Here is a 282683-nt window from a genome sequence, read left to right on the forward strand (position 1 = left end):
CAAGGAAGCAGAGCTTTGCAAAGGACTCCTGTGTATGCAGCATGGAAATGTTCACTCCCAGCCCAGCTGTCCCCTTCTCCTCCGTCTTTGCACCTGGGCAAGATGTTTGGCAGATCATTGGCAATTGCACAATGTCTAGCTGGGCACACACTACTGACTAACTGACTGCTCCCCAAGGAGTGCACAAAGGAGGAGGTGCCCCAAATGGCTGCCTTTCCTGTGGAGCACCAGCAAGAAGTGGCAGACAAGCAATTAAAAGAAACATCAGAGACAGAAAGGAATGATCCATTTGTGAGCAGGAAGCCAGGTAGTGTTATTACCCACAGGGTGATCTCCAAGGAACCATCCTGATGTGTTTGTTAAATCTCCCAAATGTAAAAGGTCCCCCAGCATCACACCATGTTGAAATGTCTCCCTCCTGCCTTCCATTTGTCCTGCAGCATTCACAGATTTTATGTATTTGCTTCTTACTGGAGCTGAGCAAGCGATTAAGTTAATTTATTCATCAGATTGTTTCTTTTAAAATCTGCTGTGGAATCCATCTGATTAACTGTTCCCCAAATGCCATCCCATCAGAATCCATACATTTTCGGGACATCAGAGTGATCCCTCTGCCCCATGGCCACCCTCCTTCCCCAGAACACAAAACTCCCATCTGTTTTACATGACTGCAAATCTACAGCAACTCCCACTGCTACAGCGTCCTTGAAAAGCAAGACATCTGAGGTTTATTGTCCTTGCAGTTGATCCTCACCCATTTGAGGGGTTTTCTTTGGCTAAGGCTAGGCAGGGTTCCCCTCTGAAACACACCTCACCCTCAGCCAGGTTCATAGCTTGCAAATGTGACCTCTCATCAGAAAGTATTTCTACTTATGTAGTCTCATGCTCCTTTTTCCTTATGTTCAGACTGAAAACCTCCAACCAACTCCTTAGCCAGGCTTCCTAGGAGATTGTTTTTTCCAGGGGTTGGTTAGTTACTAGGAGACAATCAGAGATAACGGCTCAAGATTGCTGTGTCATAGCCCCTCTTGGAAATGGATGCTCCCCTCCTTCACACAGGTTGCTATGCAGTGTGAAGGCGATTCTCAAAACAAAAATTGCAATAAAATGCAAAGCTCCCCAAAATGGACTGTGTGTTCACAGTTCAACAGAGATTCTCACCTTCTCTCACTGAAGGCAAAAATGTTTGCAGCATAGAAGAGATAAGAGTTGCTTTAGCCATGCAAGAAGCATAGTTTGAATTAGTATGATTATTACTGAGAGGAAATGATAATGCATGGGAATGGGAGTCAAGGGAGGTGAATTCTGTTTCCTACCTCCCAGCAAGGGCTTAGTGTATGAGGCCATTTGTCTCAACCTCTCTGCCTTTGTTTTGATGAAATGGCTCCACCTCTGCAAAACATGATGAGCTCCACAGCCGGAAAGGTCTATGCAAATGCTAATTACTAATATGTTTTTTGTTCTACTGGGTGTTGCTTTTATAGCTATGAAGCCGTTTTAAATGTGCTTTCCAAGCTTCCACAGACGAGGGAAAATAATGATCGACCACAATAATGTATGTAGTGCTCTGTGAGCTGTTGCACCAATATGGCTCTGGTCTACCCCTAGCCCTGGTCTGACAAGTCACAGCACGTGATGGTCATCTTTGCATAAGTAGCAGCTGCTTGAGATGCAGTTACATACTCAGGAATAAGGGTTGCTGGCCTCTATGGGAGAAGAGCAAGGAGAAACAGCAGACCTGATCTTTGCCATATGCCTATATGGCATATCTATGGTATCAATATCTGATTGTCACAACAAAGCAAGCCCAGACAGGTTAAGCAGAAGAGTGAGCAGAAGTGCATTTGAAACACACAAAGGCACTCACATAAAGCTTTTAAAGGATACTAAAGGGTAAACTGTCTGCTTCCACAGTGTGCCATAAATATCAGCTAGATATCAGCAAGGAAGGGCAGAGGAATCCAGGATTACTTTACATATCTCCCGTGGCTTCACCGACTGGAGTACTTCCTCCACTGCCTTTCCCTTTGCATGCCAGTCATCAATCACTGTCTTGGTTGGAACAGGGGGTGAGAGCGCTTGCCTTCAGGAAAGCCTGCTGCAACTAGCTGTGTGACAGAGGGGGAGGCAAAGGGCTGCCCTTGGGAACAGGTGGCTACAAGAACTGGCAGCACTTTAATACCCAGTTTCATGTCTCTGGAGCCTTGAAACAGAAGATCCACCCTCATACCAATAAAGCTGCATCATGCATCCAGGTGCTTCTGGGTGAAAGAGGCGTGGGGAGGTTGGGCCTCATTTAAGCTTGCATCTTGGTCTACTTCTCAGCCCTGAAAAGATCAGGTTACATCTGGGTCCTACGCTAGGCTACACCGCACCAAATCCATCCCCAGGCTGCAGCAGCACCCCAGCGCTGCCTGCTAGTCCACACCACAGTCTTTAAAGGAGGGCAAATGGGCAAGTGTGGGGTTCTTTCTTTCCCTCCCTCATCATGCTGGAAGGGCACGGGAATGAGAGCAGGAATTCTTGCTAACAGCTGGTTGAATGTTGTATGAACAGGTGCACCTGGTTAAGCACCACTTCCATGGATCCCACACACAGCCAGTGTCACAAATAACAGCATTTTGTCAGTGAGGCATCTGGCTGCTACCAGCAGGAGACTCAGAAATGCCAATTGTAATTACAGCTTTTATTTTGAAATACAGTCCAGACCTCATTCCCAATGAAATGCTTTGTGCCACTAACCATGTGAGCCTTGCGTGAGCCAAGTGCAAACACACCTGACTTTGAGGAACACGGGGTAGCCTATACCTTCATCTGCAAGTGATCGCTTGCATCCACCATCACAGTACAGAGCGTACACATGCTATGCTACAGACTCTGAATCAAGATTGCGAAGGGGTCAGAAATCTCACTAATATTCAAACAGCACATGAAGAAATAGGCTATTAGTATTGATTGTCTCTCTTCTGTTCTATTAGTTCAGACAAGGAATGAGTTTCAGCAGAAAATCACAGCCCTAGCAGGAGTTCCAGCTGGCTGAAGAAAATGAAGTGCCAGCTCACTCCCAGCAATAAGTAAACTTTGAGTTTCTGTATGCACTGGATAGATGCATCTTCATCTATATCTTTTGGTTTTAACTTGTGCAGGCACAAGTGGGCGTGACATGAATGGCATGCCCATGCCAGTAAAGCTAACCCAGCTAGAAGAGTCCAGAAATCAAAGCAAAACCAGCACAGATTGAGCCAAAGAGAGATAATTTCAGAGACACCCAGCCCCCATTCTGAGGTTCAGGATGGAGTCTCAGGGGCCAGAGCCTAAGCCAGAATCACCTAGTGTTGGCCCACCAAGTGCAGACCCAAGCTGCTCTGCTGTTGTAAATCAGGGCACTCTGGTGACTCCAAAGGAGGTGAGCTAATTTGCTCCAGCACAGACCTGGCTTCAAGTAGTTTTTGTGACAGGCATTGTGGGAGCTATTGCTATGTCCAATCAGCATATATAAATTCATCTATGGATCTATTTAAGTAAGTATTTCCAAGCTTAGGGAAGCCAAAACACAAGATAAGTCACAAATCCTAAGAAACCAGTACTGACAAAACAGAGAGATCTCGTGTGCTTTGTCTCAGTTTCATTACACGCTGGAACTGAACTCTGCTTGCAGAAAATGTTGTGGTGCCAGTTCAAGGCATTGCAAGAAGCAAGTGACGGGGCATGCCAAGAAGCTGCCTGCCACCCAGCACTGAATGGAGAATCTGTGCACAACAGCCTGGAGTGGAAAGTTTGCTTTGAAGTTCTGTAGGTTTGGGGGATTTTTTTACAATGAAAATCTTGTAAGGGAAAGTGTCCTCAGCCCAGAAAGGCTGTTCTTGTTTTGCTTTGCTCTCAGCACCCATGCATTACCCTGTGTCGTAATAAGCACAAAGTAATAAGCGCAGACGAGCAGCAGACAGAAATTATGACTCACATGACCCCAACCTCCTGTACGACCCATTGCCTCACAGGAGAAATTGGGATGGACTGAGTGTAACCTGTGGTGAAAACTTGGTACTAAGGAATAGAAAGGAGAGTTATTTGGCTTAAGTTGACCCTGGAAAAGGGAAAGGAGAGGTGTTTACTGAAGTGTTTGTTTAATTGTTTTCTTTTTTCTTAATACCCAAATCAGTTATTAGAAGTTTGTGTTAATTGGCAATAAATCAAATTAAGTAAAATTTTCCCGAGTCAGAACTGTTCTGGCTGCAACAAACAGCTGTCATATTCTCTCTCCCATCTTCTCCCTAACCCATTTTGGAAGGTAACTCAAACTCTAATGGGATCAACCGAGAACCTGTCAGAAAATCAAATCATTTGCAAAGCAAGCATATGAAATTAATTAAGGGAAAGCTCATGGACTACCCTGGGCATAAGAACATAGATCAGTAAACTCTGGAAGTTCATTCAGGGAATGTGACATTGACCATGCAGGAACTAATTGTATTGATGAAAGAAGCCAATGTGCTGAACTAGTGCAAGTGGAATTATACTTATTTGTTTGATGCACTTTACAAACATTAGCTAATGAATCCTTCATGAAGCAGAGAAATTGCTTCCAATTCCATTTGCAATGGAATTGCTATGCCAAGTTTCAGGGGGTGAGACAGAGAGGTCAAATGGCTTGCCCAATTTCACAAAATAGAGCAGCAGAAAAACAGGGGGCTACAGCTGATATTTGTGCTAAAGAAGTTGCAATGTGGTGCTTTGGTGGTAATTAATGACATGGCTGAGTAATGACCACACGGCTATGACAAGCCCTTATCTCTTAGTGGGTTAACAAATATCAGAGGTACAAGCCTGGGGAAGGAGGTGTGTCTCACTCAGGCTGCCAACAGCAACAAACCAGGAAACTTCCCTGAAGAGCCTGTAACTTCAATAGCTGGATCACACAATGGGTTGGGGAGGAAACAGAGGCACAGAAAGTTTTGCTGGAGATGAACTCATATTCTAGATCAGTGGCAGAATTAGGAGTGAAACCTATCTTTCGAAGTCCTCATTTCATATGCTAACCTCTAGACCAAATTTCCTTCCCAAGAACTCCCATCAACCCTATTACTTTATTGCACATAAAACAACGTTTTAAGCATATATGTTTGGCATTGCTATAATGTGTTCAATACTGAACTGGTTTTATAAGACAGTCTCCTATTTCTCACAGTAAGGTTAAATACATAGAAGAGGAGAAGAGTCATTCACATGAATAACGTGCCTTTGACAAGGGTATTCAGTTCCAGGGCAGATAGCAATAGAAGGAACACAAAGCAATTAAAACACATGCAAGTTTTTGAGTACTATGCTCACAACTAGAAAGCCATGGAGAGAATCAGGCAAACTATACTCAGGAAATACCTATTGCAAAGTGCAGTTAACATTCCAGTGTCCAATTACAAGCTCATTGAAGCTAACGTGGGTGACAGCAACAGAAAATTTTTTTTGCCTACAGGAGCAGTCTGTTTGGAGAAAGGATGCAAACTTCCTGAAAAACACATCTGTGTTGACATTAAAAGGAGCACAGTCTCCAGCAAGGTAGCAAGGCTATTAGAGAGTGTCAGGACCTCACTGAATGTTGCTCAGGATTGGTTGTGTTTCACAGTTCATGCCGAATTTCAAGGACTAAAGCCTTCTATTTCCTTTCAAGGCAGGGAAGACTGTTAACAACTTGTCTAAGCTACATATACTGCATCAGCTATGCTCCTTCACCAAGGGAGCGGAGGAGTGTAACAACCTCCATTGTGGTCCTCAAGGTACACTGTGTTCATGCATCCCATGTCTGCTGAGTTATGTTACACAACACATCGGCAAGTAGTCTGCATAGTAGGCCTTGCAGATATGTCTGCTCACATGGGCTCTGCACACCATTGCTCTGTGCTGGAAGAAGCAGACTGAGTTTGCTGGGGATGGCTGTATTAATATGCATGTTTAATACATGCAGGTGATCTTAAGTTCTAGCCAAGCCCAAGGAGTCCACTTTGAAACAATCTTGCAGGCTAGGGATAGAAGAGGAGATACAAACATTTTTTTCTCCCAACGTCTGTTAAGCTATAGCTAGAAACCTGCCATTGTGCAAAAAAAAAAGGAGACCGGCCCTTTTACCTCTATGTCTGTGTGGTGGCCAAGTTGTCCATGGATGTATTACCAGAGACTGTGAGCCATGCAGTGCTCTCAGCAGTGTCCAGAGCTCATTTGTCTGGTTTGGTGAAGGTTCAGAGGCTTGCACACTTCCCTGTCATGATAGATGTAAATATAAACAGTCTTTTAATATGTATATAATGTGTCATTAGTCATTGTCATTCTGTGCCATTTAAAGCAGTATTTATCCTATTGACGTAAGTTATTTTGCACCTATTTGCTGAGAATTGGTTTTACAGGGATCCTTGTGCTTTGGCAATGAGTAGATTTATTATAGTTATTACTTTAATAGTTAGAAAAATGAATTTTATAACAAATAGTGTGTTGGCGCTCCATGCTGACTTGCCACGTGCTTTCACTCAGTCATTAGACAGAACTGTGTATTTAATGGTGGAACCATTTAGCTCCAAAAGCCGTGTTAAGGAACGCACCGTGTTCTCTAAATTGCTAGAGTTTACCTGTTGCCTCCATTCATCACACAGTCAGTAACCCTGCAGTGGAGAAAGAGAGCAGGGCAGGAAAGAGATGCCAGTCCATGTGCTCAGATAACATCAGAAGATGGCGAGAGGATCTCCTGTCTCTGCACTCAGCATCATGAAAGCAAAGCCGCTTGCATGCCAGGCAGCTTTCATTTATTGCTTTGAAAACGCTTGCTTACCACAAGCGCTGCACACAACAGTGCATTCGGGAAGTCCAAGTCTCAGCTACCCTTCTCCCTTTGGTTTGATTGCAACATTTCATTTAACCTCTACATCTGGTGGACTTCCATGAAGTGAGAGAAGACGTAGCACAATTAATGGTGAAGAGTCTGAGAGCATCAAAGCCTGATTCTCTGTTCTGCCATAGCCCCTACCCCAGTGAAGACAAATCTTTATAGACTAATTCTAATACCTGATTCTTCCATTAATCACCAGCAAAGGAAAAACTGACAGAAAACTGGGTCAAATAAAATATGTTCAATCTGGAAACAAATGTTTCATTTTTCTTTTTTTTTTAATATAACCGAAATTAACTTTAAAATGAAACATCATTTCAAAATTTAAAATGCAGTGATTAATTTTTTAAAAAGATGAAACAAAGTACTTTTATTTTTATGCTGAATTATGAAATAAATAGATTGAATTTACATACATTTCCAAAACACTTCAATAAATCCAAACAGCAGTCTTCAGCCAAGAAAAAATTTGATCAAAATTTTCCACCAGCTCATGTTTTGTCTCTTTGTGCCTCAATTCCATGTTTGTAAAATATGGATATTTTTTCTTCTCTCTATCTTGTCTACACGGGTTTTAAAGTTTTCAGGGCTGGGACTGTGTCTGCATTTTGCCCATGAAGGAGGGAGATGTCTCTCCCAGAGCTCAGGACTGCTAAGCATAATTGTAATATGTTAATACCATAACAAATAACATTTATTTGGCAGTGATTTCAAGGGCACCTGGCTTATAATATAGGTCCACTTTTTTTTTTTTCCTCTGATTTAGTGGGGAATTCTCTAAAATTCCATCATTACAACCCATGAATGAACTCCTGCAACCTTGTCTGCAGTGGGATTTCTATGTTGGCATGCTATTAACAGAAATGGTCTTCCAAGCTTTTTAATTGACTCCTGGTACTCCTTTCTTACAGTCATTGTTCTCCAGACATGCCTGCAATTTTGGTCTGAAAAATAATGGAATTGCATGTAGCTTCAATTAGGGAACAAAATATCTACCCATCTGGGGCTCTGTGTATTTTTCACACCTGAAAATACTTGGTAAATGGCAGTAAGCAAATGCAAGGGACATAGACGCTAAGAGGAAGCCTCTGTAATTGAGGTACAGTATAATGGGAAGAGGCTGAGTAATAACAGCCATTAATAACGAGACTGTAATTAGAGGTCAGTTGGAGAAAGGCTGAGTGTGTTCCACTGACTGGCTTCAAGGCATGCAGAAAAACAACCCTGGAGGTTTACCACAGAGTAATATGAGCTGTGAATACCTTGTTTACCCAAATCACCACGCTGCTACACCATTAAATACCAACAGCACTGCTGGCAGGCAGTAGGTTTCAAAAAGCACCATTGGCTAATGCTCCACTGGGATATTGGGCCCGGCAATGGGGCTGATCTAACTGGATCCATCTAACAGCAAGGGGGATATGTGCGTCTCTGTGGTATTGCTGATTTGCCAGAGGTTATGTAAGGAGATTTGCTGAGCCCTTTCAGAGCAGGAACCGGGCTATTTTCTGTCCGTGGTTGGAGCAATGGAGCTGTATCCCCGTGCCCACAGTGATGTTGGGCACATGCTGAGACACCCAAGAGACTGCACTTGCCCAGTCATCCAGAGCAACAGCCAGAGTATAATTTGGATTTGGAATGAGTGTAGCCCCATCCTCTCTGGAGCGATGCATGGACAGGACTTACCTCTTGCGTTATTAATTGTGCACTTATGAAACTACCCTGCTTGCTGTTCTGCCGCCAGCTCAGCTTTGCAGACTTCTGATGGCTCATCTGCAAACTATGTTTTTGCTTGAATGAACTACGTTCATTCTTGCTTTCTGTGCCTCGTCACCATAGTTCGTGCAAACACTTCAGGGAAGGGTCATCTCTGGATAGATGTGCACACAGCGGCTAAAACAAGAAGGACCACTCTTTGTCTATTCTGTGATACTACCAAAAAGAAGAAATCTTTCACCCTAAGCAATTATCTCTGTGGCTATTTGGCTAGAAATAATAGAAGAGTGCTATTCATGTGCAGAGTCGGCAGTACAAATGCTGAGGTCACTAATATCCCAAATAAGAAATTAAAGCTTTCTGAACAGCAACCCCGTGCTCAGCTAAACCTCTTAAGAGGAAATAGCTAACACAACTCTCCATCTTTATCCAGAGGCCTGAGAAGAATACATGTTAGTATTCTTTTCTCCAAATCAATAACACTTCAATAAGGGGATTATTAGAAACACAATATCATATTTTCTAGAAGGCTCATCATAAAACACAAACAGCTTGGTAATGTATTTAAAATGTTGATTACCAAGAGTTGCCTTGGGATTGTAATAGTTTTTGCATTTTTTTCCCCCAGAACAGAATCAGATGAGGATGATTAATTGTTTTTCCCACAATAGCCAGGCAGCAGGGCAAGAAAATTGCCGTGGCTTTGCTAGTGCCTATGCTTAGACTGGGGCTTGTGGGAAGATAAATCTTTTTTCTCCTTTCTATCATATCCTCCAGTCAACTGCTTGGAAATATAGGCCCATCAGCATGCTTTCTTCTCTACCCGCCCTTCAGGACCAGAATGCTTCAGTAGCATCACTGACAAGAGGTTATTTTTATTACTGAGCCACCATTGGGGTCACTGATATCTTTGAGGCCCAAGGTCTGTGTGCCACCCAAGGCAACTCCTATGCTAGCGGAGAACTGTGACTTGTATGGAGTGAAAGATCACCACAAAGCAATTCAATGCCATTTAGGAAGAAGAGCTGGAAACTCTGAAAAGTCTACTGCAAGCCTAGTTACTCATCTTATGTGAAAGTGACTTCAAAACCACAATGCTAGGCAACAGCTAAGATTCTAAGACTACAGATTACTTCCCCACTTTTTACAGAAAACACTACTCTTACAGACAAAGGGCAGTATTAAAGAGACTGCTCTACACAAGGGAGTGACCCCCTGCCAGATTCCTTGCAGAGAAATAACATGCTAGTAAGAAACAAAGTAGAAAGCCAGCACTGTCTTCTACATCAGTACTAGAGGACGAGAATATCCAGGATGAATTTTTGATGAACCATCCCCTTCTTGCACTGTCACTCCTCCTTAGGAAACCGTTTGTTTTATGCATAGATAGATAGATAGGAAACATACAACGCTAAAGATTTCAGCCAGCTATTCAGTAGAGAAGTATACTAATTCATTAATTTGGCCATGTTCATAATGAAAAATATTCCCCTGTTTCTGCCTGTTTCAGAAGACTGTGAAGTTCTCTTTCTGTGTTACAAGAAACAAGTCAGAGCTGAGGTCAACTTCACCCAGCACAGGGTATGGACAAGTGTACTGGGGCATATAGAGGTTCTTACTGCCATCTATGAAGGGGATTTGCAGACTGGGACACTAAAAATGAGCCAGTTAAGTATTTGTGTACTGCGCTCATGCCAGTTCTCCTGGAGTCTGCAGAAAAAAAGTGTTTAACACCCTTCCTGAGGGCTCTGCTGCATTGCTCCCTTTTTCTCTCATCAATAATAGAAGAGCCAGTCAGCCTTTCCTGCTGAGCTCAGAATGGGCAGATGATTTTTTAGTGATAGCTTTTTCAAGTTATTTTTTTCCAGAGCCATTACAAAACACACAACCAACACAGTCAAATCTCATTGCAAGGTGAACTCACCACCCTGAAATCAAATTCTCATGGAAATGAAATGGCTGACCTAAAATCTCCAGAACATCGGATAAGCTTGCATGATAAACAAGTTTTAATGGCTCTGCTGGCACCACTGAGTCTGTTAAATGTCACTGCTTTCCTAAATACCTTTGGGGGGATGACTGCTTTATCTGTATACTGCATTTTCCCCTTCTTATTATTAGTGTCTGCAAAGTTGCCATCCTGGAAGCCATTGTGTAGGGACTGCAGATCGCTTCATGCTCATTTTCCTCTCTGTTCACATCAGCTATTCCTCAATATCCAAGTAGAATTTTTGCTTGGGACAATTTTAAAGCAAGCTGCCTGTTGCATGGCAGGCTGTGCTGGCACAGACGCTGCATTTCTCCTCTGGAAGGACAAGGCACATCCTCATGGAGACATATCTGCTGATCCCTGCTGACAAGCCTGATTAATGTCAACCGTAATCCAGATTTGTTTTATAGTAAAATACAAGTCACCAGAATCAACAACCTCTCCCTGCTTCCCTTTGGGACTACTTCTTGCTTTCTTTTAAGTCAACAGAATATTTGCACTACCCTCATGCTTTTATTACATAGGTCTGTATTTGAGGTGGTGAAAATAACTTGCATTGTTAGTAAAAGCAATAAAAGTAATGCCAGACTCATTGCTTTGTTAAACCACATGAGCAGCACCAAGCAGATAACCCAGCCCAGTGGTATATTCACTGTGAAATAGCAAACCTTGCTTTGTTCTCTCTGAATGTCACTGAAGTCTATAGAAACAGGTCTAAATACAATTAGGGAGCATTGAAAGTTAAATGATCGGGGCATTTGCATCCAGCTATCAGCCTGAAGCACAGACTGCTGTGCACAGAACTCAAGGGTTCAAGCATTGACCAAAAGAGCAGTAATACAGAGTTTCACTGGGTTTTGCTTTGTGGTTGACTGCATTCCATAGTTAGAAATTGTAGCTCATTGCATTAACTGTACTTTCCTGGATTCTTTCATGGGGTGCATGGATGGCAAGAAATGGCTTGCAGAACAAAAAGCAGTGTTGGAGCACATTATGTTTTAACTTTCACTCCCATTGGAAAATGCTTGTATTTCCTATGAGTTTCTTTTGTTTAATCATCTAGACTACATTTCCAGGATTTAGAAGAAACTGGGTGCCTGGAATGGGAAAAGGTGAGAAGTTAGAAACTCTTGCACATTTGAAATGACAACACATATCCTTAGGTTCTGTCCTCCTAAGCAGTGGCCAGGCAGCCAATGCCATGAATGTCTCAGTTTTGCCTTCGATTACATCAGACTTTGCCAGATGCAAAAGGATTTTAATTGGGGTGTAAAAGCAATGTATGAAAGTAGGAAACTCGGACAGCGTAGATAAAACAAGTGGCCAGTGGCAATTTATTCCTTTTGGTTCCACAATACAGTTTCAGCTTTGGCCTCATGCTGCCTTTCTCTGCAAGGAAAATGTCACCCTTAAGATACAAGCAGTCAAGAGGATCCCAAGGACATTGGTCCAGAGGCTTCCCATTACTCTTCCTCCCTGCGGCAGCCCCCTCACCACTCCTCATGAACACCCAACATCCTTTGTAAGTCTCTCGCAGGAGCTGATCAAACACTATGCCAGCATTAATTCCTTCCCAGCGCCTGCCTTTGCAGGGAGGGACCACGTGCTGCGCAGGCTCCTGTAGCCCCATAGCACACGCGCTGTTCTCTCTTATCAGCAGGTATTGCAGCTTAAATTCCCTCTCTGCAAAGCCTCTGCTGTCACTTTGATGTTGCAAGTTTACATTGTGTCCGTGTCACAGATAATACAGTTTCTTCTGTTTCTTTCTCTGTCACTGTGTCCCCCTCTGGCTCTTTTTTTTCTTCACAGTTTTCTTTCTGTTCTTTATCGTGTGGATACAATAGCCCTTTTCAGTTCTCCACAGACTACATTGTCCTGTAATTGCTCTCCTATCTCTAAGGAAGGGAAAATTCATTCTGATTTGATCACCTTATTTTCCTCTGTATAAATGATAAATGCTTCCATTAATCCATCTGTTTTCAGTGGTGTATCTGAGTGAAGCACGAATAAAACTTCTTACATAACAGCATGTCAAATTACAAATTTCCCTGTAACCCATTCTCTTAGACACTGTCACTGTTAACACACCTACTTCCTTTATCTACTTAAACTAATTCTGATGCTAAGCCTTTGAGACCTCTTCGAGAGCAGGTCCATCAGCTGGAAACAGGAGCAGAAAATGTAGAAGCAGCTGCTGAGCAGGCCATTCTCTCCTAGGTGAAAGCCTCCTTTGAAGTCAGGGGGAAAATTTTCCTAATGCTTTTTGAGAATGTGAGTTTTCAGCACAGGTGAAGACAGTGCGACAGCAGGGGAAGAACCCTATTCCTGAATGCCACAGCAGTATCTGTCAGGTGTGGGTCTCTGGTCCCCCCACGATGGGCTGGTCACAAAACTGAGCAGCAGCAGACAGCTCTGTTGTCTTGTCCTGCTGCTTCACTTTGCAGAGGATTATTCAATGTTTCCCCAGCTACAATCCAGTCATAATAAATTTCATAGCAACAATATTTTTGCAGCAGAAACTGTATTACAATAGAATCACTGTCATTAGAGCTGCTATTATCCCACGATCGCTACCATGATAAAGCTGTGCTTGTTACACAAGCAGTAAACTCAGTTTGGGGAGAGCTTAGCATAAGAAGCCAAGACTAAATCTGCCCTGTGGGAATTGGAATTTCAGGTTCTTTCTCTCCCACTTGTTTTTCTTCTTTCTGTTAACAAGTAGAAAGAAACCACTGTTGCCACTTGTCACCTCTTGGCTGGTATCAAAACCTTGCAGAGCTTCATCAAGCTGTGCAGTCGAGTGGATGAATGTAAGAATATTAACCAAGACATATCGGTACAGACCAAGAGTCCATGTAGCTGAATACCTGCCTCTGTAGAAAGGGTGTCAGACTAGGGCACATACAGAGTGAGACTTTGCCCAGGGCCCAGCATCTCACCTCCTTTATATGCATATGCATATAAATGCATATATATATATGCATACCCATTGGGCCAGGACTCCCCTCCACTCTGGTGCCTGCCTCCACCAGTTCCCACATAAAGCTAAAAGGGCAGCACAATTTCAGCATCACAGATAAAACACTCTCAAGTTTTACAAGCAGAGAAAGTATTTTATTGGCACAGACTCTTTTTTACTAACCTGGCATAAAAGCTACCAAACTGTATAAATAAACCTGGGGAATTATCTCCCCCCTCAGCCAGGACCCTTACTGGGCCCTGAATAGATTCAATTAAAATGGGTTATAAATTTCTGATAAAGGATATTTCAACTCCAAATTGCATATGTAATGATGCTTTTGCTGCAGTGCTCCTCCACCTCTACAGAGCAAGGCCAGATTCTCAGCAGGGCTAAATCAGTTGGACTCTGGCCTGGGCTGTGCCATGTTAACCACCCTGCACCTCCACTGTCCCTCTCTGCATTGCAGCAAGGTGCTGGGGAGCCTCAGCACTCTGCTAGAGCTGTACAGAGCTGGCTCACCATTCCTGCCCTGGGGGCAGAAACACACTGCAGTATCTGTTCCTCACCTGCCCCGTGCTGGGTCTGCCCTGTTGATTTGAACTGCGAGGTGCTTGGGACCAGAACTAACCCAGACTCACATTTGCAAACTGTTCAGGTGGGCTGAAACGCTGATGAACCGTGCTGTTCCCCAGGGAGCACAGCAGTGACAGCTGTGCAGTGTGTGCATCTTGCACCAGAGCAGTGTCTAGGCTGCCTCTGGCCTGTGACCTTAGGAGACAGAATGCATCATACTGGGGCATGGGCTGCTACTGTGCTTGGCTCAGTTTCAGTTCCCACCTGCACTTTCCCACTGAATTTAAATGCAAATTCAGAAATGGGAAATCATGAGGAGAAGGGAGGGAGAGGGAGAGAAAGACAGACAGACAGAAAAAAAATCCTTGCTGGTGCCTATGCCTAGCAAATGAGAACACAAGGAGCCCAAATAAATACAGGGCACTTTGGCAAGGAGAGAGCCAGGGAAGCTTTCAAAGCAACACATAAGTACCAGTGATGTAGGCAGCACAACTGATTGGGGCAATCACGCCTCTCTCCAGCTCCTGATCCATCCCTTTTTTCCTTTATGCAAAAGCTCTATTAAATGCTATAGAGAAGTAAAACTGGAACATGGTCAGAGGAAAAATATAAGGAATTAACAACCTCTGCCTGAATTCCCAGTTCAGCTAAAGGGAAGATGGTGGGAGAGGGAGAAGCAATAAACATGGTGCTGTTCAGAAGAATGGAGCCCTGAGCTGGGTGCTTCTCCTCAGGCAAAACAGGGGCAAGGCAACAGCAGTACACCCTTTGTGCCTCTGGGATGCGAGTTTGCTCCCAGCAGCAGAAACAGCTTCAAATTCATGCTAGGGAGATTCCCAAGCCGTTTCCCTGCAGCTCCTTGCAGGCTGCCACTGGCCTCACCTGCCTGGAACAGCAGCAGTTCTCTAAGGGCACATAACATTCCCTCTGCATGCAAATCCTCTTTTGGGTTTGCATTCAGAGGGGCTTTCCATTAGCACCTTTGTCTGCCATGGACAATGTCCCTTCAGACTGGGCCAGGTACAGACCCTTCCCATTTTGGTCTTACAAGCAGCGTTTTTGTCTGCAGCAGGGAGAGTGTGAGCACAGAGGAGGGAGCTTGGCCCCAGCATTGGAGTGGAGTTCAGCCAAGGGCATTTGTTTTCCTGCATTAATCAGCCACTTCCTCTTCCCTACCCTCTCTGTCGGCCATTGAGCTCCTGTTCCCCAAACCACAAACCACCAGCTGCAGCTAGTTCAAGCGAGATGCACTCTTCAAAAGACTTGGCTTTAGTCTGGAGGACTGGGTTTCTTTGTTGTGACCATGCACGCTTACTAACATTCAATCTGCTGCTCTCTGCTGCAACCCTGGATAGGGGGGGATGCAAAAGACTGATGAAGTCCTTTGCTTAAATCCCTACCACTGTTCAGCAGGATGCTGATACTGATGCCTGATTTCAACCGTTCCTTACTATACACTGTGTCTTGGCTGGGGTACCTGATCTAAAACACAATCTAAGCAAGTCAGCCTCTTAGCATGACAGCCAGCAAGGGCACTTTCTTGAAAAAATATCATTAGCCTCCGAGAACCCATTCGCCGGCCATCTTCGGAAAGTGAGTTTTGCAGATTGCTGATGCGTTAATAATTTCCATGGCAGCAGGGTAATGACAGAAATGGATTTGGCTTACTAATAACACAGTGAAGGCAAAATCTAGATTTGATCCATCCCTTCCCCTCTGTTTCCCCAGCATCCCTGTTTTGAGGGCCCACCTGGGGACCCTGACTATTTCTGTACAGCCCACATGGGAGTAAGTAACCCCCAAGTCTGACATGGCATTGGGAGAAAGTAAAATTGTTTTGACAATATTGCATTAGGTTTAGTTCAGAACGGCTGGTGAAGGTACAGAAGCTTCTCACCCTTTGCTTCACAATATTTCTCTGACTAATGCAATACAACTGTTCTGCTGTTCAGCGTCTTTTAGCTTCAAAATTCGGGCAGTACTCACATGCTTATGGGAAATCTGAGAAAAACTTCTACTCTTCAGTGGGTAAAAAACTGGCTGGATGGCCGGGCCCAAAGAGTTGTGGTGAATGGAGTTAAATTCAGTTGGCAGCCAGTCACAAGTGGGCTCAGTACTGGGGCCAGTTCTGTTTAATATCTTTATCGATGATCTGGATGAGGGGATCGAGTGCACCCTCAGTAAGTTTGCAGATGACACCAAGCTGGGTGGGAGTCTTGATCTGCTTGAGGGCAAGAAGGGTCTACAGAGCGATCTGAACAGGCTGGACCGATGGGCTGAGGCCAATTATATGAGGTTCAACAAGGCCAAGTGCCGGGTCCTGCACTTCGGCCACAACAACCCCATGCAGCGCTACAGGCTTGGGGAAGAGTGGCTGGAAAGCTGCCTGGCGGAAAAGGACCTGGGGGTGCTGGTCGACAGCCGGCTGAACATGAGCCGGCAGCATGCCCAGGTGGCCAAGAAGGCCAATGGCATCCTGGCCTGTATCAGAAATAGTGTGGCCAGCAGGAGTAGGGAAGTGATCGTGCCCCTGTACTCGGCACTGGTGAGGCCGCACCTCAAATACTGTGTTCAGTTTTGGGCCCCTCACTACAAGAAAGACATTGAGGTGCTGGAGCGTGTCCAGAGAAGGGCAACGAGGCTGGTGAAGGATCTAGAGGGCAAGTCCTTTGAGGAGTGGCTGAGGGAACTGGGGTTGTTTAGTCTCGAGAAAAGGAGGCTGAGGGGAGACCTTATTGCTCTTTACAACTGCCTGAAAGGACGTTGTAGCGAGGTGGGGGTCGGTCTCTTCTCCCAAGTAACAAGCGATAGGACAAGAGGAAATGGCCTCAAGTTGTGCCAGGGGAGGTTAGATTGGATATTAGGGAAAATTTCTTCACCGAAAGGGTTGTCAAGCATTGGAACAGGCTGCCCAGGGAAGTGGTGGAGTCACCATCCCTGGAGGTATTTTAAAGATGTGTAGATGTGGCACTTAGGGCGATGGTTTAGTGGTGGACTTGGCAGTGCTAGGTTAATGGTTGGACTTGATGATCTTAAAGGTCTTTTCCAACCTAAAGGATTCTACAATTCTATGATTCTATTTCATGCTGGACACAGCCTTAGTCCAGGGGGAATGTTTACGGCCAAGTTATTCAGGCTGGACCTAAAGATAACAAGAGAAAACCTGACAGCCCATTAAATACGGAAGTAGTGCTAGGTAGGACTGAAACTCTAAAGTGCCTGCAGCAGTAAAAGTAGGAGATAATCTCCAACCAGGGCCAAACCAGCAGTTTTTGCTATAAAAAGATTGAGGAAAAAGGCTGAATTTCCCTTCAATTGCCTGTTTATTATTTTATGTAGCACTGTGGGTGGAGGTAACAGTTAATAGACATGTAAAATGACAGTCCCCACAGTTAATAAATAAGTAACATTGATAAGCTTTGACAGATATCAGGATAGCAAAATTTTCTAGATAGTAATTCCTTCTAATGTTAACTTCAATGAGAATAAATGGATATTACACATTTGGAATTGAGTTAGACTCATTCCCTATGTCAGGCCTGGCCCAAGGTACTTGGCACCGTGTAGTCCAGTGTGGGACAGGAATGGCCCAGGTACTGTGAGTCTTCCCCGCTCTGCGACAGATCTGCTGTTTATCCTTGGCCACCTCCATTTCTCACCCATTTTATCTGGTTTGTGAGATCTTCAGGGCACAGCTGCCTGCTGGGAACCCAACCCCTCAACCCCAAATCACCCTGATCTCAGCTTAGGGCCCATAGATGGTACCACAGTGCAACGAGTACTTACATGCGGGTGTTGAAATAATCTTTCTGTGGCCTTACAGAAGTCCTCAAGGGTCTGATTTTAAATTTAGTGTAGTCACTAGGAAGAAATGTTTTTATCCCATGTCAGGTTATCCCCTTTGCCTTCTGCCACCCACCAGTCATTTACTTCTCATGGAGTGACTGACAAACGATGGCAATATATAAACACCCTTTAAGCACTTTGGCAGCTGCCAGGCCAGGAGAGATAGATGTGGTCTTCTGATCACAGCGGATGTTTGCTTTCAGAGAGCAGAGCCCTCAACTTAAAGAATGGAAACCTGGTTCAAGAGAAACAATAGTCTCATACTTGTCTCCTGCAGGACCCTTTGCATGTATGCTTTCTTTTTATTTTTACTTCATTTTCACCACGTGTCAGTTGCTCACGTTCCCCAAGGAACGTTCAATAACAAACAATGCTAAAAACATCCAGTTGTTTCAGCCCAGAAGGGAAACACTGGCAGTCTCCAGAGAAATCCCATGTGCTTGGCCCTGGGCAGGCAGTGATTCTGGCCAGGAGCTTCTGGCCGTGGTTAAGGCACCTACCTGGCACAGATGCTTCAGTCTTGGCTCTGCTGTGCAGCTGCTCTGTGAGCTTGGGGAAATCAAAAATGGCAAGTACCAAATTCCCATCTTGTTATCTATATTCTTCATTCGTTCCCGTGGGAAGACAAGACCCTAAATACCTTCACAGGCAAAAACACCTCTTCCTTTTGCCATTTTCTCCTTGTCCCTCCCCGTCAGTTGAGACTGTCAGCTTCTTGAGACAGATCCTCTGCCTAATGCTAGGCAACATTCAGCTCAGGCTATCATCACACAGATAATAAACAGAGTTTGTCATGTTTGATGCTTCCCCAAATTAAATCCTGCTCCAAAACTTGAGATCTCGGCCACCCCCTTGACTTTCACTTGGATGAGTCTCTAGTCCACTTGAGTCTTCACAGGAAGGTGTGAACCCACTGGGTTTAGGAGGGTTTACTTTCAGAGAACCAAAGAACCCCTGGAGCCTGAGCTTGCAGGGCCCATTTCCTTGCCCTTCTCAGCTCTCTGCATTGCTCATCTGCCTCCATCAGATACAGAACCCATTTGCAAGGATGTACACAAGCCACAGGATGGGCTCTGCTATCTGTTTTATTCTCCCCTCCTGGCGTCCTGAAATAATTTAATGTAAAAGTGACTGATGGCCTCCTTTATCACTGCTTGAATTATTAGCAAAATAATTATAGTGGTGGCAGTACCTGAAGGTCTTGTGCATGCAGCCAAGATGCTCCATCCCCACACTGCAGGCTTTCTGGGAACTGGCAGGTGACGCTGAGTTGGCTGCTGACCAAGGCTCAGAGATAGACTAGGCTTTCTGGGATGGCCTTGAACTGTAGCCCAGAAAACAGGCAAAGGCACTCCATGCAAGGGTGATTTGGAAGGCTCTAAACCAGGTTTCAACCCTTCCCAGGTTTGTACGCCTGCCACTGTGTAGTTTAGGGATAAAATATTTTACCTTTAGCAGAACATGCCACCACGTGGTCACCACTACAATAATATGAAGATGCCATACATATAGGCATCTATATGTATAAGCGTAGATGTAGTATATCTTATGTATCCTTTCATAAATGTGTAGCTATCTTTACACAGTCGAATTTCTACTGCTGTAACTGTGTCTATGCTATGCAGGTCAAGAACAGCTTAAACAGATGCAACCCGTGTATGCAGAACAGCCTTTAAATTCATTGACCACGTTCTCCCAGTGACTAAACCTGCCAAATAGCTCAGCATCTACAGCTGGCTTTTGATTTTCCAACAAATTCAGTTGATACTTAGGTATGGACATGAAATCTCTAGATTTTCCAGAGTACACTGCCTCCACTGCTACTACATCATCCTTATTGCCTGACTGTCTTTAAAAAGGCTGGCTATACAAGCTGAAGAGTGTCCCAAGTGGTTTGACAGGCTGGTTTTCTTTTTGCCCATCACCATCGTTACTTGTCTTGCATTTTGCAGCAGTAGAACGTGGGAATCAAAGCTTGTAGTCAAGCTTCTAGTAACAATAGATAAAAATTAAATAACCATAATAATCATTACCTATCTGCTCAGATATTGCAGTAGTGAGGAAGAAGGAAAGTCTATAAACAAATCAATCCACGGTTTTTCATCTTCAGAGTTCCCCAAGTGCCTTGATACAAATTCTTTTACCTTTAGGATTAGTAGCATGTGGTTTTGATTCAGATCCATACTGATTTTTAATTAGTCTGTGCTGCATGGGGAAGCAGAGGAGCCTCCCTATGAAAACAAAGTTGCCACATTTCCCTGTCATCTTCAGACAGGTTTTTGTTTGCATATGGACAGCCATTGTCAAGGATGAAGCCTGGAGTGAGTTTAGTAAATATTGTCTTGTTGTTGACTGTCTCTGTCTTGAAGAGCAAATTTCTCAAATGCCAGAAGAGCTGCACCAGAGACTGCAAGACTGTCAGGCCTGGAGGCCCCCATAACAAAAACCACAGAAAAAAAACAAAACCAGCTAAAATGCTTTTTAAAAATTCCAGGTTAAAGTGTATTGCGCAGTATATCCCTCAATTTGGACATGAAATGCCTGCGAGCGTGAGGTTTTTTAATGGGCAGCAATCATTATCCACATTAGTTCTTTAATTCCTCAATTTCCAAACTCATTGTCTCTGAGATTTCTAAGGAAAAAAGTTACCCTTTAGAGGTCCTGGACTAAATATTTCTAAGGATAGAAGTTGTTGAAAATGATGGATGGTTCCGTGTTTGTCAGTGCAGAGGGCCATCTGGCATAGAGCACCTCTCCCCTCTTAGCCAAGGAGCCCAGGGCAGAGTTTGGAGGGTTTTACCAGAGGACAGAGCTCAGCTCTGCTGCTGGGAGCTGTACCATTTTGGCATCTGTGTCATGTTGGTGCTTTCCTTCCCTAGCCTGAGACCCCTCCAGCACAGGCATCCAAAGTCCCGTAGCAATTTTACACTCTGTACATGTGGACATACGCTTGCATGTGGTGCCAAGCAGCAGAGAAGCAGCTACACTAAGCTGATTGGTCTCTTAGATTTACCCATTAAAAGGTGAAAAACTACATTCGGGTGTTCCAAGGGTCCAACTCCCCAGACCTGCTTTGCAGCCTCACTTGTACTCCTGTCCAGCCAAATGTAACCAAGCAAGGTCTGGATTGACAGCGCTGTAGCCATGCTTTCCAGGAAAGGTGTTTTACGACACCGTGATTTTATCACAGTGATGTTTTTCTTGAACTGCTAGTGAGCTTCTTTGATATACCCCACTGTTGAATCTGTTTGCATTACTCTTGAGAACCATTATAGAAGAAAAGCATATGCTTATGAGTGTTGTTGGTTCTGCAGTGCTTCAAATACATGTTTTTCCTTTTGGTTAAAAGGTTCTTTTACCTGCAAAATTTTCAGATGCACTTTACTCATACTGGAAGATTTAACAAGATATGAAATTTTATTAGCAGCCCCTCATGATGGGCTGCAACTGCCAAATTGAAAAGCAGTCAGTATACTTCAAAGAACTTGTAAGTGATCTGCTCGTTTCCCTCTAAGGATTGCCTGAGAGTAGCTGCCTATGTCATACAAAATAGGGCAGAGGACAAAGCTGCCAAATCTCAGAAGCAGGGTATGGAAGTTTAACCATTTTTTTTATCTAAAACATTTCTTTATAAAGGCTGGATCCAAAATACATTGAATTCAAAGTCCCACTGGCCCTAAGATTATGCTGCAAAGTGTTTTTTCATATGATACCCAGGATCTTTATAGTTTTTATCTAGCTAGAAACATCATAGAAGCCAGAAGCTTTGCTTTTGAGATTTTCCTACCATCTCATCAGAGAGCTCACAATATCCAGCTATGCTGGTGCAGATACCTTCCAAATTGTTTCCAGTGGAAATTTTAACCTATAAACTGCTCAAGTGTTTTAAGGAAGTACGATACTCTCAGAGGGGGGATGGATGACCCATTAAGAGGCTGCACCCTGAGACTCAATTCCCCGCTTGGCACTGCTATGAGGGACAAGCTCTGAGCATGCCTCTTGCCGCTGAGCAATTGTGCATCCCCTCAGCCTGGGCAAAGACAAGATTGCTGAGCTCCCAGCACAGAGGGACTGCTCAGGTCTATCCTCAGCCATGGAACAGCAAGGGCTGCCTGCCTCCCTGGGGCCAATTAATTTTCCAGCTGTGTGCATGTCTCCAGCACTCCCAGGCTGTCTTTCACTAAAAGCCACTCATCTCTCCAAACAAATCAAATGCAACAGATCTGGGAGCACCCAGCCTTCAGAAAAGGGTCTTCAAATGCTCCCTTGCTCCCATTCAACAGTCCTTTCCCCAGAGGCCATAGCTAAAACACCCCTGGGTCTCCCTGCCTCCCTAACCACCAAAAGCAGCTCTGCCCTACCTGGGAAAGCAAAATCACAAGAGCTGTTCATTTGACAGAGAGCTTGCTTGAAACCAAACACGGTTTTGCAGTTAGGAATTAATGTTTTGGAACACAATATTATTGGATTGATTTTAAATAGATGTTTCCCTCCTCATTTGTAATAAAGTGAATGGTGCTAAGAAAGCCAGAGGAAGTTATATAAACCCAGCCTGCCTATTGCTTTGGAAGTATCTTTAAATATTTCCCTCCCACAGACAGTGCTGGATTGTGAGTAGCAAATGACAGACAGAAGAAAGCAGATGAATATCTATTTATGCAGGAAAACGAAATGTATGAATAGTTATTTTGAGGACAAATGTATTTTGACAGGTATCTAATTTCATTCTGTTGATAAAATGCACTTTGTCAAGTACTTTCTTGCATTCTGGAGTTGATGGTTTGGGGGGGTTTTTTGGTTTGTTTTTCTGGGTTTTTTTAGTTTGCAATCTTCCTCTGTAGGTAAAAAACACACCTGAAAAATTAACATTTGTCAAACATCACAAAGCAATTTAATTTATTGTCATCACAAATGTGTTTAAAAGAAAAAAAATCGAATACCCAGGCACTATTTATTCAGCACAAAACCCAAAATTAACAGGGAGTTGTGGTAAGGCACAAACATATAGGGAAGGACCCAGTTATAACCTGGCAATGAACAAGAGCCACAAATCTCTTCACAACTTTGCATTCAAAGCAAAAGAGAGAAGAAACATGGATATTGAGTGCTGCTGCCAGCCTCAAATAGCGGTAAAGCTAGAATCAGTGCTCAGCTCTGCTGTTGGTCTAGCGTAGAGACTGGTATCTGTCTGCATCACTGTTTTCCCTGCCCTCCTCTGCCTGTTGGGACTGTAGAATCTTGGGTGCACTGATTGGATCTTCTCATGCTAACATGCATCACTCTGCAGCATGGCACTCTCCACTAATACAAATAATTCCATGATGCAAATAACAGGGGCAGCTCAACTACTATTGTAATTGCTTTTATTATTATTGTCCTTAAACTGAGAAAATGGTTTTCTGACTGCATGGAATATTTTCTGTGTCTGCTTTCCTTTGAGAATTTTCTTTTAAGGATATCATACACACACAAACATAAACTCACCTGTATTTGGACAACATGCGCTGTTTCTCATCACTAATGAATGATAACATCTGAGAAATACCAATGACCTTCAGCAAGAGCATAAAGGACGCAGCTTCTGACCTCACTTTTACTAATAAACAGCAGTGAACGGAACAGTCGACCAAACGTGCTGCAGTCTTCTCCCCTGTGGGAACGGAAGATAGGAGGAAGGGACAATTATTCTGTTGTTCAGCGCACTGCTGGTGGGCACTCAGATATTCTGCTAACAGGTCTCAGGTAGAGCCCTAGATGCAGTAGAGCCTGCTGGTCAACACAGCAATCTGCAATTCAGCAGGTTAGGCCACAAGCAGAGTCCCTGGGTGCTGCTATCCTCCACAGCTAAGTCTGGAGCACTGGTGAAGAAGAGATTACATTCTGCCATTCTCCCTGACCTTGGAAGAAACTCAGGAATGTTATAGATAGTGGGCAAATACCAAAGAAAGAAAAGCCTGCTTCCTTTCTACCTTGTTCTCTGTAAGAGTTATGCTAGCAGCTGTTCACTGAATGTTGCAAATCTTATTCCTCTGGTATCAATAACTGATTATCTTGATCCAAGCAAAACAAATGTCTAAGACTGAATTTCGATCTCTGTTTAATATGTCTCTTTACTGTGGTTATTTCACTGACAATGCATGGGAATTTCATGGCTTTTTAAAAGCAGGACAAGGTAGCATGGATGGATTTCCTGCCAGTGAAATACTGGCATAAGAAAGCTCAATTTAGTGAGTGAGGCTTTGGACTGCTGGTCTGGAACTCTGTGGAAGAATGACCACCTGGGAAACAGTTTTCCCTCAAAGTTAATAAAAATTATGATTGTAATATAAGTTAATGACTAAATATCATCTGCCATAAAAGTGGCACAAGTAGTGGTGGAAAACTGGTTTGGGGAAGGAAACTCAAAACTCACATCTACCACAACAGCACTTCAAAGGAGAGACAACATTTTGTCATGTATCAGCAGGAGACTTAGCTCTTGAACCTGAGCGTCCTCAAGCACTTTTTCTCTTTTGGTTGGCATTTCTACCCTCAGTCTTCAGATCGAGGAACAAGGCACGGAAAGACAAAGCACCTCATTAGAGGTTGCTTAACAGGTGAAACACAGGGCCTGGCTGGGGGTGAAAGCATCCACATCTGCAGGACCTACCCAGCAGCACAGCTTCTCCTCACTCGTGGGACACAGGGCATGAACCTCACCATTTTTGCTGAAGAAGGGAGAGTGGGAGCCTGTCCCCTACTTAGCCTTGACAGCAGATAAATATTAGCCCTCCCTGTTACACGTTTGACCTAAAAGTACAATCTTTGGTCAGAATCGATCCATGGCCTATGACTTCAGTGGACAGTCTGAGGCAATTGCTGAGACTTTAGCTGCTTAAATTCCTTGACTTCGAGAGAATATTGGGTTAACTGTGAATAACACCTAATATTTGGAGCCAGTCCTGAGCAAATAAGCTGGCAGAAAAGGAAGGGGGGGGAGCAGAAGAGGGAAAGAGAATTTGCTTGCAGGCAGGTAGCAGAACCAGCAGTACTTTGACTCTCAGTCCTGCCACATAACCTCACAGCTGTCCTAAGCTGCCTTTTGTCTTTAACTCCATTCTTCTGACATAAAAGGGGTTGGATTTTTTGCTGAAGTCCATCTTTTACAACTTTGGGGCATCGTGGGCAGAGGATAATGCCTCCCCCACACTCTTCTTCAGGGCTGGCTTAGTGGGAACTGCATAAGTGCTCACAACAACAATGCAATGAACTGGCTTGTTCCTGCTCAGGGGTTGGGAAGCTTTATTCCCAGGGCTGTCAGTACTGTGGCTTTCACTGAACAGAAAGTCACTGAAGGGAAGTAATTTGCTGCTGACTCAACCCTTCCAGGTGACAAAGTGAAGGATGCCATAGGAGGATGATAGCTGGGTGATGCTGCAGGGCAGTGCATTTGGGGCACACACCTCACTTATTCCCTCCACCCCGGAGGCCCCTCAGAGAGCCTACTTCTCAGCCAGGGCTGCCCTGTAATGCCTGGTGATGAACTGCAAGCGTCCTACTAACAGGTTTTAGGGATTAGAAAGCATTTAATGAACTATGAGCACAGTTCATTGAGAAAGACAAAGGGGACTGCTTTCCAGATGCTGTCTGAATTTATTCTAGCCTTTGCCCAGGAAAATCAACGGGTGCATTTCCCAGGCTCACCTCTAGGCAGCATCTTGCACCCAAGCTCACATTCATAGTGACTGCCCTGTTGCACCTGAGCCGCTTTTGCTTACCTCCCAGCCCGACACTGTGCTTGCCTGTTTAGTTCTTAAGCACCTACAAACTGCCCCAGAGCAGTTTCCCTGCTTGGGGTTTCTCAAGGAAGCAGAAGCTAATAGGGCTCTTGCCCATATGCAAGCAACAGCTCCTGCTTCAAACCTGCCCCTGCAAATTTCCCTGTGTCAACCAAGGGGGGGAACTTTGCCTGGGGAGAGAAGGAAGGCAGCTCCAGCAGGTGAGCGCATGGGATGGCTGCTGTATGATAATGGCGTTGCTTAGCAACCTCTGCACCTGCAGTTCATTTAATTAGGATGTTTCTGAGCCTCTGATGAGGCTGAGCTTGAAAGGGCTTCTGCCAGCAGGGAGTGACCATGCAGTGGTCCTGCACAGGCACCAGCTCTATCCCATCAGCTTCAGGCTCCACAGTCAGAGGTGAAGCAGCACAGGGACCAGCATACAGCTCCACTGCCCAAATCTGGGCTCATGCAGAAGCAAAGCACCGTGCCCCTACGGCTAGGCAGCAGCCAAGGCTGTTTGTCACTGCCTCCTGTTCAGCTCCACATCTGGAGAACCACTTCAGGCTTTTTCTCTTCCCTGGAGGGCAATTACTGCTCTCAACTACAGAGCTAACTTCCCACAATGACTTTTAAAGCAAAGCAGAATAAAATATATGAGCTACTATAAACCTAAGCAGCAAATCTGGCTGGTTAAACTAGCCCTACCAACCACTGTTCCTATCTTTCAACAGGTTTTGGGATCCCCTTAGAGGCTATGGCTGGAGGATGCACATCCTTATTTCAGCATGCTATCAGCACGCTATCAGCACATCTGCACTATTGACAGAAACATGCTCACTTCACCCACATACTCATGAAACACTCCAGATGGATAGTCAGTCACTCCTACTCCTCAGGAACGATCCAGATTACTCTTCCCTTCTGGGTTTAATGCTTAATCCCAAACATTTATCATATTCTACTCCAAGCCTCCTACTTCTGTGCATGTTTATTCTTCCTGAAAGCTGCTGCTTCTTTAAAATCTCTTTAATTATCTCTTCCACAGTAGCATCTCCAGCTGGTACCTTCTGTTATGTTATCCTATGGATTGTGCATTCCTCCAAGTAAAAGCATTAGATCTCTGGAGCAAGAACTCTCCCCTTCCTGGTGCAGTGAGAAAGGATAATTATGACATCCTCTAAAACACAATGTGCCTCGAGCTGCATTCTGGCAGGTACCACCTTTCCAAAAAGATGCAAAGGAGACTTCTCTATTCTGAGTATGTAAGGGAGCTATCATGTGAAGAGCTGACGTAGCAACCCACCTTCCACCCCAGCCAAGTTTGCAGACTGGAGACCAGGAAAAGGTAGATCTGCTGGGACAGCCACCCAGGGCTTTACATTTTGTGCTAGTTCGGGAAGACCTCATTTTGACCTCATTCCCATCTCTGATTTTCCACTATTTTCCTTGCTTTCATTTGGAGTTTGCCTTTGGGGCCATTTGCCCAGGAGAAGCGATAAGAATCTGATACTGGTAAGACTAGGGGGTATTTACTTCTGATAGTTTCAATTGCTCTGACCCTGCAGGAACAGCTACAGTCTCAGGCAAGGACATGCTTCTCTTTCCTTTACCAGAAACAGTAAAGTAGAACAAAATTGCTATTTTGCTTACAGGACAACATAGCTCCATGTAGCTGCTGCCTGGTTGGGTTCCCAGCAGTTTTACTGCTGTTCTGTCCAGGGCCCCTTCATGCAAAGGCTTCCAGTCTGAAAAACAGTGAAACCCAACCCTTTTGTGAGGCAATAACTGCAGAAAATAACCAGTCTTAGGAACACAAGCTGCAAAAGTGAACCCACAGGATACTGGAACAGATTTGGGCTACTGAGCCCATACTTGCCCTAGTGTGGAGAAGCACCCAGCATTTCTATTGCATTTTCTTTCCAGCCCATATCAGAAGAAAAGGTCTGTACAAGGTGCTTCTCTGGGAGTTGCTATGGTTACAGCATGATGTTGCGTAGCAACAAGCTAAGCTGAACATCACCACGGCATTTTTCCTTTCTAAATTCCTTCCCCTCGCGTATTCATCCGAATGAGTTAGATTTATCTCCAGCCCCAGCATAAACACACAGCAGGGAACATCTACCTATTGATTTTGTAGTAAGACCATCTCTGTGAGTAGTGTGACAGAATGAGGTGCGTGCTCCAGGCAACAGGAAAAGCACCGGGGCTGCCCCGCTGCCTGGTGCCTCTGCCTAGGTACGGCACACGAGGGCGGGTGGGAGAAGCTGGCACAGCCTCAGGGTAATTTCATGGGGATGGCCACGCTTCTGCAAACACAGATTGGAGATCCTGCATGCAACACCAGGCTGTAACAGAGCCAGGTCTCAGCTGAAAAACCACATTTACACCTCCAAGCAAATATTTAGGAGTCAGTTCTTGCTGCACTCCCTGAGGCAGGGCTCTGGGGCTTGCTCAACTTTGGCAGCCTTCCCATGGAGGCCATGGAGGGGGCACTCTGTGCAGAGCCAGGGAGGCAATGCTAATAGCCCCAGCACAAAAAGGTACCCAACACCTCCAAAGCACTTTCCTTCAAACCCAGAAAATTTTTCCTTACGCCTTTCAGGCTGCAGAGCTTTTCAGCATTACCATTTCTGGCAAAGAAAACATCCGTTCTCCTTCTGGTCCAGGAGGTAACTGGCAAGTGTGGCTGACATTCAGGAATGCAGTTCAGACTTCACTGCGCCGGGGAGAAATTTATTCTCTCACTAAGGCTTGTGCCCACACTGTTGCTTGCTCTGACACCAATACACAGCTAGCCACACATCTTCAAGCCCCCCCATACCTATGCACCAGCCAGTCCCATGCTGCTTGCTACTTCATGCGTCCTCAAACACACCCAGTACATCCACCAGTGTAACGGTATGCACATTTCCACTCCTGCAATCACACACACAAGCACGTATGCATTCCTGCCTGCATTTATTCATCTGTGTACACACCTCCTGCAGCCTTTCACTGCAAGGCTGTTGTCAACTACAACTTCCTGCCATTCCCAGGATGACATAAACACTTTGGAAGCATGCTACAGAGTCACATCCCAGCTCAGTCACTTGTTGTCTTAGTCAAGAAGCTACTGTGGGAGGGATTTTTATTCCATTCTCCCGTTATTACCGCTTCTGTGAGGAGCTGTCTAACCAGATATAACTCAAGAATAACGGTGAGCCTAGCATTTACAGAGATTATTTCCTTTCCCATACAAGAGCTCACCACTGTTGACCTGCAGCCCTCTACCCCCAGCCAGCATTATACTCCGGTTTCCCCATATTGTCTGTTTACTATATTGACTCTTTCCATCTGCCTTCTGTTCTCTGAAAAAAAGGAGGATAAGGCTTTTTTCTGAAAGCCTGACATGGAGAATCAGCTGTTTTTCTTCATCTGCTGTTGGTGTGAGGGGGCCACGTAGGGGCTGAAGTTCTGGGCCCCTGTTCTTTACACGATTGATGTCCAGAGAGAAACCATGTCCTCCCAGGGAGGCACATGGCTGCTGCTGCACACATCCGTGCAGGCATACTGGCTGTGCATGGTACTGAAAGACTGTCAGTACAAATCTGCCTGACCTTACAAGGTCCCTGAACAGTCAGGCATGGGGAAAAAAAAAAAGCAAAACAACAAAAAAAAACCCACAAAGTCATTCAAGAAAGAAAAGTCCCCTTGCAGATTTACCATCAGCTGCAGAGCAGAAACTTTTTTTCCTCTTTCTTTTCTTATCAAACACAGAACTAAGGCAGAAAACAGCCTGGCTAGAAGTCCCTAAAGAAGCTTGTGAACTTTTGATAACTCACACTCCTCTCTGGATCTCCAAAGGAAGTTCATACGTTAAGACTTGAGTTCTCAGGGCACTCGGCACACTGCGCCAAGACGCCTGGTCTGTGCTGCTAAGACAAACATCAGAAATGCTGCTGCATAGGAGAGATCCCACTGAGAGTGAGTGAAAGTCAGATGTTTGTTTTTGATAAGCACTCATGGCTTTAAGAAGTGAAAGATTCAGGTCTTGTGTGAGGTCAGGTCTTTCACTCATTCTCAGACAGGACACCCTGACTTCACAACCAAACGTACGATAACACACCAAGCACCACCAAAAAGCATTTCAGCGATGGTGAACATTCACACCGACACCTTTCTCCATCCACTACTGCAAACCCAGGCAGGCTGCTCACAAGCCCACAAACACCAATAACGGCTGCTGTCATCAGTTTCTCTGTGCCCAGAATTACTCAAATACTCAGATGAGCTGCGTTGTTTCTCATTATTACTCCGCTGCTGTGACTGCAGTGTGCCTCAGAGATCAGAATCTCTATGCAAGGTGCTGTTCAAACCCACAGCCAAACAACAATCCCTGTGGAAGGGATAAGCAGAGTAAGGGCAACCTAGGTGACACTAAAGCAATTACAAACAGCAGAATAAGCTGTGAATGCAAGCCTGTGTATGTATTTCACTAGCATTTCTGCAATGGGGGACAGGCAATTTGGAAAATCCAGACTGATTTTCTTTGCAAAGCCCAAGGGGATCCTTGGCAGCATAACCTGCTGTCTGAGCAGTGGATACAATTATTACAATATGAGCTGTGCTAATGCAGCAGGCATGGCTGTATTGGACCCAACATTGATTGCTTCTGGTGTTATTTTTAATATGTATTCACCATGCTTGCCTTTGTTGTGTGACAGCTCCTGACAGATCTTGTTTCTGTTGCACTGACCTAGCAGACAGGAAAAGAATCTCATCTCACTGGAAGAACAGCTTAATGAATGCAGCCACCAGGATTTGACTTGGTTAGGTGGTGAGCCAGCGCCAGTCGCAGCGTGTGCTCCCCTCTCTGTTTTAGTGCAGTGTTACTAGCATGTTTGAATGCTTTCCATAGAGAAAACAAGCATGTCAGGAGAGTTTAATAACATAGGGCTGTATCAATGTCAGCTATATCTGTGCACTTCCCATGTCTGCAGCTGCCACCCAAGTTGTTCCACCATCAGAGGCTTAGAGATCTTTTTGTCAGCATCTGGGAGCTGTTGTAATAGAGTCGGCACTTAACTTGCCACTCGCAAGTAAGGCCAGCTACCTGCTAGCCCCTAGGACTTGAGGAGCCCAATGGCTTTTTTGTGGCCCTGATGGCTGGCACAGGATCAGGCTCTTTGCCATGAGATGGGCAGAGAAGAGTGTCATACCATCCCCTTGCATGCTCCTTCCCTTGACTTTTTCATTGCTGAAGCTGGATGAAGACTCCAGGAAATCCCCTATTATACTAGCTGAGAAGCTGTGACCACTGAGGCTAGAAACTAGTAGTGTGTTTCTAGTTACTGGAGCTAAGAATTTCCGAAGAGCCTCTGTTTTGGCATCACAAATCAGTTTGAGCAAGGACTGGGCTATGTGACTCCCAAGTGCCCCATCCCAAGCCCAGAGCTCATTCCAGAGAGCAGGCCGCATGGTACCTCAAGTGTATCCCACTGCGTTTTGCCACACAGGCTGAGAACAGGCACCTCCCAGAAGGGGACCCGTTCTTACAGTAAGCCAGGATGCAGCCCCATTACAAGCGATCACAATCTCTCTCAGACTGGCCCATTTCTGCTAAGAGTAGACTGGGTCAGAAATCTCGGTGGATAAGTGGGACATACACCTGGACAAAGCAGGCTCATCTGTATCATCTCCAAAAGCTGATCTCAACTATATACCTGATGAAGTACAGTGACAGGTCCAAACCAGAAAAACAAGGCTCAGAAGAATTTCACAAAGAAAGCCTTGCTCCAGCATGTGAGGCCTCAGCTGTGTCAGTGCCTCCTCTCCTCGCAGTGGAAGCGTTACCTGGTTTTGAATGATGCTATTCATTTTTAAGCAGTGAAAGGACATAGGAACTAATCAAGGGTGGAAGGAAAACACCTGAAAATTTAGTGAGCCATGATCTTCTTAGGGGTTCACTTAAACAATAGCAAAGACTTACCAGCGATAATTCTGACATGTTCAGAACAACATGGACAAAAATACTTAGAGCTGACCCTCCCCTTGGCAGGGGAGTCTTTGATATCTTAAATTCTCTTCTTAGTGAGGGAATTCAGTTGCTTCTGGCAGCAGTTTCTGGCAGCCCTGGGACTCTGCGCGAAGATCACGCAAAGCACCAACCTCTTTGCTATACCAATGGCACCTCCATTGCTGGACAGATAGAACCACCCAGAACTTCAAGCCATAACTTAGCACCTGAGACAACAGTGTTTGCATTGTGCTTCCTCTGACCAATATTTCCCATATTTAAAAAAACAAGACAAACAAATTGTTACAGTCCAACAAACAGGTGGCAAGGAAACAGCTTGCATTAAATACTGATTTGTAACTAAGTAAATCTCCTGGGATTAAGGCTATTCTTGCCAATATGAGAAGTTTATCTGTAATTATCCATCCTCACAAGGAGTGAGCTGCATTAAGAGGAACTACAGCTATTGTTTAGTGCTTCCAGTCCCCCATCTTCACATTAAATCACAGCCTCTAGAAATCAGTAGTGCCTATCTCTCACAATGACACAGAGTAGTTGAGATTTTGAGCAATGCACAAAGCTCTGTGATTATATTAGAGCCCTTGGATGTGCTTGGATTCAGTGGGCTATCACGAAGCTCCAGCCAAGCAGAGCCACTTGAGCGAAGCAAACAAACCACCATGCAATTCGGTTACAGCAGATTGCACAAGCAGCAGAAAAGGGCAAGCAAAAACCAAGCTGTCTTTTTCTGAGGGCTGTGGTAAAACTCCAGTCCGAGTAGCCCAGCACAATCCTTGCTTAAGTCACAATTAGCGGGACTTTGGGGAGAGTTCAGAGAGTTCATTTTTAAGGGACTGCCTTGGATGCTTACAGCAGGGAAGCACATCTCTACCTTGAAGAGTAAGACACTGCCACTCCCAGAGTGAGCCTTCCCTAGGGAAGTGGTGGAAATGAGTCTCAGTTTGGGAGCTGTCATGTCATCTTCCTGAAAAGAAGGGGCTGGGGAAGGAGGGAGAAGGAGGAGAAAGCAAGAATCATCCTTATCTGCTCACCTCCTCCCCAGCGAGTCCTGTCCAGTGACAACCACTTTACCTCCAAATGCTGGCTGCCTTCTCTTTTGATAAGATCTATGGTCTGACCAAAGGTGGCAGACCTGGTGCCAAGAGGTCAAACACATCCCCTCCCCAAGCCCCACACAGCGGTGTTGACATTTCAAATGAGAATGTGAGGGCAGAGGCATCCAGGAAGATTATTTCCTTGGGCAGCACAGCTCTGTACATTGATCTCTAATAAGCCTGTGTGCTTTAGTGTTTGTCTCCAAAATGGACTAATTCAGGCCAAGTAAATATGTCAACTAAATTGCTAAACATGTTAAATATCCATTGTCTTTTCAAGTTCAGGTTTCATAACTGATATAAAACATGATGCATAATCCCCAGAGCCAAGTGGGATTTGTGAGACTGCAGAATGCCACATTAAACTCAAAGCTCCTGGGCCAATGATTGCAAGTCCATTTTGCAGTAATGAATTGTTTGGTATAGAGCACGTCATAGAGCAGATGTCTCATCAGTCACTGCGCCAGAGACTACAGCACTCTGAGAGGCTCAAAAATCATTCCTGGATTATGGTACAAAATTATGAGAAGAGAGAGATGCGAGTGTGCAATCTCAATAAGAGCAATGTTTCCATTCTGTTCCACATGTTAATAGACACTGCTTATCCAGAAAGCAATTGGTAGTTTTCACCACCTTGTGTATTGGACTATAAACACTTTAGACAAAGGCTTGGCTAAGTTAGAGCTCAGAGAACCAGCCCCAGGGCTGAGAGAGAGGAGAGGGGTGTTTGCTGGAGACCATGCTCTCCTGGCCTTGTTCACATCATCACCCTGGGCTCCCACTGTGCCACAAGGAGGGACTGATACAGGTAGCACATGACAAAGCATTCACTTAGGAGCCAAGAGCCAAGATGCAATAAAGTAAAGAGATGCAAAAGAGCTGGCAACATTTTCTTGCAAATTCACATGCTCCAGCTCCTTAATAATGTACACAGCTGCACACAAGTATACCTTTAATTAACATGCTAGAACAAACTAACAGTAACTGATACATGAGAATCAGCCATTAGTAAATCCTCCCTAAACAATCTTCTCATGGACTGGAGTGTCTTTTGCTTTATGATTTCCCCACCTCCATGGGGACTCCTGGAGGACTCCTGTCTTGCAGACCTTCCCAGGAGTGTACTTGGCTGCTTGGAGTTCCCAGCACCACCTTCCCACAGAGGAACCCAGACTCTTCCTGTTTCAGCTACTCCTACATCTCAGCTTCTCTTCTCCTCCTGCAGACTGAAATTCAGTTCCTTTCCTCTGCCTCTGCTCTTGGAGGGAGGGTGAGTGCAGCTTCACGCAAGCACTCAGGCTACAATAGGTGCAACAATGCTCAAGTGGGACCAAACACTTATGCCCACCACAGAGAGATCCGATGCCCGAGTGGGAAGCACTGGATTCACTTCCTACCTCTGCCCTGGGCCTCCCACATGACCTAAAGAAAGCCACGTACATCCTAACACCCCCAGCCCACTGCCCCTTCCAGCCCTGCTCTGTCTGGTGGGCTCAGCCAGCACTTACTCCACTGAGCTCACACATTCATATGCATATTTACACTGCCTCACACAGGGATGACCCACATGTCAGCCAGTTTCTGAGCAATCCTGTCCTGGTTTAAAAAAAATCAGTTCACAGCAGCCTTCTCCCAATAGCAGAGCATCAGGACAGCAATCATCTTTAGGGGCCAGGGGGAGGAAGTCATTTGATCTTCTGTCTGATTTCTGACACACATGTGGCTCTGGTATTAAGATGTATCCCCACCTCATAGCTTCAGGAGCATTAGGGGCTTTGGAGGGGGTGGGCGGGAGGGGAAGTCAGGAGTCTAATATCCATTTAAATCAGAAACATACAAAGGAGCCAGGAATGTCTTGCATTCCCTACATAATGCTTGGTTATTTACTTCAATCAGGATAGACTTTTGCAGAGAAACTGCTTGGGGTGGTTTTGGTTTTTTTTATTTGGTTGGTTGTTTTTTTAAATGAAAATAATTTTTTTAACAAATTCTACTTGAATTTTATCTGCAATTTCCTGAGAGTTCAAAAGTAGAAGACAGAGGGAGCACAAGGCACGTTCTGACATTCTTCAAGGTCAGAAAAATCTAGAAAGGAAGAGGAGAATATCTCCATTGTGTACTTACACAAATTAAGTTCAAATTTAAGTTACCCAAGTGACTAGCCTAAATTTGGAGTCTCTTATGGTATTCCAGGGAGGAGAAGGAATCGGCAGAGCATTCAGATTTCTTAAATGCAGTCTTTTTTACCAATACAGAACACATAGTCAAACCAGAGAGGGTTTCCTTGCCCTGATCCCCATGTTTCCATGCATCCAACCCCTAATGTTGGATTGCCAAGCTTTTTCCACACCACCACCCTACCCAAGCCTCTGTGGAAGGCTGGTTTTGAACACCTTTCTTTCCCAGGAATCCATCTCCCTGCTCCTCTTCCTCATATCCACGCTGCCTGAAACGCAAAATGCAGGAAAGCCCCTGGCTGGCAAAATTAACTCCTGAGCAGACTCATACATCTTTCTTTGAGGTACACCTATGTACCTGTGTGCGTCCAAGCTGACACCCAAGGGATAAGATATTCTGTACCTTGTCCCTCTGAGCCAGCCACTCCCCTGTTCATGCCAGGAGTACCCAGAACAGGTTTGCAGATCAGCTTACCTGGCCTGGCACTACTGTCTGTGGATTAAGCAAAAGAGAAACAAAACAACACAGAAATCAGACCCTTAGTCACTATTTCACGCTCAGCACTACAAAACAGTGATTATGGCTGGATTTTCCACTTTCTTCCACATAGTGGAGAGAGGCATTAATATACTTAAGGCTACCCACCACGAGGTAAATTTGACAGAGTGTAGTTGCATGTCTGAATATCAGCAGCCTGCCTCAGTGGTGTCTTTCTCCTGCATCATCATATCAACAAATGGAGAATGTGACATCAAAACACAAGCCAAATAAGCCTGGATAATGGTCCTCCTAGGCCTGATGAGCCAGTGGGCCCCCTGGGAGAGAAAAGGGTCTGTCATCACTTGAATTCAGATAACAAATTCAGTTCTGCAATGAAGTGAACAAATACATGCACCAGTGACGTGTGCTCATACCCAGGGATTAGCCATCCTGCCCCTACCATCATTGTCCTGGTTGGTTTCTCTTTTCTATTTTTAGTCTCTCTTCCTTCTTCATCTGGGGTAAATTAAAGACAGCTTTTCTCAGCCTCCTCCCATCAGAGAGGACACCCAGCTCTGACGCATATACTTACACTGCTCTGCAGCAAAAGATGAAATTAGATTGAGATGTGACACATGCCTACAGTCATCTCTCCACTATCTCCCCATCAGATATGTAGGGCAGAATCCCAGGTCTCTGGTACCACACTTGCACATTGCCTTTCAGTTGAGCTGATTTGCTCCAGTTTTGGTGATGGCAGATAGGACCAGCAGCAGCACACAACTTCCTCCCCTGCAGCACATACTGGTCTGCTTGCAGGTACAGCATCCTTCCAGGCAGGACCTCTAAGGCCATTTCATGCTAAGTAGCGATAAAAGCTCTGTTTCCTGCAACTCTCACCTCTCCCTCTCTTGGAAATCAGAAACTTCACTCAGAGGATTGTCCATCGACCGGCTGGCTGTTACCAGAAGGTGTTTTATCTGGTGCTGTTCCTGGCCTCAGTGCATTAACTCAGCATGTGCCTTAAAGCATACATCCAAGCAGCGGGACTGAGCATTTGCCTTTCATAAATTACTGGAGAGCAGCAATAAATCCACCATAGGATTATTGTTCTGATCTCCCTCCCATCCAGTTGTTGCACAAAGAGTGAATGATAAAACATTTACTGTAAACATGTAATCATGTATATCTATTGAAAAGTATTTCCAAATGAAGGAGCTTTATAGTGCACAGCTCTAGCATGCTTTGGCCTTGCTCCCATTATTTGTCACCGGCAAAGGTCTCCTTGATTTCAGCAATGAGGACAAGATTCCAAACAATCCTGGGAGCATCTGGTTAAAATGGGATTGGCTCCTTTAGCTCAAACGGTGCTGCATTCAGGCTTTTAAAGAGAAACTTTTCTATTACCATCTTCAACCTAAGGCAGCAAAATCTAATGCAGCTACAAGGAAGGATCAGCTAAGAGCAGAGGTCCTTTTTTTTTTCCAGCCAGTGTGCACCTGACTGGAAAAACCTTTACACTTTGTAGCGAACCTTATTCTGGAGCAAAGCAGGACTTCTTGAGGGAAGCTACATAATTGCTGACAAAGAAAATCTTGGCCTTACTTCTTAGCCTGCATGGAGTACCTTTTAGTAACAAGCCGTCACTGAATGTTGTCTAACACTGCGAAGAACATTTTAATTCTTACAGTTCCTCACTTTATCACATTATTAGGATATTGTGCAAGTTTTTGGTTGGTTAGTTTCCATTGTTGATTACTGGTGAATAGCAAAGCAATAAAGTATATCCAGTGACAGGTTCCACCACCAGGTGACATTACAACACGAGAAAACTGATTAATCAGGTTGTTGGAGTAAGACAAATTATTGCTACATAAATGTGTTAGAGATTACTGGAGCACTTAGCTAATTCTTTCATTTTTATCAACAGCAGTTTCTCTTCCCGTGAAAAGCTCTTACAGGGGTTTACCCTCATGGAAACACTCTTTAATATACCATCTCATTGCATGCTTTTCCCACGTACTTACTCATCCTCCATCAGCCTCAATGGATTTTGTTAACTATTCTTTGTGTCTAGTAGGCACAAAACCCCAGAAGGTAAAGCTGTGCAAGCTCAGTAGATCATTGATTTCTCATTGCTATGACCACTAATAGTCAGCAGACTCAAGTCAACATTACAAATACTTGGACTATTGAGGTACGGCAAAATTTGGAGCATATTCAATGCACTTATCCAGAACCCAAAATTTATATTCCACTTAACAGCAGAAAGCCAAAATATTCTGTATACATCTATCCACATTTTACTACTAAGTTCCTGCTTATATCTTATCCCATTTTAAGCAAAGCATTCCAACAGCTCAGCAAGCTTAAAGACCTAACACTGTACCCCAGAGCAGAATGCATGCTATTCAGAAAAGCAATTGTTCATTCGGTTCTCGTTTTCTTCTGCCCCAGTCTCAGGACCATTGCAACTTTGATGAGATTAACATAGGCACAAAACATCACAACTCTGATTCACAGTTGTATTTTGCAGGTTAAATTTCAAATAGGCTTTTCTCTCCTGTGATTGTATAAGAGTTAAATATTAATACATCAGCACATAACACTAAGCAGCACAGCAGCTTCTCAGCATAAAGGATGTGCAGTGTAAATACGTCAACAGTTTCATTTTCTTTCACCCTTCACTTGCCACTGTAGAGTGCCAACAAGGAACCATTGCTGTGTAGCTGTTGAACACCTTACAATGCTTTAGCTCAGCAGTAGCTGCATTTTCTACTTTAGCCTGACACTTGGCTAACACAAGGTGCACTTTAAAGGAGAAATTATTGTCTTGTGATTAATCCACAAAAATAACACAGTGGTACTCAAGAGATCTTGCTTAATTTCTAACTTCTGCTACAGACTTCCTTAATTTCTCTCTACACAAATTCTCAGAGATCTCCCAGTCTCTGCACATCTAGTGCATTTAGTATATACCCTCCACTGAGCAGGGATTGTTCTTCGTTAGATGTCTGTACAGTAACTCCACAAATGAACTCCTGATCTTCTCAGACATGGCTTTGAGTATACCTGCAGTGCCACTAATAATCAAGTCGGAGCCTCAGTGAACTAGGCTTTTAAGAACAAGCAGCTATAAGAAGGGCCTAGTTCTTTCAGGTTTTTTATTCAGTACTGATTGACTCAAATGAATTTGTAATTCACCACACTATTAAGATGGTCCCCATTTGCCTTGCAGAAGTTCAGCAATGCAGAAAGAAATCAGGGTTTTGGGCCAGCTTAGCTTTTACTGACTGAGTGTTCATCTTCCATACCTCTGTTACCCCTCTGGAGACCCTCCTGGGGAGCCAGGACAGATTGGTCCATCTTCCAAGATGCAGCTGCTACAGAAGGGGCACAGCTCTGCTGCACACACTGCAGGAGGGAGGCAGGCAGGCCTGGGCTGCATCCTGGGACTGCTGTGCAAACACCAAGCCATTTTGTTCTATCACAAGTTGGAAACCCTGGAGACTTTCATCAGAAATGGCACTAATATGACATTTATGCTTCATATTCTTGCTATTTACACAGAGATATCACTCAAGCAAACTCTCTCATATTTCTGTTTCAAATCCTTTCCTGCTCCTCAGACCTAGGGGAGATGGGCTTCATCCAGGTTTAGCAGGGACAAGAAGGAAAACACCACTCACTGTTTGCTTGATTCGGTCCTCTCTTAAGTTCCTAGCCTCACGTTCCCAAGCCCAACAAGCACCCACATTAGACAGACAGGACGGCAAGGGAGATATTTCATTCCAGAATTCCCAAAACCCCACTTGGGGACTGCAGCATCCCAGAACAGCTCACTATCCAAGGTGCTGTGGATACAGCATCCTACGGTGCTAATTCCCCCATGCAGTTAACTCTTCCTTTGCACCACTGCAGAGCTCATCTCCTTGCTCTGCTCCAGCTATTTGCTTTCCTTTGGCTAAGTCAGGAGCAGGATAACAGCCTGGGTCCTCCACCCCTTAATCTATTTTGGGCGTTTCTGTGGCATCTAATGCTGTTGCAAAACAGCTGCTCTATTGCAAGTGTCGACCTGGGCTATTTTTAGCTATATGATAGCAAAAGGAAGCTTAAAGGAGGCAACTGTCTTCATTACAGTCTCAAGAGCAATTCCCAGACATTAGCCATTGTCTACATCAATTCTTTTATTAATCTGAGTGTAGTATTCAGACCAGGGAATATGTATACATACGCTCTTAGGCTTCATGCTATCCTCAGCTTAGTTAGATCCATTTAATTACCTCCATTAATAAGCAATAAGGCTCTTAAGAGTAACAATTTCCTTCTGCTGATCATTTCTCAGGCTCCAAGACAGAAAATGCTGTCTTTTAACTGGTAGGACTGAGGGGGTAAAAAAGCTTTCCAAAGCTGTGGATCATGGAGGAAATTGCAAGCAACTTTAATGACTAGGATATTTTTAATGCAAATTCTGATGCATTTCACTGTTTTAATTGCACTGGTTACTTACAAGGAATTTACATAATCAAACCTGCAGCCTGTTACTGTAGGCAAATCATAATGAAGGATGACCGACATCACCAAAGCACGTGCATTGGTGACAGGAGTCCATCTCAAATATTGACAAAGAAGAAAAACTACAGAGATGGGGTCTGTAGGACTGATGGTGAACTCTCCCCAAAGCACAGGTCAGTCTTGGCATCAGTTTCTTCCTGAGCTGATTTAAAGGACAGGTAGCGCTGAAAAGCCCTGTCAAATGTGTCTCAAACAGCACAGCAAAAGTAGCTTTACAGGGATGCAATCAAGTACTTTTTGTCTCTTAGATGTGCTCCTTTCTGAGGTTTTTAATTCTGTGATTTTATTTTTGTTTGCCTATTCTTTAGATAGAATTATATGCTGATAAATAGTACTAACCTATTAGACATCCTGACTGATGAGTGAAGCCTTACACACAGCATAAAAAACCCTAAACCATCCACTCACCACACATGTCTGCGCTGCATACAAGGGATAATCCAGGCACTCTTAGATCCAACAGTCAGGTTTCCCAAGCAAAGCCAAGGTAGTGGCTCCCTAGCAATAAATGCAGATGCTGATCACTTCCACCTGAGGCAAGGGTTGCTTTTGATGATGAAGGATTTCAGCTGTTTTGAGGTCAGTCTTAGACACTAATTTAAAAAAAAAAAAAAAAAAAGAAAAGAAAAGAAAAACCTTCCCATGCTTGTTTCACCAGGAAGAAAAAAAGGAAGGTTTGGGGTTTTTTTAGACGTCATGCTAAGTGAGCTCTCAGGAGGCCAAGCTATACATGTATTCTGAAATGCGGATGTATTGATGGGAGAGCTTTGCATGCTGCTGGGCTGGAGAAACGCACATCCAATGCTGGGAGCAGATGACTTGCTAGAGTTTACTTTCCTCCCAGCTGCTGAGATGTGTCTTTACTCCTAAGGATCTAAAGTCATATCTGTTGCAGAACCACTGACAGCATTGTAGATTTCTGACTTTTCCCTTTTTGCTGCTACTGGTTCCTTCTGTAGACGCTTGCCTGCACCCTCTTCTTCCAGAGTACTTGAATGAGAGCTTAGTGCCTTTGCTATTCTTCTGCCACCTGTTAAAAAAGATCCCACTTCTTCAACTCTTCCATGCAGAGTGATCAAAGTCTGACTCAAATGTCTGACACACAAGTCATAATAATACCCCAGGAGATTGTATCCATGGTACAGAAGGAGCAAGATGCAGAATGCTACTGCAAATGTTTTGTAAGAGAAATTTGGCAAAAGAAAAATCCCATCCCACTAGTCCAAACCTGGACAGACAAGCCTTTAGAGGATTCTTGTCAGAAGGAAGTTATCCAAGACATTTGCAATTATACAATATCTACTTGCTTTTAAATTATAATGGTACCAGAAATGGTTGATCTACAGCCTGTACATTCTCTGGAAAATGTTTTTAATGTAACGAGACAAGAAATGTTTCAAGACGTTAGTGTAAAATTCATGAGTATTTTTGAGGCACAGGCTGAGCAAAAATGAGAGAGTCGAATGGCTTATAAGTCAATTTAAAAATATACTGCTTTTCATAGCAAGAAAAGAGTTCCCGGCATGGAATCTGCAGCGAAGACTCTCTGTGATGGAGGCCATTTTAAACAGGACCATAGAAACCCAGATAAGCCAGAACTGAAAATGCTCATATAAGAAAAGGGCACAATTCATCCCTCTTCTGAAGCTAAGAAAACACAAAACATTGGACTCAATTAGATTTCTAGGCCATGTTCCCGTCCATACAAACGCTGCCTAAAAAAGCAGTTAGTGCTGCTTCTCTTGTACCTGAAGGGTAACCTCCAGCAATCTCAAACTCCTGCCGAGCACACAAGCATACACCGCCAATACAAATTTTTTTTAAGAAACTGGAGTCTCCAGTGTGCCCCTGAAAACGCATCAGGGCTCTTGGGTGAGTGAGTTTCCTTGGCAGAAAAGCTGCAGAGTCTGCCTTTGCTGATACATTCATGAGGAGCAATGGAGTAGGCAATGCCCTGGCCATTTTCTGCATAGCCCTGAAATACCAAAGCTGTGTGTGTTGATAGCTGGGCTCCGAGGTCCACGTGTGTGTCAGCAAATTTGGAGTGGCTGTCAGGAGAAGGAAGACCCACTCTGCTTCAAGTAAGATTTTCAGAGACAAAATAATTGTAAGACTTAGGACTTTGTAATTCTTGCAACAAATGTCATGGGAAAATGCATGTGCATGCTAGTCATTGGAAAAATTCACGCTCAGCTGCAAAGAGTTCATCAAAAGCCACTGAAGCAATTGTTCCTTGATTTGTTGCCCTATGTTCTCATTTAGTTTTCCCAACAACGGCAGCACTGAATATCAGAGTCACTGGCCCGTGAAGAAATACCAAATACTGAGGAAGAGAAGCAGAATATATTCCCCCAGCTAGTGGAGCTACTGAACCGAGAAACCCATGCTGTGGAAGGCAAATGAGGGACAGTGTAAGAACAGATATGGTCTAATCACTAACGTCACTGAGCAGCCCCATCCTTGCCTCTTCATATCCCACCTAAAATGCCCACTTCAAAAGCACTGTGGCTTTTGGCCACAGTTGCTGTTCATATGGAACCCACAGCAGACTCAGACAGCATTCCTTAGCACAGTGCCCTCCAAGCGGGCAGGGGCTGTGCCTCTGCCCTGCAGTCAAAAAATGGAGGCAGACAAAGGCTAAGGGATTCGACCAAGTTCATGCAGGAAGTCTGTGTCAGAGCAAGGAACTGAAGTAATGGTCCCAAATTAGCACATTCCCCATCATACTAGCAATCCTCTCTTTCTTGACTGCCTATACCGAGGCTGTTTCTTTCCCCAATGGTGAATTATACACTGAAAGTTTGCTCAAACAACTGCAGACCACCGGTCACTTTATTTTCCTTCTTTCCAACTTACTAATCTCAATTCTGTCCCTTTAAGGCTCCTGCCCAAAGCATACGAGAAGAGCAAAAAATAACAGCATTTCTTCCCTTCATATTAATGTTTCAAAGCTAACTGACTTAGAATCACTGCAGCAAAGCTGTAAATTATGGACGTCAGACAACCCTTGCAGCCCACCCCTGATCAGAGCAGGAGGAGGCGAGGGAGTAAGGCTTTGCCACTGCCGTTCAGTAGTCCTGCCTGCCTGTTTGCTTCTGCAAGGTACAGTCACACAAAAAAACATCCCATGCATCTCTCAGAGCCCCCTCTTTCCAGTCTCCTCCTCACTACTTGGGACTCACCAAATCCTTTGCTTAGGAGCTGCTAGAAGCTCCAGCTGTTGGATCTGGGTTGCCACAATGCTGGGGGGGGGCAGATTTACAGATGCACTGCGAGGAACACCTCTCTCATCCTCATGAGCTCCACAGCTGCGTAGACAGGGAAGAAGGGAGAAGGGAGAAGAAGGGCTGCATTCCCCTTGACAGAGATAAGAAGTGAGATGGAGGCTTTCCTCTGATCAATACCCCAAATGGAGTAAGAATGGGGCTTGCTTCAGCCGTCACTGCAAGGATGCCCAAACTCCCGGCCCATCAGCTGGCAAAACGTGCCGTTTCCTGGGCTGATGTAGATCTAGCAAGCCCGACCAGGGTCCCGATTTGGGCTGCCACGAAGCCGCCCTCCCTCCACGTTCCTCGCACGCCGCGGAGCTGCTGGCTCTCTGCCCCTCCGCACGCACACGGTGCGCGGCCCCGGGGCCCGGCCTGGAGGGCCTGCAGGCAGCCGGGGGGCCAGGCTTCCTGCCCGGGGTCCGAGCGTGGCCACGCACTGCTTGGTCAAGGATTGCCATCTGCTGGCACCGAGGGGAAAGCCTGTAGCCCTGCCACCGCCCTCTGCTCGGGCCGGCAGTAGAAGACACCGTGCCCTGGAGGCAGAACGGTGGACAAGGAGAGATCATAGAATCGTCGAACGGTTTGAGTTGGAAGTGACCTTCAAAGATCTAGTCCAACCTCCAAAGACGGAGGCCTCAGCAAAGTGCTGGGATGGCAGAGTGACCTCCAGCTCTCCAGGCTCCACCAGCCCTCAGGCAGCGCTCCCAGGCACCCCAGCGGGAGCCTGCGCCCCAGCCTGCGGCCAGCCTCCCCTCGCATCCTGGCACCTGGCCTGTCACTATTATTTTTTTGTTTACCTGGTGCTAGCCATTTGCCAGGTCTCCCTAGGACAATTGGTGCAGGCAGTAATTAATAGTGCACACTCTGAAGAGGAAAGATCAAAGAGCTGACCAAGTGCAGCTGTCATTCAAGCGGAAACAGAGCAGATTGCAAGTCGAGGAGGAAATGTGCACTGCAAAGCCTTTCAGCCACAGTCCAGCTTTAGGTTTCTGTGGTTTCTTTGATGCAGCGTGCCTAAGAAATGTAAATGCTGTAGCTGTTCATCACTTTCCCCTGGGTCAGGTGGGACACTTTGTCTTCAACTGAAGTCTGTGCAGCTCTTTCCCCTCGAGAGGCTCTGTCCCCAGCCCGCACGCTGCAGCTCCCTGCTCCTCCCTCAAGCTTCAAGGGAGTCCACGCGCACAGACTTCTCTCTCCTTTGCTTTAGCAACTTCCTCTTGCTTTCCTCTTTCCAGCAACATTGCTGCACTTTCATGGCCACGCAGTGCCAATCAGAAGCTCAAGGCATCTGCGCATGAAAGCCTTTGCTGATATACGCAAACTCTTAGGACCTGGGATGTCTGTGCTTCCTTCGGTAGGAGAAATTGGAGGGCCCTGAGCTCATACAGAATCAATCCCATCCACAAAAGTAGAGGGAGAGATGTAAACCAATTTTCCTTTCCATCAGTGGATCCCAAAGCATTTGAGATGTCTGAGGGAGCTGGGTTCATCTCTATTTTACAAAAAGGGGAAACTGAGGCCCCGAGTGAGGCACATTGCTCAGCTGGCCGGTCAGGGTGGACCTTGAGGCTGCTCCCAGCTCATATTGTAACACCAAGACCCCTTCATCCCTTACTGCTCTGAGCCTCTCCGGGCTCCTCACCCTGCGAATCATCAGCCAAGAGGGCAGGGAACAGCCTGTCCTGTCTCCAGGCCCAGAGCTGTCTGTGAACCATCAGGCCCAAGGAAACACTGAATGTGCATGTTCAGCCGGGTGAGCAAGTTGCCATGGTGATCCTTTGGCGATACGGCATAGATACAGAGGGGCAGTGAAAATGACTGTCATTAATTTAAGGCGTTAAGAACAATTAGCGTTTATTAAATGAAGTTTATTGAAAGAAGCACAAAGCAAACAAATCAGATTCTTAACCCATAAAATAATGAAATCTGTTCTTTCTAATGCCAATAACGCTCAGTGGAGAAAATAGTACGCAGGAAGATTAAACTGTATTACCAACATATACAAACAGCAAATCTCATTCCTCAGCATAACAATTTATCACCTGTTCATCTGAAATGAAAACTATGGCCTGTTAATCCATTTCATCCAGAACAAGCATTTCTGAAGATTAAGAGGTTGACAGGAGTAAGTTAGTTGCAGATAAAATGCCTTGGTTCATGGCCATAAGCAAAGATCAGCGTGGTCGGGATTGATAAAGCGTTACCAAAGAGCAGGAAATCTATCTGTCATTCTATCAGTCATCAGTAACTATTAAAGGCGATGGTCTAGAGGTGCCCTCCAGCACAGGAAGTCCTTAAGACACTAACAGTGTGACAACAGCACTACAGATACTCGATGCTTTTGCATTCATCTCTAAATATTCGCTACCGCTATTGCCAAAAACAGGGTGTGAGACCCAGTACAGTAATTCTAAGCATCGTCTATCCATCCCCCTGTCTTTATGCTGGGTTTAACAGCATCATTTCTTTGCATAAGCTGTGATAATGAAGTGGGTGTCATGCTCACTTTTAGTAGGTCACCTCAAATAGATTAACAGCCTCCTCCTGCTGCAAGCACTTGGAATGGCTCCTGCTTAAACATGCTATTGATCTGTGCAAAGCGAAGGTCAGACTTGCTCTGCAGGGATCAGTACGTGACCATCAAACCTAACACAACGCTTCAACCCAAAACCAGAGCTGGAATGGCTCGTCTTCATTGCACTACACAAATGTGGTGGCTATAAAATTCACAGCCCCTGACAAGCCAGAGGGATAGACATTTTGCAGGAAAGGGCTGTACTTTACACTGCAGTATAGGATGTACTCAGCTGAATAGCAGCTCTTCTTTGGAGCACTTTCCAGTGGACATGTTTTTGCAGCTGTGCCTAGCAAGCAAAGGGCCTTGAGTGTACAGCAGACAGCAAACCACCTCTGCAACACTTTTGAAAAGATTTGTCCTGCTTTATTCCCCAAATCCTCTTCTTAGGGCCTCCCTGAGCTTCACTAAGGTCACTGACAAGCGTGGGGATATTTCCCCACTACTATGATGCCGCAAAAGCAGAAATCCAAGTGTCCAGTCCCATCATGGGATGGTGTAAACCGGAATTTAATTAGGTCACTCCCTAGATACATTAAACACAGATGTCCAGATTCAGTAGATTACAGATTTATTGGGCATTGATTAAACGAAAAATCAAAGAAGAGCTAGGAGAGTCACAGATGACTGCTGCAGCCATTTGCCAGCTCTCCCTAAGAGCATCTGAGGCAGGCTATAATTAATATTACACAGTCCTGACAGGCAAGATGAAAGTTCTGGCCAGGCCAGGATGTAATTTAGCATCTATTTATTCTCCAGCATAATTTATTAACTTGAACAAACATAGCGCAGGCAGATTTGTAGCTAATATGTTATGATTTCTCTGTAAAGGGTGTCAGGATCACACTACACGTGCTGTTGTTCTCTCTCCCCAGACATGACAGAAAGCTCCACCGCAAACAAACAGAGCCTCCAGCTGAAAATCCAAGTCCAAAGAGAACTTTGCAAACAAAGCTGCCAACTGTCCTCTGTGGGCAGGGAACACTGGCTTATACCACTGCCATCCCATCAATCCCTGGGAAGTTACACCAGCACCAAGCGCGCTCCTGCAGCGGCAAACCTGGGCCATGCTGCTAAAATAAATGCTTTAGCAAACCCCTGCATTCATGTCCTTGGATTACTGCCTGCTTTTAACACTGTTAGTGACAGGAAATTCTGGCTCCAATTAAATCAATGGCAAAAGTCCCATCGACTCCAATGAGCCAGAATTTCACCCTGGTTCCCATAACCTTGTGCTGCAGCATATATAGCTCTGTCCAAAACCAGTTCTGTTGATCTCTGTACAGCCTTTGTCGAGCGCTATGCATAATGAATATGGGCTTCAGAGGCTGGCCTTTCAGAGAGCTGGTATAAATAACTAGAAATACCTAGGTATAGCTGTACAGGAAAAAGGCAGCAATTTCTAGCCAGCTTTCAGGTTCCAGCATTCAGCTTTCCTGTACATTTGAGACAGATACTATTTCTTCTGTGATGTTAGATCAGCCCGTAGCATTACAGAGGCATGAACTAGTCAGAGTCCTGCATCAACTGTCACGCGCTTTTAAAGAACGAGAAGTTAGTGATGCACCTCCCTTGGGATTCATAGCTGCACGCTTCCGTTTGGTCGATATTTCCTCCTGAAGGAAGATAGGTGCGGCTCTACCAGAGGGGATGGAGTTTCTTCCATTTAAAGCAGGACTAGTTCCTTCTCCTCACTCCAAAGACATTACCAAAAATGGAGATAGCTGTGGAGGGAGCTGTAAGGGGGAGATTAAATTAGTGAAAAGCATGAAAAAATGAGGACTAGCATTGCCTGTGCCTGTGGTGGCCCCATGCTCTGTCTCCAACAGCCAAACAGTATTTCAGTAGCAGCATCCACTGTGAAGCAAGGCTGTACTAATGTGGTTAATGGAGATGAAACACCTTGAGACTAGCAAAAGGCCAAGGAGCTACATTTCTGATTGATTGGTATCATATAAGCAAGCCATAAGTCACAGGGCACTGAAAGCCTGTGGTTAGCAGCAGCTGTCTTGTCCCAAATGAAGCAGATTGAAAAATCCAAATTAGTTCTACCAAAAAAAGGGGAGGGCAGTTTCTCAGGGGAGCTTAAGGGGTGAAAATGTCCACTGGGAAGTAGAAAGAAATAACCTGAGATTTGGGTGTTATTTCTGAAAATCAGAATCTCCCCTTTCTTTACAGCAGAAAGATAAGTCATAAAAATCAAATTCTTCTGGCAAGAGGCGTACAGTTAGTTGGAAAAACAAAACAAAAAACACAACCAAAAAAAGCTAATGTCTGATTTGCTTTTATTGTCTTAAAACAATTCCTTACCCCTTCCTCCATCTCTACAAAAACACCCCCTCCTTTCAGAGTCTCAACTGAGGCCCAGATTGCAGGCAGCCCCTACCCTGGGTTTATCAGGTGGCTTGTTCCCATTGTCATTGACATGACTGTTTATAATCCTATTAATCAGGCTGTGGGCCATGCCAGGAGACACGACGACTATTTGTTACTGTGTCTGTGGAAAGGTAGTACCAGCTACGCACAGAATACTGATTCCGAGCAGCTTCTAATCTCCAAGTTTAAATGATTGCCTAAAGTTAAGCCTGTCTATTGAGTATAGTGAAGCCAAACTTCAGAGCACTGGGCACTGCCCTAGTGATAGATAGTCTGACAGTTTAGCTTCAAAACTTCTGGATCAGTTACTAAACCTAGAGCCTGAAACTTAGTATGTTTTGTGTGAGAGATGAGCAGCAAGAAAAAGAGAAAATACATGTGGCCATGTCCATCCCTCAGTGATCTCGCTCAGGCCGAAATCAGACACTCTGGAAAGAGTTGGGGAGTCGGGAGGTGGAAGGTTTAATCACATAGGGTTTATGCAATGCTGTCTGTTTCTTCCAGGTTGCAGGCAGGAGCAGCCACAGAGTTAGAAAACATCTCTCTTTTTCCAAGATGAAACCCTGACTCCTGTAGTTTAGGGCTGTCTTAAAAATTTACATCAGACTGGAGCTGACAACCCAGGTCCTGTCTCCAGGAATGAACACCAATAAAACCATCGGGGTGTTTGCCACACAGTTCTGAGGAAACCTAACTGTGTCGAAAGCTTTCTCTGCGTTGTATTATTTCCATCAGAAAACAGCTTGAACCAAGAGGAAGGTGCATCAGCATGGGCGCTGTTAGGAAAAGGCTGCCACTGTGATGGCTGACCTCGCAGAAAACAAGCCTCAGGCTGAACCAGGTGCTTCCAGAGCTAAAAAGAAGGGGAAGAAAAAAAAAAAAAAAAAAAAAAAGCTGAGCCAGGTGCAATGGAGGAGTTGAGCCTGCCAACCTGTGACCGGGGCACAAGACAGACCAGACCCACTCTCATCCATCCATCACAGACATAGCAGATAAATACAGTGGAGAAACAAATTCTGTTAAGAATGCTGCTTTAAAATTACCTCCCTTTTTTCAAACACCCTGGATTTTGTGTTGGTCGTTTCCTTTAATAACAGAAGTTGACATAGTCAGCCAGGGAAGAGTAAGGAGTTTTGTCCCCTCTTCCTTATGGCCACGGAGCCAAGGAGAGCACAGTGGGAAGAACTACTTGGGATGTTCACAGTGAATGTTCAGTGGGTCTGGAGAAGAGGTCAGCCCAGTAGTCTTCCATCAGTCTGGGACTCTGCAGGTCACAGTTTTGCTGGTAGCTCCCCCCACAGACAATCCCTGAAGTCTGTCAATCTCCACAATGCAATTTCTTCTCCTCCACAGCTTAGAAGTAAAAGAAAACTCCCTTTGGCTAGAAGATCCTAAGGGAAAGTTCCACACGATGTCATCTCGTCTGCCTACCTATCAGTCATATCTCTCCTGCCTGCCCACGTGGCTCCTCATCACAGCAAACAGGCATCCAGAGACATTTTGTTCAGCAAGAACTGACCCTGAGCTGCAATAGACTTTGCTGCTCCATTATGAGACTATGCAGATGAAGAAGAGAATCACAAAAGAACTCCTTATCATGCTCCATTTAGGAAAGTGATTTCCCCTCCATTATCAAAAATAATTGCCTGCCACCCGAGCCACACACAGTGCAGTTCCAGCTGCACCTTGCACAGAGAGGGCTTGAAAGGCAAGTTCATGTGTGACACTCACCCATCAATCATTTCTGAAGGACATGCTTTTCTGCACCAAAGGTACAGAGAAACCAGTGCAGATGTATCCTCTCATTTGTGTGGTCTTCTCTTTATATTTCCCCTTTCCCTGTCTCCGCACCAAACATGCTTTTCATGAGGCGGACATGAAGCTGCCCTTCAAGAAACCCTGTCCTGCATCTTAAAATCTAATTCATCCCAGCTGGTACAGGCCAGGACCTGTGTCTCAGTGTCAGTCTCTCAGGTCAATCAGCTGCAGGTGAAGACCCCTCTTCACCCTGGGGACTGCAGCACAATATGACCTCATAAAAGTCCTTGGGTTTACTATAAGACACAGAGCTGTATAACACAGTTGGACAGTTATTGGCTTTGTACTTCCTGCTGTTGTTTATCCAGTTCATTAACCATTTTCCTGAAAATACAATTATCTCTGGCAAAACTTTAGTTGCTTTAAGGTAAAAAAAAACAAAAAAAAACCCAAAACACACCACAAAACACAAAAAAACCACAAACCCTTGCTGTGGAAAAAGTTTGGGTTTTTTCTTCCTTTGTTTGCTTGATTTCACTAAGTATGTATCTATTCCCACGCCCCAGGAGTTTTGTGATGCCTGAATTCTGGGTTAGTTGCTTGCAGGTTTTTCCTGGTGATGTGTAAAGTCTTTGCAACTGGGGTCTACATTTGCATTGAATCCTTCTTCCAGTTTTTCTTTGATCTTATCTATTGTTTTTTCTTCAGTGCTGTCAGCAAGATCATCTGTATCCTTCACCGTCACTCACTGTAGTTTCTTGCTCATTGGGGCTTGATTCCTCCGTTCATTGCAGTGAGATAAAAAAAAAATCTGTGGCTGTTGCGCTGACTCTGCCCTCTAGTACAGTAGTCACAGGAGAACATTCTTTGTGGCAAAAGCTTGCTCAGGAAAGTAACATTCTATTAAAAAAATAAAATAAGGTTCACATAGGTCATCAGAAACTTCAGCTATTTTGACTCATTTGTCCTCTTAATATTCTGCAATTAGCCATTTGTCCTCTTTATATTCTGTAATTACAAAAAAAAAAATTGAGATTGTAATACTTAACCTACATTAAAATGACATCTTCTTCCCTCTGCTCATTACTGCAGCCTGAAATAATAATCAGTGTGCTAAAATGGGAAAATCCATGTGTGATGAGCAAAGCTCTGAAAGGAGCTAATTATCAGTTTTCAGAAGTGCAGAAATACAACTAAAAACTATGATGCCAGCAGAGAAAACAAAAAAAATCCTTCTGACCTTTGAGTATAGACCATTAACAGGGACGGGAGGGAGCTGTTCTCATTTCTGCTAAAGGCTCTCAGGATGACCTTGGTCATGTTACCTAATCCTTTATATTCCTGTTTCTCCTACTCACTTTAGACTCCTAACCCAGGCAAGCAGGGTAGGCCTGGTCAATGCTAGAAATATGTTTCCATAGGGGTAACCGACTTCACTGAAGATCCAAAAAAATCGTGTCTCTCCATTGATTAAATACGGAACACAAAACAACAGTGCTCTTTAGAGGAGTGGAGAGGGATGAGAAGGGCCTCAGTTTCCTTTTTGTAAAATAAAGATAAAAAGATCTCCTTTCCAGGTTTTGATTTAGCATGTTCCTTCAGTACCATCTTTGTTTCCAGGCCCCAACTTCCAAGGCAGCTTGTGACCACAATCATTAGCCTAAGACTATTGATGGATTCAGGGGTAAACAGGGAAGCAGAAGAGGGAGCTGAGAGACAAATCAACAAGATAAGGAACAAAGGACAGAGATACTGAACCAACCACAATCCTTAAGGGGTTAAACTGAATGACGCATTTGCAGTGTTGTACAGAAGAACAATGTTCCTCCAGCTGAATGCATTAAAAGGACAAACCTCACGGCAAGGAAATTTTGAGCAGGACTGAACTGCCCCAGCAGAGTATGCAGGAAAAAAAAAAAAAAGTACCTTTCTGAGTTGTGAGAAAAATCTGTAAATGGTCACTGGTGAAGACATGAAGGGAGGTCAGAAATCTTCTAATCCTGGTGGGGCACCTGTAAAAGACAAATGAAAGTTGCTGATGTTCACACACCAAACAGGCACAGGGAAGAAGAGACTGGTTATGGCACTGCTGCCCATGTCCTCTGCAATTCACCTGTCCTTTTTCAAGTGCAGAGTCAGTGCTCTGCACTCACAGTCAGGCTTCACAAATAGTCCAGAGCCCAGAGCTTCCTTAGGGCCAGATATTCAGACATGCCCAGATTTTTTTAAAGCTGCACAAGGATTTTAGTGCCCAGGTAGGAGCCTGAGCTGTTTGTTAAATCCTTTGATGACTAGAGGAGGTCAAAGCCTTTCTCCTGTTCCTTCAGAGTAAAACAGCAGCAATGACACTCTATTCCTTCCATCACTGTACATCATGTGTGCACACTGTAGGGACAGCAACTAATACAGGATGCCTTTAATCTCAGTAACAGCCTTAGGCAAGCAACAAATGGCCAAATAAGAGTATTTAACAATCATGGTGAAGCCAGGTTATATTTTTACTGCTGAAATGTGATAGGCTTCATTATCACACTAGGATTTTGCATATCTCCAATAAATACTTTGTCTGAAACAACGGGTGAATAGCCAAACTTGTGCTCTGTATAATCAGGTGATCTCAACATTATTCCTTTGAAGCACTAAGTTCACGTCTGTTAATTTCAGCAGGTGTTTTGTTCTCAGAGCTGCCATCAGCCAGGAAGGAGAGAGACAACCTGTCTTGCATGTTTTATGTACCTTTTGTTTTTTTCCCCTCCTTACAGTGGTATTCCCTTAACCAAAGATAAATATTATCTGCCTGAAATTTTCTGTTTGTTCTTGGAAACATCACTAATCCCAAGAGTTCAAGCATCATGAGTCACACCAAGAGATTTAAAAAAAAAAAAAACCTTGATGAGTTTAAGTTAATTGTATCTGTTTTTTGGTTTCTGATCCTGTAAGTTGCATTCAGAACTCATTCTCTGCTCTTGTCTATCATCATAAGGGTTAGAAACCTTTCCTTTAAATTAAAACCCTGTATTTTCAGCAGTAACTTGACCTGGGAAGCAAGAGATACAACACACAAATATTGCAAGGCTTGAAAGAAAATCATGAGGTGTTGGTAAGCTATCTGCCCATGTGTGGAATACTGAAACAGCTCTGACAACAGCCAAGATCTATAGATACACCTTTTCCACGTCTGAAAAAGAAAGAGAAATCTCTCCGCCAGACAGTAACCTAACCCTTTTTCAAATTATTATCTGGGAGTTTACTGAAAATGGCCAAATGATTTTGCATTTCTTTCCTCCTCACTGAGAACTGGGGGATCAGACACCACTAAGGCAGGCAGATAAAACCTATCCCAGGAGATTACTGACACAGACGTGCAGGGGAACAGAAATGGCTCCTGCCTTGCTCACGGTTTCATACTGCCCAGAGGAGGAACCCAGAAGCCATGCAGTGGCTCATCCCCAGTGCCTGGCTGAAGCGTACCAGCAGCCTCTGCCACTGCAACTTGCTGGAATGATGACAGCCAGCAAAGCGGGGTTACCCCTTCCTCTCCGAGAAAGGTACCTCAAATAAAAAGGCACCATTTTATTATGTAATTAAATATATGCAAGTGGATAAGGGGCTGAAAAGACAGACTCTGTTATCTGCAGAATTATCTGCTTAGCCACAGAGTGACAGCCCCTGCTCCAAGTAACTCGTGCAAAATAGGCAGCCTAGCAATGGGAAATCACCTTCCTGGGGTAACGGTCCTTTTGCTGAGCTGGTTTGCGCTCACAAGACACTCACTCCAGAAGCCAGGCAGTCTCCTCCGCACCTTCTTCCCGTCTTGGCTTTGACACTGCATCCAGCTCTGCAACAGGAGGTCAGCTCCACGCAACGCAAATTATTACAGAGGCAGAAAACCTGCATCCCTTCACCCCTGGGCCTCTGACAACGTAATTGGACATTTGCTCACTCGTACTCGTTTCGTATTTTCTTTCCCCTTTGCAGAAGGAGCAAAGCTGTTAGGTGTACTGTGATTAAACGCAGGCAAGCCAGCTGTTACATGACATGTACCATAATTAGGAACAAGCAAAGCTATGATTGTTAAATCAGGCTGATGCAAAAGCTGGAGAACTCACCCGGGAAGTGGCAGCCAGACCCCACGGCAGGGATTCTCCCACCTGTTTCTGTAGCAGATTATCTTCAGCAGCAGAGTGGTCCCTTCTCGCACTTAACTGTGTCTGTGCTGTCTGAAAAAGAAATCAGTGGGTGGGCTTAAATATATATTTACCCTGGTAGGAATGCAACCTTCTGTGCTTCATGCCAGACCAAAAGTCCTTACCATTCACTATCACATTTTCAGACCATTTACCTTAAATTCCAGCTTTAACAACCAAAGCAGCTGGTGAAACTCATAACACAGGTGATGAGCTAGGCCAGCACCTCAGCTGGTGCAAGCAGCTTCCAAGCTTGCATCTCCACTGGTTTTCCCCCAGCACACACCTAAATTATTAGCTACCAAAGAGGTGACACCAACACCCTGAGTCTCTGCTGCAATATGCTAGCTGGCATGCCAGTCTCAGCTTTGCTGGCTTGTCACTTCAGCTTCATGTGCTCCAATTTCCCAATCTGTGCCAAGCCATCATATACCACCCAACACCACTACCCCTATCTACAAAGAAGGGGAAACAGGCTCTGTGTTATGTTGCCTGACAACATCTGGAGAGACAGAATGGAACTAGCTAAGGTGTAAAATGATATAGATGTTAATTTAAGGGCCTTATCTCCTGTAAAGCTAGGCTAAATGATTCAAGAAACCAGCTAGCTCCATTATGTGCTACTAAGGAGAAAAATACCCTGATTTAGTCTTCCAGGTCTGAACATGCTCTTGCCTTGAGTGAACCTTTACCCTCTTATGTCAAAATCAGACACGGGTGCAAGCAGGAGTGGAGGGGGCAGAGGGGAAGATATAGACCTCTGCTGACATCAGACTGCTTTAGGGAACAGTTATGAAGAATAATCTGATTCCACACAGCAGTTCTTTTTAGAACAAGGAAAGGAAAAAAGAGCAAGTTTTAAAATAAAGAGACCACTGAGGCTTTCTCGCTTTCCTCAGAGAAAGGAAGGCTGTTATCATCCTGACTTCAGCTGGAAGAGGTAGGGGGTCTCCTGAGTCATGGCTGTCCAGCTGTGAAATTATCTCCTGCTTCCCATTTTGCATAGATGTTTTTGCTCATGGCAAGGTGGGAGAGGTTAAAGTCCAGTAATTGCTTAAAGGCCTTTCATGCCAAGGCAGGAGGAAGATGACTGGGGGAGGTGGCACCTGTTGCATAGAGCCCATGTTGCTGATAGAAAAGCATCAGTCTGCCTTTGGGCCATGCTGGCATTAAGACAACAAACCTTTCCTTCCCATCACTCCACCAATCCATTCCCCAAACTGAATGGCTGCAGGGGGAACACTTCAGAGCTTGGTTTCATATTTGAAGAACTCACTGATAGAAATCAATGATTACTTCTCCTAAGTAAAGGCCCAAGGAAAGGAGGCTTATGCCCATCCCTCAGCTTGTGCTCACAGATTACCAGCAGCACAGCTGTGATCACCATCTTGTATTTATTGGCCTCTCTTTCAGGTAGGGAATTAACTTCCAGGATTCAGCAGCACATGGCTCCCCTTTCACATTCCCACAGCACACCCAGGCTAAGGATATCTTATCTTTGTACATCTAGCTAGGTTTTGGGAAGGTAGCAGGGACAATCCCCTGTCAGTGAAGAGCAGTGTCCCACAAGATGTAATCACTCATACAACTGCTGGTCCAGGGTAGAAGACACTGGAATGCATATACTTGAAAGTAAGCCACCAGCCCAACATGAATGGAGCATGATCCTGAATTTGGGTGTGTATACACAACCATTTGCTCATTTTCCTTAGGGGACTTGAGAAACCCTCTTGATGGAAGTTATTACAATAACTTTTCCAGGAAAATCTTCTAGCATATTAAATTGATATTTACCAACAAAAAAGCCAATTAGGCCTGAAAAATCCCCAAATGCTTCTGGCTCCTCTCTGGTCTTTTTAAGTACAGGTCTTCCTGCCTCCCTGATCTCATGATGAAGTTACCGTATAAAGTTACCACAGAGAAGACTTGGTTCAAGAAGGGATGTTTGTTCTGTCTTTAGAACAAAAAAAAAGGTATGTTTGACAGGTGTGATGAAAACATTTATCAACAACCTACTTACCTAAGAACAGGGTAAACGTGTCTTCACATCACAGTAATATGTGAACACACAGACTGTGCCTGGAGTTTGGCAGGACTACAAGGCACACAATTAGTCAGCACAGCCAAAGATTGTTCCCCGTGCCATTAAGTCCTTTGTGAGCTGATAAGAAAGAAATGCACGCCAAGGAGCAACACAAAAGCTTGTTGAGACGGGACCAAATATGAGGTCTCTAATGAAATGGGCTTTTGCCAACATCCACTCCCCTCGGGTTCTCATTCAGATATACACTGCTTCAACCTGCATCTGGGCAGATGAATGGCACTGCATGGCTCGATAGGGACAGTGGTTACCAGCAATGCACTCATTTTTAAATGATGTAATTTATTTCCATGACAAATGCCTGATAATTTCCAGCAGCTGAAGCACGTTCTAGCATCCCCCACAACAGAAGCAGCCAAGCATCCCTGCACTGGGGCACTAGCAGTCAACTGGCTTGAAAGGAAACTCATCGCAGCCCAGGCAAAACAAGGCAGATAGGCTTGTTAACAGATGCATGGACAGCTGACTCAAGATGGAGTTTTTGGACAGTCCAAAAGTGTCCACTGGACTCACAGATGATGTTTGCTCCTGGCTTTGTCACTAGGAGGCTATGTTCAGGCTGTTCTTTGTTACTGGATTTGAGTTCTCTTCCACTCATCTTTTCCACTGAGACTGCAAGGTCTCCAGGACATAAAATTCCTCCTATGATGAGTTTATGCACGAATAAAAAACCAAAATCAAGCTGATGCCTTTCTTGACCTGGTACATAAAAAGAGGTATCTCAACTAATAACAGTAAAGTTAATGTTCCTGAACAAAGAAGGTGGTGCCACACAAGAGCATGAGGTCTGGCCCCAGGTACCAAAGGGACCTAATAGAGCGTCAGCGTTTTGACATCCCCATGTCTCAACCTTCCCACTGTTCCCACAAGCTGAGCTGAACTGATGCTGATTATACCACTTAGTGGTAGGAGCAGTCTTGTACCTTTGGATTAGTCTGTCTCTGGGGAGCTTAACCACCAATTATATGTGCCTCACTGCTGTAGACCTGATAATAACAACAATAATAATTATCATTTATAGAGGTCTTTGCATTTTCAGAGCTCTTTGCAACCATTAACTAATTAACACTGTTGAAACCTTTGTTTAATTTAGAGCATCTTTAGACGGAGGTCATTCCTCCAGCACACAACGGCTACAATGAGATGTCTCTGAAAGCAGCTCTTTCATTTGATCTATATACACATGCATGTGTTCCCACCTTCTCATTTTGGAAGAGAGAGAAAGAAGAAAGGTGGCAAACAGGTTCAGATACAGCTGACATGAGACCATACACTGCCTTTTAATGTTTTTCTGTGGGCTTCTCTAGTGCTCCACGCTCACTGACTAACCATTAAGGTTCTTTTAGAGTAAATAAATGCTTTTGCAATGTATTTAGCTGAAGAAATCTCCCAAACAATTCCTCTTGAAGCTGTTCCAAGACACAGGAGCTAAGCTAGGCTGTTTTATGGGAATGGGGGTTGACTTACATCTCAGTATAAGTACAGAAACATGCTGATTTCAGCCCTTTCCTGCATTAGGAAAGAGTCTTGAGCCAATCAAAAAAAAATATTTATATTCAAGCAGCATCTTCCTCTGTGCACAAGCCCTCCACACACAAGCTCCCCTCATACTCCTCCTCTTGTACACTTACCACAAAGAGGCTATCAGCGGTTTTATGCTTTCATCGTGGCCTTCTGCACACAGGAAAAGCCCCACCTCTCTCCTCTGGTAGCTCCTGAGAATACCCAGCGTGGCACTGAATCTGCAGTGGCATCTCATAGCCAGAGCACCTGGCAGGAACCTACCTCTGCTTTCAGCCTGCCTGGATGTGCAAAAAGTGAGGAGGAAGGAGCCGCTGGATTTGCAGAGGACTTGAGAGGAGCTTAGCAGATAGTCTGGGATAGTACATAGGTGTAAGAAATCATCTGCATAGTAAGGAGAGCTATATGGACAATAGAAGAGGGAGCATGGCAGAGAAATGGGATGGATGAGCAAATTGAGTGGCTTGAAAATTAGGAGTTTTTTCAAGAAAGAGAAAGGCATACAAATACAACACAGAGACTGTACTGAAAACCCCTACAGAAGGAGGAGCGAGTGGCCTGGAGTTGGGTTACATGTCATGAGTATCATCTCCATTTCAGCCCAGATGGCCAATTGATATGCATTTGAGTGGGACCAGCCGTGTTTGTACAAATCCCAGAGCACTTCATCACACATTGGCCACTTTGACTCCATGCCTTGTTTTCCTCCTGGTCAGACATCACGCCAGCTATTCCCTTCCACAGACATTCTCCCCTTTCTCTGTCCTGCATGATTTATATGGCATTTAAATAATAAATTGCATGGATATTGTGGAATTTATAGCACTCAAAGTAGGTCATTAAATAAATCACTGTATAATTCGTATAAATGAACCTGGATCTTGCAGTGGGAGGATTTCATTGGAGAAAAAAAAAAAATCAATCCACAGAGTTTATAAAATTGAAGGATTGTCAGGGATTTGCAATATTTAAGTACTGTGTATATTTATAGTAAGAATATGAGAGTGATTTATGTAGGATGACACCTTGGTTTCCACTCACTCAGCTGGATGTCTCTGGCTCTGTCCCCCAGCCTTGCCTCTGAAGGATTCTCATCTGGGGAAATCATTGCCCTCTGAAGGAAACAAAACCTTCCTCCCTAAATCCTCCAGCAGGAATCTTACAGTAGCCCTTATTAGAGCTGTACAGAAACAGCAAGGCACAGCAAATTAGTATTTTGTCAGAGAGCTAACCCTGGGGTGTGACTTCAGTGTGAGCCCATGGGGTGATAAGCTCCAGCAGACAGCACTGAAAAGTCTCAATGCTCAGAGAAACCCACTATCCCCAGGAAAGGGCCATGGTAGGCCAGGAGGTGGAGACAAGTTGCCTCTAAGGACAGAGAAAACAAAGTCACAGAGCATTCAGCACAGAAGTTGCACTTAAACAAAACTTCCAAGAAACAAGCTTGCATCTAGCAGCAGCTTAGTAATGATCACTGAAACATAAAGAAATAGCAAGAGCTAAAGTTTAAATAAGCATGTCTAGTAAGAAAGAACTGATTTACCTGCAAATCCCTGGGCCAAAGCAAACAGGAAAGAAAACCTGGGACAAGGCAAGCTCTTTACTTTCCTCTAGGACATGACAGCAAGTCAGAAAGATTTGCATCCCAGAGAACTACCAGGATCCAGTACCTGCGCGCTGAACAACCAGGCCGTGAGAGGCTTAACTAAAGCCCTTCATGTTATATTAATATAATTCTTTGTATATAATTAACTCTGGTCCCTCTTCACCTTTGATAAATTGAGCACTGGTGCCCACATGTGCTCTCCAAATAGCACCATTCATTAGTTTGTCATTCCTGGATGCTGCTATTTCAGAGGAGATGCTAAATCTTACCCACAGGCAGAAGGATCAGCCACAGCCAGCTCCAACTAGCCAGAGCTGCTGAACTGGAGCAAACAAACTGATCACACTGTGCCAGGCAAACAGCAGGAGAGAGACCAGGTCAAGTCTCTAAGCTGGGGAATCCCACAGCCCCCAAAATCAGTGCAAGGCAGGAGTCCCTCCCCTAATTATTCACCAGGTTTCAAAGAGGCAAAAGTATCCTTCTCATGTGAGGTCAGCTAAGGTCCTTCTCTTCTGCAAAATGTGGAGGTATTTGTTTATTGACTTTATGCTCTCTGTTGTTCTTCCTGAGCCAGGTCTCCCTTTTATTCATGGTTGTTCCCGTTGACGTTAACTGCCAGCTGCCTTTGGTGTGCTTGAAGTTGCTCAGATCTTAGCTGAAAGTTGGCTGTGCAGTAAGAGTAAAGGACTGGGAATTAGGAAGCAATTCTCGGCTCTGCTATAGACCCTCTTTATCGCCATGACACATCACTTAATCCAGCTGCCACATGCTTCCACCTCTGCAAAAAAAGGTGAGAATAGAAATTTTCTCCTCCTTTGTACCTCTGACATTCAGATGGAAACACTTAAAGGAAAAGACAAGCCTTATTTCTCTCAGGACAGCAACTAACGCAATGACTTCAGGAGAGACTTTTCATGTTTACCATAATAATACAAGTAGGCGATGATAAAGGGCAAACCAAGTAACTTCATTTTCCCTGATCAGGACAAGGCAGCTGTGTTCTGTTTACTTCCTCAATTTTTATGCTGGCACTGGCACAACTCCGGGCATTTGCAGAGCTCACAGAGCAGAATACATTGATCTGGTGGGGGTTCTTGAATAAAAACATTAAAGAAAAAGTTCCTCCATGACAGAGTAGACATTCACAGAATCCACAAAGCCTGCTTATCAGAGTACATGCCATTTTAAGGAACATTAAATTTAAGAGTTATACATGTTAGGCTCTTTTGAAGCGCTGCACTCTTGAAGTACAACACTGCAAAATGTCTCACAAGTGGTTCGCCTAACCAGGGTCAGTTTCATGCTGTGCATTGGTTGCTAATAGAGTCAGGAAATTTTAGGAGTTCTGATCTCCATAAAGGTCTAGGATCCTGTCCTCACTGTTAATCACATCAACCCAGAAGGAAATACGCAAAGAGAGAAAATTCTTGTTCACAGTAGGAAGCCAAAATGTGAATCGAGCAAGATGTCCACTGTGCTCTCCCGTCATGCGGTAAAAAGCAAGCTCTATGCCCCCCTTCTTACATCCTCCACTCCAGTAAATCTCATCACTACAATTTATGCCTGGATTTGCCCAGCTCAGTCTGTTGTGCCTGGAATCTTCCTCCATTGGAGGCTTGACAGGCGCCATGCTCCTTAAGGGCCCTGGCTTCCTCTCTGAAGACAGCAAAACAGCGGGCATAACTACTGCTCTGTGGATATAAACCTCCTCTATACCTGCTGGCTAGATCTAGGGAGCTCTGAGACCAGGGGCTCACCTGCTGTAGCACTTCACCTGCCTCTCACTGCTCATAATTGAGTATCAAGAAAGGCTTTTAGATTAATTCTCAGTTTCCCATGCTGCTTCTCTTCAACAGCATTGGACTGTGCTGATAGATGAAGTGGAGGGAAAGGAGGAGGAGAATGAATAAATGAATGCAGAGTAAGGTATTTACCAAAGTACTGGCCCAGGCACAGAGATTAGTACTGACAAGAGCTTTGTACTGTACCAATAGCCAACAAAACTGCTCCTCACCCCCACAGGTGCCCAATTTAAGTAAACACAGCAAGCAAAATAATAGGAGAGGGACAATAAGTGTTTTAGCCTGCCCTTACTGCATTTGTGTAACTTTGAAAGTATCACTGGAACACAGCACCTCTCAAATGAGCCTTCATCAAACATCATTGTTTAAAGCCAATGAAAACAGAGCATCTTATTGATATTCACAGGGTGATAAAGTATTTTTGTACCTTTTTTAATGTTAGCACCTAAGAAATAGCAGGTAATTTACACGTAATTTATCAACAATGAGCAGAGGTGTTCTCTAGTTGGAAAGGGAGCACACATTGTTCTGCTCCAACAATTTACTCAATCAATATTGTCAAAGGCACTGCAGTGCCCAAGCAGAAAACAGAAGAGACTCGCAGAAGACAGGAGAGTTGAGAAATACTGCGGTGATATTGGTCCCCCATGCTGGACTTTCCATTATTGAAGACTGATTTGCTACTCATGGTTAAACTACAATTTAAAGAAATGACTGTGCTTTCATCAGCTGAAATGTGTTTAGCCAAACCATAAAAGAAGATACACCGTTGCGACTCACATTCCATCTTGCACTGCATTCAACCCAGAGACAGGCTACGGGTTTTCAGGAAGGTAAACCGGGCCTTGCTAACACTGCCAGGGATTGGGCTAATCAGGTTAAAGTTAGCTCTTGTATATCCTGAGGGGTTTATGCTGTTATATACTATGAAAGTGTACCCCATCCATACCTTTATAATTTGGGTACTCTTTTAATATATTTCCAGTAATCAGCATGGTTGTTTTGGGACTCTCTAGCCCTGTAGCAGAGCCACCTTAGAAGGCCAAACAGGAGCAGAGATGGAGTGGATAGTCCATGCAGCATTTACCTTCTCTCAGTTGGCTATGTCCTGCCTTTCCTCCCTGGCCCCAAATCTGACCCAGGGCTCCTCTCAACCCTCCACACCCCTCAGAGCTCTTGGTGCTGGCAGCAAAGAGCAGAACATTTTCTCTGTGTGGTACCACTGAGGGTATTTTTGTGATGAGCCAGCTTTCCCCAGTGCCAGCCCCTCTCCAGGTTGCTCCACAGCAGACAGGCAGCCCTGGAGGGTCAAGCTTGCCCATGTGCCTACTCCCTGCAGAAATCCAATTACTCATCCTTTCCATGCACCAATAATGACCTTGTCACATGGTGAGAGGAACATGCTAGCATTCCTCCAAAACACCATCGGGTATTGTAATCTGCGCTTTGCTTCCTGCTGCCCTAGTGGAAAACTGCCTTTTTTTTTTTTTTAATATCAAGGGATGTGTTTCACATAGTCAGAGATGCTGGGAAATCCTGTGTCAAAGGGGGCAGAAGCAAGCAAGGATATGAACCTGCTGCATTTTTTCTGAAGAGAGTAAACACATCTCTTTAAATCAGGGTCCAAAAGATTACTGGGACAGCAGCTGTGGGAACAGACACATCGCTGGGGGGAGGCGTCTCATATTGAACAGTCTGGTGTTGATCAATAGAGATTTACTGAAGACAAGAGCAGCTCTCTGATTTCCCTCGGTGAGGGATTTCTTCCCATGGTGTCTCTCCCACCCTAGGCCTGCATCCATCACTGACAGGTCAGCAGATCTGCCCACACTGTTAGCCCATTCTGCAGTCACCCACATCATTCACGCACGCTCCAGGCACTCGGACCCTGGTGAGGGAGAGCCTGCCCCAGACCTTAGTGTGATCAGACAGGCTGAGATGGGAAAGGCTGCCCAGGCTGCATGCAGTCAACCCACCTCAGTCTTCTTGAGGCTACCGCCATAAGCACAGCACCCTTGTGAAATGCCCTGTGCTACGTCTCACTGCAGCTCCTGCAGCCTTCTGAGTTTTTCCATGCTACTGTTGGACAAGGCAGCCATTAATGGATAGGGACCACACTCCAGTCCCCACATTCATGTTTTTCCATCCCCGCAGACTGTGAAAATACCCTTTAGACTCTGCAGGTAGCAGAATGGATGAGAAGTCTGCATCCAAACCTGGCACAAGGCAAATAATTTAGCACCCTCTTGACTCAAGTCTGATCTACTTGTAAGATCAGTTCCTTGTTCTTGACTTTTCTTTTTTCTCCCCCCACTCTTCTCCATCCTAACACAGTTTAAACTTCATCCGACTGATACCTAATCACAACTGATGTTAGTCCCAGCTCATGTAGGGGCTAGGGACTGAAAGAGTAATTGTGCCTTGGAGGCACTGAAGGTATTTGGGTAACACTTCATATTGCACCATGCAAACATAATGCTGCAACCTTGCCTTAGAAATGTCACTGCTGCTGGCTGTTAAAGCCTCATCTGCATGAGATGATTCGTGAATGGGCATTTGTTATGAAACAGGCTCCATTTTCTAAATAATTGGGTCATGTGTAAGGTGTTTGTTCAGAACTATTGAAGAGAGCAGGGTGTAAGGCTTCCCACAAAGTCTTTGATCTTTGAGCAGCCTTCTGACTAGTCCCAGAGCACTGCCCTTTTCCCATGAAGCTCCTGCTTCCCACACATCTGTCCAGTTCAGCCTACACCAATGCCACTGGGGTCCTGCTAGCAAATTGCCTGTAACCCCTCATTTCACTGACTTGGCTGTTCCTTGTCTCCCACTGCCTCAGCTGGCATCAGGGACATTCAAACCACCTGGCATAGGACGTAGGTAGGGCTGTAAATGCTGATGCCCCTTCCCTGTGGGCAAAACAGTACCCCCGGAAATCTGTTTTGTCTATGGCTTCATCCTTTCTGTTTTCTATTTGTATGTCAGTAAGTAATTCCTCATCTGGTTTGACTTTACGTTTAGTGACATTTTCATTAATACCTGTCACATGTGTTACTAGACCCAGACTTGCACAGACTTCAGGTCTTACCTCAGACTTTTGTATCTATGCATCGGTAAATCCCCATCCTGGCCTCTTTTCTTCTTTACATCTTTTTGAACATAAACACAGGCAAGACTCTGAGCCCAGGCCTGTCTATGGACTGATGAGTCTCAGTCATTTAAAAATCCATCTGGTTACATTGGAATAAATCACCAATGTCTATATGATCATATGGACCAGTGAACAACACATGCCTCATATGGATTCCTGCTGTCTGAAGTGCTGGGTGTCTCTCTGCCTCTGCTTCACCAGCTGTAAAAAGGGAAGACTAGTGCTCACTGCTTTGTAAAGCACCTCAAACTACAGATGAAAAGTATCACTGCAGTGCTGGACAATATTATTACACAAATTAAGCAAATTAAATGAGGATTAAGCTTATTTAAGCATTCCTAACAAAGACCAGCACTGGGGTGAGTGCTGCATTCTTTGCAGCTGAAGCAGCATCCCCACATTTCTGTTCCCTCAGCTTGATTGCCCATGCTGGGGTCATCTGAGACATCCACCTCACTGAACCCCAGCTCCTCATCATCTTTGGAAGTCTCAAGGTCAGGGCACCCCTGTGGGACAGGTGACTCCTCAAACAAGGGAGGGTCCTTGAGACCCCCCCAAAGCCCATCCCACTGCACACAGAGAGAATCAGGCTGCTTGTGCTAGTCTGCACAGACCGTGGCTCCTGCTGACAATAAGTGTTTTGCCACTCTTGCTAAAATAGATTGGCAGTGATTGTGCTTCCCTTTACAGCCAGCCCTGACCCTGCTGTTCTCCAGTGTCTGGGCAGATATGTGTATGTGTATCAGTACATGTGTGTAAGCATAATCTGCATCCAAATATGCCCTCACCCACCTCTGGATCAGTTCTGTTACTGGAGCATATTTGTACCTAAACACAAACAGCTCCATGGCCAGGCTGTGTGCAGGCCTGTGGGGAGGAGGGATGGGGAGAAGGAGAAGCTAAGACTAAATAGAGATCTTTTAAGTGGGCTTTTGATGTATATTCTCATGTTGAGCAGCATGGTAAGCCTGGGAGTCCAAGAGCCCCTGGCATGCTGCAGAGATCTGGGTGCCTTTATTCCACCCATTTTAGAAAACATCTTATTTGCAATGCCAGCTTGCTTTCACGGCTGTGCTGCCTTCTCTGAACTGAGGTCCTTGTCACTTTGAAGATCCTAGCTATTTGACTGCTTTGAATTCATTTGTTTAATGAACCTCAGGGGGCCACTGCACTAAAGCATTCCCAAACATGTTCAGAGCTTTGCAGTTTCTCCACTAATTAGGGACTCCTTTGGGGCTAAACACAAGAGGTTCTGCTGCTGTGTTTGAAGCCGGCAGTAAGCCAAGACAGTGCTGAATCTCCAACTCAAGTGAAGCATTTTTAATATTTCTCCTCCTCTATTTTTTCTTCTCCCCCAATCAGTGCAAAGTTGCCAGCCACAAACACAAATGACTCAGGTCAAGGTGCTCTGAGACAGAGGGAAGCATTTTATCAAAGCATGAATAAAACAGCCAAGTTCTGCAGTGCGCTTTTTTGCACATGTGCACTTTTCTCAGTAGACATTACACAGCCCTCTCTTCCACAAGCCCTTTCCTCAGTGCCTGTTAACCTACTTACTTACTATTAAAGGCTCCTAGCAGCTAAAACTGCAGATCAGATTGCTCATTAGTCACTACCCAGGAACACACCAGCCTCAGCACTTGCAAGGTCAGAGCATGGCTCAGGTGGCCAACCTCATGCAGCCAGGCACAGGCCACACATTGCATTACTTACAGGGGCTTAGGGTGGGAAAACAGGGGAAAGATCTCATTCTGAAGTGCCTCAAGGATGTGGCAGTGTCATGGCTGAGAGATGCAAGACAAAATCCACTCATAGCAGCTTTTCTTAATGCAAGAGCTTTCTCTTTTCCTTCCTTCCTTTGCAGTGCCTGGCCCTTTACATCTTGCCTACCAAAAATTGAAATGCACATGTCCTGATTTAAAAAATAAGGATTCATACTTGTCAGAGGGAACAAGGAAATAAATTGGTATATTTCGCAATTCATTACAGCAATTTGTTACTCCTCAGAATTTCCCAAAAGTAAGAAAGGTCTGCTCAGAATCCACTCTGCAGTACTCAGGGCACCAAGAATCCTGCAGAACTAATTGCCAGGCACACTAATTACTGATTAAATAGGAAATGCCCAAATACCATTAGAAAGTGATGATTAAACACATACCACTGATTGGACACATCCCCTCTCCCTTCCAGACTCATTGTAAGTCACCTTCCTGTTGATAAAGTTCAGAAGGACAAACGTATAATAGGAGGCAGCAGTGGTAAGTAAATATAGACTCACCAGAGAGCTGGAAACCACCTTCCTGGGATGAAGTTGCAGATACCTTATCCAGGACCCCACATACCGGCTGGAGTTGATCTGAAGCCAGGAAAATTGCTCATTGCCCACCTTCAGTTTGGCAGCCGTATCAGTAGCATCAGGCATTCTTCCAGGTGCTGTCTCCTGTCTCAGATATCAGCTTTTGATATGTCCCATCTGCCCTATCAAGTGCTGCCAGGAAAGGTAACAAGGCAGAAAAACCTCACAGGTTCTCAAAATGTCTGTGTCCACAGAGGGCAAATCTGGAGCTGTGAATGGGCTCAGAGTTAAGGCTCCTGTTTGGGAGGACAATTCCTGCCCTGAATGCTCGCTGTTAGAAGGGAAGGCAGAGCACAACTAAGTCAGGGACTTGTGCTTGCTCACACAGCTCTTCCTAAAGGCAGATACAAGGGGATACAAGCACGATCAGTGTTTTTTACTGGAGCTATTTAACTTGCCCCCCTCCCAAGCAGGGAATCAGGACCTCAGGATGTGTTTTACACCCAAAAACACAAGGTTGAGCAATGCTCTCTGCAGCAGAGCTTCCTCGGGTCCAGACACTGCCCCCAGACTCCTGCGGTCCTCCCCATCTCCCCGTGCTAGCAACTGTGGCGTTTCCACAGGCTGCAGCCTGCTGTCCAGCCTGGCAAAGCCTTTGCCAGCTGGCAGCCAAGGAGCACCAGCCACTGGAGGAAGGCTCTCCATCCAGCCACCATCTCCCAGGCTGGAAAGAGTAAGCCTAGAAAGCTGCCAGAGTGGCTTGTAATCCTCACAGCTCTCACAAGAGGTCACTGCTGTCTAGTTAAAGCCATCAGTGCAACCGTGCTGCTAAGTCCAAGACTCAAAGCAGCCTCCCAGGCAGAGACTGCAAGCCCTTGGACCAATCTTCGGTCCTGCCAAATCCTGGGACCTATAACATCTCCACAACTGGCCACTGTAGCCTGAGCCATCTCCAGCACATTCTGACACTTCCTTACCACCTCCAGAAACAGCTTCTTTCAACAGAAAAATGCCAGATGAACACAGCTTCCCACATCATCCTGTCTCCTTGTGCATATCCTTCTTTGCTCCCTCCATCTGAAGTCTGAGCACCAGAGAAGTTAATAAACTTGGGGATGCACCCCTGGGAAGCAGGAAGGGACCACAGTGACTAGCAGAGATACTCTCCTCGCCAGCCCTTAAAAGCAAAGCTGGTTATGGCAGGAGTGGGGGAGCAAGACAGGCAAATTCCAGCCTAAGACTGCAGTCCCCAGACCACCACAGCCACATCCTCTCATTTAAAGCCCCTCTTGCTTCCTCCCTCTTCCTTCAGACCAGATTTTCCTCATACCTTTTCCGTAACAACACAGGAAACAGTACTTCTAGCTCTCCCACTGCCACAGGGGTAAGAACAGCACAGCTCTGCCACAGCCCCACTTCTACTCTCAGCAGCACTCACACCTGTGAAGTTCAGCCACAGCCCTCTTAACCCTTTCAGCCCCTCACCCAATCATAGCACCATTCAGAATCTGTAATGAGTAAGAAATAGAAATCCCCCTTCCCAACTACACCCTGCACCCCACTCAGCACCCCAGGCATTTGGCCATTGTTGGAAATGTGGTTATGGATGACATGAGGGCTGTGGACTGCCCACGTGAGGACGAGAGTGCACGAGAAGCAGAGCTGGCTGAAGAGACAGCCTCTCTTTCTCCTTTGCTCCCTCCCGCGGGTTGTTTGTGTGCAGTCATGGCTGGGCTTGTCAGAATCCCTGCCTCCTCCAGCCTGATGCTGCCCGCTCCGGCCACTGCATGACAGGGTGTATGTAAAATGTAAATCAGGCCACAGATGAAAATGGCTTTCCAGGAGGCAGGAGGCAGTGGGGCTGGATCAGAGTCATGGTGCAACCTGGCACCCAGGCTCCCTGCAGCTTGCCCTGCTCCCCACTCCCTCTGCCAGCACCCCAACTCCCCCTGCCACAGGACAGAGAGTGAGCAGCCAGTGTGTGGGAGGAAACCTGCGGGCTGGCAGGGTTTCTCCACACCTCCTCTCACTGAGCTGCATCAGAGACTCACCATTGGGGTTAGCATTTGACTTAACAAATTGTGTAGGTTCCCACACAGCCACCAAGGAAAGGAAGATAGTTTCTAGGGACAGCACCCACCTGCTTTCCCACAGGACAGGGTGGCCCACATTCCCAGGTGTGCTAGGCCTAGCTGGGGTGGTTGCTGAGCCCCTCTGCAGTGGGGCAGGCAGAGGGAGGGCAGGTTTTTCCCTGCCCCTCTTCTTGACCCTGTGCCAGCACACACCAGAACCAGGACAGCAAGCCCAGTCACAGCTGGTGGAAAGCTGCTGCCATCTCCTGGGCAGCCTGTCTCCATCTGGCACCCTTTTCCCATTAGCTGCTTTTCCCAAAGGCTATTGCTCCCTCCTGTCCCAAATCCCTACCCCTGGGGCTACCTGCTTTCCCCTGGAGCGCCCCCCTGCAGCGCAGGAGCCTCTGACAGCTGCCTGTGCCTGCAGCACCAAGGCAGAAGACATCACCCCTGCAAACAGGGGTGTACCCTCTGCATTGCATGATAACGCTTCTGTACAAACATGCTTCCTTCCAAAGGCAAAAGAAATATGTGACATGGAGAGAGGATGCCAGATGAGCTCCTGCTATGCTCTGTTTGGATGTGCAGGGCTCGGATCCCACCTAAGCAAACTCCGTTCCTCAAGAAGGTGTCACAAGTACTTGCACCCCAGTGCTGATGTCTGTCCTCACACCAGACCTGCTAGAGATGGCACTGAAACACCTGCACTGCTCTGGACAGATTTCTCTCCCTTTTCCATGGACAGGTTTGGGGACAGAAGGGACTGTAGTGGAAACCCCAGGAAACCATCCAAATGCTGAAACAGGAAGGACTGCAGTAGTGGCACTGGGACAGCCAACAAGGCTCTCTTTCCAGAAAGGCTCAGCAAACATAAAAAGAGGACAGGAATTATAATGGTCCAGAGGGGGCTTGCAGGTGACAGCAGAGACCTCGTCTCCACTTTGGGGAGAGAGGAGGTGGAGGAGGCAAGTAAACTCAGTCACTGTTCTGTAGACCTTCAAGTCCCAGGGAGAGCAAATTCCTGGCTGCTATTCCTCCTATCTCTTGTGATCAAGGATCATTTGGGGACCAAACTTCTTGGGCTGTCCACAGTGTAAAACAAGAGATTTGCAGTGACCTCTGCATGCCTGCCAGGAGAGCTCCTGCACCTGGGCTGTCTCACCTTTCTGCCTTAGGCAGGTTCACATGAGCAAACAGTGGTCATTTGCATAAGGACGTGACAAGCCTGTTGCTCCAGAATGACCAGGCTCCGTTTACGCAAGTGCTACCCATACCCTTCAGCAACAGGCCCTGCGGTCCAGGACAACGTGATTTAACCATGCATGTTTTGTCTCATAGGTCAAGACATACTAAGGTCTGCCCACCTTTCCCTGTCTCCCCAGGCAATCCCACCCTGCATCACCTCCCAGCCTCTCAAAGGAAGCATCTTGTGGGTTCAGGGCAGGAGCAGGGGGAGCTGGCTGAGGAGGTGGCCAGGCTGGCAGAAGGTCAACATGACGGGAAGCTGTACCGTAAAACCCACTGGAGGAGGGGACAAATGGCTAGAAGTTTACATGAGGAAGTACAAAGAAGCAACGGAGGCCAAGCAGGACAATTCCCATGTTAAACTGCTCACTTTAAGGAAGTGCCCTTTTGCAAAGTATTTGTCCTTCAAACCAGATTTCTCCCTTGCAAACTGCCAGAGCAAACCTGCCCTCCCTCTCCCTGCAGCCGACAGCCCTTCTGATGTAGATAACAAGGAGACTTTTAGGACCTTATCCCTCAGAGGCAAATGCAGAGAACAATCCACCTTTTCTCATTCAAGCCTGGACAAAGGCCCCTCAGGGCTAACAGATCCATTTAAGTGCCTTAAAACCGAAGGTTCCTTCTGCTGCTTGTCTGTGGGAAATCCCATGCCAGGGACACCCTGAGAGCCTAGCTGACAGAGGACCAGGGCTGAGGTGTTTCCCCGCAGCAAACCTGGGGCACGTGGGAGGACTGGCAGCATCCCAGCTCCCTCCTGATGCAAAGTGCATTCCTCATCCAATCTGCAACTCCAGCAAGCCACAAGGCCCTGCCTGCCCTGCTCCAACCCCCTCTGTTTCTCTCTCCTCTCCTGTATGGAGGCAGGAGATGTGTGGCAGGGCCCTCCATCTGCTTCCTGGAATCTGCAGAGAACTGCTGTGACACTGGTGGCTCCAAAGCCCCTGGACAGACCAGGGGTGCAGAGGCCATCCCAGCAGTGGTAAGTCACCCCACACCACGAGCAGAACAAGGAATCTTTTAAAGCCAGCTCAGCAGTCCAAGCAGTAAAAAACACCCCACATTTACAAAACTGTTTGCAAAACAGGCCAGTACATCTCAACTGCCTTGAGTCCTTCGCCCAGAGCAAATAGTCCAATAAACCCATGTAGAGGAGCTCAGAGCAAACACACCTCTCCTTGCCCTGAGCTGGGCAGAGTCCCCTTCTGCCATGCAGGGCCAGCAGCCAGGTGGAGAGGATGCCCAAGTTGCGGGAGGGAGTGTTGTGCTGGGGCCAAGGCTGTGCTGCCCTGTTGTACAGGGTAATTGCAGCACAGACCAGACTGTCCCATACAGGGAATATACAGGACTCTCTGTTTGCTGCCTCTGTTCCTTTCTTTCCTCAGCACCCTGCCCTGGCCCTAGCTTAGCCTCTGCTTGACCCTAACGGTTTTGCTTGCTGTAACCACAGTGCCAGAGAGACAACCTGATCCAGTTTAGCTGTGACTCACATTTCCATGATCCAAAGCAGGTGGTCGCATGCAATTGTTTATTCTCTGCAAGACTGCTGCAGTTTTGCCAAAAAGACACCCCTTCACTTGCCACCTCCTCCTACCGGGTTGCATGTGGGAGGAGAAGGTTTCGCTTTCCTGGCTTCTGGTCTTCCCCAGACCATTAACTCTCAGCCAATATGCTGAAGGGTTTCACCTCCATTCCTGAAGCAGAGCCTTGAATTCAAAGCACTGCTGTTTGCCTGGGGACTCCAGTCATCCACCCACAAAAAGGAAGATTCATTTAACTCTGAGGAAGACAAAAAGGAGCGGATTTGCTGCAGGGAAAGGGAGCAGGGACCAGACACCCTCTGTGCCAGTCAGTACAGAAGGCTCTGAGCTGAGCCAAGCTGCAGTGCCTCCATTCCCATGCCCAGTGATGCTCAGCACCATGAGACCCCACTGTTTGAATGAGATAGCATCAGGCTTCCAGGAGCTCCTGGTCTGTAGAGATGAAGCCTTTTGAGAAGCTCAAAGAGCTGTGTGGACACCCCCCCGGGACCAGCAGACCCAGAAGTCTGGTTGTACACATCAAGGGAGCTGCTGAGACACCTCCCTTCCAACTCCTAGAAGCCAGATCACCATCTCAGGCCTTCAGGAAGCCCCTGGAAGACATGAGCCATGGGGGCTGCAGCTTCTGAGTTACTCCCTGGGTCACTCCCCTGGGGAATACAGAGAAATGCAATGCGGAGTCTTGAGTCTTCTGTGCTCATACTTGCTCCCTCAGCACGAGTGGTGGTGGGGAGTACTGTAGCCTGAGGTCTCCTTGCTGCTCCTGTCTGCCTCCACCTCCCCCTGCATGGCATCGACAGGAACACGCAGAGCAGAGTGGAGCCTCCCCACAAAAACAAGGCGAAGGGCCCTGCTCCAAATGGCTGTCCCTGCCGGTTCTGGGAAGCAGAAACCACCTGTTGCAAAGAAGCAGAGAACAGCACAAGTTTTCTTGCTGTGTTCATCAGTGAAGTGCTGTGAGAGGAGGTTATGGTCTAGGGTCAGAGAGACCATCCTTTCACAGGCTCTTGGCCCTTCACTACCCAGCGTTCTCCAAGCAGGAGTATTTGAACATCTCTACAAGGATGTACCCCTGCTGGGTTTTCCACACTTTCTTGAATTGTTTGGCCTTTAAGAAAAGCCTGGATCAGGGCTGGAAACAGGACTGCAGATGCTCCTCTGCATTTCCAGAATGTGGGCTTCTACAAGAGGTTACAGGGACTATGAGCATGCAAGCACACCACACAGTGTTCACCATGCAAAGGCAGCTCAAAGGATGTAGGCATGCAGAGACTTGATTTCCAGCCCATGCGTTCCTAAGTAACATGCACACTGTCCATTTTAATCCCTCTCAGCTGGTCACCCTTTTATCAGTTCACTCAGAGGCTAAACAGGTAGAGGAAGTAATCTCTAAAGCATGAGTGAAACCTCCCATCGGGGGTGTGTACATGTGAGCTGGAGGAGGAAATATTTGCATTTACCTCATCAAAAATGGAGTATAAATAGGCTGGGAAGTGTGAGGCTTTCTCAGTTCCCAGGTGTAGCTGCATGAAGCAGAGACATCAAAGTGGATCATGGCAATTTTCCTCTTCTTGGTGCAACTCCCCTTCACTGGGACACTAATCATCCCAGCATAATACACAGATGGAAAGATGTCATTTGCTCCTGAATGCAACTGCAAGCAATTTCACTGCAATTGTGACACCTGAGGCATACAAGGCAAACACAACCTACCTAGATAAGCCACCTCCATCTAGATCTCAGTTTTCACACTGCACAGAAATGTGTCTCCTCTGTCCCTAACTCAGCTGGTTTATTGAGTCTTGTGGTGCTGTTAGATGTGTTTAAAACATGTGAGGTCTAACACTTTTTTTTTTTTTAATTTCAGGCAGGAGATAGGTAAACGGCACTAGTTGTTACCTCTTTGTTCCTATTTCACGTTCATGTCTACAGGGTCAGTCCCAAATTCTCTTTCCTTCCTTAGCGTGTTTTTTTTCTCCCTTAATCGTTTTGCCTAAAACTTGCATAGGAGGACTTGAATGCTCCTGAAAACACAGAATTTGGGGGGAAGTTCTTTTGTGGTTTTGTTCCCTTTCCTTCTTCCTGAGAATTTGCCCTTCTCAGTGGTAATGGCAAAGGTGAAGAGGATACTTTGATGCTGACAGATATTCAGCATCAACCATAGCAAATGGCTTTTAATACTATAAAGAATGTAGCTGCAGAGTAAATGGCAGCCTGACCCTGTTTCCCAGACATGACAACAAATCTCCCATTGCCTTGAGGTTCAGCAAAAGCTAAATGCTGAGAAAATAGTGGAGGAGAGACATCCTGATCCCTTCCTGCAAGGGGGAAGGTAGTCTGCTGGTGTAAATTGGCACAGATTCCTTCAGATCTCACCCAAGGTGCATCCACTGCAGTTGGTTGTTTTTTTAAGAGGGGTGTTTTGTTCACTGCTGTTAATTCATTTTTTGAGCACAGAATTCAAGTTTGATGCTAGCTACTGTCTCACACCAGCTCCTGTAACTTCTGACAGTCTTGGCAGCTTTCATTTGAAACAGTCCTGACCTGAAGGGTGCTAAGGGCCAAGAGGGCCACGGCAGTACAGCATGCACAGCAATGTGGGCTGAGAGACACAGCTGGGGAGTCACTTGTTCCTGGCAAGCAGATCCTCTTGCCTCATTTGCTTATTGTCCAACTTCTGCTTGCAACAAAAGCATGATACACAGCCACGCTGTGCAACTAGTCACAGCTGTGAACAGCAAGCCGGAGCAGAGACATGGGGAAGAAAGGGTGGGGTCTGGCACACTCAGCTATGGGCTGAAGGGAGGAACTGACTGCCCAAAAGCTTGTCCCCTTTAGCTTTTCCACCCCTGCCATTTGCATGGGATCCAGAAGAGATTTACTCGCAAGGAGCTCTGGTTTGGCTTACAGATATGGTACCCACAATAGCAGGGGCTGAATCTGGTGACTGAGGAGTTCCTCCTAGTCTATTCCCTAACTGGTGAGGGGGCAGATAAGGGGGCTCTTCTTCCTGTGGTTGGGGGAGGGCTATAGTACATCACCTTCTCTTTGCAGGTTTCTGGTGCACTCGCGTCACATAGAGAGCACTGTGCGAGCAAATACTTCCTTGGCTGAAAATGCTGAAGGCATGGAGTCCGGAGATGGCTGTCTTACAGAACAGACAACTTACTTTGTCTAACTTGCTCTGTTTCCAGTTACAATAAGTGACAACAGAAACCTCACTGACAGCAAGAATGTGACCGAGTATTTACTGCAAGCTTTATCCCCACAAAATGTCTCCATGGGAGAATGGAAGGTGGTAGACAGTTGTATTGACACAGCAATATTAAATGCCACTCAGAAAGCAGCGCATTGGACACCTCCAGACAGTAACATATCTTCCATGGAAATAAGGTAAGGCTATACTCCACCTTTAAGTATTCAGTTGGGACAGTACTTGTCTGTGTAAGCTCTTGGCAACACCCAGAATCAAGAGCCCACCTCTAGAGCAGGTGTTGAAACAAACCTCTTGAGTCTTCTCCAGATTTGCTCTTGAAAATACCAAGGAAATATTTTCTGCAAAGTCGTATCTAGAGGTCACCCCACGGACGGTCTTGTAGTTTAAAGACTTGCTCACGTTAGTAGGGATGTAGATTAGTTCTATGGAAATTAATGGATTGAACACCCCTCTTGTTTCCATTAACACTAATGAAGTTGCATCAGTGGGAAATATTTGTCAAAGGAAACCATAGCCATCAGCCTGATTGGCCTTATCTGCGGGAAGGAAGAATGCAATAGTTCATGACAATAGTGATTCCAACTACAAGGAGCAGATGGTCACAGTAAATTGCCACCCTGCTACAAGAGATTCCTATCGGTCCAGCGAAGGGCAGTAAAGCAGCCAAAGCATAATGAAGAAACAGTGTTTCAGATGTTAAAAAAAAAAAAAAAAGTGCAATATGGCTGGAGAACAATATAAGTGAGCTCACGATGACTTCACAGTTCCTGTCTCTTCATCTGCTCTTAATGCCCCCTTTATAACCTCTCTCTTCCCTCCTTCCACAGGCCATATATCATCTTCACTGATAAATCCACCAAGTTCAAGACTGTGACTCAGCAAAGGTAAATAAACTTCAGCTGGGCAGTTCAAACAGCAGGGTGAATGAATGACACACCGAGCAAGGGCTTCATTTGTGCTCTGGTGTTTTGGGAGAGGGGAAAGATGGACTCAGTGTACCTCCAGATGAAGAATATCTCATCTCTCCAATAATCAGGAGACAAGGCAAAGCCACTAGAGTGCTAGAGCTAGCTAAAGGTTTTTCAGGTTATAATGTTGAACTTAAAACCTTTTCAAGCTTCCTTTTTGCTTTAAGGGACGTTAAACAGCCACAAACGAGAGGTCTGCTTCTGGCTGTGCAGTCTGGGACCTGCACTCACAGCATGTGTTTGGGGGGGGGGGGGGCCATACGTGCCTCAGTGACAGTCTGGCACAGTCCCCCACAGTATATTCACCAAAACTGTTGGAAGCAGAATTGAGACTGGGAGGGGAAATTATGGGTTTAGGATTCATATGCCTCAGCCAGTTTAAAACCTCCAGTGCAAGCACAGAGAAAGTAAGTGCGCCCACTAACACTCCACCTGGGGAGGAGACCCTCGCCAGGACAAGCTGGAGATCCTGCTGATCTCTTCCTGAACCTCTGCACCCTCTCAGCCAGGAAGGAAAATAATAAACTGAGAGGTGCAGTTTATTTGGAAATACTAAATACAACCACTGCATTACCTAATTTCTCCAACTGGTTTGGGCATCTGATCCTTTCTTCAGCACTGTCCCATTTTCTCAGAGCTTTGCAGCTGCCAGGGCAGCTGCCGGGACAGGGACTGGCTGCCCGTGCCCAGCCCTACGTAGAGGCAGCGGGTGCCCTGGTCTGCCCTCTGGGCCTCCTCTCTTCAGAGGTATGCTCTCCCAAAAGGAAGGCATGATATTGGATAGCCCTGTCTTCACTCCAGCCATCTTCTCTAGACCATTTTGGTTTCTGCAGCTGTTCAGAGCTGATGCTACCCATCAGCCCGAGTTGGTTGGCACTCGCCAGTTTGGCAACTCATAGGCAAACCAAGACAGGCGCAATCTGCAGTAGCTGTGCTCAGCTCTGTTTCAAGGAGAGAGAAGTATGCAGTGGCGAATTTGCCTACACCTATCCTTGGACCCAACGCCAGGTGACTAGACAGTGGTCTGTGACTGTTGACTCAGCCCCCAACAACAATATTGTTGGGGCTACAATGAACTATAAATAACAGCCTAGGGAGTGGCACGTAAGACAGTGGCAGAACTTGGCTCAGTTCTAGCCGCTGCTTTTTGCTTTGCTGATCCTTTTGTAATGGTGTCCCTTTTGCTCTGTGCTGTTTCATAATTTCAGACATCATGGGAAAACGATCAATTCCCACTCCCCACACTGCAAAAACTGAGGCTGAACCCACAGTCCTCCTGTGGTCACTGTGTTTCAAGCACAGAAAAGAGAATAAAACTTTTTCTCCTTGCAGTGAGGCAGAATGGGAAAATGTTCCCTAGAAACAATTAATAAAAAAGAAGAGCTAAACAGCTTTCCTTTGAAACTGGGCAGCCTCAAACTTTGCTTTGCTTCTAGTTGGCAGAACCAAATGGTCACATTAGCTGAAGCACAATGTGAGCATAAGTGCAGCACAAGCAACTGACGTGGCCAGCTTCTTGCACAGGCTCCCCACTTACTCAGTCCCTGTCCTGGCACTAGTCCTCTTCTATATAACCTGATGATTTATCTTTCCATGTGACAGGAAGGAAGAACTGGGTCTTCACCCTCAGTCCCTACTAAACACAACACAGCACTTTTCTGGTCTCGGTGTCATTATACTGCTATTTACATTTATGTGCACTAAAGCTGGAAGTCTTGGCTCCTACAGTAGCTCTCCTGGGATCAGCTTTGACCCTTTAATTGCTGTCTTGGACCCCACCATCACCTGAACAGTTCTCCTTCAAACAATTTCATCACTCAGTAACTAAGTTACAGCACAGAGATGCTTAATGTTTAATTACATGAGTTAATTCTCTCCTTATATAACCCTCCCTCCCTAACCTGTGAATTTGGAGGCTGATTCCTACAGAGACTTCCCTACATGGAGCTCACACGCACCTGCAAAGATCAAGACCCCTCTAAGCAGGAGAAGGGACAGAATACACTGTGATTTTCTGGGACATAGGCAATTACAATTCCAGCTCTGATATTGCCAACTCCCTTCACCCAAGCCACTACTCAGTCAACCAATTTATCTCCATCTCCCCAGATCTGCTGCCATTTAAACTGGAGAGATCAGAATAAAAGACATAAATACATCTCCAACATGCAACACAGCAATAAATATAAATGTCCAAGCTATTGTGGGACTTCGTCAGGGCTATGTTGCACTGCAGGACCAGGAATTTGGGCTATTTTTTTCTGGCCTAGTACCTGACCTCATGCTAATAATAGCAATGGGCTGTGCTATATAGATGTAACCACTTGTTTGCTTGCTTTTTGTCAACAATGTCAACAGCTAAATTATTCTTCTGATAAAGACACCACATGATATGTTTTAAGTCTCCATGACTCACTGAAGACATCAAATCCTTTGTGAATCATCAGCAGCAGCTATCATCCAGTGTGATTTACATCATTTTAGCAAACCGGAATGACTTATCACACTAGTGAACTACAGACCAGCAGGAGCATTCAGATAAGCTGCAAAACCTCCTTGGCCAGAGCCCACACTGAAAAAAGCTGACTGCTTCCACATCTGGGGGAAAAAAAGGGGGGAGAAGGGGCAACAGTGTGTCAACAGCATGTTCCCTTCATCTGATGCACTGAGCACTCTCTACTTGTGTGACACTGGAATGAACCTTCAGCCAATTATTCACCAAAACACTATCTTTAAGAGGGGAAAAAAAACCCAAACCAAATGTTGGAGCTTCCATGGCAAAGGTTTTGCTCCACCAAAGAGGGAAGGTTGGAATATCCCTCATCTCCAGCCTTTTCTTACTATTGCCTTTTAGAAGTTCATCCAGAAAGTTTGAGCAAAGGTGGATCAAGGCAGGAGACAGCACAGAATTGTCCTCATATAAAGCAGTCACAGTTTAAAAGAAAGCAGCCAAAGCATTTTTTGGAACTGTAAAAACTACTTTTTAGCAGAACTGGTAGCTACAGAAGGATGCTTCACCCTCAGCCTGTAGTAGAGTGCGGCCAAGGTTAACTATTAGGCAAGCTTCATTAAAACTTTCTAAATGGTGCTGTTTGCTACCATTATTCAGATGCATAATTTCCTTGTAAAGCAAGGGAATTATTACCCTGGATATCACTTTTTAAGTTATATGCATTAAGTTATTCTTCATGGCCATACCTAATTACTCTTCAGGACGTTGATCATGCGATAAAGAGAATCACGCACAGTACTATCACTTTTCCCTCTGGACAGACAGGTTGATCTTATGGCTCTTAACCACAGGAATTATACAATAACTGTTCCCTAACTGGTTTTACATGCATTCGTCTTCCAGCACTTAGCTTTCACAGTATGCCTACAATTTCAGGAATTTTCAGAATAATTTGGTTAGTGTTCATTTAAACTCATCTCACAGCCTCATCCTTTTGTAACAACCTATGCTGAACAGTGTTGCATCTCCTAATCTGCAAGTGACAGCAGGAACCTGCAGCCCTGACGACTGATGCATACCAAGTGCTTCTTTTGTCTACAAGGCCTTCGCAACATGAGATTCTGATGATGAAAATACCAAGTAACTGTTGATCATCGCAGCAGGAACACAAGCTGCTTTCTCCATAAATACGAAAGAGAGTTTGATCCTGTTCCTACAGAACTCATAAAAACATGCTTGATCTGGCTGCTTGTGCCAACAAGCTTTCAGGGGGCTTCAGTGGATATGGACTCAAGGTATCATGGGTCCTCCCCTACTATTTCAGCTGTCCATGATCAGATGCAGAATGGAAAGTCTCCTGTAGCAGGAATGACTCCTCAGCAAGGTGAGGATTATGTCTACTTGCCCTGAGCTGACATAGCACCACAGGGTATCTACAAAGTGAGTACTTGCACTGCAACGAGACAAAATCAGCCAGAATTTTCAAAGATGAAAAGCATTTTCTCAGCTTCAAAACTTTGCAAGACTGGCAACTCTGGGACACCAGCTGCATAACCAGTATTTAAGGGTTTATTCTCGCCTACTTCCACTTTCACCCATGCATCAGGGCACTCTGACACCACTGGGGCTGTGATGTTCCAACTTTGCAGTTTCCTCAGCTTCTCATGCTGATTCTCAACAACATACTGTTCTCTTTAGCTCTGCAGTTTGAATTGCTTTGTAAACAACTATATTGCTCACTGTACCAGTTCCTTATACAGAGAAAGACCTGCTAGCCACAAGAAGAAATGAGCCCGTAGCGCAGGAAAAAAAACAGAAAAGAGAGAATCATGTAGTTCTCATTCTCAAGAATGTTTCTCTATTTGATCAAGAACCAAAACAACACCAAAGCCCAGGTTATTAAAAATCATAAATGAATCCAATGTTTAATCAGAGAAAAATCAAAGCCTTTTGTGACTGGACAGGACATACATTTTGCCAGGCTGCCTCCTCTCTAGAAAGCTGCTTTATTTAACATGGCACAACTGTAAATTTCACATCAGCTTGGTGGTTTGGGTTTGCAAAGCAGGAATGTCTTGAGAAAAAGCAGACAAATCAACAAATTCCGAGAATCCGAATTACTAGATCGCTGCAAGAATTCTTGTGAAACATCTGTATTTGTCCTTATGTAATACATAACCAATGTCTAGGTGTAGGAAATACAGTCAGCAGGGTTGAAGTAATCCACCAATCTCATTATGCAGCAGAGTTTCGGACCAATTGAGCTTAAGCTCATTTCACTTCTCAGAGATTGTTTCTTCTCCTTTATAAACGACAATGTTCTGGTCTGTTTCGTACACTTTGACTTTATAAAGAGTTCCCACGGGCAGGAGCTTCTTGAGGTTTTCCCAGATGAATACTGCAACGTTCTCTGTGGTGCTAAGAGCGAAACACGAGCAGATTCAGAACTGACAGCAATGATATTTGAGGCTGTACCCAGAATGGGCCGGGGGGATGCTAAAGCCCACAGGGAACCACGCGGGCAGCTTTCACATGATGACACCCTGAATGTAAGTGGGGCTTGAACCATTGCCAGCAAACATGGATGAAACGAGGTCTAATTAACAGGTCGTATCTGTCTCCCCAAGCTGTCCAAAGAGCAGGCTCATGTGACAAGTGCCAGTCTGCAAAGGGCTCCTCAGGTGCGAGCAAGTGGTGCCTTCCTGCGTATGTGGGACGGCAGCTGCCCCAGCAGGCCTGCACCCGGCCCGGCACAGTGAGGTAGGCTGCATGGCAGCAGGGCTGAAAGGCAGGCAGGGCACCCAGCACCTGACATGCACAAGTGTGTGTGTCACAGGTGTGTTACACAGGTACCAAGGCTGCTCTTTCAGATGTAGGACTAAGCCTTGAAGACTGTTTCTTGACCCTGCAACCAATGCCCATCACCCACCTCACAACCTCAGCAAAGTATGGCACATCCTTATCAAGGTTTTTGTGGTCAAGCGGTTCCATGATTGCCTCCTGCAGAAAGAGAACAGTGACAATCTTGTTCCAGTTGGTCAGTGGAGTTGGGTTCAAATTACCATGCATACTGAGCAAGGCAACAGTATGTAAAAAAAGGAGACCCCTACATCCACCTGTTAACTTCCTAGTTGGAGACACAGTACTACCTCACATCACAGTGCTAAAGCATTTTAGTCTTAAATCATTCCTTAATTTCTTCTTTATTTCCTACCATCATCAACTCACCACGTCTCCACCCTGGTACTAGACAAATTGCTAAGCTCTAACCAATTCTCCCAGGGGACGTGTAGGAAAATAGTGCTATTACCTGCATATATTCTTTCAGGTCTGTCAGGTTTATAACCATTCCTGAGACTGGGTCAATCTGCAGGGAAAACAAAAGGGAGATTAGTAGCCTAGCTACACATCCTTATTACTAAGGCTGCCGTGAGCCTGTACAAATCAGACTGTGAATATCTGTGCACTCAGGACATCTGAGCCACAAGAAAAATATCTTTCCACCTTCACACACTTGAGTTCCAACTCTACTCCTGTGATGTTCCCAAAGGCTAGAGATACAGCATACAAACAACTCTAGTAATTCCACTCATAAAAGCTGACACCGGGGAGGAAAATGTCACTGAAACACTCGGTCTTCAAGCAACCATCTAGCACGACCAGAAGCAGGAAAACAGGCATTAAACTGCTGGGTTGAACAACCAGGGACAAAACAGAGACCAGCCTGAGCTCAGGGCGTCCTCCCATCCGGAGAAGGCACAGCTCCAGGAACAAAATCAGATTGTGTAGTTCACAGCATATTTGGGGAATGTAGAAGGAAGAGGCTTTAAAATTTTAGTTTCAGATCGGAATAGAAACCTCCTTTCCTATGAACTGGAAATCTTCAAAAAGTTGTTTGAAAAACATCAAAACCAAAGTGCTATCTAAACAACTCACTTTGCAGAATACACAGAACAATGACAGAATGAAGGGAGAAAAACAACTGCAAAAGCAGAATTTCCTTTTATATTTGCAGCAAAATACCTTGATAAAACAGCTGAGAGAATCAGTTACTGGAAGTGCTAAGCCTCCCTGGGGCTCAGTATTCATCCAAAGGTGCCCCACAGATCTGACCAGAGCCTATACATTCTGCAGGGAAGCTCTGGCAGACTAAGTTATGTGCCCAGAGGATGACTACAAACCTTGGATTAAATACAGTCACCTGCAAATCCTTGTTAGAGGCAAGGTGAATAGGACAATGATTACGAAAAACCTTCTTCTATAGTGATGTGTACAGTTTCCATAAACACCCTGGGAAACCTAGCAATTGAGCTAGAACTTCAGTACTGTGGAAGACGGGGACCCGTCTATCCTGCCACCCTAAGGAATGGAAAAAAAATGTTGATCACACTTACCTCTCCACGCACAGTGACTATAACTGAAAAAAAGAAAATACCAGGTCACGATGACACCATGAACCTAACAACAAAGTACACTACTGATTGGGGCAGACAACCCATTCATCGCTAATCCACAAGGACTGGTGCAGGCTTCCCAGCACTTAAAAGTGGGACTGTTTTCATAAAATGAGTATCCACTCCATAAAGAATAATGACTCAGAGTCACCCAGCTCATTGAAGAAGTCATTCTCCAAGGTCTGATGCCCAAAGACACACCACTATCCCTGAAGTGCCCCTTGCAGGCAGAGATAAGACTAGATGACTTCTCAAGTACCTACTCCCTATGACAGCCTGTGCCCTGCACACTCAAGATCAGAGTCTCTTGATCAGCAAAGTCTTCTGGACAATGCAGACACCCTAGGTGCCCATACAATCACCAGACCCCTGAGATCGTAAGATGTGGGCTCGGCTTATAAGTCTTCTGACATCAGGGAATACCAGAGAAGGAAAGTAAGGGATGAAGTGGCTGCCAACTCTCTAAGAACTAGAATTACTGCAAAGTGTCATTTCAACCCAGAAGTCCTTTCAACAAAAGAGACAAACACTTGGAAACATCAACCTTATAAGCTCAGCATTCCTTCCCACTAACCCCAGGAGCTGAGAACAGAACCACAGCTCACTGGGGATCTCACAAAAATAGACAGACAGTGATTTGAGCCTGGTTGTGATTCTCCTCTGGGGTGGAAAAGCCCCTTCATGCTCTTTTTCTCACTCTCTCTAGTCCTCCCCCCCCAGCAAGGAACAGTTTTAGAGGCATCTCCCTAGCTTTCCAGCCATTTTTTTTACAGTGCAAACACCTTTCTTACATGAGAAAGCAAGAACCGTTGTGCCTGTAAATCAGCTTTAAAATGAGGGACAGATCTTCAGTCCAACAATCTGTCAATCTGTCTTCCCTGATAAAGCTAGTAGCTCTGTAGCAGAGGTTTCAGGGTACCTACAATACACAGTGCTAAACAGGGAGCCAGCCTAATAACTGCAGAGATCTGATTCTATGTGCATAGAGTATAGATGATAGGAGAAGAACTTGTGAAAACAACATTCAAATAAAGTTTACGGGCTGTTTAAGCTGCATGTCTTTTGCTTAGAAAAATCTTCATTCAAAACACAATGATTTTGCAGATTATAAACAATTAGATTTGATTCATGAAGTGACATTTTGAGATAAATATTTATAATCTATTTAAGTTAATAGCTTGCAAATCTATGCCATGGTTCAACCCCCCCGCTGCTGAGGATTCCTTCCAATTCTAAAAAAACCCCAAAACCAGCCACTAAAAGCCATACCAGACTGCTGAGACACATGACTGGCCCAGCTCTCCCATGAGTTATTCTGCATTCAAACCAGCCTGCCCGAGAGCAGCCTCTGTCCAGGACTACATGTGTAAGCATGGAAGTCAACGCCTTACCTTTATAGTTGTGCCCATGGCCATTTGGATTGTTGCATTTCCCAAACAGCTTCAGGTTTTCTTCATCACTCAGTGATTTACTGTGAGAAATACAGACATGGCATTTCAGGATCCACTACAGATGTTCATGGCTTCACTTCCACTGTGATTGCTTTCTAGCTCTTCCATCTATTCACGGTCCCAAATTTAACCCACTAGCTTTTCCTACTCAGGAGGCACAAACAGAACCGGAGGAGTATTTGGCCCATAAAAAGATGTTGTTGACAACGGGGTTTTTTTGCTGTGGTTTTGTATTTATATATGCAGGTTTTATAACAACTGCCTAATACCACTGCTGTATAAATACTAACAGCTCTTCACATATGAATATGGCAAAATCACTTGGGCTCCTAGGAGGAAGCGCTTGGAGCAAACTATGCATATTATTATTTATTAACTAACAAAGCTTAAGGAGTTTCTCCAAGAAGTATAAAGGACTACTTCCCTCTCTGAAGGTTTCTTTTGAAGAAATTCAAGTGCCTATTCCGAGGAATATTTCAGGTCAAGGCACTCTTTAGGAATATGTAAGTTTCGAGAAAAAGGCGACAGATTAGGTGCACGGTGAGTTGCTTACAAACTGCAAGCATAATTCGTCCCATTTAAAAACAAAACTTCAGTTCTCATTCAACCCAGTTAGGCGGTGACGTCCCGAATCAGGATTGGCTACTACAGGCTGCAGAAAATGGACTGAAACAAAGAGAACCGGGGAGCGCTCGACAGCAGGCACGCAGGCCCGGCCGAGCCGGGCCCCCGCCTCCGTGCGCCCGGCTCCCGAGCGGTCACTCGCAACGCGCTAACGCAAACGCCCGCAGCTCTGCGAGGCCTTTGTGCCCCTCCTCCGAGCACGGCTCCCAGGTCCAGGCGGCGCGGGGGAGCCGGGCTGGCGCGGCCGCCCCGCGGGTGTGCCCGCGTCCCGGGGCGGCGGGCCGTGCCGTGCCGAGGCCGCTCACCTGTGCAGCCGGTGGCAGGCGCTGAAGGAGACGGTGCGAGAGAGCCGCGCCAGCCGGGCTGCAGGCGGTGCCATGGCCGGGCCGCGGTGGGCGGTGCTTGCGCGCCGGCGTCGCCGGCTCCATCCGGGCCCCGGGGCGGAGCGGCGGCTCGGCAGCGCCGCCCGCGGGAGCCGCACGCCGAGCCGCCGGCGTATGCGCGCCCGCCCGCCGCGGCGGTGCCCGAGCCTCGGCGGCTGCCCCGTCCGCGCGGTGCGAGCCGAGGCGCCCGCCTGTGCCCTCGGGCGCGGGGCTCAGCTCCTCGGACTGTTCCCCTCGGACGCTAGGGCGGGGTCTGCCTTCGGCCCGCCGCGGCGTGCGGGCGCAGGAGCCTGCCCTCGCCTCGCCCTGACGCGCGAGCGGGCAAAATGCCTGCTTTGCTCATTGCCACAGCTTGGCTGCTCCTCCTTGTCCCCAGCTAATGCCTCAGAGAATCATAGAACCGTAGAATGGGTTGGGTTGGAAGGCGCCTCAAAGATCATCTACTTCCAACCCCCCTGCCGTGGGCAGGGACACCTTCCACTAGACCGGGTTGCTCAGAGCCCCGTCCAACCTGGCCTTCAACACTTCCAGGGAGGGGGCATCCACGACTTCTCTGGGCAACCTGTCCCGGTGCCTCACCACCCTCACAGTGAAGAATTTCTTCCTTATATCTAATCTAAATCTTCCCTCTTTCAGTTTAAAGCCATTCCCCCTGGTCCTGTCGCTACAGGCCGTCGTAAAAAGTCCCTCTCCAGCTTTCTTGTAGGGCGCCTTCAGGTACTGGAAGGCTGCTAGAAGGTCTCCCCGGAGCCTTCTCTTCTCCAGGCTGAACTCCCTCAGCCTGACTTGGTAGCAGAGGTGCTCCAGCCCTCTGATCATCTTTGTGGCCCTCCTCTGGACTCACTCCAGCAGGTCCATGTCCTTCTTACGTTGGGGGCCCCAGAGCTGAATGCAGTACTGCAGGTGGGGTCTCACGAGAGCAGAGTAGAGGGGAAGAATCACCCTCAACCTGCTGGCCACACTTCTTTTGATGCAGCCCACGATACAGTTGGCTTTCTGGGCTGCGAGCGCATGTTGCCAGGTCATGTTGAGCTTCTCATCAACCAACACCCCCCAGCTCCTTCTCCTCAGGGCTGTTCTCAATCCGTTCTCCACCCAGCCTGTGTTTGTGCTTGGGATTGCCCCGACCCATGTGCAGGACCTTGCAGTTGCCCTTGTTGAACTCCTGCACACATACTGCAATCTTGTATGAGCCAGTGGTACAGAGAGAAAACAAAAAAGGCTGTTAAGAGCCACTGTGTCAGCCCTACCAAATGCAGAGGTATGACAACAGCTCCAATGGCCCATTGGTGTGATCTGCTATAGCGCATGCTTCCCTACACCAGCTGTTTACTAGCTCACTTTTCACTAAATCACTGAGTGATGCAGAAAACTGGAAGCTCTCTGAGAACAGCAATCAAAATCACAGCAATCACCATGAGAATAATAAGCAGCTGTTAAAACATTTCTACATGGGCTTCCGGGGGAGAGAAGGATCAGCTCTGAAGGATGGAATGTGAGACTGAAAAACATGCATTGCATTTTCCAGTTCAAATCGCTGCTGTTCATCTGTCTCCAAGTGGGCTTGGTATGATGGTACAGGGAGAAGTGATGCTGTGGGGTACCAATAAGCTAACCTTTCAGCTTAGTTCAAATTCAGCTTTAGAGAACATACACAAAAACTATCTTGGACTACATCAAAGTTCCTCATTTGCATTATCTAGGCTGCTGGGCCGGTGGATGTGAGGCCCAGGAACAGAATAAGTTGAGATGTGCACCGAAAAGAGTGCATCAGTGAAACAACATAAGCTCAAACAGCAGAGGAGCTTTCTACAGGGCAGGACTGGGGTTTGTTGCAGAACCAGATCAGAGGCCTGAAACTTGTGCATCCTGCCATTTGTCTTTTCACTGACGTTCCTCTTTCAAGGCGTTTCATCCTCTCATTTATCCTGTAGAGGTAATGTTAGCAATGATTTGACCTCTGGGCCAACAGTTTGATTTGCTTTTGTTTTCTTGTATTATGACAATTGCAAGAAGTGTGTTTATAAATGCATCAGTGCACAGAGGTGGGTCTGCCAAAGGAAAGCTGGCAGGCTCTGAATGCACTTGTAAGGTGTTTACACAGCAATCCAAAGAGAAGCAGTTCACAAAGCAATACTCACCTGAAGGGACTGAGAAAACTTCATGGATCTAATTCCTACCCACCTAAAATAACCGAGCTCTGTCCACTCCACAGCACTGTGGTATCTGAAGAGCTATTGTTAAACCTTTGAGAATGCCCTGCTCCCTGGTCATGTGCCTGATTTGAGATGGTTTAGATGAAGTAAGTGTACACAGCAGTCCTTCCCCGCACTAGTCACAGGAAGGGGCTGCCAGGCCTGTTGATTCCCTCTCTATCCTGGCAAACTAATTTGACCTCTGGGATGGTTATGAACCTGACAGACTTGCAGGAGTGCACTCTGGTAATAACATTCATTGAGTTCAAGCAGAGGAATCCATGAAGTGTGGTGATTTTCAGAAAGCTTTGGGAGACAGGGTGGAATCTGAATTTCTCAGTGCTGCAAGGGTTTGAATGGAGGTAACTGCATCAGCACATTCCCTTAATTCCTGGAAATTCTTGGTGCCCCAGGGGTAACAGAGTTTCTCTGCCAGTTTGTCAGAGTGAGAAAACTCCAAGCCTCAGGGCAGGATCTCAGAGTTCTGTATAACAGGAACAAGAGAAAAAACAGCTCTTAAGGTAGTGGAGTACAGCCTGTGTGCACACAACACAGGCAGGGGCTAGGATTGCATGCTGTTGAAGTACAGCTTTATAAACACAGGACGGACTTTGCACCGCAGGGCATCTTTCTTCCCCTGCACTATTGATCTACAGCCCTGCCTTGGGTACTCTGGCTGGTTGCAATTAACACAGGGTTGCATATGAACCTCTGACACTGCCTTTCCCGTTCCCACCTCACCAAGGGAAAAAAGTTTAAAAAAGAGCAGCAATGGTGACAGAACTCTACCCGCCATCATTAAGCACTTCCTTAGCATCATTCAGTTTCCAGTCCTGGGGATGTGACTTCGCTGGGGGTTGTTCCCTCCCCCTGTGGGTAACAGGCTACAGGAGGGCACTTCCACTGGCTGGCATGGCAAGTTACAGACAGGGAGCCGGCTGCAGTAGGGGAGGCAGCCGGTTGGCAGGGCTGGAGCACCAGCAACGGGAGGTGTCTGCCATCTAGTGGCTTTGTGAGATCAGCTCTGGCATGAGCCTCTCGCTCTGCCTTCCCACAGTGCTGCAGCCCTGGTGTACAATCCTTGTTTCTCTCCCTTGTCTTTTCCCAAGACTGTAAGGAAGGTGAAGAAAGGTCAGAGAGGAGATAAAGCTGGGTTGTTTGGGTAGAGGGAGTCAGCTCTGATTTGGTTCTATTCTGTCTGGGCTGGCCTCCAGAACATCAGGAGTAAAAAAAAAAAAGCAAAGCAAGTTTGCAAATAGGAAGCAAGGGCTTTCCTTCAAACCCTAGGGCACAAGGGCTCATTTTTGCTCAAGGAAGTGGTTCAAAACATTCTCCAGGCTTCTCACAATGAAGCAATATAAAAAGTCCTTAAGCCAGGAGGGAGATCCATTCTCCGGGAAGCCTTTACTTTTCACAGTGTCCTTAAAGGCAGACCTGCAAGTGAACTGCTATAGAGGTCTTCCCTCAACACACCTATCCACCTACACCTCAGAGTTCAAGAGCTGTAGGAGCCTGGATGAGGAAGCAAACATATGAGAGGGTGTTTGAGTTTGATCTGCTCAACTTAAGAGCAAAGGGATATCAAGGCCACAATGGAGTTTTACTTGTTTCATACTGATTGAATTAGGAGGAAGGCAGGAAATGTTAGCCATCAGAGCTGCATCCAGCTATGCTGTTTAAGCAGGAGCAAGAGACGTGTCATGCATGTCTACAAGACCATGTAACATAATAAGGTATGTGTCAGGGTTGCAGCTGTTGCCTCTTGTGGCACAGCACAAAGTTGGCCATAGGTCTGGTGAGGGCAGGGAAAGAAAGGAAGAAACTTCACAAGGTTTTATTTGAGGGCACCGTTAGTGTACAGAGAAAAGCACTACAAGTACAGGTTCTGTGAGCGTTTGCATCTACTTTCTGGGGTTCACTGAAGGCAATCTTTATGCAATGGGGGTGAAATTACATATCTTCATTGAGCCTACATATGACTAGTTGGTTTTACTCCTTTCTTCTGCTTTACACATTTCAGCCAAAGTCACTGCCCTAAGCACCGATACTCTCTTCCCTTCAGAGCGCATTGCTACCAAGGGAAGGTAATGGTCATCTTAGTTTCCATTTTCTCCCTTGCAAGCTTTACGCGTGGCAGCCTTTGTGAACTGCAGCTAACTGGTCTATCAAGATAGTCAGAAAATGAAGATAAAGTTTGAGTTGTTTGAGTGAAAGGTCTTCTGCCTTCCTCGGACCTTTTGCTGTATATTGTTAGGAATACAGCAGTAACTCAGAGGTTATGATAGAGAAACAGCAGTTCCTTCATCCAGGACATAAAGCAAAGGTGGGCGGTAAAAGAAAGCAGAGGTTTCTTTCTGAGCCTGACCTGGCCCTGAGTTACAGGAGGTGACAAGATCTTCAGTCAGTGGGAAGTAAAGATGCCATGGAATCCATACGGCATTTGCACTGCGACTTCTGCTCGCCCCAATTCTCTGAAGGTCTCTGCATCCAAGACAAGCAGGAAAGCACTTTGGTTCTGCAGGATGAAAAGAAAGCCAGAATGAATGCCCAGGCTGAACTTCATTCCACTGTCTAACCCACTACATCTGTCACCCACAAGGGAGCCCCCACAAGGGAGCCCAAATGTACAACCAGGCCATACGGGGAGGTACAACCAGACCATACAGACTAAACCTGTAAGACAGTTGGCCAGGAGCACTAATAGTCACAGATGCCACTCAAGAAACACTGACATTCCAAGGTACACTCCTACTTGAAGTTTGCCTGGCTGTGCTTGGCAGTTGCAGAGGCACACACCTTGGGGAGCATGGTGCTAGAACTATCTGCCAGAGAGCCTCAAATTCAGTTTTGTGGTTTAGAAAGTATACCTAGTACTATGTGACTTTGACTAACTAGTAGCAACGAGTTACCTCAGTGGGGGAGACCACAACAGACAAGATGACTCCACTGTCTTCTGCCGTGGCATTAGGCACTGGCACAAACACAGGCTCTGATGGGTAGGATCCATCCTCCTGCCAAATCTAGCAAGCAAAATAACATATGGATGTGTTTCATTTCATTAATAGTTGTCTACTATAGTTAGCAGAGTTGCAAGTTGGAGTGCTCCCCACAAAGATACCCAGGCATACTCTGTGCTCCAAGAAACCTATAGTTCAACCTTTTAATTAATTCTTTTGATTCCAGTAGTATGATGGTGGCAGTGTTGTGACAGCATGCCTATTGTGGCAGGCGTCATGCAAACAGGCAGCGAAAAGGTTCCTATTACTCATCTCATCCAACAGTTTGCACTGGCGCAGGTATAGGCTATAAGCTCAGAAAACACCACCATCATAGCTGGCACAGCCACCTTCACACCACCCTAGTGCAGACCATGTTGTGCCCAGGCACTGTGGAGAGAGAGGTGTCATGCCAGCAGAGAGGAGGTCTGTCACCATCACCACCTGAGGGCATAGCTGCTGCTTCTATTGCAGGCAGAGCCATAGCAACCCAAAGCTGTGCTGAAGGAGGACACTCTTACTGTCAAATGAGTATCCAGAGCAGAACAATTAAAATGGGTGTCTCCTTCTGAGGATTCCTAACTCTCCCTAGCCTCCAGGAAAGTCTCTGATTAATAAGCGTTTAACACTTTGGAGATGGTTATTCCCTGCTTAAGGGAGACACAGGAAAAATCCCAGCTTGTGTTTGCAGTTGGAAGTATCCTAAACCTTGTTTCTTGCCCAAGTCATAAATACTTTGGCAGTTTATCTCCAACTGCCTATGCTACTTGGGTATTTTCTGTACTGTCTGGTAAGAGATGACTCTTCTTTGGCCTGGAAGACACATGCATACTTCATCCAACCCTTTCTGTTCTGTCATCTATCTAGGAACCTGGAGTGATATCCTCTCCTGTTTGCTAAGTGTGCCACATTCATAAGGCGCTAGGTGAGAGATAAAATTAGGAATCTCATCTCAGACCTATCTGAATGAAGACCCCTAAAGAGTAAAGTGCCTAGTAAATGACGTATCTTCAAGGCCAGTTCAGTGGAATGATTCCCACTGCTGAAAAAAGATAATCTCACTTCACCTCACCTTGAAATTCTTGGTGTCCACATCAACCTTGATCAAGGAATCTCCAACCAAATGCCGAAAACCACATCCATAGAAGTAACGGTACCTCCTACCATTGTACCGAGAGTAGTTGATCTGGGGGAACTCCAAGCCCCCAACCTTTTCAAAGCCCTCAGGGTGGAGATTTTCATGTGTGCACCAGACCTAGAAGAAGTATGCATTCCACAAGTGTCAGTTTAGCTTTGACTGGGCAGAAGACCTGACTGGTCCCACCAACCCACTGCACAACCACTGTGGAGAAGAAATGTTTAAAGATGAGCCTGACATTGCACTGAGGCAGGTGGAAGCATCAATTCCATCTCCCTTATCTGTTTCACCCAAAGAACTGACTCATCATCGCAGACCTTGGAAACTTCAAGGATCAGTCTAATGTGAAAAACAGGAGCAAGTCCATGCATTCCTGTACTCCTAGCTCAGAAAATCCCAGCTCCAGCACTCAGCAATCGGATGTACAAAGTACACACAGAGATTACTCCACTCATAGTGGACAACACGTGTTCTATACCACCGAATGCCACTCTGTAGGGCTGTTCAGAGCTGGAAGCAAAGAGCAGTTCCGTACCCAGGTGAAAGCATGGAGGATTTTGTCAATGAAGAAGCTGAAGTTTGGCCAATTATCGTAAAGGCTCATAATCCACTTGGGCGTTTTTGGTAAGTCACAATCTGTCTTTGCTCTCTCATTTAAGGCAATGTGGTAGTCTTTGTACTAAAACACTAAGTCCCATCTTAGTAATGACCAAACCTTGCTTCCTTGCTTGGTGGACAAGATCTGAGAAGATAATAGCACAGGATGATAACTGTTGCAGGCAATCTCACCACAGCCATAAATGCTGTTGTGTAAGTCTTTAATACATACCTTGCCATCTGCATCTTTCACAGCCCTTGCCAGTGTGTAAGACAGTGGGTTCAGATTCTTCCCCACAGGTGTGTCTGAATTCACATTCAGTGGGAGAACAAAGCGTCGAGGGAAAGCTCGGGATATTGAGTCATAAATCTATTACAGAGACAGAAAGTTATGGTGATGGAGAGAGGAGAGTGACATTTCGGGCTAAGTGCCCTTTTTGGGAACAATTCTGAAGCTTTACACATTCCTCCCAACCCTGAAATCTTCTTTCTATTATGTGTTTTACCAAGTTCTGGTAAGGGCTCTGCTTGTTGCAGTACTTTACAGCAGAAAACAAAAAGACAACCAATTAAATGGGTCAGCATTGCTTTCACAATAATTAATGCTGAGTTGGGTATGCAAATCACTCAGTTATCCTCCAATTCCAGCATTGGGACACACGCTGCACTATATTTTATTTAGTTAGAACAGACTTACATTGATCCTTTTCACAGCCTGTCCACATATGCCCCACTGACTGTGTGACTTAGTTCCTTCCTGCCCAACCAAGATCATGAGCTAATAGGGGGATTACAGAATATGGGACCTCCCTAGCACTGAGCAAGCAGAGGGGATACCCCTGCTGGAAACCCACCCTCTACAGCCCTATTGGTGATTAGTGGCAGTCCCACTTTGGAAGCCTGAGGCTGAACAAAGCACTGAGAAACTTCCACATTATTTTAAATAGTATGAACCATGCATGGAAGAAGAACTTTATAAGTATATAAGCTGCGTGCGGTTACAAAGCTTCAGAAGAAAAACTGCTTGATTGTAGACTGTCTCAGATCTTTGTGGCATAACAGCATGACACAGACACTGACCGTACTGCTTGCTGTTAATCTCAGAGTGTAAATGTTGGCTCTCTGTGAAATTAATGGAAGGAGGGGCTTGTCCAGAGGATGACTGGAAACATCTGACTAAATGCTCTACATCAGTCTCTGGAGGAGCCTCCCTCTCCCCTGGATGATAAGGCAAGCAGAAGGAGACTACTGTACCCCAGTTCAATGCCTGAAGTTAGCCTGCATGATTTTCCTCTTCCGTTCTCAGGTACACATGGACTTCATGTTTGGGAATTCTAGGGTAGTGGTGGATTTACTTGGGGAGCAAAGGGGAAAGCGAACTAGCAGCCCCCAGTGTGGCAGACATTCAGCGGGTTGCATGAGAGGAGTAATTCCACCACTGCCACTAAAGTTCTGTTCAAGCCAAGTTTAGAACCCATAATACTTCCAAATATTAAGCCTTCTAAATGAAACAGATGGCAAGGACCCTGTTTTGGTGGTTTTCAGTTACTTCGATCTGTAACTCACCAGTTCAACGTGAAACTTCACTTTAATCATATGTGTTAATCTTGAAACCCTATTTTCAAAGCTTTTATGTAGCCACAGTAAACTGATTGGTTGAGGAAATCTGCCAGACAAAATATGGTCTAGTCAGCAAGCAAAAGCACTAAGCATGATTCGAGGAAGACACAAATCATGCTCAGGCATGCCTTAGTCTTTCAGTGCAGTGTAAATTTAAGATTCTGTTCTGAAATGATTTGCACTCGTGTGTGTATACAGTCTAACCGCTATGCTACTTGTCCGTTAAAGAACGTGGGTGTTGGAAACATATGCCTAATGTTGACATAAGGACACCTTCAGACAGATCAAATTGTAGCTCTTTTGTGCTCAGGGAAGGCTGAACAAAAGCTGGAATCAGTTGCAAAGCAAATGGTCATATTAACACGATGCTGTACTTGAATTAATGTTCACCACATCTTTGCAAAAAAACAACAAAGGAAAGCAGAACAAAGTGACCCTACGGGGACACAACTATACACTTTTCAGGTCAGAACAGACTTGCTTCTAGACAGCTCAGAACATAGACAGAGGAAGTTCAGATTTGTTTGAACATGTTGTAGAAATGCCTGCCCTTCACCCACAATATAGTGGGTTTCAAATAAACACATCTGCAGTACAAGAAACTGAAAGCACCCCCACTTTTCCAATGTATGATCTATGCAAAATAATGCCTCTTACATGGCTTTAAATGGTGCTTTTGACAGAGTTGGACATAATTGATTTATGAGTACATGCTGTTGTGAGGTGAATGTGAGGAACAATGTAGGGGTTTCTGTGAAGTTTGTGTTTCTGTGATTTACATAATAAAGGCTGGTTTTCTGAAGTAATGCCTTTAAACAACAGGGTTTCTTTTTCTTTTGCCCTTTAAAAGTCATGCAAAAACTTATTTTGCATACTTTCTTGGGGGGAAAATTTTATTACACAGGGATATGGAAAACGAGTATCATTAAAAATGAGACTTTAAAACAGAAGTATATTCTGCCAGGCTGATGGAGATCTGTGTCGCACACCAGTTTTAAAAGTTTCAAGGAAACGCTCCATGGAGATTATCTGCTAAGATATTTAAAAGGAAAGGAAAATACCAACATAGCAATAGATCATAATTTTAGTTTTTCCATACAGTCGTGGTTCTTTTCCCTAGTTCACATGCTCCGCCTTGTGGTCCCCCATAGTGTTCTCCATTCTACTAACCTGAACCTTGCTTCAGAAAAGTAACTCAGCCAGCATGGGGCCTCATCAGATCCTACGCAACATAAATGCAGAGATCTTACCTGATCTAGACCTTCCCCACTCCTCCGCAGATTCTGAAGTTTGTAAGTAGCCAGAGTTGTTCCATCATCCTGGCAGCACAGATCAAGGACCACACAGCCATGATCTTCAAAGGCATTGATTTGATGGAAAGTAGCAAAGGGCTTACTGTACCACTGCCCTGGCAGCACCTACAGTGACCATAAGAGAGGATAAATTTCCCCTCTAAAGATCCTAGCCACACCTCAAAGAGTTTTCTCTTCTCTCCCCCATTTCATTCCCCACTCATTCCTTGGTATTTGTGCCCTTGTGTTACTACAGAATGGCTGCTTTAAGCCAGTAAGTAGGCAAAACCAGATGAAGAAAAGCCAAAATGTAAAGCAGCCCAGGATAGGCCTCTTGCTGTCATGACTCCATCCCTATAGCATCATTCCCAGGCTATGACTGACCTTTTTATACTCTGTAGTACTTGGGAACTGCATTTCAGTCCCTGTGCTGCAGTCCCAGGAACCCCAAACTGCTTATTTCTGCCTGTTCTTTTAGGGCTGGCAAAGAAATGAATCAATAGAGAGGAAAATGCATGAAGTAATCCCATTTCTAACAAACCAACACCCATGCTTATAAAGCCTATATTGCAGTAACTTCTGGAGTGATTCATACAGCTATCTGTGGCTGCTACCCAGCACTCTTCTCTTGGGATCCAAGATTCCAGCTACAGCTGCACAGCTGCTGGAAAGGCCAAAGATCTACCTACCTCCCCAGTATGCTTATTCACCACATGGAAGCAAGTATTGTACTGAGGCTCCCAGCTTATCCCTTCAAAAATGGCTTTCCCACGGAGTTTGGAAGTGATAATCTGCAACAGATTCAGCTTGATGGGTTGCTCAATGAAAATGATGTAGTTTTCACTCATTCCTGAAAAGAGAAGGAAGGAGCTATCATCCGAGTATTAGGCAAATGCGACGATAAAAAATCTCAGGGGCAGAGGGCAGTGAACAGCCCTTTCTGCCTTACAGTAGGCTAAATCCACAGAGTTTGAGATAGAAAGCATTCTTACCAAAGCTGTGATAGTAGGAGGGTTTCATCTTATCCATTGGAGCAATTGAACACAGCACTTTCGCTCCCTCTAACGTGTCACTACAGTTTGACTTTTGTGGAGGGACCTGAATGATATTATACCTAGACCCTGGAAAGGAGAAAGGGTGTTCAACACCACTGAGATGTGAGACTGTCCACATTCATGAAACCAAAGTCAGGCTCTGTTCCTTTCTGTTTCCCTAGAATACTAGGAACCACGGTCATAGCTAAACCGAGCAGAAAACAAAAAGCCAGTTATCAAGTCAATAAAACAATCAACAGAGGACTACCTAGCAAAAAAAGAAGCTTGAAAGGAAGAAGAATGATCTTCTTAGTCTGGTAGACTGCCAGCTAATTTTACTGTCTGCAATGCATTCCTTATGTTAACTTAGAGTATTCTATAACAACAGGATCAGGAAGAAAAACAAGTTCATAGCTTGTGTATCAAAGGAAATGAAAACTTTGAGCCTTGGTGATGACTAACACCCATTTAATAAATCTGAGCATATGGGCAGGAAAGAATGGCACATTTGAATAATAATAGTTTGGTCTCTCCAGCTGAAAACCGCATGTGCTGCAAAGCTAGATATTGCTAAAGCGAAAAGGAAATGAAAAGAGCAAGAATGAAAAATGATCAAAACTGGGCAAATGTTCAGTGAACTGGAACCAGCCTGAGGTATCATAATAAAGGGCAGTGGCTGTTTTCACAGGCCTCAGGCACTGTGAAAGAAGGCTTTCATGTAACTAATGGTGAATGATAGCTCTGAGCAGCCATGCTGATGTAACTAGATCCCAACTAGATGTAATACTCATAGTTTGTGGAAGAAGAAAAATATCCCAGAAAATTCAGCTTTACTGTAAGATGATAGCCAGGTCACTGTAATAAATTCCACCTTCTATCGTGTATAAACTCTTATGGTCCTTATCAAAAGCCAATTATTGTAAGTGGAAAACGTGGCTAATTGTCAAAATTCTTTGGATGAGGCTTCAATGCTGGAGGGGACTTCAAAAATCATTCTTCTGTTTTCCATCAAAGCTTGGGAGAGGAAGAGGGGAATCTGTTGGATACTCATGGGCCAAAGACAGAAGCATCTGAAACTAATTGCTGAGAGAAGCCATTTTCATAGGACAGACTGACGCCCTGAAATAAGAACTAATCTGGTTTGCTATCATTTTGACACAAAGAGAAACAGCGATTTCAAGGTCTGTTTAGACACTGAAGTTTGTTCAACAACTGCTCCTTGAAGCAGCAGCAAGCAGCCTGTACACCCTGCACACAAACCAGGCCTGGTCATGCCCAGTCTTACCATGTTTCCCATAGGAATTGCCCATGTTGTACGTCGTCCCATCAGACTCATAGTGAGGATGAGCAGTGGCCCCATTCACCGCAACAAATTTGCTCCAGTCTACCTGCAAATGCCAAAGATTTTCAGTCAGCATAGAAGTTTCCTGTTGCTCTGTAGCAAGCCACAGTCTTTCTAAATGTTGGTTGCATGAAAGTCTGAGGAAGAATAGCTTGATGATTACGGCCCTAATGTGGGATCTGGGCTTAAGCCTTCATTTTGCAGGCAATCTTCCTCAAATCCTTGAAAATTAACGGTGTTTCTCTCTGTGTTAGTCCTACCAGTAAAATGGGACTAATAGCACTAGCCATTTCTCTGGAAGACATGAACATTACTAATGGCAGAAAGTGCTGACACAGTGGAAATGTTGCCTATATGAGCATTTTGACTAGGACCCCATGTAATAACCACAGACAGACATGCGTAAGGAGATAGTCACTGCCCCCAAAAAATCACCAAGTTTTCTGAAAGCACCCATAGCTAATAGACAGTCAGTGTTTACTCTCCTCTCAGAGAAAACAGTTTCACTTCAATGTCTACAGCTAGAAGGAACAGTTAGGGCAAAGGTACAGTTGTGAGTACTGTTAATGTGTATTCCTAGTTCCTGGGTTAGGGTGTGGTTTGGGCTCAGACAGTGGAGGGGATGTGTTGGGAAGAAAGTCTGAAGGAAGAAGTTGGAGGAAGATCAATCCATGCATTGAAACATTAAAGCATGGAAGATACGCTTCTTTTCCAAAAGTTTAAAAAAATGGCTTTCAAGTATCTAACCTGAGACCTTTTGGAAGGTCCCAGTAGAAAAGAGTGCCACACCACCAGAAGCTTAGAAAATCGTGTCCTTTTAAGGCATCTCAAATCGGAGAGTTTAAATGTGAAATCATCCCTTCCATTTCTTCACTTAGCCAAAAAATACCAGTCTGCATCTAAAAAGCAGCTTAAGGGGAATTTTTTTTTAATGACAAGATGGCTCAACAGAGCTGAACATTCAAACTAAAAATACCCATGCACCTTTTCATCGCTGCATTATGGTTTACAAAACAGATAAAATAGCAAATCGTCAAACTCGCCATTTCAATATGCAAGTAGCATGCTATAGTTCATATACAGAGTTTCTTCATGACTCACAACTGATCCTGTAGGGAGGGAGGCACTCCTGCAATGCCTCCCTCGAGATCTGAGGGTGTGCTGAGGTATTTTGTGGTATTAAATAGCCCATGGTAACATACAGGCTCAGTAGTTAATACTGACTCAGGAACGGCAGAATCCTTCCTCAGTCCTTCTCACAGTTGTCCAGGCCGGCAAATACCCAAATCCCCTCTAAGGGGGCAGGCAGGGGGACATATAGCTTATGCTGTCATTTCACAAGTCATATTCTTCCCTCAAATACAGCCACACTCTTGTGAGACGATGCACAGAATATATGGGAAGACTTCTACTCTGATTTTTTGTTCATTTGCTAGCATGGGAGAAAACAAAGTGGCAGCTGAACTTTGACTTGAGTTTACATTGACTTCACCACCCATTTGCAACAGAGGTTTTAGTCAAGACTTCGAAGGGCCGTTTTGGAGTGTTTAAAGCTGGGGGTGTAAGAAGGAGATAAAGGGAACAGATAGGAAGAATGAAGAGACAGGGCAAGAATACAGATCTGAGATCAGTGATGTTAACTCCTTCCTATATGCACTTGTATTCTTCGCACACTGGTAGGTACAGACAAGTCCAGACAAGTAGTGAGTGCACTGGAAGAACGCCAGCTGTACCCAAACGGAAATGAGTCTATATCTGTCTCTCCCCTTGCTTGCTACAGCGGGCAGTGACTGAATCTTCACTCAGGACAGCTGCCTTATGGCTAAGTAGATTTTTCAGGGACTCGAGCACACCATGAAGAGATGCTGGCTGTGGCCCAGAGCTGCACTGATCATTTCTTTTGGAATCTGGGTTCCTCCTTGCTGCTCTTAGAAACAGCAAGGAGTGATTCTCCTGTACCATAAGCTAACCCCCTTATCCCACCTGCTCACACCTTTTCCTTCGTTTCAAGCGTTTCTGGGTCCACTTTGTACATGAAGATGTTCTCATTGCTGACATAATAGTCTCCTTTATACACAACGTAGTTCACACTGGCATTGTCACTTGGTTCTGAAATGAAATCCCAGAGTTGTACACAGCTTTGTTTAAGCTCACATCACATTACAGCAAGTTAGATATGTTTAAACAAATAAACCCATTTGCAATGACACTAATCCCTCTGTGATTGATTAGAAATATCTCACTAATCTACAAACGCACTCAGGACTGTCTGCACAGGTGACTTCAGGATAAAAGGACAAGGACTGGTTCTTGTGGAAATCACTGCAGTGAAGCCAAGATAATCTTCATACTTCATATGCCCTTTGTTTCTGATCTCTTATTTCTTCATATCCCTCTCCCTTTCCTCCCTAGCCAAAGTCCTCTCCTCTGACAGCCATATGAAGAGTGCCATGTTTGATTTACAGCATTGGAAACAAGAGAGGCAAGAATTGAAGCTACAACTTGGGCTGAGGGGAGGGCAGGGACGCTATTTGTATGACAGGGCTTGGACAGGGAATGCTTCTTCTTCCCTATTCTCTTTCTCTTTAAAACTGAGTCAGGGAGACGCCTTTTGAGAGCTACACGTGCACAACAGCCAGAGCTGTTCTTGTTACTCCTAGGGGAGCTGAGACTCAATAGCCACGTGGCTGAGAAGAGCTGAGGAAAAAGCGATTCCCCCAATTGAACACTGTGTGTGTGGTAAACACAGAGCCTGAAGTTGGCACAGGAAAAGCCCAGAGGACAGGCCTTCTTGTGGTGAGGAATAGCCTACATGTGTGTAAAGAGTCAGCTAGGCAAGGGTGTGCAGGAACAACCTGCTGGAGCTTGGAAAAGAAGATGGGGGATGTAGATAGTTCTGAAATTTATTGAGAGGGCTGGGGTGGGGTGGGAAGTTGGGGAGCTAGGCAGACCAATGAGTGATGGTATGAGCACCTTTGAAGAGAACAGATGGCATGGCAGGACAGGATCCATCTCCTCAGGGAAGATAAGAAGCAGAAGATGGTCACACACGTGATCAACAAGCTGCAAACTTTAGGTCTGTTCTCGTTTTAGTGGAAAGTACTTTGCTTGCATTTAATCCTATTTCTTTCCTGACATACACAGAATCCTATAGGTAATGGCACTTCCATTTCTGTGCAATACTGTCTCTCACCCTACTCATATCATCTCCTGCACCTTAGTGCAGGAAGGGAAGGATTAACCCACTTACCCTACAAGCTTAGCAAGGCAAGCTTGCTTTGCCTTTAAGGGCAAAGGTGTGTCTCAGGTAGAACAGCAGATTGTAATGCTCATTATCAGGACTGCACAGGGTGTTCTTTGGGGAAAGATTTCTGTTGGAAATTTGCAACAAACCCTAGAATCACATGAGCTGAAGTGGCACTAAAACATTAAACTGAATGTGCCTCTCCCAGCTAAGTCTGACACCAACTTGCATTTTTGTTGTCGTTGTTGTTCCAAGGGGTCGTCATCTTCTAATAAAAACATGGGCTCAGAATAGGCCTACCAGACTTCCTCACATCTCCCTTTAAACCTAACCACAAGTTCCCCAAGAGAATCTCAGAACATTTCTTATTTCTTAGAAACCCTCTTACGTGGTATCTCAAAGCGTGACATGAAGCGCCCAAAGACACTCTTGCATGGGTCTGGCATTGCCAGCGTCCCAAATTCTGAGACCACGATGCGGTTGTGCTGGCTGTTAGTCAGGTAAGAACTGCTCTGCAGAAACTTGCTCCGGTATGTCACTGTGCCATTCTCCAGCTGGAATTGATGCAACAGGGCCATGCCATCAAACCAATGGTTAAATCTTCAAGAAGAGATAAGTAAGAGTACAAGAGTTGGACACTATATGATATTCTCCTATACTGTTCCCTCTTGCCTTTAGGTTTATTATTGCTTGTAAAAAGCTAATGCCCAGATCCCATGAGCGCTTAAATATGCATAGCCTTGTGGTGAGTCTGAGAAAACATTTGAATTGAGTGAAACAAATCAAGTGTATTTGCAGCTGTGGGACCTGAAGTTAGACACTGACTTTCAAGAGATTTGGGCTCCCTATATTACTTTTGAAAGAGGACCTCAGGGACTTCTGAAAATGCTGTATATAAGCTTTTGGGGGAAATAATCTACACTGGTAAACCAATCACTCTGCAGACTTCTGCACAGAGAATAGAAATTGTGCTTTACTGTACAACAAGAGTAGAAATTATTACTGAAAGCCCAACTGCATAAGAAGGAGCCTTTAGCTCTCGGCTGTCTGCAGGATGCTATTCTCTCTGAAACGAGGAATCTCTGAGACTTTGAGAAAACCTTACGGTCTATCTCTGGAAATATGATAAGATGATCACCTTTGGCCAGTTGCTGCCATCAGCTTTGTTGGAGGAAGAGCTAGGTTTGTCAATTAGCTAGAACGGCAGATTCCAAGCCAAAGGCAGTAGTTGCCTTCTTGAAATATTTTAATACATTATTTTTAAAATGAGATGGATTTCCTTCTAAAGCAACTCACACAATTTAGTGCAATCAACTTTACAAATCCTGCCCTGATTTCAGAGTGCTCATGGGATGGACTTTTGTTAATGACAAAGGACTAGGAGAGAGGATGTTTTAATCCCCAGCTTTGTTCCCTCATTAAATCATTCTGAGCAGGTCACAGCCTCCCTGTGACTCAGCTTCTCCAACCTTAATAAGTTAACCATGCTCCTAATTTCAGAGAACCCACTGGGAGTTTCCGGATTCTTAAAAGAATGATAACATAAGCATTTCTGTCTTGCCTTACTTAAAAAGAAACTACAGGGTGCTCCAGCGGTGAGACATTTGGGGGGGTCCCCTTTAGGTTTAGGCAGAGCTCAGGCCAGAACCATTTGACACACTCACCAGACCTGGACTTACTTCTCCTCGCCAAACTCAAACTTCCCAGGACCATTCCTCAGAAGATTGCCATTAATCCATTTGGGAATACGTCCTTTGATCTTCGCTGGGATGGGCTGAGGGGTCTCCTCTACCGTCTGCATTAAGGGCAAGATGCATTGCAAACCCTTGGGGCTGTGAAAGGCAATTTGCTCTTTTGTTGGACTGGGCAGGAAATTCTTTAAACCTGCAAAGAAAGCAGCGAGAACAAAAGGCAGGTAACTAAGGTTTTCACTTGAATAAACAGACAATTGCTACAGCTTGAGTTTGGATGCCTAGGAGAATAACATTCAGCATTCTGCAAGCAGCCAAGTTGTAGTGGGTACTCAAACTAAAGCTGTGTTCCATAATATCCCACACGTCCACAGGAAGCTGAAAATCCAGTGGATTTAACTCTACTGTAGTTAATCCATTAGAGACACCTATCTTGAAGTTCAACAGAGGTAATAAAATACGTGACGAAAGGAAAGAAGAGAACTTTTCTTTTAATTAAAGAAGCTTATAGTTGGAATTTATTTCAATAAGTAGTAACATGAGAGCAAGTAACATGGATATTTATTATAAGAACCTATGAGGTTGCAAAAAGAAATCTGTTCCAAGTTGGGATGATACACAGAGTACAGTTGAGGGGGAACCCTAAAAATAATCTCCCAGTGATTTCTGACAAGCAGTCTGGTGAAGAAAGTGACAGAAAGGAGCTAGTCTGACTGTTGCAGACCAACACCACAAGCAGAAAGATGTAATTAGGCGCCTTGTAAAGCAGTGCATGTTGCCTTTATACCACAATGTTGCCAAAAGCAAGGCAGAACTGGGCACACCTCAGATAGAAAAACGGCATTCTAAAACACCCTCTAACTCCACCTTGGTATCACAATCATGGACGAGTTAAAGAGACAGAAGAGACTGTACATACTGGGACATTTTCCCAGGACTTGTAATCTAATCAGTCATCACCCAAGGTGTTTCCAAACATAAAGCAGAAAAACAACACAGAACACGTCAGAAAGAGATCGTGATACTTAAGCAGGATATGCTGCTGGCTTTTTTTACTTTTGCTGCATTTGAAATCTTCCTAAGGTCTTTCTACTGTTCAGTCACTAGTGTTTGGCCTTTAATCTTTATAGCCATATTCATTCTTGATTATTCTGTAGACCCAGATTTTCTCCCCTTTTGTTTGCAAAGTAAGAAAAGTTTTTTGTAAGGTCCTTGACTGCAAAAGCTTTTGCAGTAAAGCATACACAGGAAAGAAAAATCAATACAGTATAGGGCTAGCTGAACACAGAGGACAGGGACAAGCACTGTCCATTGCTTTGAAGTTTGGAGCACTGCAATTGAAGACATGATTCACTTCAACTCCGTGCTATCAGTTCGGATGCAAGGATCGCTGTGTACGGCATCTAGCCTGCGCTATGCCATCACAGCCCTCACTGTGCTTATGCTCACTGCTGCTTATGGATGAAGTCACCAGTGCAGCAACATACAATTTAACAAGAAGAGGTATCTAGGTCAAATCATGGTCAGTGCTGTCTCAGACACCCCTGGCTAGGACTTAATCTGAGCTGCGTTTAACCAAGGGTTTCTGAAACAGTGTTGAAAAATTGTGCTATAAGGTTGCTCACAGTAAGAAGCAGCATTTTTTGCAGCAAAAGCTAATGCATGGATTTCCTAATGCCGAGCATTTCACAGTAAAGAAATTTTATGCTACCAGTATTCCTTTTAGCTTGAATAATCAGCCAAAATTCAGGATCTCCCATCTTGGGAGTTTAGGGGAGGGGATGTATTGTGACATTAGGTTCCTTCAAAACAATGTGCTATTTTTAACAAAACTGTACAACATACTCTACTGAATTAAAAAAAAAAAACCAAACAGTTTTTCTGCCCATAGGATAAAGGCTCTTCTAGAAAAAGAGAAAAAAAGCAGCTCAATAGGAAGAACATCCCACAGAACAACCCAGAGAAGTCCCAGTGGACTACTCTAAATCCAGGCAAGCCATAGCTTGTTACACAGCCAATGTTACGAACATGATGTTAAAGAACCCAGTCTTGGAATACACGTTGTCGAATACAGGTTGTCATGTTTTCTCTACACTGCACATGGAGGACTCTGCTAAGTTGGCATTATTTGAAACACAGTAGACCAGAAGCTCATAGGCTATTGAAAGGTGTACAGGTCAGTTCTCAAACTCACCAGTACTACCTGATTTCAGACCCTCGAAAAGGCAATCACTGGCTTTTCTGCTTGCACAGAAAAAAAGCCCAAAAAAACAAAAAAACCAAACCACACATCCCCCAAAAACATGGAAGTCAGGATGAACACAAATGAACTGAGCTGAAATACATTTACAGGACAGGACAAAACAGATTAAACAGACTTACCTGGTAAGTAAATAAGCAATAGCAGAAAAGGATAATTTCTGATGGAGCCTCTTGTTTGAATGCAATATCCCTCTTACTAGGCATAGTTATAGGACAAAAGCATCAAGAAAGCATGAACTGATTGGAATGCTGTGTGCTAACAGCACACAATTAGTTATTGGCTCCAGTAGCCTGGCTTGCAAAGCCTCATCAACACAAGGATTGGTTTAGCAATCCATTTAGCTGCAGAGGTGGGTTCACCTAGAAAGTACGCAGGCTTGTTGCCTTCCCTCCCAATGCTATCACCTCCTCATCTATCACAGGCTTCATGTCCACAGGTCAGTGGAGTTGCTTTGCTACACTGCTCCATCCTCACCATAAGACCATTGAGCCCTGAACTAAACTAGAACTGATGAAGATTTAGGTGTAAGTGAAACACTGATAAAAAAGGACAGCGTGGCATACAGAAATCTATTCCTGAACCAGGTCAAGTACAGACAAGACCACACACTAAACACAGTCCAAACTGATACTGAACTTCATTCCGCTTTTTTGATGTAACAATTTGTTCTGGTTATACTAGTCACTTTCACCACTGCTTCTTCTAGCCTACATTCTTTAATCCAGGTGATTAAGTGAAGCTGCTGCACAATTTACCTGTCAGCCTCTAAAACCATGTGTTCACATCTACAGAGGAAATTTGCTATTTCAGACACGAGAATATCTGCAAAAGAACTGAGTTGGTAAACAGCATTTTCCTAAGCTTGCTTCTTTAGAACACCCACAGACAGAATGGGAGTTAGGCATGCAGGAAGGTAAATTGCAAGATCCCTTCAATGTAGTTCTCTGGCTTGCCAATCCTCAAATCCTTCTTTAGATCTCCAATACGGTAAGTCAGCTAGATAAAGAATTCAGGTTGCTGGGCTAAAGCAATTAACCTCAGACCACCAACATCCTCTCCCTCTTAAAATTCAATTAAGTTCTGATTAAATCCTATATGAAGCACTCAATCTGATCCCAACGCTAGTGCTTCAGAGTATTTCCTTAGACATAAGGAAGTAGAGGCTTTTCATATCAACCAACACCTGGCAGGTTTAGTGACTGCCATCAGTATTTGCAGAAATGCAGCTTTAGTAGGCCAAGCTAAAGTTTGTAAAGATGTAAAGTATGCAGGAAAAAATGAGAACAATGTGTCCCTAAGGAGACATTTTTGCATCCAAGCAGAAACAAAGATGGCATTACCAAGGATGGCACTACCTATAAACTTCCTGGAGAGCAGCGTAATTACATACAGGAATTTATAAAGATAAACTTCACAAAAGAGCCTGAACAGGACTGGAAAAGACCTCATGGGTCATCTCCTCCCCATTGCTGTCCCAGAAAGTCATACATATGAACTCTATCTTAAAAGTTACTATGTTTCCTGGCACTTATCCCCTCTTTGGAAGACTGCTCATTGCCCAGATGATTAGAAAAATCCTTTGAAATTACAGAAGGACTTTATTCATAGGACCGTTTGTCCCCCTTGTTCTTCTGTCAGCACTGTTATGTGGCTTTGGTAGTTCTCCCTCTCTTGTGTTTACCACATGTTGTATTTAGAGTGAGCAGTCATGTCACTTCCTAAGCTAAGCAAGACAAGTTCTTTTCATTTTCCTTATCCTGTGATAACCTTGCCATTCACATGATCATCTTAGTAATCCTTCCTGAAATCTGACCTAGTTAGAATTCATCTAGTTAGAATTCATTTCAAGACATAGTCTAGAAAGTGTCTGAGAACAGGCTATATACAACAAGAATGTGTAAGTTAATACCCTGTCCTATCAGACCAGAAAAACAAAGAAACAAGCATAGCAAGATAACATACTATCTTTCCTTCTGTGAACCACTCAAATGAGCTGAAGATCCTGACAGTAACGCATGCAAAATGTAATCAAATCATGATACCCAGATGAGTCAAAACTGAAGTATTCAGAAACACGACAAGTAATTCTAGAACAATTTTGAAAAGCTGGGAGGAGGGGAGCGGTGCAAGGCAGGGGAAAAAAAAAAAAAGCAGGTTTGCTCTGGTGAGTTTGTTCTGAAGAGATTCAGGACAAGAAACAGAAGACAAAAATAAGCAATGACCGCCTCTAAACTCAGCACAACACAAAAAAAATGTGTCTTTTACTCACATTACGTAAACTGCCTCAGTATTGCAGGTCATTGGTCTGATCTGGACACAAGATGTTGTCAGGGGGTTCCTTAGTGACGATCATCTTCAAAGCACTGCAGCATTGAGCAATGCAAGGGTGGTTGGGTGGATGTGGTCAGACAGGTTCTTTGCAGGGACTTTATGCTACCTGCCCATTTTCTTCTGTTTTTAAGGAAGGTGCAACGTACTGAGATTTCATGAGTAGCAGCAGCAACAAACAACACAGGCTAATTAGCAGATGGAGCTAAGACCAGAAGGGCCTAGTGCAACTCATCCCCCCCTGTCAGCACAGGAAAGGCTTACATTCATTCCAGAAAAATCAAGCTGCTACAATACATATGTGGGACAGTACAATACAGACTAATCACATCAAAGGAAATCGTTTTGTTGCTAATCTGTGAGTGACCATAGCTGTGTTTAAAAAAAATGAAAAAAAAAAAAAACCACAGCTGCACATCCTATACGTCTTCCCTATTAAGAAAAAAAAAATCTGAATAAAGTCTACCCTCCAAATTTAATCATAGTTTAATACTAAAAACTGTTCTTCCACCCTGGAGTGTAGCCAGAACAGTAGATCAGAGTCAGTATTTCATCTTATTTACACGTTGCTCAACATTAAAAACCAGTCTGTCTTCTGTCTTTTGCAGAGACTGGTGTCTTCTTGGGTAGCTAGATGTTACCCTCTGCCTTCACCAGGGTTGAACCCCTCAGCTCACCTGAGTGTCCCACACTGATTTCTGAACTGAAGTTGTTGCACTTGCCTTGCATCTGCTGGGAAGTCCCCGTACTTGATTCCTTGTTCCATCTAGCTTGTTGATTTCCCATTGTCAGGGGCTCAGACACCCACTTCCTCGCTAACAGGCAAAGCAGCACAGAAGAACATAAAAGAAGTGACAGAAAACACAGGTAAAAAGAAATGGAGAAAAGGAGTGGAGAAAGGCTTGTCAAAGGGAGGTAAGGGAGAAAAGCAACTGTGAACTGTACATACTCTTGCATATGAAATACCTGTTGATTTCCCAAAGACACCTGTAGAAATAGATTCTACACTTCGGGGGTGGTTTTTTGCTGACATGAAGAAAACATAATTTCTCTGTCAAATATTGATTTACGTAGTCAAGTCCTTGGAACACTTATCCCAGAAAGGCACTATGAACAACTGGTGAGCTAGGAAAATTTTGCCGGTGTCACAGGAAACATATCAGATGGAATAAATTTTATTCACACATTTTTCTTTTATTATCACTGTTTCACTCAAATGCCTGAACAAATAATAGAGGGGTTTATTTTTCATGATTCAACATTCTCACCTTTTAGCTAAATTGAGACAATTCTATATCAGCAAGCTTTTTCAAGAAGACCTTAGTAAAAGTCAGGGAAAATCCATAATTTTCAAACAGATATAGAAAACAAGGCAAGGAAATTTGCAAGCTTTTCATGTCACTCAGGTAATCAAGACAAGAAACAAAGCTCTTTATGTTCCTACGCAGTTCAGCTTCAAAGCATAATGAAAGAGGTTGAGTGCAAGAGAATTTAAATTTAGCAGAGAGCCCCAGTTTAAACACGATTATACAGTTGTTGCAATCTGCTAGCAGATCAAAAGAACATCATAAATTTATGCATCTAGGCTTTTTTTCCAGCAGGAAAGTACTTTATCACAACCTGAAATGCTAATACCATAGGTTGTTTTATATATCATTTCCAATGCTAGACTTAATACTTGGTCATTTAGTTTGCATTAATTACTCTGCCTCTGAATTTTCTGTCTTCCATCTCACAGATGTAGTTGATGACACATGCCTTACACCAACTTAGTAACGTGCAGTGAAAAAGAAACCTCCTGGACCTTTCCTAAATTTGTATCAATGGATGTGTTCTGGTGGCACAATAAGGGAGGTTTGAGAACCTTTCAGATCTTTCGCTATCCCAGAAGCAATCCTTTGATTCTAAAGGGGAGGAAAACACCACCACCGTCAAAAAGCAGAGATTTTGGTGAATTAAGTCACGATTTTTATTGGTTCCTATTTTGTGATAACAGATCTCACTCTCCTAGACAAAAAAAAAGACAGCTCAAGTTGTGCAATGATGGCACAAACTGCAGAGTTCAGTGGTGATACAAAATCCTTTGGGGTAGTTTCCCACTGGTATGTTCAGATCAAAGCTTCAGTACTGCGCTGCTCTAAACAATCCTCTCCCTTTCACAGCCCGCTTACACGTCTCACAGCAGGCTCCCTTGAAGAGAGAATCTGCTGCCTGCTGGTTTTCCAGCTCTAAAGCATCAGTATCTGCTAGTAATCCGAGGGAATCTGTGCAATGTACCTGCCTCTCCTGTTTATCTTTTCAATAAATAACAGAAAATTCCTGGCTTCTAACAAACACTTCAAATTGCTTAGTTCCTCATTTCTGATCATTAGAAATGCAATTGCTCTACCGACCTGTAGCAGCAGCAGCTCTTAACAGCAACAGAAGACCCCTTTCCAAGACGATGGATAGAAAAATTTGTTTATGCATTTTACCTGGAATGAATTGCATCAAAAAGCAGAGGAAATGCCGCAGATTAGCAAGCAGGAGGCAGATGGCAGACAAAAGGATTTTGGAAAATACATTCCGCTCGGAAGAAGGCATGATATCTGAGATGGTCAGGCAAAGGTACCAGTGCCAGCATAGTGTGCAGCCAGCACTGGCGGATCGGTTGGAGAGAGCTGCCTGACATCATCATTTCAGAATAAAAGCCAGGAATGTCTGTCCTAGCCGGGCAGGATGAATGAGCCAGCCTGCCTGCGCTGCGCTGCGCTGCGCTCCGCTCCGCTCCGCTGCTACAGCCGGGCCAGGCAGCCGCAGGGCATGGGGGAGACCTGCCTCCAGCCCGAGCAGCTCAGCACCCCTTGGACCCTCTCGGCAGCTGCGCCAGGTGAGTTGCTGAAGCGCCAAGACAGTTAAAGCATACATTACCACTGGTGGAAAAAGTGCTTTATCACTATTCGCCAGTTGTAGCTGGAGAAATTGGAAGAAAGGGGAGAAGAGATGTATCCATGTACTGAGGTAGCCAGGCTTCAAGGCAATTCTTTTAAAAATTCTTGTCACCTTGGCTTGTCTTTTTCACCTGTCAAAAACACTTTTTCTTTCTGAGTAACCATTCTGCACCTCAGAGTCTCAAGGCTTTAGGAATATGGTTGCCGCACCAGATTAGACCATAAAATCAGATAGGGAAGGACCAGTGACAGGCCATTCTCTGCTGTTTCAAACTAAGAGAGACCTTAGGTGGACCCTTTCCTTCAGGACGCAAGAGGAAGCTGCTAGCACTTTGCAAATACACTGTGACAGCTATGTTTGTTTCATGTTATTAAGCAGCTCTTAAGAGCTGCCCTATCCCTTGAGAGAGAGCAAGGCAGCACACACAGTACTCTAGGTTGCCCCCTCCACTGTGCTTAAGATGGGACAGATTATTACTCATCCTAAATCTTCTGCTGCAAATTAAGCTGATTTCTTCTTGTCCTTTCTACAAGACACACTGAACACCTGAATACTGTCCTTTCTATAACTTATCTGTTATCATGCCTTCCCTTGATTTGTGCTTTCTCTAAATTAAAAAAACTCAACTGCTTCAACCTTTCCTCACAGATCATGTTTTCTACGCCCTTTATTACTCTTGTTTCCCACTCTGCCCACTTTGTTTTTAATAAGCAGACCCATCCTCCAGCTAAGACCAAAGTAGCACAGAGTAAAGGAGAACAATTATGTGTTTATGTCTTATCTGCTATCCTATAGCTAACACATCTCAGCTCTGTTTTTTTCACCACCCAGTAACATCATACCAACGCTAGCTGTTGTTCTGGTTTGTAGGTAACATATATGATTCCCCTTGCTAAGCATAGAGCTTTCCCCTTGTCTTTTTTGAATTTTATCTGGATTTCAGATCGACCCTTCATCTTATTGAGATTACAGTGAATTTTCAGTGTATGTTATTGATAGCATTTGCGACCCCTCCTAGCTTGCTGCCATTTGAAAAAGGAACTGTATTCTCTAATGTCCTTCTTCTAAATCATTTAGGATAATATGGAATAAGCAAGGCTTGAAGCAGATCACTATAGGATGCCACCTAGGCTGACCTTTCAGAAAAAATGAATATTCCTTTCACTGACTTTTTAACTCATTCATGTAGCCCGTAATTCCTGATTGCTCTCATTTTTATATAATATCATACAGGACAGTGTCAATTATCTTACATCAAGCTATACCCATCTATCATTTTTCCATATTGTCAGCTACTCCGATAAAGGAATGTCTTTTTTTTTTTAATTTATTGTTCCCCAGGTGCTTATAAAGTCATTGTTAAGAAATTTACTTCAGACTCTCTACAAGATGTGAGATAGGCTGATTGATCTATGATTCTTTGCCCTCCTTTTTTCTGGCTATTCACCCTGATGATGTAAAACACCCACCCTGCCCTTTTCCAATGCTGCCTTCATCATCAGGTTTTCAAAGACAATTCAAAGACAAAACATAAAGATTCTACAATTAGCAAAATTGAATTCTGATGAGTTCTAGACAAAACGTCATGAGCCTTAAACACATCTATTAGCTACTCAATTTGGTCTTTTTCTATCATAATCCACATTCCTACATCTATGCTAAAAGGCAGTTTCATTTTAAGTAAACAGTCATAATTAGCCTTTTCTCAGAGAATTCTCTTCGCTGAATACCTAAGTCGTCTCTGCATTATCGGTTATTTTCCATTTTTAGCTTTTAGATAATAAAAGAGCAATGAGAGGAACTGAGTATTAAGTTTTTCATCACTGACACTTCCCAGACCGTGGAGGTACTCACACCAAGCTCAGAAATGCAAAAGATTCACTGTCAAAAATTCCCTTGACTTCAAGAGGGTTGGAACTTTGTCTAAGGTATTTCCACATTTAAAAAAAAATCCGTTCATATTCTGTTACTGATCTGTCATCTTAGACGTTCTTGTTAATTTACTAAGGCACTGCAGCTTAAATAACAGAAAGAGAAGCTTAAAGAAAATATAGTTACCAGCTGAGCTTTGCTGATCAGATTTGGCAGCTTTAAAGCCAATTAATTTTCTGTCCAAACCTGCTTCAGTAAAACTGGAAAGCGGATAGTGATGGGACGGGTGCCAGTTGGATTTCATGTGTAGCTCATTCCTCAGAGACAGAATGAATGAGCTTTTAGTTTCACATCAGAAGAAGAGAGTAAAAAATTTGGTTTGTTTCTCCCAATAAATACCGAAATACAAGAGAGAGGCAATCGGTGCAGAAACATCATTAGCAGGGTAGACAAATAGGAAAACAGTAAAATTTTATTTTCTAATGGTTTAGAAGAAAAACAGTGTGTAATGACTATTCCCTTATATATAGAGTGGAACACTAAAGGGCAGCCAACAGAAAAACGCTCTATATTTTTGCCAGCAAAGTAATTATGGAAGGCTCCCTTTTAAACACAAAGAGATTTATGTATGAAAGCAACCAGTAAGTGGGTATTTCCATTGCTGAAGTATTCTTTAACTTCAGAAGAGACTGGTTTATTTTCAATGGATGTTTTAAACTTTCTGAACCTACCATTTCAAGCTGGAACTTTATAAAACTACCCATTTTATTCATTTTATTTGCTCAGTGTTTATTTTTATATATATCCTCACGTAGATTCATGCAGCAAAAACAGAAGCTTTGTTGCTCTTAGCAACTTAAAAGTGATTTTTTTAAAACGCGTATTTCAAAATCTTACAAAGCTTTGAACGACTTCCCTTTAATAAGCATAACCACACTGTTCATAATCTCAGCTAGGTTACTACGGCCATACTTACTGACTTTACTTTCAATGTCTCTTCAAATACTAACATCCCCTTACTACCACAGAGATCCCACTCTAAATTATAACATGTAATGACAACCATCTGCATAAGAAATCACTGTAGAAAAACAAGAGTCATCATTTAGAGAAGTATGTCTTGAATTTAATTGCACTTGAATGCCAGACTAAGCAGTTCTTCGTTCTTCGAAGAAGTATAATTTTACTAATTTTATTGGATTTTATGAAGTTTTTAAATGGAGCAAACTGCTGCAACAGTAACACTATGTATGGATCTGTGCCCTCTTGATCCCCTAAGGGAAGAAGCTTAAATTGTGTGACCCAATAGTTTTCTGAGTTCTGCTTCTTAATACTACTAAAGCCAAAGGTTTGCAACTTGGAGATATTAGCCACATAAACTAAATTGGGATGATCTAAATCCAGGTGATCTAAAAAGGCTGCATAATTTTCCTAAGAACAAACATATAAAAGGCAGCAAGCTTCTGACTTTGATAGCAGGCAGGTATTTAACAGTGATGCAGGTTGTGTAATTTTTCTTTAAAGGCTTACATAGATAACTGTAGGTAAATTTCTAAATTCAGACACTTAATAGATGACAATTTAAAACTCTGCTCTTTGTCATCATTATAGATGATCGCAGATTTTAGAAACAGCACGATATTCTAGAAAATTAACTTCCAAAATCTTCTCTTTTTCTCCCACTTTATTATGTTTAAACAACATTACCAAGACTGATTACAAAACAAGATGTGATTATTAGGAAAAAGGAAGAGACTGGTAAAATATGATGTAGACTAGTGGTGAGATTTTGGAAGTCTTTAGATGCTAAAGATGCAGATAGGCACCTTATGGGATTTTCAGAAATTCCTAAGCATGTAAGGCGCTTACATGCTTAGGCACTTTGAAAATCCTACTAAGTACATATCTGCATCTTTAGGTATCTAAATACCTTGAAAAATCTCACCCTAGATGTCCAGTTTCTCTCATTATTTGTTTTAGATAATATCAGTTTGACAAGTAGCACATTTGCTTGTGACTTTTATCTAATAAAAGGGGGAAAGGAGGATTAAGTCTGAAAGGATTTAAAGAGAAAACTAATACACAGTACTGGGGTAAAGATATAAATATATCTTATGCTAGCAACAGGACTATCTAGCACTTTTCTTTATTACATTAGCCTCACAATTTGTACAAATGGTGCTTTGTACAGTTTATATTTCATCTTTTTTAACAGAGTCAAATGACAAGAAAGAAAAAGTGCTCAAAACACTCGATAAGCATTCTTAAATAAACTGGATATACAGCAAATAATACCAATGTATCTAAATAACAAAATAAAAAAGCAGTGTAATTCTAGATTATGTTAACATTATCTAGTTATTTATTGACATTACCAGCAAAGTTTTGGTGATGTGCTTTTATGTTTTTATCAAAATGGCCTTGGTTTCATTTGAAAAGCTGCAGAAGTATTAAAATATATTTTCAAATTAAGGATTTATACCTCTTTATAAATTTCCCAAAGTAGTATTCTTAATAGAACTCTCCTATTTCTAAGCTGATCTTTTCAATCTGTTTATATTCTGAGACAAAATGGAAATAAGATTGCAAGTACATTCTACTAAGATTTTAGCACCAAAGTATTCTAAAGTAGAAAGAAAAAAACAGAACTTGGTTAATATGAGATAATCTGAGGTCCTTTTCCACTTACATTGCAAAATTTAATGTTTCATAGAAATGTTTCTATACTATGGTCTAGAGCGAAAGACTGGTTGTGACGATAAAAGAAAAAAACATCCTTAGCAGTGACATTAGAAATACCATGGCTGCTTCTGAATTCAGTTGTATTGAACTTCCATAGCCTTAAAGCCAAGCAATGCAAAATTCATTCTACTTTCTTTTTCCAATGCTTCCAATATTTTCTAGGGATGGAAGCAGAGGGACAGCCTAAGCAATGGGTCAACAAGTAAAAAAAGATGTTTTAATGTGTAGAATCCCTTGGAGTCACAGGATTTAAAATGGATATTTAGTATTGGTTTTTACTAACTACTACTACCCTATGTATTGTATCTACTTATTTAAAAAATAAGTTGCTGCTTAAGTTGTTGAAAGTTTCCTGAACAGCTAGAAATATTTACATAAGACATTTATGAAACATTCATCATAGCACGCATCATAGTTTATATTTTAATACATAAAATTACTACAAGTTTTGCTCTGCATTTCCGCAATCTAACAAACTCCATTTAGCTTTGCAGAGTATTTGCAATCACAGTGAATCTCTGTTTCAGACTCTCCCTTTTCTGTTTTAAGTGGTTTTCTATGGTCCTCGCTTCTTTTAAGATTCCATCAAGTTCTTGGACATAAGAAGCATCCATCGCTGCTCTCTCACTTAATTGAAAAAATCTGTAGTTAAAATCAATACTAAAGCCATTAACTTTCTCACTACTTAGAACTGCTTTTATGCTTTACGTAAAAATGTGTTGTCTATCAGTACTCAGTTTCTGACCAAATTAGTTCTCTGGTGTAACAGAAAATAACATTTTTATGTCAAGATCTGTGTTCGACAGTTTTCAGCGCTAATTTCTCTAAACTGCCGCCACAGTAATCCATGTTATCTAGAGAAGTTAGAGAAGTGCTGTACAAATAGGACAATGTTAACTTGCCTTAAAATGTGGGCATATTTTGATAACAAGTTCTTAATTTCTTTGTTCATCTCTGTTAAAAGAAAAAAGTAATTTTATTTAAACATTTGAATGAACTTTCATCTCAACATCCAATTAGGTAATTACATAGTTACTTTCAGTATATTTAATACATCACCGTTTAAAACTTTTTCCAGTGGTTCAGGTTTGTAAAGGGACTGTGAGCCCTCAGAAGAAGCCAAATCTGTTTTGTCAAGGGAGGACAACTGAGGGTTTTCTGAAGCTTCATTCTAATAACAGAGCACACACAAAAAAACAGGTTCTAGGACTTAAAACAAGCTTAGCACAGATAGAGTTCAACTGAAGAAAAGAAGAGTTTTAAAAAGATCTTGAGCGACTGCTTTCAGAGAAAGTGCAAGTGTTGTTGGCTTCACAGTATCAACACCATCCATCGTGAACGGGCACAGCATCTCAGTGCTAGGGGAGTGAGTGGGAAGTACAAGCTTGAGATCTTTGCTTATACCAGTAAAAGCTGGTGTACTTCAGCAGCTCACTTTCGAGAAGTCCTACATGACTGTGTTGCAGTGCATACCCAATTTTGTCGGACTTCAAACACTAAGAGAAATTTTACAGTCTCCTCATACAAGAAAGTCAGACACGTTTCCCCTAACCTACATAAACTGACATGGAGCTCTCTGCCCTCTCTCCTTGACAGGACCCCATAGCAATGCCAGAGAAGGACATGGGGGCGGGGGTTTGCATCACTCCCCTGGGGCCAGAAGAAGGGTCCAGGTCCTCCCCCCCTTCCTCATACAATACTGCTCACCTCCATCTCTTTTTTACGTTTACTTCTATTTTCATCAGATTTTTGTGTGTTGCTTGTCATCGGTGCCTGATAAAAAGTACAACGCCGTATTTGGTAAGTGGTTATCTTGCACGCCTAGAAAATATATCTATATAAAAATGTGTAAAACTTGTAACCAGTACCTCTGTAAGCTCCTCCGCAGAGGAGCTCTCCTTCTCACTGGAGAGAGGCGGAGCCTCAAAGCACGGCGGGAGCACCGATCGGGGCTGGAGACAGCGGGTCCAAGTCCCTGGCCGTCCCGGGCCAGCCTGCGCAGGGCTGGGGCTCACAGCCCAGGCGTTCTCAGAGGTGCCGAAGGGCGCCTCAGGTCGGCCTCGGGCTGCTGAGGCCGATTCTGCCTTGTCCAAAAGGGATCTGTCCCTCCCCAGCTCTACCTGTGCTTCCCCACTACACACACCCCCCCCCCCCCTTTAAGGACATCGGGCCGCCCCCTCCGCCCAGGAGGTCTCCCCCCTGCCCGGACCTCTCTCCTCAGGCAGCGCTGGCCCAGGATGGTTAACGGTCCTCGCGGCCGTTGGCAGCCGTTAGCGGCCGTTAACGGCCGGCGCGCGAGAGGGCGGCCGCGGCGGGGGAGCTGCCGGGCAGAGGAGCGATCCCCGCTCCTCACGCGCCCGGCAGCGCCGCCCCGGCCGGCAGCTACGGCAGGCTGGAGCCCGCCCTGGAGCCCTGCCCCGGCCGCCTGCAGCCCTCGCCTTGCCCGGGCCGCGGCGGCGGTACGAGGGCCGGCTCCTGGGAAGGGTGAGAGGTGGGCCGCCCGGCCCGCTCCTGCAGAGGCTTTGACAGCCGGGCCCACCTCTGGAAGGCCAGCTAAGGAGAACGTCTGCAAGGCGTTACCGCTAAAATGTCTCCTGTTTCAGCGATCCCAGGAAGAAGCGTTTCATCCCAATTACATGTTTGAGTTAAAGCATGATGGGGCCACCTGTAGCTATTTAAAGCGTTGGGCTGGCTACTCAAACAATTCTGGTCGTATTTCATCTCCTAAGCACCTGTGACGAGTCCAGTCAGAGTTTGAATCACTGGAACGTTTTGGGATGACAGTGAAATGCCGGACGAGGCTAGATGGATCTGTTTCAAAAGAAAAGCCGTGAATTAGTAAAATCTGAGAGATTAGCGTCAGTAGAATGAATGATGCCGCTAAAATTAGACAACTGCCGAGACCAACTTTTTTTCCTAAACGATGGAAAATAAGATTGCATTTTCCTTATGTTGTGCTTCACTTCTGTAGGTAAGCTATATTTGGTTTCATCAAGAAATGACTGAGTCGCATTACGTGATGAGGTGGCTTGCTTAAACGGGAGGAAACTAGACACAATGATTCAGGAGATCTTTCAGTATTACACTTCATGTTGTTAGCCGAAAATATTAAACGCTCTATCAAGTTACTGCTTTCCTAAATCCTGGCTTCATTAGCTGCAGTGAAGAAAATCATTGCAAGATTTGAAGTTATGTTGGAGTAAAGGGAATTCTTCCTCTGGGTTTTTTTGCATCTTTAATTTCTGTTTTTAAGAGAAGAAAGGTTCTTAGCCTTACGTATGTTATCCAAATAGGCTCTGAAAGTCAAAACTCAGGACAAGAAATGAAACTGCTGAAAGAACAAAAACTAAATACTTCCCCAAAGTCGAAACAATATTCAACATGCTGCCATGGCCCACTTCATTAAATTCTCAAAAAATACTAGAGATTTTTATGTTATTAGCAATACTGTCTGAACATTAAGAAACAGATATGAAAGAATATGCTAGGAAAATATTCTTAAAGTGTTTACCTAATTGAGTTACCCTTGCTATGTTAAGATATGTTTATTAACAGACCACCTGAATTAAAATAAATGAAACACCTGAATTGTTTTACCACTTTCAGTACCTTATAGATATGACAGTCTATGGAGAAAGCTCAGACTAAAAAAAAAATTATCTAAGCCATTACTCTAAAAGTAGTTCCAGTTCCTTTAAGATCGGAGATATTAAAATGCCAGGAGAAATGAAAGCTTAAAACTTACAATAGAAGCTATTGTTATGAGTTAGACCCCGGTCCTTATAAATGCAAATATGTACAGACTAGGAGAAGAAAATTCCTTTTATTCAATGTGCTAAATGACCTAATTGAATGTTTAGGATCTCAAAGGTTGACAAGAAAGACCAAGTCCTCCTTCTTGATAGTTTCATATAGAATGTCAATAGGCCAAAAATATTAGTGCCAGCAGTTAATACAAAATAAACAATGTTGGCTGTCTGGCATTGGTTTTGGTGCTTTCGCACAAATTTTGGTACCAAGTACAATATTATTTAATGTTTCACTAGTAATCTGAATGTAAATTTAAACTTTATGAGGAAAAATGGCTAAATGATAAACAATTATTACAGCATTAATTTTTTTAAAAGAGTATTTTTTTGCCGTGAAATGAAAAATTAGGTATCTGGGAACAAGAAATGCAAGCAGTATCAGCCAAATGGGGAACTCTCCTGAATAAAGCTCTACTGCCCAAATTTTCAAAAAATGTTAAAAGTCAATTGGAGTGAAGAAAAGAGACATTAATATTATTTTGAAGCTGAAGAAAATTATTTAGAGGTAGAAACTTAAAGGGCTGAAGCCGTTTATTTTACTTGAAAAAGACCAAGAGGCAATTTGATCGTAGTTCACAGGAAGGAACTCTTTGTTACGAAATGGCTATCAGGAGAATGTACAGAAATGGGTGACCAGAACCAGAAGACAGTTAAATTTAGAAAGATACATTTTCTTTTTCCTGTAAGAACCAACCATTCAAATAAAGTACCAAGAGGAACGGTAGAATTACAGCTGCTGTATATAGAAATCAGCTAGATCTAGGCGTTTAAATCAAATTTGGATATCTCTCTGGTATACAGGTTTAGGTAAACACCACTCAGACGCGTACTGAATGCTGTGTAACAAAACAGGAAGTTGAAAGGGGATGCTATAATATCGCTGTCTGGTTGGAACTCGGTCAGTGTGAGTGTCTGTAAATAGGGATATCTACTTCTTACCTGAAAGCAGCAGCTGCCAAAAATGTATTTTTGTTTGTCTGTGGGAAACAGGTTTTACTCTGTTGCTGAATTATTCTGCTTTTTAAAATTCTTCCAAATCTATTTCATTAGTTTCTTTCAATGACTTTAAAGAAAGAAGATAAATGTCTGTAGCACACATAGTTTTTATTTGTCTTAACATGTCAGGGAAATACACTGCTCCCTGTGGATAGATCAGTTGAAATCCATGTTTATTAGTAAAATGGGCAGTATTTTTATTTTTAGGACTATTATTTCAGATGAGGTTGAAAAATGCACTTTTGACCTCAAAATTATCTCCCTAGTTTTATGCTATAGACATTAAAACGTTCCCTAATGACATGTATTGCGCTTTTTTGTTTTTTGTTTTCCTCCAAGAGCAGTAACAGGCATGCGGCCAGGCAAGAGAACATCTTAGGGTCTTAGGTTTAGTTTTGGTTGGGGTTTTTAAGGGGTTTGATTTTTTTTGGGGGGGAGGTTCCCCCCACAGTCCAGTGCTAAAACTTGAGTGTCTTCAATTTACCCACTGAGCTACATAGCTGAATGCCCTAACGCCTTGCTAGTCAGCATTATAAACAGAAAATCAAGGCATGGGGATTCCAGTTAACACTGCCAAGTTCTACAAACTATACAAAATATTGGCTAATTATTCATTCCCAAGTTCGCTTTTCTGGTTTTTGGGGCCTTACTTGTCCCATCACTACACAGCATTTGCCATTGGAGTTACAGCAATATTTGTTGCATTAAGCACTCCACAACCACCAAAGGCAGCACTTACATTCCAAAAAGCATCACACTTTGGGACTGCAGCAGTTAGGCATGAATAATGGCTATCGCCGCTTTATTTATTTGCAATTAATACATACCCGGGAAACAATTTACTGCTGGTAAATTAGGAGCTATCTACTAATCTGGCTTCGACTACTAGCCACAGTTTCTGGCTGTCCGTTTCCCTGAGAGGAGCCTAAATTCCTCCCCTGAAGCTGCTTATGTACAAAGGGAGGGGAGATAACGTGAAGATTTGCCACCAGCCGCCCGTGATACACTCCTTGGTATTGTTGTTATAAAGAACTAGATACGCGCAATGTGTTTTCAATCCTACTGGCTTCCCCCAAGGCAGATGCAATGTTTACGGGCAACTTGCAAGCGGGCGGAGAAGGGGAAGTCTCCGTGCTGACGGCCAGTACCCGTTTCAAAACTGCTACTTGAGACTTTATGGACCAAGCAAACGGGCTGCAACACGCAGATGTAGAAACAAGACGAGACGCGTCCTCTGACGACATCTGTGTGAGATAAAGGGAGTCGCAAAAAGCTTCCTTCGTAACCTCAGATTTGCATGATTTGCTTTCTCCACCGAGGAGGGGAAGTGCCGCAGAATAAATGCAGACGTAGGCAGATATCTTGGGAAAGAGTCCCAATTTCCTCCGCAGTTTGTTCAGTCGGCTTATTTTGTCGTTTAGTGATGCAAGCCGCTACAAAATCCCCCTCCCTAGGTGGCTCCGACAGCAGCAGCGATCGCCTTCCTCCCAGATCGCAGGCACGCATGAAGGTGACACGGCGGTGACGCCCGCCCCGGGAAAGCCGCCGCCCTACCAGAGGGGACTCCGCAGCCGCACGGCGCTCGGCTCCGCCGCCCGAGGTACACGTGCACGCGCGCGGCGGGGAGCGGGCCGGGGCCGCCTCGCGGGGGGCCGAACGGGTGGCCTCCGGCTGCGGAGCGGGCGTGGGCGGTCCCCGCCCCTCCGCCGGCCGCGCTCGCCCTGCCGTCTCGCACCGTTCCGCCGCCGCCCGCCGAGGAGCGAGGTAGGATCGCCGCCGCCTCTCCGCCCTCGCCCCGGGGCTGCCGCGGCGGGGCGGCCCCGCCCGGGAGCCGGCTGCCCGCCCGCCCCAACCGCTCGGCTCGAAACCCCGAGGGCAGCCCGGCCGGGGGAGCACGGTGCGCCCGGGATTGACTGCTTTAGGCGGAGGGCCCTGTACCGCTGCCTCCCGGGGATGGGAGTCCCCGCTGCCTCCGTAGCGACGCGGGCGGGACACCCCTCTGTGGGACCGGCAGCTCTCCCTTTTTCGCGGTTGCAGCAAGCGGCGGAGCCGGGGTTGGCGATGGAGGGCATCCCTGAGCCGGACCGGGTGGCCGGCAGGCTGTGGGCAGCGGCCCGTCGGCTGGCAGCTCCGCGCCGCGCCCTCGTGGTACCCGCGCTGCCCCGGGCTCCGCTCCAGCGCAGGCGGCCCCGCGCTTCTTCCCTGCATCCCCCTTTCTCCGCGGGGCAATTCATTACACACTACCTCGAACAGTCGGCTGAAAACTCCCTTCACCTTCTACCGCTCTGTTCAAAGGTGCTCGGTAAAAGATCTATCTTTTACTACGCATCAGGGGAAGAAGTGTAGTTGTTTTATGCATCTTACCCATTAAACCGAGGGCCACCTTTTCCTTTAATCCTTTATCACTAAGTCCTGCCTATGTCTTCCCCTCTGCTTTAGGAAAACAGAGTCGTCCTTGACTTCTTGGTCTCCTTCACTACATATGAGGCATACACTATTTGGGGTTGTGGCATTTCATTTTAAAGGCTTGGGTATGCATGTTTGGAAGCAAAGATGCAGTCCTCTGCTATGAGCAGACCAGCTAGAACTATAGACCATGTAAAAAAACAGGATGAGAAAAAATCACTCTCAAATATGTTCCTCAAAGAGCTTTACTAGAGGAACAAAGAAATCACTGTGATTACCACACTCCGATCCCTAAGGTTGAGGGGTGTGCTTATTTGCTTAAGTTGGCGTTGCTCAGTTGTTTTCTATAGTAAGTCTTTTTCAAGTGGTGAAAAAGAGCCTTGGAAGTAAGGCAATGTTTTAACTGCACAGTAAAATCCCATTTATTATGTTTATTACTTCTGTGGCTAGTGCAAGGGGAAAGAATGCCTTGACAGGGGTTGGTGGGTTTGAATGAAGCACTTCATATTCTAGACTACTTGCAAAAAGTGACTTCAGTGTTTTTACAGTCACTGTTGTTGGCTTTGTTTATTTGATGCTGTCTGATCAACAAGTTTTCGTGCGTTCTGCTGTGACTGTCTCCTCCCGTGTACTGTGTACAGAGGCTAGGCACATAGCTCCAGGCTGAAGACTTCATACAGATGCTGGGCTCCTCAAGGTTAGATGCTGTGATGGTGAATGTCAGTGTGCATGTTAACTGTGTGCATCTGGCCAAAAATTTTACACCAGTCACAAAGCCAAGTAAATCAGATCTTGCAGATAGGAAAGTAGCTAGTTGTTATTTTCAGAAAGTAAAACGCTTTTATTTCTAAAAATGTAGCGAAAACAGGTAAGAACATTCATACACAGAAACCATTTTAGGAAAATGAACAAAAAATTTACTAAGATACAGACCAAAATGAAACAGGAAGGAAAGTGACAACCTGCATTTCACAAAATTAGTGGCATAGAAGAGGACATTTTAAAATTGTTTACCGCCAGAGAAGAGAAAGAATGAAATTCTTTGCCACATCTTCCTCTGTCGTATTATAATTCCCTTTATTCTTATTCTCACTTTTCTTTAAAGGTAGGAGATGCTACTTTAATTTTGAAGAGGATATCATAATCAGTTTTAAAATAAAAATATTTTAGTGCTTATTTCTTAGAATTATTCCTTCCAGTGGCGACCATCCCAACAGCAGTAAAATTACTGAAATACTAGACTTTACAGTTCAAGTCCTAGTCAATACAGGTGACTCCACATAACTTTTATTTTGTAATTTTTTCCCCTGGCGCACTGCTAGAACTGAAGATACGGAGACATTTGTGGCCTGCAAAGCAATACAATCTGTTCAGATGTCTCTCTCTTCTGTCAGCATAAACAGAAACTTTATGATAGAAGAAAAGGGATGGGTGCACTTATAGGTAAATGGAATGGGTATAGCGAATTTATGACCATCACTGTTCTTTTGTTTTATACATTAAACATATCCATTGTTTTATCCATTAAACAGACCGAGAGTGTGACATACTCTCAGTCATTATGTCAGAAAGCTAAAGAATAGAAAGTTTACCTGTCTGGCTGTTAACTGTATGAGGTTGAGGATATGAACAAAGCTAAAACCAATTATTCTTCTGGCGTTCTTGGAGGGGGTTGTGTATTGACATTAGAGGCAGAGTGCAGCCCTGGGCTAGTTCTAAACTAACCCTGAATTGTGTAGAACAGGGTCTGGAACCTCTCGGGTGCAGAAGCTCGCTGGTCTTCAATGATTAGTTCAGTTTTTTTTTTTTTTGTTAAATTACTGTTTTTATTCCCAGGGGAAATACATCCTTTCTTCTTCACTCTTCTCTGTGACACTCTTGAAAGAGAATAGCTGTGAAATCAAGCTAATAATTCAACCTGAGTTAAAATAAAGTTACAACACCATAAGCAAATCACTGCTACTGCAAAGTAAACTACATCCCAACCTCTCTAGGAACCTACACAATTCCAGCTCAAGATGCAAAAGATACCGGCCTTTCCAAGGGGCAGTCAAGGGTGGACTACATTTTGGGTATTTTGGAAGTTCTGTCTTTTATAGAGGGAACCTGGAAAGATCAGTCTGTGTAGACTTAATGTAACTTTTATGGCTTAATGGCCAGTAACAGGGTGCGTAATCCAGCCTGAGTCACTTCCCTATTCGGAAATTAGAAACAGAAGATCCAATGACCATGTGATAGTAAGATAATTTTTGCAGGCCCGTGAGAAGAGAACTAATTTGATGAAGTATGTTCATGGAACTACTTGCTAGCATTCTCATAGAAAGAGAAAATGGTAATGAGTTAGTTATTCCCATGTATGTCAATGAAAACTTGTAAAATAACAGAACTTGAAGAATGCTCTATGTTATTCTAAATAATGATAAAAGGCAACAGAGGAGGAGACCAATTATTTAAAAAAGCAATTTTTCATCAGGTAGTGAAACATGCCAGCCCTATTATAGTATTGTGTACTAGAAGAGAACCAGCCCAAGAACTCCCTTGCCTTACAGAGTAAGCAGCATTGTTTTTAACTCTGAATCCTCTCCACGTGTTTTTGGCAGAGTGAAGATGAGCGATGAAGAGATTGTTGTGTGTGCAGTACAACTTGGAGAAAATTTCTGCCTCTATTTTGCAGGTAATTAACTACCACTGCTGAAAGAGACACACTGTGTCTTCTTTCTGCATAGAAGATCCAAAGCTGATACACAATTCAGTCCTTGCCTTGGGCTGGCATCCCTGGTTTTGTGGAATCCCGTTTCTTCCCCCCATCTTACTTGAGCAATCCTCAAAGCAGTTACAATCCCCACCCACTTAGAAGAATGATAGTTCTTAGATTATGGAGCCAGGCTGTTCACTGCAAAAAGAATCTGAGTTTGAGACAGCTGTCCCAGTATGTTAACAGGTCAGTACCATATTGTTGCTGAACACCTTAAGCATTTAATAACCTTTTCTGATTGAATACTGATTAAAAACAATTCCTTTATCAGTCTGATTTCACCTAATTTTCCCATAAGCTTCAGTTTGAAGTACTGTTAGCCAAGTATCTGAGTCAGTGGAATATTTGTTGCTGCATACAATACATTCCTGTAAAGGACACTCAGAAAAGTTGGAATACTGTGGGGTGGGCTTTGGAATAAGTGGATAACTTCCAATCTTATAGGATAAAGTTAGTTAGAAAACAGTCTCTTCTTTAGAAGCAATTTGTAATGACTCTTTCTTGTCCTTTTGCTCACCTAAAATAAAGGTGCTAATGAAAAGAAAAATTTGCATGCCGTTTATTTCTTGGTTATAGGCTTAAACTGACGTGAGCTGCTCACCCTTAAGTAACCCTAAAACATTTTGCATGCCTCTTGGTTTGGTGGTAACTCCAGTTCTCAAATGACTGGTGGTTTCATCATTCTGTTGAGTTTGTTACGCTCACAAAACACACTCTGTAGTTAGAACAGCTCAGCTTGGTGAGTTAGTGATGCTGTGGGGAGTACAACTAGAAACATGTAGGTGGCTGGCTGGCCGACTTCCAATCTTGCAGAACAAAACTGGGTAGAAGGTGGTTTCTTTTGTGCGGGCAGAGCTTAATGTTGTTTTTTCTTTCCTTTTTTTCATTGCTCACTTGGAACCAAGACGATGATGGTAAGCTGAAAGCTCATCATTTATTAACTTCATTATCAATTTAACCTGAACTAACCTGCTCACGCTTACTAACCCACAAATGCTTTGTGTGCCTTAGAGAACAAGTTTTCAAACTGGTAATGGCTACTGTGAAAAAGAGAGCTACACCTCACCTTCTGAAGTTGATGTTGCTTTCTTTCCTCCTAAGGTACAGGGTAGTGGCTTCCCTGACAGAAGGACCTTTTAATGCAATTCTAATTGTTGGACAAAAGGGAGAACTGTTGCTCCTGAACTCTCATTAACAGATACAGTAGCTTCTCTTGCTTATATATAGACTGCTATATTCTGGGAAATCCTTCTGTCTTACCTGGGTTGCTACAAGCCAGAGGTGGAAAGAATGACATGGCCTCCATTTTGTTTGAGATTGCCATTCCAAGAACTTATTTCACCTGGTATCCTTAATGACAAGATGAAGCCTGTAGCAAACGTTAAGATCTGAGGAGGTGACAACTAAAATACTTGACCCTCTTTGCTCACTACTTCTACAGGGCTGGAATGCGATGCCTTTTGTAAGGAAAAAATTCTCCACCGAGTCCTTCGAAATGTAAATAGCCAGTTGCTTGTGGTTCGACCAGATTTAAACATGGCAGCGTTTGAAGATGTGACAGATCAGGAGATGAAATCTGGTACACCATTTTTCAAATACATACTATATCCATTACACCGTTTCTTTATTCTAGATGTGCTTTTGTTCTTTGTAATCACTGACTTTAAATGATGAGACTGAGAGTAAAGACTTAAAATTCATTTGTAAGAATAAAGCTAAGTAAGCTAAGAGAGCTGAAATCCTCTGTCTTGTGCATTGGTAACAGATTAGATTCCTGGATTAGATTGAGGCCTGCAGGATGTCCCATTCAGAAAAGGGCTGCTAAGATTTTTGGTTAGCTCTGATCACAAACTAAGTTCTTAATACCTTTTTTTTGGTGTGTGTTGGATTACAAAAAAACATTTTTAGGTTTAAACAATGTATTTAACACTAAAAGCTCTTATTTTCTTCTAACAGCATTAGTTAACAATGAACTTATGGGTTTGGCTTTGATTTTGGGGGGGGCTCAGCAATTCATTCAGAACTATATTTGTTGAACATATTTATTTACAGATCACATATATACAGATATAATCTGATTTACAAATGACTACTTACAAATCCAATTCTCACTTTATGCATGCACGTAAAAGGATTTCAACATCCTACCCATACTAACTGGTAACTTCACATGCTTTCTTGGAAATTCAAAATCTTGGTTATTGAATGATTGCAGAAAGTCACATATGTGCTACCAGCAGTCATAAAAATTCAAGTCCTGGCTCTCCTGTCAGGAAAAGTATCCTGGGAAGACAGCAGTTGCCACTGGAATGGTAAGACGTGATACGGTTAAGTTGTTGCAGCTCTCTCCTGAGCAGACTATTAATAATAATTTATATTTAGGCAATGGAATGCACTTCAACATTCACTATTACAAGACTACCACACCTTCAGCAGGGATGCCTGTTGCATTCAGCGTCCAGGTAGAAGATAAAAGTTATTACATGTGTTGTGAGAAAGAATGTGGAAAAATGATAGTTCGATTTAGGGTAAGTATCTGCTTTCCATACCTTATGTATATATAAGTAGTAGGCAAAATTAAGAATTCAAACATGTGTGAGCTGAAACAAAACTGCGCAGGTCTTGTGCTGGGCCTAACCCATTCCCTTTTTCTTCCTCAGGAAGGAGAAGTTCCCAAAGAAATTCCTGGTGACAGTAACGTAATCTTTTTCAAAAAGACATTTACATCTTGTAGCTCCAGAGCATTTAAGTTTGAATACTCACTAGAACAAGGAATGTTCTTGGCCTTTGAGGAAGAAGGTCGCTTAAGAAAATTAATTCTAAAGAAACTGTCAAGGGAAGATGAAGTGGATGAAACCATGAAGATAAGTTTCTAACTTCAGTCAGAATGAAAGTCACAATCTATGACATACTTCAACAGTCTTAAAATACATTTTGGCTTTTTATGAAAGAGATCTTACTTCTTCTTCATCCAAGGCTAGCCACTTTTATGTTTTTAGCTACTGTGAGTCAGTACAAAAATGAGCATCTTACAAAGGAAAATAAATTCAAATTCTTGGCAAAAAGAAGCAGAAGAATGTTTTCCAGTCCAATAGAAGGAAAGAGAATTACACAATAAAGAAACAAGAATGTGCGTGCCTATATAGTCCTGTATAGTTTGATCCCTAAAATCTTTACTGCCTGCTGATCAAACAGCTTTTGAATTAGGTGTCCCGTAGATGAAGTAGACCTATTTTGGGGAGGGAGAGAAAACTGCTTAAAATAACAGATTTCACAAGCAGACCACACACCTGGCCGATAAACACTTAGAGATTACTTTTTTGCATCAAGATTATTTCTTGAGTGTCTTCATCAGTCTCAGTTACACAGTGACACTCACCTTCAACTGAAATAGAAACAACAGACAATTTTTAACTTACTGGAAATCTTTACTTCAAAAACTGCTAATTTACCTGCACAACTGAAGTTCTAATAAAGCTGTTTGTCCTCAGAGAGCCCAAGAAAAAAAAAGAATTACGCTTTTCTGTAAAGGTTTTTAAAAGTTAACAGTAAATTGTAGGTTAGTGATGAAATGAAACAGACATTTGTCCTTCTAACAATTGGGAACAAATGTAGATATGGCTGGCTCCCATAAGGACCCTATCTTATTCTTTGTATGTGACAATGCAGCATACATTGGGGTCAAGCTGTGAACTCCATTTCGCATTCGGAGCTGAGCAAGCACTGGATTTCACCAAAACCAAAATTAATGTAATGCATTCTGAATATTTAATATTGAGGAAATTGATATGGCATATATTATTCTTTTCTTCTACATATAATATAAGTGTTGGTCTTCCTCTTCTGTTCCAACTCCAGGTAGTGGTAACCTGAACATTGGTTGCAGCTGGGGTCCTGGGTCTTCAACTTGCCATGCAGAAGAGCTGGTACAATTGTCATACCCCATACAGGCAAAAGTACTCAGAGAAAACAGAAAGGCCTCTATCTGTCATGAAATGGAGGAAAATCCTCAAACTTGCAGAAGAGATAAGACAAGTCTCAAAACTTGTTTTGGTAAAAACCAAACCAAAACTATAATTTCAGGGGCTTTAAAAAAGCACAGAGACATGAAACTGCTGTGATAACCCTGACTGCCTCAGCTTTTCATGTTAATGCTGCCCCTGCCATTTCACCTATCTAGCTGCTACAGGCGCACCTAGAGGCAGTAAGAAACCCATTTAGAATCAGGTACAGCCACCGCTGAGTGCACTATTGCTTAGGAAGAATTCACTGGAGGGGCTTAAACTCAAGAATGTATTTAACACATCCGGATACCCAGTAGGACCGAGTCCCAGTCTTATATGCCTGATAAATGTTCAAAAATGGGATTAGACCAAATGGTTACAGCCATCACAGTAATTAAGAGCAAAAGTTAATTACAGGGATTCAATTTCAACAGGACTGAGGAACACATGCGATTCATAGAGAAAGCTGTGGTCATTACCTTTAATTCTTGCCTCAAAAACACGAGGAACTGGTCTCAGAGTTGCTAGCCCCTAACGTCGTAGGTCCAGACTACTACATTCACAGAGCTCTTACATAACTCATTTCTCACACAAGATACCTTAAACAAATACCACATACAGATGCATCTTGTGTTTGGTCTCAAAAGAGGAAATGTCACACTTTCTATGATACATGCTCAGATTGTACAGAGGTACTTACCAATGACTCATACACATGCATCTTCCTCACTAAGACAAAGTAACACGTTACATTGATATCTAAATCAGACCACATCAGACAGAAGCAACCATCTCAATTCTGAGAAGATTAGCAAATCAAAAGCGGCCAGCTACATGGTATTTCCTATGGTTACATGAATAAGTAAGTAAGTAAGTAAATAAATAAACAAAAATTCCAATCCAGATTTAAAAAAAAATTAAATCAAATCAGAAATTCTTGTAGAATTCAAACAGCAATTTATTCATTCTGCTTAGTGCATAATCAGACTGATGGTAACACACAATTCTCTTCCTCTTACTATTAATAGTACCACAGAAGTACCATTAGAATGCAGAAACAGTTAACCACCCCTTACTACTATGAAAGTCAGAAAAGATAAAGGATGGTCTAAAACCTAAAGACATAGAAAAGAACGCTGCCTCAGTCTCATGTCAAGCTATGACAGAAAGGATATGTTTGTTGTCTTTTCAGTCACGCAGGACAATGTGTACCAGTGTTTATTTAGAAAACAAACCCCAAAAATGTCGCAGATGAACATAACAGGTTCCAGGGAAACTATGAAAGCCGTACGCTATTTATGGCTCCTAAAATTAATCTGCAAAAGTGTTTTTCTTCTAAGTCAATTATTGCTGTATTTTCTAATGGACATTACTCTTGTATTAAATCAAGTCTAAGTCACCTCTTTAAGTATTAAGGACAATACATATTCATAAAAATATTTTTTGTTTTATAACATCTAAACGAAGTAATGCAGAGTAACAGTATGAACAGTAACATAACAGTAAGAATTAGTATTTGAACTTGATTTTAGGAAAAAAAACCACCTATCTGCAGAGAAAACATTTTAAGTAACCCAAAAGTAGTAAAAATCATTCAGAAGCGTGCACACACACGGTTTCTGTAAATTCTTTATTGTATGGATTAAGAAAAAAAGTACTCCCTTTTCTACATCAACTCTCAGGGTCCAAAGAGTTACAGGGTGCGCCTTACATACAGTTCAGTTGTGATGTCAGAAATAACAGTTCCATTTTCCACAAGTCAAGTTTGTTTTACAAAATAGGAAACCAAACAACAGTTATTTTGGAAAAACACTCATTAAAGCTGCCATTACAACAAAAGTTACCTTCAGCTATCTAAGTCTGTCATTGATGTAATTAATTCCTCCCAATTAACAGTGCAGCTTAAATCAATTCACTCTCACCTGGACATTATCCACTTTAAATCTACTTTTTCTTTTCTAACATTTTTACTGCTGTTGGATATTTATTTCTAAAAGACTAGCTCTGAACTCGCTGCAGTATGGACATACTATGGGCCCTTGGTTATTCATTTGTTTCGCATTAAGCATGTTGGTAAAAATATGATGAAGCAGAGGCAGCAGTGAACAATCATGTTTGTCAGGGACTCGGTCGCATCTTAGAGGCTCCACAGCATGGCAACAGCCTTGCAGATCCCAACATCATAATAGTTGAAGTAGCAGAGGCCAGTGAAGGTAACGGCCGACAGTACGTACAGACCTGTATTGGCCAGCTTAATGGGTGTATCTCCATGGACATAGTCAGTTATAACCTGTCCAAGACCCCTAGAGAATAAGAGGGAGAAGAAAGCTGAAATCAGGAAAGAAGCATTCCTCACGGAAATCCACCCAGTTTATGTAAGCATTCTACTAAGATGGCTCAAACACATCATTTTTTTCACCCGCTATCATCAACCTTTCCTAAAAAATGCCCAGTTCCCACTCCAAAAGAAGATGCATCTATTTAAAACAAAACAAAACAACATTCCACATATTCTATTAAAAAAATACACATATTGGCTCAGAGTTTTCTTAATGGTACTGAGGAAACAAGGTGTTGAGCACAGCTCTTCCAAACAATAGAATCTGCCTCCAAGAAACAGCAGGCAGTTTATCTGATTTCCAAGGACTGAAGAAAAGTAACAAAGGAAATAATCCTTGCTTGAACAACAAGGTGTAGCTCTGGGACCAGCCATTGTCACAAATGCACGGAAGACTCCAGGATGTGTATTTAGATTAGAAAACAGTGGCAACCAAAAAATTAGCATACTCTTGTCTTTTTTCTACATCTGTCAGACTGGAAGTGAGCTCTTGTCCAGATTTAAACTGTCCAGCAACAGGAAGACAGAGGATGCTAATAAACTAATGTGGTAGTTCTCTTCCCAAAAGTACAACTATATTTGCTTTCTGCAATGACAGATGTCAACTTGGTAAAAAAGAGAACCGTATTTAATGCAACAATTTTCTTCCTAGGATTTTGCCTTGGTCTAGCCTGAAGCTGAAGGACCTGTGTCCTACAAATTAAGACACGCTATTGACCTAGCAAGGTTCAAAGTCCTGCAGCAGATGCCACTGCAAGTGAATGCTGAACTCAGTTTCACTTAGATGGGGGTCTAATACCATAAAGATGTAAAAAGTGAGAAAAGGGGTGCAAGGAACCCCTGGATACACAGAAGAGAAGCTGAAAGTGGAAGCAGTCTGAAAGGCAACTACTCTTAAACTATTACAGCTATTTTTTACAACTGGACAGTGGAGTAAGGTCAGGAGCGTAAGCAGCACTTACCCACACCTTGAGCCTTCCAAACTGCAGATAAATAAGGCATACTCAACTTGGGATTCACAGGCTGCCCTTCAACTGTAGTGCTGATACGGGATTTTCGTAAGATCTTTTCTTTGCATGGCACAGTAAGACTGAGCCATGCTGAGACTTCTCAGAAAAACTGGTGTGTGACTTTACAGCACACTAATTAATTCAGACAAAGTCCTCATGGGAAAAGACTAGTGGCCCTGAGAACAAGGAAGGGAATTAGTGAGAAATAGCTGATGTGTGGTAGACACACAATCTAGGTCACAATACAGCAGCTTCACTGGGCAGAGAAATCTTTATTCCACGCCAGCAAAAAACGGTACAAGATAAACATGGCTTCAGGTATCTTGAGTAAGTCTATTGATAGGTTAGTGTTTGGACTGATAACTAGCTAAATATCTGAAGCGCTATTTCCAACATATTTTAGGACAAGATTTCCTAAGGAAAAACAGAGCAAAGGTGAAAGAAAACCCCTCAAAAATATATGCAGTACTCCCCTGCAGTTTCTCATCCGCTACAAGAGCGATTATCTGATCTGTTACGGCAATCAAAGTAACGTTTATGGCAAGCAAACAATCTTTTTTCTTTTAATATTCTAGCACTGAATACCTATGAAAGTACAAGACGAGAATTTTCCTACATAGGAACACCTTTAGGTTTTTAAGACAATGTTTTGCAAGATAAGAGTTTAATACGGGAGAAATTTTCCAGCTTAAAAAGAGAACAAAAAACCCACACAAGTGGGGGAGGAATTCACTCTGCTGAAAGTTGCCAGCAGAGCTGCACACAATCAGCAAGACATTTTTCTCACGGGGGAAGTCCCCATGCTGTTTATGGAAGAGGGATTTCTGGTATGAACAATCCCGACACTTTTGTCAACAAGAGATATTCACTAAAGAATCAAACGTTGATCGATTCTTTAGTGATGACACAAAATGTCATCCAGAGAGCCCATTTCAACATATCAACCTGCAACAACCTGTTCCAATGCCTGGAATTTCCCCACGTGGTCACACCCAGTATGACACCAACACGCGCACACCAAACAAGTGAAGAAAAGCTCCAAAGGCAGGCAAGCTTAGCTTTATGTATTTTATATTTGAAAGAGCTCTGCCAAGTATATTCAAGGTTAGCCACGTTTCAGATTAATTCTGTACTAGATTTGAGGGCTTCGGCAAGAAGCTCCCAGTCACAGTGAGGGAAGTGCAAGAATCCCTAGTACAACTTCGTAAGGGCAAAACTGAGACTTAAGAAAACCTGGCATCCCAAAGTACCATGAAGTTGCTTATCTGCTTTATCACCGTAACAAGGAACTACAGACCAGTATCGCCTCAAGAATGTAAACGCTGCCAGTTAGGCCAACCATGCAGCTGGATCCACTCCTAACTAGACTCACCTAGCCTACTCACATTAAAGATCACAGCAGAAGCACACTTAAGAAGAACATGAGCAAGCGTCCATTTCACAGGAATCAAGAAAATAATGGTCAAAGTCTCAGCTTCTTCAGTGGAATATTTGCTATGAACTCTGTTACGTAGACTCTCCTCACCATTGAGATGTACAAAGCCAGCCCACAGCACAGAACCTTAGAAGAACAACTTGTTTTATACAGATCTGTCCTGTTTCTGTTCCCGCTGTTCATACAACGTTGATTCCTCTACCAGATAAAAACATCCAAAATTCTACACAGCCAGTGGCAAGGAAGTCCTCCTAAGGTAAGGTACTGTGTAGAAGAACACTAGAGAATGTTTATGGATTCCTTAGTAGCAATATGTATCCTGCCTTCTGACTGAGGGAACAGTGTGACAAAGGAAGACCAAAGTACAACTAGTCTTGTCAAAGATCACGACTGTCATAGAACTTGGAGAGTAAGGACTTTGCTTGCATCTCTTTCCAGGTGTTTCATACTAGATCAGGAAATAAGTCAGTAGACTTACTGCCGTATACAGATTTAAGACTTAGGGCTGGAGCCATCCTGACTACCAGACCTTACTCTTAATTCTGAGGGACCTATTGTGCTTACCAGTGGCCATGGAGAGTGAGGGCTGCAGCCAGTGAATAGTCCATGGCTGGTCCAGGATACAGGTAGGCTGCAGGAAGGAGACCCAGCAAGAGGACACTGACAGCTCGCTCACCTGTCCAGTGCAAAGACGCAGCCTTGGAACTGCCTGTAAGGAGAAGTATTTTTCAGTGCAAAGTTCCTGTTCAAAGTGCTGTAACCTTAAAAACAGATACCTTATCCTGATCAGCACCACACAATTACATGTTTTCTCCAACCTGATTACTAAGCTTTCATCCAAGCAAAACCTAGATGCCTTTGAATTACTGCTATAGAATACATATCTATTTTACAATTAAAAGGTTAATTTTAAATACCCCCCTCTGCTGCTGCTAGGAAGGAGAAGCTTCTTTTACTACAGAAGAACAGAAGCTCAACAGGTAAAGTCAAACCAAACACCAGTCCTACTTTCACAACCTGCGATTCAGGACTAAGGTCCGAGTCAACCATCACAGGAAAGAAGTGTCTCCGAAGGCAAAGCCTTTTTGTCTAGTGAATTTCCTGACTGTTACATACTATTTACTACTCCCACCTTTTGAGATCCAAATGGACACAACTACAAGTTCCAGTGAATGGCACATCATGATAACTGTGCACAGTTCTGCCCAGGAACCAATACTGCTATTTTTAACTATAAATAGCAGATTAAACTTCTGGGACCATCACAGTGATATATGGCCTAGAAGCCGCCTGAAGGCCAAAGGATTTCAGTCCTCCATTGATACTCAGCTGGGTACAATTTGAACCACGTAACATATGACTCTAGAAATAGAAATACCAGTTAGGGAGCTCTGTAACCAACTTTTACTTTTTTAGAAGCAAGCAAATAGTATTAGGGAGGAAAAAAAAAACCCAAACACCTAGAAGGTTCTGGAACGAACCAAAACCCTAACACCATAAGCAATACTTTGAACCAGAATGTCAGCATCAGCCCAGGCTAAAAACATCAAGAATTGACTCTGTGAAATTACCTTTATAATACAATACCCGCAAAGTGCTTACCTAACACACAGATATTATCCATCCATCTAAACCAAAATGCAAATGTTTTTCTTCATTTTTGCTAGAAGACAGACATTTAGGAAAGTGACAAGATAAAGAAAGCAAAGGACCTGAAGTAAAACATAAAGGGACCTAGGCTGTGGACTAATAAGCTGTCCCTGTAGAACTCCACGGCCAAGAACGCTTCACAGCACATGCATGAAGTCTGTTGTTAATATGAAGTCCAGAATAGAAAGGAAGGAAACGGCTTAGCTGTGTTTAAGCCAATTTCTTTTCCAAGTGTTTCATCATCCTTTCCACTTGTAAGGTGCATTGTAATAGCTACAAAACATCCTTAACCTCCGGTCACAACACTTCTCATATTTAATTGTGCAACTGACAGACCAGAACTTGGTCTTGGCACGGTCATCTTTCATCACCTCTGTGTAGTCTTACCCCATGGAGAGAGGAAAAAACAATCTAAGAAATACTCTCTGCCTGCAGATCAGACTTCTCAGATTAACCTCAGTGAATCAGAAGCTCTACCGTTCAAGAAAGAAATCACAATTGTAGTGCTACTGAACCATAAGAAATGTTAAACCTTCTGATTTCTTTTAAAATTTTTCAACCTTTTTTCAACACTCGAAAAAACTACCACCTTTGTTAATAAGCAAAGATTTACTTTTTTAACATTCAGTTAATATCTCCCACTTAAAGACTTGCAGCATTCACAAGCTCGACACCAACATCGCAAATGTCAGTTTCAAATTCAAGCAGTGTAAAGTCACATGTACCTTGTTTTAAATCACACCCGGGCAGAGTGCAAATCAAACAGCCGCGCTATCAACTGCAAATAGTACTGTCACAGGTGATGGCAGCACATTGTGATAATATCAGTTACCCCACCTCAAGAGCCCAAGAAAAACTACTGTGCCACGCGTCAATTTTCTCTGCCCTTGGTTACTCACACCTGCCATTTAAAATCTCCTATCTGGCTCAAAAAATCAACCACCCTGACCAGACGCGGGTGTAACGGGCACATGAAGAACGCGCAGTTTGGCGGGGCTGGAGAAGTCGTTTGGAGGACGGCGGGGATAACGGCTCAGCGCCGGCTGACAAACCCGGTGCCGGCCACGGGGAAGACGAGACTCCCCGCGCACACGCACGCAGCCCCGCACGCGGCGGAGGCTGCCCCGGGGCGCGGGACGTACCGTGGCCCTGCTCCGGGGGGCTGTGGCTTTGCCGAGCCGGAGCGCTCCGATCGGCGACGGCCGCCAGGACCGCGGGGCGGCGGCGAAGGGTCCTCCCGAGGAGAGCTGCGGAGAGAACGGGGACGAGGTGTCAGGGCAGGGCAGGACGGCGGGGCGGCGGGGCGCGGGGCCGGCGGCCACTCACCCATCTGGGCCCCGCGGGGCCGTGCCAGCCCCGCCCGCAGCAGCACCAGCGCCGCCATCGCCCCCAGCCAGCCCAAGGGCACCGAGCACCGGAGCTGGAAGCCGCCGCGGCCGCAGCCTTTCCGCTTCCGGGCTGGGGGGCGGCGGCGGCAGCGGCGGCGGCGGCGGCGCGGCCCGTCCGGCTCTGCCGCGGTGGAGGCGGGGGTGAGGAGAGAAGCCGCGGCTCCTCCCGGAGCCGCCGGCGGCGGGAGGCCGAGACGAGTGGCGCCTGCGACCTCCGAGCCCCCCCCAGCAGTGGCTGCGCAAAAGCTCAGGACAGCGGGAGGGCTGCTTCGGAGGAGATGCCTGGTCCTATATTAAAATCCACAGCAATGGCCACAGCGGATCCAGGCACTCCTCACCTGCACGTTTGCTAATGAAAAATCTTTGTACGAGGGAGGCCATACAAAATAAACACCTTCCTGAACACTTCCTATGATGTACGTAAAGCAGTTGCATTGTTATCGCGTGACTGACCAGCAGAGAAATGGCCGCGATAAAAGCCAGCAGCTGAAAGCAAGCTGGCTAGATCCAGCAGTCCGCTGGATGGCTTCCTCCAAGTCTTCTGCATTAGCCAGCAGACAAGGGCATGCAGAGAACGCCTTTTCACTTGAAGTGAAAAGAGGGACAGTAAGCAGGACTTTGAATGAGGACCTAGGGGCATCGACACTGTTTTGTACTTGTTCAGGTGTAGACTAAAGCTGGAGCTGTGTCAGCGACTGAGCACAACATTCACATCAGTGCAGTACATTTTCCCAATGGCTACTTTCCGCTCCAGCCTCCCTTGCTTCATCTCCTCTACGCCCTCCACAGCCACCTGGCCTGATCAGGCAGAAACACATGGCACAGGGAGAACACAAGGATCACCTAGACTTCTCAGGCCTGTGCTCTGTCCCTGGGCTTTACTCCAAAACAATGACAAAAGCATCGAACATGTCTGGATTTGTTTATTTTGTTAAAAGGCTCGGCTGTTCAACTGCAGGGAGAACGGCCCAGTACCAATTTCTCCAGTAACACATTGGGCAGACCAGAGACAGAACACAACACCCACCAAGGCTTCTCTGTCAGCACAAATGGTTTCAGCATCCCCCTAGAGAGAATGAAGGAAAGGAAGACACAATGGCCAGCCCACGCCAGGATTTGGAGAGAAGTCTAAAACAAGGAAACACACTGGTGTCTTTTCTTCATCATTATAGGAGTCACTGCACCTTCAGCTGGAATGAGAGTATTCCCTCATACTCCCTTCCGTGTCCAGCTGACCGTGTGCATGCCACCACACAGGTCTGCTTTTGTTGGAGGATGGGAAGACAAAGCTACCGTAGGGTTAAATCCAGTGACATTTCCTCTGTTACCAGACTTTTTGTCTCTCCCCTCTCCTATTGCAAGTCTTGGTCATTGATTTGGTAACTCAAAAAAGCAATCTGTTAAAACTTAATTTAAAAAAAAAAAAAAAAAAAAAGGTGCAAACTTGCCTGTTTTCCCCCTGCAGATAGCCTACATTTTCGTGCATCAGAGGTCAACCTGGTCACAGAAAAGGAATCTGAAGTTGGCAGGACTAGCCAACCTGTGAGACAGGCAACTGCTCCCCTGGTTTTCTGAATGTCAAGTCAATGAAAAGCAAGGGGGCACCTACTGCAGGCTGCCAAGGCTCAGTTTCTCCACTGTGGGTTGGCAGGATGTATATAAACCACAGTGTTGAAACAAGTTGTACCATGGGGCAGTGCTGAAAGATAAATACCTGTCTCTGTCCTCTACCTTATTGTTTGAGCTGCAGACTAGACTCATCAGTCCTCATCTGAGCTATCCTCCGATTTTTCATCAGCGGCCACTTTCCAGTTCTTCCTCTTGCTCCTCTTCTCTGGTACTTCACTGTGCCTCTCCGACACAGAAATGTGACGCTTCTTTCTCTTTTTTGGGGCCCGTTTCTCTTTTTTCTCCTCAGATTCACTGTCCTCAGAGCTGCTGGTGGTTGAGCTGCTTGCATGAGAAAAGTCACTTTCCTGCCCAGAAGAAGAGTTAGGTTCCCTGTCAGGCACTTTCCTGGTCTTTTTCTTGCGCTTGTGTTTCCCTTTCCGGGTGCTTGAAGTCTCCTCTTCTGAGCACTCGCTCTCCCGGGAAGAATCTGATGATGTTCTCCCCTGCTCCTTTTTCTTTTTCTTTCGCTTTTTGTGTGATCGCTTTTTTTGTTTCTTCTTGTGTGATTTCTTTGTTTTTTTCCGTTTGTGTGACTCGTGGGCAGTTTGCTTTCCCAGATGAGATTTCTTCTTCCCATTGATAGCATTTTGTTCATCTCCTTCTTGCTGGTCACTGTAAAAAGAACAAAGGATGACCAAAAGGAAGCAGACAGGCAGGCACATAACAGTTGAGCCTTTTCTGTCTCAAAGTTTAAAGCAAGCCCATCAATTCATTTGGCTAGAGCAGGGAAGCAGATACTTTGGCAGATGCAGTAGCTGCATTTTTGTTTCATGTGCTTGTAACAGCTTGGGTCCACACCTTACTAATACCCCTGTTTAAGGTATTTGAGCCAGAACCAAGGAGAATGTGTCCTGAAAGCCACTGAATGATGAAAACTCATTTATAGCAGGTTACTTCAAATCTGTAAGCCTGACAAATATTGTACTTGATGATTCTGTTAGGTGTAGTTTAAAAATACTTAATTCTAAGATCTTATTTTACAGTTAAGTCTCCACTCTCCAGGATACTGCAAGAACTTATATTCTCCAAATAAGGAGAAACACAGAAAATACAGGTACACTGTAATGGAAAGGAGAACCTGGAGCTGATATTTGAGAGGGTGTATACTGAGCTGATTTGGATTCAGCCTACTACTCTGGCTCTCTGTTGGCCCAGACAGATCTTCCAGATTCATAGCATTTTAACAACTCAGGCTAAAGTTGAATGTCTAATTACTATAAAAGATGCAATCTCCTCCTAAGACTCAGGCAAGGGGGAACCACATTAATGGACTAGATTTTTTTCAGTGGGTGTCTGTAGCTAAACAGTGCTGCTTTACATTCAAGGCTGACCTATAATCAAAACTTAAAACTCAGTTTGTAAAATTCCCTGCATAACCTGCCAGAAGTAAGATTCTGGATACATTAGTAAGCCTGCTTGCCTTACCTATCTGTATCAAATTCTTCAGGGTACAACTCTTTATAGCCACTGTGACCCCATCTGTAAGAAAGCAGAACCATCTGTTAGAAACAGACAAGGTGTTTAAGGAAAAAATATAATTGTGAAAAGACAGAGCCACAGAAGGAACATGAGTTTAGACAGCAAAGAAGGGCTATCAGAACCTTCCCAACAAAGAAGGAAGGAAACATGACTGATTTGGTTGGTACTATTTAAATACACGTTAAGTTCTCGGTCTCTTTTCCATTTCTAATTAGGGAAAACTACAACTCAAATTTCTTTAAAATAACCCTGGAGAGCACTAACTTGCATTTCCCAAGATTTCTAAGTTCCTTGGGCATAGTCATAAATACTAATCTTAGTTGCTAATCTTAGGGCTGAGCTTTTGCTGCTTACTGTGACTTAGGAACTCTATAGGTGAACTCAAATTAGGTATTCTGTGACACTGTAAAAGTTCGTGCATGTTACTTATTCACTCCCAAAATGAGATCAAGCATTATTTTATAGGAGTACTTACTGAAAAGAGAAACGCACTAACTTTTTGGTACAGGACTCCAGAAAGGTGTTTTAATTACAGTTATAATCACAAAATATTAATTCCCCCACAAACCTGTCCGGCATGTTGGCTTCACATTCATACAGCTTTTTATTCCAGGATCGGGCCCTAAGGAGATCTTCTTCAAGTGGGTCAAGAAATTGTGAGTTCTTTGTTTTCCAGTCAGCCCTGTGGCCCTCCTCATCAAAGCCATCACTGCGCATCCGACTGCTGCAGAAAGAGAACAGTTGTCCTTCAGCTGTCAGCTCTGATGGAGAAACTTTCTGAGCAAGGGGTTAGTCCAGCGAGAGGAGCAAAATTCCAGCAAGTCTTGGATGTCCATCTATGCAAGAAGACCAGCTATCATTTTAACAGACAGTCACCGTTAACAGCTCTCACAAAACCAGTTCAGTAGCTAACACTGGTTTTCAAAACTTACTACGGCCCTCTGTGCACAGCAAAATTCTTGACAGAGATGCTCACAATGCAAAATTAGAGGAAGGGCTTATCTTGCCTATCACAACAAATGCAGTTCTCTTCCTCTAGAATACTGTGCAGGAGCAGACTAACAATATGCAGTGAGACATAGGCTAGCAAAAGCAGCAAAGGGGAAACTGAAGAAGTAGGACTGGCTTACTAGAATTGCAATTTGATCAGGTACTAGGACTATGATCCCAAATCCACAGAAAGCACTGACAGTTTTGAGTGATCTCACATGCCTGTGGCTCTAGTTTTGTTTTTCATTTGAAATGCCGCATTTCCTGAGCCAAGCAGCAGCCGTGGACTTAGCATAAGTCTGAAAGGTGTTCTCCCCTGAGATACTAAAACCACTTCCTGCAACATTCACGCTTCTGAAAAGTCTTCATGGTAGTAAGCCCTGCCCGCCCCCACGCAAAACCCCAACCTTCCCCCCAAACCGAGCTTGTTTTCATGTAGCTTGTGAGATCCTCAGGCATGTCAGAATGATTTCACAGATACCGCACAAGCAGCGGTCAATACTGGTGTGTTACAATAGTGCAGTACTCCACACCACAACCGTTTTGTTTACTGCTAACCTAAACGGCAATACATTCGACTTTCCTCACAACATTCTGACATATCCCTTAAGCACTTCCTACCCCCACTGCTTCAGAGAGCCCGGCCTACTTAATGGTGTATTTTGAAGACTATACATCTAGATGAAGAGATAAAAGGTCAGACTTAAGTACAGGTCTGACCTCTTTCCAGGGACTCATTAAGGAGAAAATAAATATATCTGTAGTCTATGTAATCTTCATATATTGTAAACACATAGTCATCACAGAATGCTCTTGAAGTGTTGTAACACAAAAGGGTTCAGCAACTAAGACAAGGCTACTATCTCCTCCAGACAACTAAAACCCACCTGGAGGTGTTCGACAGCATTCTGCTTTGCCTTTTCCAGTAAGTCTCTTCTGTCTGCTTCTCCCACTCCCTTATTTTCCACATTTCTGTCTCTTCCTGAATCTGAAAGTCACAGAAAGGAAATGAGTGTAACATTAGGGAAACTTCACAGACATGTAGCACGTAACATCAGCTCCTAGCTCAACGCTCCTGCTAACAAAATTCACAGCAAGCTTTCCTACCATACTGAAACAGATGATTATTTGTAGCTATAACCAAGGTAACCAAAAGGAGACTCTCTTGATGGTAATACTCTAACAAAGCACATACAGATAATGGCATCGGAAATGGCGGGTTTGCCTGATTTTGCTATCTCAGCTGTTCTGGCTACCCTGCCTTGTCATTCGTTACCGTCCCAAACATATATACTGAATTCTGTAACAGTACGTAAATATCATCTGGAAGGACCAAGCCAAAATGAGAAGTTACACTACAGGCTGAAAAGACACAGCATGCAAATACTGAGTGGTTTGGCACAGATTTATGTTCATGGATGCAGACTCTGAATGAGTGATTTTATAAACATATGAAATAAATGAGTTGGACCTGCTGAATTATGTCAGGAATTAATTAAATAGTGCAAGATTAAGAAACTCTGTTAACTTCAGCAAACTAAAATATTGCCTGTGCACATTAACACAAAGTTCAAATTATTTGATGCAATTAAAAGTACATACACAGTACAGCAAGGGGAAAAAAAAAACCAAACCCAAACCAAACCAACTACAGGTTTGCTACTATTAAAAAGGCAAACCGTCATTTTCATGAAAGTCCTGAGAAAACAGGTTTTTCATCGGGCAAATTTTATAGGTAAATATATATACACATTCCCTCGCCAGGATGAGAACTCAGGAAAAACAGGGTTGAACTGAAAGCGAGACGAACGATGTTTAGGCAGCTGGTTCCAACACGCGCCTCTCCTCTCCGAAAACGCACCTGCTCTCCCCACCGCCAGACCACGACTCGGGCGTTCCTCCCGCCCCGCGCCCCGCTCCGCCGGCGGCCCCGCACCACCGGGCAGGTACCAGCAGCCCCGGGCCCGGCATACGCCGCACGGCAACGCCCAGCTGATGCCCAGGGCGTCTCTACTCGAACCCGCCGACAAAAGCCGCCTGCAGAAGCGGGCACGGGGCAAAGCCGGGCGGAAGAGCCACCGCAGAGAGGGAGGAGAAGGGGCCGCCGGGGCCGACAGCCCCCGCCGGCCCCGGCCGTACCTTGTTGTGCGCGCCCGTGTGCCGGATGACGTTCCGCAGCAGCACCTTCCCCACCGGCACCCGGGACATCCTCTCGCCCTACGCGGCCCCGCGGACGCCGGCCCCACCGGCACCCCCGGACCCGCCGCGCCGGGGCCGGGCGGGGGCCGCTCACCAGGGGGACCCCGCGGCCGCGGGCAGGAGGGGACGGGAGAGGCCGGGCCTGCTCTCGGCTCCCGACCGGAAGCGGTCCCCGCGAAGCGCCTCCTCCGGGCAGCACGCGCCCGGGCGCTGGGCCGCCGCGGGCCCCGAGCAGCGGCGACCACGGGGCGGAAAGTCCCGGCGGCGGCTCCGGGGGCAGGCGGGCAGGCTCCAGCTCCGGCGCGGGGCTGGCGGGAGCGGGGCGAGGGTGATCGCGGGGCCGGAACGCGCGGAAGCGGGAGGAGGACGGGGAAGGCGGGCGGACCCGCAGGGCGCAGCCCTTCCGGTTGCCGTCGCTACGCGACGGCGGTACCCATGGCGGGCGCGGCGCTGGCGCGGGCCGCGCAGCTCTGGTCGCTGCTGGACGAGATGGCGGAGAACGAGCCCCAGGCCTACCGCCGGCTCCTGCGGCAGCAGCGCGCCGAGGCCGAGCGGCTCCGCGCCCCGCCGGAGCCTCACCTGTGCCTGCGGGCCCGTCCCGCGGTGGGTGCGAGGAGGGAGGGGCTCGGCCTCCCGCCCGGGTGCTGGGAACGGATACGAGGGCGACTGCGGGGCCGGAGGGGGACAGCGCGGGCGGGGCGCTCAGCCGCGGCTCGGTCTCTTGCAGGGCGTTGTCGGGGGGCCGCTGTTCGTCAACGTCTGCAGCTGGAAAAGGGTCCCGGCGCCCAAGGCCCCCACTGACCCCACACCTGTCAGCGCGGGGCCGCTAGAAGAAGTATCTGGCGAAGGAGGTACGTCCCGAAAGAGTTGCGCCTCGCATCGGATGCATTTCTTCTGCAGTAGTGCGCTGCGTGGCAATCGCACGCAGATTCTCGCTGCAACGGAGGGTGGTGCTGTGCCGCGGCCAGCTCTTAGCTCGGGGTGGGGGCGGCAAAGCGAGGATGCGACGGGCGTATCTCGACAGGGACTCTAAATTTAGAGTCCTTCCTTTTTGAAAAAAACTGAAGAAACACAAAAATTGCACGTATCTAAATCCTGAAGAGTACTCGGGCACTAGGAATCTCCTTGACCACATACACTCACGTTGACTTGGATCGTATTCCCATGCTTCTCCTTAAGCACAGACTGCAGGATCAGCACATGGAGAGGTGTCATCTCTAGACGAGGTTGATAGAATTAGCTCTCTGCCCAGAAGCCACAAATTCATTTCCTTTGCTTTTAAGTCAAGTGATTATAAAGAGCACCGGCACGTGGTTCCATAGCAACAATTCTGACACATAACTTACTTTTCTAGACCTTTACAGCATTATAGATATTGCATATAACCCAGATGTTCTTCAGAGGGGAGAAGAAAACCCAGAAAAAATGGAACACTTGATCCATTTGACGCTTAAATTTGTTGAGGAACGATGCAACCTTATTCTTTCTTATTTGTACACCATTGAATCATTCAAATTGAAAGGAAGCCTGGAAATGATGCAGCAACGTCTGAAAGGAAGGCAGATGCCAACTCCACATCTCAGTCAGAACACAAAGAAGGGTATGTAGAGATCTGCTGTCACTTTTCTTTGAGGACCTATCAGAGTCTCCAACAGATTTACTCAAGCCTCATCTCTCTAACCCCAATTCTTGCCATAACCATAAACCAAACACTTCTCTCTGAGAATTCAGAATAAGGCAGTAGTATTCATACCAGACATCAGTTTAACCCTGCTGGCCTATCTGCATTCATCTCCGGTGTTTTACAATTGAGAAACTGTAGTGACACTGGAACAGCAAACTGCCTTTTTCCTATATCCGCTAGACATTGGGAACTCTGCTAGGGTTTGGTCCTTTGAGGTGCTAAGTTTCTTTTGCACTAACCTGAGTAAAAGGGGTTGCTGCTGTAACTAGTAGTCTGAAAACACCAACTTTTAACCTGTTGGCAATAAAACCAAATCATGGGTGAAGGAGAAACTGCCAGTAACAGTCTTCAGCTGACAAAATTGCTAATAACAATTAATTACAGTTAGAACTTTTGTGATATATTTGTCAAGTGGCATAACATTACAGTTCTTAGTACCCGAGCAATATATGTGAAAAAACTTATTTTTCTTGAAAGAACTGACACTTGATCAGCTGCTACACACTATGGAAGCTGAGGACTGCAGCAATGCTCCTGTGCTGCTGAAGGAAGAAAGTGTGACACAGTCTAAAGTGCATCTGATAGAGGAAATTACCAGTACTGAAGTGCCAGAGAAGCTAAGTACCCCTGTCTATGAAATTATCACCATGAAGGATGCAAACAAGAAACTACTCAAAATTGAACTCAGAATTGAATTGCCTAAGGTTAGCTCCGTTTCTGAGTGTGATCTGAGAATTTCAAAGGTAAGATAGCAGAAAGAATAACCTTGCGTTTTCTGTCTAGTATCCCATTCCTAGAAATGCTCACTGCTAATTCATTGTCAGGTAGTTAATCAAGTATTTTAATTTTCTTGGTTTAGGATGACATAATCATTGAAGTCCCTGAAAAATACAAATTACAACTCGATCTGCCAGAATTGGTGGATGAAGAAAAAACTACAGCAGTATTTAACAAAGGAAAACGGGTATTATTTATCACAGTGCCAGTTGCCACGCCAGATCCTTAGAGGCGGCATTCTGTCCACTTCATGTTCACAGATGACAGAACAAAACAAAAGCCCAGAATGAGACTCCTAACTTTTAGATGGTGATGAGGTTTGTTGTTTTTTTTTTATTGACCTTCTAACCTTCAGGGGTGAATACCTCAAATGCCTTTAGAAGATGCATGTAGAAAAGGAAGTCTGGAGGAATACTAGCACCGCCAAACTTAGGAAAAAAATAAGTAAAGATTGTAAATATTCAAGGAGTAGTTGAATATGTTAACAGCTGTAGTAAAGAACCATAAATGCATACATGCTTTACTACATCATTCATTTTGCCTTAAGGTACAGCAGTAAACAGTTGTGAAGTCTTTCTGCTAAATAAATTGATTACTGGATTCACGTGGTTGGAGCAGCTCTCACATGTATTTAATGCTGGAACAACCAGCAGAGGTATGTCATAGGCAGTTCTGCAAGTTGCCCTGCATGCCGTTGCTGTTCTCTTGAGGACAATCCCTGCTGATCTTAACTGGAATAGGCTTTGTAGTCTTTTCAGTCACTGAATATGCTTGACCTCACTTCTTACTGGTTTGGCAATCTCTGAATGAGACCATAAAACAAACACACCTACTCTGTACTATTCAAAACAGCATATAGAGATTCAAAGCTCGGGAACGCTTAGTGTAAAGCTAGCAACCAAAACAATCTTGGAGCACTTCAACTAGGAAAACCATCTGCATTAGTTTACACTAAAACACAAAATACAAAGTAATACAAAGCAACACAAAACAACTTCAAGGATAACTAAGCATTACTGGAATTAATTGGGAAAGGGACAAACAAATGTTTAAGTGATCTTAGTTTCATGATTGATTCAGTAGTATGTCATTCTTACAGCTTCCATGACACATCTGCACTACAACCATGTTTCTGTACCGATATTCATCGGATCAGAAATGGAAACAGACAAATTGGTTTTGAGTTGCAACTTTAAAATACAGGCTTACAAAAGAGCAATAACTCCTAGCTTTCCCCCTTCTTTGTTTCAAAGCAACTTAGAAGGCTGCATTGAAATACTGTTCAGTGGTTATAGTTGCAAGTTCAAGCTGAAATTCTATTGCTGCATGAACTAAGCTGGCCTGTTGCAGGATGCGAGCAATACCAGAAGTCACTGTCAGCACTCCAAGCACACACACTGGATAGGATTTTTTGAGTTGCAAGTGTTCCAGAGTCTGACAGTCATTCAGAGAACGTTTCCATAGGATAAACTATTTAGTGTTCTTACTGCAGGAAGAAAGTGAAAGGTCTCTGTAGCCAGAATTTGAGGTTCTGGTGAACACTGCATCAAGCAAGCCAGGAAGATTTAAAGTTCGCTGCTGCACGATAGTAATAAAGCATGTATTATTTTGGAACATTTGTGATTACAATTTAAGGTTAATAGGGTGAGTTTCACTATCGGACTGAAAGGCTAAACAGCTGTGATTGTGCTATAGCAGTACAGTAAGCCACACACGACTGAACAGAAAAGCACTGGAACATGTTTTAGTAGTTGTCAATTCCAAACATTTAATAGAACGTCGGTTCACTAAAGCAAGTCTGGAACCAAGATATTTTAGATCACTAAAGAAAACCCAAAACCTTAATGCACTTTTTTGCTTAAGCCAGGCATGAAAACCAGGTATCACAGCAACCAGACATTAAATAGTTCCCACAAAAATATTTAATTTCCCACAGTATTTTCTTTCAATATCTTTAGTGAATTTTGTAGAACTTTACAGGAGACAGTACTTAATGCAATATACAGAACAACAGATCAGCTTTAACTTTTTCTTTCTTTTTTCTAAACTTATCCCCCCCTATTTAATTCTCCTGGTCGCTTTGTAATTACTACACAGTCATCCTTTTTACATTATCATTTCCATGTAGAAAGTGGAATTTAAGAATGTTCAGCAGTGCACCCCTTTGAGGATACAATGACTGGGGTAACTGGACACAAGTCCAACAAACAATGGGAACATTTTACATACAATATATACATGGATAGCACATTCTGCAGCTTACTGAGGCTGGGAAAACATAAGACAGTTCAGGGAAGAACCGCAGTACCAATGACTAACGCAGAGCTTCCTATGTTGGAATGCCTGAAAAAAAAAATTCCAAACATTCGAGTCATCACATGATTAATATCCACTGATGGGATTATTAGCATGTGTGATTTGCCTATATTGGATTCCAACACATAGATTCTCTTGAACATTCTGCAAAACAGTTACTTCCATGGTATCATAGTCTGATATTAACTTAGCAAGAGGAATAGCAATTATAGAGTTTTCATACAAAAAGCACATGTAAGTGAAAGTCCACGAGAAGACAGTACATTCCCTGTGGTATCTGAGAGCTGTGACCCCACAGATATGAGTGCTCTTTCACCTTAAAGTGCTCAGAAAGGATCCCATAGCTGAGAAGGTCCAGACCAGTGCCAAATTCCAACAGAGATTTGGAATGCTAGCACTTGGCCTTTGAGAAACTATTCCCAGGCGCTTCAGTCCCTTAGTGCATCTGTCATACTCGCCCACCCCAGCAGGAGAACAGGATAATAAGAGAATTCACCTTCTACTAACTTGTACGTTTCAGTTACCATCTCATCTGAACTCCTGTGAAGAGATGTTCATAGTTCAAATTTCTGAGAACACTGAGGTCATGAAATTGCTTGGTATACACCCTCCTGGTCACCCCAGTTTAGAAGCAGATGGCAGTATGCATACTGCCTGGATCATTTTTAAATCTGGGATGCTTAACTCTGTTTTGGAAGAGTTTGCAAGTTAACTAACTGTATAAAATACAGTATAGCTGTAATATTGCTCTGAAAAGCACTTCTGCAAACTTTTTCTGTACAGACTGGTAATAACATTACCAGATAATATAATACATATTTAAAATAAAAAAAAACTCTTTTAGTAAGTCTGAACACTAAAGTCTAAATAGCTTGTTTAAAACAAAACAGTGTGACCCAGGAAAATTTTGTTTGCATGGTTAAGTTATAGCAGCATGGTTACTGGCTTTTCAAGGAAATTCTTGAATTCAGCAAGCCACTGTGCTCCAACTGCTCCATCTACAACACGGTGGTCACAACTAAGTGTAACAGACATCACACTGGCCACATCAAATCTGAAAGAAAAAAAAAAAAAGGAAAAAAAAAAGGTTAACACAATCCTCTGCAAGTCAGTGCCACTAACAAAGCAAAAAAGCTTTTATCAGAGAACAAGCAATAGCAGTTGGTGCTTGCTAACAGATGTTTCTCCCTGTGGACTTCTAAAAAAGATTACACTGGAGAGCATATCATATTCATTCCTTTTCTACAATTAAGAAACACATTTGTATGTTCCCTTTAGGACAGGAAGCTCATCTTTCTTTGTATCACAAGAACAGCCCCACATAATCAAAGAAAGAGCCATTTTACCCAGTAACCTCCAGTTTCCCCATGAGTCAGTGATAGGACTGTTAACAAGTTTAAATAATCCTAAACTTCTCCTTCAGTTCAAGCTATGCTAGTTCAAGCTCCAAGCAGGGCAATATTATATACAGGACACTTGAATTATAATCCATCCCTTAGGTTTTCCTTAAATGCAAATTTAAGCAAGTTGCTAAAGAGAAACAGGTGCCTTAACTATTGTGGATCCCAGACTCTTTTCCACAGCTTAACCCTACCCCTCAAAGAAAGAAACAGCCTTTCCTTAACTTGCAAAGAAATTGCAAGAATAAACGTATGGTGGATCATTCATCAGTCACTGCATTTCTCTTAACGCCTGCGTGACCCTTTAATACAAGATCTCCCTGTACTTCAGAAGGTACTGAAAGCAGTATGTCAACAATTAATTTTTTTTTTTTTAAATGATAACCTAATGGAAGTGTTAGAAAACTAGCCATTATTTTCGAAGTTTGAATTCAGAAGCTCAGTATATGCAGAATCAGATGAATACTTACCCTTTCTCATTATCAGCTGGCACTAGCCTTTTCTCTGAGGAACCAATTGCAAGGATGCAGGCTTGAGGTGGATTGATTATGGCAGAGAAATTCTTAATCCCATACATTCCTAAATTGGAAATTGTGAAAGTACCACCCTACAAGAAAAAACACATTCGTAGTCAAATTCACAAAAGCTGTTTCATGTGGAATATTAATGAACATGGCTGAAACATCACACAATAGGCTTTGCTCATTCTGAACAGGGCTTCTGAACAGAAGTCAAGGGCAGCAATGTTTAACAGCAATCCGAGTCTCTCACCTGGAATTCATGAGGCTGAAGTTTACCTTCTCGGGCTTTAGTTGCCAAAGAAACCACATCCTTACTAATGGAAGCCAGGCCCTTTATATGTGCATTAAACACAATAGGGGTTATAAGCCCTGCAGGAGTACTAACTGCAACACTAACATCCACTACGTGATTTCTGCAAGACACAAAGGAGATGCCAGTTACTCTAGCAAGACAACAACGAAAAACATTTTCAAAACTGTTCAGACAACTCTAAATTAATATTAATTTTGCAACAATTATTTCACCTTGCACACTAGCCTTAGATGCAAGGTTCTTAGCACTTTAACGAAAGCCCCTCAGCCTTTGCATTCTATCTGTTCCCTTCCCTCCTCAAAATCCCAGCAGAAGGTCTGATATTTTGCCATGAACTCTCTACTTAACAAAGAAAGTTTCTGGCTTCGACCGTACCATAAACTTACTGCCTAATAACTGTGTCCATCCATGAAGAATTTGCCTCGGGCACCTTCAAGCATGCCAGAGCAGAAGCTTTAATTATGAAGTCATTGACAGAAAGCTTAATGTTATCCGAGACCTCCTGTAAATAAAGAGATTTGAGGTGTCAGTTTGTCTTTTACCCATTACCTCAATTAACTTGGATAGTCACTGCCATGCAGCCTTGTTTAGAGAAAATGTGAGAAAACAATCACACTACTTGTAAGCATTAATGTTTGAAGTGCCAAGACAATTTAGGAGGTGAATACATCTCCTTCCTAATTTAAGAAGGTACAATCTTTTTTAGTGTCTGTTTTTCCCCAAACTTGGCCTAGAATTATTGTTTTGCTTAAATTTTCTACCCTTTTTACTCTTAAAAACCTTTTTTACCCTTTTGCCCTACTTTCCAGCTGGAAGAATTGAACAACACCAAGCAGAGTACAAAGCGGCCCTCTTAGGGAAGTCAGCGCACGGTACCTGGGTAAAAAGTCTCATTCTGTCACAGACAGTCCAGAACCAATCCACAACAGGTAGAAAAGGCACTGAAAACACTATTTTTTCCAAGCCAAAATGGCATATCACCAAAAAGCAGGGTGTGCAAACCTGTGAGAGAATGCAGCTTTCTCCCCCACACACTCTCACCATGACTAAATCCTTTACCTGATTGAGTTCTTTCCTCAGCACCAGTACTTCTCCCATGTTTATATCCACAGAAAGGTAGTAGTGAGGTATTGTTTGTTTAGACTGCATCAACCGCTGAGCAATGACCTGCGGGTATACAATAGAAGCAATGAAAACAAATCAATTTGGAAAATTCATGACTGCAAATAAACTCAGAAAGGAATAAAATCTTCTTACCCTCCGAATGTTGCTGATAGGGATATCTGTGAAGGTCCCCACTGGTGCTGCTGCAACTGCAGCAGCTGCAGGAACTGCCTCTAGTGCTGGAGCCTGTAATCAGAGAAAGACAGCATAATTCACAGTGCTATCCAAATATCAATTGTACAGAATAATTCAGTATGTGGGACAAGTGCTGAGGCTAAGTTGCCTCTTGCTTAAGAGCAGCAGATATTTCTACTCGCTAGCCTCACCTCTCCAGTACCCACTAGGTTCTTTATAAATCCTATATTCGATTATTAAATGTAGTACTTGAGTGATTTAGAAATGCAACACTGATACACACTGCTGTGAAGCTCCCAGAGTAGTAAGTCCTGCTAGATGGTTGTTTTACATACAGCAGAGAGGTATGCTAGAGGGCACTCTCAAACTGCACTCAGCCACATCCCTTCCAGCAGTACACAAAGCAATACTTCCATCATCTCATATAAAAGACAAGCAATGGTGTAACTACAGATTTGTGGCAACAATGACACCAGGCTGTTGGTTCATAAGTCTGGCTTTCATTCTAATTGCCTCTTTTCAGCAACGTTAGATCAGTTGGGACTGGGCTTACCTCAATCCATAACAATATAGCAACTAAATGAAGGGTTGGGAGCGCACAATTTTTTTTCTCAGTGAAATACCAAAGGGACAAATAAAGGAAGAAAACTTCGTCCGTGTTTCTGACAGGTTAAGCTTTACAACCTAACAGTCATCATAGCCCACACAGCATCATAACCCAACCAATCCAGCAATAACAGTTCCATATAATAACTGCATTTCTACAGAGCCTTTCCATCGCTATAACAACATATCTGTTCTTACAGATCTCAAGCCTACTCACTGGAGCAACCTTTGGTGGCACAAATGACTCCACATCTTTCTTTGTGATTCTACCATCTGGTCCAGTACCTAAAAGGGTCAAAGAAAAATGCAAGAGGGTTTCAATTATCTGCAACAGGGCATTGCTTCTAAAGGTACCAAGTTTTATTCAGCAGAGAGAAGTCACTTAACACAACCTCTGGTGAGGACAGCTGCATAGTCAGGATGTTCCTGACAGGGTGGAAAGAAAAGAATAGGCAAGTATGTACCTAGAGGGACAGACACTTGATAGTGAGAGCAAGGAAGCGGAAGGGTAACCTACCTTTCACTTGGGCAAGGTCAATTCCTTTTTCTGCTGCCACTTTCTTTGCCAGGGGACTAACCAGGATCCTTCCTTTCCGGGGAGGTGGCCCAGCTGTGGGGACTGCTGGAGTGGATGGAACAGCAGGCTGGGGAGGAGGAGCAGCAGCAGGAGTTGCCACCACCTTAACAGAAGAATCAAAGCCATTAGCTTCAGGATCATTCAGCAAAAGCTTTGAAGGTACAGTAAGAGAACAGGACCACCTAATTACCAGTCAAGAGAACAGCAAAAATAGTCACTAATCTGAAAGAATATTCAGATTCAGAGAAGCTTCCCAGTGCCAGAAATTAAATCAGAAACTTCCTGGGAAGGAGGCCAACTAAGCTGCTGAACTATACACCAAAAAAAGGTGAAATAAACAACTTATGCCTCCAATTTTCAAGGATGAGGCATTAGAACTGGCACAGGCAACAGGCTGGAGAAGAGATCGTGATGAATGACTATCTGCTCCAGTTTTTGGAGGGCAAACTAGCAACCACTTCTTAGGTCACCTATCACCAACACATGCGTTAGCCTTGCATTCACAGAATCATAAACATTATTGTTGCAGCCAGGGCTTCACACTGTCAAACCAGCAGAACAGTTCAGATCAAACCTCTTAATGGTCCCCATAACTTCTCTCACATGCTAGGAATGGTTCTTACTAGTGGAGGAGGAGGAGGAGCAGCAGCAGCTTGTGCCTTCATGTCAGTTACCGCAGTGTCTTGGTAGTCAGCAAAGGCTGGAATATCAGACACTTTCTCCACAATGATACAGAGAGCTGTTCCTAATGGCACATCTCTTGTTCCTTCAGGCACCAAGATTTTTGCCAAGTAGCCTTCCTCCTGCACTTCAAAGCCTGTAAGGGAAAGAAACAAAACTGGTTTGGTGCCTGATGCAGCTGAAGAGTTCCTCTAAATGCTGCTTCTAAAGACTTCGGTAGCTAAAGCCCTGTCCTATATTTAGTAGGCAAGGGAGTCCTCTTCAGTGCAACTAGTAGGGAAACATCTCCATGCACTGCACATTACTAAGAAGGATTGATGAAGAAATAGAAGTGTTTTTAGGAGCTCCCATGCTTAGCTCTCCAATGGAATGAGAAGTTAACAAAACTTGGTTTAGTTGCCCCCCAGCTTCACGTCCTGAGCAGCTAGAACAGTTGGCACAGATCCTCCCCTCTTAAGGGCACCTCATCCATTCTTGGCTTTGGAGTTGACCCACCTATTGTGGCTTTATCCGTCTCAATTTCTGCCAGTAAGTCTCCCTCATTCAGTTTCTCCCCAACCTTCTTCTCCCATCTCTGCACTGTGCCCATTGTCATGGTAGGTGACAGGGCAGGGAGAGTGACCTGTGAAGCCAGAGAATACAAGAGAATCAGATTCTGGTAATCCAAAAGGAACAGAAACACAGTTTTAACTCCTGACTAAATGATGCCAACCTAAAGAAGTAGCCAGCCTTTAATACACTCCTAGATCTGGCTCCGTTTCAGCAAAGCACAGTGCTGTCCCATATTGCTAGTTTGGCTTCTTTTATCAAGGCCTAAGCAAGAAAGCAAGCAAAAGCAAAGAGCAAGAAATCTATATATCGAAATAATTATTACCACCACCACATTGGGAGTGTCTTGCAGCTGCTATCTGCAAGGCTAAAAGGAAGACTGAAACAAGTCACTTTGTCTGTGACAAACAGGTCTGGCCCCTTTAAAAGCTATACAGACTTGTCTTCCAAGAAGCACTCAAAGATGCTGTAGGTTTGCACGTGCCTATTGCTGTGCAACAAATATAGCACGTGTGAGTACAGCTGCGGAGCAAAACTGGACAGATAAGGCAAGCAGTGGAAAGTAAGCAAATTTAGTAGCTAAAACACAAGTCAGATTAAGAAGCCTTTAATTAATTCTTTGTTCAATTACTGACTTTGCATACCATCTCAGACAAATCAGTTCCCACATATATCATCTGTGGAATGATATAAATTTTCTTTTTCAAAGGAATGTCACAGAAATACCCTGCTACAAAACGCTCAAATACAACAACAGTGGATGTACACTTCAATATCTAAGCAAGGTAAAAAGATTATCCACAAACACAACACATTATCAGTTACTCACAAACACATCTGGTGTGTTCATCAGAGTATCACAGACTTGAGTTCTGCTCTGAAACGTAAGCAGGGCCTCCAGAGCTTATTCGCACTTAGCACAAGGTCTTTTTATACCAGAACTGTCCAAATAATGCAAATGTAGCAGGTTTTTCTAGACTGCATAACAATCCTGGAGAGATAAGTCTCTCCTCTACTAGCAGCTGGGATGCTAAAATAATTTTCTGAAAAAAGCTTTCTGGGACCTCCCCAAACACCTGCTTTAAGCATGCAACAATTCAAGTGACACACACTCCTGCAATTATAGGTAATAACTTTGCACTCCGGATAGTATTTATGACAAAATGCCCTGGAGCTAGCAATGGCAAAGACAGAATAAGAGTGCAACAAGCCCTAAATCATCAGCAATGCTCTCTTACCTGCATATGAGGAGGATAAGAGCTGCCAGGAGCCTCAGGAGAAGGCTGAGTTGGTGGTGAGGGAGCTGCAGCTTGAGGGGGAGGCACTGAGGCTGCAGGGGGGGCAGACGCTGCAGAATCCAGAGTATAATTTTTAAAGGCATCAACATGTTCAGGCCTAGAAACACAGAACCGCAAAACCAGTCAGATAACTGTCTCTAAGTCTTTCACACAAGGCACCCAAGAAGCCCCAAGAGAGAAAATTCAACTCAAGGGTTAGCAAAATACATACTTTTCTACTGTGATACATATTACGGCCCCAATAGGAACATCTCTTGTTCCTTCTGGCACCAGTATCTTGGCCAAGTAGCATTCCTCCAGGCTCTCAAAGCCAACTGTTGCTTTGTCTGTCTCCACCTTTTGAGAGAGAACAGGATATCATTATGGCAATGGAAAAGACCAGTGAGCTCAGAGCCTTCCAGTCTGATAGTGTAGGGTCACAACACACACAGTTCCGTAAAAATCACCCTGTGGCACCAGCTCTAGGAAAGGTTCCTTAAACTGCTCTCAAACAGGTTAAGTGCTGCTCCTGCTCAGAAAGAAGAAAAGCAGCAACCAGCTTTGAAAGGCTGTTAGCCACTTGTTCCCAACAGCATCTGTTGGGATCTGTGATCTTGAACCCAAGATCTGTGTTCAAGTGATGAGATGCACATGCAGCTCATTAGAAACGCAGCACAGCCTGTGCCCCCCGGATACCTCTGCTATGAGCTCCCCTTCACCGATCTTGTCACCCTCCTTCTTTTCCCAGCGTGCAATGGTGCCCATCTGCATCGTGGGAGACAGAGCTGGCAAGGCCACCTGTGAGGAATAGCGCAGTGTTACAACCCAGACAGCCCTGACAGTAGGAACCCCACACACAGGGCAGAGACAGATCCTCAGGACAGGCTGGGACGGGGGGCACAAAGGAGAGCCTGCCTGCAAATCCCCAGCAGGTCAGGGCTGCCTCCAACCTGCTGGTAAGACCCCAGGGCAAACCAATACTGGGGTGCTGAGATGGGGCTGACCACGAAAGGGACAAGCTGTGCCAGGGGACCAAGAGAGGTACAGGGAAAAAGGACTAGCGGTGAAGGAGGGGGTACCCGATGACGGTACAGGGACTTGGGGCAGGGTGGCGGCAAAGGTACAAGAACCGCGGGAGTGGGGACAGAACTGCCGTTCTCCTGGGCAAATTGAGCTGCCCAGTGAGGGGAAGCAAGACCCGAAGAGAGAAAGTGAAGGGGCTGCCCCCGAGGCGGGGGGACACTCACACAAGTCTGTCCTCTGGGGAACCCAGTGGCACGAACACTAGGGGGTATGGGGGGCACCCAGACTGCCTGGGATGGGGGTGGAGAGGAGCCTCTCACCTTCTGGTGTGCCGGGAGACTGCAGCAGCGGCGTGGGACGAGCCGGGGCCAGGCAGGAGGCAGCGGGAGCCCGCCAGGCCGGCGCACGGGGCTGCCCCACGCTGGGCCGCGGCCCAGCGGCACAGCCCCGACCCCCACCGCCGCGCCGCCGCCGGCCCCAGCGGCACTGAGCGCCCGGCAGCTCCGCATCAGACCAGGAGCTCCCGCCGCGCCCCGGGCTACGCGTCGCGCCAACACCCGCCACATGCTGGAGCCGGAGCCGCGGCCCCGCCGCCGCCGCTCGATGACCTCCTCCGTCCGGGCACGGCGCCGCTCAGCCCCGCGCGACACTGCCGCGCTGCCGTAAAGCGCGGCGGAGGACTGGGCGGCGGGGCGGGATCGCTGTGTAATGGCGTCGCGGGAGCTGCGGGGCCGCACTGCGCAGCGGCGGGACGGCCTGGCGGGGCGCGGGGCGGAGAGGGGGGCGGTTACGCGGGGGCTGCAGCGGCCGCGGGAGCCCAGCCCAAGCAGGGGAGGCGACCTGGGGGCTGCCCCTGGCGGGCCCCGCTGTCTGCCCCAAGGCCGCAGCGCGTACCGGGCCCGGCGTGCCCCCGCGGAGGGCAGAGCTGCCGGCGGCTCCTCGGGGCCCTCGGGCGACAGGCGCGTCCCTGCCCACGCGCAGTGCTGCACGCCGGCCGGGCCCGGCGCGTCCGCAGGCTCGCGGCACCGGGAGGGGGTAGAGCAGCCTGGCTGGTAGAGGGCGCAGCCAGCAGTGGGAAAAGTGGGCCGTAGCCAACCCTGTACGTCGTATCTTCGTGCGATACCCACCCAAAATGACAACGGGCCCTCTTGGATGCTCCTCATCGCTATCACACGGCCTAGATTTCAGCGAGATCCCTGTTCTGTATGGGGACAGATGAATCAGGAGGCTAGTCTGGGCAGCAGTTGCGATGATGGCTTCTGCCCAGGATTCGGCAGCACAGGTTCCCCTGACCAAAGACTTCTCCTACACTTTGAAAGCAACGGTGTTTTGTCAAGGGGTTGGAAAGCACAAGGGCAGAGGGCTTAGCTGGCTAGCACCGTACGCAGTAAAATCCCATCACATGCATTGCTGCTGTTTTAGCCATGCTAAATGATGGGAGTGGCCGCTCCTAAGCACATAGGACTTGCCTTGACTGAGCTCAGCCACTTGCAGCAGTTTACATGACCTTGGGGCTGGAAGCAGTGAAATTCGCTGTTGCCAAAGGCAGCTGAGCAGAGCTTGTGTTTCAATTTTGTATTGGCCATGCGGATTTTAAAAGTAAATGTAAATTTTACTAACACTCTCAGCCTGCTCTTCGGGGCACCTGATTTTAAGTCTGCTAATCTCATAAGTTTCAGAAAATACATGCTTTCCTAAAACATTGTGGAAAAGTGATAGAAAAGGTTTTCTCCATGACCAATGGGAGGCTAACCTTAAGCACTCCCAGTGATTTATGCACAGTATCCCTATCTGTGCCTTCTCATTTCAAAGCCATCTTCCCCTTCACAAGCACTGAACAGACTCAGTTTGCAAACCCCATTTTATTGAGGTAACTGCTTGGTCCACTGAGCCAAGGCTTATCCAGTCAGGTATGTCTGGTTTAGATGTACAGATAAAGCTTCACTTTCCTAGAGAACAGGCTTTAGAGTAACTGCCCTTTCTAAGTGACAAATGCAAATAGTTTCTATGAAAATATAATTTTACACATAGCATGTATGTTACATAAGCAAGTTACAAGTATAGGAATAGGAAAGTAACTTTGAAGAAAGTTGGGACAGAAATAAACATTCAAAGCAGTGAAAAATACAAGTCCTGGGTATGATATTGAGTGCATCCCCAGAATAAATCTACTGAAGTCAGTGTTACAGCAGTGCTAAACTCATTTAAAAGCAAAATCTTTTGCTTTTATCAGAGAGAAACATCCGGCCAACAGCTTCTCCACCTGAAACCTCTTATCCCCATGCCTAATATTCCTTACCTCCTCCAGACCCCTTTCTGTCAATCATGCAAAGGTAAAAAGGCTTAAGGTGCTGCAATGTCAATACAGAAATAAAGCTGAACCCAAACTGTCTATGGGATACAGCTTATCAGAGTAGCAGTCCTTCAGCTTCAGTGACAGCAACTCCAGCAATTCTACCTCTGCTATCACAGAGGCGAGCTGCATATAGGAACCCAAGAACAGAGCATTGCTATCAGCTCCATCTCGGGGGATGTCTTCTTTTGTCCTAGCTTACATAGATGAAAGGTACACGACTGCCAGCGCCAAAAAGCAAGCCTTTTGTCCAGTCTTGCTCCTTCTCAAATATAGCCCGTTGTTGCGCTGGAGAGCATGTGTTTCCATATAGGATTCAGTCCTTGGCTCTCTGGCAGCAGTAAGCATATTAAATGTGACCATGGTTAGTTCTCTGAACTGATCTAAGAACAAGAACAGGCTGTCTCCTGTATCAGCTAACAACTATTTTCTTCATGGGAAATCTGGATAGCTATGGGCAAGGCAGGATTGAAGCCTTATCCATTAGAAGCTCTGATCACACTAACAGCGTCCTGTGTCTTCAGTGCTCCAAAACCAAACTGCTCATCTTTGAGTAGCAGAGAGGGGTATGGAACTGGCAACTACAGACCTTGAAAATTGTCTTAGTTTTCTCCATAAAATTCTAGTCTGGGTGCATGGCTCTTGCTGAAATAAAACTGGTAAGTAAAACCTGAAGAAAGAAACACTTGAGAAAAATTTGCAATTCAAATACAATTGATTTCAGTATAACAACCCCATGCTCTTCTTTACCAACCCACTAGAGATCATGCAACAGAGAAACTATTTCCAGTGAGGAAGAAAAATCTTGGTTTCTTTTCCAAAAGAGATGTATTCCCCCTGTGCAGCCCATTGATGAACTTGTTTATTGATGAACTTTCCTGCTGCTGTCTGTAAGGAGAAAGTCACCATAACAAATTGTCCAGAACAGGAGGCATGTTGTGTTGTGCCAGTGTGGCACAGAGCCACATTAAGAGCCTTGAGCTACTTCCTAGACAGTGAAGCAGTGAGAAAATAAATAGTATTGTTGCTGCCTATTAAAGCTGGCAAAAATATAAAACCCAGTAGGAACTAGTTGGATTTCCATAGTAAAATAAAGTTATGAGCCCAGTGTTGTGTTAACAGGAGATGATACAAAACACCTCAGCATCCACTAGAAAATGAGTAAAACACAGTATAATGCGTGCAGAAATATACAGAAAGCACTTGCACTAGTATAAAAATATCCACAGTCCTCAGACAAATGTAAACTGATACAAAATAATTCCAAGAACAGGAACATGTTTACAAAAGGACATGTTAATATAAAACAGTAAAACCAGGTTCACCCTCTCCCAGCCCCATGCACAGCACAGACACACAGGTAGTCCACAGAAGTGCCACATGTACCGAGAATGAGCAGAGCCTTCACTTGCCATTTGACCTTTTAAGTCAACAGTCTGCTGCACATTGCAGCCAGCGCTCTGGAAGTACAGCTGACCAGCAGCAGAAGGGCAGAGACAGGTAATGCAGAAACAAACAAAAAAACCCACAAAAAAAAAAGAAAAACACACCCTCAGGGATTTTAGGGCTTGTTCTTTCCCAAGCAGTCATTTATTTCCTGATCCTTCAGGCACTCCAGGAGCAGGCATATCAGGGAACTGGTGGTGTAACTGATGGGGTTTATCTTACTGGTGTGGATAAGTCTTTGGTGGCCCTGGCAATGAGTGGACAGCAGCACACAGTGATGCCCGTGCACAGGAGGCAACAAACTGTCTGCCTTGCTGAAAGAGGAGAGAGGAGGAGTGTAGGGAAAGAGGCTCAACAAGGAGAGGGGTTATAAGTACCTCAGGGAAGCAGCTGATTCCAGCTCCCCCACAAATGAAGTCCTTCAGCAAATAAGCAAGCACCAAGATCCCACAGTCCCCACGGCAACAAAGCAAACCCAGAGCGCCTCAGAAGTGAGTACAGCTTTGGAAAGGAAGTGGGAAAAGCAGGGCTAGGAAATGGAAGCCTGAGTTTGGGAGAAAGGATGCTTTGCCAAGCTGGTGATCTTTGCTTTAGACCATGTGTAAAACCTCCAGAAGACTGTCTTCCCTCCCCAAGTCAGATTTTTATACTGTCATTCTGGAATGTCCAGAAAGTTCACTCTGCTCCTGCAGAATGTGCAAGTCCAGGACCAAAGTTGTTCAAACCTTCGGCTTGCATAATCTCACGGCTTCTTCTGACTCAAGAAGGCAAAGCTTCGCATTTTTACCATCAGTGCAGATTTATGTAAAGCCATGTACAAGAAACCAGACTTGAAATGCCCAGATCACAGTCTGCAGCACATATTGCAGGAATGGAGAAGCAGTGGAAGGGAGCAATGCATCATTAAGGCCTTCAGGTTTTAGTTGACAGGACAAAGCAAGGTGTTTCTTTCCCACAGTCCTGTCATTTCAGTCTTAGAACACTGTTTGCATTTGGCCATGGAAAGTCAGATGCCAGGCGTCCAGGCACACAACATTCACTACCCGTTGTTTGCAGAGAAGCCCTCTTTTTTGGCAGCTTGAATTGGACTCCTTCCAGCACACATGCTTTTTGGTCATTCTTTGAGCTCAGCAGCCAGTTACAGGTTTCCACAGTGACAAGACTTAAAAGCTTGATTAATTCTCTCCATGGTCTTCTTCCACCCAGGCCACAATTTTCCCCTCCCAACCAGGAATGATGTCATCATCATGGAATACCTACAAAAAAAGGGAGTCCAGTCATGTCTGGAGTCTGGATACCACTCTTCTACAGCGTGAGTAGCATAAGAGGCTGGCATCAAGTCAGAGATCCTAGCTCAGATTTCACTACACAGCCCAGAGAACATGTACCTCATCCATCATTCATGTCTGAGTAATCTTTTCAGGTTTTAGGTAACAAACAGATTAGGCCCCTTCTTTAACCAGTAACCATCAAGATTATTATTGGCATGTTTTTGACAGAAAAGGTAAAATAAAAGGCAGGAAACATGCCTTTTCTGATCTAGACTACAATCTTCAGCTGTTTCTGCAGAATGGCTGCCTAGTCAGCTGACTGTTCCCAGAGAGGGTAACCCTTTGCACTTGTCTTAATTTGTGAAACAGGAACGATCCCAATAACCCTTAATGAATCCAATCCACACCAACATCAGCCTGAGCATAAACAGGGCTGTAATGCAGTACACAGAGGAAAAGATGCCATAAACAGAGTTATCTCTGAAAAACCTTTAAAAAAAAAGTAGGAGAATGTATTTTGAATAAACCACATTTGCTTGAAGTGTCTCTCATTGCAACAGGTTTTATAAAGCCACTTAAAGGGCTAGAATTGTACTCTGGGTGTTTGCCCAGTGTTCCCCGAGCAGTGCCGTGTCACAGACTGTCTTTGCCAATAGCCAGCTCTTTACCCAAGGGGCTCTGTAACCCCCAGGCAATTGCAACCACATTCATGTAATTGCTCTGGCTGGGGATGAAAACATCCCATTTTAGCACCTTACAAGAGAAGCTTAATCTATAGTTGTGAAAATAGACAGTCTGTTCGGGGGCAAGTTCAAAGATTTCATTAGTTTAGAAGTGAGGTGACCACGGTCTCCAGGGTTGTGTGGTAACACTGAACACAAAGCGGCTGATAGCTGAATTCCATGCTTACCTCCTCCTTGACCGTGCCAAACTCTGGATCCAGGGCTTTGAAGTGGTACCGGTGGGTTCCTTCACGATCAATAGCTACCTTAAAATCCTTCAGAGTCACTTCCCCTAACCTGCAAGGGAAGAGTTTGGCACTATCCCATGGTACACCATTACCAGATTTAGCTCAAGTGTTAACTATATGGCATGCAGAGCCACAGCACAAGTCTAGCTAGGCATGTGGCACCCTGGCCACAGGGATGTGAAGAGTGTGCCCCTCCAGGAACACATCTGTCAATTCCAAGGTCTTCTTCAGAGGAAGAATTGCCTTCTGATTTACTAAGAACCACCTCAAAACTGCCTTTTTCACTTTTCCTTTTGCTTTGACAACCATAGTTGTTTTGACAGGAGCATCCTGCACTACACGCTGCAATAGAACTGCTTGGCTGCTTTCTCTTGCTCTTGGAAGTTGATAAAAAAAAGAGGTGAATCTTACGTCTCTAAATCAAATGCATCAGCTCAGGGACTGCTTTAGGCAATCTTCCCCAGACAATGGTATGAAATCCAACGCTCAAGTTAATGCACAGCAAACCTGTGCTAGTGGTGACCGTACCCGGAAGAGATCAGACTAATGCATTAAGGGAAACAAGCACCTCCCACATCAGTGTCAGGAAGGCAAAGCCAGACCTCACCTCTTTGGTATGTTGACCATGAAAGGTGTGAGGGAGCGGTCAGTGAAGTACAACACTTTGGTGCAGGCACTGGTGCTCATCACGGGTGTGCTGTGAGAATGAGGCAGTTCTGCAAAGAAAAGAGCACAATCATTGGGCAACAGCCTGTCTCCTGCCACAACAGGAGACAAAAGGGGTGGTCTCAGCAAATTTGCCATCACAGCAGAGAACATGGTGATGGGAAGAGATTCTTAGGAGGGTTGCTAATCATCCCTGTTGGGAAGGGCCAGGTATGCCCCTGCTTACTGGAAAACTTTGCATTTTAAGGTGCATCCAACTGTGGTATTAGCATGGAAGATTTGCCTAGCACTGTCCTCCAGGATTACTGTCCCATCCACAGAGGGGCTTGCTGCCACCATCTACTCCACAGACACTCTATTCACTACCTCAGCAGTGACAGGAGAACCTTTCTGGAAGAGAAAATGACTGAACAGTACCCCATCTAGTATAGCTACATTATCACTTGCCTTCACTTGCAGATGGGTAGAGCAGGATGAAATGACTGATCATCATCAAGGCAAAAGGTTATCTGTCTCCTCCCCATATTCCCATTCTAGTTGGCCAGGATGGGTGTTTGTGCATGGGCTTTTTCTTTGCTCATTTGTGTTTCTCTCTCTGGCTACTGCCTTGTTTCCTGCTTCCCTGCAATGTGCTGTGCCAAAAGCTGAAGCAGAGGAAGGTTCACACTGAGTGACTCTACAGTTTTAAGATTCCTAGCATGCAGAAAACATTATGGACACCCATTCAAAGGCTTTCTAATTTAACAAGTCTTTGGAACCACCTCTTAGAGCTCTTTACACCCAAGACATTCTATGTTTGTGGCTGCACAACTCAAATTTCCTGCTGCAGTGGAGGGGGATGGAGTCTGCAAAAAGGGAGAGGTACGGTTTGCACGCAGAGAACACATGACTGTGGCTGCTCTAAAAACTGCAGTTTATGGGAGAGGAGGGAGAAGCCAGCAAATCCTCCCCACAACCCACTTCAGGCTTTTGAGTTCCTCTCCTACCTTCCTCCGCATCTTGTACCTCCAGGCTACCCTGCTGCTGGACACTACAGTGCAGCTGAAAGGTGGGGGCCTCCGTCTTTCCCCAGTACCTACAGTCCCCTACAACCTCAGACTTTCTAGGTGACATTTACAACCCACATTAGAAAAAACAGCCTTCATGATGAAAAGCAAACGTGGAGCTGCTGCAGCTGGAGCCAGGAAACATGGTGTCAGAAAGGACAGTGCTGTTATGTGTATATGAAAGGAGCTAGACACTGAGGGGGGAGCAGGGGAAGAGGCAACTGTAGTTAATCTGTGTCCACTAGATGGTGCAAACCAGCAGGAAAGCTGAAACAACATCACATTTCCCACTCATCCCAGGGGTGATTGTTTATCATAGTTATTTATACTGCAGTGCTACCGAAGTGGCCCAGACTCCCACTGTGATGGTGCTTTACTAACAAGCAGCCATAGATTGTCTCTGCCCCCTTTCCTTTGCAGTGAAGTCTAATCTGTAGAGCAAATGACTAAAGGGAGGAAAGTGAGCTCTGGTAAAGGGAATAAGAAGCTGGAGGTGGCAGATTCCCAAGGGGATGCTATGCCCTGGACTGTGGCCAGGAAACCTGAGCAATGAATTTGGTAGTGGGAGGGCAGGAGCTGAAAGGCACTTACTGGATTTGGGAGGCCAGGAGTCTCTACACTCATTTGTTGCTCTGCTTGCTGGTGATTTCCCCCGGATCTAGGATGCAAAGCCAAAAGAGTGAGAGCAAAATGTCACTTCCCAGTTGGAGCTCTCATTGCTGCTTAGCTCTGGGTTGTGTGTGAGGGGCAGAAATTAAGAGCCAAGTGCCTTAAGAAGCCTTTACCCTTCTCTCTTGCCTCTTCTGCGTTTCCATGCGGTACAGCCGTTCCATCAGGCTGGAGATGCCCTGCTCCAGGCTGTCAATGGTGTGATGCTGTGGATCATGGCCACTGAAACTGTTCCTGAGGCTGCGAAGGGCATCACGAACCAGCTGCAGGTCATTTGTCTGCCCAAGAGACCACAAGTCAGTCAGACTAACTCCAGGCTGCTTTCCTCCCACCTAAAGCCACAGGTCTTAGAAAGAGGAAAATATCTCTTAACAAGATAATAGCTTCCAGGATATCTGGAGCCCTCATCTGCATCTGGCTGGGAAAATATTCCTTAGGTGCACTTACCCCTCGGTGGGCTGTGGGAGCAGCTCCTTTTCCTGCTGTCTGGAGGAAGCCATTGCTCTGACCACTATGACTGCTGTAAGCCATCACCTGTTCAGGGGAAGACACGTGTGCCACTAGGAATGTAAGTGTTAGGACCCCCCCAAAGATCCCAATTTGAGAACTTCAAAATGATGAGAGGGCGTGAAAGTTTTCCACATCAGTGACATAACTCCCATCTTCTACCAGGTAAATACACTCACTAAGGAGTGTGCAGGCAGTCCTATAGGTCAGAGCACAAACATGATTCCCCTCATACAGGTGGAGAAAGAGGCAGAGACAGGAAGGGGCTTGCTGCTGTATCAGAGGGCTCTGCAAGCTCTACTGAGCACAATCAGTGTTCAAGTGGCACTGTGCAGGGACAGATATTGGGGCTGGCACTCCTTCCACCAAGACAGTTCCAAGCGCTCAATACCAGGGTCAACAGGAAAAGGAGGAGGTAAGAAGCTAAGCCCTGGTCTAACCATTAGCCAGTGTCAGAGCTGAAGTTAGAAGCCAAGAGCCTCTGGCTTCCACTCGCTCCTGTGTTCCCCTCACTGTTTCATCCCTTAGGATTTTGATATAAGAGGCTAAGCCAGAGTGCTCACTGCTGAGAGCTTTGGTAAGTTGGATGCTTTGTGGAGCCTAGCTGCCTTGGTTAGGGCACTGACAATGAGATTGCAGAGCCAGGCCTCTCTGGGATGAAGTGGATGATTTCTGGATATAGGTAGCTAGAGGGTGCTGGACAGAAACATCACTCCAACAGTCTGATGTGTAGACCAAGGCTTCCCATACCTCTTCAGCTTCTCTCTTCATGCAGTGAGCTAGCAGGGCCTCTTTGTGCTCCAGCTCCCGCTCCAAATCCACCTGGTGAGGGGAGTAGAAGAGTCAGCACAAACTGAGCCACCAAGGTAAGTGCCAGCTCTCAGGTCATCAGTGCAGCCCACCCGCTCCATACCTGTTGGTAGTTGGCCTCAGAAAGCTGCCTAAGAATTTCATCCAGTTTGGTCTGATGCTGCTGTAAATGCCGATCCTTCTGGCCCAGTTCTTTCTGCAACACAGTAATCAAGAGAATCAACAGGACAGTGAGTAAGGCTCACAATCATCTTCCCATGGCAGGGAAGGTTATGTTGTCTGCCAGGATCAGGTTCCTCTACAGGCTGACTTACACAACAAGTAACCCCGTACTTCTAGCTAGATGTTAGAACTGAGTGTCAAAGCTTTTTTTGAAAAGATCGGTCAGGTTGCCTGGTGTCCCCTTGCCCAGCAAAGATCCATTACTGAGGCCAGACAACTGTCCCACAGAAAACAGATCCCTGAGGGATCAGTGGACAATCAGGTGACCCAACCTAACCTGATAGGCTTCTGCACAAGTGTTAGATACTCAGCAAGGCATCACAGAAAAACCATGACAGTAAAAGTCTACTATAAAAAGCTGTGGAGAGAACACAAAGAACATCTTATCCCTCCATCTCATTACAAACATCCATGGCTATTGCAACTTATTCACTACCCACAGTGCCATTCCTAGAGGTGACTGAGTGCCAGAGAGACAGCAGTCACATTCATAAAACTGAAGGACGACCAGATGCTGCCCTCAGCAAAGCCTCCAGTGAAGAGAGGTGCCATTACTTTGTATTCTGCCAGTAACCGGTTTCTCTCTTCAACCTTCCTCTGAAGGTCAACCTGCAGAAATAACAAATATGTGTGAGGTAGGTATTCCTGGAGAGTTAGTGACAACCTCTTTGCCCCCCTGTGCTAAAGGGTGACCTGAGACCAAACATCTGCAGAGCTCAAGGGAGCTGGTGTCTAAGGATGGCAACATTTTGGACAGGACAGTTCCTTCCTTGCCCTTCTCTCTCCGGAGAGACACTGTACATGGCAGCTCCACCTGTCAAAGTGCCACTTGCTAACCCAGGGAGCACAATGAGGAAGGAAGAATGCAGCTGTACTGAAAACATCATGGGAAGCCCCTCCTTGTTTCAGCTGAAGGTCTTGGAGGACAGGAAGTGGGAGTGAAGAACAGGAAACTCCAGCGAGTCTCACAGCTGGCTAGTAGACTGTGTGCAGTTTTTACTACGCAGAGGCCTTTGACTGGTTGTTCACTATCCCACGACCCCAAGAACTCTGCTGCAACCACCAACTCCACCCTGTGGCTGCTGGAGCCCTCAGGGCCGCCAACCTCCTAAAATAATCTAACCCTCAGCAGCACAGTGACTCACGTTCTGGTTGTGCAATTCCTCCTTGTCCATGTTAGCTCTCAGCAGTTCCTGCTTTAGCTGAAGAACTGAAGCATCCTGTTGAATCAGCCTTTGCTGTAAAGCATCCTAGGAAAAGATGTTATCTGTAGGAAGGTGCAAGACAGAGGCAGAGACCCTTCCCTGGGAAGTGAGTGACCTAGACCAGTGGCCATAACACAGTGGGGCCACTCACAGGGCTGAAGTGTTGGCCAAGGGCCCAAGAGAGCAGGAGGTATATAGACATCCGCCCAATGGGCTCTCAGCCCTTCTGCCTTTCTCTTACCCAAAAGTGATTTCTCTGCCAACATTCTAGCCATCTGGGACAGAGGGATTTCTGTGCTTCTGCCTGAACTTCCTGCTCAAGAAGTGGCCTGACAATTTGCTCTTATGGAAGAAAACAGCAGTGTCTTCGGAGGGTCTTTTCAGTGGCCTACAGCTAGTGTCTCCAGCCATGCATCTGCAGCATCCAGAGGGCAGAAAGAGGCCAACATCAGCCAAGGACACAAGGAAACTTAAGCTCTCAGTGTGACCTAGTTGTGCAGCGAAATCCTCTCTGAAGAGGCCAAAGTCAGGATTAATTCTGCACCTTTCACTCAGTGTCACCCAGAAGCTGAGAGCTCTACCTTGGACAGCTACTGCTGTTTGCTTCCTTCACAGGAGCCTGACAGACAGCTCTAAAAATACCTCTGCTCAGGAGTAGATTATTAGTGTTCAGAACTCCAGAGGGAGAAACTGAACAAACAGGAGCCAAAGTCGTGAAAAATACTGCAGCTGAAGAGGACAAGGATACCCCCATGCTCTTTTTCCTCTGCTGTCATTAATGAGTTCACTGGGCCAATCCTAGTGTGCGTACCCCAAGATGAGGGGTGGGAGGAGGAGAAAAGAACCATGAGAACCAAGCAGGCATCCTACACCTCATATTTTGTTCAGGGGAAACAGAAAAGAAGGGAACATTTGACTAAAATCCTACAGACAGAAACAGAACCCAGAAGACCTAACTCCTTGTGCCTGCCTCAACTGCAGTCTCTCCCTGGAGCCAGAAACAGACCATAGGATTCCCCACCTCCAGGTCCCCTAATATAACTCCCTCCGCAATTTGAGATTCCTCAGAGGTGTATGGTTGCTGCTGGCCCTACTCATGGGCTGCAGCAAACTCTAAAGCTTTACTATGTATATTTGATGAAGTGCCCCTTTCCTCACCTTTATTCCCTGTAGGTTTCGAGCTTCTTGTTTGTATTTCAGTAGCTCCTTCTGTAAATGCAACACAGTTTGATTAAATGGCATCTTGTCCCCCCTTCAGAATCAACCAAAGTCAGCGTGCTCTGTCCCCAAGCACCTGCTTCAGGAGAAAGCACATCCCACCTTTTCCCACAGATCAAAGAGCTTGTCAGACCCTGAGCCATTTTAATGAGTTACAAACATGACAAAACAGTTGAGCAGCTCCCTAATCCCCTGCTATTAAAACCATGAGAGAAAAAGATTGCCTATAGTCCCCCAAATCTGTCCTTCAAGACAATGTCAAATACTTCTCTCCTAGCATCAGAACTGGTCTCAGAGCCAGCATCAGCAGAAAGCTGAACTAAGGCAAGCTTGACAAGGCAGGTTGTTCTTAGCTGCATCTATTTCCTGCTTGAAAGATTGTTTATATTCAGACATGGCTAGAAACTTAACAGCTGTCCTGGATAAAGTTTTGAGAAGCTAGTACAACCTGGGTCCCTCCAGCTTCAAGAACATGCAGAAAAAATATATTTCAAGGCTCATTTAAATTCCAGTAACACTTAAAAACACTTTTACCAGCAACTGACTTCACCAGCATTTGCTTGAGGCAAAGTGGGGAGGCAGCATATATTTTTCTGGCGCTATCCCACAAACTTTTATTAACTGCTAATATGGATACAATAAATACTTCCCAGACAAGTATTGTGAGTGCTCTCCAGGTTGATGAATTAGGATTTCAGGGAAGCAGATATCTATGCTCCTGGAGGGATGGAGATCCCACACAGCAGAATATGGGAACAGAGTTGAAGCCCTAACACAATATATCCCCCACATCATCCATTGTGTTGTCCACTCCCCCCCCTAAAAAAAAAAATCAAGTAGGACAGAGTCTGCAAAGATCTCTTGACCCAAAACGTCTCTTCCTCTTTCATCTGCCCCCCTCTAACCTTTAGGTCTTGATTTTCTTCCACACTCTGGTCCAGACGACTTCGGATTATGATCTGAATGTAAAACACCATGGTTATTATTGTGCAGGACACCTGCCTGTGGCAGAACACTGCAAAGGGCAGCTTGATCACAGAAATGTAGGTACAGCAATGTGCTCACCAGCTGCTCTTCGGGGCAGGCTCCATGTTCACAAAGTTCAAAGGATCCTTCCTGCTCATCCTCAGGTAAAGACCCATTGAGCAACAAAGCCTGGGAAGTTGAAGAAAAAAATCTCCTCTTCAGGGGTTTCAAAGGAAAACAGGCTAGCTGCAGCTCTGGATAACAGTCATTCATATCAACAGACTCTAAACAGCTTCATTTTCCATTTCTGCTGACTTATTCCCCTCAAAAATGAGTAGAATTTTTCAGGAATGAACAAGATTTATCCCCTGAAAACGCTCTCCCAGAGACACCTGTCAGCCAATACTCTTCCTCACAGAAAGACACCAAACAAGGACAACAACTCAGATTTTCAGGAAGTGAAGTCTGTCTCAGGCTTCAGTCCAAGGCTAGCCTTCACTACAATAACAGATTTGCAGTCTAAAGCAGAGACTGAACCAGGTTTACGTTGTAAGGCTTCTCTTCTGGAATGAGACTGAAGTATCCTCTGCCGAAAGAAGCCATTCTCCTAACCACACATCTACAAAAGACTTTAGAAACAGGATGGTCAGGGAAGCCAGCTCCAAGGTAGCCCAGATGTCTGCAGGAAGATGCCAATTCCCATAGTAGACTAAATCCAGCCTGAGAAGGAGGAAAAAGCATGCACTGTAGGAAGTGTGACTACCAGGACCAGGCCAGATCTCCAGCAGGGTATACCATACTGGTTTTCTCTAGCTGATGGTTTTTACATTGACCTTTCTGTCTCTAACTTCCAGGACTCAGGGCACTTGGTATGTGCCAGGATGTTGCATAAACTGGACACATTGGAAAGAGTCATGCCTCTTTCTTTCAGTTAGCTTTCTAGTTTATTTCTGTTTGAACTCCATGGCTAAAAACAAAATATCCCATTTGCAGTAATACTCCAGTTCAGCCCCAAAAGAGTTCAAGGCTCTTGAGGTCTTGTTCTGGTCAGGTCAGGTTCTGCCTGCTGACAGAATCTTCCACCAAAGAGCTGCAACTGCTGCTGAATAGCAAATAACAATCTGTACTCAGTTAAATTCAGTTAAATAAAATCTGTATTCAGCAAAAGCTCTTTGGAAAATTGTTTTCTGAGTGCATCCCAAAGTCTTCCCAGCAGGACACTCAAGCAGGAATCACACAGGAACATAAAAAGCTGCCATGGTTTTAGCGCCTTATGGCGTATATGTACATCAGGTCCCTGATACTGCAGTCAAACTTTCACAAACTGGAGGCTCTTAAGTATTGAGCAAGAAGGGGAAAATCAATTAATCAAATCCAATTTCTTGGCTAGCAACATCAGCTGCCTCTTCCTACTCCCAGGGGATGAAGGGGCAGCAATGCCAGCTGCTTGCCCTCACTCCTGAAACATGGGGCCAGGGTTGGAGGAACAGGACATGTCAGTCCCTCCAGTGCTGCCTCTCCCTGCTCCCAGTGGGCACATAATGCAACCAGATTTTACCAGTGAACCAAGCAAATTTTTTTTTTTTTTTTTTTTTTTTTTTTTTTTGAGTCTTTTGTTTCCTGCCCATTGTCCACAGGGAAAGTGCCCACCCACCCACACCCCACCCTTCGCCCCGGCTGCCTATGCTTCTCACACAATCTCTGCTTTGTTTACTGGCACATAAGTATTTACAATTCAAAGGCAGTATGGTTCCCAGCACAAACAGAAAGGAATATTCCTGGGAGAGTTCAGGGTCTTTACCATATGGATCAGAGGCTCTACTCCCCATGCAGAGTCAAACACATTGGGCTGAGGGTCATTTGGTCAGGGACTGGAACAGGGCAGCAAGGAAAAGGTCCCGCAAATAAATAGTTGCGTAGAGAATGTGCCAAATATTATAGCTCAGCCTAGCTCACTGAAAGACTGATGCAAGCCTGTGTGCCCCTGATCAGCTCCGTGAATCTTGATTGATTTCCAGACATTCCTTGTCTCTCTGCATTACTTCCGATCACAAATCACAGAAAGACTGCTCTATTCTCTCAGGCTGCTAACAAAACCTGCGGGCTGCTAAGTGCCCTGGTGAAGAAGGGGAGTCCCAGCCCCAGCACATGGGAAAACACTGCTGCATCTTTACCACTTTACACAGTAACATACGTGCTTTGCACAGCGACAGCACATACAGGAGTTAGCATAGCATCACAGGACAGGGCACCAAGCCAGTGAAGCCAGCTAGGATCTGGACTCCAACCAAAAGACAACACAGACATAATCACCTTCTAAACATAGGCAGTTTTAGATTCTCTGCAGTGCTTCCATTCTTACCTGCATTCAGTGTGCCCTTTGCCCTCTCACAGTCCACCTAATTACTATTAGTGAAGATCACTGATCTTCAGTCTTCATAGCAATATAATCTTCCTCTCTCTCTCCCCATCCTTTTCTCTCCCTCCCTACTGAATAAGAGCCTCAAATCATGTCAACACCGAGTTTTGTAGAAGCCTGAGCTAAGAAAAAGAAAAGGTTGTGTCTGAATTGCACAGACTGATGTTAAAATCCTTTCTCTGAAACCCTGGTAAATATACTGGGGCTGGGGAAGTTGCAGACGTCTTTCCTCCTTCTCTGGGCCCTCTTGGTTAAGCATGCTACACAATGATGGGGGACACGCATACCCTGCCCCAGGGAAGACTGTGGCTGGATCCAGCTGTCTTCTAAATTGCATCTGGGACATTGGAAAGGACGGTTTTGGCATTCTCCATTCTGGAAAAGGTGACCAGCACCAAATCACAACTGCAGGAGCCAAGAGAGCCTAAACATTGCAAGCAAGGAAGATGTCAGAGTGCTTAGTCAGTAGCATTTTGTTGCTGGATAAGGTCTTTGCTGGCTGCAGCCAATATACCCCAATACACACTATACTTCCTCATTCCTGAGGAACTCTTCCCTGAAGGGACTAATCCCACAGGGTGAGACATAGGGAAGAGCCACTGTCCCTATTTAACCAAGGTGACCCAAGAGACCAACTGACTTCTTGCACAATCACCCCAGGAGACCTCACTGGACCAGGACTCCTATTCAGCTCTCTTGAGTTCCAGGCCAATGTCTCAGCTGCAAGATAACCTGTCTTCCAGTTAAAGCTGGTGGGAAAAGAAATGCATGTGGAAAGAAACACTGACTGAGAAGAAAATCTATTACCTGCAAACCCGAAATCATCTTCTTCGCTTCCTCCATTTCCTTTTCCAAATGGTCCTGCTGTTCCAAAAGCTGCTCCTCCCATGAATTCTCCAAATATGACCCAGAGTTCCCTGCTTGCCACTCAGGCTGGAAATGAGATTCTGTCTCTTCTGGAAGAGAGAGCAGCTGAATGTGGTCATGACAGACAGAGGAGTCCAGAAAAGACTTGCACCACGCAATAATTGCCTGCTGTCCACACTAGCTATCACTAACAAACCAGCATGTCTTCTAGCAGTATCAAGGAAGTTGCTACAGGTGTGACATCTTGTCTAATCTCAAAGATATATGCCTCATTCTTTATGCAAAGGAAGCTTTCCTGCATACACATATATCAAAGACAAGCATCCTTCCCCTTTGCTAACTTTGCTGCACCTGATTCCTCAGTACTGGAGATTTCAAAGCACATCACAAGGGACAATGCACTGCACTGTGTGTGGTAGAAAATACCTAAGGGGAGAAAAGCAACTGTGGGATTTGAAGAGCTTGTCTTCGTGTTAGAGGGTGCACCAAGGACCCGCTGAAGGCAGCATTAAACAGTATTTCTACTTGCCAAATAATACTGCTTTCTCAAGGTAGACAACACACCTAATTCTGAAAAAGACTTTTCTCTTACTAGCAAGTTTAATAGACTTGCATGCCATTTCTGATCCCCACAGCATAAGCTGGATCACTGGTTAACTATCATCCACTGGCTGGCCCAGGATTGTAGATATTTTTTTTTTCTTCCCTAAGAAGGGGTGAGGTTTGATGAGGAATAATCATAGCAGTGCTTGTTAACTAGTTGACCAAAACTGAAATTGGCCTATGCAAGCTGCTGTGCATCTGTAGATATGCATCTGCAATATCCTACTGTATTCCTTGCAAGCAGACACAGTACTGCTAAGAATTTAAGGAAGAGCCCAGCCTGCCAGCTACTTCAGCTGCTGAGATAGTCTGTCAAACACTTTCGAAGGAGCACTGAAGCAGGACTACACTGGCTGAGGCAGCAAAGCGTTTCCTAGGAGAGCTTCTCTGTCATTTGCTCATGGGATAGATGCTAACCAGAAAGAGTTATTAGGCTGCATTCCTGAGAAGGAAAAGAAACAAACAAAAAAAATCACTTCAGGAACTTCTTTGAAAACCTTTCCTTCAATCTGCATGAAAATTTTAAGTGTAAACTGACCATATCACAGGGCATTTTTAGCAATACAGCAAGGACTTCTCAATGCAAACATCACAACAATACTACAACTGTTCAATTCCTTGCAAAGAGCCACTTGACCTATGCACAGATGCGCTGTAAACACAGCGACTTACACAAAGTCAAGTTTGGGCTTGACAAGCTCACATGGACTCTTTCTTTAAGGGAATTTAAAATGTTTTTTTCAACATGGCCTAATGAGGCTGCAATGAAAGTATTCACCCTACAGTGAAAATTATATATGACCCTTAATCCTTCTCCAGAGTTTTTTATTTCCCAAGCATTATTTTGCAAGCCTCATGGACATTGCCATATTATGGCATTATTGTAGTGTTAAAAGTTTTGGGATTTAGTTTTATGTGAACAGATACTCAGCATCACATTCTCTACATTCATTTCAGTCACTGAGGAACTTTTCAGCAAGTTCATGATACAAACAAATCCCAATGAAAGCGTGAGCTGTAAAGCATTGCCTGCAAGGTACCTGTTTTAGTTTCTGTTTCTTCAGTGTGGATGATCACAAGTCTTTCCTTCTCCTCTGATGGGGCTACAGCGGATTCACTCTTTGCACTATGGATAGGACTGGGCGATGTAAGACTGCAGAGGAAAGGAGAAACAGTTACTTCTAGTGCTGATCAACATCATCCTCATCTAAGATAAAAGTGAATATGCAGGCAGGCTTGTTGAAACTAAGAATTATCTGCATACTAGAGAAGCCATTAACAAACCAAACGGGGCATGTAACTTTTCCATCATTCTACAGTGTCACAGCAGGCTAACTGCTAAGTAGCACAATGCATCTCTTCATTTTCCTTAACAGAATGCAAGTTTGAGACCGCCACCACAGAATTCACATACACTCACACAGGGGTAAGACCACACTCTACTGAAGGTCTGCTCAGAAACAATTTACTGTGAGCCTTATGTTCATAAGGCAAGCTGAACAAAAAGCCACCCTGGCTTGCTTCGTCTCTTGCTCTGGCTTTCAAAAGCACCACTTCACTGACTTGAAATTCCAAGGGCAAAATATTTTTTAAAGTCAAATACCACTCACTCATGTTCTTAGGTTAAAACTGCTTGAAAGTACCCACATATTTTCACTGGAGCCACCTCAGCTGACTGTGAGGTTCAAGCAATCTTTTTTTTTAGAAATTCTTCCCAAATGCATCACCCAGACAACATCAAAAGGTGGCTGAAGCTCACTGACCCATTCAATGTACCTCTAAAGTCGCAGGAACTAATCCTTGCAAGTGTGAGCAGGAGTTGATTTTTCATTCTCGCCAACACAGAAACAAAGGACAGAGAACAAAAAGAAAACAGTGTGGAAGTAATATAATAGGTTTAGAAAAATAAGAGGCTTCGACAGCTCGACTTCTGCATCTTCCCAGCACTGCTGCTACATATTCCACAGGTCTCTCACAGAATCAGAAAAGCATTGCAATAGAGATGGAAATGACTTGCTAGCAGCTCCCGTCTCATCCACTCCCACAGCCAGTGCTGGCCTATTTCTCATTTATGTTACAGACCTTCAAGCAGTCTAGTTTTAATGGTCCAGACTAAATGGACTTTCACCATGTTAAAGGAAAAGATGAATGCAACTTACTAAGTGAAAGAATAACCATCTTCCATTGGGGATCTCTAACAGCTACAGTACCTGTTCTTTCCCGCTCAAACAGGGTGTGCATGATTGTTAAAGAGGTCCAGACCACCTGGCTTTGCTCAAGGATTTACCTTCAGGAAGGCTAACTCCATTACAGCAGTCCCTGATTAGGCACAGTTTGTATACAACATTTGTAACCAGCCCCCTGCTCCTGCTTGTCACTGAATGGTTGCACAGCATAAAGTTAAAGTAATTGCTTGGGAGCCCAGAGAGTACTATTGGGTTTGCATTATATAATAAGGGTCAGAGGAAAGGATGAAACTTTCAAACAGCACAGGTACAAATAGGAAGCCCAGCTGATCTAACATGTCCATTAACTCTGAGAGGGATTTCACTTCCTTCTAGGAAGAGATCTTGATATTCCCAGCTGATTAATCTGAATGTGCCACCATCCTGATAAGACCACTGAGAAGTGCATTGCTGGTTCTCATCCATGCAAAAGATGAAAGAATGAGAGCTGTCCTAAAAAACAATATTAGCAACTGTTGAGCGAGAAGGTGGTGAAACTGATGGATGGGCAAGAGCAGGGAACTGAAAAGAATGAGCAGGACAAAAAACAAGGGGATACAGAGCCTGGAAATAACATTCCCCTCTTCCAAAGTCTGCTCCTCTCGGCACCAGATCCACAGTCCAAAGCAAATACAAAGGATCCCAGCTGGGGCAGGGGAGTGGGGTTAAATGGTTGCTACAGGTCTCCACAACATCGACAATTATACAGATAATGCTTAGGCATTCCTATGTCCACAGTCCCCTTTCCAGGCAGTTTCCCCATTTTAAAAGGCCAGTGGGTTCACATGGCATCAGTGACAACCTCTCAAACCATGCCAAACAGTGAAAGAGCCACCGAGATGCACTCAGATGAAGCAGCAGCACAGGTCATGTTACCTCATACACTATGCCATCAAGTTAATGCTGGAAACATTTCCACAGTTTTTGTATCAGTCACCAAACCCGTTAGAGTATGAAATATTCACTGATGTAATTTGTTCTGTAAAGTACATAACAATTCGTGATTAAAGCATGCAGAAATAAGTGCTGTGAAATTAAAGCTATTTAAGACAGATTTATGATGCAAACTGTTCCACTTAATTCCTTTTACCAGTTGGTTTCTTAACCCGTATCCTTCCTCCACTGAGTCCCAGAGTTGCCAGTGCCTGCACAGTCAAGGCTTTAGGGCAACAGCCCCAGTGATAAGTCTGAATTCTCACAATTTTAATCAACACCCCATCCCTGCTGTTTCAAATGACAATGGCAACAATCGCTCACCATTTGACCTGCTTCCCTCCCATGATCCCACTTTAACCTTTCGCCTCACAGAATCCGTTTCCTGGGGAGCCTCAGGATTCTGGCTACAGACATGCCTTGTCCCTTCACATGCTCAGAATTCAGTGCAGAAGACGCCAGCTCCTGTCAAACTACTGGAGAAATATTTGCAAGCCAAACCGCTTCACATTAGCTGAAAGATTCACAGCAGAAACGAAAAAAACCTCAGGGTCTTTGCAAGAAACCGTCGGATGGCAGACCAGCAGCACCCCCACACGTATTTGATTCCAGAGTAGGGAATTCTGCAGCCTAGGTTTTGCTTTTGCTGGTTTTCCTCTCAGGTTATTTGTCTCTTGCGCTGCATTTTGGTCAGCTGCACACTCTGTTTTCATCACACAGACTGCGATCTGGATTGCCAGTGGTGTTTCTCATCCCATTCTGCCCTTTTTAGTCTCCAAGCACCTGCTGCAGATGCCAACGAACAGCCAAGAGAAGGTGCTCCTGCAAGCAGTACGTTCCCTGCTCTTCCAGGCTTGGATGCGGTCTCAGAAGACAGCATGCAGCACTTCCCAGCCCTATGCACGGCTTCCTCTTCCTCGCTATCTCCAGCTCCCTCTCCCTCCTGCTGTCACACAGACTGTGCAAGGCAGAGCCTTTTCTCTGAGATGCCTGGCTCAGAGTGGGGGAGGGAAGGCTGGTGGAAGGGGAGGGGAAAGGGAGATGGATGGGTGAGGGGCTCAGTGGCCTGGGAATCTATCTGATTTTGGCAAATTTTCCATGAATCATTTCAATTGCCTTTGCTTATTAGAGCTTTTGTCTCTGGGAATTCTGTTATTCAGGCTGTGAGCTCTTACTGAAGAGTTAATGCAGAAATGAGCTGATGCTAGGCAGGGGATGCTGCCCTGGGACAGACACGACAGCAGCACAATTAGATGGAGGGGGGGGTGGCTGCAGCTAATAACCACATCTCTAACTAATAAAAAAAATGGCTTGTTTCTCCCAGCCAGTTCTCATAACTAAGCTAGTACATTTCTCTCTGGAAGGAAAGAGAAACAAACATCTTGTTTTCATTATGAAGCCTGGTGTCAGCAGAAGACATCCCCAGAAGCTGGAGGTCAGACTGCTCCCAATTTCTTTGGGTAGATCACTGATCACTTCTGTAAAGATTCTCACCATATTATGTCCTATCAGCAATAGTATCACCATTACCATATGGTAAGAGAACTCATGACATTATGTGGAAAAATAAAAACACAACACAGTGATTTAGGATGTGCAGAGAAATTTTCACTCACCACCAAAACACAGCCACATACAAGCAAACAATAGTTATGTGACAATCCATTATAGAGTAGAAGAGTACACATAAAATACTACAGCTACCTTAAACTGAAGAATGATTGGAGGGAGCAGCATGTTTCACTCACTGTCCTACTGAGATCATGGTTCAAGAGTCAACACCAAAGTCCTGTGACATTAGCCATGAAATCCTGTTGCCAAGACCAGAATTTTTACATCTCCCCTGGAATGACACCTTCTAAAGTACACTCTCTGCTGACATCATGTGGAGGCAGTGGTCCAATACTGGCTCACATGGAGTTCCCACACTCTTCCACATGTGTATGTCTATTTATAAACACAACCTCACAATGATATACAGCAAATTTTGGAGATAAATACAAACTATTGTATTTTTTTCCTCCTCTGTTGGGCCAAACGACCTTAATTCTCAGGTACACAGAGGCCTCTGTACTATGGAGCATCAAAAGTGGCCTGAGAAATCCTGTGGAGACACCCTGCCTGCTGAGAAACTGTCAGTGGCAATCTGTCCTAGGAAAATGAACCTCCTCACTCCTGCACAAATCGGGATGGGGGGGTGGGGGAGGTGGCAGTTGAGGCACTCTCAGGGAGCAGCCCAGGCAGGACAAGGAGACAACAAAGCAGAGTTGGGGCTCACACTGGGAACAGGAAACTGTGAATCAGACAGCTGCAGCTATGCCCGTGCAGGTCTGCCCTCAGTTCCAGAGGAGATTAAATGGAGCAAAGCATCATATCCAGAGGGAGTTCTAATATGTTCAGTTACACATTCCTTTGTCTTCAAGCTAGTTTCTTGTTCTCTGGGGAAAGAGGGAAAGGCTGTCCTTTACTGTGAAGCTATCCATGCTGGATCAGCTCCCTCACTGTAGTAGAGTTTTTCTTCAAAAGCCCTGTGTCTCCTATATCCATGAAAACAAACAACACAGCCATGTGTCTTCCCTCTCCCCTCCACTGCTCAAGTAAATTGGGGCAAGAGTTTTGACTTCTGCCCCAAAGCAAATGGTAGCAAGAGCAGCTTTTAAGGCACCAGTGTAACATGTTGTAAATGGCACACACTGCTCAGGTTCACAGCTGCAAGCTGTGGCACCTCCGATTGGAACATATTATATGCTGCCATTCTAACCAATCCTGTCTTTTACAGGTTCCATTTCCTTCAAAAGCTTCCACTTGCACCAGCTTAACCTTGCCTAACTTGTGCAGTCAAGAACCCCAGTCAAGGTTGCAGGCTGTTTATAGCACAGAGCACATACTTCTCAGGATCCAAGTCCTACTTCAAAGGGGAAAATCACCTCCCATGGAAACCATACTGAACTCTGACTTTCAGGCTTCACAGCAGTATGCAGGAGATTTTTCAGTAAAATAATTAAATGCTGCACTTTAAATTGAAGGTGAAAGTCTGGGGGATGGAAGGGTAAATTTGATAATTGTAAAACTAGAGACAGTTAAAGGTGATGGATGAGGGCATGATGGCAACGAACACACAGCTGCAGATCCCCCCGGGACTATATATCTGGATTAAAGACTGGTGTGTTCTTGTAACTGCTGTTCAAATCCACATGCCCCCTCATCTCCATCTCTCTGCAGGGCGTGAGGTTTGTTGGTTTACATTCCTTTCCTCCACATCTTTTCTATCAGCTCTGAAATACTCACCCTTGCACCCTAGCTACTCTGCCCCTTCCTTTCTGTGAAGCAGGCCACAAACTCCATTTCAGCATCCCTCATGTCAGCACTCCCTCAAAAGGCTCCATCTGTACATTCAGGTTCCCAGTAAAATCTTTAGCTGTGTCTTTCCTAATCCTATTCCCCTGGTCTCACTGAGGGACACTCCAGAGCTTTAGACAATTGTAACTCAGAAGTTCCTAGCTCTTATTTATGTGATCACATCATGAATGAGATCAATTTTATCTGTGGGAGAAATGGCAGTAAACCACTGCTTCATGTTGGTTCCTGAGGCTTCATTCTCCAGATCAGGCAGGAGACTATATGCTGGGAACCCTCTTTTCTATCAGAGCTAACCAGATCACAGTGATAAGAAAGGGCATTTTAGGGAATGTCAGACAAAGGACCACAAGGGGACGTATCTTGGCAATAAAGTTCCTTACCTGGAAGAGTGGGACTCCAATGGCATGTTCTGCTGCCCTTCATACTGCTGCACCAGTGCCCGGACACTCCAGTAGGGGTTTTCAATCTCCTCATCCATGCTGCTATTTCTGGAGATAATAATCATAGAATGAGGGAAGCCTCACCTGATAGGAGCAGAAATTCTTCTTGTCTCCAAGAAGGACAGTAGGAAAGCTAATGAAAGGAAGGTAAGAAGGAGGGTACAGCTAGAAAACTGCCAATTAAGAGAATTCTCCTATCGGGGAGCTCCATCCCATCTTCTTGGTGAGGTAAACAGGCCCTCCCCTTTTAAACTCATCCCTAATTCTGTGACTAGAAAAATACAAAAGCTCTGGGAAGGCAAGGAAAATAACAGAATTTGCAAATAGCACAAGGACTGGCTTTTCTGAAGAACTCCTGGCCCAAGGCCTTTGCAAAAGAAACCTTTAACATTTAATTTTTCAATAAAATATACCATTTCAACCTCATTTCCAAACTGCTTTATGGGTACTCCCTTGAGCCAATATAATATGGGCAAATGACCTTCAGCTGTGTAAGTTAAGCCCTCAATAGACCACCATCTGGCTTCCATTTAAATGTCATTACTATTATTATAATCCACATAGCACCTTTTGCAAGTGTTAAATGTGCTTTTCAGAATTACACATCCTTCTGTACATGCATCATCTCCCTTCATTATCACCAGAACTCCTCTTCTTACACAGTAGGCTGCATCAGCTGATTAACAGCACACAACACTCTGCATCTGTGTCTATATAGCAGCAAGCATAACATTGGAGTGAACAGCAATGTAGAAGACAGAATGGACTTGTACAACAGGCTCAATGCCTCAGTTCTGGAAGTAATTGCTCCCAGATCTGTAACCAGTACCTGTAGTTAAGACCTTACTTTTGTTTCACTTGAAATGAGAATGTATCCAAGTAGACAGCACCAAGAAAGGGCACTGTGCTCAGCATGAAATGGGGAAAATGAGGCAGCAAGAGTTCCCTCTGGCTTGGCCATAAAGAACTGTTCTTTTCCAGTGAGATAACAGAGCCCCAGCAGTTATTTTGCTGTAAAACCTGAAAAGAACCTGGGATACCTGCAGTCTTCATCATGAGGCAGCCAGGCTAGGTCAGTACTCCTCTTTGTTAGGCCACTATTTATTTAGGTTTCAGTGAGACAGCAGCGGTTTGTCTCTATTTGTTTGCACAATAGGCGAGCTACCTTACACCAGGAATTGTCAGGATAAAGAGGCATCTATTTTAAAAGAAATTGTGTCCATCTGCTAACATGGCCTGACCTCACATAATCAGGGAAAACTCATTACCTCTGTCTGTGCCGGAAAACATCCCGGCCGGATTGCAAGACATCTTGACGAACATCTGCCAGAGCAGCCACCGCTCCTTGGGCCACTGCAGCAGCTGAGCGAGGCCTGTGACTGGCAGACGATGCTGACAAGCTCTTCCCCACCATGCCAGCAGGGCTGTGATTCATTGCTCTCCCGGAGCCTGGTTTGAAATGAGCAGCTAAGGCCAGGATCAACCTCATGATAGATTTCAAGTTCCCATCAACAATATCTGCAAAATGCAATTAAAGCCAAGGACAATGCCATTAACATGAAGTCCCACCAGAGCTGTATCTGACCAACAAGAATGAATATAATTAAACCCAATGGGACCATGCCAGTAAATGGGGACTATGCAAAAAGGACTGCATTACAGCACTGATACTTAGCTCTGCTTGCTTTGAGCAGAGCAGCAGACTGACTGCCACCTACAGATCACAAGTTGAAATGCTTTGAACAGACCTGAGCCTTCCCTCTATTGCCATTTCCAGCTAACAATCCAGTAGGTTACGTGACAGCACATGGTAATTACTGAATGCTCACTGGAAAAGTACAGCAGTTACTGAAGACTACCACTGTACTAGCAGTCACTTCAATTAGCACATGGAATTTGCATATTTTTTTTAATACTGAAGATCAGAGAACAGCAATATATTTCTTTAGCAATAGTGTCCTGTACCATAAACTGTTTGTTGCATCTTGCAAATGTGAACTAGTCAGTTTTAATAATATCACACTAGGCATTTCCCCCAGCACGCAAACTAGCTCAAAAACGTTGATCTCAAGTTCACTGCAAACATCAGCCATTCTTTCAGACTAGGATTTCTCAAAACAATTTCGTCAACTGAGATACTCAAAGTCTGTTAAAATAATAGGAATAGGGTTTCCAAATATCAGAGGCAGCCTAAAAAAAAAATAAAATCATAAGTGCTGGAGGCATGAAGGCTGGTTATTACTTACTTTAATATCTGAAAAATTAGAAATAGCCAAAATAAGTCACAGTGACTGTTACCTCCACATCATTCATGGAGAACATGAAGCCAAAAGTTTGTGTGAATCATTTGAAGTCCTAGAATGAGTCAATGTCAGAACTACGACCGGAGCTCTGGAGCATGTGTCCCAGAGTCTTGTGCCTGTATCCTATCCTATGACCACATGACATCATTTCATTGCATATCCAGGTTGATACCTTTGCTTATGTAAGACTTTTACCAATATTGCTATCATTTCTATAGTCATGAGCTCGTAAGACAACTTGCAACATTACTGAAAGAAACAGTACAGCCTCCAATCTGCCAGTAGCAGTACTGTAGGAACAGTACTCATTATTTAAATTCTAAGCCTCTCACCAAGGCCTATAAACCAACGGCTTGTACTCTTCTGCTAACAACAAAGGTCATGCACTCCATGCTGTCTCAACATTTTTCCCCTCTTTCTCATCTGAAGGGCCACAGACAATCAGAACCTCATCCCCTCCCAGCACAGTCAGCAAACAGTAAGAAACAGGGCCTGTCTTCTACCCCATAGATCTACACACACACCCCAGCAATCCTTGCGATATCTGATTAAACCATGCTGTAGACATGTGATTTTGCATATTGGGTCTCCTCCCTATTTACAGGCCATGCGAAACAGTATCATAGGCTTCCAGTGGACCAGAAATATCTTTCCCATGTCTCGTTTCACAGTAGCAGGTTTTATGTCTTTTTAGTGAAAGATTCTGAGTCTGTATTCCTCATTACACCATTACTTGATCTTCTGTCTGCTCAGTAGCAGGAGAAAAGGCACTTTTGTTTCTGTGCACTGTGCTGCTACCAAAAGCAGTCAAGAACACAGTATCATTCAACCCAAAATCTGTTACTAAACCACAGGAGGAAAAAAACCAAAACTCCCCCACAAACCAATACATTATCTGTTTGATATGAAACAAAGACAGAAACAGGCCTTCAACAGGTAAAATCACCTGTGGCGACCACCAGGGGCACATACCTTTTGCTGATGTCTGATGCATGCGGATCTTTTTTGATGCCACAAACTGTAAGACTTTCTCCACATTTTCCCTCATCTCCTGCTGGCTGGTGGGGTTGACCTGAATGCCATTCAACTTCTCACCAGCTAAAGGAGTGAAAAAACTTTATTAGAGAAGAACTGAACTGCTTGGTGCTGTCACAGGAATTGCTATAGGTGTAGGGCCTGATCTTATCTCTTGTCTGGGTACTGCAAGAGGCTTCTTGTCCTGCTTATAAGGTATCCAGTACCAGGAATAACTAGGTTGGAGACTGTATTGTGTTTACGTGGCAAGGTTTTGGTAGGGGGGGGCTACAGAGATGGCTTCTGTGAGAAGATGCCAGAAGCTTTCCCCATGTCCAACAGAGCCAGTTCCAGCTGGCTCCAAGACAGACCCACCGCTGGCCAAGGCTGAGCCCGTGAGCAACGGTGGTAGCACCTCTGTGAAGGGTGCTAAGAAGGGGTAAAAACTGCTGCACAACAGCGGCCAGGAGAGAGGAGTGAGACTATGTGAGAGAAACAACTATGCAGGCACCAAGGTCAGTGAAGAAGGAGGGGCAGAATGTGCTTCAGGCACCACAGCAGAGATTCCCCTGCAGCCCCTGGTGAAGACAGGTGAGGCCACAGTGAAGCAGGCTGTCCCCCTGCAGCCAATGGGTGTCCATGGTGGAGCAGATATCCACCTGCAGCCTGTGGAAGACCCCACGCCAGAGCAGGTGGATGTGCCCCAAAGGAAGCTGTGACCCTGTGGAGGCCCCATGCTGGAGCAGGCTCCTGGCAGGACCTGTGGCCCTGTGGAGAGGAGGCTACGCTGGAGCAGGTCCCATGCTGGAGCAGTTAATGAAGAACTGCAGCCCGTGGGAAGGACCCACGTTGGAGAAGTTCGTGGAGGACTGTCTCCTGTGGGAGGGACTCCATGCTAGAGCAGGGGAAGAGTGTGAGGAGGAAGGAGCAGCAGAAACCGCGTAGTGAACTGACTGCAACCCCCATTCCCTGTCCCCCTGCGCTGCTTGAGAGGAGGAGGTAGAGAATTTGGGAGTGAAGTTGAGCCCGGGAAGAAGGGAGTATCTCAGCAAGCAGGTCACTCTTCCAAAAATGCCACACACTAACACCATTCTTCTACAACGTAAAGCCTTTCATAACTCTATTCCAGGCTCATGGGACTTAATATGGTCCCTGACAGGTTTTAGCACATCTGTCGTTACTGTCTGCTAAAACATAAGGACTTTAATAGAACTGCATTTATAATTTGCTTTATGATTGTTTTCTTTTAAAGTCACTCCTCCCCCCACAAGCTCTGACACTGTCATTAACATCTGCCAGTATGCCTGACAGATGTCAGAGCCAAGGCCAGCCTCTTCTACACAAGATCTAAAACTGCAAGATGAAAAATAGTGCCATATGGCATTACTGACCTACAATCTCAATGAGCAAAGCAAGAATGACTCCATCTCTGAGATCTTGTCTCAGGTCTTGGACTGGCTTTATTGTTGGCTTCTTCTTCAGCTGGGAATTCACCCAGGCCACATATGCCTGTAGCTGTTGCTGAAAATAGAAAACAATGTTTGCACGTCATTGCCATTTCAGAGGGAAGTTGCATAGCTCTCACTTTTCTCTCATCTTCACAGATCTCATTGTCTTTTGCCCTTGAAAACAAACACAAATGGTCTCATCCCAAAACCTGCTGAGCACTAACTGACATCACTGCACACTGTGGTGCAGCTCACTCCACGCCAGGACAGGAAGAGCAAGCAGGCAGCAGGACAGGACTCATGATCTAAGCACAGCTGAGAAGAGAGCTTTACATTACATTTAATCTAGGTTGGTGCCAAACCAATGCTGTCATTCCTCGTTTTTGGTGCCAGAGTTGGTTCACTCACAGCATTTACTGTCCCATCCACACTATTTTCTTCCACATATCAAGAAAGTAGAAAACCCAGAATGCAGAAGCAAGAAACACTGTGTTATTTCCCATTGAACTATGCCACCTACTGAAAGAAACAATCCAGGACAGATTTCCTGGAAGAAACAACAGCCTCCCTCCTTAACACTCCCAGCATGGCTCATTTGTAACAGTTCATGCAACAGGGAAGAGACACCCTGTTGTACAGCCCCCTTCCTCCATTTCCTTGGAGCTGCATCAGCATTTCTAATGGCCCAATTTCTATTTCTGTACATGTGGAAGCTGGCTTGCCACAGCACTTAACACCTGCAAGACCTGAGAGCAAGGAGCACTGCCTTTCCAGCTGGTCATGCTGGATGCTGCTTCATATAGCTGTGCGTGTTGCCACAAGGGGAAGACCACGGAAATTGAAACTCAGGCTTCTGGTCTGAGTGAGGACCCATCTGGCATAAGTGACTGAAAGGCAAAGAGCAGATTCACATGACCTTTCCCTTTCCATCCCCCTGTCAGTAGCACTTCCATGGCTAATAGGAGCGCTGGTAACACTGAAATCCCTTTGGGCAGGGCTGGTGTGGTACATGGAGGGTAAACAAACTGATCCATTTATGGGATTACCTCCCTTTTCACAAAGCTTCCCATTATTCTGCCAATGCAGCAGGTTTTAAGTCTCCATTCCATATTATCTCAGCAATGTCAGTCAGAGTTTATGCTTTTACAGCCCATCAAAGTCACAATCTGATCACAGCTTCAGTCTTAATTATCCTGACACAGGAAATCCAACTTTAATCACACCATGGTTCGGTCTGCTGGTTCAGAAAGGTGACTGGACCTGTGTTCAATCAGTTCCGCCCACTCAGCAGAGAGCTGGAAAGCAGAACAGGAGATGAGTTTGGGGGACTGCCTGATGGCTTTTGAAAAAAAGGAAGCAGAAGTGGCAGATCTGATGCATGCTTGCTGGAGCAGACTTGGCCTGCCATGTGGATTGGATCTGCATGCTCTTCTTTGGCTGTGATGGCAACGATGCATGTCAGTTTTGCCTGCCCAATTTCAGAGGTCTTTATTTTCTACTTAATGCAATGGGGCACTGTGGAGAATCAATGAGCCTTGACTCTTTCTCTCTCTCTCTCTCACACACAAGTTGATGATCCTGTGCTGATTTTCAGAACAGCAGTAGTAACTTGCCAGCTGCAAAAAGCACCCCCACCTCTTGCAATTGTATTTTAACTGATCATGTGGGCACTGAGGTTTCAGTCTCACAACAGACTAATGCCAGAGCGACCACAAGCCTTCTATTACACAGATTCAATAAAGTCTTAATTTATTCAAACAAGTACCAAAGAAAAGAGGTAGGTTTGTTTATAGTAATACCGCATCATTATAGAAATATCTAGATTCATAAATAAAGATGTACCGAAAAGGGTTGCAGCATGAAAACTGCATCTGAAGTCTATGTAGTTTAGGGAAATAATCTTATCACAGTTGTGTTTACTACCTTGTTGTCATTTTTCAAATCATTTTACAAAGTTCTAAACTGTTATATTGTACTGATTCCACAAGGCCACAGCCCCTTCCAGCCTACAGAAAATTTGCAATTTTTATAGGAGCCTATATGGTTCTTCCATTCAGACACTTCTGTTTTCACTCAAAGGAAAAATAGACCCTTTCACTAAGCAGTTTGTTTTCTACTTCTTCTCTGAACATTCTGCATGCATTCATAAGAAAGCATTTTTGCCAAACTTTTAGTCTCTATCTCTTAAAAGCATGATAAGGTTGACATTGTTATCATTAGGAAAAAAAAAGTAACTCTAAATCCCAGTGCATTTACATTTCAAACAATAATTATTAAAAGGAGGATCTTGAGGCAATGGAATATGGATGTCACCATTACAAAGTAATTTCATACCAGTAGCTGCTATAATACTGCAGACTTGTATTTCATTAGCAGACTTACTTGGTTGGTTGGTTTTGCTTTTTTTTCCCCACTAAAGCATAAGATTTTCCTGCAGAAGTTCAGACAGTTGGACTGATCAGCATTTCCTCATTTTGTATCCAAAAACTGGAAGATCTAATGACTTTAGCAAGAGACTTGAATTGCTGCAAGCTAAAAACCCAGGGAGTAAGCTGTCACTTCTGGCAGCTGAGGTGAGAGAGTGACTGAACTTACCAAGAAAATAACAGATATAAAAGTTTAGTGACCTAAAAATGGCAAAGTGGTGTTAAATGCATGAAGGGACAAAGCCCCAAGCTGCTCAGCAGAAATCCCAATAGCAATTTTTAAGCTAGCGAGTCAAAAATGCTTTGCTTCACCACTCTCTGTGGCTTCCCCACCAGCTGGCATGAACTGGGCAATAACAAGGACATTATGGGCCATACCTTAAAGCCCTACATCTCCAACACAAGCACAAGGCCTTGATGCACAGCCACAGATTCAGTTTAATGAATCAGACCCATAAAAAAAGTAAAACACTTGTTTCACTCCCTCAGAATTCCATTTGTTTCAAAACCCAAGACAGCTATCTCAATTCTCAACAGAACGGCCCTAAGTTTTTGTCTAACTTTTGTCTTTCTAGTTGAGGAGAAAGATCCTGTGGGACCTATTACACCAATTCCTGTGATGCTGTAACTATGCTACTACAGCTTCCTACAAGACCTCCAAACTTCACAGGATTGAACAAATCGCTACAGCTTCCCCTTGTTGGTTTATAACCTGGTATGGCTGACAGCTACATCCAAGAGCAATCAGCGAGGGAACAGCTATTGTTCTATCTAGCTCACCCTCTTGCTTCATAATAATTGAATAATTAGCTGAATAATTCTTCCTTCAACCACTGACCACTCAGGAGTTTTCTGCTTCTCCCCGCATTTTGGTTTGAGCTTCTGTTCAGCCAAATCTTAGACTTGATGGGGCTTACACTGTTCTACTCCTGCACCAATGTGTCTTTCAAAACCAGGATTTTCAGAAGAAAAACATATCAGCCTAGTCTAAGATTTACTATGCAGAGCACATGTTATTAGGATTATGGTGGAGTTAAGCTTAATCCTATTTATGTTAACACAGCTTTGTGTTCCAAAAAAAGGCCAAGTTTACCTGCACCTTGCAATGGGAAGAGTAGCTCCCTTACCTGAAGGAAGTTGGAGCCCAGATTGCTTCAGCTCCTAGGCAGATCATTATAGGGTGTTTATATCCAAGTCACTCTGGAAGACTTAAAAGACTTCACAGGGCAGGAGAAGATTTTTAAAGCAAGGTACTAGAGGCCACCTGCAGTTGTAAAGAACTTCCCAACTTGCAGGCACTTCTACTGGCAAATTACAGGTTAGCACTTCAGTAAGCACAACACATCTCAGAGCAGGATTTTACTTTGGATCACTTATTCAGCACAAACCCTGAAGAAGTGCCTCAGACCTACTGGCTATAGGAAAACAGCTGGAGAGGTCAGGAGCATATATCTTTGTGCTTTCAATTGACAGCCAACGATACGCAGGAGGAAAATGTCCTTCCAGGGTCAGCACATTTTTCTCAGCAGCTGTAAACCCTTACTGATAATTACAATTAAGTGTCATTATCTAGTATTTTCCACAGGTAGAAGAAAAGCAGCAGCTCTATCACAAATCTCCTGCCAGTTGTAGGTGTCCTTGCTATTCTCATTTAACCAGTGCAATTCACCACCTGCTGCTTAGGGCTCATGTTTCTCCCCTCCCCTCTCAACCATCAATCAATCCAGTCTGCCTGACAGTAAATATAGGTAGATCACAATGCCTTGATATGCTACTCTGTCCTTTATTAACAGTGCCGTCTACACTACACTGTATAAGGTTAATTTTCACCTCCTCTGAGGTTAGGGTATTGCACATTTTGAAGTTGGCCAAATCTTCATTCTTGGACAAAATCATTCTTTAGCAGGCAGATGCCTTCAGAGGGCCTTACCTCCTTGCTACCATGTTACAGTAGACTCCCAGGACACGCTCTGCTTCTAGGAAGAGATTACTTTTCTGAGTTCATTTGATGAAGTTGAACCCATCTTTATTGTTGGATTTAGGGAATCAGCCTGGAAGAATAATGTTTCTCATGATCTTTACTCTGCTTTTCCTTTATACCCTATGGACACTGCCCAAGCACCAGGTCTAACAAGGTCAATAATAATAGTTCTCATGCTATGAGGTTGGTCACAGTATGAAAAGCATTTAGTGTCCTGTCTGTCCAGAGCACTGAACCAAATGTCTGCAACAGCAAAACTCAAAGGCTAGCCTAATTGCATCAGGATATAATGTTTAAGGCCTTGTATGATTTCTAAGCTTTCTGACATTACCTTAATTAGATGGGAACTGTAATTTTCCATCCAGTGTTCCTCCAGTTTGATTTTGTTTTTGTTTGAGAAGGCCTTTGTAGAAGCAGAAAATAAAAACTCACAAGCAAAGAAAACGTTTCTCTCTGCTCTCAAAGCCAGCAGAAGTGGGTTTTTTTTTCTCAAAATTGCTACTTAAATGTGATTCAGGCTGTTTAATGTATTGAGATAGCTCCTGATGCATCCAACAGTGAAAACCACCCAATTATGACCAGACTGATTCTAGAACAACCATATGCACCCCACAGGACTCCTCTTTCATAAAACTCTTACTTTAAAGCAGGAGGTGTAATTTCACTCAAAATAACTTTTGGTCTGATGTGTATTTTCCAAACCTTCTATAAACAGCCTGTCTCAAGCACAGAAGATGCCTCAGTGCAGCGACACAGTTTGGAAAAGGAGGCACCTATGCAATCTGGTGCACACCAGTAGACAGAAACAGTGTGTGAGCCGCAAAAGACCAGGAGCTCCTTAACCCTTCACCCATATCTGAGTGAAAACATGGACATTTCCAACACCCTAACATGTCTGGACAAGGATTTTTCACTGACTTGCTGAGACCCAGAAAAAAGGATTATCCTGAAGTCTTGATGAAATTCTAGCCAGCTCATGCTTTCTATAACTTCTAAGGTCAATTTCAAAGACTCAAGAAGCACAAACCTTTGGGAGGAGCAGCCCAACAATGCCCTTAACCTGTGCTATGTTCTAGGCACACTCAGTTGGATTTTCCTCATCTTAATACAAACCATTTCTTCGGCGCAGTGAATTCACCTCAAGCAGTAGCCACCTGCTTCTCTAGCCAGATTCAAGAATGGAAAGGCCAGTCCTCTGCTTTCTGATCTCTCAGTCCAGACAACATTTTTGAAACTACTGAGTGTGACTACCATTCATCGACTGTTCAGGTTTGTGAGAAGATTTGAGAAAGCAAGTGTCTGCAACTTTAGAAGGCTTTGGCCAGATCTTTAGAAATACTTTAGAGGCACTCCTGTCATCCTGGGTGTTCAGAACAAATATAAAGAATTAAATCCTCCTCTCTGTACGCAGCTTCCTAAACACAGATCTGGCACAGGAACTGATTCTGCCCTTCATTCAGAATGTCAGGATGGGGAGAACACTTTCTTCATCTACAGACGGAGAAGAGCAGCAGTTTGTGCTCAAATCCTTGCAGTACTGCTGGGTTGAAATGACAGCTGCCTGTGGCATCCTGGCTAAACTACCACTTGTTTCTGGGAGGGGAACAAGTGTCTGGTCTACTAAGAGAGCAGCTCACTGGCAGACTTCCAGATGCCAGCTCAAGTGCTCGAAGGTCTCTGAAGGATGAAGTTTAGAGCTGAAGGTGTATTTCACATGTTGCCTGAATGCAAACAATAGCAAGAATTTCCAGAGTGCCCAGCTATCCAGCAGGACACGTAATTTTTGATTGCAAAGTTTTCCACATCTTTCACAGTCCTTTACCCATTATCAGGAATAGCTTAAGGCCCAATTCCATTCAAACTCCCTAAATTCTTTCTACCATTTTGATTTTTACTTCTTGTTGCACAGCCAATAGCTGTCATGCTCCATTCCAGAGACGTACAACTTTCAGTCCAGGATGAAGTAATTCTTACCTGTGCCTATATATACTGGTATTTTATTCATGTAGTGTTGCAATTTAGAATCCATTTGGAAGAGCTTAGTAGATGCAAACACAAGATCTCTTCAAACAGCTCATGAAGCTGGCAGCACCACTCACATTTGAAAGACAGTTACGCTCAGTAGTTTGCTGCAACCTAATAATAACTAACCTTGAGTCTCTTCCCAAGAAACTGGGCCTAGGTGGGCAAATGGCAAGAAATGCATGTCTGACAGCTTTTTATCTCCGTAGAACCAGAGAGTTACTTAATTTGTGCAGAACAAAAGCCCGATGATTCCATTTTCCCTTTTAATATAAGAAACCTTTTCCTTCTATTGATCTTTTGCCAAGACATATCCTTGCTGTCAGACAGTGATCTCACTTATGCCACCCATCTGCCAGATAGGGGTATTTTTGTGAGTGGCATCTAAGTGTGCTTTCTTCAAACAGTAATTTTGCCTGTCACTTTCGTAACACCACACGCAAGCATTCTCCCTGTAATTAATCTGTTTTCTACTTATACCTCCTTTAACTCCTATCTCCTGTTTGTAAAAATCATGGAATTACTCACTGTACCTTCCACACCCACAGTGGCAGTTCTGTGCACCCTTTTTACGTTCAGAAATCTGAAGATGGTATCCGTTCCTTAAACAAGTTCACTATCATTGCAGGCAGCAACTACTCCAGAAGTCTACCAGACAGAAAGTCATGTAAAATGAATCTTGCTAGGATGTATTCCTTTGAATCAACAGTTGGGCATCCAAGCCCCAAAATGTCACTGCCATTTGAAGCCAGGTTGCTGCTTTAGGGATAATTTCTGGCACTTTTGCAAGGTGTTTTAGTGCCTCTGCATTTTCCCCAATCTGGTATTTTGAAGCCCTTTTCTCACACAGGCAATGTTTCTATGCAAGCATACAGGCAAAAAGCTGAGCCACAAGAGATCTTTTACTGTAAACTGCCAGTACTTTGGAGCACATGATTCACCCTGAATTATCAAATGGTTCCACTATACACAAAAAGTCTAAGGTCTGTCAAAACAAGTTGCCCTGAGACATTCCCTGATGCTTCGGAAAAGAAAAGGAGCATTGTTCCTTATTTAGCAGAATGCAGTCACTAGCCCGGTAGAGACGGAAAAAAAGCTTTGTGAAGAGACTGAGCACACAGTATGAGTGAACAGTGCTTTTTGCAGGCAAGAACCTTTCATATGAAGAAAAGGGGAAGTGACATCCAGTGAGGTTGCCTGGTCCAGGATGGAGGGCACTAAAGACACATTTAGAACACAGACTCTGTTCCTCACTCTGCCAATGACCTGCTGTGAATTTGGCAGCCCACTTTACCTCTGTGTGCCTCAGCTTCTAGCTATAAAGCAGCTGTACTAATTTTTATGTTCCTTGTAAAATGCTTTGCAAACAATAAATCTTTCACGAGTTACTGTGCAAATGCACTGTAATACCCCCTGCCAAAGGACAGCCACTGCTATGCAACCAAGAAATAGCCTGGCTTAGACATACAGTGAACCTCAGGCAGGGATTGAATCCTAACTGCTCAACCCCTAATCCTATATAACAGCAAATACATCTTTCCCTTGCTGATAGTCCTATTGCTGGTCAGGCACAAGGGCTTTGGGAAAAATTGTAAGAATTCCTGATAGAGCAAGCAATTGTCTGCTAAAGTACATCTCCATGTAATTCCAGGTGTGGGAAGACCCAGCTGTGTTTTCTGATGTCTGTACTTGAGGCTTAGCAGAATTACAATGCAGCAGCTTCCCAGTCTCTTGCAGACCAGGCAGGCAACCTGGCAAGGTTCAGGTGGTTCTTCAGATCCCAGCCTTTCTCACTCTGGCCAAGCCTTAAACAAGCATGCCTGACCATCCCGTGGCTTTAACAGTGTAGACCGGATGTAAAATACTAGTGGACTCATACCAAAACAAAGCTGATGTGAAATGAGACTTGGCTCTACTATGTGGAAAACAGCAGCATCCCTAAAGAGCTTCATGTACTTAGTGAAACCCAGGCTCTGAGGGATTCGGTACTACGGGGAGCATTTAGTTATGGGCTGGTCCTAATGGGCTGAACTGGATGAGGGAGACAGGAGTCAAAACAGCTCATAGTGAATCCTATTAGCTATAAATAGCACTCATTGCAAGGAGAGGGTGAGTGCAAGTTTCTTCTGCTAAGATTGCAGTAGCAGAGACATTTTTATCACAGATCATACACATTACACCAAGGGGAACAGAACGGCTGCCAGAACAAGACAGTAGCAAGTCAATACTGTCAGAAAATTACTTCAACCAGAAAAGCAAACCAAAATCAAACCCAGGTCATTTCCCACAGCAAGGATTCAGATCTCACAGATAGGATGCCATCTAATCACCTCAAGTCCACCAACAGATACAGCAAACCTTGAAGAGTGAGGGAGAGAGACTGTATGTGTGGGAAATCCAGGAAATACCTACTGCAGATGCCACTCAGCTAAGAAACCACTACTCGAGGGAAAATATTACATGAAGCACTTGGTGAGGGGGCAGGCAATGAGCAACCTACTAGTGAGAGAACGCAGAGCCCTACCTGCACTGCACCTCTTCCTGCATGCATACCGCTGGGGATTAGCAATTCTCACATAGCAAAATGTGTAGGTATTTCCTACACATAGCCTTATGTGGTAACCTTGCATTTCACTTTGCTGCTGTTGGGAGACCCTGATTTCAAAACAACCTCTGCATGGGCTCTTAAAAATTCCCTGCCATTTCACTCTCTGGAGAGGAACCAATCCCAGGCCTGTTGTTCAACATAATCTCAGAGGGAAAAAATATCTATTTCAAATGACTCATTGCACACAAGCAACTACATAATTAAGATTGCCAGAGGAAATGATCTTCCAACTTGAAAAAGAGAAGGTATATTATTGTCAAAATACAGACACATTAATGTCTTGGAGCTGTCAGGCCCATTTCTGACACATTTCGGTGTGCCCCATTTGTTTTAAAGAACTGACAGAAGTGTAAGTGCATATCTCAAATAAACTGCATTTCCTCAAGGAGAGAGAACAAGCTGAGGCCACATGGACAGTCACCACAGAGGAGACCGTGCCCTCTATGGTTTCCTTGCATTATAAACTACTGCTTTTAGCAGCCATACATTCCCATGCCACCGTCCAGCTGTGGGATTGAATTATTTAGCTGCCTCAGAGCAGGATAAGTCTCAATAAACAGCAGGAAAACACCTTCAAGGCAGGGTAGTCCATTAATGAGAGAGGGACAGGAGCTGCGTGATGCCCACAGGGGAGTTCGCTGCATTTCAACATTAAACAAAAGTCATCCTGCTTTAGATGTCTGCAAGTGACACTGTCCACAACATATTTTGGCCAGGGACTCTGAAAGGGAAGGGAAATACACTGGCCTGAACTTGCAATTTACACGGCCCCTTTAGCAATCTGTGATTATGTTTATCATGGAGAAAGCATCAATCTAACAGACGATCTGTGAAGCAGGACAGGCATTAGCTGCAGAGGGGACAACTATGCTGCATTCTCCATCCCCGTTCATGAGATAATGAGGCTGATGGGGTGGCTCTCAGCCAGCAGGATGGACAGAGGAAAAAGAATGCGAAGGAACAAAAGAAACTTGCCTGTAGCATCTTGGCTGTGTTGGGTAACTTTCCAGGCATGGATTATTGACCAAAGGTGCAAGATGGAGACACACAATCAATATCCCTAGAGAAACTGGAACTATACCTGGCCTCTAGGTCCCAAGCATGTGTAGGGTTGCATGTGAGCTCTGCACATACACCTAGGAGCTTGGTAGCAACCTACTTACTTTTGTATGTTAATGCACAGATTTGGAAAGTACGTCCTTGTATTTCAAGGTATCTAGTCACCAAAAGAGCCACCTGGCCAGAAAAGATGGTCTATCAAAAGAACAGACACTGAATCAGCAAGGCAATTCCTGCAATACCCCAATTCACTGCTTGTGTTAAATTAAGTCTGACTTTTTATCTTTAATCTGTTTTTATACTCCAACATTAGGTTAGTAGCTACTCACTTCCAGCCTTTTAACATCAGAGTGCTATGTTGGGATCAGACACTTTGGGACACTCTTTCACATACAGGGACTTCTATAAATAAGCACCTAACGTACAAAGAGATAGGGGAGGCAGTACAGTTGGTGGATCAAAACAGAAGGCATGGAATTACAGGGTTTCTTGCTCATTTCCAACTGTGTCTGTGATGTGATGCATGTCCTTGGCAAGTCACTTAACCTCTCTGTACCATAGGTTCTGCACTTGCAAAATTGATTTTAAATTTACTTTTGTTATAATGTGAAGTGTGTGACGTGGCGGAGAGATCCCAAGTGACATGAGAGTGAATCTGGTTTTATGGTGGGAGAGGGACTTTTTTCCCACAGCTGAGCAGTCTGTGGGTAAAACCAGACAGTCAGGGTGGGGCTAGCACTGAATGTAAAACTGTTCTTTGCTCCCATTATTAATTATATTATTAATATACAGGTTACTATTAGCTTATGCCAGAGAAGGATCTGCTGCCCTTGAGCACAGGAAATGTAAGCTTGAGCTAAAGCAGTACCTTTGCTAGCTAAAAATGAGACTGAGATACTCCATGGAGAAGGGGATGGAACATTTACACAGTTATGCAGAGCAATCAAAGGAGACCTGTGGCTGGCGTGAAGCTGTAAGGCTCAAGTTTCATACCCAGTTTGTTTCTCCCGTGATGACTGGTGCTGTTAAGCCCAGGAGGGATGTTAATTTTCTGTGAAGAATGGAGTATGGGGGCAGAATAGTGAGGTGGGGGCTGAGCTTTGCAATGATGAGGAACCACTATACACAAACAAAAATAAGCTATGTACACTAAGAAAGAATAAAACACACCAAGAGACTATCCCTGCCACCGGGTCAGAAAGCAAATAGCAGCCACTGTTTGGTTTCAGCACAAGCCCCCCGTTTTCCTTCCTTTTCAGCTTACAGACAGGAAATCATGCTTCAGCATGGTCTGCATGATGCATAGCCAGGCAGTGGCTGCCCTGGCATTTTGTACTGAGTCCACAGAGAGTCCAACGGAACTAATTTTTTGTGCACCCTAAAGAGGGAAGCTGACTGCAATCTGCATTCCCCATGCAGTTACAGGATTCCCATCTCTGGAATTTCTTGGTACTTCTCACTCCTTATTTGATGATTTATTAGTCTCCCTAACAGCAGAATAAGCAAATAAAGAACACTTTTAAAATTATATTTTCCTGACCAAGATGAATTTCAGTCCCCTAGAAATCCAACCTTCAGAACAAGATGGGGAAAAAAACAGCCAGCCTGCTCTTTGTCAGCCTCTCCCAAGAAATGTGTGTTCACAAAGCTGATTTACAGGCTTTCCAGCAGCCTTCAGACATAGAGACTTCATATACTCAGGAAAGGAGTCAATTCTGTAAAATAAACTGTGCTCCATAACCTTGCTGCAGTTTATATTATTTGCTGGTACAACAGTAAAGCGCTGCAAAGAGAATAAAAACTCCAAGCTAAAAACACCAGCTGTAAAACAGCCACAAACTCTTCAAAAAAATATTGCTGATTTGCAGACCCCTGGCTGAGCTGCCCAGTATGCCCTTCTGTTAGTAAGCAGCTCTCCCGCCCTGAGATCTTGCTAATTTTTCTCCTTCTCTGTTACTCAAAGCACTCAAAGCATTGGGAGACATAACAATTCCTGAGAGATGCTGCACAAAAGCATGCTGCCTTGCCTGGAAAAGGTCTGTGTGAGACTTGGGACATGCATTTACCTCCGTGAAGCCCTCCTGAAGAATATCCAGTAAGTTCCCCCTGGCCAAACAAGCGAGCATTCTCCACAAGCCCACCGATGGGCGAGGGTCTCAGAGGACACAGGGCAGATCCTCCAGCTCTCGGCACGACCTCTTCCTCCTTCTCCCAAAGACAAAGAGTTGGAGCTCATCAGGAACCGCATTCATAGTCCCATATGTGCAGCCCGTTACTGCACACAGATAGTTGAGCCGAAGTCAAGGCTTGCACTGGGCATGCTCGAGATGGAGCTGCTGGGGGAGTGGCGGGAGAGATGTCATACGGTTCCTATAGAAACGCTTCAGCTTACAAGATGCAGGCCCAGGACTGAGTTGGGGAAACATCTGAAACCCATTTCCAGCAGTCATACTCACACAAAACCTGCTGCATAAAAGAGATTTTCAAACCCACCAAACACAGCAAGCCCTGTATGGCGTGGGGGCAGGGAGAGAGTCAAAGAACAGCAAATAGCAGATGGCTTGCTCAGCTAGAAAAGCAAAAGCAAAGATTGTGGGAGCTGCCAGCTTTAACTCTCAGCAATCGTTCTGCAGCCCCGAAGAAACAGCAGCGCTGTCAGCAACCTGGTAGAGACAGGAAGCTGCAAACCAGGCCACAACACAGCTAGGAACATTTGCACAGTACTCGGCCCTGCTCTAGCTGCCCTGGCAATGAAGTCGAAAGAAGAAAAAAGACAGAAAACTTTCAAACTGGAATTAAATACGATCCCCAGCAAATTTTCTAAATCAGTAACAACTGCATTCATTCCAAAAACAAGTATCAAATATCTCCAGCCAATCTCTCAAACTTCATCTCACCTTACAGGAAATGCCCAGAAAAAAAAAAGAAAAACCTCTCAGAATGGGTGAAGACACCTTCTGCCAGGGGCTCTGGCTGCCAGTCCATAGAGCAACACTGCAAGTACTGCCCAGTGATATCAGACCTGTGCCTTCAGACTTCAAAGTATCCGGCCAAGCATTTCTAAGTGAGAGATGCATTTAAAAACAAACATGTTTTTCTGCCTAAGTATTGAAGCATCTGGAGGAAAAAGCAATTGCATAATTTTACCATTTTACCTGTCACAAATGGAGATGCAGCTAAAATACAGAAAGACAGGAAACAGGTAATTTCCCTCTGTAACCAACCCAAGTCTTTCAAAAAGGAGTCAGCCCCCACGCCTCCATGACGTAATTTTTAAATTATTTATTCATGTTTGCCTTCCCTACTTTTCATAATTCAGTAGGAATTGAAATTTTATATTTTCATTGATTGTAATATCACATCTGTTAAGCAAAACTACAGAGTACTGCGAGGCTTTGCATAAAATCTTGCAAGCTGGCAATACTGGTGGTTAGTACCTTGATCCAGTTTACTTTTGAGGCTCAAAATGCCATTAAATAGACAGCAATAAATATTTATCCCCATTTTTTGTGATGAAATAAAGTAGCTTATGCCTTTGCAATTTCAGTAAAATTTCATAGAAAAACTGAGTAAGTGGTTTCCCCATCAGACAGAAAGTCACCTAATTTAAAAAAAAACAACTAAAAACCAACAACCACAGAACACACTCTGAACCTTTTCTGTGGACTTTATAATGCTATTCTTGACTAATAATCTCAAAGAAAAAGTTGTATTTATTATCTGTTTTTCAGTGCTACGTAGTAAACATACATTCACAGAAGACTTCTAATATTAACAGGTAAGGATGCTGAGGTCATCCCTTCCCTATACCACTTCAATTTCTAGAACAAAAAAGCTTAACTCCAGATGTACTGATATAAAATCAAATGCACTCTGAATGCAGAGAGAGGTTGCAGATGGCTGTTAGGTGTTCTCTGATTGTTTTTATAATTTGTTTTATGAAGTTGATAGCAGATTAAATATTTTATGCTCATAATCCCCGCAAGCTCTAGATATTTACCCTTGTCCTTTGAGGAGCGGAGGAGCCAAAGGCAGGCAGTCCCTAGCCACAGACTTTACACTGGAGACATAACCCACATTTACAGGATTAAAAAAATAAAAAAAAATAAGAATAAAGACATAATCTGTCCAAATAGCATAGAAATGCGAAGCACAAACAGGATTTAAACATAAAATGTACTGTTGAAATCATGATAAGACGATACATTGAGAACACGAGTTCGTTTATCATGGTCCATCTCAGTGGCATTTAGTAGATGTCCTGCTGCATTAGTGCTAGGCAACAATGAAGCAGTTTTAACACTTGTGCTCCACCCTGAAAGAACTACAACACATTTAGGCAGCAGCAGGATATAGAGACTGCCATTACTGCAACCTGCATTTGTCCATAGAGCTTGTATGTTTAGTCTTGGCAGGCATCTCTAGTTTGTCGGGGATGCAGACTGGCTTTGTTCAGAAGTAGGACACGGCTATTTGATCATCTAAACTCAAACCAATTCCAAGATCCCTGTACCAGCTCGCTGTGGCACCACCCCCAATTACAGCTTAGCTGTCATATGAGATACATCCTTCAATCACAGCGTGCTCCCCACGCCATTGCATAGCAGGACACATTACACAGTGTGATGGTAATGGTGAGGGGGCTGTCAGCCACATGGATTGAGCAGCTGGCTTTGCATATAAACCACACAAAGAGCCCTGGACTTCCTTTCAGAAACATAGTGATGGATCTACATATGTATAACTGATAAAATAGTAAAATGTGGTCTAGAAAAGGGCAATTTCTCCTAGGCCAACCAAATACAGCAAATGACAAAAAAAAAAACAAACCACGTAGTTATTACTACCAAGAAGCATTTCTCTCACCCCTACTCCCTATACCCGTATTTCCTGGCACAAATCAGAGGACCTAAAGCCAGATAGTACAGTAGTGCCATCCCTGAGAAATGCAGAAATACTATCCAGCTGAACGTATTGGGGGAACTGTGAAGAAGTTGGTTTGGATCGGAGAGACTATTCAAGCCAGAAGCCCTACCCTGCCTGCCTTTTTGGATCAACCAAGAAAAGCTGGGACTCAAGTCTGAAATTCAGGAGGTCCCATATCCCTGTTACAGAGCTTCTACCTACTAGAACACCAACACAGCGAAAGGCAAAGTGTTCTCATTATACGTGCCAGGTTCAGGTACAGGCCTGCTCACGGTATGTTCTCCATCAGAGATTTTGTCATCAAAGATTTGCTTCTACATGGGGTTTCTTATCTTTGAAACAGAACTGCCTCACTTTGACAATACGAATGTCAGAGAATAGAAATGAGGCCATTTCTGATGGCTAGAGTGAGAGGCAAAGCATGCTGAGCCATTCTTCTGTTTATTGTGGTAACAAATGCATCTTGGGTGTATGTGTGTGCTGAAAATACCTTTTAAAAATTAAACGCTAGTTCTTCCATCTTTGTGTTTCACTCTTAAATTTCAAGCTAGCAGGAATCATATTTTTCTTTCAGTTTTATAACATCGTAATAGATGTTTTTGAATGTTATCTTTGCAGGAAGCAAACAAAACAGCCTCTCACTGAAACGAATGCTTCGTAATTCTCCCTGAGGATGATTCCAAAATGAAGGGCAGGAATGATATCAAAAGGATCTCCTCACCAACTGTTCTGGTGCGAGTGACCTTCAAAACAAACAAGTAGGGTGGCAGTTTGGTTGGTGGCATTGCCCTCTCCTGGCCAGTTTCAGCATAACCCTAACCCTTGTACTTGCCCCTGTTGAATTCCTGGCAAGGTGCACGACAAAGCCCTGTTACTGCTCCATTTCCTGCTGTTGTGATGAGACTGTCGTCGTGTCACAGCAGTACCACCAGTATCAACACATAAGCCTTCCTTCAAGCCTTCCATCCAAGGACTTTGAGGCAATTTATCAACATTCGCTGATTGTTTCACTTACAAGCTCTTGAGAAAGAGAGAAAGATCAATGGCCACAGTTCAGCTCTTGCCAATAAAATTTTGGTTGGGGACATAAAAGCAGTGAGGCTGATTCAGAAACAAAGGCTGTGAGGCTTGTGAGGCCATGACTGCAGTAATAGCAAAAAGAGCTGCCTAATGCAACTAATGCCTTTGTGTCACTGAGTGTCCCCTCCCAACCTCCCCATCAAATATCCAAAACAGAGGTCAGACACAAAAAAGACTCCTGGAAACTCACGGAGGATGCGGCAGGCTGTGATGTGTGTCGCGGCACCATGTCCACCAGAGTTCCCATGCCGGATGCCACAGCTCAGCTCAGTGCCAAGGGGAATGTACCAGCACTCCTTCCCCCTTGAAGCCTGAGGGGGAGAAGCAAATGTATTAAATACAAAGGAAAGAATTTTCTTAGAGGGAGAACAGACTTACCAACAAAATGTCTGAATATAACCAAAACAAAGGAGGAAAGTTGCCACCTTCTTTCATTGCCTGCAGAAAATATATTTAAGGGCTACAGTCTTAGGGAAATTTACATATTTTTGTATTTTCTTCCACACGTAAAGTATGTATGGTGGACAGAATTCCCCTGAAACACATGTGAAAAAGATTCCTGATTACATTGGCTTATACTGCACATAGGATCGAATTCTCTCTTCCCGTTTGTGGAGGGGGAATCCAAATTCAACAGAAGTCAAATATGCCAGCCAAAGCTGCACTGGTCCCTAGTGTCAAATATTCAGGGTATTACTTAATTCAGTGCATTTAGCCCAGACAGCAAAGATTCATAAATAATTTCAGGAAACAATTCTGCCTACTGACATTTATATTTAGGAATTTTCTGGTAATCTGTTATTTTCTTTGCTTAGTCTTCCTTTAGAAGTCCAGAGTGAAGTGTGGTGAAAGGAAAGGTGGGAGAGTTTAGAAGAGTTAACAGAATGGAGAATGGTAAGATTCCTTGAGAAAGACTGAATGACAGTAGGAATCACTGTTTTTAAGAATCATTTAAAGGTGGGCAGGAGTGTAACCCTTAGGCAGATGGTCACTATTATCTTGGTTGTGTCATCCTGGTACATCTCTAGGGACCAAAGGTCAGGGGTAGAACAGGGCGGGTAACACAGGCAGAACCAAGGGGGTTGCTGAATCTGCTCAGGGTGGAAGGATTTTGGGGCCCATTCTGCAAAGCGGGGCTGAGAGCGAGTGAGCAGGGAGGCCACGAGGTGTGGGGCAAGGATCTGAGGCCTCGGAGGGGCTATGTGGCTCCAGGTGTCTCTGGAAGCAGGTCGGCCCGGGGGGACTGGAGCACGGGGATCCCCAGGAGCAGGGCTGGCTGGGGGAGACCAGGGCACAGGGAACGGTAGGCCCGGGGTGGGGGACTGGGGTATCGGAACGGGACGCGATCCCCAGGAGCAGAGGTCGCGGGGTCTGTAGAGCCCCTGGGGAGGAGGTGGCACAGGGAAAACCAGGGTCCCCGTGGGGTGGGGTGCCGGGCCCGCCCCGCCAGGGCCCCGCGCCCTGCGGCCCTACCTGCGCCCGGCGCGGGCGGGAGGGTGCAGGCCCGGCCCGGGCCCGGCCGCGGCGCGTCGCCGCTTGCCATGGGGACGGGGGCGGGACGGGGCGGCCCCGCGCAGGCCCCGCCCGGCCGGACTGGGCCCGCCTGCAGCCGGGGCGGGGGGCCGGGGCTTAGGGCCCGTGAGCGTGGGGGGCGAGCAGGCGCTCAGCACCCACAGTGCCGCTCTGCGCCAACGCGTTTGTCTGCGGCAGCGGCACCGGCACGTCTCCCCGCGTCGGGCAGGAGAAGTGTGCGGAACCCTCCGGCTGGCTGGGCCCCAGGCCCCGGCTCTGCAGGCACTCACCCGGGGCCGCGTGTGCGCTCCCAGAGCCCCAGGGCGGCTAGCGGGCAACGGCCTCCCCAAAAAGTGCAAATTCATTAGTTAAAACTAAAAATTACATCTTTAATGTTCTAGGAACATTTGATACATTAACACTCATTTAACACCTAAGCATAACAACCTCTGGAAATGGGAGATACGCTCTTGGAAGCTTTTAATACTCGGTGCAAAACCAAGTCCTTTAGAAAAATCCTTATTGCAGAACACGTGGCTTTCACATTTTATCTATTCAAGGCCTGGTAAACAGGAAAAATTACTGTACTACTACTGTTCCTATGCAGAGCATTTGATTATCTCTAAGATAGGCTGTACTTGCAGAAACACCACCAAGTACTAGCTACTTTGGAAGTACTTACGGAAGCTAGAGCTCCTTAGGGAATAGGAGATAAACTACCCTTCCAGGCTTTGAGGCACTCACTGAAAGATAGTTTCGGCTGTAGCTCCCATTCATTCAGAACACAAAAGGGCTGATCCACAGATCGACAGAACTAAGTGGTGTGACTAAGTGAAAGCAAGTTCCTCTGAGCCAAACTCAGTCCTACTTATGTTCACAGCAAAACTGGTTTAACTCGATGGATGTGCAAATTTACACCACTCTGGGCCCAAGAGCTTGTGCAGTGTCTGTGCAGCTTGCTGTCCCTGGCCCCAGCTCTCCTGCTGGGTGAGGAAAAACTTCAGTACCACGCTGTGCATGCCACTGCAGTAACAGGCTGTTTCACTTAAAAATGACCTGTTGGAGTTTGCACCTTCTAGAAAACCTCCCATCTCCTGAACTACAGTCTATATTTAATAATGTTTCTAAAAAATCCAGTTTCTTCCTATGATGCGGAGGGCTTGACTAGAACTGAAGCCAGCGTCCCTTTCTAGTTCTTGTACCAGCGATTCAGTGCAAGGAGCTACATAACTGCCCAGCATGACCTAGATCTGGACCTGTGTCCCTGGCTGCCCTTCTGACAGCTGGGCTAGCAGGACTGAGTGCTAGAGTGTCCCATGCCTCCCTGACATGCTCTTGTAAGTAAATTCTGTGCCCATTCAATCCTCCTCAGTCCAAAGGACAGGTTTTCATGCTGGGCATGGAGTACAGAAAGGAACTTGGAGGAACAGAAAGAGGAATCCTTGGCACTCAAAAGAACCAGCCCTTCCAATAACGTAATCCTGTACCCATTATAAATGAAGGGCCTTCTACTGTGGACTTACAATAGCCCCACTGAGGTCAGCTGGATAGCATGGGCAAAAAATCCCTTTTCAGGTAGAAAAATATACTGTATCCATTATAAAAAAAGGGGCCTTCTCCTGCAAACATTACTCTGGTCCTGCTGAGGTCTACTGGATAGCATGGGCAAAAAGGTAGAAAAATTGTAGGATTGGTCCTCAAAACACTTCCATCCTAGCAAATACTTCTCATACCAGCTTTATTTTTTGTAATGAGCAGGAACTCCTTCATGCTTTTTACATTTAGCTGAGCCATAATATGCAAAGTTATGTATGTTTATAAAATGTACCAGGATGTCCATTTTTAAACACTGGCAATAAACAGGTTGTCCCACGATCTGCATTTAGATATGCAGACCATTATTTAGGAACAGAATGTGCCAAGCCTGAAGATACTGCTTGGGAGCCCTGCTCAACTGCCAATGCTGCAACTGCCAAATTCAATCCAGTGGCAGAAGCCTTTTGGATGATTGCTATACTACATTACTAACACTATTTTAAATCCATAAACAAATTCCCAAAGGTGTATCTGGGAGGGTTAGCAGAAAACACCACATGGTGTGTGCTCTATGTTACTGGGTTTTATAACTAAGGCTGACAGTATGAAATAAGAAAAAATGGAGGAAAAGTCCAAAGCCCTTTCTAAAGTTGACCAGGATTCATTCCCAGTATCTCAGGCATGCAGAACAGCTGCTGTACTCTAAGGACTGGATAACTGCCCTAAATATAGGCAGTGGCTTTTAAATGGCTGCCTCGCAGTTAAACTGCGAATTTTCCTTGTTTCATTTCCAGTCAGAGCCAAGAGCTCACTACTCACTTCTGTGCACGTTGGGGTAAGGATGCATATCCGTACAGCCCTGCAGTGAAAGAAATTGTTCTGTACCCCTCAGTTAATTCTGTGTTTCTGGCCTTGGTTTTAGTGTGCTGTGCATGGTTATAGAAGCTTTTTGAGAAAAGGGGATGCACACAGTGCATGACTGCAGTTACAGTGGCAGGTGTTGGAGGAAGACATTGCAGTAGATACTGTTAAAAGTTTCATGCCATTTCTTCACAGTATCATCCACATGTCATTCTGCACACTGCAGAATTTTCTTAACATTGACATAAAATCCTGTGGCAACATCTCCCTTGTCCCAGTATTGAATCCTGTATGCCATGTTCTCAAATTCATCTGCAGAGCAGCACTCAGCTGGTCCTGTGCCACAGCAGGAACTTTCTCACTGCAGCTCTGAGCTGTGGTTTTAGTTTTCATCAGCCAAAGAGCAGCTCTGTCTTCTCACAGTGCTGAGAGGAGATGGGTTGCCAGCTTCAGAGACAACTCTTCCAAGGGGAAGAGGTGTTTTTTGTCAGCAGAATCAGATAGGAAACTACTCATCACGTGAGAATAAATATGTCTGTGTCCTCCGAAGAGAAATGCAGGTGGAAGACACAGCCTCTCTGTACCTTCTCAGGGAGACTCGATGTGTCCATGAGGTTAACTTGCATCTACAGCATCTCTAAGTCTGTGAAATCCTTTTGCTGCTGAAGCAGGAGGGGGCCATCAAGCCTTTTACACCAGGGTCCCATTCTTACTGTCATATTTCAGCCTGGGCCGGGGGAAGTTGAGGGTGGCATACTCTGTGGCATTCTGCATTTGTAAGTTCTTCACCTCTGCTGCAGAGCGCTCCCGGACCTTGGTGAACACTTGGATGTCTGCGTAATGAATGTTGTCATCCTGCTTCACACTCTTGGGTTTACTCACGGTGGCATAGACAGGAAACTCCGGGACATCTTCGTATGTTGGAGCCTTTGGGGAGAAAGAGCTCTGGAAGGTCAGCTCCCTGGGCTGCTGCTACACATGCCTTCCCCAGACCAGGCAGAGACACCCTGCACACTGCCCCCAGCACCATCCAGCCCTCTGACACCTCAGGCTCAGAGAGGGATTTCATCCTACTGCTTCTGCTGCACTTTAGGGGAAAAAAATGTGCCTGCATCACTGTGCAGCAATGCACATTGCTCCCACAGCCATTAAAGCCTATACAGGATGAGATGATTCACAGCTCTGAATAAGCTGCCCCATGTCCTCCCAGCCCATCTAGCCTAGGAAGCGGTGGTCAGCTCTGTCTTCTCAATATACAGTTAGGAAAACAACTCTGGGAAGCTGTTTACCTTCCTGCCAGGCTGATGCTGTTGGCTCTCATGTCTCACATTAGTTCCTGAAAAAGAAACACCAGCAGATCAGGTTAACGCAACTGTTTATTGTTCCACCTTTGAATGCAGAAATGCAGCATCTGGCCCATGGGCTCTCCCCACTGGACACAAATCAAATTTCCACCTCATCTGACACTCTCAACCCTAATGCTGTCTCTGAGGCCCGCCTCCAAGAAGAAAGCCTGGACTTGTTTCTTTGGAAAAAATAAGGTTTCCCAGGATGACAACATGCTGTGGACCACAGTGTTCTTGGCAGAACCTAGGAGAACAGACACAGCACAACGAGCTTCCTTGTCAGGCCCTTGGAGAAGTCAGATCCAGTTTTAACTTTGTTATTTCCTTTGCTGCCTGGCAAACATATTTTCCCAGCATGGTCCAAAGGCCACAGGATACAACTGGGCTACTTAGGGAATGCACTTTATTCTGGGGGACTGATGTCAGATGGATGTTTGCAGCTCTTACAGGAGTTTGATGCAGCTTCTGCTATGCTGCCACTTGAGAGTACTCACATGTGTTTTGATGTGAGACTCTGGTATTTTAAAGACACTGTTGAAGTCCCTTCCCTCCCCCTTGCCAAGTCCCATGGCATATCACACCCCTTGCTTTAAGTTTTAAAGTAATCTTGCCTCTTGCTTCTACCAAACTTCTCTTGAGGAAGTTTAGGTACAAAAGAGTATGGGAGGGGACATCAGCCTCGGGGATCCAATTCACGGTCAACACTGACTAATGTCTGCTAACCAGGGGCTCAGTCACTCCACCTCTTCTTGTCCTCTAAAGCATTTTCACAAATCCTTACCTGGCTTTTCTTTCTTTCTTTTAAAAGGTGAAGGGCAATTCCTGAAATCAGAGAGAGATATCAGCCCTGAGAAGCCCCAGCCTCTGCTCTCATAACATGCAAACCCAAATGCACCACCCCAGGGTACCACATCTGTGGGTAATGAGAAAGGCCCAAGAAGTGTCTCAGAGAAGAGCTGTTGAGCCAAGCCAGAACCTGAGCGACTCCTGCAGGGAGAAGGTCCAAAGGGGAGATGTGGGGATGTGTTTCCTTCTTCTGTGACACACCTACCATACCCCACAGACACTCCCAAGTCTCCTTGCCTTTCAGCCCTGCCTGGCTGTCCAATATGCATATGCATCAGAGTGAATGAGGACAGATTTCACTGTAGTTTTGCAACTACATTTCCACAGCTGTATGATGAAAGATGCAGGGTGCAGAGCATGATCTCAATTGGCACAAACCCCTTCTCTTAGGGCCAGATGCTCTGATAGCCCTGTACCCTGCGCTTTGGCCCCCTTGCCCAAGGAGTAGCTCTGCACAGACCTTGTGCGAATTTAATGTTTCAGACAGTTTTCCTGTTCTCAGTTTTCCACTTAAAACACAACCAAACCAAACAAGAGATGCACTTAATATAAGCCAAGCCAAACCCTAATCTCAGCTGTACCTGTGTGACCAGAGAGAGACAAGCCAAATACAGCTATGTTCCAGCCATGGAATAAACAGGAGCCAAATTCATTCCAGCTGTCACAACAGAGCCAGGAGCTGAGCTCCTGAAGGCTGGTGCTGGCAGGGGCGCGCAGGCTGCCCGGCAGAGCAGAGACGTGCCACGTTCTGGGCCAGCTGCATGAAGGAAATGTTATCGTTGCATCACGCTCGGAGGGCTGGAGGAGAGCAGGTGCCAGCCCTTGTATGGCTCCTCCTTGCGTATTCATGTCCATCTGGTGCTGGCTGCCAACCAACGCAGCATGCAGCTGAGCGTCGCATACGGGTCTCTGCCTCTGCTGCAGCACACGCAGCAGCTGAGAGTGGGCAGCTAGTGCTTTTAATGGGGCTACAGAGTTACCAGATGGTTCCCAAAAAGTGTTACATGTCCCACAGCTTATGCATTTGCCAGACGGTCCTGCCACAGGCGGGAACAATGCAGTGCCTGAGGCAGAGCTCTGCCCTTGCTGGCTTTTAGAGGCAGTTTCAGTGGGTGGGTGAGCAGGACAGCATGTGCAGTAATGCCTTTGGCACTCTAATGGCAAAACAAAAAAAGCATGAATGCAGGCAAAGAACTTGGAGACCTTCAAAATGGTCAGTAATGATTAACCAGACTTGCTAGACCTGGGAAGTCAAAGGCAGCTTTGGGGAAGGCAGGGTGGCCATGTCCCTCTGCAAAAGGATCCAACACTGCTCCTCATGTCTCTGCTGTGTGCTGCCCCACAGAGGCACCAGTGGCCCTCCAGTCCTTGGCAGACAAAATCTGGGGGGCTACCCCCAGGAATTAGGGCCTAGCTCAAGGCAGCATTACTTTGTCTTGCGGTGGTTCTCACTTGGCTCTTGCAGCTCCCTTCTCCACTGTCTCTATGAGCTTGTGGGGTGTCCAGGGCCCTCCATGCCGAGGCTTTTGTGCTAGACCACTTTGCTTTTTTACAGCATAGAGGCATGTTGTGCAATGTAATTAAAATAGCACCATTTGAAGCAAAATCAGCAGGGTCCCTATCCTCTTTCCTGGGAGGTAGGTTGCAGTATCAGCTTTCCAAGCTGCTCTTGCTTGTTTTGGTTGTCTTCCTTTGTAAAGAGAGCATTAGCAGCCAGTGTGTAGGCTGAAGCTATTCTGAGTCTGTCTGCAAGCTAATAACAGCCAGGCAGGAGATGGCATCTCCCAGCCTCAGATCTGCGGTAATTAGAACGGATGTGGCAAGGGAAACAAGAGCAAGGCAAACCTCTCCTCTCTTCTCAAAACCAGGTCAAACATGTTGTAACTAACTCACAGCCTGCTAGAAGCACATTGTATTCTGCATGACAGCACATATGTCCCTGCTTCTATATTGCTTCTTCCCCTTTCCCCATGTCAATGCCAACCTGATTTCTGCCCTACACAAGCCTGCTTCACAGTGGGTGCTGAATTTTGGCATCTTTGCTGTCCATGCACACTGGAGGCCCTGAGTACTAAATCAAGTGGTGAGAATACCTGGGGCCTGCCCTCCACAGGGCCATACTTGCAGAGGTACCCAGACCTGAGGGCCCACTGTCCTTCATCAGTAACTTTCTTCTGTGAATAAATTTGCTGTAAGGCTTTTCTTTAAAGATTTCAGGAACCCCCTCAGTCTCTTGCTCTTTGCTCTGTCTCCCTTAGGGCCCATGCTTTGGTAGTGATCATTACAAGGATCTTCTGTCCAGGAGAAGGTGGGTGCTTACCTCTCCTGAGCCCTTTTGTAAGTCTCAGCTTTATTTAGGAAGCCCAACTCTTTGCTGACACAGCTGTGGTGCTGAGCAAATATCCAGAAATAAAAGCAGTATAGGTGCCTGAACACCTGAACTAAAATTAAGTACCTATTTTTTTCCCTGTCACCAAGGCAAAGCTATGAATTATGCAAACTTCTGCAGTGTGGCTTTAGTGCACCAGTCTGCTCTTGGTTGTGGTCCTCTACTGTAGGTGTCTCCCCAGCTCACGTTACCAACAGCACATTCCCATTTGCCTTCCTCTCTTCTTGCTCGGAGCCCATTTGAATAGCCTACACAGCACAGGGTCAGCCTGGGAGCCTGAGGCCCTTCTTCACCCATGTGTTTCCATGTGCAAAACACGGAATGATGCTTCTGGGGAGAGAGCTCTGCTTTCTCCTCGCTGCATAGTCAGATATTAGCACTTGAGTCCCACAGGGGTGCTGAGGTCCAAAGGGTCTTTGGCCAGAGCTTTGCCCTCTGCTGCAGGAATCTGCCAGAAGGTAGTAGTGACAGCACTAGCAGAAATACCATCCCAGCTTCTTACTTTCCATGCAGATGGGAAAAAATGAAGTGGGACACAGCAGTCCTGGTCCAGTAACCTTGGGGGAGCAGAATTTGACATTGCCCCAGAGGAGCCAGCCTGCCACCATGCTGCTCCCCAAATGGAGCAGAAAACTGCTCTCCTGCCTGGCCCTGCATAGATAAGTGACCTTCAGATCCTGGTTTATACTTCCTTTTGGAGGTAGAAGTGTTTGTGCATGGCCTGGCACTGTCTGGACCTGAAAGTGCCACCACAGCATACACTGTAATGATGGTGTTTGTACTCTGGAGTCTCTGGCTTTGCTGGTCCATGCTGTGGCACGGCTCTCCCCGCCACCCAGCATCAGTAGTGTGCCTGGCAACTGCAGCTCTGCGCAGGGGAACCAGCCTCTGCCCCAGGCATTCCCTGATCAGGCCCTTGTCTACTGCAGTAATGAAGCCAATGCCCTGAATGCTTCATTTACCCTCTGCCACAGGGTAGAGGAAGTAGTAAATGTGACTTTTGGTGGGGGACATGTCAAGAACCAGCCTTCCCCCTCCCACCTGCAGTTCCTAAATCACAAACTCCTCTGCCCTCCAGCTCAGGGATCAGGTTGGAAGGACCTCGGTGTCCTGAACCTCCTCCTCTGCTCCAGCCGCTAGGTGATGCTGTGCCTCTGGTAATTATTAAAAAGCGCTGAAGAATTTCTAATACTTTTAACAAATGCACTGTTGGAGAGAATGTCCTCGGAGCTTCATCTGACACTCATGGCTCTCCCCCCTGTACCACTCTCAGAGCTGAAAATATTTCCACTTGGCACCGAATGATGCTCCACTGTGCCCTTTTTCTGTAAGCACGAGGTCCAGGGCACAACATGAGCCAGGAGGGATTAAACTGTCATCCTCCCTCCCAGGGAGAAAAAGCAACATCATCTGAAAAACATGGCCAGGATTTCCCAAGTGCAAATGAAGCCTAGACAGACACAGGCACAGAGAAGGGCTGGATGAGCTGAGAGCAGGATGGGGTAGCTGACCTACAAGCCCTTAGTGCCAGCACTGCCCCAGGGGCCCCTCCCTGCAGTATGCCAAAGGGACACCTCACGGTGTGCACCTGGCCAGAGACCACTGGGGCAAGGACAGGGATTTTAACTAGATCCTTCCTAGAACTGAGCTATTCTCAGCTGCTGGCATGGCTGCAGGAACCCAAGCTGCCCATCCCAGGAGGTGCCACAGCCCGTCTGGCCTGAGACATGTGAGCAGCAAAGACCCTTCGCCTCCCCCTATCCTGCCTTTGGCAAGCAGGGGCTGCCCCAGCCTCCCGTCCCCGCCCCGGCACCTGCACAGCCGTGACCCAATGCCCCTGCTCGCTTGCTCTCAGTTTCTGTGTGAGCTGGCAAGGTGCAGGGCTGAGAGCCAGGCAGGAGCCCTGGCAAAGCCAGCACAAGGAAGCAAAGCTTGCGAAGTCCACCCAAACTTCCACTCAGGCTGCCCGGAGCTTTGTCTGCCATCCCCATACCTGGCGGATGCTGTACTCACCACGGTCGCCCGCAGCTGCAGAGATTGCCCATGTCGTTCCTTTCTCCATGAAGCAGAATTGTTTTCTGGACAGGGAGAGCTTGTATTTCCTGGTTCCTGCTTGGCCCCTGGCTATTCCAAGGGAGTGTCTGGCAGTGTCAGATTTCTCTCCATCGCTGCAGTGACGCTTTGCTAGGCCCGTGCATGCCATCTACCGGAGGGCTTGCCCTGGGCTCTCCGTGCCCCCAGGGCCCGCGCTCACCTCTTGCTACCCAGGGAGGAGAGGGCAAGGTAGCAGCATGCCTCCAGGCCTCAGCCCTGGGGCTAAAATTCTGCTTTATGGTTCGTACAGTGGATGTCCCTCTGCTATCCCTCTTTCCCACCAGCGCCATCCTGCTGATGCCAGCAGTGATGCAAAAGAGGGTGGAGGAGGGACTTCAAATGTTCCTAAACAAAAGGAGAAACACCAGGGTGGGAGCTCTCAGTGCTGTTCCTGCTGTTCATCATTGCATCTCAAGCAGGATGTCAGAAAAATGTGTGGCACAGGCTGGCATCACCAGGGAAAGAGAGCGTATCTTCTTGGGAGGGAGGTGATGCCCCAGCAAAGGTGAGAGTAGGCTTGCAGGTCTACTCTCAGCTGAGCTCTAGTGCTGCTGCTTCTGCTGCAGGCAGAAAGGCATATGCAACTTCAGGGACATTACTGGGAATCCATTTTTTTAAAAGCTACCTAGATGAAAGTGTAGAGATTTGTGCTTTTGAGAACGACAGAATCCCACAAGGGACCTTGCATCATTAAGGACCTGCAATACAGCTCTTAGGCTCACCCCCTCAGCCTGTCAAACAAGAACATTAATGTGCATTTTACCTCTCTACCCCTGTTGAGAGCCCTTCAGACTGTGGCTGGTCATTCCTGGACTGAATGACATATAGCTGATCTCTGGCAGCTCTAAGAGAGCTGATACTCAATACTGAAAGATACCATGTCAATGTAGTCCTTGAGCAGAAACTGTGCTCCACAGCTTTGATTTGGCAGTCAGCTCCACTTCTGTGCAGGCCTGAATGCCTCATGGGATGTGCTGACAAGTGGGTAAGTTTTAAGTCACCTTTCTGGCAGGCTATCTCAGGAACCAGCCCTAGACCCCTACTCCAGCTGTACCCATGCTCTCAGCCAGGCTTACAGCATCATTTATCATCTGCCCAAGTGCAGAGCAAAGCTTGTACCTGTCCAGAAGTGGCAGGAGAAGGGTTCTGCTTTGGAAGGATCATGGGGCACAGCTGCTCCCTTAGCTGAATCCTGGATGAGCTGCACGGTGAGCTGCAGAGCCCGAGTCTTGCTCCAAAACTGCTCCTCAGCATGTAGCTGGAGAAGTTGCACAGCTCAGCCTGCACCACAGCACCCCGGGGAGAATTTAGGATCAGATTTATGCAGGCAGATGGGATTCAGTCCTGGTCCCAACAGGACCATGTTCTTAGGGTCCTGCAAAGACTGGGTGGTCTCAGGAGTCTGTCCCTGCTTGGGAAGTTGCAGACTCTATGTCTCCGGGTTTGCCACAGACACTGTTGATTTAGTGAGCCAGTGTCTGTTTTGATTTCTGGGATAATTTGGGCTTTGTTGCTTTGCGGAGAAGAAAAAAAAAAAGGCTGGGAGCCTGTTCCCATCAGCCCTTTTCACAAATACTGGAGCTGCTGGTTTGAGCTCCATCAGAGAAACAGAAAGGCATCAAAAACACTGGCAGAACTGGAGAGCATTTGGCTGCCACTCTGCGTTTCCTCCTCAGCCTGTGTCTGCAGGGATGAAAGACAGCATGGCTTCCAGTGCTCCTGCTCAGCAAACCGATCAGGCTATTTTGTGCAAAGCCTGCCAGGGTGCAGATGGACAGCCCAGTGGCTGACACCAGGCAGTGCCAGTCCCTCGCACTGCATCACTGCTCGGGGCAGCTGTCTTCATGCACTTAGGGACATCGTCTGGGTAACAAGCTGTGCAACTGGCACAGGACGAGCCTGCAAGTGCCCAGCAATAGAGAATGAACTTGTTGGAGAGCAAAGACAGGGCTAATAAAAGCCAGAGGAGGAACAGAACTGTGTAATGACTACTAATGCTGTGCATTTCTATTGCAATAGTGTCAAGGTACCTCAGACACTGAGGGACTGGGACCACACTGTGATAGGTGTGGTGCAAGCACACAACAAGCTGGCATTGTCTATAAAAAATGAAGGCAAGAGAGCTCTGAACTGTTTTGGGCACTTTTGTCTTAGAATCTGCTCCCTGTGCAGCTCCAGCCCTGGCCACACGCTGTTTTCAGCCCCCAATGGTTCAGCAACCCACAGCCCTTGGGTTGCAGAGCCAGAGCAAGGCCAGATGGCATTTCATGCTCTAGCGTGTGCCATGTCTGCACTGTGTGGGTATGTGCACTCCTTCAGCCAGGCACCCTTTGCCCAGCTTGCAGGTCATATGTTGGCCATCCTCCCTATCCCAAATCCAGTGAAGATGTTTATCCTAGTGAAAAGAGGCCTGCGGTGAGCGAGGGGACCATCGATCCTTCTTAACAGCACAGAAGATGCCAGATCAGAGACAAAGAAAAGCCTTTTATAGCTGCTGCTCTGAAGTGTCTGTGAGTTTGAGGAATCCTTTTATGGCAGGGGACTAAGGAAATTATGGCCTTGCCTGAGCCCACACACAGACACAGGTCTCTGCCCTCACCACAGGGATATGTGCTCAGGAACTCAGCCCTCGTGGGACTTAGAACTCGGGTGGGTGCTGCTGCGAGTGGGATGCAGTATGTATCTGGTGCAGTGCATGAGGCTGACGCAGTGTGCACTGAGGAGCAGAGAGAGGCTTGTACACAGGGGAGCAGTTAAGGACTGGGCTGTTCCTGCCCTTAAAAGCAGCTGCTTCAGGTGATTGAAAGTCACTAGCCCAGGATTATCTCTGGAATTACTATTAAGGACTTAGACAAAGCCTGTTGTAAAGGTGATTTTTATTTTGACAGTGTCTGAAATACTTACTGGCAGCAGCTTATCTGGTCCTACTTCATGAGTAAGGGCATCCCTCAGCAGTACAGTGAGTGTGGGTAGATCTGCACCGGGGGGGGGGGGGGGGGGGGGCGTGGAGGCTTAGCCATCCTCCCACTTGCTCTCATGAAGCTGGCAGGCAGGGCTGCTCTTAATTTGACTCTGATCCTCATTGCTGGCAGGGGCCCTGAGAAGTAGAAAATAGCTGCACAGTGATTCACTTTGGTCTGGATCCCACTTTGCCTGGCAAGGGTGAAAGAGCAGCCTTATACCAGTGTTTCAGCAGCCGAGGAGCTATGCTGCGTGGGATAGACTCCTGAGCAGGGCGTTTCTGGCCCTGTGTGTTCATGGAGGCAGAGTGCAGAAGCCTGGTCATATCCCAGCAGGGAGAGGGAGAAGCTCTGTTCACAGGGACCTTGGAACCTCCTCTCTCCTCTGTGGGAGGGCTGCACTGAGGCATGCCAGGGACCCCCATATTTGGCCAGTGACACAGCACTTTGGCTGCTTTAATTGGCTCTGACAAGACAAGGATTGCAACTGGCACCTGCTGAGCCCTTGGGGCCATCTGAGGCAGCAGCTGCCACCGACAGCAGCACACACGATCCCTGGCCCAACATCACAAGACTACGGAGACACTTCTCATGTAGCCGGTAGCATCACGGTGCCTGGACAAGGGTCCAAATTCATCCCCTCTGTGACTCTACAGAGAGTGCTGGGATGCCAGCAAGGCACTTGTGATCTGAGCAGAGCCTTTCCCTTCAGCATGTTGGGGTTCTCTCCCCTCACAAGGGCTGAAAAGGTTTGTGTGTGAACAAGCCTTACGTCCCATAAACTAGAGGGCTGAAGCAAGCAGAGACTGTGGCTTGGCATTTGTTTACTTGGGCTAACTCCAGCTCCAGGTATGGAAATGCACAGTGAGCCTCCAAGAGCCCATCACTACATCTTTTCTCCTCGAGGCTACTGCCCACTGTGGGCTCCCTACAACAGCAAGCAACTCCAGCTGCACCTGAGCCAGGAGGGCCAATCACAGGGGTCCCCCTGGCTGCCCAAGGACAGAGTCGCTCCGAGTCCCCACTGATGCCATTTCCACAGATGAGCTCAGTGTGAACTCTCCGCTGCTCTGCTTCCCGCAACTGGAGCAGCTAAGGCACTGTCCATCCTTCCTGCTGCAGAGTAGCTTGGCCAGAAGCAACATGAATCCAAGGCAAACAAGAGAAGATCAGAGGCAGATTTATTCCTCTTTCCTCCTGAGAGCTGCAGGCACTTTTACAGACCGACAAGCACCTTCCGTCTCCACAAAGGTCAGCTATCAGCTCAGAAGTGAGGCACTGGGATCATTTCGTCCCTCTTCCCAGTACCCTTCTGGGCTAGAGTACAGCAGCTGTTTAACAGCCCACTGCGACACAGCCTCACAGTTTAGGGTAAGAGTGACCCTTGCTATTTGAGGTGAGAGAAGAGCACCCTGCATGGTGCTCAGTAAGCACTTGACCTAGGAGAAAACTTGCATTACAGTCCCTCACACTAACACTTTAGTCCCCCTCTTTTTTCAGTTCCAAGTCCCTTTTTCCAGCCATCAGCCTTAAGAAGCAGAAGTCTGGCATATACATGGCTGCCTCACAGCCCTGCTAAATGCTGATGGTGAGAAATAGGGGTCTGGCACCGTGGATTCCCCATCCCTGTCCCCCTCCCTCCCTGTTCAAGCCCAGATCTGGGGCCTTTAGGACTCTTTCTTCCCTTTTCCTTCCTCAGACTGTTCTTCTTTCCCCACTGGCTGCTCCTGTTGGGTTATCTTCACCTCGTTGACTCTGGCTTTCACCTCCTTCCCCGTCCGGGGAGCCACAATGCTTAAGATGCCATCGTGGGACAATGTGGCTCTCACCAGCAAGGGGTCGACATCCAGAGGGAGGATGTAGGTCCTGGTGAACTCTCGGGAGATGAAGCCATGGCGGTCAGCCTTCTGTGGGTGCTGCCCCATCACCTCCAGCAGGTTGTCTACGGTGCGGACAGTGAGCTCATCCGGCAGGAAGTGACAGACATCCAGGAACACCTGGAATTTGTGCTCATTGAGGCTGATCTCAGAGGTGCCTCGATCCAGCTGCTTATTGATCCGAGGCCTGATGTAGTAGCCATGGTACAGGACAGGGGCTAAAATCTCACATGGGGACACACCTGAAAATGAGACTCAATGAGGAGTGTGGGGTTTCCAGGGGAAGGAGTTGGAAAAGGATTGTTGGCAGCAGATAGGGGAGGGTGACAGGAGGAGGCTGGGACCTGGCAAACACCTTGGTTTTGCCACCACATCAGCACAATATGGACAGAGTCTCTTGTGGTTCCTACCTTTGTGTCTCCAAAACACACACAGACCCAGATGCCCACCAGCCACTGCCTCCTACCACACAGCTGGCAGCTGCCAGCAAGCCAAGGACTGGCATCCAGCTTTTGCATGTCTGCTGGGTGGACAGGGAGGGACTGGTAGGTGCACTGGGCGCTCTGCAGTGCAAAGCCCACAGCCAGAGATGGGCATGGAAAATGCTGATGGTGAAGAAACTGTCCTGAAGAGCTAAAGGCCTTTTGTGTGCCATTGTCCAGGGGGCTTTCCTTGGAGCTTTTTGCCTTTTCACGCTGTTGTGCTGGTGCTGAATGGTTCTGCTGCTGCCCACATTCCTTCCTCTCCGCCAGCCACTACCCGGCTTTATGCTGAACACCCCAGCTCAGCTTTTCTCCACTGCCCCCGGCTGCAAAAACTCCCCCCCGCCCCGACACATTTTGCTCCATGTTTGCACAGCATATGCATGAATGCCAGACCAGTGGGGGCATGAGGGAGGGACAGGAGAGACAGCAGTAGGCATGGATGGAGGAAGTGGACCTGATGAGAGGAGGCTCTGGCTATTCCCTGGCTATTCCCCCCTGATTTGACCTGGGTTCTTATGCTCAAAATTCCTTGGCTCCAGCTTCCCTGGCCTGCTCTGGAGCTCAGTCTCCCCAGGGGGACTCCACCAGCCCTCCTGCACCAGAGGAGAGAAAGGTGCCAAGGGGATCCCATCTCCTTTCTTACCTTCTCCAAAGTTCTGGTCATAGATCTTGCTAGGGTTGGCAAACTCGTACTCCGAACTCATGGGGTAGGCGTGGGGGACAGTCCGTGCAGCCATAGTGTGTCTGGGAAGGGGATCTTCCAGGCACTCACTGCCTCTGAGAGTGAAGGCTGCAGATTGCAAGGTTTTAATTGGGCGAATTCCACAGGGAGGAGTGTGTGATAAAAAGATGGACCAAAATAGCCACGCACACAGGCCCCAGGATGCCTCGCCAGGGTGACGAGGGAAGCTTCTCACTGCATTCCAGCAGGGAGTGCAGGCACTGCCCGCAGTCAGGGACGCCTCGGGAAAATCCCGCACCTCCTCCCAGCCTCTGAGATCCTTTCCTCGAGCAGGGGGTGCAGGAGGCAAATGGGCAACCAAATACAGCAGGGAGGCACAGAGGTGAGCTGAAGGAGGCTGAAGTAGGAGAAAGCAGGACAGACCCCAGGGTCTGCTGCCTGTGATGCTCCCAAAGGCAAGGGCCAGCAAGAAGGATCATTGCAAGCAGGTTCAAGAAGTCCCTGACACTCGTCCTGCTGGCCCTGAAGCACCCTGTGGGGATGGGGCACTAGCTAATGCTGGCTGGTGCTTGATCAGGTCATGCAAAGTCACGTGAAGTCACTATCACACCCATCGCCCCACTGAGCTTAGGGCCCAAATCAGCCCCTCCTGTGCCCTACACAAAGGAGCTTGATTTTCCCAGAAGCTGAGTGGACGGCTCAAGCCTTTTGTTCCTGTGAGTGGTGAAGTGCTGCAGGTAGTTAAGCAGAGCTAGAGAGGATCCAGATCCCACTACTGACACCTCCACATCCAGAACTGTGCTGCTGCAAGCTGGCTGTCGAGACTGTCCCCTGGCCAGGGCTTTGGCACAATGTAATGAGACCTGGAGAAATGCCTGTGCCAGAGATCACAAGTTAACCAGGGAACTGAAGCTGGCATAGATTCAGTTTTATTGAACTGGGACGTGGTGGTGGTGGGGAAGTAGTGCCCAGTTAAGCTCCTTGTACCCTGAAACCAGAGATTTCCTTGACTCCATGTCCCTGCAGTATGAGAGAGCAGGTGCACTGCTATTGATGTAATGGGGAATTAGAGAAGGTATTTATGGCCTGAGCTTGCACAGAGCAAATTCTGCTCCCTATTCTTGCAGGCAAGCTGAGAGGAAGAGGGTCAGACCCTTTTGCAAAGGTCTGGTGGTGCTAGCAGTAAGAATGATGTGCCTCTGAGCCAGTAATTGTATTTAAGCTGTGAGCTCTCAGAGGCAGAGACTAGCTCTTGTCCTTTAAGGACAGTTGCTAGGCTGAACTGGTTCCCATGATTTTGGTTCACAGGCGAGGCAGAAATTAAAATAAATGTGTGAAATAAGATGTATTAGGAGCATAATTATAGAAAATCGGCTTACTGCAGGGGCACAGGCAGGCAGAAGTAGCTTGCATCCCTGAGAAGGCATGTTGCTGTGCAGCACCACGGAGGCCATTGGCATGCCTGATTTATCTCTGCTCATGGCCCTCTGGAGTACTCTGAGGTCACAGAGCGTTGGGCTTTTCTGCTCTCTCCAGCAAAGTGGTTTCTGTAGTGGGCAAAGGACGAGAGGTGTTAGGCTGAAGCACTGTGGAGAAAGCCATCCTTCATTTGCACACACACCAATGGGCATGCACTAAGGCAGCGGGGCTTACGGGGCTGCAGAGAGCCACGCTGCCAGGGGGTATCTCAGCAAAGACCTCCTGGGATCTTTCCTGCCCTCTGACTAAAGCAGGCCTGTGACTTCCTTGGCCTTAAGGAGAGGCAAAGGAACCCTCTAGTCTCTTCCTAGGCTGGTGGGTGATGTGGGGAGCTGAAGTCTCAGTGCTGGCAGCGGCAACAATGGCCCCTTGTCATTTTCCCTGTGACCCAAAGATAGGAGCTGCATTGATCCTTCTGGCATCCAAAGCAGCTGGGAACATCCGCCAAGCCTGCCTGGGACTCTGCAGATAAACAGCACGTGGGGAGCGGGGCGGGTGGCTGGGCAGTTTGGCTTCTTGCTGCCCCATTAGGCTCCTTTTCTTCTTCTCCCCTTCCCCCTCCTCCTCAGCAGCGTGTTCAAATCCCCCAGACAGCTACTGGGCACTGCTGAAGGGACCAGCCCAGGAGTGGGACAATAAAATCCCTGACACCACTGTTCAAGAGGCCTCGGGCGGGGGGGAAAGCCAGGCCAGCTGCACGGGTATAAAGCTGTCCCCTGCTCCCGGCACAGCACTGCAACACAGTTGTTTGCCAGGCTCCTCCAGCGCACTCCAATGGATATCACCATTCATAACCCCCTGATCCGCAGACCCCTGTTATCTTGGTTGGCACCAAGTCGTATCTTTGACCAGATTTTCGGAGAGCACCTGCAGGAGTCAGAGCTGCTCCCTTCTTCCCCCAGCCTCAGTCCCTTCCTGATGAGATCCCCCATTCTTCGGATGCCCAGTTGGCTAGAGACGGGACTTGCTGAGGTAATCTTCCCTTCTTAATGCTCTTTGTTATTGCTATGTGCACATCCTGATGGGTCTGGAGCTGGAGACCCATGAGAGCTGAGAGCTTGGAAGCTGCTTGTAGGTGATTATTAGGAAAAGACTGGGGAAAAGGGTGCTGTGTTTGTGCCTCTGCTCCTCTGCATTAGGCAAGAACCTTTGCATCCTCTGATAATCATTTGTGACTGAGAGCAAGCATTGCCATAGTGTTGGGAATAGAGGCAAACTGAGCTGAGTGTGTGCGGGAAATGACTGTAAGAGCTGACAGAAGAAAGGAGGAAGCCTAATTTCCCTGTCTGCTCTGGAAAACATTCAATCCCACTCCCTCCTGAGAAGCAAGCAGTACTGGGTAGTGGGCAGGGGTAGTGGGATCCTCATGTCAGGCAGTGTGGGAGCTCAGGGCTGCTGAGGAAAAAGGGGCCTATTTTAAAAAGTCACTGCTGAGGAGAGCAGCATTTTAAGTAAGATACAGGACCCAAAGGATCATGAAGCAGCCGTCTGTTTGCTTCAGGGGCTGAGCCAAGACGCACGCAGTTCAAACAACCTTGCCTGTTCTGTGAGTCAACTGTCTTATTTACAAGTAACTTGTAGAGCTATTCTAAGCCAAAGGAGTGAGAGGAAAGTATTTTTTTTAACCTTTGCATAGTGTTTCCCTTGATTTAGTGACCTGGGTCTGGCTGTCCGCTGAAGAGCCATAATAAGCACCACAGATAACAACGTCTGACTATCTCAGTGGAGAAATCTTCACAAACAATCTAGAAGTGGGAGGAAGCACTTAGACTCCCAGGTCAAACTGCGGAAACCAGTAAGCCTAGAGCTGGCACAGAGGCTGCCTCCACATCCCAGAGCAGAGCTCCAGAAGGCTCGCATGCTCCCTGATCACAAAAGCAGCAGGAAGGCAGAGACAGCCAGCTCATATAGCAAAGTCCCACAGACATGTCCAAGACAGGCAGAAAATGCAAATTCAACCTCAGGAAGCAGCAAAAAGCAGTATTTGTTAGAGGCCATAAAGTGCAAAATGGAAGGGAAGGAGCTGAGATTAGCAGCAGGTGACTCAGAGTTTCAGCAGAAGTCCTGCTGCTCAGATAACAGAGGTGAGCAGTGAGGCAGTACCACTCACCAGTGACACATTATTTTGTTTACTAAGGAGTGACGATGCAAGGGAAAGCCTGCAAGCCTGCAGATGAGCTGCAGTCAGCTGCGCAGTCAGGATTTCTTTTGCTTGAAAGACTTGCAAAATCCAGCCACAGAAACTGGAAACCTCCAGACATTCTGTAAAAAGAATTGGATGCGAAACCTGTATGCCAACTAAAGAGTCAGTTTTAACAAATTCAGCTTAAGAGAATCTTTTCCTCACTCCCAAGGAAAACATTTATCCCATGTGATCAAGAGAAGGCATTCACATTTTAGATGCTGTAGTGATGGGCATTAATGTAACAGGCCAGCAAGGGACAAAGCCACCCAGATCAGAATCCCAGGACTGAATGAAGGTCAGACAGTGCATGTGTAGATACCAGTTTGAGTCTTGAACTGCTCTATTCTGAGAGCCTTTTTAAGCTGAAACCCTCACCTGCCTTTTCTGAAGTCACCTCCTTGTTTTGCAGATGCGACTGGAGAAGGACAAATTTTCTGTAAATCTTGATGTGAAGCATTTCTCTCCTGAGGAGCTAAAAGTGAAGGTGCTTGGGGACATGATAGAAATTCACGGGAAACACGAGGAGCGCCAGGTACTTCTACTTTAACTGTGCGACTGATAGAGTCAGTGTGAACTTCCTCATCTATGGTTAAACAAGGAGACTGCAAAACAATCCTCTCCTGTGCTCATCTCAAATACTTCTAATGTTTTTTATCAACCAATCCTAATGGAAGATGCTCTGTGCAACCCCCCAAGTTGATCCCAGACTGGGCAGCAACAGGGTGGAGATTTATTGCTGATGTTACACGAACTGTGAACTGAACTGGAAAGTCATCTTTGAAATGGGCATTTCTGGGCCTCTCTCTTTCTGGGAAGAGGCCAGGAATGCAGGGAGGCCTTCAATAAGCTAACAATGAACTGTAATAATTAAACCACATAATGAATCAGTGCATTGCCCTGTTCCGTTACCATGAGGCTACCTCTTCCTGAAAAAGGCCCATCTATCAGTTTGTAATCCTTAAAGGCTGTGTTCCGCTGTCAGTCATCCCACTGCTTGGTGGCTCTGGAGACCTGTGTGGCAACTGGGCAGACAGAAGTCAAAAGCCATGTCCAAAGCTGTATGTAACAGGGTTTGCCAGTCCCCATCTCCCTCCCACCCCCCACCTCCACCTCCTTGCCAGAAGGAAACGAATCCACATGATAAAGTAGCTATGTCACTGGAATTGTCAGCTCTTAAGAGCTTCTGGGAGCACAGATCTGTCAGGAAATACAGCATTACTTGTAGCTGGTGGCAGCCTGTAATCCTGACATAGCTTCTGCAAATTTTTTTGGCTAAGAAAATAATCAAGCACTATGGCAGAGATCAGCTCACTAGAAAGCTGTGTATTACTAGAGCTCTGGAGACCCTCAGGAACAGGTGTGGTTGGCACTGCATGTAGGTCTAGCTGCTGCATCTTAGGAATGACATCACATCACTGTGCAATGAAGCCAGTCTCTGGCTGGCACAAGAGCTGGAACATAAAGCCTCCTCATGTAAACAGTGTACCTGCAGGCACCTGCAGCCTAGGTACGGCAGTGTCTCACTTCGGCCAGTCTTGGCTCTTTAAAAAGGGCATCTCATAATAAAAACTCTTTTAACTTTCTGAAAAGTTTTCCTTTGAGAGCTGGACCTTCCTGATCTCAGACTTTATGCAAAGGGCCCATGGCTTAGGTGGAACTGAGTGAACATTTCTAATCAGGGCTGTTCCTTCTCTTCTCCTTTTGAAGGATGAGCATGGCTTTATTGCCAGGGAGTTCAACAGGAAATACAGGATTCCAGATGATGTGGACCCTCTGACCATAACCTCATCACTCTCTCTGGATGGTGTCCTGACGGTGAGCGCACCGAGGAAACAAAGTGACGTCCCTGAGCGCGCTATCCCTATCACCTGTGAAGAGAAGCCTGCCATTGCGGGAGCCCAAAGGAAGTAGGCTGCTATTTAAAGTCACCCCGGGGGGCCATTCAAGAGTACTTTTCATCAGATGCCAGCTATACTGAATGGCTACTCTTATTATTTATGCTGAGTAAGTTTACTAACAAATAAAACATGAATAAGCAGTTTGTATTTTTGTTTTGAGCACTGAGGACAAGGGAAGTGTTGGGTCAAGAAAGCTGTGTAAGGTTGCTGTGCAGGGAAACATACCTGGCATCATTCTTGCTTACAGCTTGAGTGGCAGGTGTGTCCAGGAGAGCTTGTCTTGTGTTCAGAAACACTTTGCTGGTTTCACTTCGTGTACTCTAATGTTTTGCAAACATCTAATTGCATGAGCATTTTCCTTCAATGTTGCCAGAGGATTTCAGAGTGTTTCACAAGCAACAGAAAAGTTTCTCCAGTGGAGATCAGACTGGTAAAACAACTTCATGATAATCGAAACCCATTCGAAGTGTGGGTATTAGATAACAACTGAATGGAAGACAACTGTATCTTAAATCTCTAGAATAACTCATGTTATGGAGAAGCATCCAAGTGCTGCAACCAATTCGGAGCAGTTGCAGATGAAAACTGCATAGCTGCAGTAAACACAGATGTATCCAGAGAGGAAAAAAACATCCTGCTCTCATGGTGCAAATCACATCACTTTGAAAGTATGTTGTCAGTGCCCTTCAAACAATGAACAGGATCTGACGTCTACAGAATTAATCTGATTTATGTTAACATTGTTGAGTGGTACAAAACACTACTAAGTCCTTCTCAGGTGTCATCATCTGCTTAGCACCTCTCTTCTACCCCAAAACCCACCTAATTGCCAAGGCCTAGTGTTTCCTATTAGCTGGTTCTAATAAGCTCTTCCAGTTAAGGTATAGTTGGGCTTGACTGACAAGGCGCAGGGTGACTGGTGACTTGCAGTCACCTCTGCACACAAAACAAATGACAGAAACACACATAGGTTACAAACAATACAGCTTAGAAAGCAGGAAGAACGTTTTTCTCATGATGCTACATGTAGCTTTAATGTGTGGCAGGTCTTTTTGCTTGAAGGATATCCTTGTAGCACAGCTAGCAGACAGGCCTGTTTTTCTGAAGGCATAGTCTGCAGATTCTTTCCATCTCTGTTGCTTTTCCTGCATCCTTCTTGTTCCTTCTCTGAGTGTTGGACACAAGCAAAGAAAATGCTGCCATATGGAGGCTTGTAGTCTATTGTGTAGCAGGACTGAGCAGCTGGGTTGAACGAAGGATGTTCCAACTCAGGGTGGTGGCCTGGAAACCAATTAGGTTCTTGTTCAAATCCTAAAAGAATAAACACAAAAAAACTTGAGGAAGTAAGTACAAAATAGTAAGAATATATCCAGAAAGTACAACTGAGGGAAATAATTTCTATAAAGCAGGGTTTTGTTGGGCTCAAACTCAGGAGCAAGAAATGGGAATTTTGAGTGAAAGCTCCTTGGGGATAAATGTGATGAGGTTAGCTAGACAAGAACACTTGAAATGCAAATACCACTCCCCGAATGACTTGAAATACCTGTTCTGGGGTGGCACAGGAGCACAACTCAACAATGAGAAAATGACAGAAAACAATTCTGTCATCTCTAAGCAAAAATGTCATTCAGAAGCTCCTCTTTAGCTACACTACAGATCCAACAGACTATGTTTCAGTTCTGTGCATGTACTTTTTATTCTCTGGTGCCTTCCCCTGTTGTAATCTGAAGAGTATGTTGTTTCAAAGCAGTGAGTATACTGAAAAGAAAAACTCACATTTGGCATGGCTAAATATAAGTAAAAAACTTCAACAATTTATATCTTACAGGAAGACCAAAGTATCTGCAATTGCACTACTACTTTCAAATCAGTCTAACCTAAGATCACAAAGCTTCGGTGATGACTTGGATTCACCATCTGAACAGCAAAGTAAAGACAGCTGGACTGGGGCCACTGTTAAAAGGAGTAAGACTGAGTTTAAACAAAAAAGCATTCCTCACATCTTTACTCCTGCAGTGGGACTGCTGTAGGGCACTCATCAGAGAAAAAGGTGCTGACTGTTGCCTTTCTGCATTTTTAAAAAACAGTAGAAAAGACTAGGAGCAGGGCTGCAGAAAGGGAAGCTACTCATGGGAGGCTTACCTTTGAGGTATTCGTAGCTGGGGATGGAAAAGGTAATGCCCTGTGTGCATGACAAATTAAGTGACCAGTGATCATCTCAACTGAGATTTGCTATATCCGCAGTAAGAAAAAGCACAAGGACATACCTGGGAAGGAAGTGGCTTGGGCTGCACGATTCTCTGGATATCGTATCGCTCTTCATTCCAGTTCCCCATAAGGGTTTTCGTTGAGTAATCATTTTCATTGGTGGTGCACCTCCAGCCATACTGGGAAAACTTCGAAGTGCTGTCTCAGTCCATCCATAGTTCCCCATGGCCAGTAGCATGCATTAAGGAGCCATGGAGGGAGTTGTACAAACAGATCTTGGACATGATCTGGCAATAGAAATCAACAGCTCCCTAGGATCAGCCAGGATCTCAACAGCAGGTAACATGACATGGACTGTTGTCCCTTCCACCCCCCTGGTGACTGGAGAGGGACCTCCTATACTTCCATGTGTGGGAGAGGGCATCAGAGAAGAACTGCGTTCCTTCTTGATGCCAAAAAGCACTTTTTTTTCTTTTTTTTTTGGGGGGGGGAGGGGAGAGGTGGTACGGTAAGTATCTTATTTTCCTAAACTGTGGTACTGCATTTCTCAGCTTCACCTTACTGAGTACCTCTCGGAGTAACTCACCCCCCCTTTGAAATAGACGAAGTGATTTACCTGAGGCCACAGGTACTTAATGCCTGAACCAGGACCAGAGCTCATAAACGGCAGGTGGTAGGTCTCTATTGGCGCTTGCCTTTGCCAATTTTAAGCCTTCCACTGTCATTACCCATGTGACTCCTGAAGCACTGTCCTTGCCCCGTGCAGCAGCTGAGGGCGCACAAATAGAACAGGCAACAGTAAAGCATCGCTGTTATCTCTCTCAAGCCGTAACTTGCAGCCCTGGGACTGCAGCGGCCCGCCAATTACAGCTCCCGGCCTCGCCAGGGGCGCCGGCAGCTATTTGGGCCCTGCGCAGAGGGCCCGTGAGGGGGAGCGGCTGCCGACAAAGCACCGGGGAGGCCCGCAGAGGCCCAGGCCGCACCCGAGGGGAGAAGCCGCTTCCGCAGCGGGCCCAGGGGAGGCGCGGAACCGCGGGGCCGCGGCGAGGCGCAGCTCGCCGCCCCACAGCCGGCCGCCCGGGGCCTCACAGGGGACGGGAGCGGCGTGGCGTGGCCCGACGCCACCAACAGGCGATGAGCGCACCAGCGGCCCGCTGGCCGGCAGAAACGTCATGAGGAAGCGCCGGCGACCCGCGGGCGCCGGCCTCCGGGCTGGCCGCGGCCATGGAGGCGGTGCGCCGCGTCCTGCTGCTCGGGGAGGGCAACTTCTCCTTCGCGGCCTCCCTGTGCAGGGCCGCGGGGACCCACGTCGTGGCCACTTGCTACGAGAGCGAAGAGGAGGTGTCCGGGCGGGGGCGAGCCGCGGAGAGCATCCGGCGGCTGCGGGAGAGAGGTGGGTCGGCGCCGGCGGGGCTCGGCCGGCCGGTGGGGAGGGAGGGTGGTAGCGGGGGCCCGTGGGCAAAGCGACGTAGGAGGCCGGGACGAGGAGAGAAACGGCGTCGCTGGCGCTCGGCGGTTAGCTGTAACCGCTTTTCTCGTAACGGTCGAAGCATGGCTCTAGAGCGGCATGCCTTCCTTAAGTCAGGGACCCGGTGCTGCGGTGCCTCCGGAGGTAGGAGCTGTCCGGTCACTTTATAGCCCTTCACCACTCCAGGCATCTCAGAAGCCCACTTTTGCCACGAGGAATTGGAATTGTCCAAGAGGCTAAATCAAATACCCTAAAATCTAATCAGACTGAAACAGTGCTGAAACAAGTAGCCAGTTAGCAGAAGTCTCTGCAAGAGAGCAAAGGGAGCCCAGGCTTTCAGGTTTTCCTGATGCACATGAGTGGGAAGATGCCTGTCAGCTGCTGCTCTGACATGCTTAAAAATGGACTAGAGGACTTTAATTGCTACCTTTCTTTAAAATTTTCTGTAATGATAAACATCAGAGTCTTGTTTTTCGTTTACTTTTGAAGGAGCTGAAGTTGTGTTTTCTGTGGACTGCACCAAGCTGAAGGACTATTTTTTACCTGAAAAAAGAGAGTTTGACTGTATTTATTTCAACTTCCCTCACTGTGGGAGAAAGGCTGGGGTAGTGAAGAATAGAGAGCTGCTTGCCCGCTTTTTCCATAGGTGAGTAAACCAGAAGTAGTTCTGTGCTAATTGCTGTGATACAGATTTCTAGCTGTGTTTTTCTGGCACTATAAAAAGCTACAGGTGTTTTTCTGGCACTATAAAATTTCTGGATGTGCTAGCAGGATTTTTCTTGTTGCCTGGCTTTCCTTTCAGCTCCGCAGAAGTGCTGACAGAGGAGGGAGAGGTCCATGTGGCTCTTTGTAATGGACAGGGTGGGACACCTGCTGATCAACCAAGGAGAGAATGGCACAACAGCTGGCAAATAGTGGCTGTGGCAGCAGGAGCTGGATTTATCTTGAGTAACGTTCATGCTTTTAAAGCAGAGACTATCCATGGATATAAGTGTACAGGCTACAGGTAACCGTCATGTGGCAAAACTGAAAAATTGATATTCGTGGTCTTATAATGCCTAGCACTAGTATGTTCTTTTAGTATCTTGTTTGTTGGAGAGAGGAACTCCCTTTAATTTTTCTTAAAATAGCTACAGTTCTTTTTCGCCTCTGAGCAGAATAGCCAAGATAAAAATGCAAGCCTCTTGCCAAAGTACCCTCTAAAAAATAAGATTATCTTAGGATTTTAAAGGTCAAAATGGTCCATTTCAGAACAAATGTCAATCTTGGCCAAAAGACAGCAGGAGGACTGTGGTATGTGTATCTGCTTAGCAGGCAATCACAGAATCACAGCATGGATGATGTCAGCAGGGACCTCCAGCAATCATCTAGTCCTACCCCACAGCTCAAAGCAGAGCCAGCTAGAGCAAGTTGCTCAGAGCCACATTCAGTCTCCAGGGATAGAGACTGTACAACCTTTCTGTGCAACTTGTTCCAGTGTTGGACCACCTGCCCAGTAAAAATATGATAGTGTTGCATTTTTGTCACCTTGTAACAAGACCTGGGATTCAACAAGAGGTGTGTTAGTGTTACACAGAGTTACTTGTGACACATTAAATATAAGAAACGATCAATGGCTTTGCTCTGCTTTTGTGTATTGGCAGGAGTCAAGATAAACCTTTCTGTGTAGAGGGTGCTTTAAACCACATTTTCACACGAAGCATGCCACTTCCGTATTTCAAACCTATGATCTGCGAGATAGAACTGGAAAGCCGAAAAGTTTCTTTTCAAGTGCCACAAGTACTTGTGGATAAAATTGATAGGTAAGTTTTATAATTAGTTTCTGTTTGGCAATAACACACACTCCTGCTTTCAGTGGGAATGACCAGCATAGGTGTCAGATAAAATGGAATTGCTTCACTTTCCCTCCTTTTCCCTTTACAGAATTTCCTGTTCCATTTCTTCTTCAAGTCTGTTTCATGTTGGCTTGTGGTTATGGCCTACTTAAAAACAAGTCAACAGAACAAAAAGAAACTTTATGGTTGAGACCAAGCTGCTGTATACTTGAACGCACAAATAAAGATGAAAACTTTAATCTGTTTTACTGTACTGTGGAAGAAATTCAGGAGCTGACTTAGTGTCTGCTAATACCGCAATACTAAGGCTAGCTAGGATAAAACATGCTAACCTCTCAGGGGGACTGCTGCGTACTTCGGAGACTATCCAGGGCTAGCATAATTTGATTAATTTCTGTAGTTTGGTAATGCCAGTGCTGAGTGGAAATGGTGATGCCTGTGCTGATTGTTAAGTCCCATTCCTTTTTTACCAGCAAAAGTGCCGTTAATTCTTGATTGCAACCTGGAGACAAACACCACTGTCCTGAATACGTGTTAGCCATTGCAACACCTTTGATGAAAGACATGGCTTGTTCAGGTTGTTACTAGAAACTGGCTTAATATCTGAGATTGTTTTGGGTAAATTGCTGCACTCAAATTATGATCACAGGAAGGATTTCAAGGAAATCTGTTTAGTGGTGTCTGTAATTTGCACTTTTATTTTTCACAGGGGTTTCCTAGAACTAAATTCAAATCATCCAGTACGGACAGTAAAGGAGAAGCTCACTGCAGAGCTCAGCCAAGCCTTTCCGTTACAAAACATTGACTACTGCCTTTCTCTGCTCCACCAAGGTCACCTCAATGGTGTTTGTCACTCAAATATCTTTTGGATCATTCTGAACCCAGAGGAGACTCCAAGCACTGAAGAAATGTCTAATGGACTGGCAAATGCAGTTTTATTTTCCCATGTTGATTTTTGCAGGGGCACAGATAAGAATGGCTGGGTGAATGTACAAGAGGGATGCCACATTTCAAAACAGTATTATCTTAGACCTTCCCTTCTGCCTTATGCTCAAGCAATAATACAAAGAGGAGCCTTTCTCCCGGGGACGCTTCATGTTCTTTCTGGCCCAGTTTTCAGGAAGTGTCTTATCACTCCTTACTCCATGCCTGTTTTTCATGAGATGGTTTTTGTTTGTGCAGTTAACAGGGGTACAGAGAATAGCTGTATCCAGATGTTGGTGAATAACATTAAAACCAGCATACGTTCTCTTCACCAGACTGTTTCCGGCTTTAAACTGAATATCAATCTGCAGGAAGAAGCGAGCTTTGAAACAACTGAGCTAAATGACTTTGTTGCTTTTGAATCTCAGCTTAGTAGAATTCAGTACTTCATCTGTATGGAGGTAGATGCTTCAGGCTCCTGTGAGAAGGGCACCTGTGTGGGAATTATAAGGACAGCTCATTATGAACTAGTAAGCAGTGAGTTGGTTGTTGTCTTTGCTTCATTGAATCTTGACCTCCTAGCTATGCTGATCTGTGGAATACCTGACTGGCGAATGCTCTGGACATCAGACACACGGTTCCTCCGTCAATTTCCTAGAGGAAAGTTAAGGCTTTTCAAGAGTTTTTCTCTCTATCCACCTTCCTACGTGCATGATATCAGCTTTTGGGTTCCTGATGGGGAACAATTTGATGAAGTTGCTTTTCACACCATTGCTAGGCGGGTATCGGGTGAAATGGTTGTATCCATCCAGTTAATAGACTGTTTCCAGCAGTCAGAGACGGGTCGGAAGAGCCTCTGCTACAGGCTGACCTTTCAGTCCTGTGACAAGGCACTGAGCTGCCGGGAGGTGGCAGAGATGCAGCTGCTCTTTCGGAAGGAAATAAACCAGTGTTTGCGTGTAACTCTCCGGTAGGGCGTTGTAGTTTTCAGGTGCTTGAGCAGCGTCTGCACTTGTTGCCGATCTGGAAAATGTGGCCTACATCTTGCTGGACCTAACGCTGCATGTTATTGCAGCACCTCTTACAAAGGCGGTGTGGACTTGAAGCACCTGCACACGTTCTAAATGTGGAAATTCCTGTTAATGAAGACCAAGCACCTTCCTGTTCTGCATGTGGGTAATGAAACGTCGTTTTAAAAAGTGGAACCTTTCTTTACTAGGGTCCTGTGAGACTGGACTTGATCTCCTTAGTGATGCCAATTCACTTTTCCTATTCCTTGCTTGTGTTTGCCCAGCGCCTTGTACTGGTGGCGTTTGCATCGAGTACACCGAAAGAGGGAGGATCTTACTATTTCCAAAGGGATGTGTACAGTCTGAGCACTGAAAACTCTCTGCACAGGTGCTCAGTCCCTGTGGGAAGACGGCGTGTGCTGGGCTGCCAGTGCCAGGCGTGCACCTGGTGGGGCCCCAGCCGCACGCACCAGCAGACTATTTTCTGTTTTTTAGAAAATAGAAATGCACCAGCAGACTATTTTTTAGACGGCGATCACAAATGGCAATTCCATTACTAGATTCCAAAGGATACTAACTGATCCTGAAAGATAGCTGTAGCCCCGGTAGTGCGTTAATAGCTACAGCAGATGTAACGGCTGACAGAGAACTCCAGTAACCAGATGCCGAGTTACTGGAATCTGTAGGGTTACGCTGGGGAAAGGTATCAATAGCACGGTGGATACTAATAGGTCTGTCTTTTACAAATGTTAAAGACTCTAAGACCTGAGGTCATTGCTGACGCTGTAGCGGCTCCCAGGTTGCGCTGGGTAATTCATGGCTGCCGCAGACACTAAGACGTGCGACCAGGTAGTTCTGTTAGACTCTTCTACCAGTACGTAATTCTACAGCTGGAAAATCTACACCTGGCTTCTCACAGTGGAGCCCCCCAGAGCCTTTGGGAACGAAATAAAAGTCTCCTAGTGCTAAGTGCAAGAGTCTGGTGGAGCCGAAGGAGGGTCTGTCAGATACTGACCGATCCCGTCAGTTGCCGACAGACTCCGTCGCATCCGCCACCGGCGCCGCGTCCCGGCGCAGCCGAGTCGGCCCCGCCGCAGCCGTCGGAGCCCGCCGCACCGCGGGGAGCGGGTCCGACGCCGGCGGGAGCCACCGGAGCTCCGCCGCGGGCCGGCGCCCTGCAGACGGTCCCCGCCGCGGGCGGGCAACGAGGCGCGGGGGCTGCGGCGCGCGCGGGGCGCGGGGCGCGTGCCCCCTCCCCGGGCGGCGCGCGGGCGTCTCGCGGGGCAGGGGCGCGGGCGGGAGCAGCCGTCGCGCGCGGGGGTCGCCAGCGGTCGCGCGCGCGTGTGAGGGGGAGAGCGGCCGCCTGAGGGGAAGGGGAGCGGGACCCGCCTGGGGAAGGGGCGGGCGGGCGGGAGGGGGTCGGCGCCGCCTGGGGAGGGTCCGCGACCGCCTCGGGGCGGGCGGGCGGGGGTCGGCCATCGCCTTCGTGGGGAGGGGGCCGCGATCGCCTCGGGGCGGGCGGGCGGGGGTCGGCCATCGCCTTCGTGGGGAGGGGGCCGCGATCGCCTCGGGGCGGGCGGGCGCCGGCGCCGCCGGGGAAGGGTCCGCGGTCGGCTCGGGGCGGGCGGGGGTCGGCCATCGCCTCCGGGGGGTCTGCGAGCGCCGTGCGGAGGGCTGGGGCTCAGGCGCCGTCCCGGGGAGGCGCGGTCAGCCATCGCCGCAGGGCGTGAGGAGGGTCCAGCCCCCGCCGGGAGCGGCCAGGAGCCCGGAGCAGCAGAGGGCCATTCGCACTCGGGGAGCACTGCCGGGAGCACCGGAGCACCAACTCGGTGAGAAAAGCCGGTCTGCGAGAGGCGGGGGTAGGGAGTAGGGCGTAGTGGGTCGGGGCGGGAGGACGGCCGGGGGCCGGGTGGTGCTGTGGAGAGCTCCCTCCGGGGGTCGGGTGGTGCTGTGGAGAGCTCCCTCCGGGGACCGGCGGCCCTCTCCGTCCCGACCGCGTCCTCCTGCCTTTGCAGCAGCTGGTGGAGCAGACGGAAGAGGCATCCATCCTGTGGCACTGCGAGGCAAGAGGGAGCGAGAAGAGGAGCGGAGGAAGCCCGGGAGACCGAAGTGGAGGAAAGAGAAAGGCACTCTGGGCAAAGGGACCTCCCTGCCACCGGGGATGTGGTCACACAAGGGCGTCACCGGCACCTTTGGGGTGCCCTGGCTGGCTTTGCGCTGGGCGACCTCCCTGTAACCAGGGCTCAGGTCTTTGCTTTCGTTGGCTTTTTGCCATGTTGTTAGGTTGTTGGTTAGGCTGCCCAGAGGGAGCGTGAGGGCCACCATGGTCTGACCCAGGGGCGGGGAGTGGAGCTCCTGAAGATGTAGTGTTGTGCTGCAGCCAGGACAGCCAGCCCGTAACCTGGGCTCAGGTCGGAGCCTCGGGCTCCATGGGGCTTGTTGGGAGTGCTGAGCCGCGGGGGACCACCCTGTAAGTAGGGCTGTGCGTGTCCCCTGCGCTCGGCGGGAGGTGCTTGGAGGGACCCCCTGTAATCAGGCGGGTGCCCCTGGCCCTGGCTTTTCAGAGGCACGGGGCCAGGATGTGTGGGGCTGGGCGTGCCCTGCCCTAGCCCTCTTTCTCTCTGCTCTCAGCCCCAGGAGCAGCTTGGGAGAAAGAGAACCATCAGGGAAGGCGGGAGGCTGGGAGGAAAGGGCCCCCTCTGGGTATTGGGTCGTGCCTGCAAGCGGGGCCCAGGTCCTGCCTGGGCAGCCCTGGCACTGGGAAGCCCTTTTATTGCCTTGAGCTGGGCCACCGCCCTGGAAGCAGGGCTGGGGCCTCTGCTCTTTTGCCTCCCTCCGGGCTGCAGGGCGCCATGGTGGTGAGAAAGGTGAGTCTAGGGTGGCTGAGCCTGGGGGGGTAGGGGGTGGAGGGGGGAAGGATAGCTTGGGGTGGGGGAGCGCTGTGGGGACCTCCCTCCGGGGGCCGGCATCCCTCTCTCCTCCAGGCGGAGGAGCCGGTGCTTGACTGCGCCCTCCTTCCTTGGCAGCAGCTCCTGGAGAAGAAAGACAAGGCATCGTGTGGAACTGTGAGGCAAGAGTGAGCGAGAGGAGGAGCGGCAGGCTGAAAAGGGGGAAAGAGAAGGGCGTTCTGGGCAAAGGGACCTCCCTGTCATCGGGGATGTGGTCACACAAAAGCATTGCCAGCACCTTTGGTGCCCTGGCTGGCTTTGCGCTGGGCGACCTCCCTGTAACCAGGGCTCGGTCTTTGCTTCAGTTGTCATTGGCCTTTTGCCGTCTTGCTCCTTTGGCTGCCCGGAGGGAGTGGCAACCCTGTAAGGAGGGTGAGAGCCACCGTCTCCGCACCCGAGGGGGAAATGGAGCTCTCTGGACCCCGAGGCCACCCTGTAAGCAGGGGAGGGCCGTTTCCCTGGCCCCGGCGGCTTTCTGCCTGCTGGCGGCCTGGCCAGTGTGACCCCCTGGAGTTGGGGCGTGTCACGGCATTTGCCCCTTGGCCCCCAGTGAAGCCCCTTGGTGTGTTGAGGCCCCTCTGGCCTCCACACAGCCTGGGGGGCAGGTCTGAGGCTCTCCTCTCTGGCTCGGTGGTAGGGATGGCTCCCCAGACATTTGGCTGCACAGAGCTCGCTTCTCTCTTCTGGGAAGTTCTGTTCATCCCTGTCTGTGTCTGTGTCCGTGTCTGCATCGGTGTCTGCGTCTGTGTGAGTGAACGAGCGAATGAGCTTCTTGTTTAGGCCCCTGTTAAAATTACTGCAGCGTACTTAGCTTAAACTTCGCAGGAGGGAAAGAAGGGCTCTGTGCAGCAACAGGGGGGTCCCCTCTGAGCCCGCGAGCGGAGGGAGAGTCCGGGCTTGCCCCTTCTTCCGAAGGATGGAGCAAAGCCGCTTAGTTGTAGTGTGGGCAACGTGACCCGCCTGTAGTCGGGGCCTGGGTCTCTGCCTGCGTGGCTGCCTGTCCTGCTGGCGACCTGCCAGCGTGAGAGCCCTGGACTGGGGGCGTGTGTCACGAGCCGTGGAGCCCTCTGTCCCCAGGAGCAGCCCGGCCTCCCCGTAAGCGGGGCTGGGGAGGCTGCTTTAGCCAGCCAACAGGACGAGCCCTCCCTCGCCCTTTAGAGGGTGCAGGTTGAGGAAGTGCCGCGCCGGAGGGCGCAGTCCCGCCTCTGGCGCTGCTTTTGGCTGGGGTGACCTCCCCGCAGTTGGGGTCGAGGTCGCTTCCTGGGCTCCTGAAGATGTGGTGGTGTGCTGCAGCCAGGCCGGCCGGCCCGTAACTCGGGCGCAGGTCGGAGCCTCGGGCTCCGTGGGGCTTGTTGGGAGTGCCGAGCCGCGGGGGACCTCCCTGTAAGTAGGGCTGTGCGTGTCCCCTGCGCTCGGCGGGAGGTGCTTGGAGGGACCCCCTGTAATCAGGCGGGTGCCCCTGGCCCTGGCCTTTCAGGGGCAAAAATTTGGAAGCTGTGTCTTCTTAACACAGAATTGGAATGGTTTCTAAAAATCTAGGGAACGGCACCGAGACAAGTACGTCCCCCAGAGTCACAAAAACCATCCCAAAAGCGCCAAGGATGCTCTTGTGTGACCGCAGCCCTGGTGACAGGGAGGTCCCTTTGCCCAGAGTGCCCTTCTCTTTCTCCCTCTTCAGCTCGCCGCTCCTCCTCTCGCTCGCTTTTGCCTCGCAGTTCCACACACGATGGATGCCTCTTCTTTCTTTCTTCTCCAGGAGTTGCTGCCAAGGAAGGAGGGCGCAGTCAAGCGCTGGCTCCTCCGCCTGGAGGACAAGAGGGATGCCGGCCCCCGGAGGGACCTCCCCACAGCGCTCCCCGGCCCCTGGCCATCCTTCCCCCCTCCACCCCCTACCCCCCTGGGCTCAGCCATCTTAGACCCGCTTTTCTCACCGTGTGGTGCCCAGCAGCCTGGAGGCTTAAAGAGCAGAGGCCCCAGCCCTGCTTCCGGGGCGGTGGCCCAGCTCAAGGCAATAAAAGGGCTTCCCAGTGCCAGGGCTGCCTGGGCAGGACCTGGGCCCCGCTTGCAGGCACGTCCCCGGTGCCCAGAACGGGCCCTTTCCTCCCAGCCTCCCGCCTTCCCCGGTGGTTCTCTTTCTCCCAAGCTGCTCCTGGGGCTGAGAGCAGAGGGAAAGGGGACCAGGGCATGGCAGGGCAGGGCAGGGCAGGGCAGGGCGGGGCAGGGCAGCAGATTTAGGGTGGCAAGCACTACTTGCAGGCCCCAAACATCAGCCACTTTCCAACCAGCTGCTCCGCGTTGAAGCGGCAGCTTCTCCCAAGTGATGAGGAACCCACCTCAGGAAGTTCTTCTGCCCAAGCCCCCAAAACCTCCCAGGAAAAGCCCTTGCCAAAGTCACCGGCCACCGCTGCCAATTCACCTGCCTCCAGGGCAGAAAGTGCCCAGCACTCTTGATAGTGCTCAGCTGGCAGCCTGTGTGGGGTGACCGCCCCGCTAGCGGGGTGCGGGTCAGGGTGCCCCTGAATCGGAGAGAAGGAGCCTCCGTGGGCCTTTGGGGCCAGGGCTGCCCCGTAAGTCGGCAGCGCCCTGGAGTCCCGGGCGCTTTGCAGTCCAGGCAGCGGCTCGAGCCCCCTGTAAGCAGGGGCGCAGCCTCTTTGGCCGCTGCTTTGCATGCCCAGCTCCATTTGCCCAGGGTGCCCACCTCCGAGCCCGGCCCAGCACCGGCTGGAACTCCGCAGGCGGCAGCGGTAACGCCCGGGGGAGCACCGGAGCACCAATTCGGTGAGAAAAGCCGATCTGCGAGTTTTTTTTCCGGGGGGGTGTGTTAGGGTACAGGGGGTCGGGTGGTGCTGTGGAGAGCTCCCTCCGGGGGCCGGCCCGGCGCCCTTCTGTCCTCCAGGCGGAGGAGCGGGGGCTTCTCGGTCCTGACCGCCGCGGGGCTGCAACGGTCCGCGAGACGTGCTGCCGTCGCGGGTGTGCGAGGGAACCTTGTTCTGGGCCAGGTGTCCTGTGCAGCGGTGTCCCCGCACAGCGCCTGCTCGGGGCCGGCGGCGGCGCGGGACGCGCGCTGCCCTCGGGAAGAGCGCGCTTACGGCCGCCCGCGCACGCGGCGTGGAGGCGCGCGCCCGTGCCCACACCCGGCATGGCGGCCGGCGGCTTCGGCACCGCTCACGTTTCGTCCGCTGGCGGCAGGGAGCGGGCGCTCGGCTTCCCGTACTCGGCATGGCCGCCAAGGGGGCCCGGCAGCGGCCGCGGGCTGGAGGTGGTGGGGAGTCGGCCCGGCCGCGGTCGGAGGCCGCGGGCGTGGAGGAGGCCCGCCTGGAGTAGGTGCCGGAGCGGGTGGCGGGGCCGCGGGGAGCCGGGGCCGGGCTGCAGTGGGCGCCGGGCGCGTGCCCCCTTCCCCGGGCGGCGTGCGGCTGTCTGGCGGGGGCGGGTTCTGCAACCGTCACTCGGGCGGGATCGCAGCTGTCCCTCGGGGCCCCTCAACCCCAGCGCCGGCGAGGCGGCGTCGGTTGCGAGCACTCGCCCAGGTATTTCCCCACTGCTGGGTTTTTACGTCTCAAACGTACCCACAGCCCCGAGTGAGCCCCGCCTCGGGTGGCCGTGGTTGTGGAAATGGGTCTCCCCGGTCTCCCTTCCGTGGAGCTCCTCCCGGGCCTGCGGTAGCTAGTGCGCCGCCTTGTTGTCTGTTGTTGGGGGGAGGAGGGGGAGGTCCTGGGCGGCTGACTTGCAGCGGTGGGTTAAGCACTCTGGGCCGTTGCTCCGGTGTGGTGAGGGGGGATGATGGTGCTTCCTTGGGAGGGGACTGGCATCCCCCAAAGAAAGCAGTGAATGAAAGACTCATCTGTGCTTACACAGTGCTTAAATGATGAAGATGCAAATATGCTTGTCAGTTCTTTGTCTAGTGTCACATTGCTAGTCTTGATCTTGTTACTGAGTCTTCTTGTTGCATATTTGTATTTTTTCTTTGGACTAGATCATCTGGGAGCAAAGCAGGACAAGTTTGGGCCCCTGAAGGATCAACAGCTTTCAAGTGTCTCATCTCAGCCAGGTTCTGTGCAGCTCTTTTAAGCAACATCTCTGATTGTGATGAGACGTTTAACTATTGGGAACCGGTAAGTGGCTTTCTCTCCTTGGAGATACTTGTGAATTTATAGTTGGCCTGTGCAAATGCAGATTTATCTAGAACCTTGTGCTAATCTCTGTTTCAAAGAGAAATTTTCTTACTCAAGAATTCAGAGATGGGAAATGCAAAACTGTCTACTCTGTGTGATGCAGATTTATTTATTTATGTAATCTCCATTGTAGACACACTACCTCGTTTATGGAAAGGGGTTTCAGACATGGGAATACTCTCCAGCCTATGCCATCCGCTCCTATGCTTACCTGTGGCTTCATGCCTTACCAGCCTTGTTCCATGCTAGAGTTCTACAAACTAACAAGGTAAATCAGATGTGTGAAAGCTTCTTTTGTGATGAATAAACATGCCTTTAGTCTGTGTTAAACAGCTGCTTTGTTTGTTGTCAGAGGTAAGAGAATTAGTGTTTACAAAACACTAATTTGTTTACAAACACTAATCTTCCTGTAAGGATTTGCAAGGGTTTGTGAGCTGACTCAACGGGATCCAAGGAAAAGTGATAGGGAAGTTGCAGGAAATGCTGTCAGGCTCCGGTTTGATTGAGAAGCTGTCCCAGAGGGGCTGTTAGCTCCTTGGCCTTTTGAGTGTGTGCAGGCCTGGGGACAGACCTGGCAGCCATGGGCTCTCATTCACCCCTGTGAGTTTCACCCTGATGCTTTAGAAGCCAGTATTGTTTTCTATGCCAGCTACCAGTGACTATTTTGATTTTTTTTTCAATAAACTATAAAAAATAAATTAGTATTTTGCAAGCGATATTGCAAACTGAACTCACAGAAATGTAAAAGAAAAAGCACTGAATGTGGATTCTGCTTGGGTATCCATTGCCATACTTGGCATGTTTCTGCATAACAGAAAACAAAAGAGGGGTAGTTCTGGTAAGTTCAGTGGACTGTGTTCACTTTCTCTGTTGTAAAGGACTTCAGTGTTAGAGGGCTAGGCCTTGAGCTGCCGGGATCTTCATCCTCCCTTGGTGTGGGATCTGGGTCTACGAGAATAGGCTCATTCGCCACTGCCAAACTTGCTCCATCCTGTTCAGAACTTTTGTTCTCGGGACCAACTTGTTAGTAATAGGTGAATAAGCTTCATTGCAAACCTTGTTCAGACTCTGAGTATGTCTCCTAGGTTCTTATCTTCTATTTCCTCCGATGCTTCCTGGCCTTCCTGAGCTGCATTTGTGAACTCTACTTCTATAAGTGAGTATTAGAAGGTGTCTACAGTGAATGTTTTGGAGCAATGTGAGTAACATATTCAGTTATTGCCACAGGAAATACACTCTGAAGCTCATGTGTAGATGTGTCTGGTAAATTGGGCTACTTCACAGTGAACCTTGAAAATATATGTTCTTATGATAACTTAATGAAATACTGGTCAGAATTCTACTGTTATGACAAAATTGTATTCTCGGATCTGCCACCCACATCTCCACTCCAGCATTTTGTTGACTACACTCGTTTTCTCAGTGATACCAGCAAGCAAGGTGGGAGTGTTGTAAACTGAGCTCTGCTGGAGGAGAGACTGGTGTTGTGTTTGCTTATCATAGTGAATTTTAGTGGAATACATTGATTGTTGCTGTCTGTAATGTATCTGCCAATGGTGTTTACATCCACTAAAGCAGTAGCCTGAACATACAATTATCTTGTCTAAGCTGGATTTTTATTTTTACCTGCTGCCTCTTCATTTGTGGCTTTCAAACTATTACCTTGCATGACTTTTCTGTTGGCAATAGTCTGGTTTTAAGAATGTGAGCTGTGGCTTTCTGCATGATGGGATTTTGTGAGGGGTGAAAATCTTAGATTGATGTTGTAACAGCAGTGCAGACTCCCTGAGTTCCTGAGATTTGCATGAGTGCAACTGACGCTGGTAGAAGCCAAGTCTCTTCTAGAGTTTTGCACTAGTGTAACTTAGGAGGATCTGAAATCCCAGGCCAGAGGCAGTCATATTGCTCTTCAGGTTGCCTTCAGTGGCTGAGTAATGAACATCACCCACCTTAAAGCTCTCAGGATGCTCCATGGATTGTTTGTGATTCTGCATGCATTGGGTACTGTTCTTTTATGTACTGAGGATATTTTTGTGGTCTCTAATTCTCTCTTGCTTCCTTAGGGCCGTGTGCAAGAAATTTGGGCTACATGTGAGCCGGCTGATGTTGGCCTTCTTAGTACTCAGCACTGGGATGTTTTGCTCATCTGCAGGTGAGTTTGCTTAGCAATGACACTAACAATTACTTTGTCCATAGAAACCAAAGACAGGTCCAGAGAGGAGAAAATCCACAGCACTAAAATATCTCTCTAGCAATCGTTTGTTGTATTCTGTTGCAGGTATTTCTCATGGCAGGTGTGATGACGGAATAAGAGTTGATTCAAATTATGTTCCCTGCATCACTCTCTTGTATCTTTCCATTTCCAGGGCATGTTTGTTTCTATTGCTGCCTCCAGTCTCTCTGCTATGGGCCATGCCTTTAAACAGGGTCTTGGCCTACCTTCCTTGAACATATTTTAACTCAAGGAAGGAGGGTCATATTTTGGCATTGTCATTTGCCTTTGTGTCCTGTCCTCTCTGGCTGTTGTACCCATTTGCCTAGCCAACCACCATAAGACTTATAAAACACCTGCTGTAGGTATTGAGTAAAGTGCAAGGAGAGACTTTGAGCAAGGGTTTTCTGTATTGTGCGCATACAGAAACTGAAAGGGAAATACCACAACTTATGAATGCTGAGATTTCATATTTTACCCTTTTTTTGTTTACGGTGAGTGGAGAAAAGACTTTCCCTTCATTATTTTTGCAGTGTCATAAGTCTCCTCATTCTTCACTTCCCACCAGTCTCTGCCCAGTTGCTTCAGAGACTCTACGCAGTCAGCTCACATTTTCTGCTGCCACTTGAGCAGGTTCATTTCATTTTTTTCAACCTAGCAGAATATAGAGAGTGCAACAGGTGTTACAAGTGGTAACCATGGATGTTGTCAACTGGTTACCACTGCTGAGTGCCACCGAGGAAAGAGGCCTTCATACTTAAAGGAAGTATTTCTGGTCTTGGCAGAACAAAAAAAAGAATCGTCTTTTTTTTGCTTTCACTGAAATGAATGTCCAGTGTAGCATCCAAGCTCCAATGGAATGAATGAATAAGAGATATCTTAGCCTCATGCAGTTTTCCCGCTGTGGGAAAGCTGTACTAACCCTTTTCTTTCCTTGTGTTGCAGCTTTCCTCCCAAGCAGTTTCTGCATGTACACCACGGTGATTGCCATGACTGGCTGGTATATGGACAAGACCTCTGTAGCAGTGCTGGGGGTGGCCGCTGGAGCCCTTCTGGGCTGGCCCTTCAGTGCAGCTCTTGGGTAAGGAGAGGAGGGCTTAGGAGTTTTGCACTTTGTCAAATGTTTCTTGCCTGGTTGGGGAGAATGTAGGGGCTGGAGAGCTAGAGGAAGAAACTAGCAGGGACTGAGCTGCCAGCCTAGTCCAGGATCATTGCTACAGGCTTCCATAGCCTGATTTCTTTGCTTTTGAAGAACTTAGGTTGGGAATATTTTCTTGCCCTAATATACTGAGAGTAAGACCTGAGTTGGATGACTGGAATATGGAGTAGAAGCAGAGCCCAGTGAAGTGATGGTTCTCTTCCAGCTACTGCCCCGCTTGCTTTGATGGGACAGGAAAACCTGCAATGGGGAAAGACAAAGTCTTCAGTTGATATCTGGTCTCTCTTTCAGGCTTCCTATTGCCTTTGACTTGTTGATACTGAAGCAGAGGTGGAAAAGTTTCCTAAACTGGTGTGTGGTGTCATTGATCCTGTTTTTGGTAAGTGCCTGTAACAATGCAAAAAGGGAATGGATTGGGCTTGCAATAGAAAGGGTGGGTTCCATTAAGAAAATCACATGGAGCTTTTGGGCAGTCCAGCCAAAAGCTTCTGGCACTTTAAATAATAGATGCTTTCTTCCAGGTGCCCTTGGTAGTTGTGGACAGCTATTACTATGGGAAGCTGGTAGTTGCACCTCTCAACATTGTTTTATACAATGTCTTCACCTCTCACGGACCTGATCTCTATGGTGAGTTTAAGATAACAAGACAGGAAGGGAGTCGGCGGTTTTCTTTCTACTGTCTTGCTACCGTGATCCACCCCGTCTTGATTGCCAATCCTTTTTCTGACGTACTCTAAAGCAAAAGCAGCCTGCAAGCTCCACAGGGCTGCAGTTCCAGCTTTTTGCCACAGGATGTCTCTCTCGAGCTGGGAATCCGCAGCCCATTGTCAGATTTCTCCACGCTGCGAGTTAAGCTGCTTTTGTTCACTTTCAAGTTCTGTAAACCGTCATGAGATGTCTCAGCGTCACAGCAGAGAACTGTTAGTAGCAAATGTGTCTGGATGCTACGCGAGTGCAGTGCATACAAGTGATACATGTGGGTGTTTGTCAGCTTTAATCGAGTTCTTGGCTGTTCCTCACAGTCAGGGTGCAGAACCTTGGGAAAGTGGGTAACAGTGCAGAATCCATAGTTCACATCGGGTTTCTGCAGACTTCCTGAGTCCATGCTGTGCCTTGGGAATCTCCTTGCTTATTGGCAGTGTATGGCCTGGGCTTTGCTGGCAAGCAGAATCTGAGGTTACTATGAAGGCATCTAATCTGCAGGCAAATCATCTGCCTACGAGGGGTTCCCTGGTACTGGCCATTTAGGATACTGTGTGACCCAAATCTCAGGTCTGAACCTTGATGGCAATGCTGTATTGTTTGTTTGGAAGCTGCCACTGCACTAAGTTGTTCATATCATGTACTTCTAGAGCTGAAGAGTAGAAAAGTATTATATTTCTAGCAGGGCTTCAGAGGGGCTGGCGGAAACTTCAGGGAGCTTAGGGTACAGGGTCCCTGCGTCATCTCTGTCATCTGTTTAAGCTCTGTTGAGATATTCTAGGAGGGATTCGGCAGTGGTTAGCATCAAGGCTTTCTCTGGCAGTGCCCTGCAGGCCGTATTTGTTGGTTCGTTTGAAGGGCTGTTTTGGGTGGTGCTGTGTGGTGATTTGTTACTTGTGCTGTGGCACAGCAGGGCACCAGCTGCTTTGCCATGGTTCTTCATCTCTGCAGGAAGGCTCTGAAGTCTGTTGCTGTGAATTTTCTGTAAGGAAACTCCAGGCTCTGTCTCTGATAGGTTTTGGCACGGGCTTGTGCCTGACCTTTTCCACACTGGTGCATGAGTTGTTTCCAGAAGCCTTGAGGGACCAATCTATTCTGAAGTGTTTTATTCATAGTGACATTCATATAACATCCTCAGGCTAGTAAAAGAGCCTGCTTGAAATTGCTCTTTAATGCAGTGTGGCCAGGACAACGCTGTGTGTTTAGAGAGCTTCAAAACACTTGGGAAAAATAACACTACCAGGGGAGATGAAAGGCTGGCCTATCCCTTTTGGCTTTGGAGCTGGGATTTCCCAACTTTCACATGATGGGAGCAGGAACTGCTGGAGGTTGCAGAGTCATCAACCCATATCATCTTCAATGTAAGCACCACAGTATTTTTCCTTTTCCCTGCAGACTGGAGTTCTGGAGACAAAGTTCAATTTTTTATTATTTTTTTTTGTCTTTAGCGATACACTCCTTCTGGATAAATACAGTCTGTGCAATGAATATTTCCCTGGGGTGATTAGGTTTCTACAGCCAAGGGAAAGTAGCTCCCTAAGCCTGATTCTGAGGCTTTGGGATGTTTTGTGTACATATGTTCTAAGAATGCACAATTTGTGACAAAAGTTTTATCCTACTTCCTGTGATCAGAGCCTTGGCTGTGACTTGCAGTGCAATGGCACTTTGGGAAGCTTTGTTCAGCTTGGACGGAATGTGCTGGAGCTGTTTATATGACACCTTGCTCTGTTGAGTCCTGGCTCTTAAAGAGAGTGAAAATAAAAGAAATGCAGAAAGCAGACTGTTTATTATACTAGCACTGAATCAGGCTTGCTTAGAATGAGGGCTGTGACTCATGATCAAATTATTGTGGCTTAGTTACTGCTTAACAGCTGAGCTACAGTTCCTGTCTGCGTGCAGGCTTTTAGCCTGTGACAAACATAGGGTGGGGCACCTTAGCTTAAGCCTATTTTACAACTACTCTGCTTTGTCCTGAGCCGCCCTCACCATTGCTGTGGTCAAGCTGCAGCATGGTAGCTTGTTAAGTTCTATTAACTTGTGTGTGAGTTTGATTTCTAGAATTGCTTCTGGAGCCTGTCACAGAGCACAAAGTTCAAACCAGTTTCTGGCTCAGTGTCTGACAGTGCTTCCAGTTGGTTATCCCCATGGAACCATAGTGCCACAAACTGACTGGGCCACAGTGTTCTTCCCACTGCTTTCATCAGTCTCTCTTCTACAGCCCACATCTGCTCAGGTCCAGCATGTGGGATGCTTGCAGGAAGTTAAATCTGCTGTCATGGTCTGAAGGCGATACTGTGGAAGCATATTCCCATCAGTACTGTGCATGGAGAGTTCTTTAGTGTCCCTCCCTGCTTGAAAGACATTGTTCTGGGCCAGGACTTCTTGTATGCAATGGGGTGGTTGTTTTTTATCTTGCAGTTCTTTCTCAGATCACCTTGAGTTGTTGTGGATAACAAGAATAAAAGCATTTTGCCCTGGGAGGCATTGAGACTGAATGCCTCTGAATGGGTTAGTCATCACAGTGACCAAGCCTATTGCTTTTTGCCTGGTGTCTGAATTATTTAACTTGCCTGTGAAATGCACTGTTCTCCTCTCATATTTTTTTTTCCTTTTTTTTTCTTTTTCTCCTCACCCAGAGAAGAAAATCCCTCATTGGAGAAGGAGGAGAGGTTCCAGTGCTTGGTTCTTAAGGGTAATTCAGTCACACTGCAAAAAAATCTGAGAAAGTAGCCTTTTTGTTAAAGCTGTGCTTCAGACCAGCTGACCTCTTTATCAGCAGAGTCCCTCAGGACACTTCTGGGCCTTTAAGGCTGTATCTGGATTGTGGAGGAGGTGTGCTTCATGAAGTGTCCTTCATTCCTGAGTCCCAGTCTACTAAATTAGAGACCAGACTAGAGAGCGCCCTAGTTAATTTCCTTTACTTTCAATAGCAGCCAGGGCAGGTAGAAGAGTGATAGTATGGTCCCTGGTACTATCCTTTAAAGATTTGGGACTTGGCTGTGCTGTGCAGCTTAATTGTAGCCAGAAAACACTGGAGGGTAACAGTTTATATCAGTTTAAGTAGCTTTCTATCTCATTCTGGCAACTTCTGTGATAAAGTGGCTGTTGTTTATAGCAGTGGGAGTGGGGAAGCAGGCTACGGAACCTGGTTCCAGTCCTTTTTTATGTAAGGAGAGGCCTTGGTGCTCCACAGAAGTAGTTACTAGAGTGGCTTAACCAGTGTTAACCCTGCTGTAAGTCTTTAGAAACCTGTACTATTGCCTCAGAAGAAAATCTGGAGGCGGCAGGGCTGGGAAGAAACCAAAGCCCCCTTTACACACACTTTTTCTAGATGTCCACTGGAAGATTTACAGTGTGATACCCCAGACTGCCTCACGTTTTCCCTCACAGACATATCCCAGTCAGTAGCCCTGATTTCTAGGAAGGGTAGTACGCTTCAGTCCTAAAATGATATGCTTTCTGCACGTGTTCAAGATCTGTCACAGTGATTATTTAGAATTGCAGTCCTTAAATATGGAGAGTCACCAACAGAGTCTAGAGAAGGAGGAAGGGATGTTGGCACTATTGCAATGTTGCCATATAGATAACTCTGTCATGTCCATCACTTGACATGACCTTTCAATCTACCATATCCCATATTCAGCCTTTCACAGGCTGAGGATTGTGCTTATGTGGGACTTGCAAGAATTATGAGGCAGGTGGAGGGAGAGAGAAGGTGTTTCTAATAATTCACTCCCTTAAGGCCCCCTACGCCCCAAAATCCGAATCTGTAATTGCTGTTTGCTTTCAGTGCTAATAGCTAAAAGTTTCCTAAATGAACCTCAGTTGCTTGGACTTGGCCTTAGTAACTCCAGCGACATGTTTCTGACATTACTAGTGCAGCTTCTAATCATGTTTAGCTGTAGGAGCTGCAGAGGTTTCGGGTTTTCCTTGCTGCTTTTCAGTTGTCTGATTAATTTCAACATGGACCCTATTTAAGTGGCTCTGATTGCAGGAAATTGCTGCGGCATGTGACACATGTCACAACAGTGCAGTGATTAAAGCCCCCGCGTGTCATTTACTGACTGATTGAGCTAATCACACTGAGAGAGCGGCAAATGTGTGGAGAGGAACTGGCATTCCTTATTGTTCAGGATTTTAAGCATCCTGAATTAAGAGTCCAAATAAATGACAGTTGGACTGGAATTACTTTCAATTTACATCCTTCGAAGCTTGCAACCAATACCCAAGTATGTCATGTTAGGAGGCAGAGTTGGCTTGCTCCTGTTTGAAGCTACACTGTAAGAACAAATTGAAGTAGGGACATTTTAAATAGTGTTGACTCTAAGGAGGTACCAAAATTAGCATCTGGATGAACTTCTGTGGCAGAGTCTTTGTTGGGGTGAAGTGTGAATATGAACTCTTTTTTTTGTTCCTTTTTAATACATTTTCTGTTTCTGCCAACATGGAGTATACATCATCACTTCAGAATTATAATGATTTCTTATTAACATGGTGTTGTTTTGTGTTATTCCTCTGTTACTTCTCTGCAATTAGAAAGAATGAATTTGGAGTCAAATTTCCTAGTTTTACAAGTTTCCACCTCTACTTTCTTGCTGTGTAGGCTTTCTTAATGCAAGGGCGAGTTCTGTGTCACAGAACTCGGCTGGGCAAGGCTGACTGTTAGAGTGGCCTGTGATTCATGAGCAGCAGATGTGATATTGACTATGACCCAGTGAAAAAGGAAGGAGAAAAATAATTTCTGAAAAGGGAAACAATGAAGTTTCTTGGGCAGACATGACTGTGAGATGCTCTGGTGCCTTTGTATGGCTATTGACTAACTCTCATGCCGCTGTTATGGCAGTGTGAGGAGCAGAACCATGAGACTGCTTTGAGATGGCTCAGGCTCAGTCCATGGGGCTGCATCCTCTGTCCAGCTGCAATATCTTCTGTCCACACCCTTTCCATTCTTTGGTTCCAATATGCTTGCAATGGGGAGAATTGATGTCTGCTGCTGATTATCTTAGTCAGTGTCAGGCAGAGAAAGAACGAAGCTGCTATTACATCTAGATCTCATACACGCTTGTATTTAAAAACTCGTTTCCTTTTCTTATCCTTTAGGTACGGAACCCTGGTCCTTCTATTTCATCAACGGCTTTCTGAATTTCAACGTGGCATTTATTTTGGCGCTGCTTGTGCTGCCACTGACTTGTCTCATGGAGTGTCTGCTTCAGAAATTTCATGGTGAGTGCAAGACAACTGTGAATGCCAAGCACAGACAGCCCACATCTCAACCTTGTTGCTAAAGGGAGAGCTTGCCTGCCAAAGAGCAGCTTTCCTTCATTGGAAGTGAAACTAGGTTCAGGGAAAGTCTTTGGAATAATAGGAAAGTTCCTAGAGCTCATTACTCAGTTCAGTATTGACCCCACAATGGAGTTGCTGTGTAGAAAGAACACGCAGTGACATGCATCTACTTACGTGCTGTCTGCAAAAGGGCAGAAACATGTTCTTCTCTTCAAGGATGATTCCTGTGTTCCCTGCCTCCACCTCAAGAAGAACAATGTGTTATCAAGGCTGAACTATCCATACCCACAGTAAGCTTAACAAGTTGTATGGTACATAACCTTCAGCCAGACATGCAAATGCATTAGAAATAGCCCTGTCAGAAATCTTAAGGGGGAAAGAAACTATGTACCCATTGTTGTTTCCATCTTATCTGCAGCTGGAAATGGTAGCCTTTAGAGTTATTTGGGGAACCTTTTGCTGTCTCTTCCATTGTTACTTTTTTTATACCACTGCCAGAATGTTTTCTGCAGCAACTTGAGAGAACAGAGTTATTATTTCCTTTTTGATTGTTGGGGCTGAGCCTACAAATAGGCATCCTCTGGTCTCTGCTGCTGCCACCCATGTTGGGATTGAACCTGGACTCTTCTGTGCACTTCAACTCGCAGGACAGTTGTGCTACCCCATGCTTTGGGAAGTGTCCCCATAGGCGTGGATATACAGAGAGTAGAGAAAGGAGGAACCAGAATATTCCCTACTTCACGTTGGGCTTTCTCTTAAATTAAATGACATCAGTTTAAACACATGACATTTGGCAAGTGACTCTAGAGAGGAAAAAGGTGTTGAGGAAGTGTGAATTCTTCTCTGCCGTTTTCCTAAGGAAGATTCATTAAATGTCAGCAGCAGCCTCCAGATTCATCAGTCCAGTTAGTGCTTCGCTCTCTGATTTTTTACTGAGTACAAGAAACAATAACATCATAATCATGGGTGAAAATGTATGTTAACAGGTATTTGCTTGTATCTGTTCCTTGGATATGACTGACATACTGTCAGAAACTAGTAAAAGCTCAGTAGGAGATCCTGTAAATGCAAGATTTCCTGCTGTTCACTTGGTGTTCTTGTACTTAACAGCAGGAGCAATTCTGCCAAGTGCTTTGTTCTTATTGTCTGTGAAATGCCGTTAGCTTAATTGCTTAACTCTGCTGTTGGGAGTAGCAAGGGGGCAGAAAAGGGACTGAAAATTGTCAGGCACTGTAGAACCCTCCTCAGTGTGACTAAAATTCAGGGTAATTGTTGTTATTTTTGAATCAGTTATTTCCTCCGTGAAGCAGAAGGTGCCTGAGAGACATCTCATGCTGTTATTTTTGTAATGAAGCAATGAAGGTTGTGGAAGCTTCAGTCGCTAAACAACCATTTGTAAGTTGAAGGGTAGGTCCAGAAGAGATCCTTTCTGATCTTTGTATGTATAGCATAATACACAGCAGGAAATCTAGTACTTCTGACCACCCGTTTAGACATGTCAATTCTTGATGGGTTTTGTCTCTTGCTTGGATTCAGTAACGCAGTCCCTTATTTTCTGCTTTTGGTCTTCTAAATTCTGTTGAAATTGTTAGTATTGATTGTAGGAATCTACAAAAATTCTCTGATCAAAATTCTATACTGACTGTTTGGACATGTTACCTGGATTTTAGCAACGTGGCTGCTCAGAACATGGTGTGTTTGTGTCTGAAGGCAATAGTTTGGGTCTGAAGAATGGGCTTTTGAATGTGAGATATGATTGTGCAAGAGGGGGAATAGGGTAAACCCCTCATTCTTACATTACTACTTTGCTGAGCGTTTGTTTCTTTCAGTTCAGAATCTGGGCCGTCCCTACTGGCTGACACTAGCTCCTATGTACATTTGGATCATGATTTTCTTCAGTCAGCCCCACAAAGAAGAGAGGTTTCTCTTTCCCATCTATCCCCTCATCTGTCTCTGCAGTGCTGTGGCTCTGTCTGCTCTTCAGGTAAGTTTTAGTGGAACATGATTTTTTAATGAGCTCATACCTTTAGGGAGCATAACTGCTAGCTGACTTCTTTAACATTGCTTCCCAAAGTTTGGGAACATCTGCAGAATATCTGTGTCTGTGACACAATCTACAGTGATTACACAGTTCAGGACTGTCCTATGCATAACTTTTGATCATTGTCTTTAATCTGTTAGCTGGTACAGTTTTCATTTTTGAACCATGTTTCATGGATAGGTGTTGAGACTCTGGAAGCAAAATGCACAGCCATTCTAATACTGAAGTGTGTGTTGCTGATTTTACAAGTTAAACCATAATCTTCCTGTACAGGTTGATTGAGAGTATGTGGAAAACTATTAGCCCTCTGTAAGATGCGATGTAAAAGCAAAAATATTTGGGATTTCCCTCCTGATTGTCGTACAGAATGAGCTCATCTAATAATCTTGGACTTCAGTGCAGACTGCTTAACAGCCCAGCAAAAAAAGATCAAATTTCATGGCTTTAAAAGGTGATCACATTAGGAGCTTGTCCGGGATTGTGTGAAATGATAAATGGTTGAGAATATTTCCTTGCCACTAATTATTTCATGATGACTTTGAGTTGTTCTCCCATCCCAAGTGGGAATTTCTGGTGAGGAGCAGTTGTGATGTTGTAGTGCCAATACAACACAACATCCAAGAGATGTCATGAGGATTAGTAACTTGCTTATAACATTTTGCCTCCTTTGTCTGCTGTTAAGCAAGCTTTAAGGGGCAGGAATGCGTGTGTGTAGGAAATGCATTTTGTTGTATCCTAGTAGGAATCCTTCACTGATTTGAAAAAGGAAAAGTGATCTTGTTTAGGCATCGGGAAATTGCGTTGGACATTTGGAAGAGCCAAAAATTGGATGCTTAGTAAATATCACTTGAAACACTTCATAGAGTAAAGCACTAATATAGATTGATAAGACCCTTCCCAACGCACAAAATTATTCATCTTTCCTCTGTTAAAGAGGCGCAGGAATGCAGTCACTAGTCCCTGTTAGAGCCTGTTCCAGCTGTTCGGCCTCATTCTGCTATTACTCCTCTGTCCTGCTATGCACCACTGCTGGCTGTTCCTGTCCTGGGCTCCCCACCAGCATTGCCTGCACCCCTCAAATCACTCTCATTCTTCCCCTGGTCAGTTGCTATTCTGACTGTTGATCTCCCATCAGTGCTGATGCTTTGCAGTGCTAAGCTGGAGCACCCCAGATGAGTTTCAGTCCTTGCATTCGTACAGGATCAAGCTCTGTAATGTCAGCAGTTTTATGGTTCTGGCTGAGAATTGCTATGTGCTGTCAGAACATTCATCAGAGGGCAATGGTTTAGGACCTTTGCCAAATATGGCTTTAGGAAAATCTAGTGTATATTTCTGTCCTGCATATTTTAACACTGTTTGATGACATTTTGTCCAGTATTCAGTATCCAGCTGAGAATTTAGAACTGATTGCCCACTAGTAGTACAAGCTTGTCAGAGTCTGCTCCTCCAAACCACATGGATCTGGCTGTTATGAGAAAAATGCAAACAAGACAAGAGGAACAGAAACCAGATTAGGATAGGAAGTGAATAATCACTCCTGCAGAAAGGCAGAGCAGGAGGGAGGGACCAAGCCAAGTATTGGATGTAGTTCCTCCTGGGTATTCCCAGAAAGGCTTTTAAATTAGAAAAACCTAAAGGGCTTTTCTTGTAACAATTTCAGAGTGGCTTGTGTTTAAAGGTGGATGCAGAATGTGCCGTGTGTTCTTTTATCCACTTCAAAGCTGTAGTTTGTGCAGACAGGGTAAACAACCATAGGTCAGTCAGTAAATCTGGGTCATGAAACTTCTGTTAGCGAGCAAGTCACTCCAGCATTGAAAATGAGGTCTGTCTGTGTAGGGAAGTTCGACAGAAGTGTCTGAAAGGGACACTTACTGCTGGTTCACCTGGGAACAACCAAGCTGGAGCCCTGGTAGAGAGTACTTTACAGCTTGACTAGAGGTCTTCCTAGGGAAAAGAGCTGAAAATGTCTTTAAATACCCTAGATTATCAGTTAAGAAATGTGACTGAACCATGTGAGTTTCTGTGCATATTTTATGGCCTGAATGAAAAAATGAAGACCAAAGATCTGGTGGGAGATGCAGGCACTGCTGTAAGGTCCTTATGAAAAATAGAATTTTGCTAAACATGTCAGAGTTTGAGTAATTTTATATTGTCTTTTTTTTTAATCTTTCCTCAGAAATGTTACCACTTCATATTCCAGCGCTACCGTCTGGAACACTACACAGTCTCCTCCAACTGGCTGGCTCTGGGGACTGTCTTTCTCTTTGGCCTTTTGTCATTGTCACGCTCTGTTGCCTTATTCAGAGGTTGGTATTTTAGACTTGTTCTGTGCTTTCCTGGCTATTGGTCTTAAGGCCTGCCAAAGTTTTGCTGCTTTGACTGTAGCAGCACAGTAGAAATAAGGAGCCTCGAAAGTTTGGATGTCATTGTTGCAGGGAAAGAAATAAGTTCTAATGGTCACCATTAATGAATGATTGTACGTGTGTGTGTGTATGCACATTCATACATGTATGTATGAACGTATATATGTATTCATGTATGTATGAATGTATCACTAGGATTATATCAGTTAAAAATCTGCTGCCCTTCACTTTCAGCCAGTACAACTATACTGATATAAAACCTGTACCCAGGCTAGTATTAAAGCAGATACTTTAACTTTCAAACATATGATCCCACTTGAAAAAGCATTTTCCCATGTAAAACTTGTTATTAGGTGCATGTGTCCTTAATGGAGATGGATTAGATATGGTCCTTAAGTACTTTCTTGAATCAGAGCCATGCAGTGAACCTTCCCACCTCATCAATATTTTTTTGCTTGATGGTAGCCATTGGCAGTCAGGACAGGAGAACGTGAATAAAGGTCGTAGGGTACAAGCCCTTCTAAAAGGAGGGGGAGCTTTGGAATCCAGCCACTTTTTAGCATAGCCCAATTCATTTATTCAAGAAGTTATCAGTTAAGAAGTTATATATGAACCATTTTTCATAGTCTTTCAAAAGTAGTCATGTAAATATCACCTATTTCTTTAGCCTTATTTACAACTTTCTGCCTTCCATAGGCTACCACGGGCCCCTGGACCTGTACCCAGAATTTCACAGGATTGCTACTGACCCAAGTATTCACACTGTGCCAGAGGGGAGACCGGTTAATGTCTGCGTGGGAAAGGAGTGGCACAGATTTCCAAGCAGCTTTCTCCTGCCAGATAAGTAAGTTGTTTAATGTAAAAGGTACAACTTGGTGAGATTCATAAGGAGGGGCACTTCTCATAAGAAGTATTTATGGGAGTAGCCTTCAAGACCTTGTATCTCTGTTGACACCAGCATATCCAAAACAAAGGATTCCAAAGTTTGTTGTCGGCAGATTATGTTGTCCACAAACTACTGAAAATTTGTAGCGTGACTGCTCCTCTAGCAGGGCTGTCTACCCTCAGGAATGAAATGTCCTTGGTTATGCTTTTGGTTTTCTCCACACAAAATGTTACTAGCTCCTGCATTTTCCTGCTGGGCTTTCTGACACTGTTTTCTGCAGTTGGCAGCTCCAGTTCATCCTGTCAGAATTCAGGGGCCAGTTACCAAAACCATTTGCCAAGGGACCAATGGCCACACGGATCATTCCCACTGACATGAACGACCAAAACAAGGAAGAGCCATCTCGATATGTAAGGATTATATTCCTGTTTTTTTTTCCTTACCTTACTGTATAATTTGTATTAATATAATGCCTATGATTGGGTCTCCCCATTTTGTTTCCCGGGGACCATACAAGTTACAGAACAAAAATGGGCTCTCTGCAGCACTTGGAAGTTTCCCCATTTGTGTGAGTGGTTTCTGTTTGCATTTCATCTGCCTATTTTTCAATTAAAAACATAATAATAATAATAATAATAAAGAAGCAGAAGTAATGATTCCTAGTTATTACGATTTGGGGTTTACTATAATGTGTTACTGCGATCGCAGGAAAGTGAACTGAATGAGTAGCTTGAAATCCCCCACAGAAAATGTTTGTCACTGAGCAGGGATTGAAATTTTCCTTTGTACATTCCTTTCTTTTTAAATATAAATGTATTCATCATATTTGCAACTGAGGAGGAGGAACTTAATTTGGAACTTCACTGAAACAATTGTGTCAGTGATTTCAATCGGAATCTGTTAAGGTAATGTATACTGGTATTATTCATTTGTTACTTTTCCTGGTTGTATTGTATTACCTAAACAAAAACAGTGCACACATATGAATATTTTAAAATTATGGTCAGGTAACTTCTCTAAAATTATTTAGCAGGTTAAATCTTAGCAGTGCACTAAATATTCTTTGCAGTGCACTAGCTACTTAGTCATCCTTTATTTTTTGTCCTAAGGGTTGAATGCGAGGAACTGCCAAGAAATGCATAGTCCTTTCTTCATTCTCTCTTAGCACCTTGGAGGATAGCTTTGGTATGTCCATCAGTATATAGGAAGCACTCACACGTGATGGACCAGGTCTCTGGTTTACACAAATGGGTCTACCCTGGCTGAAGACAGCAGACGTATGCTTGTTTATGTGGCTCATGACTTTGGCCTGTTAGACTTTGTACAAGCACTTGTGATCTGCTCACAGAAGTGGATGGAAGGTAGTACTATAACACAGGAGCAAACTGTGTGGGTAAAAGTAGGGATCAATCTTCTGGGTTAAAGCTCTCTTATTTTAAGCCTCATTATGTAGCTACTGGAAATGGGAAGGAGGCGTGTTCCCACCTGAGAGAAGCTGTCTGCTGCAGTGCATTTAATTTACAAAATCTTTAACTGTGGCATATTTTTAGCACACACAGCTGGCTGGTGCACAGCCTGTGACTAATGGAGCAAAACACACTTTTGTTTCATGGTTGTTTCTTAATGTCACCCTACAATTTTGTTATTTCTCATGCAAGCAAAAGGGCCTAGGACATTAGAAATTAGCTACTAAATGTGAATTTTAAATGGGGTTTTAAAACTTCTACTTCTGACCTGCTAATAACACCAAGAGAACAAGATCTTTTCTCAAGTTTAGTGAGCTTATGAATGCAAGCATACCCAGATTTTAAAAAAAAAAAGTTAGCAAGCACTGAAAAAGGTCCATCATAGTGAATAAATCTAAATAGCATCAGTCTGTTGGTCATTTAAAGGGGAGAAAACAAATGGTTCAAAGGGATTATCTGAGCCATGGACAGCTTAAAACCAATTAATGGCTGCAGAAGTGGGACCTATCTCTCTGTTTCAAGTGTAAGAATCTATTACTGCTCTGCTTGAAAATTGAAGAGTAAATCTCAGTGTTTCTGTTGCTATGAGACACTGGGGAAAAGAGTGATTTGATCTTCTTGTTTTGCAATTCTTCCTTCCTTAATCATGTTGCACAGCACTTAACTTGTACTTGTCCTACTGGGGAGATGCATTTGTCTCTGAAACTGCTAAGAAAGAGATAAGGAGTATTATCTCTTACAAAGATGTATCCAAGCAGGAACAGTAGATTAGGCCTAAAAGCTGAAACTGTTAAAAACTCCTGACTTCTGAGGAAGTTTTTTTTAACCACTTTATTTTCACTTCTTTTCCAATTCCCTTTAGCTCTGTTTTGAACCATAGGAACCACCTGAAGCTTGGTCTCATTTTTGAAATATGCATTTGAGAGATCAGTAAAACATCTCTGATTTTGCTCAAAACAGTTGAACTTTATCTGTGGTAAACCAGACAAACTCCTGTTGTGCTCTGTGTGGCCAGGCTAACATCCATCCAGATACCAGTGAGCGACATGTGGCTGCAGCAGTACAGCAGCAGGCTGCGCCCTTAGGTCCATCTCTGTACTATACCGTGCCCACTCCTGTTATTCAGGATGTGATCAAATGTAGTTCTCTACCACTTAGCATAGCAGTTGCATCAAATAAAAAAAGAGTGGGAGGACGAAAAGGAAAGGAGAACAGAAGAGGATAGGATGTAGTTTAGAAACTCCTTGCAGCTCCGTTCACTAAGACTGACTTCTTTCTACAAAGAAACGTTTCAAATTCTGTACACCACCAAAGTCTTGTGTAAATCCCCAAATAAATGCATAGGTGCTGTTTTGGCCCTCCGACCAGGATGAATATTATCCTTAGCTTTGGTGTAACTTGTAAGAAGGCACTATGCTCTACTTGGAATGGTAGAAGGGAAATCTGTCTTTCACCTGGCAGATAATTCATATGCATTGGAAGTGCCAGCCCTTTTAGGGGAGCATTTAGAATGAGAGAAGTAAGATTAGTCTTAGTGCTTGAGGCAGTAACTTGTCTTTCTCTGAATGATTCTACATCACTTACAGAAAAACTTGGTTAGTGGTTTGGGAGTCTTTTTGCTAATGAGCCAGAACCTCTCTCAGGGCCTGGAATGTTCTTCTCATACAGTGCAAGAAGTGGATTCAACATTCTCCTCAGCAGAATTTCCCATGGTGTAATTTCATTTGCCACTCAGTTGTGATGCCACGGAGCTGTCTGGCATCCACCTAATTAAATTGTTTTCAGCCTAAATTGTTACAATAAACCCCAAAGGTGCTTCAGAAAAGTGAACTGAAGCATGTCCGAGGAAGTTTGCAATAAAATTTTGTGGGAGAGCAAACTGAAATGTGGGATACCTCAAGGAAGAGTTTGAGGGAATAAGACAGAATAAGACATAGTCATCCTGGAGAACCTCAGCTGCCTGCATTTAAGATAACTGATGGGTAGAGGCCTTTGCAAATCTGGCTTAAGGGGCCTTAGCTTTTCATTTGACTAATCCAGCTATAGCTGCCCTGCCTTTTTCTTCACCTTTTCAATGTGTCAAACTTGTGCAGTGACTCTAAGGAAATTTGTTTCTTCATTGAAACACCTGGTCATCACACATTACCTTTTTTTTCTGACTTGATGAGATGTACACACTGTTGTGCAATCAACAAGACACAACTGTGTATGTTGTGTTCTGCCATTGTGCAACTGATTGTAAAAGCACTTCCAAAGAAGGCATGAAAAATTAAGTGAGTGACAGGATTTCTTCTGCAGAAAGTTGGCAGATACACTGTTTCTTACAGGAGGATAAACAGGGGAGCGTGAGGCACTGGGTCCCCTCAGCCTGATCTAGCATGTACTTTGTTGTCTTGCTTGGGCAGTGGGTCAAGCCTTTATCATGTGAACTTGACTGTACATTCTTTAGGCCTAGGACAGCACCTATACAAGGTGTTAATTGGCAGTGTCTTTGGATGTTTATACATTACAAACAGTTCATGATCATGACAAACGAGTGCTGAGTTGGTACACTTCCCAGCATCGATGTTTATTATTCTTCTGGTCTACAGAAATATTCCTCTGGATGTGCCTTAACATAAGGTACCCTTCTCACTGTTGTGCATGCACTTTGGAGCAGAATTCATTAATTGCTGTTACAGTAATGATAGGAGTAGTTATCCGTAGAGCACTTAAAATGGGGGTATGTACTGGAAACTGCAAAGGTCTGTCCTTTTCAGAGTTTTTATCAATGATTTGCAGGGGGGGAAGGAGGAATAGGCAATAGGCTTATTAAATAACAAATGATGTGGGAGAAAGTAGGTAATTAGAATTCAAAGTGATTTTGACAAACTGGAGAGAGGATCTGAAAAAAAAAAGGATGACATTTACTATGGACAGTGCACTAGACAGAAATAATAAGGTGAATACCTGTAGGTTGAAGACCAGCCAGTTATGCACAAGTCCTTCAGGAAAGGATCCAGGGGTGCGGCGAATCACTGGATGAATACAACTTAGCAATGCCATGCTGCTATATAAAGAGATGAGCCACATAGAGGGCTATATGCACAGGAGCATATTGTGCAACTGTTGCTTTGCTGCTCTGCATTAGGAAGTACTTCATTAAACTGCCACATCCTGATTTCGGCACTGCATTCAGGATAGATGTGACTAATTGAAGACCCACAAGAATGATCACAGGGGTAGAAAACATGACTATAGAGTAAAATAGGGTTGTAGAGAAGACAAGAGCCATCTTCAGATAACAGAACTCTAGTATGTAAAAACTATCACAAAGAAGATGATGTTTTCCTTGTTTATGATGTAAAACAAGTAGGGACAGGCATGAACTGAGACAGAAGAAGATTCAGTGTAGACACCAGGAAACCTTTCTAACGCTGAAGATAGTGAAGTCTTTTGCCTGGGGAGCTTGTGGAGTCAGCATTGTAGCAAGTCTTTAATAGCTAGTTAAACAACCACCAGGAAAAACGTCAACAGAATTGGTTCTGCTACCTCAAATTCCTCTCTGTGACTTGACAGTTCCTCAGTAAGAGAGCTGGCAGTGGTACTTCCTCAGAGAGGGACCCTAGGACTCTTCTCCTATGACCAGAGCAGTAGTGATAGCTTGTATTCCTCCATAAAGGTTTTACTTGAAAACATTCAAAATATTTTACAATGTATCCTGCATGAAGCATGTCACCAGTTGCTAGAAATTTAACCCCCTTCTCATTGATAAGTAACAGCCTGTATAAATGAACACATACAACCAGAAGCCTACAGGAAAAAAAACACAAGAATGTCTTTCTTTCTGCAGATTGACATTTCCAAATGCCACTATCTGGTGGACTTGGATACAGCAGCTGAAACCCCAAGGGAGCCAAGGTATTCCTCCAACAAAGAAGAGTGGGTAACCATTGCCTACAAGCCATTCCTAGATGCTTCCAGGTATGCTTTACACATTTGAGAGGGAGGGAGAAAGGCTGGCAGGTCTGTGAACTAATTCTGTTCAATTATCCTCTTGCAAAAGTAGTGGTATACAGGGAGGAAAGATACATGGGCAAACGCTAGCTTGAAATCCGGTTTCCAGTAAAGGCAGCTTGCTGGCTACAGTGGAACCTTTGTCAAACTTGTACTTGCAATATTTATGACCTAGGCTGCTTTAGAGGGTGAAGCTAGCTGAGAAGGGTGGTAAGAAGGATTATTTTAAAAAAGAATCCTCCCTGTGCACTTCTTGCTGAAGTAATGTTTTTTGTTTTGCTTTCTGAAGAAATGAGGTATATGTCATCTCCTCCCAACAGACTTTTGAATCTGCTGTCTTGTTTCAGCTAAATTCAAGACAGGTGTAAGTCAGTCTCAAAGAGCATGAGGTCTTACAAATTTTATGAATGAGAGGAGGCAGACAGAGAGAGGAGGCAGTCTCATGGAGTGAAAAGTCAGCAAGGTCACACCTTTATTAGGCATCAGAGAATCCATGGAAGAGACCTCTGTTAGAATCCGTTCTTCATTAGTTCTGCTGCTCACTGAACAACTTGCTTGTGTGTCTGAACAGGAATTTCTGTGAGAGGCAGAGATTGAAATTGGTCTCCTCCAGGCTAACAGGGGCTGGAATCAGCGTTGTCAAAGTGGGAATGTTGTTAATACATTCCTGCAAATACAGAGACCCTCAGCTGTAAGGGGACAGTTATTTAGTCATTTAAAGCTCTGGTCATGTAGCTGTCATAACAGGACAGGGAGGCTGACTGGAAAAATCTCTGTAAAAAACTAATACAGAGTTCAGTGCCCTCCTATTTTCTATGTGAGACCTTATTATTTCCTAGTAATAGGACCCTCGAGGGAGGGGGGCTGGTAAAAGCAGCTGAACAGTGAGAAAGAGTGATAATGTTAGAGCAGCTCCCGGGAGTGCTCTAATGTTCCCAGCTTGCTGACACAAACAAGTTTTCTTGGCAAGGTTTTTCATGAACTATGTTTTCCGAGAGACCTGCTGTTACATTCGGGCAGGACTTTAGGAAGGGAGAATGAGATGGCCAATGAGTCTTATTAATGAGGCAATAGAAGCATCTGCGTAAGAGTTTTGCAGAGGACTCCTTGTGCAAAGCATATACCCCTGAATGTGCATTTATGCTTTGAAGACACATTCATGTGTTTTTAAAGCTGGTTTATCTTGCTATCCTCTGCTGAACAGCCCAGCTCTGATTGTTTGGATCTGATCTAAAATCCTTTGAAGTCATTCAGAGGCACTGAGTCAGGTCCAAATGAGTCTTTAAGACACCTTGGGTTAACCATGGGGATGTAATTTGCTAGGGGAGCTTTCAGAGGTAGCAGCTGCCTGTCGCAGAGATGCTAGCCTGCCTAATGAAAGCAAAGTGAATTATTCTGCTATGGCTGTACATCTCACAGACTTCTCCAGAATGTCCTGGATTCTCCATGGCTTCTTTCCACTTCTGCTCATTTTTCCTGTACTTAGCTGATGGTTGGTAGAGAAGGAGTTGGTCTGTCTCATGGGGCTTTTTGGATTATTGCACTTTCAGCCCCCACCCATAGCCTCTGAGCTTTTGATTAAAGCTCACGAGAGACGTATCACTGCTCTCTCTTCTGAACCGATTTCGTATCCCCTTAGAGGCTGTGCCCTGCTGAATAAAAAACAGCATTTGTCTGGAAGCAACAGCACAGTGTATCTGCTCCTTTTGTGGGGAGAGAGTTGAGTCTACCCCTGTAGGCCTTACCACAGGACACACGTGTTTCAAATCCTCCACTTTCACGCAGGCTTTTTTGTTCATTGCTAACTTGGCTGGGGATTTTTCCTGTAAGATGTGTGTACATCTGATACCATCTCAATCCTGACCCTACTGCAGCCTGCAATGCTGACTGGAATCAGTGCAAGGAGCTAAGCTAGAGCCAAACGCATAGCTCAGTACTGAGCTGAGTCCTTGTCACTCTCTTCACTGCTTTAATGCTGTTTCTGTATGAGTCACTCTATGATATTTTTCTTTCTTCTTTTCCCCCCTCCTTCTTATTAGGGGAAATTGATAGGATTAAGGAATTTCCCTATTTACAGCTAAACCCCTGCATCCTGCCAAGCATAAATATCTGGCTGGTTTCTCAGGAATTTGGCTGAATACATAGGTAGATGTGGTGTAGCAGCTCTGTGCTTCTAGGGGAAATGCTGTCAAAGTACTTCCTGCCAGACTGAGGCTGGTAACTTATTCCCAAGTTTGGCAGTGAAAACTCGTGCATTCATTTTAATTTGATATATGATACTGTGTGTTGCATTTAGATCATGTAAACTCCAGCTAGATTCCCAAGCTGTATGTTTCTTGTTGGCTAAGTATCTTGCAAGCCTGCAGCCAAACTCTGGTAACCCACTCAGTACAGGGATGTCGATTTCTGTGTGTGGTCCTTCATGTCTGGCTTGTGAAAGGAAGGTGCATGTGGCTGTTACCACTGGAAGTAATGGCTTGGCTTATTGTAGCAAAGGTAGCATCTCACCATGGAGCAGCAGCTTGTTGTGAGAAGCTGAGAGTCACAGAGAGATCCTGAAACTTCAGAGCATACTGACACTGGTAACGATGAGATGTAAAGGCAGAATACTGGGGGTGGGGAAAGGGGAGCATACTCCCTGGCTAAGCAATCACCAAGACCTTAGAACAGATCATCTAAAGTGGTGGGGAGGAAGGGGATCTTTCTGGCTGCTGTGTCCTCCTTAATGAAAGATGCTCTTGCATTAATGGGAGACTGGAATAGAAGAGGGTTTGCAGAGCATGTCCCAAGAGGAGATCAGGCAGTCAGATCCTTAGCCCTGCTGGTGTCGCCTGTCAGCCTCCTCCGCTCCTGTTCTTGTGCTGCATGGAAATTCTCCATGCTGTTCCTTATCAACGCCTCACAGCTGGAGCAGAGGGGAGGTGTGATGCCTTCACCAGTGGAGGAGGCCAGGTTGCCATAGCAGCAGGTCTGATTTCCATCCCTGCTGTTAGTACCTCCAGAGCTCCCGCAGTTTGGAGCGCTGGGCTCCGTCCCTTCAGCAGACCTTCAGCAGTCTGCAGGTGGGGCAGCTCGAGTGCACAGTGCTGGTGAAGGACTAGAAGGGCATGTGCTTACCTGGGGGATATCACTGATACTGAGGGATGAGAGAACCAGCAGTGTCTCCCCATCTTGTCACCCTGCTTGTCTGACAGATTCTCTGTTACCTCTGAAGGACAGTAAGCCAGGAACCATGGCCTGCCTAGCAGGGCAAATGTGTAGCAGTGGGCACAGCTTCCCAAAACAACTCATGGTACAGTGAAGAGCAGTAAGAACAAACCATGCAAGGTCTGATATGGCCTGTTTTTAGCCAGTGTGTCACTTAAAGGTATCACATTTAAAATTGGATACTACCGACAAGGTCAAGGCCCCTTTTGCCAGCCCATCCACAACAGCATGAGCAAGAGAAATTTCAGAAAGGCTCTGTTTGGATTGCCTGCTTCATAATTTTTTGTCATATATTTTTAATTCCTTTCTGTAATTTGGCCCTTGGAGAAGAGGTAGGGTGGATGAGTGATTAAGGAGCTCAGCTGGAACTTGGTGCTCCCAAGACTCTGTCCACGTATCTTAAACCCTCCCTGTGTTGCAGTTTCGCATTTGGACCAAAAGTTTGTTAGCTCCCCACTTATCTCCAGGAGTTTGCTGGCAATGAATAAAAGAGTGAGAAGCTTCAACTTCATAATAGCGGTGGCAGGTAAATCCCTTTGCATTGTTTTGCATCCAAGTATTGGAATTTTGCTGCAACATCCATATAAAGGTTTCCCATGGCAAATGTTCATAATCAGTCTGTTGAGCTCCTTGCTCTGAATGCGTCGTAGCACTTCTAAAATAAGACAGCATTGTTTGCTTTGTTTTTTTTCCCTGAGTGTGATTGAGTTGTAACTTGCATAAAATAATGGGGCTCAAGCAATTCTCAAAAGGGGAAATGACACAAGTTTTGCAGTAGATTGGCAGCCGACAGATGAGTTAGCTAGTGGCAGTTGCAGTTCTGTCTAGCAACTGAATGAGATACGAGGGTCTGTCTCACCCTGCAGACTCAGGCATTAGCTATTGTCCTTTTGTTCAGATTGGAAAACCTCATTTGCGAAGCAAGTACTACTGGCGTGTCTTTCTGTCTGTGGCTGCAGCAGTCTCCCTTGCTGCTAGTCAGCCCTTGCTTTGCTTGCTTCTGTCCTTATCCCAGTCTGTAGAGTACCAAGCCTACTGGAGTGGGCACTGCAGAGCCTCAGAGGGAGGACACTGAGAGTTGCCACTCCATCCAGCTGGAAGGTTCTCTGAGGGCATTGGGTATACCCTGAGACTGTTTCAGGGATGCAACAAGTACTTCTATAGTCCCGAAAGGCAGGCCTGATAGCGGAGAAGGTATGGAAATCCCAGCAAAAACACTTCTGTGTTTTTGTTTTGTTTTAATTTGAGACAACAAATCTAGGCAGGGCTGTCTCTCTTAGACTTGAGAAATTGATCATTCTGGGGAGTTTAGCTGCCGGAGAGGAGCGGTTACACAGTTGTAATAGCACATTAGGTGCTAGAAATTGGTAAGCTGAAAGGATCCCACAGTTAGTAGATCTGTGGGGAGAGTTATTCCCAGGGTAAGACACACAGGTCTGTGGGTAGAGTCAGTGAAGATGCATCAAGAACTCCTATAATGATCCAGGCTGCTCGCATTTCTGAGCTCCTCAGCTTAGCAGAATGACGCATCTCTCAAATCCAGCACCTGCTTCCACACAATGATTTGGAAATGTCCCCTGCTACCTCTGAAGTAAGTGTAAAAACACTATGAAAATGCAGCTTTTTTTATAAAAGGGAAGGAGGAACAGAAGAAGTGTCATTTTGAACTGAGCTGCGAGGGAAGCTGCCAGGGTAGACTTCAGGTCTGCAGCTCAAGTGGCTGCAGAGCAAGGAGCATTTTGGGCAAATAAACCCCCATGAAACACCTCCCCACCCAAACCAAACTCCAGCTCTTGTTCTTTGAAAATAAATGACCCCAGCAGTTCAATTCACTCCTGCTGAACTGGAGGCTTCTGGGACTCACTGCGAGTCTCACATTGACGTCAGCAAGTGCAAATGTAAATCTCAGCTGGCTCTGATAAATGGTGCTGCTAATTGAATTAGAGAGTACTCCAAGCCACCAGCTAATTATGCTCCTCAGGAAGCTGCTTTGTCCAGGTCCATTTAATTCTATATTGGCTGAGCACTCCAAATCTGGCACAGAAAAGGGGAAATATATTACAGCTCCCCACTGAGGAGCACATATTTTGCAGTTCTTTAGGCTGAGCCGTCTGCTTGCTCCAAATGCTTGGGTTTACCATCAAAAAAAATATTCTTAGTGCAAAATTAATGATTCGGTCACCTTGTTCTAGCATATCATTACCCCGGTTTGATAAGAGAGACTGTCTCATTCCCTTTAATGGTGCTTTCCTCCATGTTACATGAAATGTTTTCCCTACTTTTGTTTTACAAGTAGCTAAATTACTTCTTAGGTGCATGGCTGGTACAAAATTTAACACCTAGAGGAAGTGCAAATGTTAATGGGTTTTCAGAGAGCTTTGATCATGAGCTTCCTGTGTATGCCTGCAGCTAGAAGGTACTAGGTCCTGCCCATGTGGCAGAGATTCAACTTCCTCCTGCCTCTTCTTTCTGCCATTCCCTTCTCTTCTTCCTTCTCATGCTTCTTTCTGAATTCTGCTGTCAGTGGGGTAAGAAGTTCAGGTTACAAGATGCAGTCAGGAAGAATCTCCCACCACTACATGTATCTAACTGCTTCCATTCCATGTCAGTCTATGAGCTTGGGAGGGGGGACTCGAACATCTTCACTTAGCAGTCCTTGCTTCCATTCCAGAAGAGCCTCCACTGGCATTAGTAGAACAGGACTGTTGAGTTGCTTTCTTCTGAAGTCCAATAGGTAATTTACAGAAATACGCTTAGCACCAAACAGCACTGTGGTTCCAGCTCTGCTGGGTGTACAGGTAACTGTGCACCTCTATCCTAACTGGCAGCTGCTCTGGGTGCTGCAGCAGTCGCTCCCCTAGAAACCAAAAAACTGGAAAATAATTCAGCCCCCCCCGAATGTGCGATACCTCCCATGTCTGGAGCACAGCAACAAGTGGGCAGAATTTGCCTGTTGCCTGGCTGCGGCCTGGAGCCCACCACTGAAAGAGCCTTGCTGCATCAGTGTTCCAGTAGCATTGCACTAGACCCTTGGCTACCCAGCTTCGAGTGATTGTGGCCTTGATCTTGCTACCAACATGCTGCTTGGGAGCTCTATGCTGATTAAGGCTACACACACTCACAGTCTCTGGGGGACAAATTTAGAAGCAAATGCAAATAGAACATTATATGTATATATTCACTGTCATCTGTCATCCCAACCCCTTCCACGTACCATCTGTTGTCTGAGGTTGCTGAACCTGACAAAGCGAGGTGACAGGAGGTAAAGGTTCCCTGTCTGAATTTAAAGCTCTATCATGACTTCCTGAGCTGTCGGTGCATCAGCAGCCATGGTTCTCTCATGGCTGCTGCTGAGAGCAGGCATCCAGGGCTTTGCTACTGTGTAGTTACCAGCAGCAGAGAGAGCAGCCTTGTGCTTGTGTCCAGTCTGAGTCTCTTTTCAGTGAGAAAGTTGCTGCTGAACAAATACAAAGGCTGACCTTATAGCTGTGGAGCAGATAAGTTGGTGCTACCATTTACCATGCCATATTCAGGGTTTCATGTTTTTATATCTGACGTGGTTCTCTGAGCACATAAACGTTACTATTTTTAAGATGCCTCTTTTATTTTCTGTTGCCTTTTTTTAACCTGTGTCCTTAGACTGGGTAATTGGAACCAATGTAAACTGTTCCCTTTTTACCTTTACAAGTCTTGTGAGCGAAGAGTCATTTTGCTATGGCACCAGCAGCCTGACTAGCTAACACCTGGTGGAAACCAAGGACTCTTTGTGGACTTGACAGTTTGAGTAATACATCATTTCACCCTGAAGACCACGGTGAACTTCACTTTTGGGGTCTCCTCTGGCTAAATGAGATCTACAACTCTCCATTCTCGGAGCACGTACTTCTTGTTTTGGGGGAGGAGTACAGGAATGTAGATCAGCTGTGGCCTTTATATACCAATTCACTGTATTGTTATTTGTCATGAGTGCCTTGGCATTATGTAGGACATCCACTGGTGGGAAGTAAGAAATGGCCTCAAGTTGCGGCAGGGGAGGTTTAGATTGGATGTAAGGAAAAATTTCTTTACTGAAAGAGTGGTTCAACATTGGAACAGGCTGCCCAGGGAAGTGGTGGAGTCCCCATCCCTGGAGGTATTTAAAAGACGTGTAGACATGGTGCTTAGGGACATGGTTTAGTGGGTGGTGGTGTTGGGTTGATGGTTGGACTCGATGATCTTAGAGGTCTTTTCCAACCTCAATGATTCTATGATTCTATGAAGAGCAGCTATCTTTCTGCTCTGTGTTTCTTGTCATTTTCCACCCTTGGTATTTTTTTCCATCAGTCATTCCTGCCTCTCCTTTTTTGATCTTTTTTACCAACAGTATTTTCTCCTCTGTTTCACTGCTGATATAAACTGTGAAACAGTGAACATTGACATTTAAACTGCTGCTAATGAGGGCTGAGTTGCTAGCAAAGTTAAGAGCATGTGGAGAGCTTTCGTTGCTCAGAGTTGTTTCAGGCTGTCTGCAAACTCAGGATGGTTACACTGAGCTGGCTTGTTTGGGAGGAGATTTTTGCTACTACCAGCTCCTGGAATTTCCTTTTGTTCTAGAAAGCAAAGCTGAATCCTGCATATTCTGAACATATGCCACAAAGACCATGTGAGCACAACCATGTGAGCTGCATTGGCCCTATATTTCAGAATACCAACAAGTAAAAGATATAGGGAGTGTTTCTCACAAAAGGTATAAAGAAGAAGTACAGACAAGATAGTAGTGTTTCTGCAGAGCTGTGAGAGGCACCAGCACTGAGGGTAAACACAGGCGTTTAGTTTTGTTGCTCCAGCAATCAATCAGACCCACCATTACTGGGTTTCCACTGCGTTGTACAGTGCTGTCCTGGGCAGGCTGTCAGTATGTTGATGCATCCAGGTCAAGGGGAGGATGTGAACTGGGTGCTGTTGTCTGACTGCTGTCAGCTCTACATTTGGACTGAGTGACTGAAAGCATTTTCAGTGCTACAGACTGTATACTTGGGACCTCAGCCATCAGCTGAAGGTGCTGCCTTCCTCTCTGTCCCTGAGCTAAACCGCACAAGGCTAATTCAACAGATTACTTCATCTTAACCCAAGCACACACCCTGAGCTCTGGGGAATTGTGCTAGTTTCTGTCCCTTTCTTACAATGTAGCAGCAAGCTGGTACTCTACCTTACTTTTCAGTTTCCTTGTTTTAAACAGCATCCCAAGCAGCTTGAACACAGTTGCTTTTTCTTGTTTTTCTTTCTTTCCTTTTTCTTTGCTAAAGGGAATTGAAGTGAAACCACACCATTCACAGAGAGCAGCCATGGTAGCAATGGTGGGTTGTCAGGCTCAGAGGAGGAGATGCCAGAATAAGTTCAGCAATGACATGATGTTCATTAGCCACAAGAGATGGAGGAGGAAAATCAAGCACTTGTTTTCAAAGGGATGCTTTTGCTTCTAGTGACTGGAGGGAGGGCTGACCTCCAATTTCCAGGCACAAGGAAATGACAGCTGCAAAAAAAGTTCCTCGTTCAGAATACACCAAAATTACCATCTTCTGCCTAGTTATTTGCTACTAAGAGATTCTGCTTTGAACATGTTCCCGATTCCAGCACCTCAGGAATTCACAAAGAGCAACCATTTCCAGTGATTCTTTTATTTAGGAACTTTGCTGGGTGCTTTACAATTTGTAAAAGGCTTAAGTATTATCACTGAGCTTTTTGTTCTTCGAAATAAAGCAATCAGCATTTTTATATCCTAAAGCACAAGCTGAGCGCTTGGCAAAAAAGCAAGCTTACAAGATGTGGGATGTTGAAAGGAGGCAGAGTCTCACAGTTAGAAGTGGGACTTGCAAATTTTAGGAATTCAGACTTGCTCAGTCTCTCTGAGGGTAGACAATACTTTCTGCCTCAGTTTCCCCTCTCCAGTGTGGGAAGAATACTGCTTTGTCTGTCACTTTGTCTGTCTAAAGAGGGAACATTTCAACTGAAAAATGCCTTGCTTTGTGCTTGTATGGCATCTTATGTAACAGGACCCTGCTGCTGAGTGGTGCTATGCCAATGCAAGTAGATATCACCAGTCTTTTCCTGGATGGTCTTTTGCTCCAGGTTGCAGGAGATCAGGAGCTGCTTGTTCTCAGATGAATTACAGTAAGGCTGTCTAAGAACCCTGGGAGCCTCCAGGGAGTTGTAGTTCACAGTGGCAGTTCCTGCCATTGTTTTTTAGACTGCATTTTTGAAAAATATCCAGTGCCGCCTTACAATAAGCAAACGAAACACAATTAATCTTTCTTCTGAAAAAGTGACTTGAACTGGATGTCCAGAACCTTGGCTGTGTAACCAGCAAAGCTGTGTGAATTGCAGTGACCAGCAAGTACATGCTGGATCTGTGTACCATCCCTGACCTAGCACGCTGCAGATCAAATTTGAGTGCTGCAGTTGCTTTTCCAAGCTTTATGTGGATGGAGTTAGACTTATGTCTGTCAAGGGTTGATAGTTTACCAACAAGTTAATCTTAAAGAGATAGAGATAAGCTTAAATGCTGAGGAAGCAAGACTCTGCCCCAGCCCTGATTTCAATAAGTTTCTCTAATTTTTGAAGCTTCTAGCAAGGTTCAGTGCTGCTGCTGAAGGACATTATATTGGTCCACTTCACATTTAAACCTGGATTTTACTATTAGTTTGCTCAGGAAGAGAATACATGCATTTAAAATGTACTCAGCTAGCACAGCTCCAGCAATTAGCAGCCAAAGAAAAGGTACTAATTTGATGCAGCCATTAAACCCTCCATGCTTGAGTACTCCATTGGTCCAATTGTTGCAAAGTGCTGTGAAATGCCAGCTCCCAGCACTAGCAGGGCATGGAGTGAATGCTGGCAGCCTGCAGCAAACTGCTTGTAGGCTTTAGAGCGGTCCATCCCTCTTTAATTCAATACTCGCAACAGAAGATCAGCCCAAGAGCAAAACTTCAAAATGCCAGTGCCCATCAAAGCTTCTGTCTGCCCTTCAGACATGCGTGGAGGAATCGGCGGCCAGAAAGATTGTATAGAAAAGAGGAGATGCCAGGAGCTAAATGCAGCCTTGCTATCTTTCACCTTCATAGCATGCCCTGAGGAATGGGAGGCCTGCCTGTCTGTATGATACCAAAGGCTCACAGGGCTGTACTGTCTGCTTTTTGGACAGTGATATCCGGGATCTAAGTTTCTTTCAATAAATACAACACCTTCCTGCCCTCTCTCCCCCTTAATCCTACTGGAATGGATAGTGGGCATGCTGAAGAACTGGGCAGGCTGCTGCTTTTAAACTGGTGATTCTGGCACAAACCAGCTTTGGTCCCACCAACAAGGAGAAAATGGGACTGGGCTTCGTATGCCTGAACCATTAGCATTCCTCATGTTACTGACTCACCAGCCCAAATCTTTTGGAAAGCCTCATTTGTATTGTTTTGAACATACTGGCTAATGAGCGCTTTAAGGATGATTTGTTTTTCCTTTCTGGTTTCAGGTCCTCAAAGCTGCTGCGTGCATTCTACGTCCCTCTCCTCTCAGAACAGTACACATGGTATGCAAACTATACTATTCTGAAATCCCGGAGGTCGAGGCAAACCAGGAAAAAAATGGGAGGCTAGCAACACACCTGGGCAACAAAACCAAAAGCATCTGCTGACACTCTTGGACAGCTGCCTAAGCCATCTTCAGTTCCGTTTTTGAAAGATTGCGCTTGTAAGATTCACTAATAAAGATTTCCCATGAAGTAATTTCACTCTGCAAGCTTCCAGCTGTAAAAAGGGTGCATCATCTGCTTTCAGTTCCTCAGTGTCAGGTCTCTGCTCTGCCTACAGAGAACATATTGGTAAGAAACCATTTGAAAATCCAGCAGCCACCTACGAATGTATTATCCCTGCTGCTCCCTGTGTTATTATCTATTACACCAGAGAAGAGAAAAATGGAAAATAAAAAGGAATGACAGTATGAGGTTCTGCTCCAGGTTGCAATCTGGCACTGGGAAAATCCAGCTCAGCCTCTCTTTCTCTCTCCTGCTGCCCCACCTCCACTGTCCTTGTCTGCTTAAGTAGTGTTCACCTTCTCCTAGGGAATTTTTTCAGGTAACAATGTTTAGGAATTGTTTCTTTTTTAAGAAAAAGGAAAACACCTGAGAGACAATTAACTGAAATGCACTGAATCTTAAGGAATGAAGTAGTGTGCACCACAGAGAAACAGCCTAAAGTTGCTCTGTCCAGGAGACACTTTCAAGGATAAACTTGCGCTTTGGGGAGGAAAAAACGCAAACTTAGGAGTTGAGCCAATTATCTGTTTTAATGGGATCAGAGTGTTTTTGTTATCTGTGAAACCAAGGGTTTGTTCACTCTTTATAATAATTTTTTAAAGATACCTATAACATCCTTTGAATTCTAGACTACAGCATCTTAAAATTTTTGGAAACATCCAGAGAGGATAAGAAGCATTAATTTTTTTTTTCGCAGAATAGACAGTATATGTTACATTGGTCCAATATGCTTCAGAGCAATTTATTTATTATATCTCCATTTTTAAAACATGCAGTATCACAAGCTAGATGAAGGGAGTTGTTTTCACTCACATCCTTGGAACTCTGTGGGGATGGGATGGCAGGAGATGGAGCAAATGGAGGTTCCTTTTGCAAAAAGGCTGCACAAGCTCCATGCCCCACTGTGACTGTGATTAGATTGGTCTGTGTGTGCAGTGACGGAATGCCAGAGCAGGTGGATCAGGAAGCAGATTGGTATGTTTGGAAGCTGTTGGGATCCAAACAGAAAAGCACGTGCCTCTGAGGATACATGTGTTGGTCCAGGTGCAGAATGCAGTGCTAGGCAGGTCTCTTGGCTAGTCTGCAGATTAACAGCTGAGCAGGATGGGAAGGGCAGGCTGTACCAATGGGGCTGTGATCTAACATGACACCACTGGGACAAAGCAGGAGGAGCTGGATGAGGAGCAAGGCATGGGCTGAATCATAAGAGCAACTTTAGAAACACAGGGAGAGGTGTTCTGAATCCCCTGCATTTCATTAAGGAGGAGTTTTTTTAATGGCATTGTGCTCTATTGGAAACACAGCTTATAAAGTGCAAAACATGGTAAGAGCAAACAGTGTGCTTCTTCGTTGTCTGGATGATTACAGCATGGACAATGCAGTTCTCCTCCATGGCACCCCCACTGTATGGAGGAGCAGTTTGAAGCTGAGACTCTAAATTCAAACTTTGAAGGCTTAGGGAACCATCTGTGGTATCTAAGTCTTGGCTCTCTTCAGAGAGATGGATTTCACCCTGTTCAAATACCACCTTTCACAAGAGTCAAATGTGGAGCCTCAAGGTTTTCAGCCAAGCAACTGGTGTCTTGGGTGAGTTGGTCTGGAAGGTCAGAGTCACACTGCAGATCAACGTTGTAGTGTCTGTGTTCATAGTATTCCCCCACCTCCCTCCAGCCAGCTCTACCCCTCATAAAATTTTACATGTGTTGAACAGGGCTCTACAGTGCCAGTAAATCAAAACCAAAACTCTTGCCCTGCTTGTTGCCTCTTCCCTTGCTAATCCCTGACCTTAAACCAAATAAAGAAACAAATGTAGTTAAAAACCAATTGCACCTCTCTCTGGTGCTGTTTGTGTGACTGTTCCATGTTGTCATAGCCCATAATCTCATATTTAATGTGAAAAGACAGTACAGTAAATATCCATTTTAAATGACTGTGGCTGCTCCACCTTCCTCTCCAGTTTGATTCCTGTTTTGGGGTGGTGGTGGGAGACTGATAACTTGACAATAATTAGGAGTTATCAATGTTTTCCAGAGGAATGCGGCAAATGTTTGGTTCCTGGTAGTAAACACAGGTGTGGCTACACGTAGTGGACAGCTGGATAGCTTTGCATTCGAGAGTTTCAAATCAAGGCAGGGACTCCATTTTGCTGCTTACCATGCAAACAGGTGGAGTCAGTCCTGCCACCTGGAGAATTTGCAGGCTAAAGAAATGAGGCAGAGGAAGGGAGGGTTGTTACTCTCATTGATGACAAGAGCAGATCACATTTTAATGCCCATTTCAGGGGGAAGTTGGGAGTCTCAGTGCTGCAAAGATCTTGACCCAACAACTCATTTAAGGTCACACATGGAATCTGCCTACAAGTTGTTTCTCATACGGTGTCTTTGGCACAAAACCAGCCTTCCTGCCAGCAGGTAAAGGAGCCAGGGCCTCCTTTCCTTTAGTCCCTGCTAAAGCATAATTGTTGTCATGGGTAGTGCTACTGGGCAGCCAGAATGTAGCATAGAGGCAATCTATCGATCCCAGCTGAGACCACTGGGAATGAGGTGAAGTTGCTACTAACGGTGTTTCTATCATAAAGACTGAGGCATAGGTGAGATGTCTGATAGGAAGTGGTAAGGCTCCCCTCATCTTTTCATAAATCACAAGTCAGGACTGTTGCACTCTGTGCAGTGCTGAGATTAAGCAAAAAGCCATCAATAACGAGATTACTAGTAATTAAACAGACTTGATGGAGTGAACCGTACAAGTCCAAGGAGTATGTGAATCGGGGCCTGAGGAAGAGACTGCAAGAATTGCCTACCTGGCTCAGGTTTAGCTGGATGAAGGATCTTGCTTTCTGAATGCAGATGTGGATGCAAAGAGGTTTGCACCAAAAGGTGGAGCTGCATCCGAAACAAAACATTTTTAAAAGCATTTTGTAGTTTGCTTTTCTGGTTTTGTTAGCAAGCTTGAGGGAGGGGCTTCTGATTTTTTTTTCTTTTCTCTTTGCTTTGACCCTAATTAAAGCAAATGTATGATCTCATTGTGAGGAGGCAGGTTTGGGACAGCTAATTTATGATCCCTATTAAAAAATAAATAAAGTTTTGTGGTTTGCGAGCTCATGGGTAAAGGGTCAAACCACAAACTGCTGATCTGCCTCAGCTGGATTCCCTGCCTAGAGTTGCCTTGGACAGAGAGGGGTGTTGTGACCAAACCTGTCGGGTAGCACATCAGGATTGTGTAGGCAATCCACTTTTGTCTCCTTTCTGTCTCTGGAGAAAGGGCTCTTCATATTATTCCGGCTGGTTCTGGAAAATAAGGTATCTAGATGGCTTTCTACAGTGATGTTAGTGTCTGACCTTACACACTGACAGAAGCTGGTTTCTTGACAGAATCGTAGATGGGCACAACCTTTCGGTCATGACTGTGGCTAGATCAGGTGTCTTGCATGAAGCTGAGAGATGGCACAAGACACTCGCAGTTGGTCGGGGAATGTACAGGGGTTACAGTATTCTAACCTCCTTTGCTGGCAGTATTTCTCCACCTTTAAACTGAGGCTGAGAGCACTGCAGGTTGGACAAGTGCTGCTGTGAAATACTGGGACCCAGTAAATTTCATTTTGTCTGAGCTCATCCAGTCTTGGCAACAAGGAGCACTGAGGTGGAGAGTCCCTGAGGAAGTGCCAGCAATGAGACAGATTGACACTCTCAGAAATAGGCTGAGGGAAGTCACGATTTCCACAGAACTATTTTTTCCTGCTTGTCTGCTGCAGCAGGATTTAAGGTCCATTTCAGTTATGCTCCTGCTTTTTCTGCCTGTTCCTGGAGTTCAGCTGCAACGTGCTCCAAAGGCAGGCGTATGTGTAAGCTGGTTGTCTCCACCTAGGGCTCTGCCTGGGCTTGGGGGCACGTCAGAAGAGGGCACTCCTGGACTTGAACGTTTCCAAGGATGTTCAATGCAAATTTGCTCTTTTTTTGAAAGGAAAACAAAAAGGACACTGCATCTCCACAGAGGTGATACTTAAGCTTTCCTTGACTCAGTTTTTTTTTCCCATTCAAAGTTTTTTGTCTTCTTTCTGTAGGAAAATTATTTGAAATAATGTACTCTCTTAGAAGCCAGGAACTGAGAGTGTGTGTGAAGAAGTAGGGGCAAAGGAGTTGAGGTGTGTGGAGCAGATATGTTGGATATGAATAACAGTGAATAAAATGTTGAGGGCTGCATTTAGGCTGGGAAGGCTTCAGGCTGGCTTAGCTGGGAATGCCACAGGCCAGCTTTCAGGTGTGACTGGCAGATCTGTACAGAAGCTGGTTGTTCTAGGACAGATTTATGGCGTGTTGGCAGCTGGTCTGTCATATCAGAGCACAGCTGCTGTTTGACAACTCTTCTCTCCATAGGAATGGGGAAGCACTTTCACTCGCCATGTTGCATTGCCAACATACAGGAGATTTCTGTAAAGCATGGTGGGGGGACGTTATTTCCAAAGCAGATTGTGCATCCTCTCAGTGATACTGAAGGAACCGGACTAAAGTTTGGTACCTGGGACAGTGATGGTCAGTGTCAAATAACTGCTCTTTCCTCTCCCCTATTCACCTGCCGTGTCCCTAGTGAGCCTAATGCTTAGACAGTTCTTAGTTGTGGCCTTACTGGTAACAGCTCTTTCCTTGCTACTTGTACTAACCTCAGAAGCAGGGACTATCTTAGTATTTGAGTCCACCTCACATCCAACAAAAGGTATCAAGTTGTGTGTTTATTTTGTTGCTGCAAGAAGGGCTCTAAGTAGCAGTGGAGAGAGGCCCTGGTAATGAAATTCTGTGGTTTTGAGTTCCTAGCTCTCCAGGCACTGCTGGATGAAAAAGCTGTGAATTTCTTTCTCCTCCAGCATCTGTCAGAACCTGAGCATCATCCCAGCCCTGCTGAGATTCAGCGCATGTCCCCATGAATAACTGCACATGTCTCTATCCGCTTGCCTGGAGAGGTACTAATGAGGCCCCATCTGTCTGCTTTGCAAACTCCAGCTGTGTCTGCTAAGCAGCAAAAAAAGGTCAGGGTGGATGTGCAGGGTGAGAGAGCATCATAGCCTAGCAGGACTCTTGATCAATGCAGTCTGCTGCTGCCTTCCTGCTCAGTTCTTCATCCAGAGGGTAACTGCTGTGCAAGGCTGGAGAACTGCAACCAGGACCGGACAGAGATGCGTTTTGTTGTGGGATCAGTGAAGAGGCAGGGTCTGAGGCTGGATGCAGAGGCGGAGACTCCCTGGTATCCTGCAAACAAATGCATGTGACTGGATGCCTGATTAGAGACTAGGCTAGAGAGCCAGGAGGCTGGGTTCTCACACAATCCTGTCGCTCACTTGTCCTGTAACTCCACGAATCCTGCTTGGGAGGTGAATTACTGGGTAAGTGTTTAAACATGACTGACACAACAGGCTTCGAAAAACTCTTTCTAGAAAAGGGCAAGCTTCTCTGTGTTCCACCCAGAACAGAGAAGGCTGCTCTGGCCTTCTCTGGTTTCTAATAGTCTGTGTGACGTTGTAGAATTTGTCCTGCCTGGAGTGAGCAAAGAGGCATTCTCTGGGAAGTTTCCTCTGTCCTGCGTTGAAATGGGCTGGTTGGAAAAACTCTGTGTCTAGTGAAGAGCAGGGTGGAGAGGTGATCACTGCAATTATTCTGCCTCAGAACATGCTGTCCAGGTGCTGCCCTGTGCTGCAGAGCCCAGCCCTGTTTTCTCCTCATACAAGGAGGAGGCTGTTTTGACCTTTCCGGTTTTTAATACTCCCCTCCTACTTGGCTGGGGAAGCTGCACTTTCAACACATTGTATCTGAGTCAGCAAGAAACAACAACAGGGCCACTGGATGTGGTTTTTGTGGTGAATTCAGAAGCAGTTGCCCATACTAGCAGGTCTGGTTTGAGACTAGCCCAGTGGTCAAGGCATAGTAGCAGCAATCTGCAGACTTGGATTTTCACCTTGATTTTGGGGACAGGTAGCTTTCCACATCCCTGACATTCTTTCCACTGCTGCAAAATCTTTGAGGCAGGTGCAGTCCTTGCCTGCATTTCACAGTGCATTGCACCATGGGTTCCTGGACTGCTCAGTGCAGCTGCAGGTGTGAGAAACCAAAGGGTCAAAGCAAGAGGTGCAATTATCAGACTCCTTGGCTTCTTACCTTGCTGTTTCAAGACAGGGAGTGGGTGGTTGGCTTTCCTTGGGAGGAGGCTTTTATATTTCTTCTGCACAGACCGGTTTGCTCCAGCATCTCCGCTGGCTCTGACTGCACCTCTGAAGAGACGGAACCTGCCGGTACCTTGCTGGCTTGAACCCACTGCAGCTGGACTCAGGCCCTCCTCTAACTCACAACTTCTTGGGAATATGCTCTGGGGACAGGCAGGAGCTTTCCAGCAGCTTCATGCAATGCTGTCTGAATCACGCAATAAACAAGTCCAAGCCCTATTATTAGACTTTGGAAACGGCTGCCTTAGAGACAGGTTTGCTTATAAATATCCATTATTTTCTCTCTGGCTCTTCACTAGGGAAGCTGGCAAGAAAAAGGGATCTCTGCTTCTCCAGAATCTGCCTGCCCCTGCTGTTGTTGCTGCTTCTTCCCACCTGAGCTCATCCTCCTTGCTCTTCCAGGCTCCCAAGTTCTAGCTGTGCTAATAAGACATCCACTCCAATGTCAGCAGGGTGGCAAATGCCAGCTGTTTTGGAGGGGGATGGGAAAACACAAGTAATAAACAACTGGGCAGAGCACTTGCCACGGTCACTGCAGTGTGTAGGTATGCAAATCAGCTGCTTTGGTGGCTAAACCAGAAGTACTGGGTCCAGTTCCCTGCTCAGCTCCAACAACACCCTGCATGACTGTGAGAAAGCCCCAATGTCTCATGAAACAGGGATGACAGCACTCCCTTTCTCTGCCTTGTTTGAGGAAGGACAGATCTAAGGCTCACCAGAAGTCAGTGGAAATGCCGACTTCAACAAGCTTTGCAGCAGGCCTCTGGACTGCACAGGCTGTCTCGTAAATATGTGAATACAGCTGGCCTAACAGGACTCCTGTCTCATTCAAGGCTGTTAGCTTTCCCATCCAAATGAAATAGCAGTCTTCTCCCCATGCCAAATCTACCCAGCACAGATTCCCCCGACGCTCCTGCCTGCCTGTTCTGCTGCTCTCTCTGCCTCTTTCAGTTGTTTGGCATGAGTACTTTTATCTGTAGGGTGCTTTATCTTCCCTTGCAAAGCTGATTTTATATTTTGTGCACTCAGTAGTTGCTCCAGGGAATTGGGTTCAGCTTTCTGTCAGAACCCAGGGCTCCTCTTCTTACCTACACTTGTTAGGTAATGCTCTGCTGTACATAAAAGCCCCGAAGCTGCTCAGACTGCACCCTGTGTCATTCTCTGTATAACTGGGGCAGGCACAGAATAGCCAGGACATGCTGTAGGCTTGGAGAAGGGATAAAGGAGGTATTTTTAAAATGATTAAAGAAATGGCCAGCTCCCCTCCAGTGGATGTTGCTGTTAAGGTTGTGGGGAGGGCTGGCTAAAATCTCAAAACCATTTCTCATTCTTTCTCTAGGTGACTGCCTTGCAGCCCTGCATTACTGCTGTTTCTTCTAGCTAAGCCTGGCAAAACAGGTCTGTCTCTACCAGGTCAGGCAGTAGACTCTGCAGTGCAAATGCAGTGCTTGTCATGTTGCCGTGCTCCCTAACCCTGCAGCTTGCTTTGCAAACAGCTGGAGCCAGTGTCTGGTGCTCCATCCCTAGTGCAGGTAGGAGGTGAGAGGGAGGAGACAATATTGCATGTCTCCAGTTGGCCACCTGTGCATCTGTTTGCTGGGGTCCCCTTTCCACGTATCTTCTTTGCCTGCAGATACCTCTTCGTCAGGGGAGTGTTCAGAGAACTCGCAGGCTTCTCTCCTCTTTGACACAGGGATGGATACAGAGGGCAATGGGTAGTGTCTTTAAGGAGATAGGATGCTTGGATCACTCAGCAAGTGACACCAGGGAGATTTAGAGAGAAATGTGTACAGCTCTCTGGCCTAAGCCAGCTATACCGGGTACCAAGCAGAAACTAACAGCTTCTATGAAGAAGGAGAGTGATGCAGGGCTATGAATCTCTGCCTCAGGCTTGCTGGTGAATTCCAGGGAGTGGCAGAGCAAAGGGGGTGGCAGAGGTGAAAGAGCAAAGGGAGGATGTGTTGTAGGGTGTAGCATTAGGAAGAGGCATTTGTAGTTTTTCAACCAGGTTTATAGTGAGGGTGGCGTAAAGCGTAGGGACTGTAGGGGAGACATAAGAGGACAGGAGGTGGAACCGTGTGGAAGCGGAGGTGTGCTTGTGTGAAGAAATTATGTTGGCTGAGGCATCTGAGGGAAAGCTTTGGAGGACTTGCCCCACAGAAAACATGTTCATTTCCTCTTAGCTTCCAAGTATTTTTGTGATCCTTCAGCTTTTCTTGATTTCCATACAGCATCCTCTGCAGGCTGGTGGTCAGTGGTGGAAGCTCTAGGAGATGGGGACAGCAGTTTACAAATGGAGAGCTTTATTCTTCTTCAGTTCTGTTAAGCTGGTCTGTCTTTGGAGGCTGTGGCCGACAGCAGCTCATATAAGGAAGTGGGATTACAGCTAACAGCTGGGAATCTCTGTTTTAAGCCCCCGTTCCTCCCTTCCAGCCCCAAGGCACTGGGTCCCTGGTGGGAACGTTGCTGAGTTTCACCCCACTCCGGCTGGGAGACGCTTCTCCAGCCGGTTTCTCAGGCCCCCAGGAGAGGGCATCGTGCTCCACGAGAAGTGCGAGAGACGGGGTCTTCAGGGCTGCCTGCTAGGCTGAAAGTCTTGGGGATGGGGTGGGGAACTGGGGTTTTTGTTACAGGTAAGACCTTGGGTTTCAGGACTGCAACCTTGCAGTTGTGTGGCAAGGCTGACCTTGCTGGGATCCCACTGGGAGGGGGGGGAGGAGGTCAGTGGCTGATGCCTGGGTGTTTTCTCTCCAGTGGGGCAAATTATAATAGAGCTCCCTGCCCCTGTGCTCTGATGGCCTGCTCCTGGCCTCTAGCGCCTTTGTGCTCTGACCCGAGGAGACATCACAGGAGGGTGCACGATGCTCCTGGAGGGGCTCAGTCGGCAGCTGGGCCCTGGTACTGTGTGGAGACAGGGCCTGGAGTGCTCTTCCTATACAGGTGGGCAGCAGGCTGTGCCGAGCATGCTGGGCAGGCAGGTCATTGCACCCTCCTCTCTGCTTCAGCGGCAATGTGAAGGAGGAGGTGATGCTGACTGTTGTTTTCCCTCTCTGCAACCACAATTATGTATCCCTTGTTGCTATGATAGCACTGGAGTTTTAGTTTAGCTGGTTCCGGTGGCTTTGTGGGAGCCAGTCCTGAGTGAAGAGGATGCACCAGCCCCTCCGCAGGGGTGCAGAAGTGCTTATAGCTGGAGAGGGGGACCATCCCTCTCTTTACATCCCTGGGGTAGTCTCCTGCACTGTGGTCAGTGCTTCAGCTTTCCAGAACACTTGTTGTTTCAGTAGCTTCTGTAAAGTCCTTTCCTTGTGATGGTCCTGTCTGTGAGGCCCTCAGGTTGTAATACAGCTATCTTGTGTGTGTGTATGTGGGGGGTGTGTGTGTGTGTGTGTGTGTGTCTGAGCATGCCACCAAACAGTCATTCAGGTCTCCTGGTCCATCACAGGAATGCATCTCTGGCCTTAGTCGGTCAAGGTAAGTAAGCACTGTGCTGCCTCTTGCGAGGGGCAGTCTGAACCCAGCCTGCACCTGGCATGCATGAAGCTAGAGGCCTGTAGACTTCTCACCTTCAAATCCTGGGTGCTGGGCTGAGTGAGAGCAGAGGGCCCTGCATGAAATCCTGCAGTCAGTGGAACAGTTTTGAGCGTATGTGTGTGCACGTGTTGAATTCCTGTGCAAGTTGGACTGCTGCCCGGCTGGGGGAGAGCCCCCTGCAGTGCCTGTGGAGTGTGTGGTGTGCTCTCCAGATTTCTACAGACATTTAAAGCTACACACTATTGACAGTACAACCAGGCAGGGTGGGAGATGGAGGTGCTGAACAGGCAGGGAGTGAGGAAACTTGATGCCACCCCACCAGGCTGAGGGTTTCCCTTCTCCCATGCTCAGGGATTGCTGATGGTCCCTTTGCTACTGTGCACAAGAAATGAGAAGCTGAACCAGGACCTTCTGGCAAAGCAAGTCCCCTCCCATTCTTAAAGCAACCCAGAAAACTTTCCTGCCTAATTGGAATTATTTTTGGATCTCATTTTCTCTAGAGAGTTGACACTTATTGACAGATAATCCATGTCTGTAAGGAAAACTAACGATAATTGTTTCCTTTCAATTAGGCTCCCTGTCCTCTATCTTGCAGAATTTGCTAACAAATATATATTATCTCTCTGGCAGTCCAAAATAAATAGTTGTCCTCATGTGGGAGCTGGTGCAGAATCCAAGGCTGTACTTGTCTTTCCCACCAATAGCAGGCCTGGAGATGGTTGTCATTGTGAAGGAATAGATGCAATCCTCATTCACTTTTTTGGCCACAGACAGGTGAGAGGGAATAGTAGTAACTTAGGCAGGGAAGAAATGGGTGGTCTGATTTCTACATTTTGTGAGAATGTGGAGGACAAGGCAGAACTGCTAACTGTAGGACCGTTCCTTTTTTTTTTACATCATAAAAACTCCCTGGAATTTTGGCCACAGCATATATTCCATGGTATTCAGGCAGGGAGGTATTTTCTCCTAAACACAGGGAAAGAAAAGATTACAGGGTGCTTGCCAACAGACTCAGGGTTAATGGGACTGCCTCTTAAATGTCAGTTATGGTCTAACATGCCTGCTGCATTAATGATTTACAGGAATAGCAGTGTGTGTTTGTCTGAGCTTTCATTGTGAGAGCGGCTGTGATGTCTGTGAGAGTCAGATGACTCTAGAGCTGTGTTACAACCCCCAAAAGCCTTCTTTTTACTTTGGCTGTCTGGCAGTCACCACGTAGGGCACTCCAATTACACTAGTAAAGGACTGTGCATGAGAAGGACTGTGAATTTTAGCGTTTTTTACTGGTGAGTTCACAGATGCATTTCTGTGGGCTTTGTACATAACAGTGGGGTGATGAAAATTGTTGATGTGCTTTTGTGCTTGGTCTTCATGCCCTAAATAGCTTTGGCCAGTTCTCCATCAGCTGACTGAAATGCTGATGGTGCTTGGATGGCAAATACTGCTAAGGAAAGCTGGTGAAGGCAAAAGCTAAGTTGTTCAACCTCCTGAAAGGACTCCTTGACTAAAGAGGGCAGACCAGTGTCCAGCATCTCCCCAAGAGGAGCTGGGTTTAGTTTCCTGCTCTGCTGGAGTGCTTGTTTTTTCTAGCAATATCTGTTCTAATTCCATGGCCATCCTTGGCTGGGACAGGGAGGTGGGCAAAGAACCCAGCCCTGCTTACCCTTAGTGTCATGTGAATTCCTTGTATGTTTTCAGCTTACTCTCTAGAGGCTGAAGACAGGCTCTGGGATTCCTTTGTTCATGAACAGAGCCATTGTACAGATCAGCTGGCCAGTACCACCTTCCAGAAATATTTGCTAAGAAACTTCCTTGTAGTATTTTGTAAGCCCAGTGTGCTTGCTAACTTGGGAGGGCTCCTCCTCTGTGCCAGAACTGCCCTCACCAAAAAGGAGGATGAGCTGGCTTTTTCCAGTTAACCAGTCAATATTTACTCTTTCAGGCAAGCTGTTAAAATGCTGTTGCTCTCTTGTTTTGGTATTTGTTTCTCCTGTCTTGCTGGAATATTGCCCCAAAGTCTCCCACACTGGCAGCTCTTGTTTGTGTAGCAATGACATGTGGGCGTTCATAAAAGACAAGGTTGTGGGAGCCTTGCAATGATTGCCAGGTCATGTTTTCATTTTCTGTTCTGAGTGTAGAGTGTGTTTCAGCCCATCTGCTTCAAGAAAGGCTGGAGTTCGGGAAGAGAAAGCCACAGGATCATTTATTCAATCCCAAGGTGAAATCTTGCTTCCACTAAAATCCATGAGAAAACTCCTGTTGACTTCAGTGGAGTTTATTTGCATCCTCTGTTTTCAGGACAAAGGCATCCCAGGTCTGGTTTTGGCAATTCCCACCTCCCCTATTTCCTGTCTGCCTTTTTGTGCTGTATCACTGCATCCTGGGGCTGCACCCTAGTGTTCCCCTGCACCTCCAAGGCAGCACCCTGAAATTATGACTGAACACATAATAAAAAGTGAGACACTATCACCCTGGCGAGAATGAGGGGTCAGCCTGTGTCAGGGGCATCAGGAAAGCCTTGTCTCCTCTATCCTTCAGTACAGTGATGCTGGAGTGCGGGTGGCTTGTACCTCTGGCCTTTTGCTGAGTTCAGTTCAGACGAGGCAAGAGTTATGAAGATAGTTCCACCTTGAGCTGGTAGAAATTAAGCTGGCACTCCTCATTAAGCTGGCACTCCTCTTCCATCTCCCCCTTGCCCTAGGAATTATAGCATGGTTTTGGTCTGTAGTCCTAGCATGATTTTCTATTTGCTAGATGGCAGGATACATGGCATTGAAAGGATGTACAACTTGCATATGGTGATAAATCTCAACCTAAAGCTCTGTGCCACAGATCCCACACTGACCTGTTCTTGGCAGGATACTGGGGTATTCCTCTTCAAAATCCCAGGGCGCACACGTTTTTAAATGACATTTATTAAAGCTGTTTGTGTGTTAATACTCCTCTACAGAAAGGAGAGCTTTGGACAGAAGGAGTCTTTGGACTTTCAGATAACCATGAGTCTTCCTGGTGTAGAAAGGGAGCAGAGATGCCCTAAATTAAGAAAAACTCCTTTGAGCATGTCTGAACAGATCAGTGCAGACAGATTTCCACTCTGATACCATGTTTCTGGCAGTTGGTATGTAAGCCAGCTCCCATACAGAAAACATATATCAAATTAGCAAAGTGTTGCACCTGTAGTTTGCTGAGACAGAGTGGTTAGGACAGTTCTGGAATAGCCAGCCCAGCACATGCACTGGAGGGGTCACTTCTGGCTGCATTTTCTATGCCATCAAGTCTCCTGCATGTGTACTGTAACCATGCTAAGTTGGGCTCTGGTGATGACAGTCCACACTTGCATTACTTACTTGCAGTGTAAAGGTAACAAGGATGCTCTATAGCAATAGCTTTTTTGGGAGTCCTGATAGACAACTTTGGCCAAAACCCTGTCTTAATGGATTTTTTGTGTGTGCACCACTTGGATATAGCTTGTGTGTAACCTTAGCTGGAGCTTTGCCACTGCAAGTCCTTGGTCTAGCAGTCCTCTCTCTTTATTTTCAATTATTGTGACACTTAATTTCCTTATTACTGCAATTTCCTATAATCCCCAAGCATTTTTTTAAGAGAGGAATTACATTTGCTGCCCTACCTTTCAGTGCACTTGCTGTTGCCTTTGTGGTTCACTACAAGAAGCTTGATCATCTTCACTGTGCAAATTATTTAGTTTGTCAAAGTTATTTGGCTCCAGTAAGAAACTTTTCTTCTCCACTAGTAGGGGAAGGCAGCATGGTCCTTAATTGCATTTTGCAACTTAGCCAAGTGAAATCTATCTTTATGCCCTTGGAGCTGAAGCCAAAAAAAAATACCCCCCACTGGTCCCTCATGCTTTGGAACTCCTCTCTGAGTGAGCCTGTTTCCAAGTGCTTGTCTCTCCTGAGATTTATAACCACTGGGGTAGTTAGCTTGATGGAGAAGATTTAAAGCTCTTGTGTGCAGGAGAGCTCCACATTGGTTTGAAGGGTGATTTGCACTAGTTTATCTCTGTTTAAAAGTCCAGGTAGACAAGACTGGAAAGAGTCTTAGTGAGAGAGGAAGAGCCTGCCCTGGACAGTTCTTGAAACCATGTTTTACTGGTGTGCATTATGTTTGTGTTGGTGGCTAGATATAAGCCCCTGGCTTGTGATTAAGGGCACTAAACTCACTCAGGTCCAGAGTTTAAGATACAACTTTCCTCCTATGATACTGGTTGTAACTGTAAATCCACACCATCACCTCCCATCTGTCTGGATGTACAGTAGCAATGGCATTCTTCCTTGTGATTGAGTATGAAAACCTGACCTGAGACATTTCTGCCTCCCTGATCATTGCAGCTCCAATGGACGCCCCAGAAAGTCCTTCACAAAGTCACTTCAGTGCATCAGTCACCTCCCATTCTGTCCTCCAAACTCCAGTATGCCGTAAGGTCAAAAAACCTGTGAAGTGTTGTTGTGCTAACAAGCAGAGCTCTTTGTCCTTTGGCCAGTCTCATTGCTGTCCCCAACTGC

At 45.5% G+C, this 282683-nt stretch overlaps 13 protein-coding genes and 1 long non-coding RNA gene across 27 annotated transcripts; 6 read left to right on the top strand and 8 right to left on the bottom strand.

The window, feature by feature from the left end:
• The first annotated feature begins 74756 nt into the window (after window positions 1-74756).
• LOC143170257 (uncharacterized) lies at window positions 74757-83696 on the top strand. Its single transcript, XR_012997024.1, has 3 exons — window positions 74757-74948; window positions 75600-75656; window positions 77343-83696. It is a non-coding gene; the product is annotated as an uncharacterized LOC143170257 (long non-coding RNA).
• On the bottom strand, window positions 80025-85123 carry PTS (6-pyruvoyltetrahydropterin synthase). Its single transcript, XM_076358360.1, has 6 exons — window positions 85027-85123; window positions 84038-84117; window positions 82587-82609; window positions 81503-81559; window positions 81122-81192; window positions 80025-80610 (listed from the first exon to the last, which is right to left on the bottom strand). Exons 1-6 carry the CDS (start codon window positions 85098-85100, stop codon window positions 80469-80471), a joined length of 447 nt encoding a protein of 148 aa, XP_076214475.1. The 5' UTR covers window positions 85101-85123; the 3' UTR covers window positions 80025-80468.
• Window positions 85124-89118: 3995 nt separating this feature from the next.
• Window positions 89119-136221, bottom strand: LOC143170381 (succinate dehydrogenase [ubiquinone] cytochrome b small subunit, mitochondrial). Of its 7 annotated transcripts, none has more exons than XM_076358625.1 (13): window positions 136119-136221; window positions 135935-136039; window positions 102242-102446; window positions 100951-101162; window positions 99312-99427; window positions 97262-97364; window positions 95935-96063; window positions 95632-95792; window positions 94901-95068; window positions 92263-92400; window positions 91368-91550; window positions 90209-90319; window positions 89119-89814 (listed from the first exon to the last, which is right to left on the bottom strand). In XM_076358625.1, exons 1-13 carry the CDS (start codon window positions 136174-136176, stop codon window positions 89701-89703), a joined length of 1803 nt encoding a protein of 600 aa, XP_076214740.1. In that variant the 5' UTR covers window positions 136177-136221; the 3' UTR covers window positions 89119-89700. The 7 variants fall into 7 exon arrangements, with proteins under 7 accessions (XP_076214740.1, XP_076214747.1, XP_076214743.1 ...); XM_076358632.1 differs by lacking the exons at window positions 135935-136039; window positions 136119-136221 and adding exons at window positions 107567-107659; window positions 109319-109469; XM_076358628.1 differs by lacking the exons at window positions 135935-136039; window positions 136119-136221 and adding an exon at window positions 116258-116351.
• On the bottom strand, window positions 114872-116156 carry TEX12 (testis expressed 12). Its single transcript, XM_076358635.1, has 4 exons — window positions 116097-116156; window positions 115449-115560; window positions 115292-115343; window positions 114872-115016 (listed from the first exon to the last, which is right to left on the bottom strand). The coding sequence occupies exons 1-4, from the start codon at window positions 116154-116156 to the stop codon at window positions 114872-114874; spliced, it is 369 nt and encodes a 122-aa protein (XP_076214750.1).
• IL18 (interleukin 18) lies at window positions 120729-127496 on the top strand. The gene is made up of 6 exons (XM_076358636.1): window positions 120729-120794; window positions 124201-124274; window positions 125261-125269; window positions 125797-125934; window positions 126738-126883; window positions 127016-127496. The coding sequence occupies exons 2-6, from the start codon at window positions 124208-124210 to the stop codon at window positions 127229-127231; spliced, it is 576 nt and encodes a 191-aa protein (XP_076214751.1). The 5' UTR covers window positions 120729-120794; window positions 124201-124207; the 3' UTR covers window positions 127232-127496.
• Window positions 136222-137864: 1643 nt separating the features above from the next.
• On the bottom strand, window positions 137865-142629 carry NKAPD1 (NKAP domain containing 1). The gene is made up of 5 exons (XM_076358634.1): window positions 142460-142629; window positions 141208-141308; window positions 139899-140054; window positions 139277-139330; window positions 137865-138463 (listed from the first exon to the last, which is right to left on the bottom strand). Exons 1-5 carry the CDS (start codon window positions 142526-142528, stop codon window positions 137941-137943), a joined length of 903 nt encoding a protein of 300 aa, XP_076214749.1. The 5' UTR covers window positions 142529-142629; the 3' UTR covers window positions 137865-137940.
• Window positions 142630-142954: 325 nt separating this feature from the next.
• PIH1D2 (PIH1 domain containing 2) lies at window positions 142955-145580 on the top strand. Its single transcript, XM_076358633.1, has 5 exons — window positions 142955-143122; window positions 143247-143370; window positions 143874-144119; window positions 144681-144946; window positions 145063-145580. The coding sequence occupies exons 1-5, from the start codon at window positions 142955-142957 to the stop codon at window positions 145207-145209; spliced, it is 951 nt and encodes a 316-aa protein (XP_076214748.1). The 3' UTR covers window positions 145210-145580.
• Window positions 145581-146884: 1304 nt separating this feature from the next.
• DLAT (dihydrolipoamide S-acetyltransferase) lies at window positions 146885-156153 on the bottom strand. Its single transcript, XM_076358624.1, has 14 exons — window positions 155863-156153; window positions 155216-155317; window positions 154752-154876; window positions 154481-154637; window positions 153189-153315; window positions 152636-152829; window positions 151953-152115; window positions 151653-151720; window positions 150788-150880; window positions 150590-150697; window positions 149917-150032; window positions 149468-149630; window positions 149167-149303; window positions 146885-148350 (listed from the first exon to the last, which is right to left on the bottom strand). The coding sequence occupies exons 1-14, from the start codon at window positions 156106-156108 to the stop codon at window positions 148221-148223; spliced, it is 1929 nt and encodes a 642-aa protein (XP_076214739.1). The 5' UTR covers window positions 156109-156153; the 3' UTR covers window positions 146885-148220.
• A 1232-nt stretch (window positions 156154-157385) lies between these two features.
• DIXDC1 (DIX domain containing 1) lies at window positions 157386-211147 on the bottom strand. 6 transcript variants are annotated; one of them, XM_076358731.1, is made up of 21 exons: window positions 211109-211147; window positions 200796-200916; window positions 184447-184576; window positions 183014-183139; window positions 181007-181256; window positions 179679-179786; window positions 173821-173933; window positions 172118-172266; window positions 168991-169080; window positions 168831-168884; window positions 167866-167916; window positions 166648-166752; window positions 166058-166111; window positions 165384-165476; window positions 165221-165292; window positions 164411-164497; window positions 164080-164241; window positions 163886-163952; window positions 162190-162298; window positions 161523-161631; window positions 157386-160597 (listed from the first exon to the last, which is right to left on the bottom strand). In XM_076358731.1, exons 2-21 carry the CDS (start codon window positions 200850-200852, stop codon window positions 160517-160519), a joined length of 2067 nt encoding a protein of 688 aa, XP_076214846.1. In that variant the 5' UTR covers window positions 200853-200916; window positions 211109-211147; the 3' UTR covers window positions 157386-160516. The 6 variants fall into 6 exon arrangements, with proteins under 6 accessions (XP_076214846.1, XP_076214845.1, XP_076214844.1 ...); XM_076358730.1 differs by lacking the exon at window positions 211109-211147 and adding an exon at window positions 205804-205850; XM_076358729.1 differs by lacking the exons at window positions 200796-200916; window positions 211109-211147 and adding an exon at window positions 196666-196796.
• Window positions 211148-215313: 4166 nt separating this feature from the next.
• On the bottom strand, window positions 215314-217299 carry HSPB2 (heat shock protein family B (small) member 2). The gene is made up of 2 exons (XM_076358378.1): window positions 217155-217299; window positions 215314-216268 (listed from the first exon to the last, which is right to left on the bottom strand). Exons 1-2 carry the CDS (start codon window positions 217246-217248, stop codon window positions 215817-215819), a joined length of 546 nt encoding a protein of 181 aa, XP_076214493.1. The 5' UTR covers window positions 217249-217299; the 3' UTR covers window positions 215314-215816.
• Window positions 217300-219264: 1965 nt separating this feature from the next.
• CRYAB (crystallin alpha B) lies at window positions 219265-222895 on the top strand. Its single transcript, XM_076358568.1, has 3 exons — window positions 219265-219644; window positions 221267-221389; window positions 222565-222895. The coding sequence occupies exons 1-3, from the start codon at window positions 219447-219449 to the stop codon at window positions 222766-222768; spliced, it is 525 nt and encodes a 174-aa protein (XP_076214683.1). The 5' UTR covers window positions 219265-219446; the 3' UTR covers window positions 222769-222895.
• A 766-nt stretch (window positions 222896-223661) lies between these two features.
• CFAP68 (cilia and flagella associated protein 68) lies at window positions 223662-225788 on the bottom strand. The gene is given in 3 exon segments (XM_076358502.1): window positions 223662-224066; window positions 225023-225250; window positions 225580-225788. Coding segments are annotated over 3 exon segments (366 nt in total). The 5' UTR covers window positions 225625-225788; the 3' UTR covers window positions 223662-223973.
• Window positions 225789-226070: 282 nt separating this feature from the next.
• FDXACB1 (ferredoxin-fold anticodon binding domain containing 1) lies at window positions 226071-231169 on the top strand. 2 transcript variants are annotated; one of them, XM_076358503.1, is made up of 5 exons: window positions 226071-226356; window positions 226921-227077; window positions 227234-227437; window positions 228075-228233; window positions 228976-231169. In XM_076358503.1, the coding sequence occupies exons 1-5, from the start codon at window positions 226188-226190 to the stop codon at window positions 230162-230164; spliced, it is 1878 nt and encodes a 625-aa protein (XP_076214618.1). In that variant the 5' UTR covers window positions 226071-226187; the 3' UTR covers window positions 230165-231169. The 2 variants fall into 2 exon arrangements, with proteins under 2 accessions (XP_076214618.1, XP_076214619.1); XM_076358504.1 differs by lacking the exon at window positions 227234-227437.
• A 5142-nt stretch (window positions 231170-236311) lies between these two features.
• Window positions 236312-268389, top strand: ALG9 (ALG9 alpha-1,2-mannosyltransferase). Of its 2 annotated transcripts, XM_076358476.1 has the most exons (15): window positions 236312-236468; window positions 237122-237260; window positions 237454-237588; window positions 238406-238476; window positions 239384-239472; window positions 240478-240613; window positions 240983-241070; window positions 241213-241318; window positions 246494-246616; window positions 248506-248660; window positions 250894-251023; window positions 251777-251924; window positions 252247-252376; window positions 257265-257395; window positions 268137-268389. In XM_076358476.1, the coding sequence occupies exons 1-15, from the start codon at window positions 236368-236370 to the stop codon at window positions 268258-268260; spliced, it is 1806 nt and encodes a 601-aa protein (XP_076214591.1). In that variant the 5' UTR covers window positions 236312-236367; the 3' UTR covers window positions 268261-268389. The 2 variants fall into 2 exon arrangements, with proteins under 2 accessions (XP_076214591.1, XP_076214592.1); XM_076358477.1 differs by lacking the exon at window positions 257265-257395.
• Window positions 268390-282683: the final 14294 nt, after the last annotated feature.

The sequence above is a fragment of the Aptenodytes patagonicus genome, chromosome 23 (genome assembly GCF_965638725.1).
Source record: "Aptenodytes patagonicus chromosome 23, bAptPat1.pri.cur, whole genome shotgun sequence".
Taxonomy (NCBI): Eukaryota; Metazoa; Chordata; class Aves; order Sphenisciformes; family Spheniscidae; genus Aptenodytes; species Aptenodytes patagonicus.

Coding starts and splice junctions, on each gene's coding strand:
- PIH1D2 (XM_076358633.1), top strand. CDS start 142,955: ATGGCGGGCGCGGCGCTGGCGCGGGCCGCGCAGCTCTGGTCGCTGCTG. Junction 144,120..144,680: donor CAGTCAGAACACAAAGAAGG/GTATGTAGAGAT, acceptor TTTTCTTGAAAG/AACTGACACTTGATCAGCTG. Junction 144,947..145,062: donor GTGATCTGAGAATTTCAAAG/GTAAGATAGCAG, acceptor TTCTTGGTTTAG/GATGACATAATCATTGAAGT.
- HSPB2 (XM_076358378.1), bottom strand. CDS start 217,248: ATGGCTGCACGGACTGTCCCCCACGCCTACCCCATGAGTTCGGAGTAC. Junction 216,269..217,154: donor TGACCAGAACTTTGGAGAAG/GTAAGAAAGGAG, acceptor TCTCATTTTCAG/GTGTGTCCCCATGTGAGATT.
- PTS (XM_076358360.1), bottom strand. CDS start 85,100: ATGGCACCGCCTGCAGCCCGGCTGGCGCGGCTCTCTCGCACCGTCTCC. Junction 84,118..85,026: donor GCCTGCCACCGGCTGCACAG/GTGAGCGGCCTC, acceptor TATTTCTCACAG/TAAATCACTGAGTGATGAAG. Junction 81,193..81,502: donor ACCTGAAAGAATATATGCAG/GTAATAGCACTA, acceptor CTCTTTCTGCAG/GAGGCAATCATGGAACCGCT.
- DLAT (XM_076358624.1), bottom strand. CDS start 156,108: ATGTGGCGGGTGTTGGCGCGACGCGTAGCCCGGGGCGCGGCGGGAGCT. Junction 155,318..155,862: donor GTCTCCCGGCACACCAGAAG/GTGAGAGGCTCC, acceptor TATTCCTCACAG/GTGGCCTTGCCAGCTCTGTC. Junction 154,638..154,751: donor ATATGTATCACAGTAGAAAA/GTATGTATTTTG, acceptor CTGTGTTTCTAG/GCCTGAACATGTTGATGCCT.
- NKAPD1 (XM_076358634.1), bottom strand. CDS start 142,528: ATGTCCCGGGTGCCGGTGGGGAAGGTGCTGCTGCGGAACGTCATCCGG. Junction 139,331..139,898: donor GAAGCCAACATGCCGGACAG/GTTTGTGGGGGA, acceptor GCTTTCTTACAG/ATGGGGTCACAGTGGCTATA. Junction 138,464..139,276: donor GAAGAATTTGATACAGATAG/GTAAGGCAAGCA, acceptor TTCTTTTTACAG/TGACCAGCAAGAAGGAGATG.
- CRYAB (XM_076358568.1), top strand. CDS start 219,447: ATGGATATCACCATTCATAACCCCCTGATCCGCAGACCCCTGTTATCT. Junction 219,645..221,266: donor TAGAGACGGGACTTGCTGAG/GTAATCTTCCCT, acceptor CTTGTTTTGCAG/ATGCGACTGGAGAAGGACAA. Junction 221,390..222,564: donor GGAAACACGAGGAGCGCCAG/GTACTTCTACTT, acceptor CTCCTTTTGAAG/GATGAGCATGGCTTTATTGC.
- DIXDC1 (XM_076358729.1), bottom strand. CDS start 196,725: ATGCTCGCTTGTTTGGCCAGGGGGAACTTACTGGATATTCTTCAGGAG. Junction 183,140..184,446: donor TTTGCTCATTGAGATTGTAG/GTCAGTAATGCC, acceptor TCACTCCTTTAG/CTGGTGAGAAGTTGAATGGC. Junction 168,885..168,990: donor CCTGCCCCGAAGAGCAGCTG/GTGAGCACATTG, acceptor TTTTACATTCAG/ATCATAATCCGAAGTCGTCT.
- IL18 (XM_076358636.1), top strand. CDS start 124,208: ATGAGCGATGAAGAGATTGTTGTGTGTGCAGTACAACTTGGAGAAAAT. Junction 125,935..126,737: donor AGATCAGGAGATGAAATCTG/GTACACCATTTT, acceptor ATTTATATTTAG/GCAATGGAATGCACTTCAAC. Junction 126,884..127,015: donor AAATGATAGTTCGATTTAGG/GTAAGTATCTGC, acceptor TTTCTTCCTCAG/GAAGGAGAAGTTCCCAAAGA.
- FDXACB1 (XM_076358503.1), top strand. CDS start 226,188: ATGGAGGCGGTGCGCCGCGTCCTGCTGCTCGGGGAGGGCAACTTCTCC. Junction 227,078..227,233: donor CTTGCCCGCTTTTTCCATAG/GTGAGTAAACCA, acceptor CTTTCCTTTCAG/CTCCGCAGAAGTGCTGACAG. Junction 227,438..228,074: donor TATAAGTGTACAGGCTACAG/GTAACCGTCATG, acceptor GTGTATTGGCAG/GAGTCAAGATAAACCTTTCT.
- TEX12 (XM_076358635.1), bottom strand. CDS start 116,156: ATGACAAGCAACACACAAAAATCTGATGAAAATAGAAGTAAACGTAAA. Junction 115,561..116,096: donor AACGTAAAAAAGAGATGGAG/GTGAGCAGTATT, acceptor CTCTGTTATTAG/AATGAAGCTTCAGAAAACCC. Junction 115,344..115,448: donor ACTGGAAAAAGTTTTAAACG/GTGATGTATTAA, acceptor TTCTTTTAACAG/AGATGAACAAAGAAATTAAG.
- ALG9 (XM_076358476.1), top strand. CDS start 236,368: ATGGCCGCCAAGGGGGCCCGGCAGCGGCCGCGGGCTGGAGGTGGTGGG. Junction 237,589..238,405: donor GAGTTCTACAAACTAACAAG/GTAAATCAGATG, acceptor TATGTCTCCTAG/GTTCTTATCTTCTATTTCCT. Junction 251,925..252,246: donor AGCTTTCTCCTGCCAGATAA/GTAAGTTGTTTA, acceptor TGTTTTCTGCAG/TTGGCAGCTCCAGTTCATCC.
- LOC143170381 (XM_076358632.1), bottom strand. CDS start 109,427: ATGCCTTCTTCCGAGCGGAATGTATTTTCCAAAATCCTTTTGTCTGCC. Junction 95,793..95,934: donor CTCCTACTATCACAGCTTTG/GTAAGAATGCTT, acceptor TTCTCTTTTCAG/GAATGAGTGAAAACTACATC. Junction 91,551..92,262: donor TGAAAGATGCAGATGGCAAG/GTATGTATTAAA, acceptor TACTTCTTCTAG/GTCTGGTGCACACATGAAAA.